The sequence below is a fragment of the Gouania willdenowi genome, chromosome 7 (genome assembly GCF_900634775.1).
Source record: "Gouania willdenowi chromosome 7, fGouWil2.1, whole genome shotgun sequence".
Taxonomy (NCBI): domain Eukaryota; kingdom Metazoa; phylum Chordata; class Actinopteri; order Blenniiformes; family Gobiesocidae; genus Gouania; species Gouania willdenowi.
Genome location: NC_041050.1, coordinates 17,309,087 through 17,597,444, shown reverse-complemented (window position 1 = coordinate 17,597,444; position 288,358 = coordinate 17,309,087). Strand labels below are relative to the sequence as shown.

Sequence of the window (288,358 nt, the reverse complement as noted above, 5' to 3'; positions counted from 1 at the left end):
AGAGTTGGACATGATGGTACCTTCATGCAGCAGCAGCATGGCAGCACAGCATTCCATCACCACCTCCTCACCACCCCCATTACACCACATCACCAGAACAGAAGGTACTCAAATAATAGCAAATCAAATAATATCAGATGATCCTGCGCTGTGGCCAAAAGCTATCGATGACAATGCTCGGTGTCAAATTGTGAGAAAAGAACCACTACAAATAACAGACATGGACTTCACCAAAGTTCAGAAAACCCACCTCGGGAGATTCACCAAAGAAAATTACAAAATGACAATGAGATGGTTAGAAAATCCAATGTTCATGGTTAGTGTACTCTTACATTCCACTTCATTTCCTTGTTTTTTTTGTTTTTTTGCTTGTAAGCATTTTTATCATACTTAAAATTTTGCACATTTCAGTTGGATTTGTTTTTCTGGCATCTACTGTATATATTGTGTGTAGTTTGCATTTAGTTCAGATAGCTATGTTATTTATTTTATATGTTCATTACTTAATAAAGTATTTATTTACTGATCCGTTGTCCTGGACTTCATTCATCATCATTCTGGGGCCGGGAGGCCCCATAGTCCTTCTTGCCTACGGCCCCCATGGGGTCTAGAAACACCCCTGAGTGAACTGATAGAGCGTGGCCGCTGCTACGTTCTCTAGCTAGTGGGCGGGACAACACTACAGTCAGGATGACAGCGCTAGAGACCATAAAGAAACTTTCTTTTGAGAAAAAAACAACAGCTTTTAAAAGATGGGAGACCAACACCTGAGTCACCAGACCTTCAGCAAAGGTAAGGTCAGAACATGTTTCATACTTTTCACAGTGAATGGAACAAAAGTAAGTAAGTAAGTTTATTTATAAAGCGCTTTTTGCAGATAAAATCACAAAGTGCTGTACAGGGTTGTGGTAAAAGTACAAGTGCAACACAATAGAATAATAAAACATGGGCGCATAAACATCATAAGAACAGCAACATTAAAGGATAAATAAAAATTAAAATCCAGTAACTAAAAGCTTTTCTGTAAAGTGTAGTCTTAAGCAGTTTTTTAAAAGTGTCCACACAGTTGAGCTCCCTGAGAGACTGGTGCAGGTTATTCCAGAGTCTGGGAGCTACAGCCTGGAACACCAGGTCTCCTCTGGTTTTCAATTTAGTTTTAGGGGTCTTTAGGAGACCCTGACCTGAAGACCGAAGGCATCTCCCTGATGAGTAGGGCACAATATTTAGGGGCCTGACCATGTAATCCTCGGAACGTGAGAACTAATATTTTATATTCTATTCGAAACTTAACTGGGAGCCAGTGCAGAGTAGAAAGAATGGGGGTGATGTGGGATGTTCTGGGAGCACCAGTTAAAAGTCTGGCAACAGCGTTCTGAACGATCTGGAGTCTATTTAGGGTCGACTTATTAAAACAAGTAAAAACAGAATTACAGTAGTCAATACGAGATGATATAAATGTGTGTATGACCAGTTCCATATCTGACTTTGATAACAGATGCCTCACTTTAGAGATATTTCTCAGGTGGTAAAAACAGTTTTTAGTCAATTGACGACAATGTCCCTCCAAAGACATGGACTGATCCAAAACAACCCCAAGGTTTCTGAGGCTGGTTTTAACAGATGAAAAGGAAGGCTTGGCTTTGTGGATGCTCCTCACTGAGGCTGTTCTGAGTTGCTGTTGTTGTCATTTTCTCCGTGTTTCTAACACAAACAACAGATGTGCTGCCGTGTCATGAGATACATCTTGTTGGGAGAGTATGGAGGCTATATAAAATAATTGTTTCTTTAATGGTGTTTTATGATTTTGATTTTGTTAGATGGCTAAATGCTTGTCAATATGGATCTTGTTGGGTTTTTTCTTTCTTATTATGAATTTTATATTTTGATTAGCAAATTGAGATGACTTTGTTGTAAATTGCGCTATACAATAAGTTGAATTAAATTGAATTGAATTAACACAAACATAAACATATGGAATTGTCATTGGTGTTGACATTGGTGGTCTCAATTTGCAACGCCCTGCCTACCCTACCTGAGTGCTCACGGCACGTCACTGGGTGAAAGTTTGGACAGGTATTTGAAAGAAACAAGTTTCTGCTAAAACATTTGTTTTGAATGTTTTCTTTATTATAACCTTCTTCTTTTTTTTCCAAACAGCAAGCTTCAACTCAACCCAAGTTTTTATTTTATTTTATTATATCCTATTAAAAAGTGGCCAACATGTTTTTTTTCTGATTTTGAGAGGAAGTCTTCAATGATTTCATCTTTTATGGTGTTTTGTTGTTAGGGCCGCATTTGATACGTGAGGGCAGTTACCGCAGGAACAACATAGACTACCTTGTGCTTTTTGACCAGCGTTTCGAGGCCGAGCGGTAATACAATGCAACAGCCTCAGGCCACTTATGTTGAGTCAATCAAGGCTGTGTAGTTCACAGAGGGCTGAGGTCAACATCATGTTGTTTTAGACTCCCACTGCAGCTTCTTTTATCCAATCTTCAGCTAAAATCAATGATTCTGAGAGGTTTAATTTATTCAAGCTTTTTTTTTTTAAATACAAAAACCTGCTAGTATCTTGCTGCCCTTTTTCAAACTGCCTTGAAAATAACCTCAAACTGAAATCTTTTGCCGTGTTTTGTGGTTTAAAATTGACTTGTTTTTTTTTTTTTTTTTCTGCTGAAATTGCATTTACAACAATCCAATCTGCAAAAGTACAACCTCTATTCAGGAAAGGCTTCAATTGTGCTCGGGAACCTCTGACACCTACACAAATTACTTTTGTTTGTTTTTATTTGAACATTTTCATCATTTTTCAGTGATGACGAACATCATATTCCTCTCTAGACGTTGGCAGAGGTTTACAAATCGAAAATTCAAACAACTGAAAATGTTCATATTTTAGCTTCAAAGCGTTTTCTGCATGGTTCTTATTTAGTTTTAACAAAATGATTGTTACAATCCATAGTTATGGAAGTGTTTAAGTTCACATTTCATGTTTTCAGTTGGCACATTTGAGTGTGGGGTCTGGAACTCCAGTTTTATTATGTGAGTCTTGATGTTTGAGTATTGTTTTGAGTGATTTGAGATCAGACGTTTAGCAATGTCCCGTTGAAGACATAAGTTAGAATCATATATGCTGGGGCAAAAATATTTGTCGAGTCTTCTGCCCTTCATGACAAGTTTGGATATGTTTATGGTCAAATTTTCTTTTTTTTAAAAAAGAACAAGAAATCGGCAAACTGTGAGCATTGTGGGATGAGAGGACACGACCTGTCCCAAAAAATTGAGCGGTTATCATTTGGTATATCCCTAGTTTCGTACCTTGATTTATTAAAATTCTGATCACAATGTAAGTTAATTAACAATTTGATATTGACATTATATTTCTTTTGCAGGCAATTTCGTGCATAGAAATATTGGTGGCCTGTGTTAAAGACTATTTACATATATCAATAGGCTGCTTTAGTCAATACATTACAATTATTTTTAATGATTTAGGATCAACAATGCAACAAAATTGTTGTTTTGTATGTCCAGGGTTATGGTTTCTGGTTGAACTCAATTCCTGATCAAAGGTGATTTTTTTTTTTTTTTCTTTCAGTTATTTAAAGTGTCATTACTTATTCTACAATACATATATGGTAAGGCAAAAAAAAAAACAGAATTAAGGGATAAAATGGTATATAAACCATGGTTCCTCCCAGTCACAACTAAGAGTGAGAAACTTTATGCACCTCACAATTCAATTATATTACCATTATAAGGACTGAGATTTGACTATGAATTGATGCATTTTGATGTACTTTTCTGCAGCAATTCTTAGTTTCTCACCATGACCACTGATGAATTGCTGTTTTAAAAACATAGTAATTTAGAATAGAGGTGTCCTGAGCCGATATTGATATCGAATATTGGTCCGATATCAGCCAGAAAACGAAAATCGGATTTTATCGGACTGCATCTAAAATCACCGATATAAACGCTCCGATAAAATTTTCTGCTCCAGCACTTCTATCCATAGGTGACTGTGGTTCACACTCCAACAAAGTAACCTACTGTTGTTGACTATTATTCTCTGTTTGAGAAACATCACTTGATCAAGCCTTTTCTAACATTCCACATAAGTAATAAAAGTATGTATGATTTGTGCTGATATCATATCGGATCAATATCGGTATTGGCCGATATGCAAGGTTGCAATATCGGTATATCAGAAGTGAAAAAGTTGTATCGGGACATCTCTAATTTAGACCGGAGATACATTTACCTTTTTATCTTTAATTAAACCAGCAGAAGACATCTGTAAACTGTTCAGTTATAACTTCATCTTAAAGTGCCAAAGTAGCAGCATATGTGCTCATAATATCTGCCATCCATCCATTTTCAGACCCGCTTGTTCCTGTTTTTCACAAACAAAAAGAGCTGTTCTAAATGATAGATTATATATAGTTAATTATATTTAAACTAAATAAGCAGCTCAAGAACTATAATGCTTTTAAAACATCAGGTACAGTAGTCCCTCGCTATAACACGGGTCACCTTTCGCGGCCTCGGTGTTTCGCAGATTTTTTTTGCAGTGCAATTTTGCATGCATTTTTTTACAGCGTATGAATGCGCATTGCGTTCTGCGTCCTGATTGGCGAAGGAGGAACCCGCTGATTGTGTTCTGCGTCCTGATTGGCTAAGGAAGAACCCGCTGATTGTGTTCTGCATCCTGATTGGCTGCTGCGTTCACACCGGATGTGTGACAAAATGTCCATACGTCCAGATTACATACAAAGTCAATGGATAGACGCGGCCCAGATGCAAAATCTTTCCTGTGCGGCGTTGCGGTCCGATCCGTGCGTCATTTGTTGACGATGACGTCAGGCGGTCAACACGGACACCGGCTGTGTGTGACCACCTGGAGCTGTATGACACGGCCTTTATAACCGGGACCAGACTAGGAAGGATTTGGTGTGGAGGAGAATCAGCGAGGAGGTGGTAGTAGCAGGTAAAAGTTCTCTCTCGAGCGCTGAGGATAGCATTAGCCGCTAATCACACCAGCTTTTTTCACAGGTGGTTTATGTTTATGAGAGGAGAAAAGAGGAGCGCAGCTTCTCACTTCAGCAGGCAGTGAAACTCACTGAGGTGGATGTGTCGCTGGTGGGCGGTGCTCCGCTTCAAAAGCGGATATGAAGCGAATGGGGACATTTTTTGATCCTGCGCACTCTGAAGTGCTGTATGTTTGCAAGTTTTCTCCCCGACAAAACCCACAAAGTCGACCTCTGTCTGAGAAAAGTGTATAAAGTGTGTGGGGAGGGGTTTTACAGCCTTAAAAGGGACATATCATGCTAAATCCACTTTTTTAGCCCTTAAATGCATTTTGTTGTATATTTAGAGTGTTTAGAAGTACAGAAAAGTTCAAATTAGTCTCTTCAGGTGCTCCGTTGATATCTTTATATTCTGTTTTGTTCATATATTTCAATCTGTTTCGATTTTTCTATTCTCTATTACGTTTTTTGAACTATTACATCACAGTATTTGCAGCGGAACTGCCAAATTAGTACATCAACTCCAGGTCCAACACTTCGAGCAATCCACCATTTTTATTTCTCGCTTTTATTTTGTAGTCCAAGCTCAAAGATGCCGAAGTTACGAGAGGATAAGTCAAAATGTTCGGTTGTTGGATGTAGTAACTCACACGCTTCATTACACCGTCTCCCAGCATCAGAATCTTTTCAAAGTGCCTGGTTGAGTTTTATTTTTCACGGAAATGTACCCACATCTGTGGGTAAGGTCATTTTTGTGTGCACGAAGCACTTCAAGGATGACTGCTTCAGCAACCTCTGTCAGTATAAAGAAGGATTTGCCGAAAGACTTTGTCTGATTGAGGGTTCAATTCCTTCTATCTTTGGAGATGACGAACAGAGCACTTCGGTAAGCTGTAAATAACGCTAAAAAGTGTGATAAGACGTCCCTGTCATTGTTTTGTTAGCATTAGCAGTTGCACCGTCTTCAGACTTCATATGTTAGCGCTGTGTGCTCGTTTTAGATCCTTGATGATATGGCCTACGTGATTTAATTTAAGTCTAAATTTTTCATTAGTCATTTCATTTTGCCGTTTTTATCTTTGAAAAGACTGTATTAAAATGCATTTCGTGACGTTAGCTTGGCGCTAGCGTTAGCTCGGTGGTTGTGTTAGCTCACTTGTTAGGGTTCTGCAGGTTCATCATCATCATTTTCATCTCGCGCCGCCGGGTCCGACTCTGGCTCGAACATGTAAGGCTGGATGGACAAGTCTTCCTTTGTTGACATTTTGTAAATAACCTCTGAATAAAAAGTTTATGCGCCGCTACATAGCCGTATCTCTTCTATCAAACTACAAAAATGGCCGAGCAGGGTGGAGTTGAACCGAGTGTCACCTGGAGAGGGGGCGGGGTATGGTAAGTAAGTAAAGTAAGTAAAGTTTATTTATATAGCGCTTTTTTCAGACCAGGGTCACAAAGTGCTTCACAATTTACAGTTTAAAAAGGGCACAATGCATATAAAAGTCCACTACAATGATGCTACAATGTATAAAAGAGTCCATTCACAAACAGGAGTGTGTCAAGAAAGCCTCCATAAAAAAGTGAGTCTTTGATGACTTTTAAAAACATCCAGCAGTCCAGCATCCGCAGAGTGTGTGGAAGAGCATTCCAGAGACGAGGAGCTACCGCCTTAAAAGAGTGATCACCTCGTGTTATAAAGCGGGTGCGGGGGACCATCAGCAGGTTTTGAGAAGAAGACCTCAAGCTCCTGTTTGAAACATAGGGCTGGATCAGACCCTCAATGTATTCAGGCGCCTGGCCATGAAGGGCCCTGAAAGTCAGCACAAAGATTTTAAAATTCATCCTGTAGATGACAGGGAGCCAATGTAGAGTTTTTAAAATAGGAGTGATATGGGCTCTCCTACAGGTACGGGTCAGGAGGCGTGCAGCAGAGTTCTGGACCACTTGAAGACGAGCCAGATCCTTTTTGCTAAGGCATGTAAACAGACTGTTACAATAGTCCAACCGTGAGGAAACAAACGCGTGGATGACCATCTCAAGCTCAGGACCAGAGACTATGTGTCTCAGCTTTGAGATGTTTCTCAGGTGGAAGAAACAGTTCCTGATGAGCTGCTTAGAGTGACGTTCTAGGGACATCCCTTCATCAAAAATTACTCCAAGGTTCCTTATAGAACTTTTAACAGTGCTACTTAGGGCGCCAAGGTGCTGTTTGATAAGAGGAGCAATAATGGTGTCTCATTTGCATTTAAAGAGACCGCACCAAAACAAGTTGCTCTCAGAAGCACATCAGAAAAGGGGTAGAAAAGGGGCCTGTGGAGCTATAATAATGAGGAATTCAGACCCAAGCATTGCAGTTCCGCTTTATATAGACCACAACTGTATGATTTATATGTAAAAAGGAAGGATTTAAAACCATGATATGTCCCCTTTAAAACATGTATAATAATTGTAAAAAATAAAGCTAACTACTTCACAGATTTCGTCTATTGCGGGTTATTTTTAGAATGTAACCCCCGCGATAAACGAGGGACTACTGTCATATCCTTTTTTGGTATTTCTTGTAAATGGTCATTAGCATTTAAATGTGCAGGCACAGAAACAGCCTGTTCTCAGCAGAACAACTTTTAGATGGCTGAACTTTGGGACCACGGATGGGTTTGGAGCAATGCATATCAACATTGCTGTTGGACCTTTGACAGCTGTGTGAAATTGATGAAAAACAGTATAATATGGGACCTTTAAATAAATAATTATTGTAAATGTATAAATCTATTATCGATTACAATGTCTGAATGACGATGGATCGATTTTTTCTCCCACCCCTCCTCACAACCTCATCCACCAATGCTTGGTGAAGACCGACCCAAACATCTACATCTTTTGATGCAAGTGAATTCATAATAATACACTAAATATTTTTTTCAATTTTCATCTTCTATCTTTAGTCACTTATATCTGACCATATCCTAGCTTACTTAGGGAACTCCTGCAGATGTGGTTTGTGTAATGGTCTGAATAACCATGTTAGCTGTAGATGGCATTGTCTGCAAGAAAGAAAAAAAATCTTGTTTGTCTCAAAGTGAATTACTTTTCAAGATATTGTTGTCCTGTCTGAACATGCCAGTGAGTTTAGAGAGTGTGTGTGCGTGTGTGTGTGTGTGTGTTTTGGTGCTGCACATTATTCACTCATTGTGTTAGGCAGCTGTGTGTGATTAGATGCATCAAGAACATTAAATGTGCTCAGCAATCAAAAGCAGGAGTGATGAGTGTGAAAGTGGAAGTTGGGAAGTTTTGAAAATAAAACACCCAGAAATGAAATATGATTTCTTAAACTTTTTTCTTTCTTTGCGGCCAGGTACCAATTGGCCCAAAGACCAGTAGTGGTCCATGGCCCGGGGATTGGAGACTTATCTAACAGATAGGCAGATGCATTCATCATCACTCAGTAAATTTGCAGACTAAACGTGCGTAACTTGCAAATTAGACTCAAACAGAAACACAAACCCACAAGCTTCTCATTCTGAAAAATGTGTTCTTTATTAAAAGGGGCAATAAACCAGTTCTAAGTTGTGTCTGAATGGTAAATCTTTAAAAAACATTATTAAAAAAAATAACATTTGGAATTCTCGAAGCACCATTTAAAATCATTTAAGTACTAAATCCATAGATGTGACTTCACCTAGTGTGTGCTTATAACACTATGCAGCATAGTGTTATATGGTAATCAGAGAGCTGCACAATAGTAGACACTTATTCACTTTAATGCATTGCAGGGAAGGAGAGAAGAAATAAATAATAGACTGAATCGTTTTGATTGACAAGACAAAGATCGCCTCCGGCTCGCCTCGAGAAGCAGCGGGCGCACAGCTGAGTTTAAGGAAGCAGGAATGTGGAGAGAAATGAGAAAAGCCCCGACCTATCTACTTTTGGCTGAGTGGTTCTGCTCCACCTGGTTCTGCTGGCTCTCCCTTCTTTATTTAAAAGAAACACATGTAGTGTCGGAGCACCCATGTATGAAATTCAATTCTCATCCCGCCAAACAAGGTTTATATTAAAGCCTTTACTATCACTGTGAGCAGGCGGGCCTCGCCAGCTCAGCCTGATTCAGCTCAGCTGTGCGAGCACATACTGTATGAGGAAGGAAACGAAGGAGGGAGGGGGTAGGAAAACACGAATGGGACAGACCGAATCTGGGAAAAATGAAGGATGTGACAGAGGCAACAAAGTATTGGTCGGTCAGTGGACAGAGGGGCTTCATTGCCCAAAGCTTAGCTCAGTCTCTTACACACTTTAACAAAGACGTGCTTGACTTGCACTTGGGTTCACGCCCCGGTGCACTGAGTCAATCGGTAGTTGGACAGAATTAAGCTGCAGCCACGTTTTTGTGCCACGTAAATCATTTGTCATTTCTACATTGTCGTCAGTAATGATACATCCAAGCAGGCATTGAAAGCTGTGTTGTAATTTCAAGCTGTCAGACAGTGAGTTGTTATTAATTTATGTAATAAATGTGCCTGTTCCATGTGTGACAAGGCAAAATAATAGGAGGACTATTTTGCAACGTCTCTGTCACAAATATAAATCTACATTCTATGAAGCAGCTCATTATATTTAAAGCAACTAAAGTTTAATTGTAAGGATGAACCCTTTTTGTTTAGATGCCAACAACACATGCTGTAGGCGAGAGTCTTTTAGTCAGACGGTCATCTGCACTTTTGTTCCACCGCTTTAGTTCACAATGAAATGTTGACAGCTATCGCATTAAATGCTGTCAAATTCTGCATTAGAATATTTCCAAAAAGATAAAACTGCTACAAGGTTGATTTACTTTTACACACCCGGAGGTCATGGTCTTTTTATGATAATTTACAAAACCAAAAAACAGACTGCCTTAGAAGAACTCAATATATTATGTAAATGTTTCGACAACAACCACGCAAAACCATCTCCAATTACAACAAACATAATTTAAATGTTCAACATTTTCCATCGTATTCAAAGCCAAGATTGGAACCAAGAGGTGAAGTAAAACCATGTCTTACTTTTACAAGCAGCCAATGTTAGTGCTGAACTTGCTCAGAACAACTCAATCGTACACTTTCTGGTTAAGTCTCTTTCGAATGCCAGCTAAACCAAACTAATGCTTTTTGTATTTCTATATGCTGGCAGGGTACTGCTGTACAACAGTTTGGTTGCACTGCTTGGTCCTGAGGTCATTCATGGGGCTAATTCTACAGATTGCATTTAGGCTGGCAAGTGCACTGACAAATGGTTGTTGCTCTTATAGGCAGCGGGGCCAGGGCCTGGTGAACTGGCTCCCTCTTCCGTAGCAACACCATGTAGCAACTTTTTTATTTCCATTTTTTCATTTGAGGTTTTATTTCAATCAGAAAATGAATCAAACCAGTAGCTCATAGGTCAGACACCCATCTGCATCATTTTTTTTTTTAAATTAAATTGGAGGGATGGCCGCGAATGTCCCTCGATAATGCCGACCCTGGTTCATGATCATTCTGACTTTTTGAGTTTCAAGCCAAATGTGTTAGAAATGTTAGCACGAGAATAAGTAGTTTGTGTTGGCCAAGCATTCATTGCAATGTCACTCCTGGATTGTGGAGCTAAATGCACCAATTACTATTGACAGTGTGTAATGAGACTTATTAGCAGGTTGGGTTACTGTCGACATAGACTCAAGTCCTATTGAAGCCTCTTTATTACTTGGACTTACGTTACCTAAAACTGCACAGGTGTACCATAAAGGTAAATAAACAAAAGTACAGAAAGTAGGCTCAACAGTCCGCCCTCTCCCTTAAAGTTTACCCTCGTTAGGTATGTGTGAGTGTCTCGGTTCAGTCAAAAACACCTTAAGCCTAAATCCTGCTACTGCATCAGGTCAAAACCATAGCTACATGTAGCTCTCTGCGTCACAGCAGACCCCATATGCCATAACCTTACATGCGCCTCCCAAAAATCCTGACAACGCATCAAGGCGGCATGGACCGCAAGGGCTGTGATTGGTCCGCTTCAAACCTAATTTCCGCTCATTGCCTTTTCCAGTCAATACCGCCAATACCGTTGTTTTCATGTTTGTGTCCAACAATACACACATTGTTAGGTAGGTAAATAATAATCCTGAAAGAAATTGCATTTGAAGATGCTTAAAAAACATGACCAGAAGATAAACAATACTTTTTAATGCTCCTCTGAAACCACACACACACAGCCACAACCATGTAGTGGCATGGTGGTAAAGTTGCAGAGTGACGCGTTTCCTCGATGCAGAACTCTTTTTGGTCAACCTCTGTGTCACATTGACGCCTTAACTAACACGTAGGTCCAGACGCGACCTAGCATTATTCAGGCTTTAGTCACTATAAGTTAAGGAGCACAAGGGTAAAAAGTGTGGTTGCTAGAGTTGCCACCAATAAACTCACATTGCAGCTGGCACCTAGATGCACCAGAGGTGAAGGTATTTTTTCCAACAATGACACATTGAACTAATAACGTGTATTTATTTATTTATAGCCTTTATCAATACAGGTGGTTCCATTGAAACAACAAGGTCTCATTTACAAGAGAGACTTGTTTTCTTATCTAGCTATTCTTAACTATGGCAAACTCTAGCTAAATGAAAAGCTAAATGCAAGAGCTAACTGTTAGCTACAAAAGTTTAACTTCAAACTTTCCCTAGCCACAATATTGTAGGTAAAAAGAATGACTATGCAGGTATTTTAGACAGTCTGGTGTGACCAATAGTGCGGAGCTGCATTTTAAAGCCCCTTTGAAGGCAGTGACATTTGTGTCTTTGAATTCAGTCGACCGATTCTACCTCAGTGCATTGTGAAAGACTGGAAATTTGTCTTGTGAAGACTTTGAGAAAATGTACCAGAAAAAAGCTCAATTTGAATAACAAACCCTGAGCCCAAAGTGGCGTACTTCATTGATAGAGAGGAGTGAAATACTCTTTTCATTCTTCTCACATCATCTTAAGTATCAAAGGCATAATTGTAGTATTTTGTATTGCCTAATCAGATTGTTTTGAAGTTCAACACTAAAGAATTAGAATGTCTTTCAGATATTTCTTTAAATCCCCCTCAAATACAAACATAGGGTCAGTTGACCCTGTTTTCGCTTAAGAGAAAACAAAGCATAATGGTTGAACTATTCTGACAGGCCTGCCCTTTTTACACATGAGGAAGATGAAGGCAAAGAATAGCAGCTCTGACTGGACAGGGGGCTTGGCTCTGGTGGCTGGGGAGGTAGTCATAGGTGAACAACGTCAAGAAAGTTAAGAGACAAAGGGAGACAAAAAAAGAAATAATAAAGATCATAGTTTGACTCTTAAGGCTTGACTGCAAGGCCTACGTGTGGCCAGTTGATGAGGTAGGATGGCACGTTATTGGTTGGCTGAATTCTAACCTTGCAGGGTGTATGGCTGACTGACTGCATCTCCAACCAATAGGCGTGCCTGTTGGTTCAGTAGCTAGATGCACGGAGGCCTGACTGGCTGACAGGGTTCTTAATGGGCAGAACAGGTTTGCTGGCTTTCTCTGTGGATGGTTGGTGGGCTGTCTGGGCATTCATTATTCATCTTCCACTTCTGATGATGTGGGTCAAGCTTAGTTCCTGCCAGCTGGGACTGAAGACAGACAGATAGACAGGCAGAGAGCTTTGCATGAGCCAAAGCCTTCAAGCTATTGCCTGGAGCAAAACAGCACCAGATTCTACATTGACCGAATCTTAATGCACTGGATTTCATGCACTGGAACTCTATGAGTTTGAACCAAAGAATTTTTTTTTTTTTTTTTTTTTAATGTACGCTATCAAACTGTTCAGCAATTTCAATTAAGTTGAGATACTCAGATTTAATCACAAGATCACAAGAAGAGTTTTCTACCAAACATATGCCAATCACTTTGGAATATGAAGGTACAAAATGGTTTTGATTTGTTTAGAATAGAATAAAAGCATTGAAATTGAATTGATCTAGCTAGGTCTGTCCAACATAAAGTTTAATGAAATACTCTGGAAAAAAAGTCAGCACAGCAGTGTAGTGGTTAGCACTTATCTCCCAGAGAGCGGCTAGGGGTTTGACTCACATCAATTATTGGAGCTTTCAGTGGTGAGCTTTCTGCTCGTTGAAACATTTCCTTCCATTCCTCACGGGCCACCATGCCCTGGAGAAGACGGACAATACAAACACGGTGGCATACATCAACCGTCAAGGTGGATTGCGCCCCCGTCGGTTGTACCTGCTAGCACGCAAGCTGATCCCGTGGAGTTGGGGTTGCCTCCTCTCGCTGAGAGCGACAGACAACCCAGGAGCCCTGAACGCAGGCGTAGACCTGCTGTCCAAGCGGTGGATCTGTTTGTCGTGAAAGAAAACGCACAGGGTGTGCTGTTTTACTCCCTTCACAGCTTGGGGGCTCCCCTTGGGGTAGACTTGTTAGCGCATGATTAGCCGCGCATGCTGCTCTATGCCTTACCCTGCTGGCTTTGATACCACCCACCCTTACCAGGGTGAGGTAGGATGGGCACACTCTGATCCTGGTGGCTTCGTATTGGCCTGGCATGCACTGGCAGGCGGATGTTTACTTGTGTGCTCCCCCCTGGCAACTCCCATTGCGAAGGGACTTACTGTCAGAGGTGGGGGGCTCAATCTTCCATCCTCTCCTAGAGCGCTTGGACCCTGAGTGGCACAATCGATCAGCCGTAGGACTTTGATTTCCACCATTCAGACCTCTCGGGTTTCCTCCACTAGGTCCTTGTACAACTGTAAGTGGAGGATGTTTGAGGACTGGTGTCACAGGACAGTACACACCTCCTTTCAGGGTTCTGTGGGAGTTATTTTGTCATTCCTGCAGGAGCTGATTGACAAACGGAGGGCTTTTTATCTGGCAGCTATTGCTGCCTGTCACGTGAGCTTTGGGGATAAAACTGCGAGTCAGCATTCGCTGATAGTTTTATGAAAGGAGCACGCAGACTCCTGCTGGTGCCGCCGTGGGATTTGGCTGTGGTTTTGGAAGGAATTAAAAGTCCCCCTTATGAACTTATGAACCGATGGGACGTACAAACTTGAAGTTTGTGTCCCTGAAGGCAGTGTTGCTACTGGCTTTAGCGTCAGCTAAGCGTGTCAGTGACATCCATGTCAGTGCATTCATCGTGCGCTCAGTTCTTCCCAGGCGATCTGAAGATGGTGCTGAAACCCAACCCGGTGTTTGTACCAAAGGTGTTGGGCTCAAGTTCTTCTTTTTACCTGTGAACAGCAACCTCATTTGTTGTGTCCGGTACACGCTGTGCGCGCTTACGTTGATATGACAGGGAGCTTCAGGAGGAGTGACGAGCTCTTCGTCTCCTGGGCTCTCACCCATAAAAGGGATGCCTGTTACTAAGCAATGTCTGTCACACTGGATGGTGGAGGCGATTGCTTTGGCTTATACGAGTCAGGGTCAGCAGCCGCCTGTTAGCTTGCATGCACATTCGACAATGTGTTTAGCCACATCCTGGGCCTTGTTCAGGGCAGTGTCCGTTCAGCATATTTGTGTGGCAGTGAATTGGTCCTGGCTCTTCACTTTTGTTCGGTTTTACCAGCTGGATGTTTCCACTTCGTGTGGCGGTTCTCCTGTCCTGATCGGAACAGTGCTTGCCCTGCGGGTTGGTGTAGCATGCAATAAGCTTGTCTGCAATACGGGAGCTTCCATATCCCATAGTGAAACATCAAAACAAATGTTATGAAAGAGAACTATAGGTTATTTACATAACGCCGTTTTTCTGAGTAACATGAGTGAGATGTCTCACCAGACAACCCTTCTTGCTGAATGAGTGAGAAGAGGTTTACTTGTTTGAATGGTACTGTATTCTCTGCCCTCTCTACTTATAGTAGGCAGGACTACCTACCTATGGCGGATGAATACATTTCACCAGCCAATCATGAGATAGGGCTTCTGAGATATAACGTGGAGGCATACATTCCATAGTGAGACATCTCACTCATATTACGCATAGAATCGGGGTTATGTAAATAACCTATAGTTTACTGAAGTCAGGAATGAACTACCCATCAGTACTGGGTGAGTGTTTGCCTTTTGATGAACTGGGGCAGCAGGGATTGGGACCAGCAGACTGTGTAACTGTGCACAATATAATAGTACAGCAAAAGAATGAAAATAAAATGACTCATTTAGGTTAAAATATAAAAGTGAGTTGGATTTAACAGCGTTGACTTCTTCTATTTCATGTTGCAATCTGAAAAAGCACATTTTCCAACTGTGTAAGCAAACAACAATGGCCGCCTGTCTGTTTGAATCAACTCTGAGGAAATATGTCATGGTTACATAAGACTTCTGACCCCAGCAAACAGAAGCCATTTGCACTCCTTGTTTTGTCTTCAATCTCTTTCTTTTTCATCATAGTTTTGGCTTGTCAAAATAAAAACATCCGTCAAATATAAGGACAAACAAGAGCTGCTTTTCCAAAAACAACATGATCACAGGCTGCCTTTAATTCCTTTGTAAAGGTACTTTTCTGCAGTCCTTTGGTGAAGATTCAAGGTAAGTTATTTAAGGATATGATAACAATGGAGAATGCTTTGTGAAAATAGTTGGATTACACATTTCTGTTTATTTAATTGGATGGTAAAAAAATAATCCCTAAACCAATGAGTTCCATACAAAATAGATCCCTGTATCAATAGGAAGTTTTGATAGCTCCCAGCCAACACTGAAACAGCTCAATATTTACTATCTTGAGGCTTGGTCCAGACTAACAACAAAATGCTTCATTTTCTCCCCTAATTTACCTTGACTGCTGGTTTTTATGACATTTATTTCTGTTTATTCTCACTTTTCCCTCACTTCACACTGAGTTACCAATTTTCACTGCTTCCATTTCTTTTTGCACCTGAAGCGTCTTTGTATAAAGCCTGTTCTCAAAGTAAAATACAGCAAAAGAAAATGGCTTAATGTACACGGGGTGCATCGTGAAAGAAAGTACTGCTGCTTTTCAAATTTCCATGGGTGTTTATAAAAAATTTTGCACAGGTGGTTGGACTTTGATGGAAAATACCTTGAAAGTCTTTGACCTTTTGTCCAGCAGGGACTCATTTTATCAGCTGACTGTAAGTCTTATAGTGTTTACCAAGTTCTATTGGTGAACTTAGTACCTAAAGTAGGAGTAGGTTCACTCAAAACAGAAATAAAATAAATATGAGAAGTCTTAGCTTAGAAGCACCGGGTCAATTCCAACCCCTCACTTGAATGTTAGTGATAAATTGAAGTCAATCCTGAAGCCACCCTCCCCTATCTCCATTTTCATCTGAGACAGACCACACCCTACACTATTGTGTACAACACTACAGTGTTGTCGTATCGTATTTTATTATATTGTGTGTGTTTAGCATTTTTATAATCAAACAAACAATAGTAAAAAGTCCCAAAATCTATTCAATACCAATGTTCTGCTGTCATGAGGAACACTAAAAAAAACCCATCACAGTCAACCTCCTTAGTTCAAACACATTGCACATCAAGTACCTGCAAGTTGTGACAGCCTCCCCAATGTGCTCCTGTTCGTTCCTCTCTGTTACTTGGCCGGGTAGTTTTTTTAACAGAGCATTGCACACCTTGCATACAAAATTTATTGAGAAAAATGTATTTACTCCCTCTCCTCTGCAGCTTCTTTGTGTGGCTTGACTATCCACTTTGGCAGAGAACCTCTCATCCTTCTCTGGTATCCTGCATTAATTCTAGATGAAGTGAAGAGTTGCAATGGAAATTTCCCCCGTGGCAAGCTGGAGATGGTGTGATTAATACCAGTGAGATGCTGTGCTGGAAAAAGGAGAACATGAGAGAGGAGGATGGGATTGAGGATAAGTGGGATATACAGATACCAATGGAGGGGAAGTCAGAATCTGGGTGGTATCAGATAAGGAGCTGCAAGGTGAGGTGAGGACAGAGCGCAACCTGTAGAAGGAAATTAGGATGGCATTAAGGTGAATTCAGATATTAGAAGAGGATGATAAAAAAAAATGCACTAAATGTCTGCAGAGGGTTAGATTCCTGTCACCTTCATATCTTCAATCTGAGAAGTCGATGCTGACATCCGACTGCAGGAGAACAACATGTCATAGTTGAACCTCAATCTTTTTCGCTAACTCACAGCTAACAAATTCACCTTCTCCTCACGGTTGTATTACCCATTATTAAACAGTGAGGGGGTGACAGTATTTATCGTGTGACAAATTATTGCAATATTAAAATTTCATTATATATATATATATTGGCAGTGGTAGACTGCTCGAGACTGCGACCAAATTGGTCGCATATGCGACTATTTTTTCAGTGTGTGCGAGTAAAAATTTCATCTGGTCGCATTTGTGCGAGTGCAAGTGAAAATCCAAAAGGAGGAAACTTCCTCATTCTGTTGAGTCTTCCTCCTGTGAATCAGGGTTCGACATGGACACTACACACGCTGCCATGTCCCCAAACACACAGCTGGGGAGAGACACGGTCCGTGCAGCGTTCACGGACACTGGGACAAACACACACTGGGGACAGGGGTCTGGGCACGCGCCGCAACAGAGCACATGGGGGTCGCGACGAGCGCACATGGGGAGGGCTGGCGGGCGATCAGGGAGTTGGTGGGGGGGAGAGCTCACCGGTCATAGTGACGGAGTGCATGTAAGGCACCGAGCGGAGAGCGCGTCGAGTACATGCGCAGCGCATACACGATTCTACACCAAAGAGGAGGACCTCATCAGAATCAGCATGGAGGGATCAGAGCTGATGGACTATGATGCCAGGCCAGACGTTCAGCTGGGGTTCTCCCAGGCAGAAGAGGGTTAGGAGACCCCACTGTAAGAGCTGGACCCTCTGAATTTAATTCCAGGGGTTGAAGCAATGCAGATGCTAAGTTGGTTATGCTACTGATAAGTAAATTCAAGTACAGCATTTCTGCAAACTAAAAAAACATGTAACCTGTTGTTGTGCTTTGCTGTTATTTAAAACATTTTTGTTACGTCTTTTAAAATTGTATAAAAGAAATTACCTGTTATTTCAGACACTGCTTGAAAACTTAATGTTGACACAAAAACATTAAAACATTTTGCAAATATCATATCTCGAGTCACTGTCAATCTACTGTATACTTCAACTACGGTACGCCAGTTAAGTCAACTATTCATCAGCATGCATGGCTTGAAAAAAAAAAGGGTGCGACCAAATTCTGTGCTGGTGCGACCAACTGAGAAAGTTAGTTGCACCAGTGCCATCACTCGAAAAGTTCGTGTAGAGCCCTGGGTGTTGGTTGTGGTTGTGTGTATGTTGAAGCCTACCTTTCCATCCCTGCGACATCTGTCCCAAGCGAGCGTGTCTTTTCAACTGCAGGAGACAAAGTCAATGTCCAAATATCTAAATTGCTGCCACAACACGTCGACCTGCTAATATTCTTTGAAAGGAACATGTCCATGTCTTGAATCTGGGCTCTGTAGACTGTTCTAGTTTGATGTTTTTAAAAACTTCTCATGCAAAGTTCATACACCGCCTCAGTTGTCCGTCTCTGTTTTTTGCATTGTACTGGCTATTTTGTATATTCCTATTGAGTTGAAAAGGTCATACCCTGAGTAAATATATCAGTATGTCCAGAGTTAGTCAAGTCAAATTGCATTCTTTTTGTATTTTGTCTTTTCCAAAAATATTGTGTCATTATTGTGAGCCCAGCATCAAATACTGTCTCGACCTGTAAACTTTCGGTAACACTTTGCTTGAAGTGTTATTCATAAAGGCTGACATTACGCTGTCACTATTATGACAAGACACCTATCATAAGCATGAAAAAGGTTGTCATTAGGTGTCGTTGTTGCCATGACCCTAACCCTTCGTTACCCTAACACATAACCCCTACCCCTAACCCTACTAGATCCCTCCACCTAACCAAAAATAGCAACATGACTCCAAAGGTGTCATAATAGGGCTACAATTTTGACAAAAAAAACTAATTGTGATTCTTCTGACAGATATTGCGATTGGATTTGATTTACAATTAAAAAAAAAAATAATTCATAAGCGTTTTATTTTTTTTTTTTTTTACCCCAAATTCTGTTTCATCCACATTAATTTTTTTTTAAATTCCGTTTTTAAAAAAAATAATAATAATTTTTTTCAGTTTTTAACTCCTGTGAGGAAACAAAATAAATACTAATAAATAAAAATCCTATAATTAAACAAAAATGTATGTAAAAAATAAAGTAAAAAGGTAGATATAGGTTGTACTGTAAGGAAACAAAAGAAATACTCATAAAAAGAAAATTATAAATAAACGAAAATGTTTGTCAAAAATAAAAAAAAGTAAGTACAATTAAAAGGTAGATATAAGTTATAGTGACATGAATTATTCTGACTGCTGAAAGATGTACGAGAGGAACATTGTCAGCCAATTCCCCCTGAGGGATCAATGGTTTACTGAATCTGAGCAGGTTTATTGATTAAATTTTGATCAACTTAATTTAAATTAACCTAATTTAAATTATCCTTATGACATAATTCCAGACCGTAATGATGAAACAAAAACAAATGGATGCAAGGAATGCATCAGTAATTTCACCACTAGGGGCCAGAATATTTTACAGTATCAGAAGTTATTATTAACCGACAATGTTTCAATCCCTAGCATCGATGGCCTCGTCCACAACAGCAGAACAACTTTATCCACATATCTTCTGTAGCTCTGATTAGATGTTGTTTAAACACTGAGCAGATGAAGCCGAATAAAGCTGATCGTGTTTTCACGGAGCGCTGCAGCGCTACATGAGATGGAGCTCCACAGACACATTACAGTTAAGCAGGCACTGGTCGGCTCTGATTTAGAAGTGTGATGATTTTTGCGTGGTTCTTTGGAAGTTTAGACGGTCTTTCGGGTGGTTTAGGCAGTGTTTAAAGCGGCCAGGAGGGGAGGGGGGCGGGCGGTGGAACTAATAAGCGGTCCTCAAAACATTTCCCTATTAAAAAAAGTCCTTTTCCTCACGGTGACAGCGTTTCAACCCAATTCTGTCCATTTCCGCGTTCAACAGTAGATTCTGTTTTCATTGGTCGATTCCGTGATTCCGTCCGCGATTTGGTCAATGTGGATTTTATAGGGCCCTAATGTAGTTGTTGTTAGCTCACTCAACTAAGGGGTTACAGAGGCTCGCTGCAGCGCATACAAGCTTGTGTCCTGTAACCATCTCTGATTGGCCAGCAGCCCAGGATAGCAGTTCTCAGTGATTCTGATTGGTTAACATATATATCACTGAAATGATGGAGAAGTAAGAAAAACCTCCGCATCTGAGGTTAGGTTATCGCAGTAGCAAAAACTTCAATATCGATGCGATGAAAGGTTAATCGTTCAGCATTATGTCATAATTTACCAAATAACACTTAATGGCAGCCTTCATGACACCTTATTCAAGCTAATGACCAGGGCCGGAGTGGGACTCATTTTCAGCCTTGGAGTTTCATGCCTCAGACTGGCCCACTTTAGATCATGACCTGTTGTTGTTATAATCATGTCATTATAACCTTACATGTTAAGTCTACAGTCGCGCACTGTTCTGTAAAGCCTTGTAATTCAGTGTATTTTTCTAAGATCTTTTTCCAATTCAGTGCAAGTAAGGGTTACGTCACAATGTAGATTGATTTCAACATGAGTGCACATCTCCAACACATCCTTTTCAACAATATCAGAAACTAAATTATTTTCAAATAACTGTTCACAGATATCCAAACCTTAAAAATGAAATAAAAGAATAAATAAAAACATGAATTATTAAATGAAAAAATTAAAAGTGTTGCATTTTCTAATAACACTATCATCTCTTTTTCTTCTGCAAGGAAACAGTTTCATCACAACTTAGATTTCACAAATATGAGAACATGAGTTAAAAGGTAAATCTCCAACACTATTCTTTACCACATCAGAATGTCCTTTTCTACAGATATTTAATCCTTATGAATAAAGAATAAAATAATGATTGCACAGTGCTCTGCAAGTTTGTTATTCACAGTATAACATAACTTTCTAATGACTCCATTATCTTTTTTCCTCTGCGACTTTGTTACATGATATTACAGTATCATTGTCCAAATATATGATCATTTCTGTGCACATGAGCATGAATGCCTCAAGTTTCTCCTAGGTCAAAGTGCTCCTGAGTCTGTTTTTTATGAATTTCATTGTTGAAAAACCTCTTTCACTGCCTACTTGTGTTAATAGCAACTTGTAGGCCAGTCCAATCACATGGTTGGCATCAGTTAGCAGATTGTACTGAGAGGATGAGATGAACACAAATGACACATTTTCCTCTCTATTTCAACATCCTGCTGTTCTATGGAAGGAGTCTGTGGGGCAAAGACAAAGTTTCCCAGTTAGGTGGCGTCGCATCATACTCGTATTTAAATTATATAATGTTTTATTATATGCCACAGCCACAATGCCACACAGTTCATTGACTTGATCATTAATGTACTTGAACGGTGGTCTGGAGGCAAAGTTCAACATCTTGCCTAACTCGTTTCATCGTCCTCATTTGTTGTTTCAAACCACAAACTCGTTTTAGTGAAAAAGTTGCCAATTTTAGCACATTTGGCCGCGTCTGTTTCCAGAGCTTTCCTCTTTTTAATTCTTGCCTTCTACGTGCCACTCTTGTTCCTGCTATTTTCCATCTTTCAAACACTGACCGAGTGCACGGACGTGTTACGTCAGGGTGCGTCTGCAAAACAACAACAAAAAAAAAAAAAAAGCAGCCAGTGGAGGCGGATCCAGGGAGGGACAGCAATAGCAGAATACATCATCAACCCAGTGCCATGACTCAGATGTTTTGTTTCCTCCCAAAGTTCAAGAAACCTCAAATCTCCAAAGATGTGAATGCATATGCCTGTTATTTTCAGTAAAGCCACCTTTTTTCACAAAATTTTCCTAGAATTTTTTGGTTCATCATCATTATTTGCCCAGTGGTCCATTAATGTCTGTGTGTGCATCGTGTTATGTGAGCAGTGGCATAAGCAACACCAAATGGAAAAAGACTGTGGCCTTTGTCAGTTGTGCCAGGAACTCGCCTGTTCACAAGTAGAAGCCCTTGTTCAGAGAAGTTATTTGCAAATTTATAAATTATATTTGCTTAAACTGAATCACCACCACATGGGAGATGAATGCTTCATTGAATCAGACATTGGCTCTGTAAATGTCTTTTCAAAATAAATACATCAGTGGTTGGGTTCTTGTTCTGATCAAGAGGTTGGGGGTTGGATTCCAGTGATACCTGTCTGAGTGTCAAAGTTTCCTTGAACAAGGCACTGAACACTAAGTATGACAGCTCTGCACCAATGGTGTGTGAGTGGTATTTCATAAAGCATTTAATGAATCAAGTCCATTTACCATTGAAACATCTATTCATCCATTCATTTTCAGTGTGTCACATATTCTACCTTTAAAGTCACAAACACCTGTTGAGTGGATTGAATTAAAGATAAAGACAACATCTGTTCCAATTGTTTCCATTTGAATTTCAGTGCCTGAGAGCCTTTGGGCTTGTGTTTCATGGGGCTTTGTGTTCCCGTCTTCCAACGCGCTGCAGGAGAATGCCAGGTTGAGTTTTCAGCCTGAGTGCATGGGATGAGCTGGATGAAACCATCAGTGTCAGCAAAGTAGAGTACCTTAAGCAGCCCCAGTCAAAATGCTGACAAGCTGAGGAAACAACCAGCAGCCCAGCTAGTCAGCCAGCGAACATTAGGATCCTATAAATAGCATGGAAGACTCTTGGTTTGACATGTTGTCAGTCCTGCTGATGTTTATGCCATCATTGGTGGCTGCCATAGGAGTCCTTACACCTAATTATATACAATTGTTTCATTTCTATGGGTTCATCTGCAGAGCAATAAGGTTAATGCTTCACATCTTAAAATAACATTTGACTCCAATTCTTTCTGTCAAAACTTTTACCAATAAGGGAACTGCTACACAAATGATGGCGGAGCGTATCCATTAACTCTGTTAACACTGTGCGCGCACATCCCTCTTCAAAGTATTAGTGTGTAATTGTGAGTAAATAAAGTGTAAAAAAAATGGAACTCTGTAATTCTCTCTACTCGATAGACCCATTCAACATCGCAGCCACACGCTGTATTGTGGGATCAAGTCAGTGGTCACAGTAACTAAAGTACGTGCATGGTAAATGATACAAATGAGAGAAATATTAACTATATGCTATTTTAAACATTGAAAAATGCAGTAATTTAAAACAATTCTGAATCAAGGGTTTACAGTTAACAGCTCCAGCTCCGCCTACCGTTTGACATCTATTTCTCGCTGCTCGTCTTCCAACATCATTGGGGCTTCTGGGAAATGCATTGTGTTGCCATATAGAGCATGAAAAAAACTAGATAATGTTGTGTAATCTATTAATTCCAACAATGTACCTGTAATCTGATTACCAACTATTAAAATTGTAACCGTAATGGATTACAGTTATGTCAATGTCAACTTTTTTTTCTGCAACATGTTTAAACAGCTAAATCTTACCAAAGTGCTTGACAATAAAAAAAAGGGCAAAACAATAAAACAGATAAAAACAGAAAGCAGGTGCAAACACACACGCAGAGATCCGCAGCAGTAAAAACACAAAACATCACAAATATGGAGAAAAAAAAGCTCCAGTTAACCTTTCTAGTATAACAAACTAATTGAAATAAAACAATAGTCAATATTAACAGTGACTGAATGAGAAAATAAAGCGTGTGAGAGTGTGTGTGATTGGGAGAAGTGTGTGTGTGTGTGTGTGTGTGTGTGTGTGTGTGTGTGTGTGTGTGTGTGTGTGTGTGTGTGTGTGTGTGTGTGTGTGTGTGTGTGTGTGTGTGAGGGGGAGAAAAAGTTTCACACCTGCGGCGATGCGTTTGGAGTCTAATGACGCTGCGGTGGGGAGAGGATGCTGCTGTGCGCGGAGCTCTGTCGCTATGAACGCACCACTCCAGTGATGTTTTGACCGTCAATGGAAATTGTCGCGTTGATGGAAAGAGCATCAGGCCAGAAACAGCTGATCAGATGCGTAATTTACACAGTGATGGCACAATATGAGCGTGTGGGGAGACAACGCTACTCAGGAGGTCAAACGTACTGGATGATGGTCAGTAGATCATCTTAAAAGGGTGCTGATCGACTGATTGACAGACTGTGTTGCTGTATTAACTCAGATCAATGGCGTCAATAGATCAATAGGACGGTTTCTGTCCAAATCTGCATGTTTTTCATGGACAGATCAGAGCAAAGTTCCAGGACCTGACGGAGCACTCACATTAAATTAGGGGGGGGGAAATATCACTAGGGTTTTAAGTAGTTGTTTTAAAAAAAAAAAGAAAAGCATTTGTATTTGTTTATTTAGTTTTCTACATTATTAAATGTTTGTGCAGCAAACAGAGAAGTCCATCTGCCTCCTATTTAACTTCCTCAAATGTCTCCACATTTAAACGAGCAAAACGCTCATTTAAATGGGGCGGTCTGCACCAGTTCTGCTCGTGCACCAATCATTGCTGCAGTCTTTGGTGACGCAGGAAACTGCGTCACCAAAGGATTTAGGGAAGCAACTGGTTTACCACCCTTTATTTCAGATCTTAGTGAATCCGCCCTTGACTGCATCTAAAGTAGTACCTGAGAATAAAGTAATGAAAATTCATGTAAAACTAACTTTTCGCGTCTGTGTGTTCCCGCAACATTCATATCTGCCTCTTTAAACCCAGGAAGGACAGCCGTACCAAATGTGTGAGAGATTTTACTTTTATTAAAGTTTTGTAATGTTGTGTTTGTATTTGTGTCTGTTGCCATATGCTGCTCAAGAGCAGATAACCGAGCTTTCTCCTCAGGTTTTTCATCCCAGGTTTGTTTGTAAAGATGTACAGCTCAGCATTTCCACTCCTACCCATCAGAACTCATCTATGGCAACATTTTCTGCCATTTCAGGTTTTCGTTTAATTATTTTTTTTTTTAATCTGGAGCTCCATTCCAGTTTTGACCATCTATGACAAATAAAGGGAATAGTGAAAAAATAATTGCCTGGACATTAGCGCCACACTCTCTTTACATCCTCCCTAATTTTGTTCTCATATCATTCCTCTGCTTCCTCCATCTGAAAAGTCTCTCTCCCAAAACAGTAAGAACATGCTTAGTGATGCAGCTCGCTGACCAACTCATACGCCAAAAGAAATTGAATCTCGCAGCCCAACACCAACAGATAATCCTCTCAACAAAGACAGCACTCCCACTCTGGAACAGTGCTTTCATTAACAGCAGAGTGACCCACACTGTAGTGCAGAAAGGTGCTGAAACAAGAAAACACTGGGCTAAATATGGAAAACAAGAACAATGTGGGGAAAAATGTACTCCAAATAACATCAAGGTTTTCATCTGAATGCCATGTAGCCTTTCATCCCATCACAAACGACGACACATAAAGAAGTCAAAGGTTTAACATTCAGCAGCACAGAAAGCAGGACTGACGCTGGAAACCTTGGGGCTGTGCTTTCGTCCCTAACCTCTGATGGCTGCCAAAACTAACAACAGCAGCTGTGAGGCCTGAACAAGAGCTTTCATTATTAGACTGCTCTTCAAAGACATCGCCGCGAGCTGGACACCTCTCCTACAGTCAGAGGACACCAGGGCATGGACGTCTCCGGTACCAAGTTTATCAAAAGGATTATGTCAAAGAGAATATATGGTTAGGAATGATTTCTTCATTTGTGATTTTATCATTTTGACAGTTGTCTTCAAACTTTTGAAAGTTAATGGTGTGATGTGTTCAGGGTCAATTCCGTTTGCAATACTTCCTGCAAAACAGGATTCATATCAGTAAAAACACGGGAAATGAATGATTCTTTATGCTAGCCACAAATGCTTGGCGTACATGCATAGTAGAACAATTGTCAATGTCCTGGTTTGACTGTTAGATATGGGAGAAGCCATGGTTTGATAGAAAAAAGACAAGCTCACAGAAGTCTTCTTCAGAAGCATCTTTTCTCTACTAGTTTTATTATCCTGAGGTAACCCACCTTTCTCTTTCCATTTTATGTTCAGTGGTTCTGCTCAGTCACTTTAAATTTTAGTATTTGCCTGAGGCTTTTACCTCAATCCTGAAGATATCTTTCCCTCTGTCAGGCAAGAGATCTTCTCTCTTCACTTCTGTCCAAACTTAACATTAAGATCTCTTTTTCTACTAAATAAAAGATGGCTTATATGCTTTCTTTGACTTTAACTTTAGACCCCCAAATTTCCTGTCTGTTCTCAGTAAGGCAAATATTCATATATATATATATATATATATATATATATATATATATATGTCTCTGTTTCATGTTGCTGTTTGGGAATCAGCAGACTCCTTACTTTCATGGCTGCACAGCTTCAGGAAAAGGGGAAACCTCTAACGGTGGTACAGTGAGTTCACGATACAATACTTTAGACGAGAATGGGTTTGCGACAAGGATAAGAAAAAAAACTGCAGTTGGATAAATAGTCATGCTTTTATTTGACTTTAACTCTGGACATACTGACATATTCTGGATGTGACCTTTTCAACTCTATAGAAATATTGAGAAACAAAAACAAACCATCTCACTCTGGTGGGTAGTAGGTTTTGTCCCCCCCCCCCCCCCCCCCCCCACCCCCTTCCTCCCTGCAATGCCACTCATACCATTGATACTCCATCTTGATCTTTTGAAATCAAAAATATCAAGGATGTCAAAAACACGCTAGTTCACTAGTAAGCTGCAAAAAATGCTGAAATGTTAACTAGCTCACTAGTGACCTCCGTCATTTAAGGACGCACCTGGTTTACTGCCCTTTATTTCAGATCTTAATGAATCCGCCCCCTAGTCTACTAATTAACTCATAATTCATACAATTGTCTCAATTACAGCTATAAATACACATTTTGGGATTTGGTTGCTGTTTGAGGCGTCGTAGATTGGATTGGCAGCAAGGCTAAAGATGTAGCTTAACTCTACCAATATAATGAGCCATTAGCATCTCAGAGCTGTAAGCATGGGGCAGCTTCACTTTCATGTGTCTCTACGGGAAGTCTGTAAAAACTGGAATGATTGTTTGCATGCATTCTTCTGTTTTGACAGACATTTACATTCATTCATTTTAATGTTGTTGTTTGATCCAACGCTCATCCTACGATGTACATGGGATGAGAACTTATTTCAAAAGGTTTGTTGCTAAATTTTGGCTTTTGCAGGATTTTGCCTGACATAATGGGAATAAAGGCAGAAAAGACCTCTTGAGAAATACTGTCTTACTTTCTGAATACAACCTAATTATCAAAATGTTTTTGATCTGTGGATCAAACAAATACGCTGTGCCAACTAGAGCACACCCAGGGCTGTATGTCTGCACATAGGCCTAATATTACAGCGAGGGATGGGTTTGCAACTGATCCATAAGCTTTGTGAAACAGCAAACATGTTTTAGTCATTATTGTTCATAGGTTTGTAGCTTCCATTGTCCATGACTATGACTAAACCTGATATTGATGCACAGAACTATGAGCCTAGCATCATAGTTACAGTATGTGCTGTGTAAATACGTCTCGAGCTCTGAAATATAAAAAGCCACGTTTCTCTTTTGCTGTCAGTTTGTTCCGTGTAGCTGTGAAAGAAATCACCCATCCATCTTCTTCACTAATTAACTGTGCATAGTTGCACGATGCTGGAGCCAATCCCAGTTTATAAAAGCTGGAATGCAGGCCCCTCACTAGACAGAGCTCCAGTCTATCACAGGACTAACACACACATTCTCACACACACACATTTGCTCTTTTATTCAGTTTAAACTCAAATAAACCTAACATTTCTATTTCTAAACCGAGGTAGGAAATCTGATTAAATGGAACTATGAATTATCAAACATAAGTCCATCTATTTTTGTTAAGTTCTCGTCCACACTGTTACCAAAATATGTTAAAAACTTCACTTTCTTGCCATTTTGATTTTTGGGTGGAACTGTGTTAAGTGTCTGTGTGTGTGTTTGTTTTTTAAGATAAATATAGTCATAATGTCAAAAATACTCTTTTACTGTGGACACATTTAAACAACACAAAGGAAAACTGAGAGGGAACTCATTAGAGGAGGATGACAACAACCATTGACGCCTTATTTTCAAACATACACACAATTAGTAATTGTTTTTTTTTTTTACTAACTTATCCTCACATAACATTGGTAGTCAACTAAAATAAAATAAGAAGTGTAATCTACTTAGTCTGAGAGACATGTTTGGGAGGTCTTTAGCCCATGTCTGTGAACAGTCAATGATAAAAGGCATCATACAGTTAATATTGACCTTTGACCCCCTCTAGTTGTCCCAGCATTGCATGGCAAAACACCAACTGCTTCTTAGGGATTGGGATTCATGTGTAAACCCTCTAATACTGCAGAACTACATCTACCATCTTTCTGTGATTTGACACAGAAAGAATACAGTTAAAGGAATAGATACAGTTGGCACATTTATTACAAAAGGTATTACAATATACAGTATTGTGCAACAATATTTATTGCAATATCACAAAGAGGGTGAGGAGCAAACCTTTCCATTCCTGCTATAGCTGTCTTTTCAATTGCAGAAGACAGTCAACATCCCAAGATGTCAATTGCTGCCAAAAAATGTAGACATGCTAACATAGTTGAAAAATCACGTCTACGTCTAAAATGTGGACTGTATAGATTGTGCGAGTTTGATGTTTTAAAAATATTGTTATGCATAGTTCCCGTACAGGTTTTTCAAAGAATGTTGTTGACATGATTTGGTTTTAACTTTATTGTCAGTCTATGTTTTTATGTTCTATTTGCAGAGTGGAACTTTTTGTTAATATTGTACTGTATCATTATCGTGAAGCCTTTATCGTTTATGGCATCATATTGTCAATTCTATCGTCCCATTTTTATTTATTACTGCAATATCAAACTCAAGCCAAGAAAACGTCAAATGTCGAAGAGAAAGTACAAAATATCAAAAATATGGGTTTTATTCATGTTTATTTCTAGTTAAATAACCTTATTCGTCCCACAAAGGGGAAATTTGCAGATGATAATCATAATAATGATGATGGAAATGATCTTGGTTAAAACATAAACTGAAAATACAAGGATCAGTCTCGGTCCCACACCAGGCATGAGATGACCAGAAATTATAAAAACTGTGCAAACAAATCTATTCAGAAGCCACTAAATACTGTTTCATTCCACTTTTTAACAAAGTTAGATTCTTTCAAATGTGTATCATCACTCATTGATTATATTATCATACTTTACAGTTGTTGTTGCTGTTATTTTAATAGAATTCTGAGCAAAATGTTCAGACAAAGGGGTACATGAATTCAGGAATAAGAGAAATTGGGTACCTCAGCCAAACAAGATTGAGAACCACTGCTTTAGTGGCTCAAAATGTGTCCCCAGACCCTGAGTTTGACACCTCTACCCTAGAATAAAGGAAGGAAAAAAAAGAACCAAAAGAGATCTGACAAGTGTACACAACCAAAACAACACTCATTTAAATCTGTGAACATTTCTGCCAGACAGCATGAGACTGCAGAGTAGATTCATACAACTGCACTTCTTCCCCCTCAGATGTTCTCAAGCGTTTCCCCTGCTCTACCTGCAGCCACTGACTCCATTAGACAGAGGGTCATACCCATACATGCACAAACGCACACGCACAAAGCTAGCAAAGTGAGGGAGTCGCAGAGACGGGTCTCTACCTGTCACTCAAGCTTCCATTAGTGGCTAGTTGGTGTGTGGACTAGGATGGAGACTGACATCCCCTGTGTTTCTCTATAATCCTTAACATTTCCAGTACATGAGTATGTGTGCGCGAGTGTGTGTGACTCTTTAAAACACCTGCATATACAAGACACAGATTCACATCCACACGTTGGCCACCATTGACCCTGTTCTCTTCCTGTGGATGACAACACAATGAAAGAATCGTGACACACATCGTCACCCCGAGAAACCTGAGATTCCTCCATGATTTCCATTCCGTGTTAAGGATTTCATCTCACAGCATTTTGAGGCGTTTGCCAGCGCATGAGCGTCCCTCATGAACGCGCCTATAGCCTGGAGGCAGGTCGGCATGACTCACGTCAAAGCAGATCGGCTGTTAAAAGGATGCGCGGAAAAGAAACACACACACACACACACACACACACACACACACACACACACTGATACACAATCTTTGTAAGCACTCGTGCATTATAGAAGTCATCACGTTGTGTTTCGTATGCAAAGAATGACAGATAAAGATCAGAGGAGAGCTGCTGTAGAACCTCACACCGTTCCAACACACTGTCACTCCTCCATACTTCTACAGTATCTGATCTTCATGGTCTGGTGACTGCCTGTTGTCGTCTCACATTCTAGTATTTCATTTTGTTATCCGTTCTCACTCATTTACCATCATTTCCATCCTGTGCAGTTCATTTTTAGGTTTTAATTATTCTGAATCCAAACTTTGTCCTTTTTTTGTTGCATGTGTTCCTCTATACCAGGGATCTGCAACCTTTACTCTCAAAGGAGCCATTTAACCTCATCTCACCTGGATTAAAGTCCTCCTGGAGCCGGAAAAAAACCATCTCAATGAAGACAATACAGTGAATGAAATTCTATGCAGTTAAAATGACATAGAATCACGTTTGATTTCATGATTTGATTTATATTGATTATGTAAATGGAAACTTAAAAACAGATTAAAATAAAATGAAATTAATTAACATCAAGAAATAACAACTAAACAGTATCTTGCATCTTCAAATTCTTACACATCTCAGTTTACATGAACACAATGTTATATAAAGATTATTTTTAGTGAATGTATTTAAAGGGCCACAAAAAGTAACTTGAAGTTTGATAACACATGATCATGTGATCAACACATGCTAATTGCTCATTTCTTGCCACACATAAAACATGCATATTTAACCTGCACATTGGTGGATAAATGAATCTGTTCCCACACAATTAAAATCTCTATTTTCTTCCAGAATAGTGTTTTTGTTGGTTTAGTTATATTACCAGGGATTTAAAGCTTAAGGTTAGTCACAGGTGCAGGAAAGGTGATGGTCTGTAGATGTTGCAGGATGTGAAGTAGGAAGGTGCTGAGTCATTACACAACGTGATTTATTTTTAGGTTAACAGATTGTTATATCTTGATTTTATTTGTCATTAATCATTAATAGCCTCTGTTGGAAAATATCAACTCTTTATTTCAATAGATTTTTTTTAAAGCTACAGGGAGCCATTGCAAAAGAGTCAAAGGGCCACATGAGGCTCCAGAGCCGCAGGTTGCAGACCCCTGCTCTACACATTCATTGAAACCTTTTTCATTATTTCTGTGGTCTTTAGTTTCACTGCAGTATCTTTAATTTTCATTAAGTGCTTCTTCTATCGCCTCTTGTTGAGAAACGTTTTTAGGTATACAAATAATATAAGTATAGATAAACAGCTTAGTGGGAATCCAACTGGTGGAATAGGTGTGTGTGTGTGCGTGTGTGTGTGCGTGTGCGTGCGTGTGTGTGCGTGTGCGTGCGTGTGCGTGTGTGTGTGTGTGTGTGTGTGTGTGTGTGTGTGTGTGTGTGTGTGTGTGTGTGTGCTTTAAATGGAATCCAAGGCTGCCATCTATTGTCGTCACATGTTCCTACGGTGTGCATGCATCAGGATGGCTTCCACACTGTCCTCTTACAGTATCTACACAGCATCATTCTGGGTTATCTGAAAAAAAAAAATTAAAAATCTGCAAGTATAAACAAGTGCAGGTTTTTAGCTGTGCATTCATAATGTTGCTCCTTGTGGTTGACTTACTAGTGGCAGAATAAACACTAAGGCAGAATAAATAAAGTTGTAACTAAAATGCATGACTTTTCAGTTTAAGAAATAAAGAATGGGAATTTATGAATAAAAGATAATTCTAAGTAATCTATAATTCATACATACATATGATAATTGAGAGGTTTTATCACACTAAATCCTTCCCTGATTCAATAAATTAAACTATAAAGAATTTTAATCACTAAATTAAGACAAAAAATAAGAAAATAAAAAAGTATCAAACAGACCTAGGACGACACTACCCTAATGGGTTTACTTTTCATTCTGTATTTTACTTTTTATTTTATCAATTATACAAGGTTTGTTTAAGCATATTAATAGGTCAAATATATTCAAAGATGAGATTTGTACATTAATTATTTCCGCTCACTATACAAATGTATACATTGAAACAACATGTAAGGCTTGGTGAAGAGTGAATAGTAATAGATCAGTTTAAATATAACTCAAAAACCCCAAACTCTTTCCAACCAAAGTAGAAAAAAACCCACACACTCAGAAAGTTTCAAAATAAGAATATAGAATAATTTAGACTAAAAGCTAAACATTAAAATGAATCAAAATCTAAGATGCAAAACCACCTGAGAGGGAGAGTGCACCCAAACACTCCTTTAAACAGTGAGGGAAGGCAATCAGGAGATGGGAAACACCCGAGTGGAAACAAGAGGTAAGATAGAGACTAATTAATGTGTAATTTCTGTAATGATACACTGACTAGATGGGGTGTTGAAAACAGAAGGAACTGGAACCCACACACAGACATTGAGAAAATCAGATTACCAAAACAAATCAGGAACTAGAATAAAAAAATATCAGGAAAAACTCCTTAATGAAAAATAGCTAGAATATGACCTAGAACAGTGGTTCTGTTTAGCTCAGGTACCCCCTTTCTCTGATTACTGACTACAACATTTTGTTCAGAATTCTATTAAAAAAAACAACTATACAGCATAATAATGGCATGAATAAGCGATAACACACATTTGAAAGAATCTGGCTTTGTAAACAGGTGGACTGAAACAGTATTTAGTGCCTCCTGAATAGATTTATTTCTATAATTTTTCTATAATTTCCAGTCATCTCTAGTAACCAAGATCATACCTGTCAAGTATCTGGTTTTGGCCGGGAAACTCCCGAATTTTACCCCTCTTTCCCGCCATCTTCCCGTATTAGCATTTTCCCGTAAAAATCCCTTATTTTAATGTAATAAATAAAAGATGCCTCACTAAACTGAACGCCGTCACTAGCCTCACGAGAACTGAAACCTGAAATGGCCTGGGTGGCAGTTCCCGCGATATTAGTGCCGACAGCGGCAACAAACCTGGAAACAACTCAGATCAGAGATGATGAATGAAGATGTTCCAGCGAAAAAAAACAAAGAACTGGTGTAAATACATTATAAAATGTGACAGAGAGTTTACCTTCATAAAGAACAGCAGGATGGGACACAGTTACACGTTTTGTTAGATTAATAACTGAGATTTTAACGTCTCCCACAGCAGAAGGAACGACGTAAGTCAGCATGAAAAATCAGCCGATCACATGCGCCACAAATATACACCGCTTTAAAAAAGTGTTAAAGAATGTAAAGTCTGTAATAAATGTGTCTAATAAGTCATTAGTGAATACAAGAGAACTACATGAGTGAGCATAAAAAATTAAAAGAAAATATCTAATGAAAATAAAAAGTTAATGTCTAAGTTAAAGACAAACAATATGAAATAAACATTAAATATTCAACGTGTTAACTTGTAAATAAACTGTAAGTATATTAAATAAACACATGTGCTTCATATACACATTTATGTTTTTATTTAGGCTGTTTTATAATTTAGGAATTAGAGCTGGGCGATACATTGAGATTCAAGATGTATCGAGTTTTCTATTTTGACAATATAGAAAACTATAATATTTCATATATCATATGAAACAAAATACTAGTTTTAGGAGTCACTGCTTTTACTTCTCAGAACAACATGTAAAGCTCAGTTAGATGAATTTCTGAGTGCACATATTGATCAGCTGTTAATAAATGTCTCTGTGTAGCATTTTGCATCAGCAAATTGAACCCAAAATTGTTTTTCTGGTCAGACTTTATTTGATAAAGTTATCTAGATTTATATTGTATATCACCATTTTGAGAAAATATATTGAGAAATGAGTTTTGGTCCATATTGCCCAGCCCTAGTAGGAATGGTCACAGTTTTTCAATGTTAATAAAGGTCGACCTACCAGACTCTAATCACATCATTGTATTTAGTAAGCGGTTGACAAGTGGCTATTTTAGATTTCTTGTACACGCTTGGTTGGGCGGGTGGGACGGCTCGTAGTGGGCGTAGTGGGTTATTTTCAAATCCAAAACTTGACAGGTATGCAAGAGTGACCCTCATATTTTCAGTTCATGCTCTAATTCAGATCATTTCTATCATCATTATTACGATGATCATTTTTAACTAATAATAAACATGATAAAAACCCATATTTTTAATGTTTTGGTTAATTTTCCACTTTTTCCATCTCAAGTACCCTCTGTCGTGCCCATCGTGTACCCCCATTTGAGAAACACTGACCCAGACGAAAAATGACTCAAAATGTAACAAACAAGATAATTGCTTAATACACAAATAAACTGAATGAGACGTATTTAGAAAGTGAGAGGGAACTGTACCACTTGGACTAATCTCAAACACACAGTGTGAGTGACCATGCTGAGACAGGTCTAAGTGTGAAACCAAACTCTCATTAATATAAGACAGTTTCACCAAATTGGAAAGTCTATGAACAAGGGTTTATTGCAGATCATCACTGTACTCCTGACTGCATGTGTTTGCGATGAATTGGTCATCAAATCATTTTTGTGTATCAAAAAAGGGCTTAAAAGTCACTCTTTAATCAACCAAAAGTCTAAATGTATAAGAAATATCCATCTTCAGTGTTGGACATTTGTGAATCAGTCAAAAATCATTGCCGTGCATTCAACATGTGTTTGTCCGTCCTACTGAGAGTCTCCACCAGCTGCTGTCTGTCAAGCATTTGGTCTTTGGTGCATTCAGGAGCTTTCTATGGTACCATAAAAGAGGATCCATAGAACCATATGTAACAACTGCTTTGACGTGTTTCAGGAACTAAATCACAGACGAGATCACATTCTTCATTACAAGGAGGCAATATACAGTAAGTACTTGACAGATTTTGTTTTAACCAAATACAGACCTTACTGTATGTCATGGAAATGTCCATTAAATTTTGGAGGGGATCTGGATCAATATACTGAGTCTAGATGAAATCCCTATCTCTCACCATGGGGCGAAATCTAGAAAATTCATATCTCAGATTTGACCAATCTTTATGACATTTTACTCAGTTACGTCGGGTTGGGTCCTCCATCATCCTGTCGAGTTTGATTTGGATTGGGAATTTTTTTGAGATTTTTTTTAAAAAAAAACGGGGGTATCGATACATTTGCTCGTACTGTACGGTTAATAATGGGGATTAACATTTCTTCCAAGACTTTAAAGTGTGAATGATCATGAGACCATGATCAGGATCACAGATCCAGATAACTGTCAATGTCTGGCAAAGAAAATATTTGGCTTTTGGTGGAGGTTTGCACTCTCTGAGAGCTTTTGTTGGTCCTGTAACCACTGGGTTTACATTGGATCAGTATGCCAGTCCACCATCTGGATCCTGGCAGTATTTTCTTGAAAGTTCAACTTTGCTAGGATTAGGGATCAACAGTAAAATGAAGAGGCAAAAACAAAAAAAATAAAAATAACAAGGCACTTATTTTGAGAAACTTTTTTTTAACACCATGTCTTCTGTCTGTTTCACACTTGTTGAATGAGGTTTCTACTCCCTGTGGGACTGTTTATAGAGGAAGTCTGTGAAAAAGACTTGATTTTTGATCTGGTAGCAACACTGTTTTGTCCAAACTTTTGCTGGGTCCACCAAATCTACACTTGATAGAAAAGTTACCAACCAAAGTTTGGAGATATCACTTAGATATACATTTCCATATAATTAGAATATCATGGAAAAATTGTTTGATTTCCATAATTCCATTCAAAAAGTTAAACTTTCATAGATTATAGATTCAGGGCCCACAATTTAAACCATTTCAAGTATTTATTTGTTTGATTTTACATAATTTGGGCTTCCAGCTCATAAAACCCATGAAAACAGGAATTAAAAAATATTAGAATACTGTGAAGAACTTTTCAGTTTTGGCACACTGAAAGGCACACTTTACGTTCATCAGAAAAGAGGACCTTGGACCACTGGCCAACAGTCCAGTCCTTATTCTCCTCTTTTTTTTTCTGCAAAAACTGAAAAGTAAATGGTGATTTCTTCACAGTATTCTCATTTTTTATGAGCTGGAAGCCCGAATTACGTAAAACTAAACAAATAAATACTTGAAATTGTTTAAATTGTGGGCCTTGAATCTGTAATCTATGATTCTTACTTTCAATTCCCCTTTCAATCTTGAAAGTTCCACCACCAACCATCATTGATTCTAGCTCCCCCTGCTGCAAAATCCTCCATCAAACACATTAACCTTCCCAACAACTTAGAAGGATCATCACTGCCAGGACATGAAAACATCTAAATCCGTGTTTCCACAAGTTCATTCTCTCACAAAAGTCTTTTCCAGCCCAGATGTGCTGGGCTGGAAAAGGGATCCGGTGGGCTCATACTACATACATCTTGGGATGGATTTATTGTGCTCGTAAATCTCTGGGGAGGGATTTATTGCGCTGTAACCAATCCTTCCTGGTCTGTGAGCGCAGCAATTTTCACACTTGAGTTTTCATCTGTTAGCTTGCCTAGTTTGCTAGCCAATGACTTTTCCACCAAATTAGAAGTACAATAATCCTTTTCAAAATCTAATGTGACCAACTGTTACGTTGGCTGTCTCAAAACATTCTGCACAAATGCTCAAACTGTTTGACCGTGAAGAGGGAAAGGTTTTGTTACACTTTGGCTCGTTTGTGGTTGCCAAGCTAACAGCTAGCTGCTAAACTGCAAAAATGTTGAGGTACCATTGTTCTTGTTTGGGGTTTTTTGTTATGTTTTACTGACCCCATCGCTGCAGAAATGTTACTTAGGTTGTTCACCTTGAACACAAACGTTGAAGAATGACTTAGGAGTCAGCCACCACCCAAAGTGGAAGATGCAAGAAATGCAAAGCTCCTCATAGATTGGACCAGCAACGTTCAGCTACTTTACACTGGAACTACCCCGGACTTTTTATTTTTTGGTAGATATTACCCAGACGCGGAGTTTGCGGGGCGTTACCCAGACGCGGAGGGGTGGCAAGAGGGGCATTGCCCCACCCTAGTGGTCAAAAGTTTTCCTTACAGCTTTCTATATTCTTAATATCATTTACCAAATATACAAATATTTTAAGTGCCAAAACACAGAGTGACTAGGAAATTAAAAAACAGCAATATAAAATAAAAAGGTTCATGAAATAAAATCAAGTAAAAAAGCTTTAAAGGACCACAGCTGATGACATTTGACCCTCCTGTTGATTTTACCCTGAATTTACAACATTAAACGATGCGTCAACGCAATTTTTTGTAGTCAACATTATCAATTATGTTACTAATTGTTATTGCATTTTTATATACGTTACACACTCTGTATTTGGCGCGAATCTCGAGACGTTCTTTATATTGATTTTTTTTTTTTTTGCCCCCCCGGAAAGAATCTCAAACTGATAAAACTGTATTACACCATGACTATAGTTATATATATATAGACAGTGGCCTCCATAGTCCAGCAACCACTGTCTCTGCTATGATTGTTATGTGTGAGTGCTGACCTTGAAGTTGACCCCAGGGTCAGTCATTGACCTCCACAGCCAACAAACTTTATTTACTCATGGAATCAAAGCTGTCATAACCTTATTTGTGGGAGTTGACCACAAAAGCCTGAACCAAAAATGACTCTCCTTCCTTCAGCATTTTTACAAAATCTTTCAACTTAACTATTCTACCAAAATTTGAACTTTGTCTATCTGGCATAACAACTGTATTTTAATAGGTTTTTTTTTAAGTATTTGGAAACATATTTTAATGATTACATTTCAGAAATGTGCATTAGTTTATTAGGTGAAAAGGAATGTACTTCTAGGCGCACGGTGGCTTAGTGGTTAGCACGTCCGCCTCACAGCAAGAAGGTCCTGGGTTCAATCCCTGGGGTGGACTTGGGTCCTTTCTGTGTGGAGTTTGCATGTTCTCCCCGTGCTGCGTGGGTTTCCTCCGGGTTCTCCGGCTTGCTCCCACAATCCAGTGAATGAGAGAGTGAATGGTTGTCTGTGTCTGTGTTGACCTGTGATGGACTGGCGCCCTGTCCAGGGTGTACCCCCGCCCAGCGCCCCATGAGAGCCAGAGATTGGCACCGGCAGACCCCCGCGACCCTGTTAAACGGGAATAAGCGGGTATGAAAATGGATGGATGGATGGAATGTACTTCTATCTTCAATTTGTTACCTACTGGCATGTTGCCATAGCAACTCCTAGTTAGCAAGGCTAGAAAAACTACAAGGTTTTGAAAAGATGTGTGTGTGTGTGCACATGTGGTCATAAAAGAAAAATACACACAACCTGCCCATATTCGAGCAATGGTTCCCATGTAATCTTAACTTTTTAATGAAAACACATTTTAAACAACACAAATAAAAACAAATTAAAAATACGATCCAACCCATCACATAGGTGAGGTTAGCGGGAGTGTTTTCCTACGCTGTGATGTGTCAGCTGCTTTGCGTTCCTTCAGGAATTGCAAAGCAGACACTGCTGTACATCATTAAATAGGCATAACTGACAGCAGTGGATAAGGCAATAAGGAAGTACAGTCTTGATGTAATTGGCTGAATAATGACATGTCCAGAGGGTAGCTGGAGTGAGCAGGATACTGCCCCGTAGCAAATAAATTGATGTTTTGGCTTGTGGCTGATCTATATATAAAGTATAGATTATTATTTTTTAGGTATAGGTAAGCAAAGGGTGGTTTTCTCCATTTTCCTAAATTTACCAGTTATGTACTGGAAACTAGCTGCTACTTTTGTCAGAATTCAGTGTGTTCAGCCCTGCAGGAGCTAGTTGCATTGACCAAGATGAAGATGAGTATGTTGTAGGCAGTAATTAAACTTGCAGGAATGTGAAATGTTTACGCTAGAAAACATTTGTTTGCTACCTAATGGACATTACGTTCTTTACATCAGTACAAACAGTTTATAATCCCGTGCTTGGGTCTCTTTGCATTTTCACAAATATGTCTTAAAGTTGTCCATCCCTGACAAGGATGCAATTCATACCATGTTGAAGAATGTTAAATGATTGTATCAAAACAGCTACAGTAGCAATTAGCAAACATCTGAGACAGAACTGCGTGTCGATCGGTCTACTCTGCTCGTCGTAGAAAGTAGCCAAATACAGCGCACGGAAAAACAGAAGTCAACAGCATCCGTGCATGTTGGGGTGACATACTGAAGGGGGAGTGTTCATGGGCATGTCAGACAGGCAAGGAGTTTCTTAAAGAGACAGAGGCGACCTAACCCTAACCCTGCATTTCCCAAACAACTGTGGGTAACATAGTTATTTGAGTATGCAATAGAATGGTACGATGCACTTTTAAAATGAACAATAACTATTATGCAGTTTTGAATTGTTTACTATAGAACCAGATTTTAAATTAATAGGCTTCTTCTTCATTTGTATTATTCCTTTATTTATTTCATTCAAGATTATTTTTTAGTTAAATTGCATTGTTTTGAATAGTTTATCAAGGAATTCTTTTGACAAAAATAAATAAAAGGAAAATAGGACAGTAAAATAAAGGAAAATTTTTCAGTCATTTGTCAACATTCCCATTTTGTAAAATAAATCGTGAGAAAATCGTATCGTGAACCCAGTATCGTGAATCGAATTGTATCGGGAGTTGAGTGAAGCGTTACATCCCTAATATATATATATATATATATATATACAACTTATAAGACTCTTAGTGAAATGAAGTTTTCTGATCTGCTGTACTAATAATTGTATAGCCTGCCACAGTCAGTCCCTTTAGCCTAACTAGCGTTACATACTGCCACCACCCCTATTTCTGGTCAAAGCAAAGAAGTTTAAAACACTGTTTCTGCAGGTGAAAGTTAACATTGTGTCTGATCTGACCATCATCCACACTGGAGCAAAGTCAGTTTTCTAATTCCTTAGATGATGGTAGCACAAGGTGCAGCATGCATCCTCCAACTATCACTGCACTGTGAAATCTTTACAACACTAGCCTAATTCTAAGGGACACATCTGCAATAGCACAGGGAGTGCAAACGCTAATTGAATGAGGGGTAAACATGGACATCCCAGACAGAACTCAATGCACAGACAAACACTGTGTTCAAGCACAACTTGTATAGTGCAGAGAAGGTAATCAGGAGTTGAGACACACCTGTGTGGAGACAAGAGGAAGGCGTATACACACACATATACCGTTGAGAGAGGATGTATTGAAGCAAAACAGGAATTCAAAATGTCCTTTTGGAACAATCACGACAAGGAATAAACACACCAAGCACCAGTTCATCCTTCTTCTTCTTGGAATGAAAATGAAGATATCAACCTTCAAAATAATAGCAGGATGTGTTTTTGTGACATTAAAGGCGTCCTTTATTAAAAGATAGTTTTAGTTCAGTAATGTGTTTTTAACTGCCAATTTGTATTTAGTTTTACTCATAGTTTTTGTCATGATGCACTCTTATTTTGAAGAGTCTCCCTGCCTCCTCTCAGCCTTCTCATCAGCTGGCATCAATCCTGCAATCAGCACCCTCTACTTAAGCTCACCTGTGTCTCTAGGACTCTGCCAGACTGTCTGTGTTCTCCTGTTTCCAGAAGGTCAGCGGTCCTTCCTGTGTTTTTGGGATTGATTCCTCGGCTCTGTACCCTGCTCGGCTTCTGTGACCTTCCTCTGGATTATCCCCTGGACACCTCTGCTCTCTCGGCTGGTCTCTCTGTTACAGAACTCTGCTCTGCCTTCTGGTCTTCCTGCTTCGTCTTCCCCTGGTGCCTCATGGCCTGGTTCCAAGCAATAAAGAATCTAATCTCTTCTCCTCATACAGCACGACAGTTTTAGTCATCGTCTTTTGAATGGAACTTAGTTCTATCAGAATGTAATCAATATTATTTCAGTTATAGTCCAGTTTTTGTAAACTAATTAAATTACATTAAGATTTTTGTTCAACCTGTTACAGATATAGTCGACTAAAATATACAAGATGAGAGTTTATGCGTATTTGAATATGTATGGATTCAATTACCACTTATCAAAGTAATCAAAGAATAACTGTGATATTTCAATCAAGAGAACATGGCAGTTTAACAAAAAAACATCAGACTTTTGCTTTCATCCACCCTCATTAAAAAAAAGTAAATTCAGTAAATGTATGAGTGAAATACAACTTCAACATTTATCTCCTGCAACCTTCTATTTCCTGTAAGATTTTTCATGCTTCTGGTCCACACTTCTTTGATATTGTGTGGTTGCTAGTAGCAACAGGCACGTTAACCTGCCTGTGTACATTAAGCTCTCTATAAAAAGATAGCATATTGTCTTTTACTCGTCTCTTAGAAGTTGCACTAATGAGTGGCAGGTTTAACAGTTACCTTTGAATGTGATACAAGAACCTCCTGCTTCAGTCCAGCTCAAACAACCACGGAAACGAAACCAAAGCTTAACATCTTTAGACACACGATGCTCACAAGGTACATCGGTCATTATTGTGACGTCGCTGCGGGGTCGTCGTCTGAGGAAAAACTATGCAAGTCAAGTTTATTCTGCACAACGATGGAAACTTCTTGACAATCAAAAATAACACCAAACTTATGCATGATGTTTGCTCTTCATGAAGTGAGCGTCATAAAGGATCAAAGCAAACAACAGGAGGATTCCTGAGGCATATCTGCAGGGCGAAAAGACAACGGCGATACATGGTTGATCCAGTCGGATGACGCCTCCGAGGAGAGAGCGGGAGTGCTTTAACTCTTTCATTTATGTAAGACCGTCTGCTATTGATCTGCTGACGATCTGCATGTCACAGTGCATCAGGAAATGTGTGCTAAACCTTTCAATTACTGTGTCAGTGTTTGAGTTCAAATCCCTGTTACCCAAACAGATCAGACTTCTGCTGTGTGTGTGTGTGTGTGTGTGTGTGTCACAGAATTATTGTGACCAACAACTGCAGAGGAAACTTTCATGAATACAAAATTCTAAATCATTATGTGTGTATTCCTGGGGTGGGCAAGTTGCACTATTCTGTGTGGAGTTTACATGATCTCTTTATGCTAGCCTGTTTTTTTTTTAGCATCATCCTAATGTTTAAATATATGTACATTAGACCTAAATGTGTCTCTAAATTGCCCATTAGAGTGAATACGAGTGTGAATGGGATGTTATTGTTTGTACCGACTAGTGTCCATGCCTTACACCATATACAGTATATTGATAAGTATCAGCTCCTTCCCCTGAGATCATTGACCCTGTCTATGAGCCTGTGTAGGGCCTCAGATTTTCTGTGATTGCAGAAAACTGAAATGATTTTTTTTTTTGCTCTGTTGCTCTGAAACATGTGCAATGACAAACAAATGTGATTCTGATTCAGAAAAAGCAATCTGACTCGTCTTTATCGGGACCAAACATGCCATGGAAATGCCTAGCACAATACTATATTGGAAAATGGATGAGTGAGTGCTATAAAGTTTGACAAAGGGACCATTACTTCCAATTCTGCCACACACAATTCGGTTCCATCTGTTCACAATGTGTAACTGTAAGACTAGTGATGGTGGGACTGGAAATGAATGCAAGCTTCATCTGAAGGGGTTTTTAATGTGTTGTGATGTACAAATGGTTTACGTTTTTATGACTGTATTCAAATGTGAAAAGTTTCTTTTACAAGGACAGGTTCAGATGGTGATGGTGATCATTTTATCTGGTCACACGTCACAGCACAAGTAGTGCATTTTGGGTTTAAGCCCTGGTGTGGACACTTGGGTCCTTTCTGTGTGGAGTTTGCATGTGCTCCCTGTGCTGTGTGGGGTTGTGGGTTTCCTCTGGGTACTACGGCTTCCTCCCACAATCCAAAAACATGAATTTTAGGTTGATTGGAGTATCTAAATAGGACAAAGCGGGTCTGCAGAGCCAGACTAAATACACTAGCTAGACTGTATTTTTTGGGGTCCTCTCCATCGATCCATCTTCGGGCCACGTCTCCAGGTCTTGCACGGCTTCTGCTATAGCAGGTTTACAACTGTTAGGTGTCAGAGAGAGAAACTTCTGTCTCTTCTATTGTTCCTCTTCTTTTTTTTTTTTTTTCCTTTTACGTTTTGCTGCACCTGAAAGCATTTTGAATGTCAGCCTACTCAAAAAACAAACTGGCTAACCTGCTAGGTTAATAATCCCGCTTAGTCCTGACCGCCTGACATCCGCACTAGACATAGTCAGTGTCCAATACTTTCACTGGCCGGATCCTTTCAGGTCCTTTAATTCAAGCACGTGGACTACGTCACTTCCTTTTTATTGCAATCCTTACGACAGAGCTGCTGGGACATGATATTTGAATGTAAACCGACCATTTAAAATGTGTTTAATATTTCAATAGTACACATTTAAATATGTGACAGTTTTGTGGTGTTTTTATTTGTTACTTTGAAGGAAAAAAATGGATGAAAACACGATACACAACATTGACAATCAAAAAACAAACAGAAAATAAGAAAAAAACCAAAATAAATCGAAATTCACTCAAAAAAAATAAATTTCTAATTATTTTTAAATAGCAGGGTTTCAACCTTTTGAATAGTACATGGACTGGCGTAAAATAGGCCGACCGGATGGAGAGACGTTCCGCGCATACGTTGAAAGGATCTGAAATATTAGGTAGTAACAGACTTAACTGACTGGTGTTAATGTGACGTAACGTTAAGATAAACTTCACTATTTTCAGTTCATTAATAAATATTGCTATAACACTGAAATAAATTGTAGATAGAATATTTATTTTTATGTAACACCTCTGTACTCAATCAGATAAAAAAGGGGTGAATTAATCTCTGGACCAGTATCTAGATTCGGTAAAGAGTGATTTTGCTATTATTTTAATAATTCAAACAGACACCACTAATGACTAGAGCAACACATTCTGTTTTAAAATAACTGATTATATTAACAAAATAAAAGTCATCCTTTTAAACACAAAATAAAATTCTGTTATTCACAACAACACATGACAATATGTACAGGGTAAATACCAATTCAACAATGCTAATCTATTTAAACTCAGTGGAACACCGGAATGTCCAACGTCCTCTTAGGTTTGGATGTTCTTTATTTTAAAGTGAAGTCAGTCGTTTTAAGTCAAAAAGTTAGAGAGCTTGTTTGTTCCAAGGTTCAGTAACTGGACACAGTGTGACTGTCCCCATCCTACAGCACAGATACCCTCTAGTGGTGGACTTATGGCAGCGATTGTTCTGTATCACAGACCCGGGGTCGGCTCTCCATCTCCTGCGTCCAGGAAAATCCAGTGTTTTTGCTACGCTCCCGCTGCCGACAACATTTTACAGGCAGGGGCGGGACTTTACCTAAGGCAACCAATCAGAACGCAGTAATCCTGCACTCAGCCAATAAGGGCAAAACAAATAAGGGCACAGACTTTACTGACAAGTCACACAGCATGTAAAATAAAGGATAATGCCAAACCGTATTTTATGAACTAAAAGCTACAGCCAGCATTTACTGTATTAAAATAAATAGTAATAGCAAAATAAAACCTAATGCCAGCGTTTCCTTCTGGGTTTTTTTTTTTGGTCCCTCTGTCTGGGCCCTTCCCTGCCAATCGGGCCCTTAACCCTTTGCATTAATCCTGCTCCGGATGGGTGTTTTAGAACATAATTATGCATTTCCATGGTATTTTTTTTGTATTAAACTTTGGCTGAGGGTCTAGCATTGTGGCTAACGTAGCTCTTGTGACGTAAACTAGTGTAATTTTAGCGTACCCATCCCGGTTTTGTAAATCATTTGAAGTTTAATAGCCAGTAACGTCATCTAAACAGGGCAAGGTGATGAAACGGAAACTGAAACAGAATTTGGGAAATTTAGAAAGGGAAAATCAGTGTACAGTGAGTATGTAATAATTAGGTAGTTGTTGAGTATGTAAAACCTTAATCACTTCATGGGTTTTGTGTTTGGTTCAGATACACGCATGCCTTCCTGAATGCTGATACCTGTGCACAGTTTGTGCTCCAAGCAGCCTTTTGTCCCTGAGAGAAAAATGACAATGGGCAGATAAAGGGAAGTCTCCACATTAAGCCACTCAGTGTTTGACGCCTTACAATGAAAGAAAATGGGGATGATGAAAGAAATGGGCCGGGAGAGAAAGTGACAGCAAAGCCTCAGAAAAGACAGTGAGGCAGTGATAAATCACAGGATTAATCCGTTCTACTACGGGCAAATTAAATCATTCTGTGGCTGAAGGCTGCTTTGCTCAGTCAGGAGGCAAAGGCTAAGCAGAGCATCACTCTTAACTGCTCCCCTCTCTTCTCCTCAGCCACTTTCTCTGTGTTTCTTTGGCTTTAATGGCATTAGAGGGGTGGAAGTCTTTAATCGAAGGCACGGTGTAACGGGGAAAGGCCTCGTCAGAGCACACACACACACACACACACACACACACACACACACACACACTAGCAGATGGAGTGTCGAGCTAATAGATTTCAGTGTTCCTAATAATCTGATGGCAAAAAGAGAAAACTGAAAGACTCCATGATTTCCCCTGTGGCAGATGAAGAGTGTGTGTGCGTGCGTGTGTGTGTGTGTGTGTCCTGCATTTAAATGCACAGAAAGACAATAGCCTTAGATACACAAATGCCAGGCGTGATCAATTGCATCAAAAACAAACAGTATGGCTTTTTTCCTTCCAGAAAAAAAAAAAACCTAAATGCACTAAGGTGTGTAAAGTTGTGTGGTTTTATCATCTGGTTTATCCTCCCTGGTATTGTCTAAATGCTGGCCAGTGTATTTGAATCAACGATTTGATAATGGTTTGTATTTTGTAATACTGCTAAATATTATGATTACATGTTAAAGGTGGGGCGATATATCGCTATTAAGGACATCAGTGTAAATAGTGTGAAGCAGTGTGAGCAGTATGATGGGTTAGACTAGTCATTATTGTGAGCTCTTGTTGTGCATTGGAGCAGCCACAGTCAACAGTCAGCTGGACTGTTTACATAAAGAAAGTTACCTGACTAAACTTTTACTATTATATGAGATCGTTTGATATGACTTGCAGTTAAAAGTCACAACAGGTACTATTAAACTATTATTTATTATTCCATAATAAAGAATTCTAAGGTAAAAATGCACACAATATGGATAAATAGGTATATATACCAATTTTCCTTGCTATAGCGCCACCCCCAACTCACAGCTTCCTTTATTCATTAATGCTGTGTATTTAGAATCTAAAAAATAAGTTGGTTTCATTAAAGAAGATGAAAAGTTACGTTACCTGTAATAACCTCTTTGCTCAGAGGAGGTTTTTAGTAAACATAGCACATTGGTGAAAAAATGGCGAGTTTAATTTCTGAAATATACACGGTATAAAATGCTTTTTATACGATAAACCAATACAGAAAAACCAGTTAAATCTTCAACCTCTTCTACTGTATATGTTGATTATTCAATAAAGCAAATAGTTTGTTGATTATGTTGTTGCTACATTGTGTGTAACTGACTTTACTTTTAGATTTGAATTCCAAAAAAAAAGTGCACAGCACACAAATGAAAAATGTTCTTTCATATAGTATATCTTAAATATCCACCTTGGAAGGAATTTGCACATGTTGCTTCCTGACCAGGAGTTACGTTACATGGTTCTTGTTGGACACTTTTTTAAAAAAAAAAAAAAAACAGACAGCACCTAAAGGCAATTTAAAATTTAACAGAACCAACACTTTTTGCTTACAAACGAAAACACCCTAAATACAACCCAGCAAAATGCAAAAGAAGTCAAGAAATAAATCAACTCAAAATTCCAACAAAGTGCACAAAAAAAACGTAATTTAACAGAGTAGGCTAGTCACGGACAACAAGGATAAAAGTACTAAAAAAATAAACATTTTAAAACAATACACTAGTAATCATTTCTTAAAGGCAAACAATAAAACCCAAAATAACTTTTTAACTTGTGGAAAAGAAAGCGAAAGCCACTGGTGATTGAAGTCATGGTCTGGTGCACACAAGACCAAAACCAGACCCAAATTAACTTACAACCCAATTAAAACTATTCATCCACCAGGAGAAAACAAAGGCCAGGGCAAAACTCTAGAGCAGAAGATTCCGCTGGTCTTAATGTGCCCTATGTTGGTGCTTTCATTGGCAGGTTAGGGTCAGCATGTGCTCTGAATGATCTGCGCAAATCAAGCTAACCTCATTAGCGTTTTGATCACATCAACGGCTGCTCTGTTGAATCAGAGCACAGAATCAGGCCTTTGTTTCTTACATGTAATATCCAGCATTACTTTTCTTTGCACCCATCTTTAAAGATATTGTATGTTGTGCACATAAAAAAAACTTCTCCACATCAAACTGTGCAAAGACAATTTGAGGTTGCATGTCTTTGGGTTCTGTTGATGTGAATTATTGTTATTGTTGTTCTTTTTTTAAATACTACAATTATTCATTCTTACACTAAATGTCCTTATTTTCAGTAAATACTTTGAATACAACATATCAGGCCTATTATCTGAAACAAACTGTTTCAAAACATCTGATTTTAACTTATTCTAAATCTAACAACACAAGCTGTTCGTAAGCGGAGAGACAAATCAGATAAACAACCTTAAGACAGGCATACACTGTGCGATTTTTGACTCGTGCGTCTATATTTGGGATCGTGCGAGTCTCTGCTAGATCGTGTGTCGTGCATCGTGTAGTATACATAGGGTCACGAGAAGCGATTAACACCTCACGACCAGCTCCCAATCAGCAATCGTATGGTCGTTCCAGTCGCTCCTCGTGAGGGTATCTCACAGTTGAAGCAGTGCCATAGACCGGCTTACCTTAAACTCTCGCACTGCACATGCGTGATACCGTAGGACTGCTGTAGAATTCACAGACTGTACTCCTGGTCCATCACATCCCAGTCTTTCCTTTTTAAAGCTCTTTTTGCTGAGATTTGGGTGTGTCTCTCCACTTCCGGGTTCTTCTTTTTCTTCTTCTTCTAATTTGTACGAAAACAAGACCCGTGAGAACATAAATCGTGAGCTGCGCACTTTGGGGCTCTGCATGATTCGCACAGTTTGTGCTGGAGCTGAGTATCACAGCCTTTAGGGATCGTCAGATTATCACTAAAACACAGTTTGACCAAAATAACCCCTAAATGATAAACAATAATAAATCAATCTTGTATCATAACCTGTATTGCTTTAAATCAGCAGTAAATGTCATCTTTAATTTGGTTCAAATCTCTGACTCCGTCTCTTTGAATGCAATCTCAGGTTTGAACACAAGAGCATCTTCCTCTACTCTATAACAGTTCTTTCACAATAAAACTTGCAGTTTTATTTCATGTATTCTCTTGAAGCTGCAGTTACAGACAGGTTTTGCCACAAGCTTCCCCTGGTGGACGTGTAATGACAGGCGTGGGTGTTTAACTCAGCACACGCAGGTGCAGCGTCTCTGAAAGGTTCACACAGGCACAGGAATACGCCTTTTCATCTGTGTCTTTCCTCTACTCTGGAGTCGTTGCATCCCCTTTCCACCTCCCCCCCTCCCTCGCTGTGGAGGTAATTGGATATGACATGGGATCAACAGGGTGAGCCACAATGCATTTGAATGCGAAGACCGTCGCCTTCCGTTTGTTGCCATTCTAACCTCACTCACTGCCGTTACCGTAGCAACATCTGCATGACCACATCTGCTAGTACCTGCACCCCCCCAGTGTCACTTCTTCTATTGAGATTGGAATAGTGTTTAAACATGTGCACACGTGTGTGTTCGTTGGAAACAGCTGAACATGGCAGCAGAAAGCTTCTCGCTGAGCCCAGCACTCCGAGCCAATTACCAAAGCCCGACTGCAGAATTTAAAGCCACAACTCGGGAAGAATTACCGCAAGCAGAAGAGACGTAGCCACTTGAGTCCAACATTTTACATTAAGTCAATCAAATAAGTTATTGCACACCAGAGTACACCTCAGTGTTGCTCAGAGGGGAAATATCTGCAGCTGTAGAGGCTTCACTTCCTCATTGTTCTTTTATTTACCTAACAGAAAATGTATTGCTGCACAAGAAAAAAAACACTTATTACTGTAACATGTCGGACAAGAAGACAGGATTTTCTCTGTGTAATTCTTATTTTAACTTAACATGTACAGTCTGTAAGTCTAAATTGTGTATTATTGTACCAGGTGATGCATTATGTACCTTTGTCAAATATTTAATTTCTTCTGCACAGCCTTGGGATGGAGCAAACAATATTCTTGTTCATGGCTCCTCATTCCTGGTCCTGGAGAGCCACTTTTGGTTTCAACACACCTGAATGTGACGAGTAGCCCTCGACCTGCTGATCACCCTTTAATTAGAACCAGGTGTGTCGGAGCAGGAGCTTGGATAGGGACATTACATCATCTTTAAACCTGACTGTATCCCATAGAAAACAATATAAATGCTCACACATTTTTAACATATAACCTTATTCTAACATTTAATGTAATATTTTTTCTGATAAAAAGGTATTTATGTTTTTGACATACCTTTAAATGACCCACTGTGAAATGTTTAATTGAGGGGATAATATTCTTTTCCCATCTTGCACCCATTCTAAAGCATTTCTATTTACACTTTTATTACAGTGTTGATTTTAAATGTACCTTCATGTTAGGGCGATGATAGATCAGGAAGGATTAGAATGTGACAACTATCTGCCAAAGCACAGAGATCAGAGAACCGTCTGAAGTGCACATTTAATCCCTCGCGGTGCTGTGTCTGTACCATACGTCTGCGTGCCCGCACACAGCCGCATCCATCCGAACCTTTTTTTTCCTGCCGAATTACACCTTTTTGGTTTGTTTTTTTATTCTTAAAGAGTAACTTTTTTTCTGCTAAATACATGTGTTTTTGTGTATTAAGTAGTGCTGTTGAATGATCCTAGTCCAACTTTTAACATTTTAGTAAAAGTAATAAGATTTTGCATATTTAGTTGTAAAATGTCAGAGATACTTGGGATGGCGTTCAGCACAATTGATATTTACTATTGGCTGAAGTGAAGAGTTGGTCCCCAAAAGAAACGTTATCTCGGTAATAAGGTAGAGGATGGATACCCGACGGGACCGGACAGATAATTAGAAATGATATTTGGGTCAAGCTTGGTCATCGCCTGTGTTAACGTACGCTTATGCGCGCTTCTGTTGGCATTTCCAAATTCCTTCCTAGTAGGAACAAGGAAGGATTTGAACTGTGTGGGGCCCATAAATAAAGTATATAAGTTTGGTTACTGCTCTGTCGGACGCAGGCTGCCTTGGTCAGAACAATGTGGCTTGATTCGCACTGTAAATATGTAACAGTTTTTTCCCAAAGCAACACAATGCAATCAGCTGTTATTTGCATCGAAACGATAAACTGTGCAGCTCGGATGGAAACAAAAAAACATTTTAACCACCTGAAGAGAAAACACATCAAAAAGAGACAGAAAGTATAAAGGGAGGAGAGCAGCATGCGCACAGGTAAAACAACAACTTTAACACAGTAATGACACTCCCTCTGTGTGATAAAACAAATAAGCACTGGAAAGATGTAACTAAAGCAGTAACGTTTTATCTTGCAAAGGATATGATTGAAATCCAGTTGTTGTGTTTAAGTTAAGCAAAAGAAAAGTTTTTCATGATAACATGTTTGTTTGATGTTATTTGTACTTGGAACAAGCTAAATTTCTTACCTACCTTCTCTGTCTTAAATTATCTTTTATATATATATATATATACATATATATAAAACAAAGAAGTGGCTTTGTAAGAAGCATTTCAAGGTCCTGGAGTGGTCTAGCCAGTCTCCAGATCTCAAGCCCATAGAAAATCTTTGGAGGGAGTTGAAAGTCCATGTTGCCCAGCAACAGCCCCAAACATCACTGCTCTAGAGGAGATCTGCATGGAGGAATGGGCCAAAATACCAGCAACAGTGTGTGAAGACTTACAGAAAATGTTTGACCTCTGTCATTGCCAACAAAGGGTACATTACAAAGTATTGAGATTAACTTTTGTAATTGACCAAATCCTTATTTTCCACCACAATTTGCAAATAAATTCATTAAAAAACCAAGAATGTGATTTTCTGGATTTTTTTTTTTCTCATAGTTGAGGTATACCCATGATGAAAATTACAGGCCTGTCTCATCTTTTTAAGTGGGACAATTGGTGGCTGACTAAATACTTTTTTGCCCCACTGTATTCCCAGTGCTAAAAAGAAGTGATAAAGGCTGATGAGGTATTTTCTGTGCCGATAAAGACACATTGCCTGATCAAAGAGAGCAATCACTTGCAAAATGTGCATGGACACACACTTCAAAAACAAACATGTGCTTAGTCAAATCTCTAAATTTGCAAAAGCAAACCAAGGCAGGACGTGACCCTCACTAAGATAAGTGGGTACAAAAATAAAATAAAAAACAGCTTGTTCTGCCTTAATCCATTTGATGCATTTAGGGGTCTATTCTCCCGTCTGGACTTAAGCGTTATTTTAATGCGCCTGCAGTTACGCGCTTCTCTCCAGTGCCTATTCTCTGGTCCATGTTCCTGACACGCCCACCGCGCGTAAGTAAACCAAAAGTGCGTAGTCTGTGAATGAAGGAGGTTTTAGCCAAGGAGGAGGACTGGGGCATGATGTTATTTTTTTGGGGGCTGTCTAGAGTTTTCCCAACGCTTGTAAATAACATTGAAATCCGAAATTTTACTTGAAACGCATTCGTTAATAAACAATGTAACAGGTTGATTTGCTGTGTGAGAGGATCTTCTGTCTGAGTCATAGTTAAAATCTCTCCTTTTTTCCTCTCATACTAACGACAGATTAACGTTTGTTTGTGTGGAAAGCCTGATTTAATCAACTTCTTCCATTTCTGCATTCAGAATTGATCAGTGCATCGGTCACCAATATGGTACCTGCTCTAGAGCCTGACCGAGTGTGATGCACTGCAGGTTTGAGGAAATAACTCCGCATAGCGTCCTGTTTTAATACAGAGGATTTTTATTTTATTTTTATTTATTTATTCAGTTTATTTCCGACATGGAATACAGGATACAGAGATGTTTGCAGTGAAACAGAACCATTGGCTTTCTACATAATACGCAGTTTAAAATATTGTTTAAAGCCTTATGGAGCTGATGTGAGCGAGTCCAAACTAAAGATGAGCCTCATTTAAATATACTTGGGAATAGTTTCTGGTATCTAGTATCGCATTTCATCAACCTCCGCATATGACAGCTTGTTTCACTTATTATTTACTCTGTAGTGGATCAAACTGTGGCTTTACATTGGAAATGAAAATAGTTGGACACCACTGTGACCAAAGTGAACAGAAGTCTGACGTCTGTTAATTAATCGAGCAGCAGCAGCTGAGGCACAACTCGGGTGCACACAGCTGATCAGCTCCACAACGCAGCACCTACCCCGGATGCCACGAATAAAATATAATGAAATGTAACACATTTTGTCCCGTCTAGAACTGGTAAATGTGAACATAAAAGAAAAGCTGATGGTCAATCCATTGGCGTGCTTGTGTGACTCCCACCACCCCTGTGACAGCGTGACAGTGTCACTTTGGATAGATTCTTTCCAGGAGTCTCTTCTGGAATAATATGAGTCCGTGTGGCCTAAATTGTAACTAACTTCAAACTTCTAGTGCAATAAAATGTTTCACCTCACGCTTATTCCAGGGTTAGAAGCGCGTAAGAGGAAAAAAACTTAAGCAGACGGGAGAATACGACCAAGGCCAGATTTGAACAGGAACGCTCACATTTCAGGACCGCTCCACCCAGATTGCGCAACTGGGTGAATCTGACTTAAGCGCACACAGCCTAAAACAGTGCTGCTGCGCGGCTTTTTGGAATTACGCGCATTGGAAGAGAATAAAGCCCTTAGTCATCAAATGTTGAATCATACTCTTTTTTTTTTGAGTGAAAAATACTAATGTTTCCTATTCCAAATAATTTTATCTTTGAGCGCTGCATAAGACTGATATCAACTGTAGGGAACAGAAGCTACACAAATACAGAGTGATAAAATGAACTGAAAGAACCCAGAGTCTGAAGGGAAAAGGTGTCTAACCTCAGTTGTACACAATCAGCCATCATCTGTCCTCCACAGGTTAACGCCTCCACATCGGCTTTATTATTACGTTTCATCTCTTTATCTTTCTGATTATGGTTTGGCAGCTGCTTCTTCATTCATCATCCTCTTGAAAGTTCCCTTTTATCCTGTAAATAGTAGCTCGGGTAGGGACGGTCACTTTTACTCCAAATGTCAATTCAATGAACGTGGTTTTGAATGTGAGACAAAAAAACAAAAAAAAAAAAGTGTAGTTGAAAGGAAGAACATGCAAACTCCACAAAGCCCAAAGATGTAACGCAGGAGTCGGGCCCAGGGCTGAAGTGCTAACCACTAGACTACTGTTGGCTTCTTGTTATCGTAATGGTTGGAATTTGACACCAGCATCCTCATAATGATAATGATTGCAGCTGTGAAAAGAATCAAATATTATTACAAAAAAACCCTGTGGCAAATGTGAGACAAAAACCAAATAAAAACAGAGCCGATGAAGACTGGCAGTTTTGTCAAAAGTTTGAATTGGAGAAATATCGAGACACAAAGAAGCCGTCAGAAGAAAAGAACAGTTTAATGAAATCACCCAATACACACTGATAAATAAAAAGCAAAGGCCCAAATTAAATGTACAAACTTGTCAAACTTAAAGTTATTCTACTTTGCTTTCAGTCAGAGATTAAAAAAAAAAAAAAAAAAAAAAAAAACAAGAACGATCCGCACACACTCGACGCAACTCGCTTTCTTTTCATACTTCTGAAAGCATCAAAAGATTTGAACAAAATCTGAGTTTCACATTCGGTGATAAAAGAGTGACCCTGGGTGTATCAGTGAAGTGATCATGAAATCATCTTTCATCCCAAATGTTAGACCTTGCAGCTAACTAAAGAGAACGTGTACTGTGACCAAATTGTACCCATTTCTTTTCTCTGATTTCCCTGTTGGGGTGCAGCAGTGTGAAAGAACTAGGAATGTCCTGATCACATCAGCTGGATTGGAAAATGTGTGTACACATGAGCTAGTAAAAGGATATTGTTTGCAATATGCTGTAAGGGAGCAAAAGCAGACCCATGGTGTAATGTATGTTAATTCCCACCTTGTAATGAACCCTGAACGCACCACGGCACAGCATGTCTAAGCTTAAAGTTTAACTAAAACCCAAAACCGCTTTTTTCTGCTGAAAACAAATGTATTTGGGTATGAAGTAGTGTTGTTAAATGATTCTCGTCTAACTCTTTAAACTTTAGTCCAAGTATTACAATTTTCTAAAGCTTTGTATTAGTATTCGTGACTCTCCTCTATGGGTTGAAGCCGGGCTATTACAATTTAATTTTCCTATTGGCTGAAATGAAGGCTTTTGAAGTTTTGGAAGCAGAGTTCTTCATGAACTACCCTGCCCCCAATAAAAGTTGGCATCTGTCGACTTACTGAAGCCTGTCTTAACTGCTCCAACAGCCCCGCCCATAATCCAGGCATTTTTTACATTTCCAGCCTAGACGTACGTCAGCTAAAACCTTGGGATTTAGTTCAACCTAATGTGTGTCTTGAGTTCTAGCCTTTACACATTCTATAGTATCATATAGTTTCTGTAAATTACATAAATCAGTTTGCATGTCTACACACTAACTCAAATTGAGGTTGGCAGATACTGACAACCTAGAAACTAGATAAGAATCAGGGACGTTTAATGGTTGTTGGGACATCCCAGGAAATAAAATATGTGGAATAAATAATACAGCCTGTTATTACAGAAAAGTATACAAAAGAAGGCATGCTAACAGCAAATCAAGTCTCTCGTAAAGCAATGCAGAAAAGTTACCACCGCTATTCCTCGTGGCACCCAAGACCACTCAGTCAAAGATCATGTTTTGCCCCTTTGGTGCAGTCTTCATCCGTGGTTGATCAGCAGGTTCTAAGAAAGAAAGGAAAACATACTTAGTTCATTCTGATATTGTAAGATGACCAAGGGTAAAAGGACAATCCCTTAGTGCACATTTAATCAAAAGGTTGGAGCTTGAAATGAAAGTTTGGCATTTGTTATCATTCTGTGGAATCAACACACAATCAGCCATTGAAACAACATTCTAGGTTTGAAGAGGATGAAGTCATTTTCACGTGGTGAAGTCATTTTGTTCGTTCAATCAGTTATGTGGTTTCTCACCCAATTTTCCATTCTCTGATTTGTCAGATATTACCAGTCTTTGACTTGGCATTTATGGAAACAAACACATCAAATGATTGTAAAGCTCTTCCCAATTTTATTAGTTAAACGTCGCAAAAATGAAAAATTAGCTCATTTCAGGACCTTTAACGGAGAAGGAAAAACCTCACCTATTACAGCGAAGATCAATCATCCACCAAATTCTACATCTGATGTACAAAGACTTCCATCTATTGTGTACAATGATTAGATCATTTGACCATTATGATCAATTGAATGCCTTAGCGGCCTGTAAAATACTAAAAGTGACAAAATGCATGACAAAGTATCTTTGTGTGAGAAAACAAACACATTTTAATGTGATGGATAGTTTCACAGTAAAGTGTAGACTAGGGATGTCCCAATACAACTTTTTCACTTCCAATACAATACCGATATTGCAGCGTCGAGTACTAGTCAATACCGATATTGATTCGATAAGATATCAGCACGAATCATACATACTTTTATTACCTATTTTGTAGTGAGGAATGTTAGAAAAGGCTTGATCAAGTGATAATACTCAAACAGAGAACAATAGTCAACAATTCAAGTTCACTGCAGTTATTTTTTACTGTCAGTATATGGTGGGAACAACGAGGGCGGGGACAAAAACAACTAAAACTTATCAGAGTGCTTATATCGAAGATTTTAGATGCAATCCGATAAAATATGATATTTGTTTTCTGGCTGATATCGAACCAATATCCGATATCAATATCGGATCGGGACAGCCGGAAAAAAAATGCCAAAGAAAACCATATATATAATATTTACTTGATATAGTTAAACTACATATAATTTAGTAATACTTAATGTTGGCCACAAAAAAATCTAAGGAGCCACTTCTAAGCTGAAATATGAAGTTGCTTTTTTAAAAAAAAGAGGAAGAGTGACGATAATGATGATAACATTCTGTAGAATAACCAAACATTCAGCGTTTTAAAGTAGTACCTGTTGTAAGTGCTTAAAATATGTCACTTTATTTGGTTTCCAGAACTATTTGATATTTAATCACAATTCTCTTTCAAACCACCATCCACCATAATGACCCTACAGTTGGTTCAAATGTATGAGCACCTCCAAATTCTACAAAGATTGGTCAATTATGAACCAAACATGATTTTTTTCTTCTTTTTTAAATTGAGCCGATGACAAGAGATTTGGATTTTTGAAACTAATCCAGAATCAGTATATCGATTCAGATCTCTTCCAAAATGTATTGGAATCATCCATAGTGTGAGGTCTATCTTTGGTTAAAGTTTTGTCAAAATCCATTGAGTACTTTTGACGTACCCCTGCAAACAGACAAATAAATAAACTCCAGTGAAATATGACCTCCTTGGTGACAATAATAACATGCATGACCTGGTCCTGGATGTCTGCATGTGCAAATGGATGTGACCTCGAAGACCTCAGAGATGCAGTGACTAAGCCCTATCAGCTCCAACAGTGATCCAAAGAGCACAACCCACTATCTGTTTAGGCAAATCAATCAGGCTCATCAATCAAACACAACAACATTGATACAATGATCCCAAACCCAGTCTAAAGAGTTCAATGACTGACTACAGTTCAATAACCAATACATTTACAATGTTAAATGTTAAGGAAGCCTGAAAACAAACCAATGTGACTAGAACATGTGATGAACATGTGAGTGGTATGAACAGCTAGGTACAGTAGTTATATGGAAAGGATTTCTGTAGCTCCTTTTATTCTGTAGTTCCTTTAATACAGAGCGAGACGGGAGCAGCGAGCTCAGACGGAGTCAATATGTGAGTTTTCTGTGCGCATGCAGCATACATGTTTCAGTTATGTCAAAACTAAAACTTCCCACGCGTGGGCCTTAGCTCCAGCGCCTCAAACTGACACACCCCCAGCGTTTCAGAGCAGAGAGAAGCACTGATGTTTCCATGATTTTGAGACTTAATTTTATATACTTGGCGATTTTTTTTTTATCTTTCAAATTTGGCTCAGTGGTCAATGACATGTTTCTGTGGTGTGAAACTCATGACACAAATTTATTTCTGCTTTACACAGACTTTAAAAAGTGCCTTAACCGTTTTTGCCCTTCTTTGATTTTGGCCCTCGTGGCTGAATGTGGCACTTAACACATTTTGTATGACATCACTTGTATGACATATGAGAATGAAAATTCTTATGGCATGACTCTCATCCAAATAGGTTTTGACCAAAATATCGCTGTGGCTGAAATTTGAAAGGATAAATGTATCAGGATAATTGTTATAAAAGATAAATGGACAGATGTTACTGCTGTTTTCACTCAATTGAGTAAAAGTTCTGAATAAAACGTAGATTTTTCTTCGATCTGACCTTTCTCCACTCAGGAACACGCTGTGACAAATTCAGTATTCGATATTCAAGTATGTTGTTGATTAACCTGCACATCACTGCTGTCAGAATCATATTTCAACAAATGTATAGTTGTCAGTGCTGGTAAATATTGCTGGCAATTATTTTGAATGTTTTCAGTTGACTGTAGACCAAAAGATCAGATCCCCAAAATTTAAGGGTCCTAACGCGAGAGGTAAAGTAAAAATCAAAAAGTCTCTGAAAGCAGAGAAGAAGCTTTTCTGCTCCTAATTCTGTAGAACACAGCCTGGCAGCCATGACTCTTTAGGTAATCTATTTAATCTGATGACTGGCAGGAAATTGGGGCTCCCAGGTGACGGCAGAGACTATACAGTTGGTGGAACAGACCATTCAATGTCTGAGAGTTGGAGAGGAGAACACCAGCTAGAAAGATTTGCTGTATTTCAGGCCACAGAGATTATCAGTTCTTTTCAACCCGAGCAAATTAAGAGAACCAATTAGATAACCCAGGGGTGCACAATACGTCAATCGCGGAGGCATTTTGAGTTGATCGCGCTCGTGGGCTGCAAGACCACATAAATGAATGAGAACGGCACAGTCAAGTATACTGAAAATGAAACCTTACAATTCAGCTTTTGACCTCAATTTGAGGGGGTGCAAGCGCACTAATCTGTTCATTTACAACCTCTAATAATCAGAAGAAGACCCTCCTCCAGGCCCAAACTCCTTCACAGTGGTCATCTTCAGACAACCTATGTGTGTGGAAGCTATTGAAGTTCTTCTAAAATAGGGGTTCCCAAACGTTTCAGCCCACAACCCCCAAAATAACAGTGATAGAGACTGGCGACCCCAGTAAAAAAAAAGTGAACACAGGACTCGTGCATTGACCGTCAGGGCGAGACCACCGCGCCTGCCGGCGCAGAGTGTGGTTTTGGTTACGAGCGAAGGACGGCAAACCGGGCCGGGGGCAGTGCCCGCGCACCCCCACGAGCACACCTGCGGCGAGCCCATTGCTTGATGGGGGAGGCTGAGTGCGTAAGGGGCACAGAGCAGCTTCACGGCGGGGGCCAAAGTAGTCTGAAGGGAGCAAGAGCGTGAGACCCGGACCCCCACGGAGGAAGCAGGACAGCCCTGAGTCCCCTCGATTGGGGGGGGGGGACCGCGGAGCCACGGGGTTGTGTGTGTTTGCAGCGGTATTTCTCCTCTCTCCTCTGTTGCCCTCTCCACTGGCCTTTCTGTTTTCAGTTTGGGCAGTGTTACTATTAACCAATGCTTCATTTTTAAATGGGGGTCGGGACCCCTGAATTGGGAACCAATGTTCTAAAGAACAAAGTAAGCTACAAATACTGAAACGCTCTGTGTGCTACTGACTGGCACCGCTAAAAGTGCTTTGTATTGTGGGTCTTTGATGAAGTGAACAGCTGTGTTTGGTGCTTTGCATTTTCAAAATATTTTTCTTCATTGTATTTAATTTTTTTTTTTTTATCAAACTCAGTTTTTAAGTGTTTCAATATTATTTTTCTATTTTTATACAAAGTAGTGGAACAAACTGCTGCAGCATACAGTGTATGACTGAGAGGGATATTTTTTTAATGTTTTTACTGCTGATTTAATGTTCTTGTTTATTTTCAAACTGTTATATTTTTTTTTCAGATGCATTATTTAATCATGTAAAGAACATTGAATTACCTTGTGTATGAAATATATACAAATACATTTGCCTTGCCTGTATTGCCTTAATATTACAAAATATTAAATAATTATTTATATATATATATATAATAACAATTGTAATAGCAATATTGTTACAATCTAATAATTTAAAATTAAAACAGTAGATCGTGAAGAGCTATCGGTGTTATCGGGTGGCTGGAAGCCAAAAGACATTCATTATATACTGATTTTAAAAATTCATATTAAAAGGCTGTGGGAATTTTTTGCATTATGTCACTCCTTTATTCTCTTCAATGTAAATTTGTTGTTAAGCTTACTGTTTATCATTTATTAACACTTGATGAATGATTAGCTGTATTTGATACATTTGAATTGACGCCTCAAGGAGACTGAATATTCAGTTTTGTAAAGTTGCAAACATATTTGGCCCTAATCAAATGTGTAAAGACCACTGGTTTTTGAGGGTGCTTTCATTTTTGTAATTCATAAATTGAAGGTTCAAGACCCTGTATTTAAGTTATGGTTAATTTTCACTCAGTCAGTCTTTTTGTGGGAACGCACTCTGTCTTGTCACTGTGTAAGTGCAGAGAGATTCAGTATTTCCTCTCTTTCCTTCTGTTTTAACTCAGGTTTTCTTTATCTCCTGATTACCTTCCCTCACTATTTAGAGGAGTGTTTACGATTGCTTTGTCTTGAATGTCTTTCCATCCCAGTTAGTCTGCATCTTGGACTTTGGTTGGTTTAGATTTCAAGTTTTCAGTTTTGTTTTATTCCTTGTTGGACATGTTGAGATTGAAACTTTCCAAGTGTCTTTTGTACTTTGTTTGGATTGAATTTTGGAATTTTAAGTTGTATGAAAATATTTTTTTTTTTGAATGGTAGTTTTTCTGCAATTGGGTCTTCCAACAGACCTCCTTCTTTACTAATCGCAACAAAATGTTGATATGTATGATGCCAATGCTGTTTTTTTAATTCATTGAAGAACTACAATAAGGCAGGAACAAGGACATGACAATCCTGTGCCAGGAGAAGAAAAAGAAAGTCTCAAAAGCATTTATTTTTCTTCTATACCCAATAATTCCGTTCCAATCCAATAGACTTTATACTTCATTCTGTGTGGTCCTTCAATGTAGGGAGAGGAGACTTGCAGAAAAATGAGTGAATTTATGTCAATGCAAGAAATAATGTATTTTATCATGATAAAAATAAATACAGTCCCACCCAGTTATCAAATTATATGTAAGAGATAACCTAAAACTCCCAGAGGGATGTCCCAACCAACATCTCACCTAACGCAATACACTAAATAAACCGAAAGGACGGATAACAAGACTTATTCTTGTGTTCCAACTATTTAAGTGAAATAACTACACTCTAACATTCACATCTAACTGAAAAACACCTCACACAGGAGTAGCAGAAAGCTCAGTCAGCAAGACAGCATAAAGCAAACTCCCACCTTTTAAATGTGTCGCTCTGTAGGTCGCAACTGAATTGGTGTATTCAATCTAGTTCAAATCAGATTCCGAGCACTTTAAAGAACAAAAACAATCCTAATGCATTATCTGAGAATCCCTTGGGAGAGGCTGATTTGCTGTTCTCTTTGGTCAGTCAGCTTTATAACAACTGGGGCAACTGTGAACAAATGAATGATTTTCTTCCACATTATACAAGCCTTTGAATGGCAGGGAGTTAAACATAAATACAAGGCAAAAAACTAACAAAATAACTTGCGGGATATAAGTTCAGCACATTCCAATATAGAAATGAAAACAATATCATTTGATTACCTGAATGTGTTGACTGTTTTCAAGCCAGCAAACAACACAAGCGACTACTGCTGGGGACAAAAACACATTTCATACAAGAAGTTTATCGACTGGTTGTAACAAAGCAAAGGTTTGCTTAATCTGGCACATATAATACACTTTCACTTCATCTTAGCTGATGAAGAGTGTGAGCCTTTGTTAAGCAATTCTGCAAATGCATAAAAGACAGACAAGTGTTAAAGTAACAAACAGCACTGAGATGAATCCATTCAATGCTTTGCGAGCAGCAGCACACTACTGAAAAAAACAACACGTGGTAGTAAATTAATCTTTTAGAGGGCTAAAAAACTAAACATTCCCAAACAAAATGAAATGTCTTGTTTGGGGTTAAGGGTGCTTTCACACGCACCTCTTTGATCCGCACCATGCTTTGCTTCCTCGGATAGTCCGGTCTTTTTGCGATATGTGAAAGTTCTCTCAAACTCTGGTGAGGAGCGAACAAGCAAACTCTGGTCCTCTGAAAAATGTGGGTCTCTGTTCGCCTCAAGCGAAGCATGGTGCGGACTTTAATCTGTCAGAAAGCAAACAGGACCAAATATAGGACGTCACGTTGAAGCACAATTGTGATGTAGCAACTCCATCAGTGACAGGGCAGCGGCGGCACACAGCAATCACACACACTGTCGTCGCGGCAACAGACACGTGCACACACCCACAACCCAGCACTCCAGCAAGCAGCACACACACAAATATCCACCCATCCATCTATCCATTCATCCATTTTCAGACATGCTTTGTCAGCACATAAACAAACAGGTCACAAACATTTCCTCACTCCCTTACACATTACTCCCACATCATTCATTTATTTCGTACTGTTCACATAGTCAGCGATGGCTGCGCACCAGACTGCTCTATGTTGTACCTGCTCATACATTCACATCTTCACACATTATACATCCTTACCGGCAAGTTACCAGTGACGTGACGCCTATGAGCGTGGCGTCAGCTGTGTTTATGTAGCGCAGGTTGTGGGATCATGTGATTATGGGTTATTTTGAATTATTATTAATGACGTTTCTGCGGGGTTTGTTTCAGGATTTCCTTTGGAAGGCATAGGAAGAGGGACCAAATATAGGCGCAACTGTCAGTGACAGGGCAGCGGAACAACGCAGTCACCTAAACTGTCGTCACGGCAACGAGCACACACCTCCGTTCTGCAGCAACACACAGACATACACATCACAAACATTTCCACAGTCACAGTGTTCATGAGTTATTTTGAATAATTATTGATTACGTTCCTGGGGGGTTTCCTTTGGAAAATGCATTTTTCTTACAGAAGTCTATGGAGGCTGAAACATTCTGTCCAATAGGTGACCAACCGTTTTGCATGTGTGACGTTGATCAGTTTAGTCCATCATGAGTCGGCGTCATGGGGGGGAATTTGTGGTGGGATTGGGTGCTACTTGGAACGGAATGTTTTTGTGCCCCCCACAGTTTTCTTAATTCCCCCATTTAATACTGCCTGGCGCCTACCTCTGTTGCAGATTCACCGCCTGAACCGCACCGAGTTCACCGAAGCATATGTGGTGAAAGCACCCTAAAAAAAAACAAAATTAAACAGCAGGTGTTGCACACCAGTGTGAGAACAACAAGTAACCTTTAAACATTTAGGTATAGATTAGGCAACAATTAGGACAAGCTGTAAATACAGATAATCCACAGCTTCTTCTTCCAACAAGGTGGAATCAAGCAAAATTATAATGAAAATATATAAAAATCTAGTGATGTTGATGGTGACTCAATGTCTTTGACTTTAATTATTCAAATACTTTTGATAACGAAAAGCATGGCATCCGTAAAAAGTGAACAGGTTCACATCTTCAGTTTTCCTGAATGACTCAGCATATTTTCTTGTGTATATTTCTTGCTTCCAAGCCTTGTGATAAAATAGAGCTTCTGATTATCTTGCATCCAGTGTTACTTTTTATACGAACCAAACCGAAAGATAATTGAATTATGCATTCCTCTACTTACATGTTTTAATGTGCAGTTGTTTTTTTTTTTTTTATTAAAATGGAAATGGTAAATGGACTAGATTTATATAGCGCCTTATAACCACACTGAAGCAGTCCTCAAAGCACTTTACATATCAGCTCATTCACCCAATCACTCTCACATTCACACACCAGTGGGACAGGGACTGCCATGCAAGGCGCTAGTCCGACCATTGGGAGCAACTTAGGATTCAGTGTCTTGCCCAAGGACACTTTGACACATACTCGTCACGTACTGGGATCGAACCCCCAACCTCTCAATCAGAAGACGACCCTCCACCACCCTGAGCCACAGGCGTGATTAATTTAATTCCCATTTATGGGAAGTATGTCCAAACTTTTGACAAGTTGTTGATCATTTCAAATGACTGACAGTATTTTCAGCAAACTCAATCCATAAATTCAACAGAATATTTTGTGGTTATTAAAAACTAAAAAAAATAAGTAATTTTGAATCACCCCTTTTGTAAGAAGGAGAAGTAATCAAAGGAGATCAAATCTTTTGCCCTGAATCATGGATTCAATGATGGCCGGAACTCCACCAACTTTCCTGCAGGTGCAACACTTATTGAAATAATCATAGTCTGATGTAGACCATAGGCTCCAAGTAGCTCACAGTTTTCAGCAGAAGGGTGAACTCTTGCTTTAACACCCCAGACTGCTCCTTGGTGACATCATTTGCTCCAAAATGGATCACATTCTTCACACTTGGGTGTTTATCCACAATGTGTAGACAGAGACTGGTACAGTGTCATTTGAGAAGCAGAGTACGTTCATGTTTCTGCTGAACATCACCCATGATCAGAGTGTGAGGCCTTCACGTTAGCTTACCATGTAGCTTTTGGTTTACTGATGCTCTCAGTCTTCAATGTGATAGAAGATTGTGTGTTTACCTCTCTAAAGCAGAAACCTTGGTCAATCACCAACGGAGGAGAAAATCAACTTTCATTTAACATGCAACTAAAAAAAAAAAAGAGTTCATCAGAGTGATATCTGATCAATGTTTTTTCTTTTGGAAAGCCTTTTTTTATTTTCTATCAATTTTCATTCTTGAAAGATAAATAAAAGATAAACTTCTCTTCATTAAGGGTGATTGCAAGTCAGTTATGAGCAAAGCTAAAAGATTTCCTGGCCATTGCTGAATGAAAGAAAAATAAGTTACTGGCTCATTGAAGGCATTTTAATATCCTGCACTACAACTATGAAGAAAAAGTTTCACATAAAATTTCATTCTTCAACATAGCTATACAAGCACACAATACACAATGGCATTCAATTATTTAACAAAAGGTTGAAGAACAAAATCGATCTCTTTGAGGCAAAGGCTGAAAATGGGAGTGAATAAAAAGAGAAGCAAAAGAAGAAGGAAGTGGAGAGAAAGACTGAATGGCATTGAGCGCACAAAAGACAGGCTAGTAGAAAGTGGACTGTTCTGATAATGTTGTGACTGTTTGGAAGCTGTATTCCTCAATTATCCCAGCCAGTGGTGTGACATCCACAAAAACGCTTCCTGAGCATGTGCAAGTGGGGTGTCGATAAAATAGTGACTACATACTTGTAGAGAGAAAACACTTGCTTTAGGAAGAGCTCCAAAAACAGTGGGGGATGGAGTGTAGAAACGAAGCAACAGGGGTTCCAGTGGCACAAGCCAACAGACATTGCAGGGCTTAGAAAGGCCAGAGTTCAAAAAAAAAATCAGTACAATAGGAGGTGAAAATATGTCTCTCATGAAACGGTTATTAAATATCCTGAACTTTACTTCCCTCCAAATCCATTGTAAAGCTTCACATGCACAAAAGCAGTTCCATTACACAAAAATCAGAGGAATAAACAGGGCTAAATTTACCTCAATTAATGAATGGCTTGTACTGGTACTCAGAAATGAACTTATGAATTCAATACCAAGTTTGATCAATACTCCAAACTTAGTAATTATTTATTTATTATTTTTAATATCTGATTAGCTTTGTGTGGTAAACATTTCTTGAGAGTTTAAAATGTGTCTTCCAAGGGCTTTAGATTCCTAGTTCGCACAAGGATCCAGTTGTGCATGTTATTATATATTTTCTGATTCACCAGTAGATACGTATCCATTAAAGCACAACTGGGATTAGAGGTCCTGATAATAGCACTCAAAATCATTCAAGATGAGACAATTCAGGTAAAATTAAGATGTGATGTTTTCTTCTCAATATGTACATTTTTAATTAAAGTGCAGTGTTTAACATTTCTGGCATGAACACTAATTTAGGCTGCGCATATATTTTTTAACCCATTTTCTGTATATGCCTGTCAAAAGTTAACGCTATACATAGTGCAATCTTTTTGCGACAGATGTGTGCATGTTGTGCTTATTTTACAACAATGATCAAACTGGGCATCACCATCTAACCAATGCAAAATAAATTTAAATGTGTACTGGGCCACAATCTGAGGGATGATGTGGTTTTGTGCGTGCAGGGGGTTTAATCGCACATGTGATAAAACTCAGTCTTGTAAAACCTAGGTAATAGCTACAAGGTTTGGTAAGGTCCTTATTCAGGTTGGTTTTAGATCTTGTTTAGTTTTAGGTGCAACTTTAGTTTATGAATAATTATTATCTGGTTTAAGTTCCCTGTTTATGTCTGTGGGTTTCTGTTCAAACAGTATGCCTGTGGTGAGCGAAGGGTTAGGCTGCTTCCTCGCTTCCACACAGATGTACCTCATCTCCTGATTGCCTTACTACACTTTTTAAGTAGTGTCTGAATACGAAGTGAGGGTTGGGGCTTTGTCTAAAATGTCGCCCCCTACTCTGTCATTCTGCAACTTCCTCATGCTTCTCAGTAAATTAGATATGTCAAGTACCTGAATCCCCTTCATTTCTGCCTCCTTCATCCCACTCAATATGACATTTCTAGATGATGTATCTACTGAAATTCTCAGTTATTGGCTGATTTGAGAACTCACTCACTCAGAAATAGTTTTTAGTTTGTTGTGTCCATATTGTGTGATGCTTTTAGTGCAGTGATTTACTTAGTCAGGTAACTTTGAACCTGCTCAAACCAGTCAGGCTAGTACTCTTATCCAAAAATAAAATCATTTCACAAAGAAAGGTGCCTACATGGTATGTTTTTGATAATTCACATAGTTTAGTGTAAATCTGTTGATGATATACTTAAGCCAGCTTGTTGAGTGCCTTCAGCAAAGAGCTGTTGAAAGTAACAACAATCTTTTCCCTTTTTCTATGTAAAAAAAAAACCTATATATATATATATGGAAAGTTTTTATATGTTCCTGTAATTTGCCAATGCCAACAGATAACAAACCCAACATGGCAGAAAATTGCTAAAAGATTGATATTCCTTTTTTTCGTCCCAATACAAACTTCCCCATCAGTACATCTGATCGTCAGTAGCTTTTGAATAAAATGTTTTAGTGTGTACCAGATGGCAACCACATTTATTTAGCCATCTGTTGACAGGTGGTTTCAAAGAAAAAGGGAAAAATAGTACAAGGTGAAAAAAAGAAGAGTGATAACTTTTTAAAAAGCCCTTGAATGAAAGTTGGTAGATGTAAGTTTCTTTAAATGCCTTCAGCTTTCTGACTGAGTAAAGTGTTTTTCACAACATGAAAATTTGAAAGAGAGGGGAAAATAACAAAGCGGCATCTTTCACCACCTAAATACCTAAATAGCAAGGCTGTTATTTTACCAGAGAACTGAAAAGCTAGGCTATAAAACACAGCCCATAGAGCACACAATGCAAGATGGACAAACAACAAAAGAGAAAGCACAAAAGCAGTTAATGATGCTCGTTGGAGATTGGTAGTGATTGGCCATGTAGTGATCAATGCTGGCTTGAAAGGAGGCATCACTGATGGTTTATGATGGCAGTAACAACTGCCAGAGTATGAAAATGAAATCAATAAGTCAACTGTGGAACAGAGAGAGATAAATGAAGCAAATGGGCGGGGTGGGGGTGGGGAGCAAAATCGGGCTTAGAAAAAGCACAACCGACAGAACACAAAGAGAAATGAAACATGAAGGGTAAAAAAAGTACTAGTTAAAAAGTGTGATTTAACATACAAATAAAGCAGATATAACTGGAAATAATAATAAAAAGCAAACATCCAAAACATATTGCAGAAATTTCCATATAGAAATACACAGTATGTTCTTTGCTTCTCTCTTGTACTAAACCTTCTTCAGCAACACTTCATTATGCTTTGAGTAAACGTGGCTTGTAAAAAATCAGCCATGCTTGAAATACAACAAGACGTCTCTGACTGGAGTGGAAAGCAAAATATTACTACTCTGATCGTCAGTCCACAGCTTCTACAGCCAACTGCCCTGAACAAGTCAGCATGCGTCCATGCTAAAAATCAGCCACTGGCTAGATTGCCATCCAATCAGCTATTTATAATTACTTGGTTCTGGATGGTGGATTGGCATGGAAATCCTTTTTTTTTTTAAATTCATGTATTTATAGCTATACTGGAAATATGGCAGGCAGCATGACGGTGTAGTGGTAAGCAAGGTCCTGAGTTTGATTCTCAGGAAGGACTGGACAACCTTCTGAGCGAGGTTACATGTGTTACTTCTGCTTGACAGGGTTTACTGTGAGGGTTCTGGTTAGACATAAAACATGCATGGTAGTGGTTTAGGTCAAACCAAACCACTACCAGTGATCCTGGTCCAAAAGTGGTTCTCAACTACTACTGATGCCATTGTGCCCCAAAACACACTGCCTAAGTGACAGTCCTAGAGTTTTCAAGGATTGAAAATTGTGGAAAAAACCATGATTATTTGGCTTTTCACAGAAACACCCAAAAAAGGCTGAAATGTAATGTCTCTCGGAGTGATGTCATATCATGGGAAACATTTACTATAAACAAACCACAAGAAAGAATGTGTAACGCATATCACTATATTTCTTGTCCAGCAAAAAAACACAAGATATCATGATAAGAATGAGGTCAAAACACTTCTTAAATATCAGAAATGTAACTCTATTCGGCGTTCCATATAAGAACAGGATAGATTCTACTTCCTCTGTCAGCACATACTGTATTTAGCTTATTCCTGCCAAATTTGTCATGAAACTTTCTTTGCATTCTTCCATAGAATTCCCAATCCTGAAATGCAATGCGCGAAACATCTCCGTAGTTCACGTCACACGACCATTTGTCAACAAACCAATGTTAGTGATGCAGTCAAAAACTTTTGAGCCGCAATTTCAATCTTTTAAATTCTCCAATTTTGCAAAAAAATGATTAAGTGACCTTTGCGTCCTTTATCAATGTTAAGAGGTAATAGGTTCAATGACAAAAAAGGCAATATTCACCTAAAGCAGTTTTCAATCAGTGAGTGAGTTAAAACTGTTTTTTTTTCATTCACTGAAACCTGCTGCTATCCAATGATGGATACATGCTAGAGCACAACAGAAAACTTCAAACAACTGAATACCTTTCTCATAACTCTTACCACCAAAGTACTGATACAATCAGACAAGAGGATTGACTCAAATTGGCTAGAAGATGATAATTTTCCAACCTGGAGAATATATAACTCAAGAACTGGGATTGTGGAGAAGCTTTTACTTCATTTTCAGAGCAGCCAACCCACATTGCCAGGCGTTTTAGATGATTTTCACTGATCTTTTAAGACCCACAGAATGTTGTGTGCTATAAATATGTAAACATAGAACCCACCAAAAGAAAGATTCGACTCTCTTCTTTCATCAAGAAAAAAATAAAACATTTCCACCTTTTTCCATTCTTTAGTTATCAGCAGTATAACATAAGCTAGTTTCACCAAAAACAGCTGTTTCTGACCAAAAAACAGAGAAAATTAGCTTTTTGTAAAAAGAAACATATCAAGCAGAACAGTGACTTTGACGCTAATATTTTTTGCTTCTGCTTCTATAAAACAGAAAAAACAACACTGAGAAAGGGCTTTTGATGGCAAAATAATATTTTTTACCTGCAACCAGCAGCTCTGTCGGGGGTTAGCATCCTTAGCATGCTTGTCGATGACTTTTTAAGGTGGAACACCTGTCTGCCTCCTTGATACTCACTCCACCATAATCATCATCATCTCCTCCAACACTCTTACTACGAGAACTATACCGCTTACCAAAACCTGTGCAAGTTTAAGTTGCCTGTATTTTTCCTTATCTGATTTTCTGCATTTCGCCATTTTCTCTCAATCTTATCCTGGAATATGGATAAGTAGGAAGTAGCCGCGGTTTCTACTTCTGCTACCTGAGATCGTGCATCCAAAGAGCACTGTTGCCACATGCTGGTTCAATAAAATATTGTCTACAAATAAAATCTTTACATGGAAGCTGCATAAGGCTTTACTGCACGCGTTCTCACTGAAAAACATAACTGACATTGGCAGTCAACTTTACTAAACCAAATGACATCTATAGACGTCAATGGCAGTCAATGAGTTAAAGGAATTTCAGTCCTTTGATAGCAACTAGAAAGCAATGATGTCTTTGCGTTACTACAAACAGTGAAGTATAAGATTCTCCATGAAAAGGTGTACTTTTTTTGAAAAGTTGGAAATACATAAAATAAACAGTGTTGAGACTTGAGGCCTAATTAAAGCAACCCACACACTTTTAAAAAACTTGCTGGGGAAACATTATTTCTAGGTTTTTAAAAGCTTTGGTTGCTAATTAGGGTTGGTTTGTTGAAATCTTCCAGACACTTTGTAATACTTATTCAGGCATAGCAGTGGGGTAGCTGGGGTTAGAGTGCTTGTACTTAAGGGGTCTGTGTTTCTGTGAGAGCGTAGTCAACGGCATGTTCGAGTGAGGCACAGAAGCTCCTTATTTATTTTGCTCTTTGGCTCTCTACAGTCTAAATCGCTAATCTGTTTTTTCAACAATATTTCACACAAGCAGCTTCTGTTTTCCCATATGCCTCTACATATGGTGATTAACCACCCTCCATTTGATATTTTCAAGATTATTCCCAATTCTAGAGCTAACTAGAGATGCACAATATTGGATTTTTGGTTCATATCTGATATGCCAATATTTTACAACTCATTAGCCGATAACAGATCCGATATATTCTCCCCCCCCCCATTTAATTGCAAAGATCATCTATTTTCTGTAATGAAATTAACATATGGAATTATTCTGCAAACTCTTTATGGTGTTGGCCCGCTGGCAAATGCAGACATAAGACAAAGCTGAAAATGATGTAACCATCGGTAATCATTTCTTGTGCAAAATAAGAAAAATACCTTAACTTGTGTTAATAAAACATGCCATATTTATTCATGATAATTGTTTTTAAACAAAACAATTCAGATACTTGCAGCCTACCATACCTAAAAAGTCACTATCTACTTGTATTTTGTATTCGAGTGGTAAAAAACAGAATTTTTACAAGCATTAGATAAAAATTGACACCATTTTGAAATCTGTAAATTCAGTGAATAATTCTTTGAGATTGTTGAGTGCCTCTTACTTTCGTTGATTTACAAGCCCGCCTGCTGACTGCTCTCCACACACAAGATGGCAACGCTTAGTCAAACCTCTCCACAGGCGATGAGGCATCTACGTATATGATGTTTATCGGCTGAACAAGAAAGCAAAGCCTGCTATTTTATTGGTTAATTATATCGGCGGAATGGCTGATGTCAATAATGAATTTTAAAGCCAATACCTTCCGATACCAATAACGTACCGATATTATTGTGTATCACTAAGATATCAATCAGTCCAGCTTAAAAGATGTTGCGGGGGAAACTGTCACAACAATGATGCATGGCAACACCATTTCACCGTTTTTTTTTTTTTTGCACTGTAGGAAACATTTTTTTTCCGTGCTGCTTGGCACATGATGTTTGCACGGTGCGTGTCACAACGTGTGTGAAGCTGCTAGGAAAGAATTGCAAACCAAGTATGTTAGTGGCATTCATCACCTACCCTCTGACCATAACATAACAAAAAGCCTGAAACAAGATAATATGTATATAATGTAATTGCACCAAATAACTTACAATCAAACACATGGGTTTAAAAATTGTGCACAGCAGAACGAAAATGATGCTTAAATCGTGTCGCAACAAGAAAATGGAAACGTTTCTTTTGTGATAAGTGTCACATTTCCTCATGAGATGGTGTTGTATCAACGCATAAAACTGGGAAATGTAGAATGCACAGAGGCAGAACTCCAAATATCCTCCCACTTACTCCTCTTTGCCAGAGGGGTATTCCATAAAGCGGGTTATTGTCAAACTCTGAGTATGTTTGGGATCAAATGAGGGAACTGAGTATCCCATTCCTAAATGCGAGGTATGTTCTTCTCTGAGTATGGTTACCATGGCAACATTGTCCGTGAACTAAACCTGCTCACTGGCAGATTTTTATCGAAGAGAAAACACTGGGTTTCTACCTGGCTTCGCCCACCTGAACACCGTTTCTGAACACTTTAATGAACCTTGACACTTTTCTCTGAAACACATTAGTAACATCATACACCTGCTCACATCATTACTAATGTTGTGTTGCTTTACTTTTTTTTTTTTTGTGCAAACAGTACTTTTCTTTATAACATTGTGGATGCAGGAGGCATTTAGGGAAAGACACTGAGAGGTTTATCTGCATTAAAACAACTACTGACGTCTGTAGTAAAGTTCCCCTGAATACAAACCTGTGGGATAATATAAAGGAGGAGATGACAATTTTAACGCTCAATTGTTTGTTTTATATTGTAATATAGTTTGATCTGTGAAATGTGAAGTTATGATGGCACAGTGAATTATGACCCGCTTTTCAAAGCGATGGGTCCCGGGTTCGCGTCCTGCTTCAGCTTTTTTTAATGACATTTTTTTGGACGTTGAGATGGACTCTGGCGACAATATTACATTAAAAATCAATATAAATGATTAGATATGAAGCAGCAGTCACTATCTTTATATCCAGTATAACAGGAGGGCTCTCTATACAGCCATCCTATGCTGCTGCCACGTCTCCTCAGACACATTTTATTCATATTATTCCTCGCTTGTTCATGTCACTGGAAAGTGATAAAGTGATGAAGGGACTAAAAAGTGCAACTAATCATGGGTGATTTAAGCCAGTATCGTCACTGAAGGTGCGTTCAGTGTGAACGTACCTTTAGAACAGGCTCATGTTCCTCAAACACCGGCGTGATTGACCCACTTCATACCAGCTGTAATGGAATCAGATACCCAGAGTTTCCCATCGCGGGGTATGTTAACCCAGAGTTTATGGATAGACTCAGAGTTTGTTAATGGAATGGAATGTTATGGAATACCCTCAGATCAGATGAAGCACAAGATAACAAAAACCTATTTGATAAACAGAATATGAGTTCTCATAATGTTCAAATGTGATAGTAAAGATGACTTTTTGATTTTTTTTTGTAGAAAAAGTCAAGGTGGGGAATTCCAACAATTCCAATTCAGTGTTGAATTCTTGACAAGGATTAAGATGTTTTGATACGTGAACCCAATACATTGGATTACAAACATAATTCTGATACATAAAATGAGCCTCATCTGAGCTTTGTTTTATCTTTTCTGTGAAATCCAGATCAACACTCCCAGTCAAATCTCTTGTCAGCTTCTTCTTACTGTCCGAAAACTGTAGAACTATTACATTAGCCTTATAACCAGATACAGTCAATGGGATTAAATTGTATTTCTTCAGCATTGATTTTAATTGTTTTTCATCCTTCATTGCTCTTAACCTTGACAGGTTGCCAGTCCTGACACTTTATGCACATGAACCTCTATTTGTGAGTACAAATTAGTTGAACCTTTTGTTATGAGACTTTAATAAGAATAACTATGACTCCACTCGCACAAAAATCTTACCTGTAATAAACTCCCTTGTAATGCATTTGTAAACATTCATTCTTACATCAATGCTGCAATGCTTTTAAAAGCATTGCATTGTTTGCACCACTTATCATTTGCCAGCCTTATCGAACAGCTTATAGATTTCCAAGGCTCCACAAAATATAATTTATTTGTGAATCAGTCCATTTCTTTTTGTCCACAGCGTCATCTTTGGAAATTTCTCTCACTTGTTTGACTATTTTGTTATCTAAGAGCAGAGTAGTAACAGAGCTGCTGTGATCTCTGCCAGCGTGACTTCAGTTCAATCAACAATAAAACTGAAGGGAAAAAGTAAGGAACAAAGAAATCAATATTATGTTTTGTATGGCTGTGACTCACTGGCTTTGCCAAAGCCAGCCGGCATTCAGAAACAACAACAGATACAGATTTATATCGGTATTGTCAACAGGCTCTTTCTTTGACAATGAACTTATCAAAGTTGATGAAACAATTTTATTTTTCCACCTTATCGTGTTCTACCTACAAGGAATTGCAAGCACACACGTTCCTGTGCAACAGGCTGAACCATTACGAACCACAACAGGGTTTGTAAAAATGCTACAATCACTGTCCATAGGAGGGGAGAGTCCCCATCACCGTGTGCAATACAGCCATGCTCCATGTTTCCCCCTGCTTCCATTATACGAGTACAACTCAGCTTGGGAAAAAAATCCTACTACTGCTGCTGCTTTGGCTTTTGATATGAAAGTTTTATATTGGTTGGTTTACTTTAGAGCAGAGATGGGCAACTTTGATAAAAGCAAAATGTGATTGTCTGATACCAGGGCCACACTTTGGGACTTTAGAAGCATTTAGAATCAAAGTCAAATCTAGAATCTAAAGTCTGCATTAGAACCAATATAAACATTATAATTGTGATGTTTGTAATTGTTTATGTTTTTTTTTGTGTGTTTTTGTTTAATTTTGTATGTTTTTACTGCATTTTGTTTTTTCTCTCATTTTGTGTGTTTTTGTTGTCATTTTGTGAGATTTTGGTGTCATTTTGCTTGTCTTAGTTATTGTTTGTGTGCTTTCACTATAATTTTTTTTTCTTCTATTATTTTTTGTGTTATTGTTAGCTTTTCTGTGTATTTTTTGCTATTTTTTGTGTCTTTTTGGTAGCATTTTGTATGTTTATTGTTGTCGTTTTGTATCTTCTCGTAGTCTTGTGTATTTTTCGGATATTTTGAGTGTATTTAAAGTCATGCTGCACATTTACTTTTGGGCCTGCACAAAATTAGACTGAGGGCTACATGAGGCTGTGGGCCGTCAGTTGCCCTCGTCTGCTTTAGAGGTTTCCAAACTGAGGGTCAAAAAATATTTGAAAAACCAATTTGCATAATTTTCTGAAGAGGGTTTGTGCTTTTTTGTTGATTCTAAAAGTGTAGATGCAAATGAAAACCAGCAGATGTTTAACAGAGACATTATCAATATCTGTTGCAATGAAGGAAATTGTGATCTGACTGCTCAGCTTGAAGGCTGACTTCCCCTTGACTTTCTGTTTGCAATGTCACATTTTTCAATGTTATGTTTTTGACGGTGTTATTATTCTTTTTTTGATCTGTTGCGCTTGGTGAAGGTTTAGCATTACAATGCATTTGTATAGAGCCTTGCTTCCCAAAGTGGGGTACGGGTACCTCCAAGGGTACGCAAATTGTCATAGGGGGTACGTGAATAAAAATGACAAAAACACTGACAACATTGAAAACTAGAATATAATAGAGCGGTTAATGCTAATGCTAGGTTAATGCTAATACTAAGTTAAAGCTAATGCTAGGTTAATGCTTATGCTAGGCTAAAACTTATGCTAGGCTAATGCTATTGCTAAGTTAATGTTTATGCTAGTTATTGCTATTGCTAGGCTAATGTCAATGGGTAAGCTAATGCAGTGCGACATGGGCCATCACCCTGCATCCTCACTTGCATTTTCTTCAGCAAATTATGAATATTATTATATATATTCCTCAACATGATCAGTAAAATTCATTGTAGGCCTACATTATATATAACCAAAACATTATTATGTATTTAGTGTGCATCAGTAGGGGGTACATGGCTTCAGGTTAAATGTCTGAAGGGGTACGGGACTGTGGAAAGTTTAGGAACCACTGGTATAGAGTACGCTCAAAACTCTAGTTCCATAGGAGGTGCTACTATCTTAGCATTATTAAGCTATAAATGCATTTACCATTTGGATTATTACATCCTGAAAACCATTAGTGATAAAATAAATGTGATCTTTAAGTAGCTTAGCTTGTAGCATGTTTTAAACATCAGAGAAGTTTTAAACAAAGAATAATTGAACAATTTGATCCAAATTCAGGGAATGAATCCGTTCCCAGTTGCTAGCCCATTACCAATTATGCTTTACATTCAATGTTAACATGTGTTATTGAAAATAATCAGGCAAAGTGAAGTCGTTTATATATATATTGGAGAGGTTTCTTTTTAAACATAAATTGTGAGGTTTTCCATTGCCAAGCACCAACACCTAATGCCACTAATGTAAAGACATTGCTGAAAAAGACAGAGAAAGAGTTAAAGGTCCATGTTCATGGAAGCAGAGCCAAATTTTCTCCTTACACTGTGCTCTGTAAGAGCTATTCCTTAGTGGCTAACAAGGATAGACCCAATACTTGTCCATGATTCTCCCCCTGCAGTTTACATGGTCTCACATTTTAGTAAATCTAGCGCCTCGCTATAAGACAATGTGAACAATGCAACACAGTTTATTAATTTCCTTTTTCAGTTCATATACTTTTGTAAACTAGTTGATTCAATTCCTCTAGGTACTTCTATATTTCTTTTTTTTTTTTTAACATCCTTTACAATGTGTTTTTTATCCATCATCTGACATTATCAGAACCCTGCTGCCATTAAGATTGGTGTTAAATTATTGAAAGCTCAACAGACAAAATGGGCATAGTGTGTGTCCATGTTATGCATCTATTCACATCTGGGAGTGGAGATAAATGATAGCAGAATCCCACCGAGCACCTGGACGTTGTTATGTAGCCGTGCATGCATCATGCTCAGTGTCTGTGAGGATAATGACTGCGGGTTTGTCCGCTCCGTCTCTGCGGGTGCTTTGGGATCATTCCTTCATTTGTCATCAAACGCACAACCACGTGAACACACACAACGGTGATGGTAACATAACCCAGCAGGTAGATGTCTGCGATGTGCGCTCCTCTCCACTGACCTGTGGCGAATCTGATCAAAACACAGCCCAGCTGTAGTAAACAGAATTTTAAAATGGAAAAAAGGAAATGATTTTTTATTCAATCTTTTGACCGTGAATCCTTATTTAGAAGAAGAAAACTCAACATTTGTTTGCCTTTCTGTATATAACTATTCGCCATAATGGGGCAAGAAAGCTCTTAACTGGTGCAAACATAAAAACCTGTACTGATCAACATAGACATCAATTTCGTAAAGTGAACTCGTGAAAGCATGAACAAATTCTCTTGGTGTCTGGAATCATTTAGATTAGGTGTCAAACCCAGTCCCCAGGGGCCACTAATCCTGCAGGATTTACATTTATCTCTGCTTCAATGATGTTAAGAGGAACATTAGCAGACCTTCTGCAGACACGCTTGATGACACTTCGTCAGATCAAAATATGTATGCAAAAAATGACGCAAGATGACCAAATTTTCTATGCTAGCCCTGTAAGTGCACTAGCAAAAATCTGAAGGGTTAAGAGTGGTGGTTCACGACTGGGTTGAAGATTAACAGGAATAGTCTCAGACTTGGCACAGTTGGGCAGAGACCAGCTAATGATTTAAATGCCTTAATGTGCTTGATTTTGTGTTAACAATGCACTTTAGGAATTATTTCACATCACAGTGTTGTTAAAAATTCAGGTATCCTTTAAAAGAGGATGTGAGTGTTTATTTTGTTTGTATTTGTTGATAATTGTTTTTCATTTAATTTTACCACATCTGGGAGGGGTTTACCTGTTAAAAGCAATGCTGGGAAAAAAAGCTGCATGTGTGTCATTCTCTGGAGTTAAATGTGGCGGCAACAGACCTGAGATTTTTTTACCTGCAGTTGAAAGCAGAACTGAGATCAGGTTTTGTTCTTCCTCTCTCGTTCTAAGTAGTATTTTTTTACACTTTCTTTGGAGAGTAAAGAAAAGTTGACTTGCCATCTTGATCAACCTGGTTGTTGTTTTTTAACTGAAAATGTATACCCATCACAGTTGTTTTTTTTTTTTAATTCTTTTTTTCTTTTTCTTAAAGTTGCCTTATGTAAGTTTTGGCATCATTTGATCAAAAATACATAATCATTTGAGCATATTGTAATCCAAAGTGTTCTGAGTGGACAGTGAATCTCTTCTCCTTCCCCTGACCCTATAAATAAGGTTTATAAATACAGGAATGTGACGCTAGGTTTCAGCCAATCAGAGATCTGGTGGTGTTGCGCGCGGACTGAAAGCGGATCGTGCGCAGTCTGCCCCACATACTGAGTCAAAAGAAGAGGGTGATAACAAACATGATAAATCACTTGTAAAACAAAGAAAAGCATATGCAAGGTGGAGAGAACATGCACAATTAATTTACACTGCATGCAAATGTAGCCCAAATCTGATTTTTTAAAAGTAGTGTGAACACTGAAATCCGACCCATATCTGATTTTTTTAAATCACATTGAGACCACTTTCATATGTGGTCTAAGGGTGCAACGATTAGTCGACATTGTCAACAAAAATCGATAACAGAATTAGTCACCGACAAATGTATTTGTCGACAATTGTCAGTTACGTCATCACCGTCTTCTTCAAGCTGCAAATGGAGCTGGACATTGTTTTTTCACGAGTGGCTACTCTCACCTTCTATATATCTGTGCTCAGAGCTGTATGCACGTTGCAGACGTGATTAGAGGGACATATATCATCAAAAACATTCCCACTGGTATAGAGCTCAGCGCTGTAGACGCCGCTCACACACGTAGCTCTGCTCGTCACAGTCTACCTGAAGCTGTGACGAGCAGCGATACATCACGCAGTGTGACAGAGATGAACCTGCAGCAACACTTATCACTGGAAAGAGGACTAAAGCTAACTAAGCTAAGCTAACATACCGACACATAGGACTGGGCTAAGAGCTAATGCTAACCACTTAATGAAAGGAAGAGACTAGTAAAAAGTCCACGTCATACAGTCATTAAACCACAAAGGGCCACATATGTATTAATGGTCAGATTTAAAAGATTTAATGGAAGGATAAAAGCTAACATGTCACACGTCGTGTGAAATAAATTTTGGCATAAAACTAGCATCACTATTCATCCGTCCCGACTTGTGAAATGCAATATTTTTAATTATATTTCACGTGATCACAGACAAAGCTGGCCCCATTAGACAGTAATGTAACTATTGTGATTATTACACCAGAATATCCCATTAGTACTGCTCTCAGTATATTAATGATTAAATCATCAAGTCTGATCTAGTTTAATTATAGGAAATCAGTAAGATATTTACCAACCATAACTTTATGTAACTCATTATCAGATATAAATCAAACTAGATTCAGCAGCAGTGGTTTATATTTAACACTAAAAACACTATTGTGGTTATTTTTGCTTTTCATGTGCTTTTTTATTTATTTTTTTAGAAAATAATTTCATTATAAATGAGTAAATAAATAAACGATAGACAATAAGACAAACATGTTCCATAAAATATCAGCCCATGAGCTCTTTGAGTCAGCAGCGATTATAGCTTTTTTTTAATGTGTAAATTGTGTTACTGAAGCACATTCCAGTGTTAATGTATTCATTTTAATTTGTGTTTGTAAGGAACCTGTTTACACTTTAAGTTTGGAATTGTTTTATTTATTGTTTTTATTTGACCCAAGCCATATTGAAAAGATTGTAGAACAAACAGTTGCACGATTTGTCATCCGATAAGTCTATTCATCGTTTCAATAATCGATGACTAGTCGACTATTAAAATAGTCGTTAGTTGCAGCCGTAATGTAATCCTGACTCAAATACAGATCGGATCTTTTTCAATGAGACCTCAGCGTGAACGACCAAGGCAAATTTAACGTGCATTTGATACGTTGACATCATTATTAACAGCTGGAGCTGTGAGCGCGTGCAGCAGAGCTGCAGGCTGTGCGCTGCTCTCTGCTCACTATGTGCGTTTGTTGTGCGCTTGTTTCCCCGTGCGCTGATCTGTTCTGTTGACATAACAGTTGTTTATTAATAAAAGCAGGCTTACCGCTAAAACAAACATAAATATGTAATTTGTATGAGGGAAAAGATGGGTTTTAATTGTCGGTCTCAGATATAAATACTTAAAGTCTGTCAGACCTGTCGGTTTTGGTTTTGCTCTGTTGGGTTTGGGTCAAAGCTTGAAGGTTCATATCATAAATGGTCTGTGTTCAAAAGCAAAATGGCACTGCAAAAAGCCAAAACAAAATATTTGGCTCTCTTTTTCTTTCTCCTCATCCTCCGCTGCACCTGCTTATTCATTCTGCGGCTCCACTGCACAAAAACTTGTAGACAAATGCGACAATGCGCATGCGGGTCAGATTGGAGCTGCAAACCGTTCACACTGGAGTCTGATACAGGTCACATTTTAAATGGTAATGTGAACAAACAAACAAAAAATCGTATCTGAGCTAAAAATCGGAAATTGAGTGCTTGCAGTGTGAACATAGCCTTATTGTCCTCACAGCAGCGAGTGATACGTGCATTCATGCGAGAGTCTCTAAAACATTAGAAAACTCTCCAATAACACAATATAAAGTCCCTACATTTGTCTCTCATCTCTAATAAGAAAAAAAGTTGCCAAGAGCTTCACATTTGGAACGTTCATGGGGATACCGGTACGTTTCGTACATGGAGCGATTCTAGATACAGCAGCTTTAATATGTTTCTGTGAACTATTCCCCTCAGAGTCCTGGCATTTCACTACATTAAACTAAAGGACTAGTATGGACTGAAATGGAATTTGATGTGAATTGTGAAGAAGAAGAAGAAGAAGAAGAAGAAGAAGAAGAAGAAGAAGAAGAAGAAGAAGAAGAAGAAGAAGAAGAAGAAGAAGAAGAAGAAGAAGAAGAAGAAGAAGAAGAAGAAGAAGAAGAAGAAGAAGAAGAAGAAGAAGAAGAATTTCTCAGAAAAAAAAAACATTGAAGAGCAAGTTTTTCCTCCTATAATTGAGTATATAGTTCCTCGGCGGGCCTGTTTTAGAAGAAACAATGATTTTAAAAAAACATCAAAAAAAAAAAACCTGATGTTCATTTTACCTACTCAAATCAAATGATCCTGATTACATTTGCAGATGATAAAACCAATTCCATCCTTTCTGGGAGGTTCCACCACTTGTTAAAGGCTTTATAAAACATAATATTATGTTATCGGTAGTTTTTGAAGTCATTTTGTTCTTCGGGGGTTCCATCTTCCGAAATAAGTCTAATACCTTTCAGAGACTTTCATTGATGACTTATGTTTTCTAATTCTTCAATAGGTACATTCAGGGAGAAAGTTGCCTTTTGCTATTTGTAAACTGTGACAGATTCTGTACACTGTGACTATAAAAGGGTTTGCAAGTGTAAAAAAAACTCCATAATATACATAAATAGGGGTTTGCTTTTACATTCATTAAACTGTTGTGAATTTCAGCACCATAGTAGGAAAACTATAAACTAATGTAAACTAAGTGTGACAGCTCCTAAAGATGTAAAATGTAGGAATAACTTTGTAAACTTTCATAATGACTGGGTGAAAATCAATGCGATGCCTCCAGGGCCAATTAAGCAAAAATACCTTGATGTGTACGTTAGCAAGCTGCAGTGTAGCAAGCTAGTCACGCACCGCACCCACATACACATGTAATTGTATATGATCTGTGGCTTTTTTTAAACAGCAACTTCAAAGAGGCTCCTTTTCACTCCTCGTTATCTCACCCCGACTAATATGAAGGAAGAACTTTCTTTACTGCTCTCTTCTATGTGCAAACTTTGCAAGCGCACACAGTCAACTCTTGGTATTTTGTAAATAAAGCACACCAAGTGTTACGGCACATTAGGTGTTCTTTGTTTAACTGTCTGATTTCACATAGTTAATGCAAATTATATATAAAAAAAACTACTGCAGTTCCTTTGTTATAAATAAGAGTCAGCTAGCATAATATAACCTGACATCCTTTTATTTTGACAGAAGCAGCTGCAAAAAGTTATATTTTTTGTTGTCATTCATTAGTGGACCAAGCTCACTGTCGCCCAGGAGGTGTTTTGAGCTATTTATAGATTGCAAAAGTGTGGTTTCTAAGCTTTGCAATGATGTCATACACATGGAAATCAAAGAATATTAGAATAAGTTATGTTTCATTTGAATGTTGGCAGTCTACAAAGTAGTTTTAGAGAGAAATTAGGCAGACCTGCTCCTACTTTTCTCGTGGTGTGACACATCTGTCAGACCACATGAAACAAAGAAAGATTGACACAGAATGTAGAGGAGGTAAAGCTGCATTCTCGTTTTGGTGAGAAGAAATAGATGTGATGCTTATTCGTATTTTCTGTAGTTACAATATTATATAATTTTCCCCCACTTTGAAGTCAAATAAAAAAAAAAAAAACTCATAGCCCCATCTCATTAGTCTACTACTTCTAGCACTACTACTACTGTCATTAATGGCACAGTATTAATACCTGATTGAGCCACATCAGCACTGCCACCTACAAGCAATTTAACCAATGACCTGATAAAGCAGAAGGGTGAACAGATTTCAGTTGAATTGACTTCTTTTAATGTTAAGATTTATTTTTAATCCAATCCCTTGAATGATCCCCAGAATATTTGTAACTCCAACACTCAAATAATCAACAGCACTAATACTGAGAAGAATTCAGTTCAGCATATAAATTAGCCGTGGCCACACAAAGTAAATTATTAACTAGCCGCAATGTAAACACTGTGTGAATCAATAATATGATTAGGCTGCAATGTAGTTGTATCTGAAACATGCTGCTTGCTTAACATCAACATCAAGTGTATTAGTAATCATCTTGCGCCAAGCATACAAATAATATGTAACAATTTAAAAACATTTTTTTTTTTTTTTTAACAAGACTTTCTATTACATTGACCTAAAATAACCTTATTCACAATCTGAAATCCTATTGAAAAACACTGAAGGTTTCTCCATATGAGTAAATGAGGATTTTTTTCCCCATTCCCTGAAGCTTACAAGCATATCTTATGTCAAACTTGCACCACACTACCACTTTCTTACTTAACAAATGTAGTGTCTGTATACAACCTCAAATCATACCTGCTGGGGAGAGAGTGCAAGAGCCGAGGTGAAGTTCAACCCCTAAAGACGCATTTCTCAGCAACTCGCATGCTTTTAAAAGGGTAGGCGTTGTTTTACCAATTGTTGGGAAAAGAATTTTGAAAGTACGGAAAAGTCTTGGCTGTTGCATTTTTCCATCAATAATTTACTCTTAAAACTGCTTTCAGTGTAATAAGTTTGCAGTTGCACTGAAATTGCAGTCAATAAAGGTAAAGTTTTTCCAACTCTGCCTGGTGTAGCTGAGATAAATCAAGGTGATCAGTCTATTTACAGAGGTATTAAACCCCAAGATTGTGGCTAATGTGCGTCTATGCTTGAAATTTAAAAAATGCAGTAAATGAAATCCATGCTATGCTATGCTATGCTATGCTATGCTATGCTATGTCTCACTATTCACAATTCCCTAAATCCCTAAATCTCACCGCGCCACAGATTGCAGAGTTCACAGGTGTCTCTATCTCAGCCAATAGCAACATTTCATTGTAATAGCTGGATTTCAACCCATACAGAGCAGTCACCCTTACATTTTTACAACAAAATAAACCAAATTAAATTACTTTGACGAAAATGTCAAGAACTTCACAAGAATGAATCAACAAAAACTACTTCATACCAAATACATTTCTTTTCAAAAGTGGTTTTGTGGTTTAGTTACCCTTTAAGTAGCAAACAATATACTAGTCAGTCAGTCCAAGTCCAGTCCAGTTTGTTGGTCAGTTAAAAGAACTTATTTGTCCTATTCCTCGCCAACTACCTCTTGTACTGTACATGCCTGTCATTCTTAATGAACACCATAAACTGTTACAGTGTCAGGCGAAGTACTTCATCTCACTCCTACTCTGTCTGGTCGTGAGTAGTATGACACCTAAGCCAATGAAATAATAGCAAAGACAAGTTGACTGGGAAGCTCATCTTAGGCAAGACAAGGCAAATTTATTTGTATAGCGCATTTCATACACAAGGCAACACAAGGCGCTTTACATGATCAAAAAGTGCAGCGAAAAACATCGCCATCTGCGTAGCTCTGATAACCAACCTTACTGTTCTGTAATTTGTCCTAAAGGAAGCACCAAGTCAAATTCCTTGTGTGTGTATAACATACATTACATGGCCAATAAAAGTTGATTCTGATTCTGATATAAAGGCTAAACAGAAGGGGTCCACGAACAGAGCCCTGAGGAACCCCACAGGACATTGGTAATCTGTCAGATTCAAAGTTTCCAATACTTACAAAACAACTTCGCTCCTTCAAGTAGGACTTAAACCATTGCATTACTTTTCCATTTAGTCCAACCCATGTTTGAAATCTGTGTAACAAAATTGTGTCAAATGCAGCACTTAGATCCAATAGATTGAGAACAGATACTTTTCCTGAATCAGTGTTCAACCTTATGTCATTGATCACTTTGATAAGAGCAGTTTCTGTGCTGTGATGAGAACGAAAGCCTGACTGAAATTTATCAAATATTTTGTTGAAGGTTAGGAATTTCCCAATGATACTGGCCATGAATGGAAGGTTGCTGATTGGTCTATAGTTAGCCAGTATAGAGGCAACCAGTGCTCTCTTTTTTAACAGAGGTTTCACAGCAGGTACGTTCAGGCATTTTGGTACTGTGCCTGATTGGAATGAGCAGTTAATTATCTGACACAAATCAGTGACAATTGACTTTACAACAACGGCGCACGGTGGCTTAGTGGTTAGCCTGTCCGCCCCACAGCAAGAAGGTCCTGGGTTCAAGCTGGGGTGGACTTGGGTCCTTTCTGTGTGGAGTTTGCATGTTCTCCCCATGCTGCGTGGGTTTCCTCCGGGTACTCCGGCTTCCTCCCACAATCCAAAAACATGACTGTAAGGTTGATTGGAGTCTCTAAATTGCCCATAGGAGTGAATGAGAGAGTGAATGGTTGTCTGTGTCTGTGTTGCCCTGTGATGGACTGGCCTGTCCAGTGTGTACCCCCGCCCAGCGCCCTATGAGAGCCGGAGATTGGCACCGGCAGACCCCCGCAACCCTGTTAAACGGGAATAAGCGGGTATGAAAATGGATCGATGGATGGACTTTACAACAGTTTTAAAGAAATTTGAGGGTATTGTGTCAAGGCAACACGTTTATGAATTCAGTTTTCCTGTTTTTGGATTCACTGTAATAAACAAACATTGTAGTTGACTTATCCCTCAGTGGTTGAAGCTGTTCAAGCTTTCTGTTATTTTGCGGGTTTGTTCTGATGTTTGACCTTATTGATTGTATTTTTTCATTGAAATAAACAGCAAATTCATTGCATTTTCCAGTTGACAGTAATTCAGGGGCTATGAGATCTGGCGGGGTTGTGAGCTTTTCAATTACAGAAAACAATGTGCGAGAGTTGTTGATGTTTTTAGCAATAATTTCATTTACGCTCAACTCTTCTCCAATCAGATTTCAAATTCTGCATTACCTCAGTCCTCCTTCATGGGGTTTTCTGTGTGTTTGGTTTTTTCTTAGCTTTGATTGGAGCAACCACATCTATGACATTACAGACTTTTGTATTAAACTCATCCAAGAAATTATCAACTGTCTCAGCACTCAAGGTTGATGTCATCGCTATGGCTTCCACGAACTGTGCATGTGTTGTCATTTATGTACACAGAAGTAGGCGGAACCGATGTCACTTCAAAAAAATTTAAAATAAGACAGAAATGATCAGATAGAGCGAAGTCTCTTACATCAACAGCAGAGATATCAACACCTTTAGAGATAATCAGATCCAAAGTGTGACCTTGAGTGTGTGTCGGACCAGTCACATGCTGTATAAAACCAAAAGTGTCAATTAAAGCATAGAGTTCTTTGGCAGCATTGTCCATGCTATTGTTTAAATGAATATTAAAGTCATCTGTTATTATTAAAAAGTTGTATTCAGTGCATACAACTGACAGCAGTTTAACAAACTCATCCATTAATTCAACAAAATATTTTGGGGGTTTATAAACGACTGAAAACAGAACTCTTGAATCACCCTTCGGTAAGAATGACATATTAAAAGAAGATAAAAATCACCAAATGTTATTTCTTTGCACTGAAATATTGACTTAAGAATGGCAGCAACTTCACCATCTTTCCTTGCCTTTCAAGTAAGATACATATTGAAATAAATAAAGTCTTGTGGTCCACTTTCATTGACAATATTATTACTGATACCATCATTTAACCACGTTTCATTAAGAAGTAAAAAGTTCAAGTGATGTGTCAAAATAAAATCATTAATTAACAATGATTTGAGAAGAGGGCTCCTGGACCTAGTATCGTCGAGGAGGGATGGGTGGTGCTGATTGGTTCATTAGGGGAGAGAAGATGGGACCATGGTGGGGTAAAGGGTGGGGTGTCAGAACACAGGGTGAAAAACTCACCCCGTCTACTTGTGAAACTCTGTATCAGAACGAGACAATGGACCAGTGAAAAATTGTGAGCCTGGTGGGTGTGTCATGTTTTCTTTCTGTATTCTAGTCGTCCCAGTGCATGTGTTGCTTACATGGCACCGGGAAGCAACATTATTGGAAAAAGGTGAAATGACTGAATAAGACCCAATTAACCCATTTTCAGTGGATCCCGTGCTGTTGGCTTAGCCAAGAAAAGAAAAAAATTAAATGCTTTGATTTTGGGGTATAGGTTAATATGTAGCAAGTATTTGTTAAATAAATGTATAAAAGTGCAATAATATAGTATTTACCTAATTAAATGGAAAATACTGCATAACTTCCTCATGTGTAGAATTCAGTTTTTTATTCAAATTCAGGTTATAAAGTGTGAAAGGAAAATACTCTCAGTGGAAGTAGTTGGTCTAAATTTTGGATTACAAAAAATGTCAAATATGTACCAATCAATCGTCTTCTGTACTCATGGTTTTGCACACAATGTACAGGTCACTAGTCTTTCACTGAGCTAACACACACAGAAACACATCCAAACACCCATTCACTCCTCAGGGCAAATTGGACACATACACTCAACACATGTTTTTTTAGACTATAGGAAAAAGCTAGAGTTCTCAGAGAAAACAAATGCATGTCATATAGACATGCAATTATTACAGGTACAACCACCACTTCATCTTTTAAACTCAAAGAAAAGGAGGAGTGATATTTATTCTGGACTAATGGTGGCTTCCAAAGCAAGAGCAGAAATCTACGTGAGGAAACATGCAAAGGCAGAGACCTCGTACAATCCTTTGAGGACATGCTGTATTCCCTGGTGGCTTGACTCTGCAGGATATTGTGCTTATGTTGCTCAAAGCAGAACATGACTTCATAAATTGTGGTATGTGTTGGTCACACAGCTCTTATCCAAGGAAGCCAAACCACACATAATGCAAAATTTAAATTATATTCTGCTTATATTTTCGTGTCAGAAAATGTAAGAAACATAATGACATGGAGGATCAGTGATTGACCTTAAAAAGACGCATTTTCTTCTTAGAAAAGAACTGACCTTTTTTGCCGCATTGATACATTGCATGTATTCCTTGGCCAGGCCTGAACACTTTAAGGTGTGGTCTTTGTTGTCACTGTAACAGGAGAAAATCTGAGCCTGCAGGCCAGGGCACGCTGGGTCTGTGTTCCGGGATCTGCAAAACATAAAATGCAAACAAACAGAAAGATGTATTAATGCCTTTTGCAGGTTTGTCTGTGAGTGGTTTAACTTGTTGCTGGGTCATGAGTGGTGGGGTGACATTGATAATAGCTCTACTTTATTGTCACATAGGCAAATTATTTACATATACCCGTACATATTTACATATAGCCATACTAAGGCTGCACAATTTCAGTTGATTTACTACTGCGAATTTGATTTTTTTTCTCCCCCCTTAAAAAAAGTTATTATTCTAAGTATTTTCTTTTAATTGAAAAAGTGAAAACAAATTTCCGTATTGGGAATAAAGCAGTGGCGGCTCTAAAATAGACATTAATCAAAAACAGGGTTTGTATAGCTTTGAACAAATAAGTAAGGAAAATTACAATCACAGACCTGCTTTAAAACTAACCAAATTTATTGCCAGAAACCCATAAACAATTCAGAACAAATGTAGTAATTGAATAAAAAAGGAGGTGAAAAAGGATGTGGTAAATGAACATACATAATTTAAGACCTGACAAAATATACAGTAATTTAAGACCTAGTTTACAAAATATGGACATATTCAAGATTCAAAATCCTTTGTTCATGATTCTTTGCCTTTTCTGAAAAGTGCTTTAATGGGTCCTGTCTTTATCCATGTTGGGTCTGATCCTGACTTTTGAAAAAAGAGACAGGGAAAGTAATTTCTCTTTCTCCATTTTGCTTCTCCTCCTCCCACGGCTTCACCTGTCAATCAGCCACTTTATGACGGACCACTGTGACGTCAGCCCCTCCCATGGCGGGAGGGTGGTGTTGTGTAACTGAGAGGCTGCATTCAACTCTGCGCAACCGCAGAGTGTCTCTGGGCACAGGTAAACTGTGCCCAGAGACAGTCCATTGACTTCTATCAAAGAGGAGTTACGGTGAATGTACAACTTTTAACAAGAGTGAATGGTAAAGATTAGTGCGCCCCAAAGCGCAAATATGTCACCAATCAGACACAGATTTATTCGTTTATTCGATTTATTATCTAAATACAGATATCCATTTGTTTTGTAGTATTTTCAATTCATTATTATTATTATTTTTTTTTTTTAAATGTCTTACTCAAACTAATGTGGTGAGTGGTGGGGCATGGTCCTAGTGCCCTCTGTTGGCTAGCTGCAACTGTAATAAAGTGCAACTGCAAAGCTTTAACAAAGAATGTTAAATCCACTGTAGGATTGATACAATAACAACTTGCCCATCAAAAATGAATCTCTTAGCATTTAAAAAAAGAATCTTCCATTAGAAAAAAAAACTCACACAAAATTCTCATTTAAAAAAGAAGAGGTTGTAACGGGGTCTATCACACTAAACATGTGTTTGAAAATTGTTTTTCAACAGTGAAGTAAAGGGACCATATCTGTAATCCTTTTCCACGTTGCTCTGGTCTTTCCATAAGCAACACCATGCAACCTTGCACAGCGCAGCCCAAAGACGGCCCGGGAAGAGAGACTCGTGACGTGATTACACGATCAAACAGGAAAATCGATTTTCCGATTTTGACTTACAGTAAATAATTAAATTTTGATTTTATACCAAATAATCGTGCTGCCTTAAGCCATAAATATTTACATATGTAGTAGTTACTTTCTTAACCATTAGATCACCACAGTTTTTGCTTTCTATGTATGAAAACAGTATATATATATATATATATATATATATATATATATATATATATAAATCTGATTGATTGATGTTGTATATAAAAAAAAAGAAAAGCTTCTTAGATTAGGGATTATTACACCTTTGTGGGTAGCGATCTACTTGTCGCCTGGGTCATTGAGATCTGTCCTTGCAGATGAGTATCAAAAAATATTAGTATTAATGAAGGCTTTATTTCAAACACGAGAATAGTACAAAACAACAAGAACAAAAAACTAAACAAAAGAGCAAACAATCGATTGAAACAATATCAACTTTACATGTTGGAAAAGGGAGTAGGAAGGATTAATTAAGCATATGTGCCTGTGCAAACAATAGAAAATCAAATTAAATAAATAAATAGACTAGTAGTAGTCGTGTTCGTCACTCCCTACTTCTTCCCTGTACCTTGTGAAAACCATATGTTTGTACCGCTGTTTGAACTTGTTTGTATGACATTGCTTTAGCTCCCCCATCAGTCCGTTCCACAGTTTCACACCACATACAGAAAAACAAAAAGTGTTAAAGTTGCGCAGCACAAAGTTGTTTCAAATTCATTTCCTCCCTTAAAAAAAAAAAAAAAAAAAAAAACAACAGTTTTTGAATATTTCCTGGGAGTAGATGGTTTGTTGCTCTGTACATGATTTTTGCTGATTTAAAATGGACCAGATCAGTGAATTTCAGAGGTTTTGATTTTAAGAATAAAGGATTTGTTTGTTCTCTGTAGCCAGTGTTACATAGCTAGTGGCTGTAATGTACCTTTATAATTATTGCCTCAAATCTCTGCACAGTAATTTACTGTAAATATGTTGTTGAACTGTAAAGAATGTGGAGTGATTTGGGGTCCAGAAGGTGATTTCCTAGTATCGAGATGCTCTGAGAATTTGTTTTGTACATGTTTTATGTGAATTTTTTTTCATTCACAATTACAACAATATCAACCCCATCTACCTGCATTACTACTTGAGTATACCTCTTACTGTTCCAAAATAACATGAGTTTAGTTTTGTTTAGACTCAATGATGGTTTTTTTTCTGTCAAACCATTCTTTAATTTACCAAGTTCTGCAGTAATCTATAGATCGTCTGCAAGTGAAACTAATTTTGATACCTTAGAGACTTTACAAATGTCATTTAGATAATTTTTGTCATCGTTTTTCAGCCCGTGACCCCCAAAATAAAGGTGCCAGAGCCCGGGGACCCCCACTGTACCTAAAGGTGATTGAACATAAACATGAACATTGAAGAACAGTCATGTAGAGACAGGGCCATCCATAAGAGGGAATAAAGGGGAGAGCTTTTTGGGGCCCATCCATAAAGTCAGCAATATGATGGTCTATGAATCTGTGATAACCACATTTATTTATTGATCTGACTAATATCCACTGTGATCCAGGAAGTTTAGTATTATTTGGGCCATAGTATATAATCATCTTAAAGATGTAAATCCTTGTAATCAGAAATAAAATGGGTTAAAAGTGACCAAAAATGATGGAAAAGGTGGTGAAATGGGATTTTAAAAACCACAGAAATTGTTTAAAAGTTGCAAATTAGAGTGGCCAAAAATGGACAGAAAAAGTGGTGAAAAGGGTTCAAAGTGTCAATATTGGAACATTTAGTTAAAACTGGCAAATAATGGGCATGACAAATCATGAATGTGGTTAAATTGTCCAAAAAAAAAAAATAAACATGAAATATGGTGAAAAGAGGTTAAAAGTGACAATGGGTCAACATATGCAACATCAGGTGGGAAAAGTGGTGGAAATGGTTTATAAGTGCTGTAAATGTCTTGAAAGTGGAAAAATGTGCAGAAAAGGAATTGACATTTGATGTCAGAAAACCAGTCAGTATCTGGTGTGATCACCATTTGCCTCACGCAGTGCAACACATCTCCTTCGCATAGAGTTGATCAGGTTGTTAATTGTGGCCTGTGGAATGTTGGTCCACTCCTCTTCAATGGCTGTGCAAAGGTTGCTGGATATTGGCAGGAACTGGAACACGCTGTCGTATACGCCGATCCAGAGCATCCCAAACATGCTCAATGAGTGACATGTCTGGTGAGTGTGCTGGCCATTCAAGAACTGGGACGTTTTCAGCTTCCAGGCATTGTGTGTAAATCCTTGCAACATGGGGCCGTGCATTATCATGCTGCAACATGATGGTCGAGTGAATGGAACGACAAAGGGCCTCAGGATCTTGTCACGCTATCTCTGTGCATTCAAAATGCCATCAATAAAATGCACCTGTGTTTGTTGTCCATAACGCCTGCCCATACCATAACCCCACCACCATGGGCCACAATCAAAGTGCAAAAAGTGCTAATTTCACGGAAAATGTGGCACTCGAGCCCCAATATGTGGTTTTTGGCTCGGGGCTGAATGTGCTTCAGCAGCAGGGTCGGGTTTATGTTAATGATGGCTTCGTTATGTAATGTAGCTATGATTTCTGACCCGCCCATTATATCCTGAACACAGAAATTTGAAACACAGTTTGTGAAGCCTAGCTCCACAATTGCATTCTAAATGGTTGAATGACCTTTTACATGTTTTAAGGAATACATGTGTGACCTATTTAATGTGTTGAGAAGAAAATGGCTGAATTTGCTTTACACGGTATTTGAAGATGCAATTTTTTACCCAACTCCATTTGTTCTAAGAACCCCAAAAATATAGTGTTTGAGGTTTATTTTCCCAAACTCGCCTGTTTTCCAGAGTTTTAGCCGCTGAAAAGTCACTTTCTGAGCAACTCTTCACAAACAGGCTGATTTGCGTCCTAGTTATGCATATTCATGAGTGGGCCTGTCTATAGACGGGAAACTGACTTCCTCCTCCCACCCACTCCTTAGCAGAGCTCATGCTGCTTTATAAACACAAGACAGAGCTTGGGGGCGGGGCGTTCACCGGTACATACATAAACTGTAGAAAATACATACATAGCACTGCGCGAAGAACGCTGAAATGCTCACCTTCGTGGGCATGTCTGTTTACATGTCAATCACAGCAGAGAGCTTCCTGGAGGCGCGGCTTTCCCAGCTCAGTGCCGCGTCAATTTTGTCATTAAAGTGGGAACGCGTCATCAAATTGGAGAGAGGTAATTTGGGCTTGCACTGCAGTAAGAAAGGAGCAAATCACCCTCTAACTAAAGATTGAGGAATCAATGAAAAAAAACACTATGGGTATGTGTATGAAGCCCAAATAGCATTTTTTATGATGTTTAAAGCACAGAAAAGTCGGTTAAGCTTAAAATGGGCTCTTTAAATATAACTGATAGCACAATAACGAAAAGGTGCAGCTCTCTGAACCCTTTTTTTAAGTGGACTACTAAATAATGTAGTTTATTTCAACACGGATCTTATGAAAACAGTTCAGTAAAATGTTAAATCAACCTCAATACAAAGAAGAGAAGGAAAAGATCTAATTAAAAGAGAGACGAGAGATGAAAAACTATTCTCATCTGGGTACCTGCCAACCTGAGAAATCACGGTGGAGGGCTGAGCCATGTGCCTTATAGCAAATCATACAATTACTACTAAATTACACTTAATTGAGTGGGAAGGATCAAACTGATCAAATTCAGCAGAAAAGTGCACTTTGAGTGATTCAATTAGCCAAGGTTTAATGTGATATGTGGGCTGTGTTACAAATTGTCTTTGCCTGTCTATCTGTGCGATTGTTAAGTATGACAGGCTCTCTGCTGAGATGCCTCGCAGTAATAAATCCTGACTGATAGGAGCAAAGACAAGAGGGATATGTTCACCCACGCAGGTGTAGACACATTCCACTCCACACGCAATTCAGAAAATCTTAAAGTGACATGTTATCTCGGCAAACGTTCATCTAAACTTTATTCCTTTGCACGTCTTTGATATAGCGTTTAACATCAGGTTTAATTGAAAGTCTAATGAACTCATTCACTGCCAGCCATTTTCAGAATGGCTACCTCCCCTCACTGCCAGCCATTTTAGAGCATTTTGACTGATTTTAAAAGACCCACAAACAATTTTGTGCTATGACGATCTAAAATCTGAAACCAGATTCTGAAAGATTAGTCTCTACTTTCATCAAAAAATATTTGTTTTTGTTTTTAGCTTGTTCTTGTTCTTCTGTAACCAACAGTTGAATAGAAGTGTTTCACAGAAATCGCCAGTTTCTGACAAAAAGCTGGAAAAAAAAGATTTTTCAGAAAAAACGTGTCAGTGACTTTGAAACAATTGTTTTTGCTTTAGGGACACCTCAACATTGGTTTCCTTCTATAAAACAGCAAAAACAACACTGAGACCGGGCTTTCGATGCTAACATTATTATTATTTTGCTATCTGGGTCAGATTTGTATGGTTTTCTTAATGTATTTTGGCCTTCTTCCAAGTCTCTCCCCCGTCAGTTCCCACACATGCAACTTCCTCCTCCTCCCGGACATGCCGTGGATGCCCGCTTTCCCTGGTTTGTTGATCGTTTTCTCTCACGATCGCAACATTCTCAAAAGTCCACTTAGTTCCACACATGCTCTGGTCGAGTGTGCGCTGCTTTGAGCTGCTGGTAGCTTCACAATCTTCCCTCATAGCGACATTTTCTGCCTCGTTCCTGGCTTCTCCCTCCCCAGCAATGGCGATAATCATGGCTAATCTCTCATCCAAAGGTGCACTGCTGCCACCTACATGGCACCAGTTGGTCACTACAACATAGTACAAGCCTGATATTCATGAGAACCTCAATTACAGCCTCCCCACATTCACACTGACACTTTATTATTATCTAAAGTATCATGGATGAAATTACAGGATTTATCTGAGGATATGGGTGATGAGGTTAAGGAGGGAAATAAATGGATAACAGAGGGGGAAAAATGAAGCAAAGAAGGGAAATAAAAACAACTTGAGGAGCATGTTGATCGATCCACCGATATTCCTGGCTAATAGATTTTTGATGGGTTTGTGTTTCCTAAAACACCATCTCCAAGATAAAGTCTCCCAATAGTTCATCTCTCATGTTTAATACATCTTCTCCAACTTTTCGTCATCTCTCTCATCTTTCTCACTTAATGATTTAAAGTCTCCTCCTCCCTTTCTTCACCATTTTTCCCCCCTCTGCACATTAGCAACAAAGAGACTGCAACACCAAAGCACGCTGCCTTTATCTCCCTCTCCGTTTGAGGCCACAGACGATAAGGAACTTTCCTTTAATTTGAAATAAATGGCCTTCATCAGGAAAGCCAAAGCCTCCTGATAGCGCTATGCGGTTTATTAAAGGCGCTTGAAGCAGAAAATTGGTTGAGCTGCAGCAAAAACGCAGTAACTCTGTCCAAACGCTCAAGTAAATTGAAGGTGAGGTCTTAAATCAACAATATTAACCGAGCTGCTTGGAAAAAGAAATTTGAAAAACTATCAGAGGATAGGAGGGGTGGGGAAAAGAGGAGAACGTGGTCGTCTAAGCTGAAATGAGGTGAAGCTGATTATGTGACAGCCTTTTACAAGGATGGGTGTTTTGTTGCGACGTAGGAGCAACAGAACTTGTTGAAGAAGCAGTGTGTCTGTGTGTGTGTGTGTGTGTGTGTGTGTGTGTGTGTACTCTGTGGATCTTTGAGCAGTAAATATAACAAAACTCAAACAGTAAGATTAGTTGCCTAATTAATGGTGCTGCCTATTATTTTTAATCTCCAGCAGCGAAGGCGTAGGCAGACTGAACGGTTCAGGCCTCAGACTTCTGGACCACGCAGCTTTACCAAAACAAAGAGAGGAAGGAAAATGAAAGGCAAGAAATTGGAAAACTGAAAGACACAAGACACAGCAGCAACTACAAAAGCTTCTGGCAGAGCTACAAGGCCGATAAGGAAGATGCATTTATCGCCTCTAAACCATGCTTCGTGATGTTTTTGTGTTTGCCTAATGGCTTTGCAGCTATAGATGTGAAGCATTGTTCGCGCTATACGCTACTTTATACCCATCCTGTCAGCTACAAAGCACTGGTATCTAGTCTGTTTTAAACAAGCAATTAGAAAATCTCCCCGACTTTATAAAAAATATATAACAACAATAATAAAGATGAAAAGAAACATTAGCACAGTTAGAAATACTGCACTTGTAAATAACATTAATAATTAAACTATCTTTTATTGTTAAATAATTTAATTAGATTGTTTTTCAAAAGCTTTCATAACACATTTTTTTCTACATGAAAACTTAATTACGCTGAGGTGAACTACTGCAGAAAAATTAGTGCTCACGTTTTATTTTTGTTTTTCTTTGTAAAGAAAGTATAGTCTTTAGTTTTCTGTTTTGAATGTTTTGCTTAATAAATTAGATAGGGAAGAAAATCAATGCAGGACTGTCGGACAAACTACTCGTGTACATTTTCATTAGTATCAAATCATATATAACATCTTTGCCAAATTGATGACTTTGTGTTGAAAAATAATGCTAAGGATTAAAATGCCTATTTACAAAAAAAAATTAAAAAAAAATCTAAAGGACATTTTTAAGAATAGAAGCAGGAAAAACAATCTGCATGCTGAATTCTAAATGTCAACCAAGGTTCCAACTACTTTAAGTTAGCTGTGGAATTTTATTGAGTGCAAATTAGCACCTTACTCTACCTATCAGCAGATTCTACTGATTTAATTTGAAACATTAGTTAATTGCTTTTTATAAAGAGCATATGAAACAACACGAACACCTTAAGAAAACATCCACATGATTTAGTGGATTTTACTGCTGAATAGTTGAGCATTTAACATTCAGAATGAGAAGAAATTGCAAGGTAAACAAGTCTGTCCTTATCTATTGACGCAGGGAATGGCATTTGATGTGTTAGGGGCCAAAACCCCTGAACAAGGTGCTTCACTATTACCAGCTTGATTAATCCTGGTGCCGCGTTGAAGAAGAGAGATGATAAAAAAAGAGAGGGAATGATAGAGAGAGAGGGCAGGAGAGGTAACAAGTAAAACCAGCAAGGGAAAAAAGGTTGCCTCTTATCTGTAGCTTGTAGCTTGTATGCAGCTGCACTCTGACAGCTTTTCAATTGACTGAGGGCACATATCCTCTTATGCCCTATCTTGTATCAGTACACTGCCTCGCTCTTACTCTCCCATCTCATCCCTTCCTATCACACCTGCGACCAGAGAGGCTCTTCCACAAAACAGTGCTTAGACAACACTGTCTCTCTCAGAAACAGTAAAGTGAAGAATGAGTACCCGACTCTCAGTTTTCCAAATCCACTGTCAAAGCTAATGTTTTCAACCAAATAAAGGTGTCAAGAAGACTTCACCAAACTGCAGCCAATGTACAAAAAAAAACCAATGGTTTACCTTTAGCCATGATAAAATGTATGAAGGTGTGTGACCAATCCACAGACACGCACATCTGAGAATCATTAAACATGGGACGTGATGTTAAATCGTCCTTTGTGTCAAAAGATAGTAGTCACATGAGGTTTAACATTTGAGAGTGGAATCTGTGTCTCAGATATGGGAAGGATGTAATTTGGGACGCATCATCAGTAGTGCTCCTTTGAATCAGGGGGTGTTTCGGCCTTTTTACCACCAGACATCCTCATCAAAAGTGGCCATCTACAGGCCAAGCCTGAGCTTGCGCCCCATACAGTAACTGCCTTCCACTCTCTCCTATGTTCAGCTTCGGGCCACTTCACTCTCTGTATGTGTTCTATGATCTTCTTTAGGAGTTCTGTTTAGCTCCTCTTTGCTTTCTTCCTTTGAAGTTCTCATTAGCTTGCTACATTTTAAGACAATTACTTTGTTGAGACCCTAACATATTTATTGCATTAAAGCTGCGAGAGACAATTATTATTATTATTATTATTATTATTATTATTTATTTATTTATTTATTTTTTATTAGATAAAGACCTCATAGACAAATAAATCAAAATCAATTGCTTGAAAAAAAAAAATGTAAATGGTTGAAATTGCCCCTCAAAAGTTTGTTTTGATCTCCAGACTCTTATTGACTTTTTCTCCGATGTCTTGCGCATTGCACTGTGGGACATCGAGTCTTGTAAACAGAAGTGTTCTTTTCTTCATTCTAACTCTGATTTCTTGTACTTCTTTGTCAGACAAGGAGGACAGTGATTTGCATGAGACAATTTTTTGTTTAAGTTTGTTCCCAGTATTCCTTGTGATATCATCTTTCCGTGTAAGCTCTGAAATAAACATCTGCCATTATTTTGCCACAACTTTCAATCCGTGAAAACACCACACATGTTTTGGGAAGTCACTTTGGCAGAGTTGTTAGAGAAAGACACAAAAAATCATGGAAAGAATGAAGAAAAACACTTCTATGCATACAGGACTCCACATCCCACAATACAATGTGTGAAACTTTACCAAAAAAGTCAATGAACACAGTGTTTACAGTGGAAATAAAATCAATTTCACCCTTTTACATCTTTTTCAAGCAAATTATCTTCGATTGATTGATCTTTAAGGCTTTATGGCCACAAAATGAGGTTTACATGGAAAACATGTTTATTCACCTATATTCAATTCCACTTTATGTCTGGGGAATGGGAAGGTTTCTGATTGGACAGGTGGTGAATGTGACGTATCACGTCTATCGGAGAAAAAACACACAACAAACCTTTTCTTTTTGGCTACAACATAGAAGACCACATAATAAGAATATTTTAACTTTTATTTTGATTGTAGTTTTGAAGCAGCAGCTCGACAAAATCATACGGTTTCACTTTCGTCAGACAACCATAATTTGGCCAATCAAAGTGCTCTACCTCCACTTTACAGGAGAACTTTTGGATGACCCGTCCGTCATTTGTGAAGCTATGTGGTTGGGTGCAGGGCTCCATGTCCCCCGATGAAGCCAGCCACCTAATTTGGTTTTCAGTTTAATTTGGAATGGCCATTTTCATTCAGAATTGGGTGTTTACAAGGTCAGTTTAAAGAGGATTTAATTTTTATTCTGAATTAAAGGGGAATTAAAGCTCTCATGTAAATGTGGCCACTATGTCTTTATCTGATGAAAAATGTGTCTCCAGCAGCTTTAAATTTGTCAGCATTCTGGGACAAAACTGGTTCACACCATGGATAAAATACCCTGACACAAACAGAAAAACCTATGCAGTCTAAAGCACGGTGCAGTATATTGAAGAAACCATGCAACTAGTACACCAACACATGGCCCAACACAGGGGAGCTTTGAGGACATTTATGTCCAGATTTAGAACACAGATGGTTTAAGAATAAGTGTGAAAGAAGAGAGGGCAATGCTTAAACAGAGAAGGCGATTGAGACGCAACCTTTTCCTAAACTTAAAGCCATAACATATAGATTTCTACAATAAACTCATGCTGTGAACCCTCTATTATTATTTTACTGCAGCCAACTAAAAAGCATTGCATGCACTACAATAGGAACATAATAAGAAGAAATAAGAAATGTAAGCAAGTTGTGTACAGCACAAGATTATTGATATTTCAGCTGTCAGTACTCAACGAGACATTAAATTCTGAAAAATACAAACAAATATGGTAAATCTCAGAATTAAGTATAAAATTATAATGTTAGAAAAAAGCTGACAGTTTGTAACTCAACTCTACATCTACATGACTTGGGTTTGGATATCCATGCACCAGGTCCTTTTGAGTGGAAGTGAATTAACCTGTGGTTGAAGACGTCCCCATCCCTGCCCCCAAGAGGTTTAGGAACATCCGGAAGTACTTTTCCAGAATTAGACAAATGTTTTTAGGCTGCTTCTCTTCCTCTGTGCCGGAGTAATTTCTTTGTATGTTCTATTCTATTCTATTATTTTCTATTCTATTTTAATTCCCCCTCCCGTACACTCAGGTCCTCCTCTGCCTCTCATCTCTCCATTCCTCTTGCTCTCCTATCCTATCCAACCTGGGACTACTGTAATCCCACACCCCAATGGACTTAATCACAGGCATTTCTTTGTTGGGTATCCCCTTTAAACTCTGTGTAGGCGTCTTTCAACTATCCAACACATGTTTGTCAAATTCCCTTTGTGTGCTTTAATGCCAAAAAAGAGGAACTGGATCTATCATTTATCCTGAACTCTTGACTTGGCTTGTCAATGGTTCCGGTCTCATTGGTAAGTGATTTCAATAGGACATAGAACTTATTGGATAGCTATTGGAGCTGGTTTCATCATTGCTGTTAAAGAGACCTCACCTTGTTAAAAAGCCTTGACTTGAGTGTCTTCTCTGACGCTCTTGAAAAAAGCCTTTACTCTCACTTTTACACAAAAAATGTAACTAAATGAAATATCGAATCGCTTTATTGCTCTCCCTTTCAATCTAAACTGAAATTTGATAGCAGAGGCAAGCGGGTCAACTTGGCTGCTGTATGCCAATACTGAGTCATCAGTTGAACTGAAACAGCAGTAGGTCTTAGTGGGTTGACTCCTTGAAAAGAAATCAACCTTTTTTAAGTTTGACTTAACTTGCAATATATGGTTTAACAAAAAACAAACATTTAATAAAACACATTTTATAGAGGGCGGTAGCATAGCAGTTAATGAAGCTGGCTTATAATCTGAGGGTCAAAGTTTTGAATCCAACCTGGTTCATCACTGTGGAATGTTGAGCAAGTCCCTTAACCTTAACGTAAGTCTGTCAATGAAGGCAGACTGGGCCATGATATTATGGGCTGTCTGGGAAAACAAGGAAAATGAAGTTTTCCTAATAAGATTATTGCACTGTGCAGATCAGCTGCATTTTTCTGTCCAAGCCACAGCTAAAATCTCTCTAAAATTTGTTTGTGTGGAAAGCCTGATTTTATTAACTACTTATATTTCTACATTCAGAAATGATCAGTGTGGGCACTAGTCAAGGTCATCTTCTGTCATCAATATGGTACCTGTGAGCTCTAATGCCTGCAGGAGTGTGTGTTGTGTTGGAGGTTTGAAAAAATTATGCGAGGTAGTTCCTACGATACTGCAGAGCGTTACAGAGGAGATGGAGATTTTTTACATCCAGTGAAACAGATCCATTGGCTTCCTACATAATGAGCAGTTTTAAAATGTTCAATGCTTTATGGTGCTGATGTGACCTGAAGCCGAGCATCATTTCTAAATAATGTGTTTGGATATCCATCCTCTAATGTGCATTTTACCAACCTCTGCATAGATGACCGCTAGATATTTACTCTTGTAGTATGATAAAACTTTCATACTATTTACACTGGAAATAGTATGAAAATAGTTGGACATCAGTGTGACCAGCGTGGACAGAAGTCTGAGATCTGTCAGAGTTTCACTTAACGAGCGGCAGCAGCTGACACACGAGAAGAGTGACATGCAACACATTTTGTTCCATCTAGAACTGGTAAATTTTAGAAATGCCAATGGATAATCCTTTGGCATGCTTGTGTTACAGCTTACCTCCCCCTTTCCTAGTGCAATATAATGTTTCACTTTCTCGAGGCGCTGCACTCATTCAAAGTTCAGAAGAGCATAGGAGGAAAATAACTTAAGCCTAAGGCCAGATTTGACTGGGAACACCCACATTTCAGGGTCACTCTAACAAGGGGGTGTAACTGAGATGAAGGCGCGCAGTGACTGATTAAAGTACAGGGGTAGAATAGCGCACAACCAGAAACAGCGCCGCTGCATGGCTTTTCAGACTTAAGCGCTTGGGAGAATAGAGCACATAAAGACAAGTAGAAAAAAATGTGTCACTGCTGCCTCTAGCGGTTTTCTGCAGGAAATATAATATGGGACTTGTAACCCTAAGATTCTGAGGGATAATTAATCCAACCACATTAAATAATAATAACTATGCATCATTAATTACATACAGAATCAGTACAGTGTTTGATGGTATAATTGGTTGAAAACCAAACTTAGATGCAGAAGAAGTAGATACCTCCATTTTATTGCATGGTTAACACTAAACAATCACATGTAAACCCTCAACAGAGACTGAACACAAATTTTTAGATTATTGGCAACCAGCGCACCAGAACAAAACCTGTACAAGCATTTGTAAAACCAGCAATGTTAGCCCTGGAATACTGCATGTCCATCAGAGTTCATAGGGTTAGGGTTAGGGTCTCAACATATGAAGTTAATATGTTGAGAAATATAACACTTTGCTATCCAAAAAGAGGTAAAAACATAATGCATATCCCATTACGGTTAATAAAATATGTGGTGAAAATAAAAAAAATGTTCTGCACAAAAAGTACTTCGATGTGAAATGTTAAGCGACAACATTGCATTTCACTTGTGTGCAGCAATACATTTTACTACAAAGTGTGCAATAAATTACAAGAGGTAGAAAATAACTTGGTTAAATTTAGTCAACTTTGCTAATTCTCTAGACACTAGTCTTAAAAATCTCTGCTGTAAGAGCATTGCAGAGACTCACTCTCTTTATTTGTGCAGCTGATGAATAGAGTGCATATGTGACGCACAAGACATATTGCTGAACTACCCTGAACTATTGCACAAATCTGCTTCAGTTCACTTCAGGGCCATTAACTGACTCCCTTTACAAAATCCTCTCAGACTTCCACTGGCTTCTGGTTTCAGTTGAATATAATAAATAATCATCTGCTGCCAAGGGAGCTGTTGTGTGTTATTATACAAAAAGAAATCAATAGGAGATTTATTGGTGTATACTTTAAAGGTACTGCAGGTGCTATGACAAAAATCATAGCCTAATACGTTGTAAAAGTAAAACAATTTAAAGCTGTGTCAAATTGATCAAAAATGCAGCCACGGCCGAATACTAACTTTTCTACTGAAGTTATGTACCTTTCACTTGTCAATCCATCTTATCATTTGTTTAGTTCAACATAAGGTTGCAATGACAAAATGACAAAGAAAGTAGGTGGCAGGTAATCTTGAAGTCTATTGCTGTCAGCACTCATTCCCTAGTATAGGATTCATTGACACATCCTCATGACTGCAGTGTAGTTTCCTCACCCGTCACTGAGCAGGTGGGATGGACTGGCTTTTGTTTAGCCATCCGAACACTCAATCACCGGCCTGCAAGGCTCTTAAGAATCTTGAGATCCTGGTGAGGGTTGAGCATGATTCCCAACGCCCCGTCAATACCAGTGTTGCCAACTTACTAGCTCATTTGTAATGCAGAGAAAACACTCTCACTTGGTACTATCCACAGCCCCAGGAGTCACATATGGTAGCTACGATCAAGCAACAGGTACGTGCAAATCTTGAGGTCTGCATCTTGTGGGCCAAACTTGTTGAGACCTCAATTCAACTGTACTAAAAGCATCTGTTTTTGGTACCTAATGAGTGATTCTCAATGTTCCCTCCTGTTGCAAGTGTCTTGACATTCTTTTCTTTTTAATTTTAAACTATCTGTGTGCATGGACTGACCTTGCTATGAAATAACAGTGGGCATATCATTAATTTTTAGATGAAATATAAATGAGCTGACTTTCATATCAATGTGCCAAAAGAATGACCTTATTTGAAAAAACGGACACGATGCCACCTTGCAGCTGGCTTGTTATTATACTTCATCAATAGACAGAAACTGGACCAACGGAGAGTACCAAGTATATCTGCTCAACTCCCACCATGAGCCTCAGAACACTGCGGCCTCACAAACACAAGACACAAGACACACACAGCAGCGAGAAGTACATGCATGTTCGCGGACACACAGAGACAGACGTGGATACACACACTATGTACATACACACATAGCTTAATGAACCCTCTGATTATACCACAATCTGCTCTTTATAGAAACACAGAGTCAAAAACATCACCGTTACAGTTTCACACAGAGCATTAGACTTCCTCATTGAGGCTGTCAATCAGTGCTCACTGAGGGCTGTGATTAGAGGAAACTCTCCTTGATCCTCTCAGCTTTAATAGGAAGGGCGGGGCCAACAGTGAAAGTCGGTAACCCCCAATAATCAAAATAATCCGTCTCAGCCAATAGCAAAATTCAATTGCAATACCCGGCGTTAAACCCCAGTAACATTTTACATCTAAATATGCAAAATTAAAATACTTTTAACAAAATGTTTAGTTACTCTTTAAATTGAGCTGTATTAGATGAACCTATAATAGACTAGTCATCTAGTCCACTTTCTCTTACTTTTGAGTACAAGTACTCCCTTTGTCCGACTACAATATATTGCTCAGAATACTATGAATGAACAACTATAGAACATAATGATGGAATGAATGAGTTATATCACACACTTAAAAAAATCTAACTTTGTAAATAGGTGCAATGAAACAGTATTTAGCGCCTCCTGAATATATTTATTTCTTCAGTTTTTATAATCTCCTGTCACTCCCACCTGGTGTGGGACCAAGACTGACCCTTGAATTTTCAGTTCATGTTCTAATCAAGATCATTTCTATCATTATGTGTCATTTTTTGTATTTTATTATTCAGTATATTTTTCTCTTATTGTGTCTGTTTTTGTTGTTGTTTTTGTGTGTTGTTGGTGTTTTTAAAATAATGATCTCTGTGTGTGCTTTTTTTTGGCATTTCTTATGTCAGTTTTTATATTTCTCTGTTATTTTTGTAAGTAATTTAATTATAAAGTGCTTTTTCCAGATAAAATTACAAAGTGCTGTACAGAGCTGTGGAGAAATTAATACAACAAGTGCAACACCATAATAGAATAATAAAACATGAGTGCATATACATCATAGGAGCAACATCATAAAAGGATAATACAAATGTAAAAAACAGTTAAATAAAAGCTTTTCTGAAAAGCAAAATCTTCAACAGTTTCATAAAAGTGTCCACACAGTTGAGCTCCCAGAGAGACTGGTGCAAGTTATTCCAGAGTCTTGGGGCCACAGCCTGGAGTGCCAGGTCTCCTCGGGTTTTAAATTTAGTTTTTGGGATCTTTAGGAGACCCTGACCTGAAGACCCCCAAGTGTAGGGGCACAACAAGTCCGAGATATATTGAGGGGCCTGACCATGTAACGCTCAGTAAGTAAGAACTGATATTTTTGTGTTTATTTTGTAGTAATCTTGTGTATTTTTCTCTCATTTATTGTGTCTGTTTTTAGTGTTGCTGGTAATAGTAGGTATTTTTATCTTTTAGTATGTGTGTCTTTGGTGTCATTTTGTGTGTTTTGTTGTTGTTTGTCTGTTCATTGGTTTATTCCCTATATTTTTTGTGTGTTTTTGTTGTGTTGAGAGTTGCTGGTAATTTTAAACTAAAAATAAACATTATAAAACCCAATATCTTTTATGCGTTCATTTGTTAATTTTCTACCCCCTATAGGCAAGGCAAGGCAAATTTATTTGTATAGCGCATTTCATACACAAGGCAGCTCAGTGTGCTTTACATTATCAAAAAGTGCAACAGAAAACATTCAACCTCTTAAAATCAATAAGAACATTTAAAATCATCAGTAAAATCATTTAAAATCATCAACTAACACATTACATCAACAACATGACCAAAAATCTCCCTCTCAGTCATACGCAATACAGAAAAAAAGTGCCTTTAACTTTGATTTAAAAATGTTCTCATTGGATGCTGACTTCAGCTCTGCCAAACCCATTCACAGATTTATACACCAGCAGCAGAACTTTAAAGTCTATTCTGAGGCTAACTGGGAGCCAGTGTAAATATTTTAAAACTGGAGTAATGTTCTGACCTCTTTGTTCTGGTTAAGACCCGAGCTGCCACGTTCTGAACCAGCTGTAGCTGTTTGATGCTCTTTTGGTGGATTTTTGTCAGAGGACCATTACAATAATCTAGTCTTCTGGAGATAAAAGCATGGACCAGTTTCTCCTGATCTTTCTGAGTCATCAAACCTTTCACTCTGGAAATGTTCTTGAGGTGGTAGAAGGCTGTTTTTGTAATAAATTTGATTTGCCTGCTGAATGTAAGATCTGAGTTAATCAGAACACCAAGGTTTTTGACTTGGTCTTTAGCTTTTAAAGATCAAGACTCAAGATACTTGAGTATAGTGCCATCACTTACCCCTAGGGGTAGGTGAACGATTGAGGGACCCATGCAGCATTCCCGAAAACGAGTATTTCAATCGCGTGCCGATGCTAGTACAATAAAGTTCTCCGGTTGTTTTGCACCAAGCCTGCGCGCTCATGCACCTAATTTAGTATGCATAAATCACATGAAATGGGTCTATTCGACAAGATGGGAGGGGCTGAAGACTCCACAGCGTCAGCAGGCAATGCAGCAACACTCACTCAGGGTTCAATCACACGTCAAATATACAGGGAAGCTAATTAGGAGATGAGAAACACCTGCTGCAGGCTTAACAATGACTGGATCTCGTTTTGGGAACAGGGTCTATTTTCAGAGCCAATACACTGTTGTTAGACCTTTTCTGCTGCTTTCCAAATGCTGCAAGTGCTGCAGCATTTGTTTATCTTGATTCACGCCTAAGACCTACAAGATTATTCACAAGAGTACAAATTCTTGGTAAAATAACAATAATTCTACCAGTGTTGAACTTAGTCCAAAACTATCATTTTTATGTACAGGCATAATACATTTCAAAAATGTTGTTTGCAAAAAACCTTTTTTCAGGTTTGAAAAATACATCAATTTGAAGGCGAAAAGTCTGAGGTATTTGACAAAAAAGGCTTTGCAAACAGGAACAGGCAGAACGAGTCCAAAAGAATGATAGGAAGCTGATGGAGGCTGTTCTATTACGCTTCACAGACTACGCCATTTTAGAGTGCTACAGGTTGGAGACCTTCGTGCTACGCTCTCCGTCCTCTTTAACACAAGGACGTGTACGCACAAGCGCACACACACATTCACTTTGCAAGAAGCTGAAAAGCAGAGGGCTAAAGTGCTGCCAACTAACGCCACATTTCTTTGCTTCAAGGATTAAAGTGGATTAACACATGCACACACATATACCAGCGTGCATATATGCACAAAGTTTAAAAAGTATCAAGTTTAAGTTTTATTTTCCAGTAGCTTTGTTCTACAGCTTTACATTTTGAAAAGTTTAGGCCAAAGTCTTACTAAACTTGCTCAGTAGTTTGTTCACTAAAAGTTTAAAGCCTAACATTGCGTGCTACAAAGCATGAATGTCTAAAAAAGTCAGTCAAATTATTCTAACTCATTGTGTCTGTTGTATAATAAAGGAATGCCCACAGTTTTTTTCTTTTTTTGACTCACAGTCTTCTTTTTAAACTGCCCATTGATCGGGGTCTACCATTAAGAATGTCATCAAATAATCATAAAAAATATTGTAATAATTATTGAGAACTCATTATCACCTATTGAATCCTCCCACCCCTAAAGTTTCTTTATTGTTGGAATATTATATTAAAGTTTAATATGCAGCTTAGCATTGTGGAAAACCTTTGCTTATTATATATATACATATATATATATATATATATATATTTTTTTTTTTTTTTTGTCTTTCTTTAAAAACATTTTTTCCTATCCCAGCTTTTGTGGACCTGTAAAAAGTGTGCATTGTCCTGTACTGGGCTGCAACCTGGTGGTTGATGACCAGCAGAGTTAGATCAGAGCTTAGCAGTTGTCTACTAAGGTTCTAACCTGTAAGTGCAGAATGAATCAGCATTGGGAACTCTCGCAGAACGAATCGACTCATCTCTTAAACGGTGTTGATACTGCGTTAAAGAGCTGTAACTACCAGTACACGGAGTACCACTGACATGCTGATCTACTACATGCACATGCGGGTAGTTTTCTCGTCATCGACAGCACATGATTGATTCTTAAAGTTGCCAACCATGTGTTGCTTTGGGGCAACGCTGTTTCCAAGTTGGTGGATAAAAAGTGTTGTGGTATAAAAGTATGTGGAGTAAAGAGAAACAAAAGTACGAATGACAACCAGTGGCTCTGTGAATTACTGGTTGATCACTATTGATCACCGTCTCGCATCCTTGGTATGAAGCAATGGCACTCAATGCACTATAAAGAACACCCACCGTCAGGTGGTAGAGGGTCATCTTCTTATCCCAAGATTGAAGTTTTGATCCCAGTGTATACCGGTCTATGTGTCGAAGTGTCCTTGGGCAAGACAATGAACCCTAAGTTGCTCCTAATGGTTGACTAGCACCTTGTATGGCAGCTCCGTCCCATTGGTGTGTGAATGTGAGGGTGAATGGGTGAATGAGCTTATGAAGCACTTTGGGACTACCTCGGTGGATAATGAAGCACTATATAAATCCATCATATACCATCATTCCCCTATAACCTTGGATACACACTGTATGTAGACCCCAAATGCTAGGTATACAGCAGGGGTGTCAAACTCATTTTAGTTCAGGGGTCAATTATGGACAAGTTTGATCTGCCAATCAGGACGCAGAACACAATGCGCATTCGTACGATGCAAAAAATACATTCAAAATTGGACCAGCTCTACACCCTCAGCAGGGTCCTTGAGGGGTCATGGGAATTTGCCCAACCAGTCCACATGTGTTTTGTGGACTTGGAAAAGGCATTTGACCGTGTCCCTCGGGGATTCCTGTGGGGGGTCCTCCGGGAGTATGGGGTATCGGACCTCCTGATAGGAGCTGTTCGTTCCCTGTATGACCGGAGTCAGAGTCTGGTCCGCATTGCCGGCAGTAAGTCGAAATCGTTTCCGGTGAGGGTTGGACTCCGTCAGGGCTGCCCTTTGTCACCGATTCTGTTCATAACTTTTATGGACAGAATTTCTAGGCGCAGTCAGGGCGTTGAGGGGGTCCGGTACGGGGGCCTCAGTATTGCATCACTGCTTTTCGCAGATGATGTGGTCCTGTTGGCTCCAACATACCGTGACCTTCAACTCTCACTGGATCGGTTCGCAGCCGAGTGTGAAGCGGCCGGAATGAGAATCAGCACCTCCAAATCCGAGTCCATGGTTCTCGACCGGAAAAAGGTGGAGTGCCTTCTCCGGGTTGGAGATGAGGTTCTGCCCCAGGTGGAGGAGTTCAAGTACCTCGGGGTCTTGTTCACGAGTGAGGGAAGGATGGAGCGAGAGATCGACAGGCGGATTGGTGCGGCGTCTGCAGTGATGCAGAGTCTGCACCAGTCCGTCATTGTGAAAAGGGAGCTGAGCCGAAAAGCAAAGCTCTCGATTTACAGGTCGGTCTACGTTCCAACCCTCACCTATGGTCATGAACTTTGGGTCATGACCGAAAGAACAAGATCACGGGTACAAGCGGCCGAAATGAGTTCCCTCCGTAGGGTGGCTGGGCTCTCCCTTAGAGATAGGGTGAGAAGCTCAGTCATTCGGGAGGGGCTCAAAGTAGAGTCGCTGCTCCTCCGCATCGAGAAGAGCCAGATGAGGTGGCTCGGGCACCTAATTAGGATGCCCCCTGAACGCCTCCCTAGTGCGGCGTTCAGGGCACGTCCCTCCGGAAGGAGGCCCCGGGGAAGACCCAGGACACGCTGGAGAGACTATGTCTCTCGGCTGGCCTGGGAACGTCTCGGAGTCCCCCCGGACGAGCTGGAGGAAGTGGCCGGGGAGAGGGAAGTCTGGGCCTCCCTACTGAGGATGCTGCCCCCGCGACCCGGAAACGGCTAAGCGGGAGAAGATGGATGGATGGATTGCACTGTAAAAAAAATCAATGAAACACTGAGGCCGCGAAAGGCGGACCGCGATATAGCAAGGGACTACTGTATTGTCAAAATTCCCGAGTTGAAGTTCCCGAGGAAATTTTCCAGATATTTTACACCCCTTGGCAACCCTACTGAGATATCCACAACTAAATGACTTAGTAATTTCACAATAATTCATGTTTACACAGTCATTTTTACTTTACCCTGCGGGCCGGATTAGATGTTTAAAATGGCCAGATTTGGCCCCCGGGCCTTGAGTTTGACACGTGATATAAAGTATAGGATTTTACATCGCAATGCAGTCTTTGTCTTCAACATATTTTATAAAACTCCAACCTGCCTCACTTCTGCAGATGTATGACCAGCCTAAAGTTGATCGTGGTGACGGGAGGTTCAAGGGAAGTCCAGTATTTAGTACGATCACATATTTAACCATTACGCAATTATAACCACCTTGTTAAAAAGTTGGAGAGTTAGCAAGATTTAAAAATAGCACGTCCCCTAAGCTCCACCCCATCCTCACCCTTAGGTCAGTGCCTTGTCTAACAAGAGCAGAATGCGTCTGATTGGTTCTTTCCACTCAGATACAATGGGAGGGATTGGACAGAGAAGGCCTGCAGCTGCTACAGAGATGTGATTCTTTTCATTTCTTTTTCTGAATACATGAGGTAATGAAAAAAGACCATTCCACCCAGTATAACAAAAAAGTGTATCTGAACAGCATTACAGAATTTAGCTTTAACAGCATTTGTTCCACTTATACCCAAAGTTTTTTTTTTTCCAATGCACAGCTTTATCGTATCATTGATAAAAGAGCAGTCATTTCTTAGATATCAGGTTTAGAATACAGTAAAAAAAAATTATGTATTATACACCTACAAATAAGCACACCATTGTAAATCATTGGTATTAATTCATATATAAAATACACAATTCTGTAAGATCACATGGTCTCCATCACAGTGAATAAGAAAAAAACAAGTTTAGTTGAGAAACAGAAAAACCTAATGTGTCAAAAATGATCTTCAATAAAATGAAATAATTCGCCTCCAGTTTTTAGACACAAACCAATCCAAATGCTAAATCCTGGCCACAAGCATATAAACATCATGAAGGCCAAACAGCACATAAAGAGGATTTTAGAATCTAGTCCATGCTCACTTCTGGCTGTGTTTTGGGATTAGCTGTCAGTTGAGGTTTGTTCTTTAATGTGAATCAAACTTGTGTTCTTTACAAACTCCAGTAGCAATAATTAGTTACCTCCTTAAAGCAGTGGCTCATTACACATTCACAGAGAAAGACATGACGGTGGGAAGATAGGGCTTTGTTAAGCTTCGTTTAATTAAAGCAACCAATTAAAAAAGTATATCACATAATTCAGTTTTCTGAGTGATTGAATTAAACGCGTTAAGATTAAGAAAAGGGTAGATTTAGGTGCACACAGATCGAATTATCTTTTGAACTATAGTTCACTTTTTAATTCTGTAAATACACGTTCCAGTGCAGGTGTGTATTTTTAGAGTGGTGATGAAATAAGAAATGCTATTATTAGAAGATAGATGCAGATAACTGGCAATAGCTCCAATGTTACCTTCAGGCAAACGACATAACGCGGTATTCCAATGGCAAATATATTATAATCACCTTAAAAAACTACCGGGTTTCTAACAGATACACATCAAACTTCAAAATTCAAATTTTTGCTATAACATTATTCCAAACAAACTATTGCAAAATTCTCCTGTAGGAGCAGAATAAACTACATAGCCTGATGATCGGAAATTGCTCAAGAAAACCATCTGCGAGTAAATAAAGATAAAGCACTAAAAACAGAAATGAAAATATGCGAATCAATAAATACGTAGCTGTGAGCAAATACCCCATATGACGTTAAACCTGCTGGAAAACCACAGTGTTGGAATTTAAAAGGACGACTAATAAATAAATAATTTTTGATGTATTGTTTGTTATTCTCTATATTTCACTAAATAAATGAATTATAGTTTGGAGGTTTGAAACAACTTCAGTGTTAAGATGGACACACACAATGTGGCCACAGACTGCCATTAGGGGGCACCACTCCTACACCTTTTTGGAGAAATCACAGCACCCCTCTGACTTCTCTAAAGGTCAACATAGAGAACCCTTTCGTTTGGAAGCCAATAAAAAGAAGGTTTGCTATGGTACTTTGTTTTGTGTGTGTTTTGACTTTAACAGATTGTGACAGGTTCAGTTTGGGAAAAAATGTTTACTTTTTCGAACATCTTAAAATGATCTCCTTTAATAGGAATGGAATACCTTACTCCATAAAATAGTCTGAAATAAAAAAAAAGAAAACGAAAATGCACTTACTATATATTTACAGAATGTAATGATGATGTAATAAACAATATTAAGGCTGTTTATGATAATTCCTCAGCAAGAATTAAAATTAACAGCCAACTATCAGAGCCACTTATTCTAGAAAGATGAGTGAAACAAGGCTGTCCCTGGTCCCCTTAATGTTTGCTTTATAATATATTAGTATATTAGTATTAGTATAATATATTAGAAAAAATAAAATGTATACTGTACATTACATGTGCATCGCAATTTTCCAGTTTCCATTTCATGAATTCAAAAGGGTCGTTAGAGCAGTCTTTAATGGCACAACGTGGGCGGAGCATATTAACTTTAAGGTGCTTTAAATACTAATAATAGCTTCACAGTTCATTAATAGCAATATATGTAAATATGGGGCAAAAGAGGAGTTTATTACCATAACCGTTGACTGTAAATGATTGCACATGCGCAGTTACAATTAAAATTAATGGTGGACCTCAATTATATCCAGGTAGAGAACAGGTCAGTGAATGCAGCATATATCAAAACAGGAAGGACAGCCATGAAGTCTTTAACACGTGTCTGCGTGCGTGTGCTGTGCATGTGTGCGTGTGTGATCCTTACCTGACGTTCTCCTCTGTTTTGGAGGCCGCTTGGTGGAATTGCTCTTTCCCCTGTTGGTACTTTTCCCAATTCTGATCAAAAGAGAGAACAGCACAAATTAGTTGGTGTGTACAGTTGGTTATATGTGATCATGATTTTAATGTTGACACTAGTGGGTGTAAAAGGCTAAATGGCATTGCCCCTTTATAGTGCCAAAATCTTGGAAACACAAATTAGTGTGACTCACATCTATAAAACAAAAATGTTTATGTTCCAATGGGAAATGGACTTTCCAGTTCATTGTAAACTGGCAACCCAGGCAGGGTTTCCAATGCAACACTGCTGGTATGATATTGCACGTAAATGTTCCCATCATCAAGTTGGTATTTAGAAACTGGGACATTTTGTGCAGCATAGCCATAAGGGGCAGGACAAGTACATATTGGGAACATCTAAAGCACCTGTGTCAAACTCAAGGCTAGGGGGCCAAACCTGGCCCTTTACAGCATCTAATCTGGCCCACAGGATAAAGTGAAAATGAAAGTAAAAACATGAATCAAATATGAAATTCAAATACACAAATTAAATTAAATTCCACAAAATTTGCACATTTTTCCTATGCTTATATCACATAATGGTAGTCATTTTTATTCTAATATTGTTCAAATTGATCACAAAATCCAGGAAATTTAAAGTGAAGAATCCAGTAGGAACTGATATCCGTCACTTATTGCTTGATTAGATAATGTGCCATACATTATATACTGTCTTTTGAGTCGTATAGGATGCTATTTTTTTCCTTGAAAGTTGAGGGTGCGGCCAATGTAACGGTGCGCTCTGTGTGTGGATCTTTTCGTCAGTCACAGACGTGTCCAGTGACAGCGGGTGTCGGGAGGCAGAATATTCCGACTATTTCTATTTCACCCCTACAGCGGAATGAATTAACTGTAACAGCTACTAAACATCACGAAGAACTGAACGTTCAGAAACAAGCTTTGGATAATGTGGGAAAAGTGGTCTCACTGCTTTAATAAAAGGACGCAGGCGTCATGGTCCGTATATGGGACGGTGTCGGGTCGTGGAGGGAAATTGTGTGGGAGCGAGTGACAGCAGAAGTCATACATCTGTTGAATATTTGTTTGTTTGTATATAAATTTATTTATTTATTTATAAAATATGATTGCTGATTGTTTAAATAAAATAAAATCCCATAAAAAAATGGAAATTTGTGGAGTGGTGTTGACTCGTATGCATTCACAGTGGGAAGAACAAATATACAGTACAATAAGGTTTAAAATGTAAGATATCTCAGCCAGTTTTTAATAGTAGTTAATCATAAACTGCATAAAGTTTTCAAATCACTGCGTTAGGTTTGTTCAGGATCGATCACACACAGGACTCTGAGCCTGACAGCTGACGTGACACACACACACACAGAGAGAGAGAGTGAGAGTGCTGAAACACTCCGGATAAAGTAACAAAACATCCGGTTTATGACAGAAAGAAACAATAAACAGCATAAAGTTGCCAAATAACCAGGTTTCGTTTGTTCAGAAGCGATTGTGTACCATCGACGTGATCAATGCTGAGGTGCTACCGCACAGAGTGCGGTAGCAGTCTGCTTCCAGTAAAAAAATACCATAAAAAAATGTAAATGGACGTTCGTTGAAACTGATCACAATACACAGAAACCTCCGTTAAGGGTATAGCAGCCTGCCTACCTGCCTGTTCTGATTGGCCGAGTCGTTTGAAGGGCACCCTCATCAGCCAAAAGGGTGTGGCATATGCGACAGTGCGGCCTTTGCGACAACTTCCGGCAGCTGAGCTGACAGCAGCAAAAGAGCAGAGCGGAGCTCACAGAGGAATTTATTTACTAAACATGAACTTTTTCTTCTGAGAAATGATACGATACCTCAACATCAAACTCTATCATTTACCATCTGACTCTGGCTCTGAGGTAATCATCTACTGCTTTTTTATTTGCTGGCTCAACTGGAAAGCTAAGTAGCAAGCTAGCTAGCTACAAGTAGCAAGCTAACTAGCAGAAGAATGGCTCTTTCCACAACAGAATACAGCAGTCTTCTCCAAAAGATTACTGAACTGGAGACTACAGTGCGAGGAATACAAGTAAACATTGAGGTTAATGGACACTGTGGATATGATAATGATACGACTGTGCCGCTGTTTCAAAACAGCGGAGTGGATAAAGCTAACTCGCTACCAGCCCGTGCTAACAAAGCTATCAGGCCTAGGGAGGATCCTGTTCCCGTTGATAAGCCAACAGGTGCGAGTCCTCCCTGGAATACTCTGGGAGCTAAGCCTAAGAAAAAGTCATATCCACTTCAAAGGCTAACGGGCCGAGCAAAGCGCCCTGATATCAATAATGAGACGGACTGGCCTGCACTGGCTTCGCAGACTGCAGCCTCAACATCAACTCCCTTGTCTGCCCAGGCACAAAAGTGGACATCTGCTAAAGGCAGGAGTATCACCAAGTCACAAACCCAGTTTCATGTAGAACTGGGTAATCGATTCGCCCCACTGCTGAATGACCTAGGATCTGGCTCTAATGAGGTCAACACACAACCTTCTGGAACTGCGAAGACTGAAAGTGCTTCAGGAAAACAAAAGCGACATGGTAGGCCAAAGCAACAACCTCACACACTGATAGTGGGAGACGTTTCTGTTAAAGATGCTCAGAAGATGTTTAGCAGCAACGTGAAAGTGATCTGCTTACCTAATGACACAGTATCAGACCTGGCTGACAAAATCTTGCATATCGTTGCAGATTACCCACATTTGAAAAATGTTGTGATTCATTTTGGGTTAAATGATTTAGCCAAGGAGGAGTCTGAGGTGTTAAAGCTGGATTTCACCCATCTGCTAAAAACTGTGAGCTGTATACAGCCTAAAGTGTTCATCAGTGGCCCGATACCTCCAGTCCGCAAAGGAGATCTGAAATTCTCAAGGATTTACTCTTTGAATAAATTTCTGTCTTCGGCTTGTGCTGCCCTTTCACTAAATTTTATAGAAAATTTTCCTATTTTTTGGGAACGTCGTCATCTTTTTAGAGCAGATGGACTGTGTCTAAACAAGGCTGGAGTAAAACTCTTCACATCCAACTTGTTTTACTTCACCAGTCACACTGCTATCAGTTCTGATAAAGACAGAGGACAACATGTACCATCGGAGAACAAAACAACAAGGAAAGAACATGGAGTCAATGAGCTTCCAGCAAGAAATAAAAATCGCCAAAATGAAGAGGTCAACCCAACCCCCGCATCTCAGGACCCACCTGCTTCACCCCAAAATTCACCTACTTCCACCTCATCCAGCTTCTCTCCTACCCCTGCCTTCTTGGATTTAACTGCCCAGATGAACGAGCTGGTTCTGGCTGGCACAAGACTAACACCCCACCCTTTACCCCACCATGGTCAATCTGCACCACCCATCCCTCCTCGAAGATACCAGGCTCAGGATCACTCTTCTCCTCAGGCCAGCTGTGTTCAACTTAGAGCGACACAGGCCTGATGTGTGCTGGGTCCAGACTGCAATAGCTCTATTTTTAGGAACAACCAGAAAAAGTCAGGGCCCTATGGAGTTAATGCAGCTTCTTTAATTCCTGTGGTGACAGGTAACACAGGTAAAATTGTGAAATTAAAGAAAAGCAAAAAGCTTTATAGAGATAAAAATTTGACTCCTATAACATGTCATCCAAAAAGTCCACCAGTGTCTCCAGTAAAGTTTTTAAAATTAGCTCTTCTTAATGTTAGATCTCTTGTTAACAAGTCACTAATAATTAATGATTTTATTTTGACACATCACTTGGACTTTTTATTTCTTAATGAAACATGGCTGAATGATGGTATCAGTAATACTATTCTCAATGAAAGTGCGCCACAAGACTTTATTTATTTAAATAAGTGTCGTACTTGCAGGAAAGGTGGTGGAGTTGCTGCCATTTTTAAATCAATATTTCAGTGCAAAGAAATAACATTTGGTGATTTTATCTCCTTTGAATATATGTCATTCTTACTGAAGGGTGATTCAAGAGTTCTGTTTTTAGTCATTTATAGACCCCCAAAATATTCTGGAGAATTCATGGATGAGTTCGCTGAACTGCTGTCAGTTGTATGCACTGAATACAACTTTTTAATAATAACAGGTGACTTAAATATTCATGTAGACAATAACATGGACAATACTTCCAAAGAACTGTATGCTTTAATGGATACTTTTGGTCTTACACAACATGTGACTGGTCCGACACACACTCAAGGTCACACTTTGGATCTGGTTATCTCTAAAGGTGTTGATATCTCTGCTGTTGATGTAAGAGACTTAGCTCTATCTGATCATTTCTGTGTCTTTTTTGACCTAGAGACTGTAACATCTGTTCCCCCTAGTTATGTGTGTTTAAAGAAAAGGTACATAAATGAGAACACAAGTGCACAGTTTATGGAAGCCATAGCAATGACACCAACATTGAGTGCTGAGACAGTTGATGATCTTCTGGATGAGTATAATAGAAACGTCTGTAATGTCATAGATGTGGTGGCTCCAATCAAAACTAAGAGAAAACCAAACACACAGAAAACACCTTGGAGGAGGACTGAGATAATGCAGAATTTGAAATCTGACTGTAGAAGAGCTGAGCGTAAATGGAGATCAACAAAACTCCAAATTCATCTAGAACTATACAAAATAAGTCTGCGAAAATTCAATGATGGCTTGTTCAAAGCAAGGCAGCAATACTTTTCTGAAATTATTGCCAAAAATGTCAACAACTCTCGCACGTTGTTTTCTGTAATTGAAAAGCTCACAACCCCCCCAGATCAGATAGCCCCTGAATTACTGTCAGCTGGAAAATGCAATGAATTTGCTGTATATTTCAATGAAAAAATACAATCAATAAGGTCAAACATCAGAACAAACCAGCAAAATCACAAAAAGCTTGAACAGCTTCAACCACTGAGGGATGAGTCAATTACAATGTTAGAGTTTATTACAGTGAACCCAAAAACAATAGAGGAAACTGTTCAGCAGCTGAATCCATCAACGTGTTGCCTTGACACAATACCCTCAAACTTCTTTAAAACTGTTGTAAAGTCAATTGTCACTGATCTGTGTCAGATAATTAACTGCTCATTCCAATCAGGCACCGTACCAAAATCCCTGAAAGTAGCTGCTGTGAAACCGCTGTTAAAAAAGAGAACACTGGATGCCTCTATACTGGCTAACTATAGACCAATCAGCAACCTTCCATTCATGGCCAAGATCATTGAGAAGGTGGTCTTCAACCAACTGAGTCAATTCTTAACATTCAACAAAATATTTGATAAATTTCAGTCAGGTTTTCGTTCTCATCACAGCACTGAAACTGCTCTTATCAAAGTGATCAATGACATAAGGTTGAACACTGATTCAGGAAAAGTATCTGTTCTCATTCTGTTGGATCTAAGTGCTGCATTTGACACTGTAGATCATACAATTTTGTTGCACAGATTGCAAACATGGGTCGGACTAAATGGAAAAGTAATGCAATGGTTTAAGTCATACTTGGAGGAGCGAAGCTATTTTGTAAGCATTGGAAACTTTGAATCTGACAGATTACCAATGTCCTGTGGGGTTCCTCAGGGATCTGTTCTTGGACCCCTTCTGTTTAACCTTTACATGCTTCCTTTAGGACAAATTTTACAGAACTGTAAGGTTGATTATCAGAGCTATGCAGATGACACACAACTATATCTATCACTGAACCCAGATGACCATGGTCCCATTGAGGTGTTGTGTGACTGTTTAGAAAAAGTAAACTGCTGGATGAGTGAAAACTTCCTTCAACTAAACCATGACAAGACGGAGGTGATTGTCTTTGGTAACAAGGAAAAGAGGACTGCTGTCAGCAATTATCTTGAGTCTCGATCTTTAAAAGCTAAAGACCAAGTCAAAAACCTTGGTGTTCTGATTGACTCAGATCTTACATTCAGCAGTCAGATCAAATCTATCACAAAAACAGCCTTCTACCACCTAAAGAACATCTCCAGAGTGAAAGGTTTAATGGCTCAGAAAGATCAGGAGAAACTGGTCCATGCTTTTATCTCCAGCAGACTGGACTATTGTAATGGTCTTCTGACAGGAATCCCCCAAAAGAGCATCAAACAGCTACAGCTGGTTCAGAACGCTGCAGCTCGGGTCTTAACCAGAACAAAGAGGTCAGAGCACATTACTCCAGTTTTAAAGTCTTTACACTGGCTCCCAGTCAGCCTCAGAATAGACTTTAAAGTTCTGCTGCTGGTGTATAAATCTGTGAATGGGTTTGGTCCAGAATACATCAGTGACATGTTGGTCAGGTATGAACCCAGCAGGTCTCTCAGATCTATGGACACAGGTCAGATAGTGGAGCCCAGAGCTCACAGTAAACATGGTGATGCTGCTTTTAGTTGTTATGCTGCAAAGAAGTGGAACAAACTGCCAGCAGAGCTGAAGTCAGCATCCAATGTGAACATTTTTAAATCAAAGTTAAAGGCACTTTTTTTCTCTACTGCATATGATTGAGAGAGAGATTTTTTTGTCATGTTGTTGATGTAATGATGATTTTACTGATGATTTTAATTGATTTTACTGATGATTTTAATTGTTCTTATTGATTTAAATGTTCTTATTGATTTTAAACAATTGAATGTTTTATCATGTAAAGCACATTGAGTTGCCTTGAGTATGAAATGCGCTGTATAAATAAATTTGCCTTGCCTTGCCTTGCCTTACGTGGATTTTTCTTGGAAAATTACTCAATTATTGGAATGCAGTCAATACAGCGGTGCCTTCAACAGCCCGGAAAATACGCTACGTCATTCATATGTTTCACACATACGTGTTCCACATTAATGTTAACTTTGCACATTTTGTCACCTGTAATCTGCACTTCACTTAAAATCAAACTGCTCTGAATTAAAACGAGTTGAACAGCAGTGATCTAAAGTTTTCACCTCTAGCAGCTGGCGTGGTAAGCAGTAAAACCTGAGCAAGTAGGCATGAGTTCCACAGTAAAACAAGCAGCTAATCCACAGGTCTCTAAAGCTCATCATCCAGAGCCTTAGAACACAGTAGACCATGATCAAATATTTATCAGCAAACTTGACCAACATGGTCAGGAGAATAGAATAGCGAAATAGAGGAAAGGGAAAAGAACAAGAAAGGATTCATGTGCAGTTATGTTTATTAGGATATTATAGTCTATTGAAATTATAAAGTCCATCCCTGTGTTATTTTCCAAAAACTGTAAAACTTATTAAACATATTTCCTCCCACAAGTTTTGCTCAATTGACGCCAAACATGCCACAGCACATCTTCAGACTTTCCTACACAAACGATCCACACAAATTTAGCTCCATCCAAAAAGGAGCGTACAGTGCATCAAAATGTTTGACTGTAAATGGTATAGTAAACACATGGTTGAAAATTCTTGCCAAATACACAAACAATGTTTGTAAAAAATTACCACATTTTGGATGTTTGGAAAGTATCAGAATTCTATCTCAAAAACAGAATTTTTTTACAGCATTTTGAATTTTACTCTCATGCGAACAATTGGAGTTTATGCAAAAACTGCATTTATTTTTTTCACTTAGGAGCCAATAAATCATTGGGAAAGTTTTTTTTTTACCAACATCTCCATGCTGTTTAGATGCAATATGTGTATTTTGGCCTTAATTAAACGCTAACAGCTGCTCTGTTGTTTTGTTGCTTGGCCCCGACCATTGCTGCACAGCAGCTACAATTACTACTATTATATTATGCATTGCCATTTTCAAGATGTTGTCCATGCTGTTAAAACGACATTAAAGCACACACTAACATGAAGCTCGTCTTTGTTTTAAAATATCTACAGAGCACGTCTCATATCCAGAGGAATACTGTTCTGTAGATCAGGTTCCCACTAAGAAAAAAAATTTGCTCACCAACAGTCTTTTCCAGAACCTAGGAATACTTTAAAGGTCAATGAAAAGGCACATACATGTTCATAAGGTCATTTGACTAAGAAGCTGCAATGCCATTTACAATATCATAAGTTAACAACAGCACGTTGAAGTCAGGAAGAAAGCCCCACACCAGGTTAACGGCTCAAATTTCCCTTCTCTAGTCAGAACTCAAGCAGCAAAATTTCACCATCTGCATAACTTAAACATTTTTTTTTTTAGGCAATTCTGACAGAAGAATATTAAAATAGTCCAAGCGAGAAGTTACAAAGGCAAAAGTACTTCAGGACTGGCAAAAGACAAGATTGATCTAATTTTAGCAATATTTCTGAGATGTAAAAAAGAAAAGTCTTGTCACCTCCTTAATGTGCTTGTCAGACACAAGGGTCTAGTCAAATATAACACCAAGGTTTTTTAATGTTTTTATCATAACAATGCAATATACAACACAGTCATCCAAAGGCAAAGAAACATTGTCAAATATATTATACAACTCCTCTGAGAACCAATGACCATCATCTCCATCTTTTCAATGTTAATGAACAGGGACTTATTTAAATTCCAGCTCCTAACAGTTAAGTTTGAACATATTTTTAACATGGTATGAAAATTACATCCATTCACGTTAACGTTGTTACATCAAACCATGTTTCCATCTGTACCTTTGTAATCCTTTAAGATTTTTGATTGGCTGTAGGGTCTTGTCACTCACTACATAGATCCCTTATCTGATGCAGATTGTAAACCAAATGCTACACATTTAATGAGATTTGAGTAAATTTTTAAACAATTATGTACTACTGATGCTTTAAATTCAGTCCAAATGAAAGGCACAACTAGTTCTTGTATTGGTTTAGATTAACGTATTGGCCCCGTGCAGTGTTGAATGTTCCAATCACCATTTTCCTGCATAAATGTCAGTAACGATGTCCCTGCTCTAAATACTCATTTATTTAATGGCAGCCACACTATATTAACAAGGGTATTTGTAACAATATTCAACTGTTTCAAATACATAATGCTTTCATGTGGAGTCGGTTTTCTGTTTGCAGCTTTAACTCATTTTGGAAAAAATTCTATAAAATGTTAAAGTGTTTCTGTGCAGGATTTATACGGTCAGGCACTGATGCTGGACGAGAATGCCTCTCCATTCTTGCACATCCTAAAGGTGCTGGATGACTTTAGATCAGGGCTCTGTGTAGATCAGGGCTCTGTGTGGGCAACTCAAACCATGTTCCAAGTCATGTCGGAATAACAACGGACTTTCCCCAAAATATTCCCAGAAAGTTGGAGGCATAACATTGTCTAACATGTTTTTTGTATGCTGAAGTATTTACTAGTTGAAGCCTCATATCTACTAAAAACAACTTTAAACACACACATGTGGAGGTTGATATGTTTGACAAACTGTAACTTTTTATTGTTATCTTTTGTTGTTTTTATAGTTTAGTAAGGGTGTGTGATCTGACGATACTAGATCGTTAAGGATTAAAACATGACGACGATCTGCCAATTCACGGAAATCGTAGAACTGTCTGTAGCGTACATTTTATCCCTCGTGGTACCTTGTCTCTGTCATTCCTATGTCTGTGGCCCATAGATACATAGCACATTTTAAGTTTTCTTTCTCTGCCAATTCACACTTGCTAGTCAGGCTCATGATAGCAGTACAGACACCGAAAAATTAATCAGAGCTAAATAGGCGTAGAAGTACGCTTCACTAATACTCCCTCTCTCCCCCTCCCTCCCAGTGCACGTACAGACAGAGTTTGTTCTGCTTCCTCCATTAGCGGCTCCCTGTCGGATTCTCAATGCAGATGTCCGTCTGTTAGTGTTGGAAGCACTAAGAGACGTTTGAGCAAATAGCGCATGTATTTCTCTTTTGTAACAATTCTAACTCACTGCGTCTTAAAGGGACCATGTCCTCACTGTGGTTAAAAAATACTTTCAGCAAATCAGAGCTGCCCTGAAAGAAGCAACATGCATTTCAGCAAATTTGAAAAAGTCAAAAGTGGTACAAAATGTTGATACTGTGCTGCTTGTGATTAATAAAAAGGTCTTTGTGGCATTTTTATCCGCTGACTTTAACCAATTATTGTTTTTTCTTGTTAAACTATGTTGGATAAAAATACAGTTTAAATCGTCATTTTGAGGAGAACTATTGAGATATGAACATTGGTCCATATCACACAGGCCTAATGTAACCAAAGCAGTATCATGTTATCTTGTAAAGGATATGATTGTCCAAACTGTGTGAAAAGAAGGGTTCAAAACACTGCTTAAAGTAGGATTTTATTAGCATGAGTGTGTTACCTCAAAAACAAATGGAAATCACGAGACTGATATGGTGCCTTGTTATGTAGCAAGTGTTGCTAATGCTACACCACAATGTTAATTGCACTTGGAACCAGTTTGATAGATTTCTTACATACATTTTTTTAAATGTTTGAAAAGTACCCTGACTTAAATGATCTTTTATCCTTTTTTTTCCATTTAGCGCAATGATTTTAAGTAGATAAATTGGTTTGTTAACTGGTAAATAACTTGAAAATAGTCTAAATCATCTGAATGAAAAAAAAATCGTGATAAAATCGAGATCGTGATTTTACAAAGAAAAATTTGTGATTTGTGTTTCCATATCGCCCACCCCTAACATACAGTAACTCCAACTAGTTTGATAAGGTTAAAGCCATCCGATGGTTCCCATGGTCACGTACAGTAGACTTCCCTGTCAGAAGGCGTCTTCCTTGTTCAGCCTTGTCTTCTTAGGAATAACGTCAAAACATTGTAACTGGATGACACGTAACTATACACTAAAACTTTAGATTGAAAGTATTTTTTTTTTTTTTTCACAATAGACAGAGCACAACTACAAAGACTTAACCTGACTGACGCTGATTGGCTGAAATCTCCAAAATAACGTCGCCCAAATATAAAGGGGTAATGCTTATATTTAAAGGCTAAAAGTTGATAAATGACTCCAAATATGTATTATTCACCTTTAACGTTTTCTTTTCTAAAGTACATTCACATGATGGGATGTGTGTCACTTTAAGATTGACCTTTACTGGAGACAAGGTGCAAAAACCCTGAAAAACAGGTAATCTAAATACTTCTGTCATATTGAATAACCACTGACAGGTGAGGTAAATATCTTTAAATCAAGACACCTCTTTGTAGGTGAGTAAATAAAGAGTTTGTACCCCAAGTTAGAATCAAGGAAAATAAATAGTTTTGCACGAGACTCTCATTCTGGTTTTAAAGCAACTCCATAAAAGCAGCTTATATGGAATATATCTAGTCTGCAGTTGTCATTCTCAAAAATAGTCCTAGAAAAAAATGCTTTTGGATGACACTAGGTTCATGGTGTCCATTCCATCAGATCTATTACTCCTCAATGTGGTGGAATAGATCTATTTCACATATATTGACTGATATAGCTAATATTGAGGTTGAAGAGAGAAGTTGCATTTTATATTTTACTTTCAATTGAATTTAAATTGATATGATTAAATGTTATTTTGATACTTGGGGTGATAACTTGTACAGAACTAATTCCTCCACTTTATTTTTACCTTGACCGCTAAAATCAAGTTATTCATCTTGTAAAGCAAAAATAAAACATTAGTAAAAAAAATATATATATATATATAAAAAATGTGAATCTATTACTGCAAAAGAAAACATAATTTATTAGAAGGATCATAATTATGCAGAGAAAAAAAAGGTACACACACTTCATGAGAAATGTCAACTTGTTTATTTCATATGGTCCCGATCTGCAAAACAGCAGCATTTTTGCATGTGTAAGAGAAAATGAACCACCAACAAACGTGGAGTGATTCAGGAAGCTTTGAAAAGGTGGCAACAGGTGCACTTTACAGTCATCAACTATCAATAGCCAAACAAATCACTGCTTCCTCTGCTGATGATAATTGCAGCTATTTTCCCCAGCTGTCCACATTATTTTACTGTTGACACTGCTGGTGCCTATTTGGAATAGACTGAGGCTTTGTATATGTGGTGCTGAAAGGAGAACCAGCGTTTTCTCTCAAAGCCTCTGACATCTACTAACATAAATGATCAGTGAGTTGGTCATTTTACCATCCATTTGTTTATCTAAAAGCACCCACACTGATGTGGGGTACACACACAAAGATAATCTGACAGTTTTTGTCACAATTTTTTCCTCTTCCTGAGCAAGGACTGCACATGTTAGATTATATTATGTATTATACATTTACATTATACATAAGATTATCCTGTGGTCTGAGGCGTGGTAAGTAGAGGTCGATCGATATGGAATTTTCCAAGACCAATGCAGACACTGATTTAAAAAAAAAAAAACTCAGCCGATGGCCGATATAGGACGATATACTTTTTTTTTTTTTAAAGCACATTGATTATGAAAGGCAATTGAAAAACTCATATGTTATCACTGTATATATTAGAAATTAAAAAAATACACCAACTTTAAATATACCCGTACACAACCAAGTAAAACAAAAATCCTTATCCTATTAAGGATATAATAGGATAAGGATATTTGAACAGGCACTATTATATTATATCCTTATCCTATTATTTCAGCTTTTTATTTGTGAGCCTATTGGATTCTACCTCTCTCATGCACATTCTATTATTTATTTTATTTTTTTTTTGTATATTCATACATCCAAATGGATGTTTCTGTTCTTTCTTTTTTCCTTTAATGGCTACTCTAAACTGCTAAATTAAAAAAAAATAAAAAAGAATTGGCCGAAACTCCATATACTGATATATCGGTCGACCTCTCGTGTTAAGAAAATATTTGGCCCAATAATCGGCTCTGAAAAGGGTTAGGGTTGAATATTAAACTTGTTCAATATTCACAACTTAAAACCTTCATGTTTGTGGGGAAATTCCACGCCTCCTGAGTTCTAACTCCACCTCTGAGAATTGTGATGTGGAGTGGAATGTAGCCAATCAAGAAGCGAGCTTACTGGAGAACAAGGAAGCAGGCAAAATTAAAAACAAGCATGGACGACATGAAACATAAAGTCCGCCGGACCTTTTTTTAGTTTGGGATTTTTCCACCAGCGCTTTGAGATGTCGATTGTTGTAATTTGCACTATATAAATATAGTTCAATTAAATTGAACTGAATTGAATCAAAAATAGCCTAAAGGCTACCATTATTCCCTCCTCTTGAATGTTCACTTGTCGTTTTTGTTAGATCATGTGAGATTTCTGCCTTAGAGGAACAGATTCCAGATCAGTGGTGGGACAGAGTCGTTATGTGTGCTGTGTTAAGATTTAGATAAATCCTCACATATTTACCCCGCTTTACTTTTCTGAATGAATATGGAAACGGTTGCACTGACCATCACAAAAGACTGCTGTTACAGAATAGTTCCCTTGTGTCGTGTCCTGCGTGTACAGTACATGCTTGACTGGTGCAGTAATGTGTAAAATCAGGGGTGCTAAACTCAAAGCTCAAGGGCAAAATGTGACACCAGAGTATCCAATTCAGCAAATAGGACTATTTTGCTTAAAGTAAATATCACATCAAAGATCAGTTCAGAAGTGTCAAATCCATTTTGTTCAGGGGCCAGACTGAAAATAGTTTGCTATAAAGTTGGCCAAACTAGAATAATACAAGTATTTTCCCTAAAGGAAAAAACACTTTTATTACTACTGTGAACAACTTTATCAATAATAAATGTGAATAAGCACCTACAGATCAATGTGAATATACTTAAAAGCAAGGAACTAGGTCTCACACAGAAAAAACTAAACTCTAGTTTAGGGCTTTTCTTAAAGCTGATATCCGGAGTTTCTGAGAAATCTATGTTTATGTATGATTCTTTTGAAATGCGAAAAAATACTTAACTAGTCTTTTACTATGGTCTACTGCCGGTGGTCATTCATATACATTTATGTATATAAGTCCCACCTTCTTCCATAGACCCCTATACAAATGCAAGAAAACGCCGACTTCGCCCAGCCAATAGGCTTTGACTTCCTGGAGCGGGCCACTGTCAATCAAAGTGAATGCACGTGCACCGTCACAACAGCAAAGAGGTATCACTGAGCAGCATAGCGTCATGGAGGAGCGCTCCGAAACTCCAGTTACTCATTCCACAATTGCCAACGTATAAATCTTCTACAAAAAACAAAAGAAAAGTCCGGTTACAAAGGTTGTGGACAAACGTCTACGTGACCGCAAGAGAATTTATCTTGGAGATTCTTGGAATCTTGGAACTTGCTGCTTTTAAAAGGATTCCGAATGGACTAGGATTTGGCAAAATTTCTCATGGACAGGTAATAAACACATGGACAGGTAATACACATGTTTTAATCAAAAGGTATGGCACTCTAACAATAAATGTGTAGTATTTGTAGTTATGCGCGTGCACAAACGTAGAGGCGTAGCTTCTGGTAGATTGGGGGAGGCAGGGGAGGAAGAAGAGTTGATGAGAGCAGCTTTAACAAATGATGTTTTATAAGTAATAATCAATATCCTGCTAGAGGCCAGATGTGATACTATGGGCCAAATCTGGACTACGTGCCTCGAGTTTGTGCAGAGAGACACGTGTGCAATAATCACTGTGTAAATGACCAAATACTGTAGCTCCGTGACAGATATTTCTAACTATAATCATTACACCTTACGATATTCATCAACAGTCATTTACATGTGGAAGTGTGAGCAAATATGTTAAAACTGCACTGCAAATAAGATGCCAGTAATTTTCTGGTCCATTCCTCAGTTCAAACTGAACTAAAACGGCTTTGACAACACTGTAGCAAATGAAGCTGCCTTTTACATCTTTAAACAGTTTAATGTTTTCAAGGCATTGTTTGTTCAAGACATTTTTCACTAAAGCCAAAATGATTTGCATAGTTAGGCATGAGTATTATTCAATTCAGACAAAAGATAGATGCTAACAGCATGTCTGTCTGTATCCCATCCTGCTTCTTTTGCCAGGAATAAAGATATTGTCATTGGCATCATTTGGACTAGTGTGTGTGTGTGTTTGTGTGTGCGTGTGTGCATGCGTGCGTGCGTGTGCACACCACACGAAGGCCTCTGCTGACAACCTGTCAAGCAACCTGTCAGACTTGGAGGAGGATTATTATCTCCTTCTGTACGCTCTATTTCCACCAGCTTCAAACTATGGTCTACTACGACAGAAATGAGTATGTGTGTGTGTGCGTGTGTGTCCATGTGTGTGTGTGTGTGACTACAAAGCCACCATTGAGACAAAAAAAACAAGGAGGAAATGTGGAAGTTACTAAAAGTTGCTTATGGAATGAACCACCAACAGGTTAAAGCCTTTTGGGAGTGATTGGTTATTCATGGTCAGATAGTGTGTTAATATAATTGCACAGTTAAAAACACACTTTTTATAAATGTAAAATATACACACACTTTACTGCCAACGCCTTAAAGGAGATACAGTCAAAACATAGTGTTAACTGCTGTGGCTTGTCTTAAACTTGTAACATAGTTACAAACTAAATGAGCCGTACAGCCATCTATTGAGCGCTGCTCCTTTTTTGTCACATTAATCTTTATCAGTTGAAAAATGGTAAAAGTACCAACAGAGCCATTTTCTGCATGTGTATACATTACAAGTACATGCTAATCAATAAACTAACATGTTATCTCACTAAAAACAATCTTAAAGCTGATGATGCAGTGACTCAGCGCTGCACATATATAGGCATTTTTTTTTGTTCCATTAGTCTACTGTACTTTGTCAAGTGTTAGGGCAAGATGATCCTGATAGACATGTTCAGACAAGTGAACACTAAAAATAACCATAGCTGTATAGAACCAGGGGATCATTTTGAGGTTGGTCTAGAGCAGTGGTGTTCAAACTTTTCAGCCCGCGACCCACAAAATAAAGGTTCCAGAGACCGGGGACCCCCACTGTACCTGAAGGTGGTTAAATGTACAGACATGAACATTGAAAAACAGTCCTGTGGAGACAGGGCCATCTACGGTATAAGGGGGAATAAAGGGGAGAGCTTTTGGGGCCCATCCATAAAGTCAGCAATATGATGGTCCATTGTTCTATGAATCTGTGATAACCACATTTATTTATTTATCTGACTAATATCCACTGTTATCCAGAAAGTTAATTACTAATTGTGCAATGGTATATAGTCATCTTAAAGATGTAAATCATTGTTTTAAACATAAATAAAATGGGTTAAAAGGTGGTGAAATGGGATTTTAAAAACCACAGAAGTTAGGTTAAAAGTTGCAAATTAGAGTGGCCAAAAACAGACGGAAAGAGTGGTTAAAAAAGTGTTTAAAGTGTCGATATTGGCTTAAAAGTGGCAGAAATGGGGAGAGGAGGTTGGGGTAATGTCATTTTAATAGTAACAAATGGCAAAATAATGGCATGACAAATCACGAATGAGGTTTAATTGGTGAAAATAAGCATGAAATATGGTGAAAAGATGTTAAAAGTGACAATAATGGGTCAACATATGCAACATTAGGTGGGAAAAGGGGTGGAAAGGGTTAATAGGTGCTGAAAATGTCTTGAAAGTGAAAGAAATGTGCAGAAAAGGTATTGAAATTAGCAGAAATGAAAGTAATGTAGCAAAAATGCATTAAAAGGAGCAAAAATATGGAAAGAGAAAATGATGAAAATAAGTTATAACATGGCAAGTTTGGTGTAGTTTCAGAAAAAGGGTAAAAATAAACAAAAATGGTCTTAAATTAATGAAAAAATATTCTTAGTTTCTTGAAGGCATCTGGCAACCCCCTCCCAGTGTCTCGTGACCCGAAATTAACTCTACAATTAACATTGCTCTTAATCTTAGCATAAAAAGAATGTGGCTCTTATATATGAGCAACAGTTATCACAGCGGGGCCACAAAAATGGGACGGTAATCGTTTGATCCGAGGACCACATTATCAAGATTCATATCAACATTGAAAATGATGACATTGTTGTCATTGAGTGTATTTTCCTGTCAATGTCTTTGTATATTTTTGTCAATGCCCTGTGTGTTTTTGTCGTTGTTTTACATTTATTTTGAGCATTTCTGTGTATAATTCTTGTCATTTGTAAAAAAAAAAAACAATTTTTTTTTAAATTGTGTTTTGTTGTCATGTGTTCTATTTTTGTTGTTATTTTGTGTATTTTTTTGTAATATTTTTGGTAATACTGTCATTTACCGGTAGTGTGTTGGTATTTTTTCTGTTATTTTTGGGTTTTTGTAAACATCTTGTGTGGTTTTATTGTAATTTCATCTATCGTTGTTGTTATTTATAGTATTTTTGTGGTTGTTTTGTATAACTTATTTTATTTTTGTGTTTTTGTTGCCAATTTATGTATATTTGTTGTCAATTTATGTACTTTTGTTGTAATTTTTGTTGTCATTTAGAGTATTTTTGTTGTTATTTACTGTATTTTTGTGGTCATTTTGTGTACCAGTATATTTCTGTAATAATTTCATAATTATTTAGTTTTACATGTTCATTTTGGGGACTGCACAACATTAGACTAAGGGCCGCATGTGGGCCCAGGGCCGCCAGTTGCCCATGTCTGCTTTCCTGCCTTCAACTGGCACAATGACTTTCAAGTCATTGTTTGACTGGCATAACTACTAAATGTAGCTCTCAGGTGTTATTGTGCATATGTGAATAAAAAGGAAATTAAGCACATTAGGATTGTAAACTCTCAGTGGTTTGTTTATCTTTAAGATAATGTTTTACATTTATATAGAGGATGAATTTTACTGTAAGAATGGGAAGAGTGGTAGCATAAGCACTTACTGTAGATTATAATGGTTACATTTAAAAATAAAAGAACTCCATCACTGAGGACATTTTCAGCACCTAAACACATGCGGGTATTATATGGCTTCTGGTGCAGAATGCAGACAGATGCACACATTTACAAACTCTTCACACATGCATTTGAATATACAGTAAATACATGAAGCAATGCTTTTCCTCACTGTCTATTGCACAGGCACACATTTGCACATACCCACACAAGGACGTCTGTCTGCAAACATCCTGAGCTCAAGAGCAAACACAACTGGTGCCACCCGTATGCCAGCCTGCCAGTCTTCTTCTCCCTGTACAAACCCAACCTGTTACTAATGAGCCGAACGCAAACATTCAGGCCTGTGACACAGAGACCTGTGTGTGTGTGAGTGTCTTTTAAATATGTGTGGAGACCGTTCGTTGAGGTAATCTGTGTTTATTTAGGTTGACTGTGCTGCAATTACATTACAGATTTTGTGTGACGGCTGCAAGCCATCTTGTGTTTGTCCATCTGTTGTTTAAACTAGGCAGTCGGGAAACTTTGAAATGTAAGGACGACAAATGAAAAGACAGACAGAAAACTTGTCTTTTCACTCAGCCTCAGGAGTGAAGCTGGACAAATATCAAACATATCTACATGAGACAGTGGTCTCCCAGCAGTGGGCTGCTCAATTCATTGAAATTTGATTACAATTTGGATTATTACACCCAACGATAACAAAAACAACAAAATCAAGAAAAAACTATTCTTTAAAAAAAAAAATAATAATAACATATGTTTTATTCGCTAAATAAATCAAACCCACTATTTCGGACATCTACAAATAATAAAGCTTGGAACACACGTTATCAATACTAACTTTGAGGTGTTTAATCAGTGCACATGCAAGCTCCTCCCCTCTGCCATGCCCCTCTCAAAGCCAAAGCTAGCCTGCAGGCTAACACAAGGAAAGCTGTTGCTTGTGGTCTTGAAACATGGCAGGAGAAACGCAGCAAAAACACTTGGTAAACAAGTGGCAAGTCAAATTCTCTTCTATGGGAACATTTTGGGTTTGATGATGAAGACCTAGAGCAAAGACACATCACGTGCAACACGTGTTTTGTTTTGTGAATAATCGTGATTTCAGTTATGAATAAAATAATCGTGATTATTATTTTTTCTATAATCGAGCAGGCCAAGTCCCCCGTATTACAACAGACCAGGAATCCTTTGTTTCTTCACACTTTTCAACACTAATTAATTTGCAATATTTTCGCACAAAAGTGCATTTTGATTATAATTATAATATCCAAAATGAAACAAATGAAAACTCCTGATGTTGGCGTGTTTACACATCGACAGCATTCTAGTCGACTGCCCAAAAACTAGTTAATAATGTATCTGCAGCATGCTTCTTTATATAAATGCAAGTGTGATAAATATAAAGCAAGCTATGAGAAACACACCCACAACAGGAACGTTTTCAAATGATCGATGTTCAGGTGAGAAAAGCACAAACTGCGGCGCAGTTGAACCTGCCGTACAGGTGCACGCTCACATGCACGTAACTGCATAGAGCTGCTGCAGTGCAGTGAAACAATGAAGGCTCAGAACATTTTTCGCTAAAAAGTGACAAAGTTTAATGCAAACTGCTAGGAACAAAACTTTCAGTATCAGAATTGTTTTTCATTGCCAAGCACATTTACATATACGAGGGATTCGTCTTGATGTATTGGTGCGAAAGAAAAAACAAGGCTAAAATAACAAGTACTTAAATAAAATAAAATATAAGAAGCAACTACCAAAATATAAAGTAGAATTAAAACACAAAATGTACAAATGTACAAAGGGAGCATGAAAGAACACTTCTTTCAGGCTATAATCTCATTAAACAGCAGCTGGACACCAGCAGCAGGCTAATCCCTGCTAGCAAAAACATATCAGCTCATCAAGCTAACGTTAGCTTCTTGCTAATGATTGCACGGCTGCTCCGTTTGTATCATGAAGCAGTCAAAGCTTTACTTTTTATTCAGTAACAGGAGGATACCCCCACACGTCTCTCATTCTAAATTTCACTGTTGAATGTGTTAAAATGTGATGCCTGAACATGTTGTTATTGAGAGCTGAACTGTAATTTTGATGATTTATTGTTTATTTTGTTGCCTTTTGTATATAGTAGTTGCGACTATTGATTACATTGATTATTGATCAATAATATTGCGTCTGAAAAAAAAAAAATAATAATAATATTGCTTCTGCCTGTTGGACTGTTTATACATAATGTTTAAGCTTTAAACTAAATAAATGCTTGGAACGTCACACATTGACTCCAGAGCTCAGTTGTGCGGAGCATGTTTTCAGAAAAATATTAAATGCAAACAATATTTTAAAGACAATATTTTGTCCTTGTAGATTATTTTTGTGTTTATTTTGAGCTGTTAGAAATATATTGTGTAATAAACTAGTCGATAAGGAAACATCAGTGTTGTCGGTAAGGAAAAGAGTTACCAACGTCTCTAGTTAAGATTTCAAAAGTTGTAATGTCGACGTAGAAGTGGTATCGCGAGCTCAGGGAGGAGTCAGATAAAAAATGAAAAATCCAGTATCTACTACTACTACTATTGTTTGTTTTTATTGTGTATATTCCTATTCTATTCTTATACTTCATTTTCCCCCTAGCACATGCTAACCAAAACCCCTGTCATACTGAGATTTTCACACATAACATCCTCTAAAGGTCTTCTCCATCTGAAAAATATAGAAGCACTTAACTTCCTGGCTGTCACCTCGTGCAAATGTCAGGCACAAAGATGAGAGGGAATGAGGGAGCCTGTGAGTCCAAAGATGCTTAGTCTCTGTGTGCTGCTCCATGTGAGTACAGGTGAGTTTAAATATGCTGCAGAACACGTTCACAACTAGACATCTAGAACCAGTAACTGAAAGATAGGATCAGCATTCATGGAAATATGGATTATTATTATTCAAATATTGTTTTCTTCAGCATAAATTAATGCCAATTAAATACACTAGCTCACTTTATCCTTTACATCAGAACTTTTAGACACCAGATACTGAAACATTAACACAAAGTAATTTAAAAAGTGAGGCAATGAGTAAAACCATTGCATTAAAAAAAAAAATCAAGTGAATGAGGGACCACAAAAAATGTGAAAAACTCATCCTTTACTTTTTTTTATCACTATACAACAAAAGTAAATAATGAAAATGTAGATCAGAGTGTTGGTTTGACTGAAGATGAACCCATATTTGGACAACCATAACCAAAAGGCAAAGTAAACCTAACTGCAAAATGCCTGATAATGCATATCCACATAAAAAAGGAACCTATTTTTCTTCAAATCAACTGTAAAACCACACAGAGTAATATTACTAATGAGGTTTTCTCAACTTTAATTTCTGTTTGATATTACAAGATTATACATTTTCACAATCAGATTTTTTTCAAAATGATCTTAGAGAGGATTGAGTGTTGTTATTGATAAGCAGCACCCTAAGAGTTGTGCCCTGACTACAGCTGCACCCCCATGAATGAGGTGAAAATCATCAAAACAACTGATCCTGTGTCTGTAGCAGTGGTTCTCAAATGTAGGTCATCAACTCACAGTCCTAAAACAAGTGTGTTGGTTAAACTTGTCTCCAATTAAAAATTAAAAATCAGGAAAATTTCAAAGTTGGAAACTTTGCATCGGAATGAACTGCATGAAATTAACAGGAATACATAGGGACTATATTAAAGGCTGGCCTTAAAAGTGAAGTTAAATATAACTGGGAAATTTATTTTGACATTATCTTAACTTAAACAACTAGATTACATTCAAGTATAGTCGAGAATATCTTTGCTATTCATCAAACACATGCACATGGAACACTGCTTACTATAGCTGTGATGAGGCCACGCCCCCTGACTGCACAATGCATAGCCATCCTCAACAACCCTGAACAACAGTGACAGTGAAGAAGATGGAGGATCTTGCCATTAGTTTTTTTTTGTTGGTTTTTAGAGGCAGGTTGTCATTTTATTACATTTTTAAATAAGGAGTCAGGCAGAGGAGTTCTATTTCATCCCTGCTGACCGCCAGAGGCGGTGCTTTAAGCACTGAATATTCCCCTTCGCGCATGCGCAGTGCGAGTATGTATACCAACAATGTCACCCGTGACCCCTGGATGACCCAGAGGAAGTTTATATCTTCCGGTATCACTCCAGGGTACTTTCCTTTTTTTCTTCTCGCGCGCAGTTACTGGAATACTTTGCATACAGCTGCCGTCGCTAGTAGCTCCGTGACCGTGGTAGGTCGGAGCAGTGTGCATTGGCCCTCCAGGGGCTGCGACGGTGAGCGTTTGGGTAGCGGTAGCTTCACCCATTCGCAACCTCTGTTGGCACAGGCCGCGTTAGCGCCGCCTCCCCCCAGCATATGGTTTGTGTTTGGTCCCGACGACACACGCTGACAAGGTAAGTAGCCGCTTAATCGGCAGATCAACGGTTGTCTTTATAAAAAGGAAAGAGATGGTCGGTGATTCTGCATTTGAGCAGCTTACTCCCGAAATTTAAGTTAGCCGACTTTATTTGTTTGCTGGTGGGTTGTGTGCGCACGCCCGGAGCCCAGTGTGGATTTGTTTACATTAGCATCACCGGCTAAGCTAGTGTCATCTTCTGTTAAAGAGCCCAGTCTGGGTGAGGACCACAGTACAGTGGTTGTTTTTTTGTTTAATATATTGGGCCTCTACTGTGCAGGCAGCGTGCGCGCTCCCTTCCCCAGTATACAGTCCCTATACTCGCCCAACCTACGGCGTCCGCGCTCAGGCTAAGCCGAGGAGTGCAGGGTGATACCAGACAGGAGGGATCTCCTGTCCCAACTGGCCGGGCGGATTTGGCACCCCAATCCGCAACTCCTTCAACTGTGCGTTTGGCCACTGGGGGGCCCGACCCAGTTAGATATACTATAATTAATGCAAGAGCGCCGTCTACTCGCCTCCAGTATGAGAACAGATGGAAACTGTTTTCCGACTGGTGTACAAGGCGGGAGGTGGACCCTGTGCACTGCCCTGTGCCAGCTATTCTGAACTTTCTCGAGTCCCTTCTGGACAAAGGGCTTTCTCATTCAACGCTGAGAGTCTATGTCGCAGCAATATCTTGCAGACATGTAATGGTCGACAATGGCATGATTGGTAGCCACAAGCTGGTGTCCCTTTTTTTGAGAGGAGCTTGGAGGTTGCATCCTCCGAGAGCCACAAGGACTCCAGCATGGGATCTTCCCCTGGTGCTGGAGGCATTGCGCCTTCCACCGTTTGAGCCCTTGGCACGAGCAGCGCTGAAGTGGGTTACCCTTAAGACTGCGTTCCTTCTGGCCATTTCCTCCGCAAAGCGTGTCGGTGAGCTGCACGCCCTGTCAATCAGCGACACATGTCTGAGGTGGAATTCGGACGGCTCGGGAGTCACTCTGTGGCCCAACACAGCTTTTCTCCCTAAAGTGCTGTCCCGCGCTCACCTCAACCAGCCCATTCGGCTGGCACGGTTCAACCCTTCTTCCGTGGAGCCAGAGGTTCAGTCTGACCTGTTGTGCCCAGTGCGCGCCCTGGAAGCCTACATTGCAGCTACTGTAGGTTTTCGGGGGTCTGATCAGCTCTTTCTTTGTTATGGTGGCCCTAGCAGGGGTGGTGCTGTCTCCAAGCAGCACACTGAAGGGTGGTAAGCAGGATTCTTCGTGACTTTTCTGGTATAAGTCATTCAGTGCTTAAAGCACCGCCTCTGGCGGTCAGCAGGGATGAAATAGAACGAAGAGTTACGAATATAACTATGGTTCTATGAATCCCGAATGACCGCCAGAGCTCTTTGTCACTCAGAACCCTCGTGTGCTCGTGAGAAGATTCTGTAGGAAAGTACCCTGGAGTGATACCGGAAGATAGGAAGATATAAACTTCCTCTGGGTCATCCAGGGGTCACGGGTGACATTGTTGGTATACATACTCGCACTGCGCATGCGCGAAGGGGAATATTCAGTGCTTAAAGCACCGCCTCTGGCGGTCATTCGGGATTCATAGAACCATAGTTACATTCGTAACTCTTCGTTTTAATTTACTCAATGTGGATGTATTTGTAGTGAAAGAAATGATTGTTGTTTGGTAAAACAAACACTGCACTGTTATTGGTTTCAGTGCTGCTGGTTTTTGCCACTACATTTTCAGTTATAAAGGTATCATTGAGTTGAAATCACATTTTTGATGGTTAAGATCGTATTACTTCCAGCAATTTCTAAAAAACAAGAGGGTTACAAAACTTAAATAATAAGTTTGTAATTGTTTTATTTTGTATGAATCCAAATTTTAACGTTTAGACTATACAATTTTAAATTACTACTAATTTCCTGTTCAGTCCAAAAATATTAAAAATTCACATGAAAAGTTTCTATTATTTAGTATTCCAAAATTTCCCAATCTTAAATTCCTGGGAAATTTTGCACCCTGTTTCAACCCTAAATTTAAATAGGCTAAAGTGGTAGCTTACATGTATGTCTGTAAGGAACATTTTAAATATAAATGAACAAACTGGTTAAACTAAATAGAATAATAGATGGACTCACTTCAATCATCACTTTTTCCTTGACAAGCATTTTCTTGTTAGTCGGTCAGGCCAACAATAAATATAGATGATGCTTGATCCTAAACCATGTGGTAACAAGAAGACAGTCGTCAACATCCCCCGCCAATATAACTCACAACCTTTTCCTAAATGTCCTAAATGTAACTTAGATGCATACATAAGAAAATATTATCACATCAGAATATAAAATTACTAACTATCTTATACCCTGAAGCCACACACCAAATCTGGTTATCCTATTTTAAACGATTTCTAGGAAAAGCTGTCCCCTTTGAAGATACCTCGAACAGAGTAAAGAAAAAGGGAACAAGGGCAACAACTCCGGAAAAAAATAATCACGCGCTTCTCATTTTCGAACTCCATCAAGGTATTGATACCCTGAAGCCACACACCAAATTTGGTTATCCTATCTTAAACGATTTCTAAGAAAAGCTGTCCCCTTTGAAGATACCTCGAACAGAGTAAAGAAAAACGGAAAAAGGGCAATCACTCCGGAAAAAAATAATTGCACACTTCTCATTTTCGAACTCTATCAAGGTATTGATACCCTGAAACCACACACCAAAATTGGTTATCCCATCTTAATGACTTCTAAGAAAAGCTGTCCTATTTGAAGATACCGCGAACAAAGTAACAAAAAACGGCACAAAGGCAATAACTCCAGAAAAAATAATTGCACACTTCTCATTTTCTAACTCTATCAAAGTATTGATACCCTGAAGCCACAAACCACATTTGGTTATCCTATCTTAAACATTTTCTGAGAAAAGCTGTCCCATTTAACTCGAACGGACGGACGGTTGGACGGAGCTCAACTCTATATCCCCCTTTCACTTTTGTGGTGGGGGATAAAAATCGAGGCAACCATTGAGCTTTTCTGGACAGTCAACTCTACATCCAAATTATTGTTTTTTTCTTTAACTCAACTTAGCGATATCTTGGAGACATATAGGGGTCCAAAAAATATTGTTTGACAATATTTGACAAGCTGGACAAATCGGTCTAAACAGTTCACACACCAGACATGCAAGCCACTACTGTATTTAAGATATGTCATTTGTTAGTATGCTTGTAACTCTGCTCATGTTGCTTCATCCTCATAATGAAAGTTAGCGTCAAATCAAGTCAGATGTTGGGTTCTAGGTGAGCAAGTATGCACCACATAATGCCAACTCTGTGTGTGTGTGTGTGTGTGTGTGTGTGTGTGTGTGTGTGTGTGTGTGTGTGTGTGTGTGTGTGTGTGTGTGTGTGTGTGTGTGTGTGTGTGTATGTGTGTGTGTGTTTTGTACCCTCTTTTCCATTTGTGCCAGCTGCTCCTTGTAGAAGGCATCCAGTGCTTTCAGCTGAGAGTCTTTTTTCTGTAACTGCTGAGCCTGCAAAAACACACACACGCACACGGAAACATTACAAACATGTTTTACTATGAAGAAGGAGAATATTGAATAGCTACACTGGGAATTTGTATACCGAATATTGAATAGCTACATTGGGAATTTGAATACCTCCAATCAACTAAATTGTTTAATAAAATGTGTTTGTAATTATGTTCTGTGAAAGTGCATTAGAATCTGCTTAAAAGTAAAGCCTAGGGACAAGTGTGACACATGGATTTCCTACAGGCCTGACAAAAATCCATGAAAATCACACTTAAATTATACATAACATTTTATCCTCTTCTCAACTAGACATTTATATTCAAGGAGTTCTTGTTTAGTCAAAAAAAAACAAAAAACAATCACAGCACATAACTATCTTCCCCAACATCATGTGTCTTTGAGCAGTTACAACACAGCTTTAAAAGACAGGTGAAGGTGAAAGACATTTTCAAATAAACACACAAAATACAAAACTTCGTGCAAACAAAGATGAAAGAGGTGAAAAATGAATATCACAAACAGAAGGCATTTTGTCTTTGTGCAAATCTTTAAAAACTTCACTTCAAATAACAAATCAAAATATCTAATTATCTCATTTATTAGGGAATCCGTTTTGTCTCTAAATAGCACATTTAAGGTTAAACAGCTGAAGAACTGCAGACTTAACTTTCCCCTCGACTGTAAACATGTGCTGATAACAATGATTTTAAATAAAATTTGTAAATACATCATCAATTACATCTATTATTAGACATCAGCAACCCAGATTTATTTAAATGTCTAAGTCCAGCTGAACAAAATATCGCCTTAAAAATAAATGCACATGACAACCACTCACAGCCAGCAGATCACAAATGAAAAGAGCAAAGGTTTGTGTGTGAGATAGGGAAATGCATAACAATATCATTCCTAGCGGAAGCAGCATTTTTTTAAATACCAAGTACTAAGTGGTAAAGTTTGTTGTTTTTCTATAAACAAGATCAAGTATAAAAGTAGAGTAAACCCCCACCAGATCACGGCTCTTCTTTTGCTTTATTTAAGCAGAAGTTTCTTCTTTTTTGTTTTAAGATGCACTCTATTGGTTTAAGAAGGTGCCAATCTGATTATACAAGTGATGGGCTCTGATAAGCTTATTAATAAACAGGGGATCACTGCATACAGCCTGTGTCTGGGGCTCCCTTTTTTCAAGGACAATTAGTGTTCCCTTTGAGGCACTTGGTGGAACAATGACAAATTGGGAGAGTGGTTTAGCCTAACTAAATCTATTTCTTTGCAGTAGCAACCTTGGAAATATGGTGGGTAAAATCAGCGGGCAAGGGACAAAAGCTGTGAAATGGATGGAAAGAACAGAAGTACTGTGGTACTGCTTACCATTACTTCTATCTCATCAGCAGACTAGATGTAAGGGAGCAAGCACCGCGAGGATCAGAGGAGGACATAGAAAGAAAGACAGGGAGCAAGTAGAAGATATACTTTTAGAAAACTACCATTCAACCACAGCACACAGCCTAGCATTGGATTAGCAATTCAAACACTTCAAAGGGGAACCCGGCTACCAAGACGTTCTTGTCCTATATGATCAATGTTTGTAACATATCAAATCTCTCAACATTTCTTAGTTTGTATAAAACTGAAAAAAAATATTTATGTTGCAATGCTGCCTGGATAGTGATGCCAAGAGGTCACACTGGGCTCAGTCCCATTCATATTACTCTACAATGCGAAGAAAGAGGCTAACAGTGAAGACATAAATCAAAATGAGCTCCAAAATGAAGGCTAAAAAATATGTGAAGAGGAAAGAGCCAGAAACGTTCCTGGTATTCGTGCGGCAACTGCCTCACTATGCTAACAGAAAGAGTGTTTGTTGTAAGGTGCTCTACTTTCTGTCACCAGCTGTTCATGGTAAGCATATATAAATGTACTTTGATTAAGCGCACCAGATCTTTGATGCAGTTTGCTGAAGTCGGGAGCAAACTGCATCAAAGTTGCCCTGTGCTGGATGCAAACAACCTCAGTTAAACAAGCTTACCTTGAACAGCTGCTGGCAGAATGTGAAGTTCCTTACAACAAACACTCTCCCTTTCTGTTGGCATAGCGACACAGTTGTTAAGTGTTATTCTACTTGCTTACGTCTCTCTCAGGTTCACATTGGAAAGGTTGCACAGATGGTTCAGCATCATAGGCTAAATGAATAGGGCCGATCCCTGTGTAACCGTATGACGTCAGTACCTAGTCAGTATTGTGACAGAAACAACAATGGCAGCTTAAGAGAAAATATTTTTTTTTTTCAATTTTATACAAACTAAGACATGTTGAAAGATTTGACTATGGTTTTTATATCGCCGGTACAAACATTGATCACATTGGTTTCCGGGGTTCAAGTGCAGATCAAATTCAAGCAACACTGAAGAAATAAACGATCTTCAACCTGAAACAAGTTCATATGGATACCAGTGGAACTACAGTATCAGTTAGATTATCTGTATAGTCATGCCACGTATGCTGGGATAACTGGAGGATAAAATGATAGTTTTGTAGAGGGGATTGCATTTGTCTTTCCCTGCAAGTTCGTGTCTTGGATTAGCATTGGTCTTCAGTTTAACATTGTCTCACTCTGGTCCACTCTTCCTTTCTCCCTCAATAGAATCTCAGCTTCTTAAGAAAAGTGGGTAAATTGATGGATGGATGACAAGTTGCATATATAATGATTGTTGTTGAGGAGGCAGCACTAGCACTTTTGAATTACAGCAACATTACTCTTGGTTTCACCCCTGGTGGGGAAACCTTGCACCTTTATGTGTGAAGATTGCATGTTCTCCCGGTGCTTGCATGGGGTTATTTCTTAAGGGAGTCTAAATTCAGGCTCGGGGATGGCCGTGGCTCAGGTAGTAGAGGGGTCGTCTTCTGATTGAAAGGTTTGGGGTTCAATCCCAGTGTTATATCTGCCGAAGAGTCTTTGGGCAAGACACTAAACTAGTGTTGTGTTCGAGACCAAGACTTGCCTGAGACCAGAATGCACCGAGACCAAGACTTCTGGGAGCCGAGACCGAGTCAAGACCAAGACAGAGACAAGCCGAGACCAAAATCAAGACCATAAACATTTTTTTTTTTAACTTAAAAAAATATATAAATAAATAAAATTATGACAAGGTTCGAAATTAACTAAAATAATAAAACTACTACTGCTACTGATAAATCCACAATTATTCTATACATTTGAAAACAAGATTTTTATGTCAGATGAATGTACAGCAAGTGCTTAAAAGTATTTCTGCCAAGAAATAACATGGCTTGTCACCTACACACCACAGAGTGTTTCCTCTTTGCTAGGGTTGGGCATTGTTTGAATTTTAACAATTCTGATTCCGATTCTCAATTTCGATTCCTGTTCTAAACAATTCTCGATTCCGATTCTTTGAGTTGTGCAGGTCAACAGGTCACAGATTTCACAAGTTTTTTAGTTTGAAAAAGCCTTTACACAGGCAATTTTTGTTAATTCACTTAGTTGATACAGTTTAATTTGGTTGTTGTAATGTAACTAGGATATTCAATTACAAAGGTCCCCAACTGTAACTGTAAAACTGAAACTTGCTGAAATAAAACTATAAACAAGTTGTCATCAGTCTAAAAAACAAAGAGCTACAGGTAGATGTGAAACTAAATAAAACAAACTCAAACCCTGGAACAGTCATGTGACAAATCAATCAGCAGTTCTTGTTGAGAAAGATTATTATTATTCTGGATACAATGGAAACAGAAACTATAAAAATAGTTGTATTGTGATCCTGTTTATATAGTGCGGAACATATTATATACATAAATGTAATTGGAGTCTAAAGCCACAAAAAAACACCACTTTGAAAAGAAAATAGACTAATATAAGACCTCTTTACAGTTATTTGAGTCATTCTGCACTTGTGCGACTTGCAGCGATGACGCAGTGGTAACGACATAATCCAAGATGGCGGCGGCCCGGACTACAGCCGACACTATGTAATAAAAGCCTTAAAAGACATGGATAAAATGTAAAGAGTGGATGGACGGAGGCATAAACATGCAGACTTTCACACAGACACACTCGGACTTATTGAACACATACGGACCTCGATAAACGGAACAGGCTTCACTGGACGGCTGGAACTTGGACCCGGAGGCAGAGTAAATGCGTCCCCGTACTGCATGTACAGGCTGTAATATCACCAGTTTATCAATTTACCAGTTGTTAGAGCAACTATCTTTACCAGGGAACAACTATTTATTCCTGGTGATTGTTCTCCGGAGTTTTACTGGGCTTTTTACCGATGATTAGTTTCTATCTCCCTTCCGTTCCGCGGTCCAAACTGAAACCGTAGCCACACACACATATACACACATACACACATACACACGTCACTCAGTCACATTAAGGAAGGTTGCGGTCATTATATGGGGTGGATTAAAGAATGAATAAAGGATTGTTTTATCCCGTTCTTCTCCTTGTTATCACATTATAAAAAAATCCCGAGTCCAGGCAGCCCGAGTCCAAGACAAGACCAAGTCAAAATGCTTCAGAGTCCGAGACCTTTAAAATTTGGTCTCAAGACCAAGACCGGTCGACTACTACAACACTACACTGAACCATAAGTTGTTCCCAATGGTTGAATAGTGCCTTGCATGGTAGCTCTGTCCCATTGGTGAGTAAATGTGAGTGTGAATGGGTGAATGAACTGATATTGTGAAGCGCTTAAGGACTACTTCGGTGGAGATAAAGTGCTATATCAGGGGTCACCAACACGGTGCTCCCGGGCACCAGGAAGCCCGCACGGACCATGTGTCAGGAGCTCAAGTCACCAATGACCTCCATTTATTTTCCAGGATTCAAACTCACAAAGATAAATACATACAAGAGATGTAGCAGGTGGATTTTCAATAAAATGCAATCAAAATGAAACATATGCATAAATTAGGAGAAATAGTGTTTCATGGTGAAACCTCAACATTTCCTATCTTTTTAAGTTACTGTTTGCCTTCCTTATTATCTTAGCCTCTAAATAAAATTAAACTGTGTTAATGTAGTATTGAAGAAGTGCTTCTCTAACTGGTAGCCCTTCGGACTATACAGTACCTATGAAGCAACTCAGTTTCAGAAAGGTTGGTGACCCCTAATCTATATAAATCAAGTCAATTTACCTTTTAAATTCAATAATTAATTGATAAGGAATCCTGCTAATTATGCATTGGAAAAACCTGTGCTACAAAAAGACAGAAAAAACACTTCTGATATCAAAAATAATTTAAAGGAATAATTATTATCTCATCACCCTACCATGCAATGTTTCCTCCATACTGAACAGTAAAGTATGCTGACCTGAAGTGAGTTATTTGGGCACATTGAGTACACAAAGCGGCAGATGTGTTTATTTGTCACAGAGTAAAAACCAACATGTACGTATCATGACTAAAGTATCTCTTAGACTGACAGGCTTTCACTTTGTGAAAAACCTTAATGTACTAAACCTTTCACGTCTGCAGCTCCAAGCAAATTAATGCCAATCAATATTTTTAGATTTAGCATTACGCATTTGACTGAGAGCGCAGTGGTACTGAAAAGCAGCAACAGTGCCGGATAGCTGAAGTGAAGAAAGCCTGCATGCACACGTGCACGCACATGCAGAGAGAAGATTCATCATCATTATCAGGGCCGCTGAACGCCAAATCAAAGAACAGCCAATCGCCGGTGTTTCATAAACGGACCTAAACTGAGCGGAGACAAAGAGCGAAGGGTGGTGATGTGGGAGATACTTTCACTGACGGCTGAAAAGCTGCAGCTGCTGCGTGTAAATGCAGGTGAACAGAGAGAAAGGGAGAGACAGGATCTACTTATGTGGTAATTTTATTGGTTCCACACATCTCTGTTTTGTAAGGATCACGGAAAAATCACATTGAACGTAATTAAAAATACAACGCGGCTCCTCTTCCTATCAGCATCTCTCTATGAAAGTCCTATTTTAATTTGCAGTCGGAGAAGGAACTGTGAGTGAATCAGATGACTCCTCCGGGGCCCCTCCAGGGACCTGGGAGTCTATAGTAGATAACAGCAAGCCAAGCGTGGCTTTCCACACACCACACAGAGATACACAGACACACACTGAAGATGGTGGGAGCTCCATGCTAGTGTTGTCTCATCCGTCTTCCCACTGGGTTACCTGACAACCTTCATTCATGTACGTTACTTTTATTTTGTCTATAGGAATTAGCGTAGCAGTTTGCTTTCCTTACATATGTTGATTTCAGAGCTGATTTGCAGTTGTTTAAGGGGTAAAAATGGAAAAAAAAAACATTAATTTACAGTGTAATAACCACATACTGGTTGAGGTAGGCTAAAACTACTGGTGTAGTTGACATGGACAGGACAGGACAATCTGCTCTTACCATCGAGGACCAGCAGCCAACAGTGCTATGACAAATAGGTAAGGTCTTGTTCTAAGTCAAGAATTAAGTAACTTCAGAACAAGATGAATAATTCCAGATCAAATACTGTAAATCACACAAAAAATGTCACTACCAACCTGTGAAGGAGGCAACATGCTGCTGATCATTCCTTCCTAAGGAGCAGTTACTTAGTACCTGCTTGACATGGGCTCATGAGAAACATTACCTTACTGAACCTTGAGTTTTAAACACCATCTTTTGATAGAGCTTGCAAATAAAGTTCACTCCTGGTACTACATTATACTATTATATATGTATGTGTGCGTGTGTGTGTGTGTGTGTGTGTGTGTGTGTGTGTGTGTGTGTGTGTGTGTGTGTGTGTGTGTGTGTGTGTGTGTGTGTGTGTGTGTGTGTGTGTGTGTGTGTGTGTGCGTGCCTGAGAAGGAGTGAAAGCGACTAACAATATGAAGCACTTTAAACTACTCAGGTGGTGAGTGCTAGATAAGAAGTCCATTTACCACCAACCCTTTGGTCCAAATTGCTTGCTCTTTTCTGTCCTGGTGATGTGAACAGCAGCAAAATTCAACAATAAGTTTCCCAACAGAGGATCAATAAAATTTATCTTGCAGTCTTACCTGAAAATAACTTTACTTTTGAGTACACATCTTATAAAAGCTAGAAAAGGCCACACTTATCTCTGAGGTAAATGTTTAAAAGATCAGATGTCACAGTAAAATGTGTTAGTTGTAGCAAGAGCAGATGTGATTTTTCCTCATTCAATAACGCAGACTTTACTTAATCAAACACCGACATCAGTTGGAGATGGACAACTCTCGTCCCTTCTCCCCATTCTTTGTAACCTTGCAGGCCTTATCAAATAACATTTTCTTCCCAGGACTGCAACAACAATCCCCACAGCTCACCTCCGAGACAAAAGGCATATCCTCAAACTGCACTGCACACTCCCTTTATTACCTACATATCAAAGGCCAGGATGTCCTCTGACCAACACCCATACATCAAAAACTACTCCAGAGACTTTCTGGGTCATTTGCACCACTGCTGAGTAGAACTTCCAGAGCCTGCCTCTGACTTGATGACTTGACCAAAAAGGAACTAATGAAAGATGCTTAGGGTGACTGACACTGGTTTAGTCCCAGACTCTGTCAGAATGGGCGGGGGACAGGTGACCATTTTATCACATTTGTTTTGGCTTGGTTTGCATTCAGAGCACAACTTCTGATACGCTCCAAATGGCCTCTGGTGCAGTTGCATGAGCTAACCGCTTGAGGGCGCCGTTACTGGGGTAGGGACTTCTCTCGGTAGAAAAGCAGAAACCCAAAGAAGAGGCTCTTAACAATGGGTCAAAGTGAGCACTTAAGAGAGCACAGAAACTTCTGCCTTCTTCGTTTGTTCTCTCATAAGCAACAGCTGTGCTTTTGGTAGTTTTAAAGCTCTATTTTGTGACGTTGCTGGCTCTACTGAACACCCACAATGCCCTACGTCATCCCCAATACCTCTTGTGTTTGATTCGCTCTGAGAGCGGTTGTGTTCACGGCGCTCCCAGTCACTCTAGGCTTTGATTGAAAACACTCCGAGACTGACAGAATGCGCTCTCGACTTTGTTTGTGTTTAAACCACCCAAACGAGGCACACTATCAAAGCCAGGGTTTTTGCCAGCGCTGTTGAGCGTAAGAGCCCCCGACGTTGTAATTTTTATCCCCTACGGAGCAATAACGCCCCCTACATTCAGTTTTCAGCAATATAGGGCGGATTTTCTCTTGGTTTTTTTTTTCCTTTCTAATCGACACCGTCATAATAATTGTTGCACACTTGAACACAAAAGCGACTTCCAGATGTGCACAGGTGGTTTTAACCTTCTTTTTAATCTGAATAACCCAGAAGCACATACATCAGCCGCACTGTCTATTTAATACAGGCCATCTGCTCGGATGCTGCTGTCTTTACCCGAGGACCCCTGCAGCCACTTACCTGCCCCTGTGTGCACCGTCCAATATAAACAGTGTAGCTTCAACCAGAAGTAGCGCACACGAAGCTGCTCCTCATGTTTATAACTCGCAGTTATACATTTTAAAATGATCCGCGCCAGTGTGCTCGCTCGTGCCCCACGCAATCCCCCATGCTGTGAAAAATTGCCAGTGAGAAAAAATCTAAGAACGTTTTAACCACTCTAGGATTCGTCGGTGTGTGAATGCACCCTTAAACTGGATTACGAGTTTTAATGAAAATTTCATACATTTGTCATGCAATGTGTTACTTCCCTGTTTAATTGGAGGATTCCACGCATCAATCAAAATGCCCGTAGTGGAAAGGTTGCATTAAAATGTTAATCTATTTGTTGATCTCTAATAATGGATGTAATGGATTAAAATAACTCTGGTATTCACTTGCTATAAAATATAATTAGTCAAAGTTTATCCGTCAAGAATGTGCGTGAAAGCACCATGTCATATTTGATATCAAAACAATCAGAAAATTGTGATCCCTGTACTTATCTTAATTTGACTTTTATAATCTGTTTCCATTCTGAGTTATATTAATTTCTTTTTGCTGCTGTTCCAAAGAAGACTTTACAAAACACTCCTCTACTCAACACCTTATCAGTCACAAATCACGTCATCGACACCTACAAATTTACAAAATTGGCCTGTGAACTTTGGAACCAATCCCAGCTATTGATTTTGAATAGTTTAGTACATTGGGCTGGGTTCATAATTACATCACATTTTGAATTTTAGTTAGTTTAGGGAGCATATGGTGCCACGGTATTTGTTGATGTGGTTGTGCATGATTTAACTCTTTGATAGTAAATGGCACCCATAACATCATAATGTATTTAATCCAACAATAAATAAACTTCCTTGACAAATAAGATCCTAATATACACATTTGTTTAAAGCTGCTTAACCTTGGGTGGGGTTTAGTTGGTCTCACGATGTTGAAGGTTTGGCCTCTACATTCTCAGCATCTAAATCCAGTTCAGTATATGTGGTATGTGGTTGTTGTTATTGGTTACTTTTGGCATAAAAAGTCCTCATGCCTCAAAGAATTGACATCATCCTTTTTTAAAAATTGAGTGATGTCATTGTGTTCGTGTAGAAACTCCTTCTCATTAAGTAAGTATGGAGGGACAAGACTCAAGACAAATGAAAACTGACATCAAAGATGAAAATAGCATTTTCTCAACAACAAAAAAAGTTTAAATCCTGACAGCTGAGCTTATTTGCAGATGAACTGGCAGACTAAGCCTGAAGTGAAGCTTAACTGCCTTCAATTAGTAGGAGGCTGTCTTGGGGAAGCCTCAGAGCACTAGCAGTCACTAGCTGGACAAGTCCAAGAACAGCTTAGGAAATGCACACCCGTTCAGGGCTGTTTTTTAATGGAAAAATATATTTTTAAAAAAGTGGTATGTTGACAGATGTGTTGTCATAGTTGTCATATGTGTCAACATATGTGTCAACATATGACAACTAGCCTTCAATGTTGATTAAGTGGAAAGAAGACCTCCTATTCTCCATATCAAAACACATGAAAAATTGCTCAAAAGTATGAAAAAACTCACGTGTTGACAAAAAACCAACCTTTTGATAATCAAGTGGTTGAAATCTGTCCATCACTGTGGAAAATTAGTACCAAAAACTGCAGGAAACTGAAAAAAAGAGCATCTCAACACTGTGACTGTTACACAGCATTTCCACAAGCAGAGAAAAATAACTTTGATTATTAACAAGCTGTATAATTAAATACGGCAGCTGCTAGCCACAAGCCAAATGGAAGATTAGCTTACAAATGTATTATTGTATATTCTTCCCTCTCCAGGCACAGTTTGCATATGAATCAATTCAGTACACAGCTAGAGGTGTGATGTATCTTCTAAGAAGCTGGAAACAGAAAGGTGGGGATGGGAGCGGAGGGGGGTGGTGTAAATGTGCGAGATGGAAAACTCAAGCAAAGAAAAGTTGAGCTGAAACTCAACCAGGGGGAAACAGCCGACAGGTCTAAGAGATAACAAATAGGAAACACAAGAAAACAGACAAAGGAAGACGAAACAAAATCACAGTGAGAGTGAGTGAGCACGGAGGAACAAGGGATATGCTGGAAACATCTGACAGCAGACAAAAGCAAATCCCACTGTTGCAGAGTTTGGCTTGTTAACTGGAGTTCCTTTTTTATTTTAGCAGTTTTTGAAGCAAGTGACAAGATGGCTTAACGTGAAAGAGCTAAAGGATGAAATTTCATCAACACTATACACTAAAGCTTCTCAATTATTTTCTGTTACGCCCCCCCCCCCTAGGAAGAAGAAAATATACCAGCTACCCAGCAGGGAGGTGGGTTCAATGTCTCTGGAGCACACACATGTTAACCTTCTCTCCAGGGCAAAGAGAATATATATTGAGTGTCGTGGGCTGAAAAGTTTGAGAACCCCTGCTCTATAGTCTCTAACAGAGCACACTCACACACATCAGAACGCCACTGCTCCCTACAGTAGTGGATGTCTAATTACACTTTAATCTAGTACAGCAAAAAAAAGCATGTTGCCCGGTCATTGTGTTGCAAGTCTCTATAATGTCCTTCAGCTGAGCACCTCTGCACTCCCTCTTCCAGCATGTGACTCTGTCAATAATGAGTCGTCAGCTGATTTTGACAAAAACAAATGTATCAATCTGGACTGTAAAGACACTGAACTTTGTTTAAATGTTTAAAATGTTAGACTTATTTGTAAAGATAAGAAGTCAAATAGATTGTCTTTATTTAGGTCAAGGCAGTCACAGATTAATGTGGTTATGTCCTGTTTCCTCTAATTTGCATTTCATCTGCGATGTAAGTGTTAGGACTGCATTTTAGCAGCTGCTGAACAAGTGCTTAAAGCAGTTCACTCCAGTAGTATAATAGGTTTATCTTCTAGCAACACTTCCAGTAGTCTGTCGCCAGTTAAAATAGTCACCACCTAAGCCATAACACCTAAATCTGAGCAGTATGGTACCATGTGGGAGAGGAGAAGAAAAATCAGGCTAAAACACAAGCAGCTAACACCAGAATCTTCATTCTCATGTGGTCTGCTCAACAACAAGACAGGAGCTCAGTGGAAAAGGATTACAGATGAGATGACATTCTACATTGCAAAAAAAAAAAAATGGTCCTTACATTTAAAGCAAATAAAACAATTATACTTTACACAGCTTTCTTTTTATTTTCATAAAAGGTAAAAACCAAAATCCAAAATCAAGTTTTCAGTGAACCTTTTTTTTCAATTATTCTTTTTTTGGTGTGTTTTTTTTTCTATTTAGATATATTATTTTAATATGAAATCTTGCAGCCCTACTCTGTGCTCTCTCTCTATACATATATATATATTTATAATAATATATAAGACCAAAGGACTACATTCTTTATTGCTGGCTTGTATCGCAACACATTTACTAAAACCACTGTGTGTCTACTACCAAATTTTCTGAAATTGCGAGCAACTTCAAAGGTACAGAATAGTCTGAAGGGCTATCAGTTTGAAAAGCACTTCTTAAATAGAAAATGTTCACAGTTTAATTAGAGGGTAAGATAATAATTAAGGAAGACTACCAGTAACTTAAAAAAGGAATAAATAATGTTTAAGTCTGAACCCGTGACAACTTTTAAACTAATCATAAAACCTGTAAAACCCTGTAATACTTAAGGAAATTCACTTTTTTATTTCTTTTTTTTTTTTAAACATATACCTTATCACACCAAATCTGCGATGCTTAAACACATTTGTCACAATGTTTCAGTGAAAGTAAACATTTAAAAATTATTTTGATACAAAAGTGCTCCCTTTAGCACAGACCTGAGGGCACCTCACATGGTTCATAAGGTCTATCGGTGCCTGAAGGCATCATGTGGGTGACCCGTGGTTGACTGCTTACTGCCATGCAGAATAGTTTGGCATTAGATACATAAAAGCAAACATTGCCACCTGTTAACAGAATAAACCACTCAAAAGATACCAAAAACATGTTAATGGACGAGATTCAGATATTCTACATTAGACTAATCTAATAGATCGAAGAAAAAAAAAGGCATGAAGAAAAATGGACTTCAGTTTGGACTGCGGAGAGGAAGGGAGATAGGAGCTAATCACCAGTAAAAAGCCCAGTAAAACTCCAGAAAACAATCATCAGGACTAAATAGCTGCTCCCTGGTAAAGTCAGTTGCTCTAACAACAGGTAAAATGATAAACTTGGTGATATTGCAGCCTGTACATGCAGTACGGGAGCGCATTTACTCTGCCTCCGGGTCCTAGTGGCAGTCGTCCAGTGAAGCCTGTTCCGTTTACTGCGTTTACCCAGGTTCGTGTGTTTAATAAATCCGTGTGTGTCCGTGTGAAAGTCTGCATGTTTATGCTTCCGTCCATCCACTCTTTTCATTATATCCATGTCTTTGGCTCTTATTAAATAGTCTCGGCTGAAGTCCGGGCCGCCGCCATCTTGGATTATGTCGTCACCAACGTGTCATCGCCAACTTGTTTGTAGTGTTATTTCAGCAAAGTTCAGTTTTACAGTTGGGGACCTCTGTAATTGAATACCCTAGTTGCAGTTGGGCAACCAAATTAAACTGTTTCAACTAAGTGAATTAATAAAAATGGCCTGTGTAAAGGTTTTTTCAAATGAAAAAATTGTCCTGTGAAATCTGACCTGTTTACCTATACAACTCAAAGAATCGAAATCAAGATCCTTTAGAACAGGAATTGAAATTGAGACTCGGAAATAGGCCGGGTTTTGTTTCCTGGCAGTAAGAGAGAGAAAAATGTCACGGAATAAATTTTTTTTAAAGCACCTTTTGCTAACTAAATGGGCCAATAATATCACGTGAACACAAACAACCAATTAAACTAATTGTTTAAAAAAGAATAATGAATCAGCCTTAAAGAAGCACAGACAATCGCCCATTAAGGAGCACATCGGTCTCTTACACTGAGTGACATCTGTCAAAAGCTGCCATGTTTCAGCACCAAGGACAGCGCAAAACCACCGCTAATTTAGCTATTCTCATCACAAAGGCCACTAAACTTTCAGAACACAAAAACCCACAAATACAAAACATTTAGAAACCTTTCCACCCATAGGACCATAACTCCTCTAATGAATCAGCCGCACAGCACAAAATGCAAATAAAATAAAGGTATTCGTCAAAAAGGCCAAATAAACAGCCTTGGAAAACTTTATTTCCTCACATTTCATTTTTTTGCATATTTCACAGCTGAGGCCTGCCTTCTCTTTCATGAGCCAAGAGTAGCAGCTCATCTTGGCTTTGAACTGAGCCTCTGCCCAAACTTACCCAGTCCATGTACATAATAGAACTTTCACTGTTGTCTCCTTCTCTTCTCTTCTCTCTGTCCCTGAGTCCTCCTCATGTCCCCTGGATAGTTCTCCTCTCGTGTCCTGTCTGTTGGAGGCTCCTGCATTAGCATCTTGGCTACAGGTGCTGCCACTCGCTACGCTAACTGCTGCTCTCTTCCACAATTTCCACAGAAACAACCTTGGACTTCTTTACCGCAGGCTTAGCTTCACTTAAAAAAGCTTTTTAAATCCAACTGCCTTTTTTTTTTTTTTTTTCCAATTTCTACCGTCTTCCATGCTGATGCAGAAACACTATTTTTGCACAAAATCACACTTTAGACCTAGCGTGGGCTGACTTTCTTCTCTCTTCCTCACTCAATTTTTTCATTCAATCTTGTGTTTACAATGAATTTTTTAGGGATTCCCACTCAATAAAAGCTTGCATTATACATCAGTGTTCAACCATTAAACTTAATTTTGGACTGAATACCTGCACCTCTTAAGCAATGAGTTACCTGCTTTGAGTCTCACTGGGTTAGACAGAGACAGCAAGGGATCATCGTGATAGTCAATGCTTAAAAACAGGACTGAATCATAACAACCTGATCGCTAGAGCAAACATGGGCTCCTCCGTAAACGGTCGCATTTTCTGGTTCAATAAAGAGGAAGAGATTCAAATTCTGATGTAGCTGGTTATGATTTACAGTACGCATAAACAGGACTGAATCATAACATAACCTAACCACGAGAGCGGATATGGGCTCCTCTGTGAATGGTCGCATTTACACACCTTGGAGTCACTGTTAGCTTACCAATAAACAGGAAGAGATTTGTCACCTTTATGATAAGTGTTGACTAGGCCACTGGGAGTGAGGCCCAAGGCCAAGGCAGACTGACTTGATAATAGAGTATCATGTTTTTCTGCAGTCAGTGCCTTCTCCTCACCCTTCTCTCTCTGCTCTGTTTCAGGTGTCATGAAGCTGATGATGGAAGTTCCTGATCTGTGGTTCACGGCTCAACTAGTCTGGAACACTCTGATGTTCTATCTCTCTATCCTGTTCTGTTGGTCCTTCTGTCCACTAACCCCAACCAGTCGAGGCAGATGGCTGCCACCTCTGAACCTGGTTCTGCTGGAGATTTCTTCTTGTTAAATGGGAGTCGTTTCTTCACACTGTCGCAAAATGCTTGTTCATGTGGATCTTGTTGGATTTTCTCTTTCTTATTATGAATAAACTGAATAAATAAATTAAAAAAATATATATATTTTGATAAGCACATTGAGATGACTTTGTTGTAAATTGCACTATACAATCAAAGTTGAATTGAATTATAAGGATAAGAGGCAAAAGTAAAATACTCAGTGCAACACTGTAACACAATCTTCAGTGTCTACGCACATATCCCCGTAGACCTTTTGTGTGCTGTGTTGCCATCTGATAGCAGAAGTGGGTCGTTCTCCCATTCTAGCTTCCTGCATCTCTCTTCATTTTCTCTAAGGAGATTATTTAACACATAGCTCCAAGTGAGGCAACACATTAGCACTCAATAATAAATATTAACTACACAAAGAGAAGCAAAATGGACCTTCACGTCATTAAATCCACCAAGTCACTTTCACAGAGTGTTGCTTTTGTGTTCTTTGAATGAAGAAAAAAAAAGGCAGCGATGATCAACTATAAATGGAGTTATAAAAGAAAAAACACATCTCATTAATTTGTTTTTACCAGATAACTATTGCACCCACGCTAACTGTGATGTAGCCATGGAAAATAAATACCACCAATGCTATGAATGAAAAAAGAAAAGACGTGTCATCTTTGTTAACAATCAACATTTTGTCTACTTGTCATGTTAAAATGTTTTTACAATTACATATATTTCACGGTACTTTTTTTTCACCCAATTATTTCTTCAAGTAATGGGCTGCTGAAAACCTATTTGAACCATTTGTGGCAAATATGCATTCCTGCAGGCATGGAAGTGTAAGGCTAAATTCTGACACATTGGTAAAATACCATTCCCAACATTTTAGTTATTTTCAATGTTTTGATATCAGAAACAAAAATGACACGTTTCCACTTATACCTACTCAGCCTGCTGGTTGGGGACATTTTTTTTTTGCCAGAGCGTGATGCCACTTCATGCCTCCCCAAGTGTTCCAGATATTTTTCATAGTGTGTTGTCCTGCTGCCTAATCTAGCTCCCATTAATGCACTTGACAATTTTAAAGCCTATAGATCAATAGATAAAATCATCTGAGAAAACCTTTTAACATGGGAAACAAATGCATCCATCTTTACTACTACCAGGCTGTCAGAAAGCTGAACAATCTCCCCATTCTCTTTTTTTTTTTGTTTTTGTTTTTTTTTTTTTAACACAAGCTGGACCGCTCCTTGGTTTAAAGTTGGCCAAGAGTTGGCTTTCCCTACTCTACGTTAACAGAGTGTGGTGCAAACTCACAGCTATCCATGAGGCAGTGTTGCTAACTAAAGCAAACACCAAATCTTAGCACTAATTGTAGGAGTGTTACCACCATTTTTAGTCACACCTTTTAAAATTCAAATTTAATTCAAGCACGATGGTTTCTTTAACCATATTGTGATAATGTAGTAAAATGTAATGGAAAATATACACTAAGTTACTCTTGTACTTTGATTGCTTTAAATGTCATAACAGCAATGTGGAGTTTATTGATGTTTGTCTAAACAAGCAGTTAGAGTAGAATATGATAAAACATCTAGCAAAACACCATCTCATACGTAGAGTTAGGATGAGGTGTGTGTGTGTGTGTGTGTGTGAACACAGCTGTTTCTCTCTCACCCATAAACAGAGACTCAATGAGTTTCCTAATAGAGGAGAGACCGTACAGTTGTTCCATCACGACTGAATCGCCAACTGATTAAATGTTTTAGCTCTGAACAAGTGAGGCAGGTTGAGCCAATCATAGCCAACATCTGGCCAGATGCACTGAGAGATAAAACAGAGAACATTACTGTGTGTGCCTGTGTTCATGTTCCTACATATAAAAAAAAAGATAAAAAGTTTTTAAAAATTCAAATGACTTTACTGTAAGAAACTATGGAGTTGAAAATGTAGGCCTAATATTGGGAACAACACGATAACCAGTTGCTTGATATTGTTCTTCTTTTGTTGCCCTTGCACTACGTCCATCTATAGGCATGCATTTTAAACACCTAGACGTCATAGAACCTGCATTGATGGGACCTGCAAATCCAACAGATTTTAGGTGTAGCGAAATTAGCCAATCATTTTTAATCCCTATTTCGGGGCAGACAAATGTGCTGATAGAGATCACTAAATATCCCATATAGCAGTGGTTCCCAAACGGTGTGCTGTGAGACAAGTCAAAGTGTGCCGTGGGATTTTGTGACAACCATACTGTTGCGGCGATCTGCCTGAGTGCTCCGAGCTCGTAATGCTGAATGCATGTGCGCTCCAAGCACATGCTGGCCCGCGCTCATTCTACTCTGTGTGCAAGCATGATTCAACCTCAACAGGTGAGCGCAATTGCACTGATGAGAAAGTCACCCTGTAAACGGAGGGGAAAAGCAGCGTGCCAGCCTTTGGCTGTGCGCAACAGAGCTGAGAACACCAGAAACATGCACTGCACAATACTCATAGGAAAAGGACTGAAAGCAAAAGGGCTGCCATTGAGGTCATAATGACAGGACTGTTCAAATGTGAACTCATGATTGTATAATTAATTTGCTGTGTTAATTAAGTTGTTTATATGAGAAGAGGAAAACAGTTTAAAATTTGCTTAAAACCTTTTTAAGGGCTAAAAAAAAAAAGGTAATATTGCAAATTTCCCTTGAATACAATTCAGAAAGAAAATATTTAATTTATGTATGAAAATAGTATAAAATAAAAGTATTTCTGTTGAGAAATTGTTAAATTAAAATTGAAACTGTAATATCTATAATTGATATAAACATAAGGAAAAAGGTTTCAGGTTATAAAAGTAGACCTAGTTTTTTGTTTGGTTAAAAAAGTTTAAAATATACTTTTATCAAAATAAATGTACTGACCTAAAATTGTGTTTATTTGTACTTACCATGTTTGATGAAAATTATGAACTTATTTACATCATGTTTTGTGTTCAAAGGTGTTTTACCTTTCTTGTCACTGGAAAGAATAAAAGTAGGAACAAGTGAAATCCTGAGTCTGGTCGAGTCCTTCCTTTTTCAAGTGTGGGAAGCCATGACGTTATAAAGACACTTGACATACATTATTATTGCAAAATACAACTACACAAAAATAATTTTATTTTAATTAAATACTTTGTAAGCACTCATTTTATAATACAGTGACAAACTCTATACGTAAAAACAATTCTTAAAAAACAATTCTTTAAAAAAAATGGAGCGCTTTCTTGTACGGTCACCCGTGGCTCAGGTGATATTGTACATGATATGAGTGATAACACGTGTTTTGCACAATAAGTGTGCCTTCAGATTTTTTCTTGTCCTTTGGAATTACTGCCATATAGAACTGTCCAACTTTAATCAGGTAAATATCAAAATATGGAAAGGAAAATGTCAGGTTCTGTTTGGTCTTAGTTGTATTTAGCCCTAGTGGTCCTATTTTAGTTTTTCTGAGTCTGTTTTATTCTGTTTTCAATTCTAGTTTCATGTTTTAACTCTTGTCTTTGTGTTCTTAGGTATTCTTGCTCATGTCTCCACCCCCCAGTGATGTCGGTGTGTTTGGGTTGAGTGATTAGCTGCCTGTTTTTGCACCCAGGTGAGGTCGTTTCCCAATAAAGCCTCCTTCACTACTTAGCTGAGGGTGCGTCTGAATACTCCCCCCTATCTCCTTTCCTATCCACTTTTCCTTAACCCTCGGAAGTGTTTGAGTGGCAGCCATGATAAGGAGCATTCAAATTGTCTAAAAGCTAAGGAAAGTAGGCTTAATGCTTCCTTTATAACCTCCTTTAGCTTAGGAAACATTGATGCATCATTTACCAAAGGAGACGAGATAATACTGCCCCACAATTCCTTGCGGCGACAACATCCGAGCCTTCACAGAAACTCACAATGACTGAAAACAGAGCACTCTGTCGTTCAAGATAAAAGGATCATAGACATTTTTAGCCACAGTATGTTTTATTCAACATATTTAATTCACCTAGGAATGTTTTGTGCGGTTGTACATTTGGGTTTTTGATCATTAAACATGAACAACTGTTATGAATGCTACGTCTGCCTGCTGCCTCAATCTCTTGCTGGACTTGATCCTCCATCACATCTCCGTATCGTGACAGAAAAGATTGGACTTTAACTCTGGACATGCTTAGAGTAAAAAACAAAAACAAACTTGGTATATATGTGTGGTACAATCTGGTATGTAGTAAACCGTGTGAACTCCTCGCATTACGCCTCGTAACCCTGACGATACAGCTTGTGACGTTTTAATATCGTGATATCTTGTTGCACGATTATCGGCCCACCTTTACACATTTATTCTCAGGGAACAAAGTTAACCTCAACAGTGTGCAGCAGGTATGCAGTGCATTAAAAAAAAAAAAAAAAAAAACATCCACCTGCAAGGCAAGGTTTACTACGTGAACATTTGAACACTATCTCCAATCTGTATCCTTGGTCTGTGCAATTTCAAAATAAATCAACGTAAAGGCAGCCAGTCAGAAAATAGGAGTCACCTTTCCAGGCTCGTTCCTCCATCACTCCATCATGGACAGGAGCTTGATGGACGCTGCATTGCACTGTATTCCGACAGATTTCTATCAGAACCAGGCTTTTATTTGATACTGTAAGACCATGTGGACCACCATCATCGAAAATGTGTCCTCTTTTATTTTTTTTGTACTTCAAACACAGTAAGCAAATGATCTTATTTTTCTGCTACTACCATACAATCCATTTTAGACACAGTTATATAAATCACAAAAAAGTAAAAAAAAAAAATTAAAAAAAAAGAAGCTCAACTGGGAATCAAATATTCATCATGTATTTATCAAAGTTCTTTATTAATTGGACAGTGGTAGTCTTTTTAGTAGTCCAATAGAACGCTCAACATTTGGAATAATTCTACCTGCAACATGAACTCTCACTGAGCAGTTTTTGCAGAGTTGCATTAATAAAAAGCTACTGGTTGAGGAGATATTAGGCAGAACGGATCAATACTGGCAGGACAAAGGTTTGTGACAAGCTTTGTGCTGAGAAAATTTTACAGCCGATGTAACCAGGCAGAAATAAAGAAAGAGAGTTTGGTCCTGTGTGTGAAATCAATGAAGGCTGAGATTAGGTTTGGATGCCATCTAGCGTGAACTCGAGGAAGTGTTGAACATAGAACAAACTTCCGTTCATCAAAATGAGTCAGTTCATTATTTGAGATTTTCAATTGACTGATTTAAACACCAAATTTAGTTGCTTCACTTTTGTCTTTCACCTCTGTTAATGAGCCGTGTGCACTTTTTGATGTGATGTTTACTGTGTGCAAAACATGGAGCTACAGACTTTAGAAAAAACTAAACAAAAAAGCAACCTTTTACCCCATAAAATTACTGATATCTTAAATTCAGCACCACTGTTGACCCCGCTCCTCCAACAAAAACTAGCACCTGCAATCTAAGGTTGTATTAAGAGACTGCAAATAAAGAGGTATAGTGAATATTGAGTAGCTAGTTAGCATAGCATAAGGGCTGCTGTTGGACAGTATCTTAACTGCTCAAGGAGCCCCGCCCATAATCATGGCATTTTTTTCCAGTCTAGATAAACGCACGTCAGCCAAAACCTCAGGGTTTCATTACACTTTAAATAAATTGACCGTAACCAAGTTTGAAAGACTCGAAAAGTTTCTTTGCAACACTTTTATTCTCTATGAAATTTCCCTCTCCAACAATGACACAACAACAAAAGGACACGGTTATGTGTGCTATAGAAAATGACTTCTGGTTTAATCAGCCAGTATATGGAAAATCAAATGAAGTTATTTTCAAACTTCCAGCAAGGCTGTGTAAATGAAGCTTGTAGTTGTTTCTGTTAAGTAACTTAAAATAAATAAATGTATAAATAAGTTAATTTACAAAAGATAAAAGGTATTTGAAGATTTATGGACCAAAGGCTGTGGAAAGGCAGACAAATCAGATATGGATTAGGTAAAAATTCTAATAGTTCAAACATTACGATTCCCCACATTAGAGCCATCAGCTGTAAAAGCAAAACAAACTAGTGCTGTTTTAAAGCTGCAATATGTAATTTTTTTTTACATAATTTCGTCAAAAATCCATAATCATCTTTGAGCATATTGTAAACCAAAATGTTCTGAGTGGACAGTGAATCTATTCTCCTTCTCCTGGCCCTGTAAAATTACGTTGATAAATCCAGGAGCATCAATCTGGATGTCAGCCAATCAGAGATCTTTCTACAAACACTGTCTTTGGCATTACTATTGGCTGCTTGACTGAAGCCAGGCACCTCCCCGTACCCTTGGTAGTAAAAGTTTAATGACAGACGACCCAGCAAAAGTCTCCACCGTTGGACACAACAGTTACACGGCAAATCAAGAGGCAGACCAAGGTGGAGAAGCAGCAGTTTAAAGGCACAAACAAACTGAGGAGGAACAGACGCTTTGTGTCATCATAGATCCCTGTGACTGTGAAGGGTCTGCCCCACACACACACTGGTGTCAGAGGGAGAGTGATAACAGACGGGACAAATCGCCTATAAACCAAGAAAAGCTTATTCAAGGTGAATACATTTTATAGTCTGGATGCGGAATGATGGTTATCAGTCTGCTCAGAGCAGCAGGCAGCCTAGATCACAACCGCATCTGTGTGTGATCTCTGGTGGGGACGAGCCGATGGCAGCAAGCCGCTGCTTAGGACAATAAGTACAGTGATACGTGTATTCGTGTTAGAGTCTCTAAAACACCAGAAAAAATCTCCAATCAGATAAGTTAAAGTTCATACACTATGTCTCTATTAGGGGTGTCCCGATCCGATATTGATATCGGATATCGGTCCGATATCAACCAGAAAATCGGACTGCATCTAAAATCTCCAATATAAGCGCTTCGATAAGTTTTGTTGTTTTTGTCCTCGCCCTCAGTTGTTCCAACCATATACTGAACTTGAATTGTTGATAATTGTTCTCTGTTAGAGTAACATCACTTGATCAAGCCTTTTCTAACATTCCACACTACAAAATAAGTAATTAAATTATGTATGATTCGTGCCGATATCGTATCGGCTCAATATTGTTATCGGCCAATACCCAAGGCTGCAATATCGGCAACGTATCAGAAGTGAAAAAGTTGTTCCTATTGAGGAAAAAGTTGCTAAGAGCGTTCACAAAAACACTGGTAAGAGAGGTTGAGTTTCGGCTTCAAAACTGAGCAGAGAGTGGATTCTACAAATTGCAGCTTTAATTGACCTGTAATAACACATAACTAAATAAGTGATGTCACACACAATTCAAGCCTTTTTGACTCATTAGTTTTAGGCGGCGCTGCTTTCTTAGCCTAACTTTATTAGCAAACAAGTTATTAAAGTGAACAGGAAAACACAAATGTAGTCTAAATATCCAAATACGTAAACTTAGATCAAAACTTTGTCCTTTATTTGAAATTTAACATTTTCTTTCTACTATCTCACGCACTGCTTTCATACTGAAGTTAAGCAAAAGCAGAAAATTTGCTGGTGACAAAGAAGATTCATTTAGTGCGGCGCAGTGGGTTTTGGCCTTGAGTTAAAAGGCCAGAGGAGTTGAGGATAATACAGTTCACAGGGAAAAAGGCAAAAAAGGAGTGAAAAGTATTGTGGAGAAATTGAATAGCAGATGTCATTTGTGAGTCATTCCTGCGCCCACTTGCACAAAAAATGAACTCAGTCACACCGTAGCATCTTTACTTCACTTCACCAAACGTGTGTCAGAAGACTGAGCTTCTAAAACCTTGGAGTATTGAAGTCATTTTCAAAGTTGCATCACCGGTCACATACTTCAGATTTTTAGGCAAGGCAAATGTCTTTGTACAGTGCTATTCATACACAAGGCTTTTCAGACAACCATCTTAGAACACATCTTGCTGCCATGGTAACTGTCAAGGACGATATGCTTTAGTGACAAACTTAAAAAAAAAAATTAAAAAAAAAGATATGGAAATGTTATCTATGAACCTCAATGGGTGAAACATTATAATTGATTGAGCAGTTAATCATTGTATGTAAAAAAGCAGCTGCCTTAATGACGCTGCCTTCAACTTTTAAGTGGTTTGAAACTCATTTTCAAATACAGTTCGTCTGAGGCATGTAAACAGATGTTACATCTATCTATAAAAGCAAGGAATCTCTGTCTGTCTGTCTGTGCCTCAAATATCTTTGGTGTTCAGGGACAGACAGAGCTCATACTTGCTACATAGCTGCAGCTTGGTTCAAAGCTGTGCAACGTCGCATTTGTTTGTACTGTAACGCTACAGTTAATGGATAATTTCATAAAATTGTCTACGGGGCGCACAGCAACTACAGTCACGTATGCGCCCAGAGCCAATCACTGCACAGTTCTATTCCGGTGCGTGCCAGAGCCAATCACAGTGGCAAGCTAGAGTCACGTGTGCGGCCAGAGCCAATCGCTGAAGACCTTGAGTAGCTACGTGAGCGCGCAGCCAAGCAGACACACAAGTGAGAGTGATGAAGATAGTTTAAGGCTCTTTCACAAGTTTTGAGCTCCTGTGGACTTGAGAAAACATGCTTTTTAACAGCTCCTTATTTGGTGATTATGTTTCAAAACGTTTATTTTTATTTTATTTTGAAATCACTGCAGAATCAACACGGGTTAAACCGGAGAGGGGGGAGGGCCGTCTGAGCAGCCACGCTCACACTGATATACTAGCAAAGCTCTCAAGTCTCACGCATTGGGCGTGAGAGACACACATTTCAACCTGAGTCACTGAGTGCGTGCATGTGTGTGGCTGAAGCACGTGCATGTGTGTGAGCCTACGGAGGAGTAGCGAGTCACACGCACACAATGTTTCCTCTGGAAGTGTGAGCCACACACATGATTTATAGATGAAGTTATTCTCAGTCTGCTCGCTAAGTTAATCTGTTTGTATATTAATTACTAACCTTGGATGATAAGCACCCCTGCACTAAAAAATATTAAATGCTAAATAAATAGTTTTATTTGCATGAATGTATGTCTTATCAGATTCTACCTAAACCGCAGCATTGGTGCAAACCTTATTTTTCAATTTATCACATGTCCCATAGAATTAAACCAGTGAAATCGCACACACCATTTTACTTTGCACCCGTACATATACCAGTTTACAACATTACAGAATACAGAGTATGTACACCTTTTTGTAAATCCAACTTTCAAACACATACTCATTTGGCCATAATTTTACAACTCTACTTAAGCCCCATATGAATACATATTGGCATTGTACTAGTTTAGAAAATGATAACAATACCTATCCACAATTTAGCACCAACTGTCTCATCCCACCCTCAGGAGTTAGGCATTGACAACATTCCCATCTGTGTTCTGCCACCATCAACAACAGCAGCATACTGTACAATATGAAACGAGTGTTAAACTGCGTACTGCAACCTAGACCTTGAAATTCGTCCAGGCTCCTGCCCTGAAACAAGTCATGCTACAGAACTCACTCACACGTGCTGTGAAAGTAACAGTGTGTCAGAAAAACTTTCACAGTGAATGCTTAGGATTATAAAAACCATGTTTGCCAAATTTGTGGGCAATGACAAATCTTTAGTAATTAGATGGCACAACTTAATTTTTCAAACATGCGGATTAAACAGGGATGAGTCTTTTTAGCAGTCATAGGCCAACCAACTATTTACATTCATAAACTGACGCTGTGAAAAAAGCAGGTCTTTATCAACTCTTATTTTCACAGGTGTATGAAAGGAATCATCAGCTTCAGCTTGTATGCTGTTCTCCTATTGGCATGGCAACAAAGTTTGTTCCTGAGCAGCACAGGAAAGGCCACGTACTCAAACATGTTAAGAAATTAATAAATGAAAATATGTCGACGTGACTGAAGTAGATACTGCCAACCAGCAGGCTGGGCCGTGCTTGGACATGAGCGTTAAGTGTTTAGTGCGACAAAGATGCAGAAAATGGATAGTATAGTATGAGGAGGTGAAACACTGCTTTTTTCGGTGAGATTGGGTCCACCAGAAATCATCAATTAGTCTGATAAGCTGTGTCCCTACAGCCAAATTGACTATTCCAAGCAAAATAGCTGCAAACGTGTCTCACAAATGAAGTGTTAACTTATCTCCTGCTGCTGTAGAAGGACTTTTACAGAAAACAAAACCTCTACAATCATGTATGATCTCCAAGGGAGCAATTCACTACAGTTTAAAACGTTAGCAGTGGCCATAATTGTTGACCCCCTGATGGCATTTCCACATACAAATTTACAAATCAGAACACGCGTATACATAGTATATGTAGCAAAAGTCATGAAAATTCCTTCATTGGGGAAGATTCTTAAAGGAGAAGTACCATTTATTTTGGGATATATATATTTTTTTATTATTATTTATTTTTTTGTTTATTTTTATATATAATAAAATACATAGGGCTCTATTCTCCCATGCGCGTAAGTAAAAAAACAAATGGCGCTGTTTCCGGCTGCTCGCTATTCCCCCCCTGCACTCAAGTCAGTTACTGCGCACCTTTATCCCAGTTACGCACTCTGGGTGGAGCGGCACTGAAATGTGGGCGTTCCCATTTAACTCTGGCCTTCAGTGTATTCTCCCAGTGACTTAAGTCGTTTTTCTCTTACACAGATACACAGTGTACGACTAACCAATTTTAATGCCATTAATATCGGGTGGAATGTTGGTTTAAAGCAGTTGTTTTCCTTGTTAATTTAAGGTTGTAGAGCGTGAAAATGACACGTTTTTAATAGCTTTATTAATGTGATTCAGTCTGGTGGCTATACGGAGACCCAACATGCTGCGATATCATCTTTACTCTCCATGCTCTTCATTCTCTCGTCCATTTCGTCCAGATTCTCCAGGAAACCTTCAATCCTTTGGGAACAGATTGTGTTTTCCTCTGTTCCATTCAACAGGAAATGTAAGTCATCTTCTCCTTCTGTCTTATTCTTCCTCAGCTCTTCATTCTTCATCGTCACCCTTCACAAAATATTCACCAGCATCTTTTTCATCTACACGTCCTTCTTACTCGCAATTACTGTGTGAATGTCTAATCAGCTGCCGACTCCTATTTCTCATCTTCATATAAGGTTAGTGCTCTCAAACCTTTACAAAGTTATTTTGCATCACAGTAATTTCTTCCAACTTCCCCCAGTGAAATTACAGTGGGCTACCTGCCAAATGGAAACCCACTACGAGCATGGCAGCTGGCCAACACTTGTTTCCATACCACACGCTCTGCTACACGTTTTCTAATTTATGAGCTGCACTAAGGGACTACATCCTAATTCTTAGGTTCAATTCCATAACTCACAAATTCATGACTAGATAGGCTTTAGAAAAGGTGATTTATGGTGTGTTGGTAACAAGTCGCTAAGATGATCATTTGCTTGTGTGATATTCGGTCTTCTTTGAAGGTGGAAGTTGTTGTTATAAACGAAAGCGAATGCATCAAATAAAAATCCCACGACTGTTATAGAACTAATGTTATTCTGATAAGAGGCAGATAAGCACATTTGAAAAACCTTGGTGCATTTCAACCTTCACTCTAAAAAACTTTCTCTGCAGAAACGACCTTGTAAGTAGTTTTGACTTGACATTCTTCATAGTGCGCCTGAGTGCTGAAGAGCGAACGCTGTGGCTGCAGGATTCTGCACCTCAGTTCACCGTGTCAAAAATACAGGTAAGCAAGAGTGTTGAAATTCAAACACTGAGGGATTACGCCAGGAGAGCAAGTGGAAGTAGCCTCTTTTGTGATAAATATTCCTTGTATTTTATATTTTAGGGCATTGTGCAATTCATGAATTAGACACACTATATTTGAAGTTGTTAGTTTAACTGTGACAACTTTTTATTACAAGATATATTTTTGTATGTGAATGAATGCATTAACGTTTTGAATATTTGTACATCCTTACAGTTCTACGTCAACCTGCCAAGGGACTGGAGAAAAAAACTAGCCATAGACCACCATCTGACATATTTACCTAAATGTTCAAAATATGTAACCTCGCAAGAGTCAGATTGATGTGTAGCCCTCCCTCTATTTGGAGTTCTCCACATCGATCTGGGTCTGTGTCTGGCGAATCCTTTCGGAACCAGGGAGAGACATGAACAGAATGCTTGAAGTTGATTGGGCAAAGCGCCTGTCCACCATGATTTGTTTTAGCCAATCACATGGTAACAAATGATGATGTAGTCATCAGCATGCACCACAGAGACGCTGCTACAACAACAACAAGACTGCTGGTGAAAACTTTCTTTTGGGATAGTAATGCTACGGTCATTATGTCATTGGGTGACTTTTACCATTTTTGCAACACGAGTATGCGAGTTAAGGGCATGTTAACCATCCTCCTGCGTCAAATTCTTTCTATTTTGATTTGGAGCTATGCTAATAGCGGTAGCCCAGTTAGTTCCTCTCCCCGCAACTGAACATGCACCAGTTTTGCTTCAGCGCTTCTGCCTTCATCACACCCAGATATCCCATATATATATTTATATATATATATATAAAAAAAATATAATTCCATGTGTTTGGGTGTTGAACTGTCTGTGCTATTGTTGATTATTAACATTCGTTGAATTTGGGTTTCATTTCTACATGTTTTCATTGTTGATAAGAGTTTGATAAAGCTGAATGTGAAAATGTATTTTTTTCACATAGTCAGAGTCAGACTTTAAAGAGTTTGTACAGTCTGAGAATGATTACAACCAACTGTGATAAAGCACAAGTTTGGTTTTGACACACCGTGAGGAAAGTTTGTCCCCAAATTCTGAATACAAGCAATTCTGCAACCAATTACACTCTGAACTGCAAGTATCAATATTTTTAAACTGCATAAAATACTAAATACAATCAATTTGTTAAATCAAAACGTACGAAATTTAAAGATATTGTTTATTATAAAATAACAAAAATAACATTCAAAGCAAAAATAAATACTTCTCATTACAGACCAGCAAATACAGCCTAAAAGATTTTACCAAAAGTAAGATTAGTAGTTAAACGAAGATGTCTGTCCGTTCTAGGGGCTAATTTGTGGAATACTGTTGATAAAGAAATAAAAACAAGTGACACAGTATTTGAAAAAGAAAATGTCACAATATATTTTAGAGAATTATGTGAAGCAGTAGAAATATGTTTGTGTTTTTTGTTAAATGTTGTATATAAAAGAAAGTACATATATACAGTATATATATATACAGTATATATATTATATATATTTAAATTGTGATTTACGTTTGAATATTTTTTTTTTTGTTAGAATGAAACAAACAAATAAACTGAAACTAAAATTCCAAGATGACAAATAGAAAACTATTATGCTCTAATAAGCCCCAGAATTACTAAACATTTATTATGTTATTGTGAATGGCACACAGTCCCTGTATAACTAGAAGTGTGAGTAACCCTGAAACATACAGATCGACAGTAAAGTGCTCCCTAAGAAAAAAAAATAATCAGCATGTGTAATTGTCTTAGCCTGGCCATCCTCATTTAACTGTTATCTGACACCAGCAATGGTTATCGCACGTGTACCTACAAAGAGCCCTTAGCATTAATAAACCCAATCCTCCTCAACCTGTCAGTCTCACAATGTCCCTCTAGCAGCTTTCTATTAGTAGTGCATGATTGCTGCAGTGGAGATAAGGTATTTGAACATGGGTTAGTGGAGATGGAGTCAGGTGGAGCGGGCGGTGTGTGCAGCAACCCCACACCGCTCCTATCTCCAGCCCCAGGACGCACTCACAGTGCAATTTAAGCACATGCACCATGCTGATAAAAATGAGGATGACCATGTGAGATAGAAAGCAAGTACTGAGGAGTAGAACAAAAACCCAACGAAATGAAGCAAAGAAAAACGGTGTGGAAAAGGAGAGATACAGAAAGAAGAGGGGGTACATGAAATGTATGAAAAGAGGAGAATAGAATGGGAATGACTGAGGCAGATTTCAAACACAAACCAAAATGCTCAGACATGGCAAATGCTCAACACAGCACAACTACACATTGAATGTCCTGACAGGAGTTCTAATCGAGCTGCAGCCAAAAAAAGGCCACAATCTCCTCAGTTTAAGGGGCTTTTTCACCACATTAACCCGGCATGCTGAATGAGGGGCCAGGGTTGCTAATTGCGAAGTCTATCTGAGGTCAGAGGTGAAGCACAGCCTCCCCGAGGTTATCAGGGTTCTCGCCAGCGCTGTTGAGCATAGGGGCCACTGTAGTTGTAATTTTGATCCCCTACAGAGTGATATTGCCCCCTACGATGCATTTTCAGCAGCGTTGGGGGGATTTTTTGTTGTTTTTTTCCTTTTTTAATTGGTATCATCGTAATAGTTGTTGCACAAACAAAAGGGACTTCCAGGCGTGGACGGGTTGTTTTAATTCTCTTTTTAATCTGCATAACCGAGAAACATACATCAGCCGCACCGTCTATTTATTACAGGCGATTTGATCGGATGCCCTCATCTTGAACAATCAACTAAATAAAACAATAGAGAAATATAAACATAACTTTGAGGATTGAGCAGGATTTTGAAAAAACAAGGTTTGTTCCAACAATTCAATAGCAAAAATGACTTCTATCGTGTTATACAGGCATGGGAAAACTGCCAACCCCTGCAAACATTGCTGAGTTTCATCTAATTTGTGACAAATTCAATGAAACTCCACTTCCACATAAATCGGTTTAAATGTTGTGTTGTTTAGCGTACTAGTACAGTACCCGTCTGAAGTATGTATCCATGTGGGAGCTTAAGTAGAGTTGTCAATTATGTGTTTGAGTATGTGTTTGAAGGTTAGATGTACAAACTCTGTAGTGGTATAAAGGGGTATACGTGCAAGTGCAAAGTAAAAATGCATGTGAGATTTCCCTGCTTTAAATCTATGGGACATGGGCATGATAAATTGATAAATAAAGTTTGTACCAATGAGGCGGTTTAGGTAGGATCTGATAAAAGACGTACAAATAAAAAAAATTATTTATAGGGTGATTATTGTGTGTGTGTGTGTCAATAGTAGTATTACTGTGGGTCTCGTATAATACCCAATTTAAATTTGAAAATCATTCTTTTGAATAAAATGTTATTTCTTGTCTCTACAGTGTCTGTGAGTATTTTTTAGTGTAGGACCTATACCAAGCATGAGTAACTCTATACATTCATCATGACCCTACACCAGTTCAACAAATAACATTTGGCTTTAAAGTAATGTAGTAACAAAAATGACATTTGTCCAGAACGAGCGCGACTTTTCAACTGCAAGAGACATAGTCGATGCCTAAACTGTCTCAATTGCTGCCACAAAATGTAGACCTGTAATACAATACAATATTGTTGAAAAAGAACATGTCTGCAAATGTCTTCATGTTGATATTGTGCATTGGCATCAAGCGAATCACTCTCTATACCTTTTATTTTCTTAAGTATAGCTGCCTTTGGAAAGCACTTTGTAACGTGTGTTTTGAAAAGTGCCATATAAATAAAATTTATTATTAGGGGTATCAAACAATGAATTTTTTAATCGCGATTAATCGCACGACTTCCATAATTAACGCATGATTAATCGCTAATTAATCGCATATTTTGTATCCGTCTAACACGTCCTGTGTGAGCGACACCTTTTTTAAATGGTGCACAATTTGCTGCTGTTCGAGCTCTGCTGCATTTGTTGGGGTACGCTTGAAATGTCACACAACATTTCTGCATTTAGCTAATGCACTGGTAAATGGACTGCTCTGAAGTGAAACTGTGATGGCTCGATGAAGGCGAAGCAAGGCATGCTGACTTTACCTTCAATGTCCCACTCTCTGGCTACTTTCATAAAGTGCTCTGCACACACATCGGCAAAGTACTTCTCCTCAATCTTCATAACAGTCAAAGCATGGGATTGAAGACCCCATTGTGTGTCAAAATAATACGCGGTAACTCCGAGGTAACTGTGATTACGAAGAGACGTCCAATAATCTCCAGTTAGGGCAACCGTGCTTGTCAGTCCCAATGCATCCTCCACTTTAGCTTTCTCCTCTTTATACATGTCGTGTATATTGGTTGCAGTGGTGGTTCTCGAGGGTTACTCGTACGTGTAGTCATTTGATGCGATGCAAATTATTTCAAACAGACCTTCGTCCTCCACAATGCTAATCGGCCTGCAGGATGTAGCCCCCCATTTAGCGATTGCTGTTGAAATTTTGTCGCTTGTTGACATCTCCAGCCTCCTCTGTAAACAATCCAACGTGGTCTGCCTTTGGCGTGGAGGAGGTGGGGCCATAGCATTGGCTGTATGCTTAGCAAGCAGGTGATATTTTAGATTTGACATACTTCTATGATATGCCAACTCACACCGACAATACACGCATGACTTTTGTTTTGTCGCGTGAACCATCTGGCAGGACTTTGAAGCTAAACTTTCCATCCAAAAGCCCTTTTTCCGTGTCCATAGCTCCGCGCTGCTCTACCTCTATCCACAAACACGTTGATACCTGAATTGCCAACCACGCATGGGGCCGCCCGGATGTTCTTCTTCTTTGTGGTCTTTATCGGTGGTCGGCTTCCGGGGGAATTACCGCCTTCTACTGACACGAAGTGTGAGGAACAGCTCCAAGCTCAATCAATCTCCTTGGTTGATTGGTTAATCGCGCATTAAAAAAAATACTGGCGTTAAAGGGAATTTGTGTTAACGTGTTAATAATGCATCGATTTTGACAGCCTTATTTATTATTATATATTGTTTATTACTACCTTGACTGGCGATTTGTTTGTGAGTTCTCCGATTTTTTGGAAGAAATACTTTAGATTTATTGATCTGAGGCCATCATTATGTCTTTATCTCTGTTAAGAGAGGTGATGGGAATCATCACCTGCAGCTTTAAAGTACTATATTAACTCCTACAAATAACTAGTTTTGTCTTATATGAGTGTAAACTTTCACAAAATATGCATCTTTCTTTTTCTGTTGTCGGCATTAGCTTTGCTTTAGTTACATTTTTCATCTTTCTTCAATGCTATTGTAATCATGTGTCAAAAAAAAACTAGTCTTAAAAGCTAGAGGACGTACCAGTCGTTGGGCCTTTTTTGCCTCTTCTCTTATGAGTTGCCGTTCCCGGCTCATTCCTTTGGTCATCTCCTCGCTGGCAGCCGCCTTCTCTTTTTGTGCCACCTGAGCCAGGTCGCCCTCTGATGTCGTCTGCTGACGCTCAGGCCTTCCACACAAAGAGCACATGTGCAAATAAAAGGGAAGGCCAACATGATGCATGGAGGAGAACAATGCTTGTCAGAGCTTCTCCACAAGGTGGCAGTGTGACACAAACATTGGACATTGAGAATGAAGGGGATCACACGAAAAGGAACACAAAGTGGGAAAAAAATTATTCCTTCTCTTTAAATGACTGTAAGGAACTCCCGCATGTTTTTATTAATGAGGATGCAGGAGGCTTACTCACTGTTGTTATCCATTTTTTCCTCCATCAGCGTTAACGCCGCCTACACCGTTTGTCCGATTTTGACAATTAAGCTATCAAAAAATTCAGAAAGTTCCCCAAATTTTTGCTTGTACTTTTATAATTTGTAACTTTTAACCATTCATATCTATTGGAAATTTCAGCTTTTTCAACTTTTAAGCTCTTCATTTCCAGCCATTCTTCAACCAATTCTGACCATTCAACCTTTAACATACTACTACCTTTAACACATTTAAACCCATTTCAACCTTTTTAAATTTTTTCACCCACTATTGCTAATGTTCAGCTATTGCTAGGTTAATGCTTAGGTCATGCCAGGTTAGTGCTAATGTTAGGCTGATGCTAATGCTTGGTTAGTGCTAAGCTAATACAGTGCAACGCCAGCCAGCACCTGCATTTTCTTCAGAAAATGCAAATACTCTTGTTCACCTTGTTTTTTTAGTGTGTGCTTTATGTTTGATTGTACATCACTTTGTCTAATTTCTGTTGTTTCTACACTAAGCAACTACAGCAAGTCACAAGCCAACATTACTAAGGCAACAGATCCTTTAATCATCCAAAACTTGACTTAAAGTAAAAGAGAAAGTGGTATCAGGTTCTCTAAAAAAGAATGAAGTGTTTTGGCTGATAGCCCACCTCCTCTGCTCCTTCTTGGTGTCTGTGGTTGGTTTGCCAAAGTTGCAGCTCTGCTGAGGTGGAGATCCACAGCTGGCGTGGCTGGAGGTACCTGAGGAAAGACGGAATGATCCGGAACAATCAATGAACATGGGTTTCAATGAAAAAAAAAAGTTTTATTTGGCTTTCTAGTGAGACATATCATCCTCAGCTGTCAAGGGTCCAAACCACAAAGTCTTAAGTTCTTGTGTTTTTATTTCAAATTTGGAATTGGTTAAAGCTGCACTACCTGATTCTTGAACCATGACAGAGGGGCATGGCTGAATTCAAACCGTAAATAAATGGTTGATTATCTGATAATCCCTCCCAGTCTCCTCCTCTCACGGAAGTGCACAAAATCGCGCATGAGAGCTGAACGTGCACTACCGGTAAAACACGTCACCACGCAAAAGGATGCACACAAAATGTAGGAAAATGGAACATTAGATTACCCGTCTGGAAGGAAAACAGCCACTTGCGCATCCAAAGTTAGTCCAAGACTAAGAATAAGTTAGCACCGTGCATGCGCTTCACTATATATTGCAGCAGCCAATGAGGAGACTCCTTCATGGGCTCTGCTCAACCCAACTTTCTCTAAATCCTGTGATTGGAGCTGGAGGAGGTGACCGCATTTATCTTCCGGGGTTTTATTAACTAAAATACTTAATTATTAGTAAAGGAAATCAATCACAATAAGCACAATATGCACACAACTATAACATCACATTTCACCCTAACCTTAAAACAGTCGACTCTTTCCCACCCCTTCCATTTTCCTACCCTGACTTCCTCTTTCCTGTTCCCTTCCCCCTCATCTAGGTGTAACACTGCCCTCTCTTTTTATATATTCCCTTTAATAAAGTGTTTCTTACCCTTCCTTAGAGAGGGCTGGTGATGGTCACAATTATGCAATAAAATAAATTCATTTCTTTAAGTGCAATAACAAAACATGCATTGCTGTCTTAAAAGATTGCACTTCATGTAGTGTTGACCTTTGACAGCTTGTGCAGAGTGGAAAAAATTTATACATTTTTGTGTTAAAAAGCAGTACATTTGTAATGAAAATTATATTTTCCTCCCTGACATCACCACTACATTAGCTTTTTGTTTATCATTAAATTGGACAGTGCTGTGTTACTCGAAGGCAGACTGATTGAGACGATCACAGTCCGTAGATGTAAATAACACTCTCAGAGATTTGGTTATGCCATGCTGAAATTTTTTTTAATTTTTTTTTTTTTTTTTAATACTTTTTAAAAATATATAAACTCTTCTCTCAATCCAACTCAGTTTTAATGAATAAATAATTGAAATAGTGTAAATATTGATTTCAAATATTTCCATGAAATCATTACTAAACGATGAAAACAATTCCACCAAAAAGAAATGGATGGGAACCATGAGGATGAGTAATACCTGTGTCTTTTTGTGAGCTTGATGATGATGATCCAGGGGCGATGTTGGCCACTCCTCTCATTCTCTGCAGAACATCTTCTGACAGCTGGACACAAGGATAGAGAACATATGAGAGGAAATCACAAAAAAAAGGCTGCAGTCAGCAAAGACGTACAAAGGAACCTCTTTTAAAATAAGATTCCCTTTTAAAAAAAACAGGAACTGACTGACCTCTGCACAACACAAACAACACAAAAGCAGCATTTTAGCTTTGATTCAGTGGTGAAGATCTGATATTGATACTGGATATGAACAAAACAAAAATAGTGTTGGTTATAAATGTCTGCATCTAATATATATTGTTTTTTATTGGATTTATTGAGGTTATTTTTCAGGGTCTTCTAATAAATTGTATTAATTCTATTCAATTGTCTAATAGGAGTGTGACAATACCTCGATACGGCCATATATTGCGATCGATTATCGATATGCTCGCGCTAAGTATTGATTTTAAAAATTATATATGTATTTTTTTTTTTAAGATGTATTTTATTATTTTGAAAACCTTTTCTGCTTTTTCACTAAAATGTGCAGCTAGGTCTTCACAGGAATTTTGTCACTGTTTGTTGAAGGAACCAATATATTGTTTACTGGAACATTGCACTATAATGGTGTCACTAGTAAGAAAGACCCTCTTTTTTGTTTACAGAAAGCACTATTGGAGATACTTATTCGTTTACATTGGTATGTTGAGACTTATTTGCAGAAATGTTGCACTAAAATAGTGTCACTGTTCATAGGACACTTTTTCAATTTATTTAATCATTTTTTTCTTGTTATGTCATAGATTATTGCAGATTGATTTCTGACCAATATATCGATAATCGCGGTATCGTCATATCATGAGATAATCGTTATCATGAGCTTTGTATCGCGTATCGTATCGTGAGGAACCCAGAGGTTCCCACCCCTATTGTCTAATATTCTCATGTTTATGCAAGGCAAATTTATGTGTATAGCGCAATTCATACACAAAGCAATTCAATGTGCTTTACATGTTTAAAAAGTGCAACAGAAAGCATTTAACAGTTGAAAATTATATAAGAACATGTTGTACATTAGTGTCTGTGTTCATGTGTAAAGTCAAGCATTCATCCATCTCCACTACACGCACGTCCTTGTCAAGGTCGTGGAGTGCTGGTCACTAGCTTCAAGGTGAAAGGCTGGAAACAGCCCAAAACCAGTTCCCAGTGCATCACCAGGCTAACACACAAATACCCAGTTTTCACAACATAGCAACATTAAAAAAAAAAAAAACACAGAACATCCCATGTTCCACTGACTCATAGTTACTGAGTCACAACATTGGAATGCAACTTTAAAAATAGCAAAATGAGCAGCATTTAGTATTCTTTAATCGTTAAAAACATTACTAAAATGCTGCAAAGTGGTGTGAGAGCTACTCAAGATTACATTTCTTAGCTCTTCCGTATTTCAAGTTTACTTTAAAACGACCTTAGATGCCTTTACTTTCTGTTGGAAACTTGACAGTGGTGAGCAATAGGTTTCACTAAGCATGTGAATGACTATTAATTCTACTGTGTATATACTGTAAAACAATCCCTTCATTGAATTTAGAAAAACAATCATATATCTGCATCACTAATGTAAAGTTGCTGGAGGGCAAACCCCCTCACAGACACACAACTGTTAAACAAAGTGAAATAAAAATCCAGAATAAAGCTTACATGGTTAAAACTATTTTTTTTAAAAATGTAAAAAAAACAAAAAAACAAACAAACAATTGCCATACATGTAATGAAGAATAACTTTAACTCAGGCACATTATTTCCATTTCATACTCTCTTAAAAATAGTTCTAGTTTAAAATCATTTATGCTTAATAATGGATTCGAAACGCTTAATAGCAATGTCATTTGATATTAGACTTACATCTAATGTGTAAAATAGATACTTTTGTAATGTTTGTATGGAACGTATTTTGTAATTTCGTGGAGGAAAACATTAGATTACGACTTTTACAACTGGTCGTGAAGGCACCACTGTCAGTGAAACGACAACACAGCAGAACCTCGTTTAAAACTTTATGTATTTATAGCGAACTGTCTTAAGAGAAACATTATCAGGTTTAAATACAAAATAGAACATTAGTTATATTGTTCATTTAGGCAAACACGGTGCAGCTGCATTAATATATCTAATGGGTTGTAGTAAACTCAAAATATTGAATTTTCCATCATTCTGTGAACGGGACCAATGGACGCTATTGCTGCTAGCTCGTCTCAAATTGTGACAGTATATTGTGGATATATGGACGAATTTTGAATGCTGTGTAAATAATATGTAAGCCGTTCTTTACTACATACTCTTCATATCACTATATTCCGCAAATGTGTACCACAAACATTGTCTTGCGTGTTAAGGAATAGACACGCTCATAAATTCACCATATTGTGGTCGAAGCTCGGCGCCAGGAAACTGGCTGCACTGTAGTTTATCCTTCAACCTGTTCCCGAAGCTCTGCATCCCCCTGCGGTGTTCCTCTCATCAGCAGCCGCATCACTAACATACTATCATTAACATTTTTACTGCTATATCTGTCTACAGTAGCAACAGGCCAGCATACAGTCAGTTTTATCACATTTTAGTAATGTTAGTGTGTCTTATAAAACGCTAGCTTAATTAGCATACCTTTATTCCACGTAGGATTCTGACTCTGTCCTCGTCGTCCACGCCAAAGGATACCTTTCTTGTAGTACTCTCTCCTGAGCCCATGTCTCCGGATGTACAAAGTCTGTGTTATCGATGACCGGTCCGTATGTGCAGTGAGTGACAAAGCTAATAACAAGAAACTGTCAATGTCCTGGCCATGGACAGAATGAGAGAGATTAAGTGTAGGTTGCCATATCTCGAAAATATCCCCGTTTCAAGAGGAGCTCAGAAGAATATATAATGCAATATAATAATTGATAATCATCTAATTCACTTAAACTATGGCTGTTCTAATTGAGTATTTTATTAATTAAAATTCAGCAATGTAAGTTCCTAATATTACCGTTTTTATACAAACATGGCAACCCAAGAAAGATACTCGAGCCCTTTAATGAATGAAAAGCAAAGAGCCAATCACATTCTGGGCTCACAACGCCACAATGACGTCATATATTCACATCATCATCGTCGTCATAATTGTCCTGCCAAAATAAAAGCACAGCTCATGCACATGCTTTAATTCAGACGCCTCCAAGTCAGGCTGTGGACCAAATTTAACAAAATAGAATAGGTCAGGGTCACCAACCTTTCTGAAACTGTAAGCTACTCCATAAGTACTGAATACTCCGAAGGGCTACCGCTTTGAAATGCACTTTATAAATACAACATGTTCACGGTTTCACTTTATTTAGAGGCTAAGATAATGAAAGAAGACAAGCAGTAATTTACAAAGGTAGGAAATGTGTCAGTTTCAACATGAAACACTTTATTTCTCCTAATGAATGCAATTGTTTCATTTTCAATGCATTCAATGGAAAATTATCATATCTATTTTACTAGCTACTAACAAACAACTTTTAACGTTTCATAAAACATGTGAATTGTTTGCACAATTTACGAATTGTGTAATATTTCACAAAAAATCAACTTTGAAGTTATTGTATTTTATTATTATTGTTATTATATTTTTTTTGAACAACATATTCGATCACAATTCAAACACTAAATATGCAGCATCTTTAAAATTCTCTCAGCAATCGTTGAACACATTTGACAAAATTTTGCATTGACTAACCAAACTTTTTTGACAAGACAGCAGTATTTAACTCTACTAAGGCTCTGACTCCATCTGTCATCAGTATTTCTCTTTGTGAGTTGGAATCCAAGAAAGTAAATCAGATTTCAGATGTAGCTCATTGGTGACTAGTAGGGATGTAACGATTAATCGTAAGGCAGTTAAAAATCGATTCATAGGTATCACGGTTGACATCGATTTTCTGAAAATTGAATCGCAGTACTTTTTTTAACCAGCAGAGAGCGTTATCCACAAGTGTAGGTGGCGGGCGGAGTCTGCTAATACTTTCTTTCTGGCCGCCTTCTACTCTTAAATATGTTAATAAATGATTCATTACCCATTTAGCACCGAAAGAATATCTGTAATATTACTTGAATATCTGTAAAAGTCACGCTTTTCTATTAGCTCTGTCTGCTAGAATAGCTTCTCTTCTTCACTGCAAGATATCTGCATGCCAACCGACCACTGTGTTACCAGCGCCCTCTGCTGGTCCAAACAAATATGATGTAAATCAGTGTAATCACGGTTTTTTTTTTTTTTTTTTTAAGTCCAATTGTTAAGGCACACAATACATTTTCAGTTGCACTTTTAAAAGAAAAATAACTATTATACAGTTTTGCATTGTTTATTATAGAACCAGAATTTAAATTAATAGGCTTCATTTTCATTTGTATTATTCCTTTATTTCATTCAAGATTTCTTTTTAGTTAAATTGCATTGTTTTGAATAGTTTATCAAGGAATTCTTTTGACAATGAAAAATAAAAGGTAAATAGTACAGCATTTTCTAGTTTTTTTCCCAAAAAAAAAAATTTGTCTACAGTCCCATTTTGTAAAATAAATCGTGAGAGAATCGTATCGTGAACCCAGTATCGTGAATCGAATCGTATCGGGAGTTGAGTGAATCGTTACATCCCTAGTGACTAGAGCTCTTGAGGGCAGCTTACATGGTCCAAGCGGGCTACCTGGTTGGTGACCCCCGGAATAGATTATTTAATTCAAAGTAGAAAAGCAAAAACATGTTTCACTGAATAAAACCCCATATAACTCAGTTCTAGATATTTCATTCCCTCCAAATTCCCAGATTCAATGAAATACACATCACAAGCATAATACTACAATATATGCAGTATGAAAGTATTAGAAGTTTATACGTACATCACCATTCAATGTTATTTTGTAAAGCATTATTCTCACAACCCTACATAATTCCTAGGCACAAAATACCAGAGATTAAACGTAATCAACTTTATACTAATCTGTTCTCGACTGTACAAAATCAAATAAACACAATACAATAGAAATGTCAAAGTTTTTTCCCCACAGATTTTCAAAGAAACCAATAACCAAACTTGAATGAAAAACATTTTGTTGAGATTTTTTTTTTGTCTTTTATGAAGAGTTGACAGGAAAAAAAAGTGACGGAGGACCACTTTTCTGTTTACCTCAATGCATCCTCGATGTAACACACCTGACTAGGTTGACCTACAGGTTATCAGATGATTTGCACACATGTGGTAGAAAGCAAATCTAACAGTTTGCTTGGTTATTATTTTAAATATTGTAACAAACACCTCACAACAATCTGACATCATTACATATTCTTGATATACTAAAATTTGGCTCAAATCAATTTTGTTTTTCACTAATATTTATCTCTACATTTGACATATTACAGCCGTGTTTACATCCCACTTTGAAAAGTGATCCACGACTCAGAATTGTTGGAAAGGATGCTGAATGCTGGGTAAACTCGCTCTTTAAAAACAGTCTTGAATGTGTGCAAGTGCTCTCTGTGGCCTTTAATACTGTGGAACATCAGCGTACCTCCCTCATAGTCCAAAGCAATCTCAATCCTGATTGGCTGGACTGTTACCTTCCCTATAGCGATGTTGCTCGAGGACTGACACACTGTCAGCTTGTGGTTTTTCCACTGTAGCCTCCAAGACACAGAGTTGTGTCCCAAACGACTGTGGTCACCACGGCGAGGGATGCTCTTATAGCACAACCCGAGTGACCACATGGTGGTTGGTCCGACTTCTACCACCCAAATATGCTCCCCACTGGTGAAACTCTGGTGGCACAGAATCTGTGGTGCACTTGTAAAGCGTTCTGAATGTTCTATATAAAGCTGCTTGACGGGGTTGTACTTGACTGTGCGCCAGTCGTTGGACACGACCAAGGAAGGGTGTGCAGTGCAGACATTAAAGGTAAGCTCCAGAGGGTTGAGGAGAACATGGAGAGACTCCATAAGGCGGGTCATTTCTGAGCGGAAATCCTGAGTCTTCAGTCCTGCTTGGAGAGTCTTGGTGTTTAGTGGAGCATTTGCGGGGACTTGAGGGGCAATGTTTCCAGTGACGTTGTCCCTCAGCTTTTTTTCAATCATCATGAACCTGGAGAGGGGAGAATGGTTACTTAATGATAATTTATTGATATACAGTATTGATTCATCTTTGTTTAAGTTGAAGAGAAACTAAATCCTAAAACAACTTTTTTCGGGGGAGTCATAGGTCAAGAGGGATATAGACATCAACAAGCTCGTGTACTTTATTGATATTTCCAACCAAACAGCGTTTATTTTGTATTCCAGAGATCTTTAGTGTTTTATAAGTGTTTATATTATTAATATTACACATATCCAAACTCGAGGAGGGACCAGGGCTTCCGCTTATGCCACTTTCGGCCAATCCGAGCACTTTTAAAAGCTGATGGGAGCAGCTCAGCAGCAGTATGGAAGTAAGGGCAGTCCCCTCGCTCAGAATGATGCACATATCCGAGCACTTTTGTAAAACCGATGGGAGAAGCACGACTAAAGTGAGCATTGAGCCCCCGACTTCCAGTGTCTCCAGCGGGCGCAATTCGGACTCTACCCCGGAACGACGCACATATTCGGACTCGAGGGGACAATGGCTTTCAGCTGATCTGGGCACTTTTTTAAACCAATGGGAGAAACAATATCAAAGTGACAGACCTCCCTTGCTTTCACACTCCTCTCCCAAGCTTTTAACTTATGATTGTTATGTATTTTCTGTATTTACTTTTATTGTTCTTAGTTTCTTTTTTGACTTCTGTAGTTGTTTTAACAACTGTAAACAGTATGAGTTCTCACTTTGAAGAGGTAAATTTACAAGGTACAACATTCACCAGGTCTATGATTATTTTTTATTAAGCTATTTATCTAATTCAATTTACAAATTTGAAGGAAGTGCACAAGATGGACAGATCAAAAAGTGAAACAGTTTGAAAAGTCAGGAAAAACCTGAATGTTCAGCTTGTGTGAAGCATTAGCTTTAGCCGCTAACTCGGTCTTTCTGCCTCGGAGACCGATACCACGTTTCCGCAAAAACCTTTCAAGGAATCAATGCGTGTCAAGGCATTTTTTTTTTTTTTTTTTTTCAAAATTCCAGCCTAGATGCAGCCAAATTTTTGGGGTTTAGTTACTCTTTAAAAACTAAACAGTATCAACTTCACAATGTTTTATGATGTGATTAAACCAGCAATTATGTAGGTTTAAAAAAAAAAAAATGAAATTGTGAGTTATTCAATCATGTCACCATAGTAAACAGCATGTGAAGTCTTCTGTCAACAAGAGCACTTAGATCGCGCAAACTTCCCTTAAGTACCTCTTTGCCAGATATTGGCAGTTATCTGGATAAGTGATCTTGGTCGTGGTAGCATGATAATTCCCCATTAATAACGATACAGTAGGTGCAATTGTATGGGCACCCACATTTTTATTTCAAAAAATCACGATGAAATGTGCATTCTGGATCCAATCCAGAAGAAACTTGGTGTTGTTTTTGAGGAACCAACCAGACATAACTAACAACATAACACATTTCATGCAGATGGGTCAACTACAAACTGAGATATGTATTTTTGAAATTTCTCCAATTATGAGAGGAGGGAGTTTTCTATTTTTTTACACTGATCCAGAATGAGAATATTGATCTCAATCCCCTTTCCAAGGCATAAAGTCTATACCCTGGAAACTGTTTACTAAAAATCCAAAGTTTTTTTGGGGGGGATTTTTAACCAATATTTGATTTTAACCATGACTAGTTTCTTAGTTCTGTACCCTTGTATAAAAGCCTTGGAGTCTTTCTCAGCCAAAGCCTCTGTAGCACCTTTCTGGACCTCCAGTAACTGCTGTTGCTGTTGTTCCAGTGCAGTCACTCTGCACTGCTGGCTTTGCCTGTGCTGCAATCTCTCCTGTTCCTGCAGCTGCTCAAGACGTTCTTTGTACCTAAACACAACACAACACAACACAACACAACACAACAAAGCCATTTTGATTTCCCTTTAAAATTATGAAAGCTGTTTGCATGAATCTGTATCAAAACAATAAATCAGCTTTTTGGAAGAAAATGAATGAAGAAATGAAGCACATTGAGTTATGCTATATAGTGCACTTGACAATTAAATGAAAAAAGTCTCTCCAACTTGTAATTGCATTTTTTTTTAATTTACTGCACATAATGGCAGGGTGTAAGATGCAGGCAGGATGTGCTTACATTGATGAGGCACAACTGTATCAGTATGGACTGGAAAATCCCAAATTTGGATTAGACAGTACCAAAGGCGGTTGAGAACAACAGGGCTAAGACCCTTGAAGATCCAGCTTTTAGATTGAAAAACAGCTGCTGGCTAACTACCTGGACATAGTTGTAGCTGAAAAATACCAGCAGAGGGCAGTATTTGCTGGTGAGGGTTGTGTCTTTTTTAATAAAGGTGGCAAAAATTGTCTTGAGGTCAAAATGGGCTCTGTGTGGCCCTAAAAATGTTTTGAGGTCTCAGCTTTACATTTTAATACTTTCAGAAATTATTTTAGGAAGAAACATTGTGAGAAATTAGATCTGCTGCTGAATAAAAACAAAAAAATTGCATTATGTAGTGGCCTCGCATAGAAAAGCGCATAAGCATAAAGCGCTTACAGTGTCTCTTTGTCTCATTAAAGTATACCTGCTCCCATCTTACACCCATCAAAAAAGTAGGAATTGATCATATTTGCCAAAGATTATTTATGCAAAATCTAAACTAGTAAAACTATTTCAAAGGTCAGTGTATAATCTATTATTTTTCTTGATATTGAGCACTGGCTTTGCTTCACCCTTTATTCTTTATTCATAATTTTGAGCTGCTCAATACTGAAAACAAAAAGCAGCAATAAAGCATGTGACAGTATGAGCCGCCTTTTCTTCCTTCTAATCTATGGAATTCCCAATACCACAATGCAATGGGCGAAACTTCAGAAAAGCTTTGTCCATGACCAAGCCACATGACCTTTTGTCAATCTCTTCACAGAATGTTACCTTTCCACTAGTGCAGCCATACTGTCCATTACAGTAACCGCCTTTTTGTACACTTTATCAGCGACAGCTTCAGAACCTCCCTGGTGCTCCAAGGTCTTCTGCAGGAGTTGCTCAGTCATCTGCAGCCTTCCTGTAACCACCTGAAAGCATCCGTTGAAGCAGACAAGAATTTTTGTTGTTTCACACACAATGGGAGTATAGTGTGGACAAACTGGACTGACACGTTATTAAAGAGCAATGCCAGTGACTCACTGGGCTATAACTTCATTAAATGAAATCATGTTTTATAAGTTTGTATTTTTGATTCCCAGAAGAAATGGATTCAGTATTAACTTGAGAACAATCTCTTTCAAGGTTGTTAAGGGTTTTGTTTGTCATTTTTAAATGAACTTGGTACACAGTTGGATGCTTGGCTAGCATTTACCAGCAAGTTTACTGGGTCACGGGAGTTTGCTGGAGCGTATCCTAGCAGAAATGAGATAATCTCGGCACTGTGAGGCAGTAACATTAACAAATAACGAAATAACATTGCAGATATTTTGGTGCGATGAAGCATATATTAACAACATTACATATTACAATTAGAATTGTATAGCTAACTTTGCGAGTTCCATAACAAAAGACTATGTTGTGGGAGTTTTGAATGAAATGAGACTGAGTCAACTTTTAGGGTTGCTGGTCAGATGTGGACACGGTTTATTTGGTCAAAGGGTTTTGAAAGTAGACCGGTTTGGGATTCAAAGGTTTCCATGTGTGTACAGTGTTTGGAATAACGGCGTTCAAAATAACGGCGTTAGGTAACGGCGTTTGTTTTTCAGTAACGGGGTAATCTAACTAATTACTTTTTACGCCGTTACAACGGCGTTATCGTTACTGAACGATAAATGCGGCGACGTGCCAGTACACGCGACACACACACTGCAGATTGGATGAATCAGCAGAGATGGCGAGCGTGTAGCAGTCTGATGAAAAGTTGTCATTTTTAAGGTGACGACACAAACACTACTTTAAAATAATTGTGGTCAAAGGCAAGAACGTGTATGTGAAGTGTTCATTATATCCAGGAGTGAAGACTTTGTCCACATCAGTTGTAAGCAACTCAAATTTAATGAAGCACCTCACAACGACACACGCATCTACAAAATCTGAATTCTTTGACATATTTTTAACAGTAACGCAAATAGTTACTTTCCTTAGTAATGAGTTACTTTTATTATAGAGTAATTGAGTTACTAATGCAGTTACTTTTTGGAACAAGTAGCGAGTAACTATAACTAATTACTTTTTTAAAGTAACGTTCCCAACACTGTGTGTGTGTCCCAATGAATCTGTCTGTTGTTCTGTTCTATCAGGGTTTTGTATGTTGCTGATAGTGCTAGTCATAACAATGACGGAGCCTTTGAGAAGAGATCTTGGTAAATTCTATCAGTATGATGGTATCTTCTCTGTTTAGGGCAGTTTGACCAGAACTGACCAGGAGAGATTTTGTAATCACATGTCAGACTACATATGACTGGATGGTAGTTGTAGTCATCTGGTATTACCATTGAATGCACTTGAACAGTTGTTATTTTCAAATGCTTAAAGTCATTTTATTGACTGTACAAAACCTAAATGAATCCATCCATTTTCAGACCCACTTTGGCCTATTTCAGGGTGGTGGGAGTCTGCCGGTGCCTGGCTCCTGGACAGGGCGCCAGTCTATCACATGACAACACACAGACAGACAAACAACCACTCACACTCACATTCACTCCTATGGGCAATTTAGAGACTCCAATCACCTAACAATCATGTTTTTGGATTATGAGAGGAAGCCAGAGTACTTTGAGGAAACTCACACAGCAGGGAAAAAACATGCAAACTCCACACAGAAAGGATCCAAATGTCCACACCAGGGCTTGAACCCAGGACCTTTATGCTGTGAGGCGGACATGCTAACCACCAACCACATAAACTCAATGATGGCATATTATCATAATGAACTGTCAGTGACACCAACAATTGTACCTTAACGTTGCTCTCCAGAGCTCGTCTCATCTCCACCTCTGCAATGCCCAAGGTGAGCACGTCATGGTTCTCGTGATGGCCCTCTAAGATACACGTGGTACACAGACAGGCCATGTCGTTGGAGCAGAAATACTCCAGTAGCTGCCCGTGGATCGAACAGCCCTTTCCCCCGAGCACATCCACTGGCTCCACCACACTGTGTGAACTGAAGCCCTTCTTCTCTTGGTGCCTCTGTAGATGTCTGGAGCACAGCGACATATCACAGGTCAGGCAGGTCTTCACTGCCAGTGCCGGCTCATCCACGCAATAATCACATGAGACCTTGACTATATTGTGCTCAGCCTTCTCCTGCTTGAGGTCCAGCGGTGTTGAGATGGCTTTGTAACTCTGAATGATGCCACACAGTTTGAAGTTTTTCTGAAGGCATTCCACACCCTGGAACTCTGAGCGACACTCTGGGCAGGTTGAAGCTCCTTTTCTGTTCGCTTGCATAGCCTTGTGGATGCAATCCCGGCAGTAGTTGTGCCCACAGGGAAGAGCCACTGGATCAGAGTAGAGCTGAAAGCAGATGGGGCAGCTCAACTCATGGGCAAGCAAGTCCTCTGGTTTTGGTGAAAGCATGATTTCAGGATTGTAGAAATCCTAGCTGTGGTTTGTTGCTGTTGCTTATTCTGCTTCTCTTGACAGTTTCCAAGGATGGCACTGCATCTATTCTTCCCAACTCATCAAGTATACAAGTGAGATTCCCAAAGTTGGCATCAGGTATATCTAGACACAAGCTCACAGGTGAGCTAGCAGTATTACAATTGCAGGAGCTGTAGGACAGCATTCTTTCAGACAAAGCCTGCAGTCACCTGTACTGACAATAAGTCACACCCACATGATGGTTAATGTTGATGGGAAAAACATGCAAGTGCAAACGCAGTGTATTCTGGTTTGAAGGTTCGAGTAAGTGTTATTAAAAGGTTTCTGTGTAACATGATATTAAGCAAGCAGAAGAGCCGGCACCTTATTCCGAAGACTTCTTCATAGTACTGATTTTAATCCTTGGTGATTTTCGGCTTTGTTGTGTTGTTTGGTTGGGCTATTTGTGTGGAAATGGGCTATTGTTTTGTTGTCATCTCATTAAACACCTTACTATAGCACTGCTGTGACACCTGAATTTCACCTTTTAAATCAATCAAGTATCTCCATCATTGATCTCTTGTCTGTGTCTCTTTGCTTCATTGTCCCAACTTTTTATCCAGAGGTTTCTTTTGCTAATTTGACCTTAAGTCTTTTTCCATTGGCCTTGATTTTATATATAGCTGTCTGCATTTGTAGTCTTTATGTCTGGGTTTTTGTCGTTGTTTTTGTTTCTAATAAAAATAATGATAATAATTTATGTATTGATGGATAACCTAATGTCCTCTTTTACTTTGACCCTGTGCTCTAGAGAGTCTGTTAGTGTAGTAGGCATGTAGCAACTAAATCAAAATAATAATCTTATTGGCTGTGAAGAGGAGACCCTTATTATTGATTCTTCTATCAAATAATTTAAAATGAAAGGGTGGATTTTGATAGATTGCCCTCTTCAGATTTAAAGGTCATCTGTATACTTTTTGAATCCATGACAAAATCCCGCTCCACAAGACCCTAACCCAAATATCCAGTGTTTGTTGTGAAATATTTCCTTTTATTTTTTATACATATACATTTATACAGACTGGGATATAGTCAATTTATCTAATAAGGTGTTAGGATTTATTGTACTTTTAATGAGGTGAAGCCCAACTGTTGCCAAAATTACATGAATCTGAGTGTCCAGAATTCTGAGTCCATGTTAAAGAAAAACACAAGCAGAATGAAGTAAAATAGTGGTACATCTATAAATCACTCTCGTTTTCACATTTCAAACAATTGCATTTAGTTTTATGGGACCACATTAATTTAAGAATACAGGGCTTCCAATACTGAGATAAACAAAACATCAACCCGCATGGAATCACTGACCTCCTTTCATTCGATCAACATGTTTGTCAGTGTCTGTGTGAGGATTGTTTTGGGTAGAAACAGTGTGAACATTGACAAATGAAATAAAGCAGGGGAAAAGTAGGTCAATATATTGATACGAAAATAGAAGCATACTAAAGATCTGCCATCTTGCAAATTTGACGAGTCCGGGTAAAAGCTGTTGTGGTGCCAAAAAGTGATCGGCTGCCAGAAAGTGAATGCAGTCCGCGGGAGCGCGCACAACCAGTTAAGGCTGTTATCGCCCAATTGTGGCCGAAAGGAGGTTTCTTCCTCAAGATGGTTTCATTCATGAGAGCTATATTTGATAGTTTATAGACCAACAAGCCCTTTTATCTTTAATTAACCCATCTATTACAATATCATTAATGGATCAATACAATCAATCAAAGGCTGTTTTCCACTTTCCACTGCTGGCCAGGCTGCATCAGGCAACGCTTGGGTTTACAGTAGCGGTTTTTGTACATACATTGGTCTACGATGCACTGGCACGCCTTGGGCTGTGGGATAAAACTCGTACTGGGCTAAACCTTAGACACGTTGATCCCAAATATCTTTCTAGGTATTACCACTCACTCCTTCCGTCTGTCCACAGCCACCACCATTACACCTAAGCTTCACGCTTGTCACCAGACTGGCTTGATTATATGCACAACTACAACTTCACATCTCACTCTCACTTTAAAACAATGAACTCTTCCCCACCCTTTCTATTTCCTACCTTGAGTCCCTCCTTCCTAATGCTTTTTATATGAGTTTCACCTATTGCAGGGAGTGGCAACAATCCCCAAAGATATCAATGGGCACTTATCGTAGCCTATTGCTAATTCAAGGACTATAATAAATATAGAATAAATGTCTTTTCATAATCTGGTCTCGACCAGGTTAGGCGTTCAGCCTAAGTTACCACTGTGATTTAGCCCGGTAAGCAGTTATCCAGCGTCGTAGTATAGCACACAGCAAATAAATCCCGGAAGTTAGCGTGATAAGAGGAAATCCAGCTTCGTAGTACAGGCCCAAAATGATTCATGACAGAAAAAACAACACCAAAATACACAAATGAGTCCAAAAAGACAAAAAAAAGAGAGAGAGAGAGAGAGAGAGAGAGAAAGAATGCCAACAAGAATACACAAAAAGACAACATAGACACACAAAACAAGTTGACAGAAAAAATAAAAATAAAACCTTTCTTCTTTCCTGTGTCAATGCTCAGATTGATCTTTGTTCTAAACACTCACATAAATGTTGATAATGGGGTCCTTGGACCAGATAATTATATTTTAGTCACTCCGCTGTGATAAAAGTTAGCTAGTCTAAAGAAACAAACATATGTCTATGTGTGCACTTCTTCCACCGGCAGGGCCTATGGATATTCTTGCCATCTTCTGCTTCGGGCTGGGCTTGGTGGTTCCAGGCGGTTTGCTGCTGGGAGGAACTAAAGTCCTCCTGCTTCAGGCGTTGGAGCAGACAGCAGGACACAAATCATTACTGGACCAGCTCAACAACTACAATGTGGACATTGATGTGTCTTTGGGGACTGCAAAAATTAGAAGTGGGGAGGAAAAATAACATTTTTATTTTGTTCTTGGTTGAACAGTTCAGTGTCATATCATCAGCTATTTCATTAGATGGAGTTGTTCTTGGTGTATCAATGTATCGGATAGTCATTAGAAGGAGTGGTGAAGCAGCGAAAGGGAAGGCGTTGGCTGCGGCTGCACTGGTGTGTGTGGTAGGTGTCACTGGTATTGGTTGTTTTTTGGGTTGGGGTTTGGAATGGTTTCTGTCTGTTATCTCAAGTGTTAACATTTTAACACATTTGTGTTTACAGTGAGCCAAATGTTCAGAACAAACTTGATTATTTTGTTTGCTTTACCTCCAGTTCTTTTTGCTTTTCATAAGTGTGTATTTCTTCTTGATGGCTTAAATAACGCTCAACTAACTCTCACACCCCTTCCCCTAATGCTGCTTCTATCCGATGGGATTGCCATAGCGAATGAGCCCATTGTTACCTTACCGCTGACCAACACAAGCAGGAATGTAGTCGAAGGATGTTTTTTTTGGCATTTTAGCCTCCCACATGTTAATCATCTGTGCAGCATCAACTTTCTTTGATTATTAGCAGAGGAATGGTGCAGGTAAAATCAGTGCAGGTGCAATACCACCTACTTTTACTAAAGGTGCGTTCACACCGAACGCGGCCGCAGCGCTGCAGTAGTTTCCATCGCCCCTGATGTGTCGCTTGCACATAGCGGTGCTTTTTGGTCACTCCATCTCTTCATCGCTCCAGTGACGTGATCACCAGGGAACTCTGTGTGTGTGTGTGTGTGTGTGTGTGTGTGTGTGTGTGTGTGTGTGTGTGTGTGACTTCTTTTCCTTCTTGCTTCGCTTCTACGGTTTAAATGATCACCTTACGAAGATATTAAAGGATGAGTTCACTCAGAATGTGTTATGATCAGTAGTTACTGTGGTTTTCCGATAAATTGAGGAACCTGTACAGCCTCCACTGCAGTCGTCTGCGCTGAAGTGGGAGGGGCTGCAGCCTCCGCTCTAGAGACAGTGAATGACGAGGGATTTGTCGCTTTAAGTCGCTTAAAAAGTTCCGATTTTTCAACTCAAATTACACACATCACATCGCTTTAGGGGAAATAACTTGGGATTGCGTCATTTACATTGATTTTGATGTAATCGCGTTGCTTCAATCACTTCAGTCGCGTTCGGTGTGAACGCACCTTAAGACAGTCTCTGAGCTGTGATGGGTGCTAAAGCCAGACTGACAGCTCTTGTATAAATTGTTCCTATGTAGGTGATCACATAGTTGACCTGCGAGGACTTTTTCAAGAATTTTGGAAACAAAAGGGAGATTGGATATTGGCCTATAACTGGACAAGTCACTTGGATCGAGGGTAGGTTTTTTAAGGCGAGGTATAGCAAAAATGCTAATTTGCTTCCGCAGTCCCTAGACAGGTATAAAACAAATTTAGCAGTAAGAAAAAGAAAGGACAATTAATCATAATGAAAGCGCGTCACAAATAAATTAAAAGTCAGTAGATCAATAGCTCACACCAGTTAAATGTCATTGCCAAGAAGTCAAATTAATCATTGCAAATTATCTACAACCTCCAGTCTTTAATGAAGCACAAATAATGTATTACAATGTTTGTCAATGTCTGTTTTGACATCCTTAAAAAAAATCTTACCCACTGAAGTTGTCATCCGTGTGTGTGTGTGTGTGTGTGTGTGTGTGTGTGCCATGTGCGTGTGTATATTTACAGAAGTGTACGTAGAAGTGCATGTGATCACGTTCTCCATTTTCTTCTGGAGGAAATATTTATGCTCAGTCCTCATTTGAGCGTGAAGCTCAGTCAGGCTCTCAGACATATTACGCCTCCAGGGGGCCTCACTGTTCAACATCTAGCATTGGTAACATAACCCAAGCACTAAACCCACCCACATCTGTGTATATCAAGTCACTTTAGAAATTTCTTCTCATTCATTTCTCCAGCCTATAGGTGTTTGTTTTCAGCTGTTGTGTGGAAGCTGGGACGTGTAAATAGTGATGTTACAGCAGGTGTGTCTTTGCTTTGAGCATGCAGAGATTAAAGACCATTAGAGTTAGTTTGTGCTGTAAGGTTGATGGGAATCTCGTCCACTACACAAGTGGAAGTATTATACAAGAGCTGGACTCTTCTGTTAATTCTGGCTGTCTCGTGTAAATATTTCCAGTTATTCGACACTGGAACGATTGTGTTAGTACAGACCTGATCATTGTGTTACTGGATGCCTGTGTAAACTCTGAAGAACGTTGGTTATTGTATTTCCAGGTTGTATAATAATAAGTCACTCAATTTGGTCAAATCGAGATCCATTGTGTGTTTATCCGGTTTGGTACAAACATTCAGATACTAACAAAGAAAAACCATGGGTTGTGTGCATCATACCAGTGGTTACCAATCTTTTTTGTCCCGAGTACCCCCGTTGCATTTTCATATCATAAGTACCACCTCCATAATTTCCAATGATTTTTCATTACTTCAATAGTAAGTGCGTCCTCCTGTGTAAAATGTAGCTAATTCTTGTCTCCTAATGTCAAAAGTGTGATAAAATGGCCTCGACAGCATAAAATAATCCTGTTTTAAAAAATTACAAGAAAATGCAGTATTTTATTGAGCAATAGTACTGTTAGTTTGTGGGGAATTTGTCCAAAATAAATAAATAAAAATAAATAAAATAGCCTAAAAAGGAACTAGGATCATTTCCAGATAATTTTTAAATTAACGGTTAAATCTTATTGCAGTATGTCCAGCAATGTGCTCCTGTACCACTAGGGGGACGCATACCCCTGTTTGGGAACCACTGCACTATACTGTGATTATTAGGGGTGCGACGATACACTGAGTTCATGATACAATAGACGATAATGGGTGATAGTGACATTTTTGTAAAGGAAAAAATACATATGAAGTTGGAAAACTAACCGTGCTTTTATTGGACTTGAAATCTGGACACTTTTACTCTTTTCAACTCAATAGGAATATATATTAAAAAAAACCAAAACAAACCCAGCCCCAGAACAATGACCAACAATCGTATGAAAAAAAGGGAAGACAAATTTAAAGAGGCTTTGCAAACCATATAATTAAATTGAATAAACAAAAGCCACTGTCCAGAAGGACTCACTTTTAAAAACTATTAGTCCAGAAGAAGCTACCATAGATCCTTCAAGGAACAAGATATGTTGAATTTTCAATGGAACCAGTTCAAATAGTGAGGAACAAGAGGAGAAGATATAGTGCTGAGGATTGGGAATAACATTTCTGCTACTGTGTTTGTCCCTGTCCACAATATACTGTATGGGTTTATTGTATTACAGTAATATATTCCTTTTTGAAGTAACTCAGTAGTGTAACACTCATTCCAAAAGTCAAAAGTGGTAATAAATTACTAGTTACAATTAAAGTAACTCAAGTTACATGCACATTTAATTTAAGTGCATATTTGCTTTGTTTTCTCACTGTTTGCAATTATTTGAGGAAAAAAAGACGAAAATTATATTTATTTATAACTTATGGGGAACAAAAAAGAGCTTTCTGCTCCTGAAACAGCAGTATTTGAAAAAAAAAAAAACTTAGACCAATGTTATTTGAACACTATCAGTGTGATATAATTAGTGATCTGGACCAAAGTAGTGTAACTCAGTTACATTTTAAAAAAACAGTAATATTGTAATACAAATATATTACATTTTTATCCCAGTACTTAGTAATATACACATATTACAAGTTTAAAGTAATTAACCCAACACTGGCCACAACCTATTTACCTGCAGAACTTGCCAAAAGCCATATTCAACCTTAAAGGTGCAGTCAGCAACTTTCTGATCTCTCGCTCCCCCTCCCTCCCTGCTGCTCTCTTGCCCTGCCTCCAAATCTCCCAAAGTCCCTCACTCAGAGGAGCTAACAAGCTAACGTTAGTCCGACAGCAACATCACAGTAATGTAACATGCTCTGTTAAAAGCATATTACTGCAGCGCTTCTCTCTCTCAATGTGCACACACCTCAGCAGCAGCAACACAGTGTCACTTACAGCAAATCAAACATAATGTAAATTAAGCAGCAGTAATTACCTTTCAAGCTGAAAAGTCGCTAATTCCATCTTCTACTCCTCCAGACCATACACTGTCAAAAAGACGGCGCTCCAGATCCGGGAAGGGGGCGGGGACTGTGAGCAACAGCTGTCAGACAGTCCATCAAACACAATCCTGGCTCTGATTGGTTCTTTTTGCTCGGTCGCGGTGCATTCTGGCAATCTGCCAAAGGCTGCAGGAGCAGCAGGAGGGACTCAATGAGCCTGGTTTTTTCACACAAACTACTAGTTTCATGTAATGCTGTCCTTACATAGTGACATCTTTAGCAAATATGACAAAAAGTCACTTTTATAAGAGTTGCAGACTGCACCGTTAATGAGCCTCATAATCAAATGATAGCTTAGAGGAGGAAAAAAAGTGTTTTCTTCCTTAGAATTCATTACTCAATACAGATCAAATGAGAATAAAATGCTCTTGATATTTATATGGAAAAAATAATCTACCCAACTTTGTGGCGGATGGCCTGGGATAGCCACAAGCAGACCCAAAGGGACAGGGAACAGCTGGTCAGTTGAAATACTTGGTGAGTTCGGTAGAGTGCGGGGGCAGTCAAGCATGATGCAATCAGCCAGTCATATCAGGTGTGCTAATGGAATCAAGATCTCAGTGCACCCTGTTCCTCAAACGTCCTCGATATTATTTGGTGATACCATCAGTTATTGTACATCATTGCTGCAACAAAAACCTGCTCTGTTAACAATGATAAAAAACAATGTTTTAGCACCAAGTAGCCCACCAAACCTGAGACCAGACATGGGCAACTGGCGGCCCTGGGGGCCACGTGTGGCCCTCGCTCTAATTTTTAGTGGCCTTTGAAGCTAATGCACAAATGAGTTAAAAACACATAACAGCAAAAAAAAAAAAAAGACAAAATAAGAGAAAAATTATAAAATTACAAACATGCATTGTGGGAAGTGGAGCCCTGTAGGAAGATGCATTGTATTTTTGTCATGCCTGGTGGATGTGATGGTGGAGGACTAAATTGCAGAAAGATATGGAGGCAGCAGGCAGGCGTAGCATTCATAATAGTGATGTTATGAGATGTGCCGAGGCTCCGAAGCTTGTAATGAGTGAAATCTGATATGCTGTGTTTGTGCGTCAGGTTGACGCCGTAGCCACAAGTAGCTTTCTACATCGACATAGACCCCCACGCCATAACCTGACCTGCGCTTCCCAAAAATCCTGAGTACACGGAATGTAAGGGCTGTGATTGGTTTGCTCCAAAGCTCAAGTTTCAAGTTTCCAGTGTATTTCGAACATGTGTAAGCAGTACAATAAAGTAAACTGAAAAACAAGCAAACAATAAAGTAAACTGAAAAACAAGCAAACAACAAATCAACAAGAATAGTCAAATCAACAATATTAATAAAAACTAACATGTCCGAAAAGGAATAAGATGATAGGGATAAGCTTATTTAAACCTATCCCTTCTCCACTACTTAAATAAAAACTCACATATACATATTTACATATACACAAAAATGAATAAATACATAAATAAGTAGAGTAAATAAACAAATATGAATCATTTATGAAAACACCCTATTGTTAAAGCCCCTCTTCCTCCCTGTACCCTGTGAAAACCATGTGTTTGTACCACTTTTTAAAACTGGGTCATGTTTGGACATTGCTTGAGCTCCACACCCAAACTGTTCCACAACCTCACTTCACAAACACAAAAACTTTTTAACAACCTATAACCCCCATCTCTGTTTAAAAAAATATTTTTGAATATTTCCAGGTAGTAGATTGTTTATTGCTTTGTACATAATTTTTGCTGTTTGAAAATGAACCAGGTGAATTTAAATGTTTTTGATTTTAAGAATTGTGAACTTGTGTGATCTCTATAACCGCTATTATGAATTATTCATATGGCTCTTTTCTGCAGTATTAATAGTGATTGTATTGTACATTTCTAAGTATTGCCCCAAACCTCTGCACAGTAGTGTAAATATGGTGAAATGTAGAGAATGTGGAGTGATTTATGGTCCAGAATATGTTTTGCTTTGTTCAGAACTGAAATGCTTCTTGACAGTTTGCTTTGTACATGTTTTACATCAGACTTCCAGTTCATTTTAATCCCCGGTCACTGCCTTTACCAGTCAACACCGCCGTGTTTTCAACTTCAACTTCAAGTTTCATGAACTAAGTCGAAGAGAACCAAGATGGACAGAAAGTGCCAGAGTGTTTTTATTTCCCTTCATGGCTGCACCACTTGTGAAGCACCTCCTAACGGAGTCCGATCACGGACATAAGGTGTGTGTTTTTTTAAACCAAATCCAAATAGGCATAAGAAAACAGTGAGCAGGGGACAAAAAGAACAGGGTAACATCCACAATGAATCAGCAATTATTCAGTATCCACGCTCAGCTAAATAGTGAGGGAGGGTAGAGTGGGAACGGGCCACACGTGAGTGCAAAACACTAATCACCCACAATCCAAACACACTGGCTGTATCCGAATAGTCCCTCCTATGTCCTTTCCTATCCACTTTTCCTTAACCCCCGGAAGTGTTTAAGTAGCGACCATGATAAGGAGCGTTACAATTCTCTAAAAACTAAGGAAAGGAGGTTCAATGCTTCCTTCATAACCTCCTTTATCCTAGGAAATCCAGATGCATCCTTTATCAAAAGAGACGAGATAATGCTGCCCCACAATTCCTTGCGGCGACAACATTTAAAGGGACCCGCTCATCCGTGCTTTCACGGAAACTCACAAAGACTGAAAAGGGACGTAAATTATGTAAATGACCAAATTTATGATATGTAAGCCATATTATGAGATTATAACTGACATAAAACAGAACACTATCATTCAAGAAAAAAGGACTCAGAGACATGTTTAGCCACATTATGTGTTATTCAACACATTTCATTCACCTAGCAATGCTTTGTGCAATTGTACATGTGTATGCATACAATGTTACGTAGGCCTATATTTTGCATTAATGTCGCAATTTCATAAAATCCTACTTATTTTGGATTCATGTTGATTTCTGAGTGGAAGGTGAGTGTGAGCAACCATTCTCAATGTGACATTCTTTTAAGTTTCTCTTTTGTTCCTCGTAGCCTGGTAACCTATTTTCCTTTGATTTACATTCCTACCTTGTGATATTTGAGATTATCAGAGGTTAGAGGCACAGTGGAAAGTGTTATAAATTCACTTTTAGTTGTCCATTTTCGGAAATGTGTAGTTTTTTCACCATGGCAGACGTCACTAACTTTCACCACAGTCGGATTATTACGTCACCTAGTGAAAGTGCGTCTGATTGTCAAAAACAACGCGATGGCCTTCCCTAACTCCTTTAGGAAGTCTTCTAACACCTTTCCTTAACCCTGTGATGTCATAAATGAAGTTAAGGAAAAGTGGATAGGAAAGTAGATAGGAGGGACCAGAGCCATTTAGAGAGAGAGTTGCAACATTTCCTTTCACGCCAGTGAAACTTTTTTTTTTTTTACAGCAATGGTGGTTTATGGAGCCTCACTATAGTTCCCAGAAATGAGCAGTTGACCATTGCAGCGCAATGTAGCTAGAGCGGAGTAGACAGTTTGTGAGGCACTTTTGAACGGTAAGACGTTTAAATAATCATATTAGATATTACTATTATTATTATTATTATTATTATTATTATTATTAGCAGCATATCTAAAGCCATTAATGTGTGCATTAAAGCATGTTGGTGGATTATTATTATTATTATTATTATTATTAATAATAATAATAATAATAATAATATATTTGTATATACACATACATATCACAGTCTACTGTATAAATATTGTAAATCAATGGAGTTATTGACAACAAATTACCAAAAATCTCAGTGATGTCTTTCGGATTCAGTGGATTCCAATTGTCCTTCAATAACTTCTGGGAACTATTTGAGTCTACATGAACCACGTGAAAGTCAAGCATTTTGAACTTCAGTTGTCGCTACTCTCTCTCTAAAAGGCTCTGGGAGGGACTATTCGGACGCAGCCAATGACATCACTGATGGAGACACAAGCAGGAATACCTTGGAAGCACAAAACGAAACTACAGGAAACAAAGACTAACAGAACTAAAAGCAGACCGAAAGGGCTAAACACAAACAAAACTAAACAGACCCTGACAATTTTTACTTCCTTTTTTTTGTGTTTGCTCCACAAAATGTTGCCAAAGTCATTTTCCAACACGTTTCTGGTGTTTTCAAAACGAGCCGCAGCAAAACAATGGCAGATGCTTATTTGGGTTTTACTTGGAAAGATCTGAATCTGGTTGAAATTGAATGTCTCATGGGGTGAGTTAATATCACAGCGAACAAACTGGAACAAAAATGATGTCAAGTTCTGTCCTCCTTTTGTCTGGCGAAGAAATAAGAAATCATGAGAATGAAGCAAAATACAAGTCAGTGTTATTTAAGAGTGGTTCAATAACTTACAGTGAGCCTTGGCATTCAGAAGCTAAACGCTGACATTCAGTTAACAGCATCCAAAGCTCATAGAGTAATAGAGATCAATTCATATAATGTTAAACAAAGAAATCCTGAGTGCTACGTGTTAGAGCTGCTGGAGACATTCTATTTATTAGATAAAGACAGTGTAGGCCTCATAGATCAATAATAACGTTGTTTGTACGCGGAAGAAAAAGTTGTTCAATGTTGAAATGTCAAGTACTTAGAATTTTTTCAAGACCTGTTTACTGACATGTTCCGTTTCATATTTAATCTTGGAGCTTAGTTAAGGCCACTGGAGATGAAGTTCTGCTTGAAACTATTTTGATGATTGAAATATTTTGAAAACAAATAATTGTTTCTTCATGTCTAACAGTGAGAGGGAGACACAGGGGAGGGCGGCGCAGACAGTGAGGCGGTGCAAGGTGTGGGGTAGGGGTTGGGGCTGGGGGAGGAGGGGGGGGAGGGGGGGACTTCAGGCCTTGGATCAGAGGAAATCTGGAACCAATAAACTTGCCCAACTACTAAGACAAGAGGTGAACGTCACCGCAGTTTGGTCTGGTTGGAAGGACACGCCTTTGTCTCTGCCTCGTCGCTTGAATTTCACCAATCACTTTAGATTTGTTCTTCCTGTTGTTATAGACTCAGCTGTCCAAAAAAATAAAAAAAAATCAGGCCAATAGGATTGTTGGGTGGGTGGGCAGCTGGAAGCTTTACGCCCCCTTTTCTTTTAAAAAGTCACTTTCAGGTTGCTGTTGTCTCACATGCTGCTGTGGCAGCGGGATGGAAGGAGTGCGGAAGAAAACTCCCTGAAGGCTTTGAAGAGATGCAGATGGTGGATAGAAACACGTTAAACAGCACTGTTTTCTCATCTAAAGACTAGATAATCACAGCGGCAAGAGAGGACAAGGAAAACTAAGAGGAGCAGGGCATACCTGGAGACACTGGAAGGATTCAAGTCTTCTGCTGTGCAAAGAAAAGAGAAGAAAGAGAAAAAACGTGACCAAGCATGAGAAAGGAGGAGCCGTCCCACGGTGACCACTCTGAAGGAGGAGTGATATCCAGCAAGGAAAACACACTGAAGCTGCTTTCTAACGCCTGCCCGGTCGTCGTGGCGACACCAGGGGTCACCAGACGTAAACGTCAGATGGCGTCACACATGGAGGATCACATCACATCTGCCTCTCCAACAACAGGAGCCACGGAGGTTAACTGTGAAAGCAAGTTCAAACCCGAGGACGAAACCCACATCCAGGCGCTGATGGGGCCAAAAATACTAAAGTCGAGTCCCCAGCATCGGTCGCCCGCCTCAGGTTCATCGCTTTCACCCATCACTGGTCCCAGCCCTGGAGCTCTTTCATCTCCTGAAGACACCCACGCCCAGAGAGTCGTCGCCAATATTAGGGAACGCCAGCGTACGCAATCTTTGAATGAAGCTTTTGCCTCTTTGCGTAAGATCATCCCAACGCTCCCCTCGGACAAACTGAGCAAAATCCAGACTCTTAAATTGGCATCACGTTACATTGACTTCCTGTACCAGGTTCTACAAAGTGACGAGATGGACTCAAAGGTTGCTGGATGTAACTATCTGGCCCATGAGAGACTGAGCTACGCGTTCTCTGTGTGGAGGATGGAGGGGGCTTGGTCCACAATGTCTGCCGGTACCTAGATTTGACAGAAAGATGCAAAAATAAGGAAAATGTTCATTCCACAAAATATTCTTTGACTCTGGGTAGGGCTATTAATAGGTTTCCCAGAATGGAATGATTGATGACTATTTGGGTAAAGGGCGTAAGAGGTGTCTTAACAAATCACATGGTACAAGACAAGTTTTTGTCACTTTTCAGCTAAAAGCTGTCATTTCTGAAAATAAATACCAAAAGTATTATTTAAAAAAAGATGCGGTGCTCAAAGCTGTGTTTGTGTAGGTGGTGTGTGAGGTGAGGTGACACTAACAGCTGTTCTTCATTTACTTCCTGAGTTCGAGGGTTCAGCTCAGGACTTCCTGTCCGACAACCTTAGCCTCAATTTGACACCACGTCTCATTTGCCTGGAAACCTTTAACCCTCACTTTCTTCTATTCTGAATCTTTGATTGCTGGTTTAACGAACAACAGCAATACCATCGCTAGCTCGCATAGCTACCACTATAAATGAAAACTTTGTGAAATGTTGTTGTTTTTCGTTTTTAAACAATAATTGCCCATGATCATTCTGTTGCAGCTGCAGAGAGATTTTATAGACTTGGAAAGATAAATGAGTTTTTTTAAAGTCATCTTGGACTTCAGATTTTCTATGTGGTTTCAACTAATGCTTTTCCCAAAGCTCTTGACATTATAAATCCCTGACCACCTCTGAACCCAAATGGTGGTGGAAAAAGTAGCTATGGTCAGCTGTCATCCTGCATCGAGTTCCTTCTTTTTATTCTCCAAACCGAGCCCCTTTGTTTCTTCTGTTGCCAAAAAAACCTCTCCTCTCAAAATTCTTTCCTCGACTTCTGGCCCAAATTTGCTTGCCTTTGCACGAAACAGAGATATAACAGCAGCGTGCTGATGATGAGGAGGCGTAATGAAAACAAACGGCCTCTAAAAAGCAATGAATCATAGGCACAGCCATCAAAGGGAGAGGCTGATGTGGCTCCCTGCTGGGGTTCCCATAAACCACTGGGAATGATGGACGAGGTGAGAGCCGAGTTATACACGCCAACGTGCACATAGGTGTAGCTCACACACCCGCAGTTTAAAGACTGTATTGACATTTTTTTTTTGTAATGGCAGCAAATGATTAAGTGGTTGTACATCTGACTTCAAACTGTGGAAGTGAAGCTTTCAGTTCACATCCATCACCTGCAGAAGGAGTGAGGCTGACACACTGTTTGCTTTCACTTCACACCCGTCATAGATTGTTCTCTATTTTTAATCGCCAAAATGCATGACAACTAGTAACATGTTATCAGCATCCAGCCATCCATCCATTCATCCATCCATCCATCCATCCATTTTCAGACCCACTTATTCCTGTTTGTCAGGGTCACGGGGGTCTGCCGGTGCCAATCCCCGGCTCTCATTGGGCGCTGGGCGGGGGTACACCCTGGACAGGGCCCCAGTCCTACATATAGACATCTGAAGATAAAGTTAAAATAAAAGTTTCCAACTGTAGCTTCGAAAAGCTGTCGCTGCTTTGAAGTGGTTGTTTTTTCCAGCAATTGTTTTAAAAGGCCTTTTTTTTTCTTTTCAATACAGACAAAAGACTTCATACTTTCACTTTACTGCTTAAATTTTATAATATTATTTTTTTTTTTTAAATTTTAAGGGTGCTTTTTTTTAACTTTAATGAAGAGGTCAGGGCAAAATGTTAAGCACAATCCACTTTTACACTGTTCAAAATCCTGTTGGAAGTTTTACAAGAATTCAGTCCCAACCAAAGTGTCGGTGTGGTTGTTGCATGTGCAGTTTATGATGTCAGCATTTCATTTAAAATCCAATGTGATGCTTTGCTAAGCGAAATCCCCAAAATGAATGATACACCATGAACACGTGAGATTTTGTCTGATTATTAATAAAAGTTTGTGACTTTTCCCAAAGTTGTGGTTGTTTTGAAGGGAGCAAAGACTCTGTGTCTCTCTTGTTAAACTGTCTGTCTTTTACCCTCCCCCTTGTTTTAATGAGGTCTGTGTGCCTTTTCCTGGTCAGCCAGGAACAGTTAATTCTTTCAAAAAAGAACATGGTAATGCACAATTAAGAGCTATGGGAGAATTTATAGACTGTTTGGACTAAAATGATGTCTTTGCTTTGTTTTTGTTTTTCTGTCTTGCAGCAGCAAACCTTAAAGTTTACACTTGTGTATCCTGAACCCTATCAAGCAGTAACTCCTAATGTACTCCTGCATTGGGAAATCAATGCACGTAAATATTTATAAACCATGTATATATAATATATGCATTCAAAAGAACAAAAATGAACATTTTACCATATGGCCAAGATAGAACCAGAGAGCAGTGTTGCCTTTCCAGTGGGACTAGTTTGAATCCAGATTATATAAAACCCAGTGTTTTAGATTATTTACACAAAAGACTGGAACAAAGTTGAAAGTTTTTGCAATGATACTAATTTCTTAAGTATTTTGAGCAAAATATAATTGAATTGAATTCTGGAGAGCTGTCTTAAGACTTTAAACATTTAGTATCTACTTTACTTCTGGGACCGCTGCTTCGTAAACATGGATACAACTTATTAATTTACTAATAAATCACTATTAAAGAAATGTTTAGGAGGTCAACCCGATAGTTCTACTCCCTTTTCAGCATACAGTTAAAGGAGCCTAGGGCAGGGTCAAGAAATAAGACACGGAGCATCACGTTTGAAATTTGGACAATGAATTGCAGTACATAATGCAGCACACGACCTGTTTAAAATAGAGCTTGAATTCTTTGACCTACTTGGCCTGGCCAGGTTCGAGCTTAAATTCGATCGTTATACCACAGGCTCGTGACCATGGTCAGGTGACGTGTTTCGATTAGTTTGAGAAAGACGCAGGTAGCTTGGGTCGTGTTCTGTTGGGCTTGGGTCGTGTTCTGTTGGGCTTGGGTCGTGTTCTGTTGGGCTTGGGTCGTGTTCTGTTGGGCTTGGGACGTGTTCTGTTGGGCTTGGGTCGTGTTCTGTTGGTTTTGGGTCGTGTTCTGTTGGGCTTGGGTCGTGTTCTGTTGGGCTTGGGTCGTGTTCTGTTGGTTTTGGGTCGTGTTCTGTTGGGCTTGGGTCGTGTTCTGTTGGTTTTGGGTCGTGTTCTGTTGGGCTTGGGTCGTGTTCTGTTGGTTTTGGGTCGTGTTCTGGTGGGCTTGGGTTGTGTTCTGTTGGTTTTGGGTTGTGTTCTGTTGGGCTTGGGTCGTGTTCTGTTGGTTTTGGGTCGTGTTCTGTTGGGCTTGGGTCGTGTTCTGTTGGTTTTGGGTCGTGTTCTGTTGGGCTTGGGTCGTGTTCTGTTGGGTTTGGGTCGTGTTCTGTTGGTTTTGGGTCGTGTTCTGTTGGGCTTGGGTCGGGTCGGATCTTTTTTTTTTTCGGCCCGATTAAAGCTCTAGTTCAAGGCAAGAGGGAGATATGTTTGTGGGCTCATTATTTTAGTTTTTGAATGCTTCATCACCCATTAGCCTTAAAAGACTTAAAATAAATGTTTACAAATCCTACGTATGCCAAGAGGCCTATGCTCCTTTAAGTGCTGCACATAGCACACAAACAAACAACTTTCATTTCTCGTCTGCAAATCACTAATTTAAAGCTGCTCGTACTTGTATTTCTTCTGAAACGTCTTATTATCCACTACTGATGCCAAGGTGACCCCAAAAACTCTGCCAAAGTGACATTTGTGGTGTTTTCACAAAAACAATTGTCTAATTGTGTTGTCTGGAACAATGGCGGTCATTTGATCATTTGATATTGTGGCTTTCCATGGAAAGACAAGAAATCACAGTAGGAATGAAGTAAAAACACTTTGCGCCATCTTTGTATTCTACGGAACTCCAAATCCCACAATGCAATGAGTCAGTGACAAACTTTTGAGCGGCAGTTTTTACTTTTGACATTTGTTTGCAAGTAAATCCCTATCTAAGGTTTTCTGAGAACAACTTCAGGATGACGTACACAGGTACATTTTTAAAAATGTGACTTTTGTGGTTAAGCAGCTTTAAATATTTCAGAAATAAATCATTAATAATTCTCATTAACAAATAAAAGTCGTAACAATATTCATATCTATCTGCACCTCCATGAAACACACTGACACCTGCTGGCATACGTAACACTCAATACAAGTTATTGTATTGTCGTTATTGTGACTTTATTTAGGGAGAAATGGTTAAATGTTTAACTACTCCTCACTCATTTTTAAAGCTTTTTGAATCCAGTTTTGAGGTAAATGTGTAATAAAAAGGAAGAAAACCAACAGTGTAAATGTCCAACTGCAGTTTTAAATATTCTATTGGATCATCATAAACACATAGAGCCAGGGACTGTAGATGGAAAGCAGCTTTTGGCCATTTCTCACATATTTATATTTACATGTTCATTAATGGGCAGACCTTTTTAAATAAATAAATTAAAAAAATGAATGAAATTTTAGGGTCACCAATTTACCAAATATACTCAACTGCAATTGTATGTTTTTGGTTATTATTTTCCTATTGATTTGAAAAAGTCGGACAAAGGGCATGTATAAGATTGTCCATAGTTAAGCTCAAACAAAAATATGGTTATGTTTCCAAATGTAATTTGTCCAAAAATGTCATATTGTATCGTGTGCTGTCCCACCTCTAGTATGAATGCAACCTTTTAAGCAGGAGACCATCTGCATTAAAAAAAACAGCATAACTGTTAATAACCTCAGCTGGAGATAGGCACACACAGACCCACGCCACCCTGAAAAAAGGAGCAAGCGGCTCATATAATGGATGTTATTGAACTCGTAAAAATTTGCACAATTTAGTATACACAAAATTATTTTTTAATCAAGAGGAAAAGATAAAAAGTACAAAATAGACAATCTATCTATACATACACATGGTAGGAAATGTGATAGAAAAATAGCATACCATAATAAAGAAAAAGAATGAAAGAGAGTTTCAATGTCAAGGTTTAGAAACACAGTTATTTAAAGTCCAGTTAGTTAAAAGTTACCAATACACAGACAACTAAACGCTTCAAGGCACACGTGTGTGTGTGTGTTGTGTGTATTTTGGTCTTGGGAGTTTCTATTTACAGTGTCATTTGTTAAGCGCACGGTAAATAATACATCAGAAATAGTGACGATTAAGAACTGAGGCGGTACTGACCTCGACATAAGACAGGGAACGAACCAGAGAGTATAATACAAAAGAGGTTCATATACACTATCTGACAGACATGGACTGGAACACTTTGCGAGTGCATGACACTGCACAGAAGTGTACGTACAGTGTGTACGAGCGTTCATTCACAGACACATGGGACAACGTGCACTTCCTATAGGCGCCACGTGCACCTGCAGGACAGGTCGGATAAGACGATTGATGCATAATGCTTGACTGCTGCCAGATTCTGCTGAGAATACAATACACAAGAATACATCACATCGAAACAAAATTATGACGGAACCTTTGCGACGGGTATGTCCAAACTGTTGCTTTCTTCTGTCGTCATGTCTTTCTGCTGGGCTGATTACACCCATGGTCTGATTTAACGAAAGAAAGAAACCCTCAAACGTTTTGCTACAGGAATGATGAACCTTTAAGATGACAAATATCATTACTGCTCGTGAAACTATCCTTCATCTCTGAGTCCCCTCGAGCAGATTGAATGTATCCATTCACAGAACAATAGAAGAAAATGAACCCCTCAACATATCATTGAGTTAAAAAGTAGAGGCTTGATGCAAGTTAAAATATTTAGAGGTACAATATGTAAAAAGGTGTAGTTTGAGCAGCTCGCCAGATTGCCAACGGGTCTTGCAATTCTATTTTGAACCACAAGATATGAGTCGCTGAAGCACGTTGCAAAAGAAAGAGCAAAAATGACCCTCGAGCTTTAATTTCATTTAAATTGATATTGCTGTTAATATATTTAGGTAAGTTTTACTTACCGGAAATACTATTGTTGGATTTGTTCAATCATCTCTGTAGTTACACTGGCAGTCAAATATGCTGTATGGTCAGAATAACAATAATCAGATCTACTGTGATTAATAAAGTAATATTATACACCGAACTTGTAAAAATGTACAGAAACTTTAAGCGAACTATTAACTATTAATGTTAGCATTGCTGAAAATTGCAGTGTGGCAGACGGTTCTACGTTGGTTAAGGTTAAAATCATGTGAATGCAGGCGGGTGTGCAAAAGAACAGGAAAAAAAGACGATTTTTGGCAAAATTAGAAACAGGTTTGCATGGAGTGCAGCATGGGTGTGAGGAGTTGCCCCGGTGCTTTTGGAGATCCAAGTATACCTAATTCCAATAAATTTAGTTAGTATTAGGGACGTCCCGATACAACATTTTCACTTCCGATATGATACCGATATTGCAGTCTTGCGTATCGGCCGATACAAATATAATATATCAGCACGAATCATACATACTTTTATTACTTATTTTGTAGTGTGGAATGTTAGAAAAGGTCTGATCAAGTGATGTCACTCAAACAGAGAACAATAGTCAGCCACAGTAAATGACTTTGTTGGCGTGTGAACCACAGTCACCTATGGATAGAAGTGCTCGCGCGCTAAATTTTATCGGAAAGCGGGGATATATCGGGGATTTTGGATGCAGTCCGATAAAATATGATCGTCGTTTTCTGGCTGATATCGGACCGATATCAATATCGGATCGGGACACCTACAGTATATTTTTCTTATTGTGACATGTACTTGTGTATAAAAAAAAGTGTTACTTTTGGGTTTTTTTGTCACTTGTGTTGTTTGTCTGTTTCTCTGAAATTGTTCATTCTAAGTGACATTTTTGATCACATGACTTTCTGATTCATTAAAGGCTGCAGCTCTGAAGACACAGTGTACCTGCCCTGATGAAGGCCATGTTGACTGAACCGCGTAGGTCAAGTTTTTAATGTTTCTATAGCTCACACCTTAATAAAAGCTTTTTAAGAATCTTTTGGAATTGAAGATTTGTGACTGTCTGAAACAGTTCGTTGACACAATAACTCGACAAAATCCAACAGCACCGAGCTTGAAGGGTTATTAAGCAATTATCCCCAAAGCATTACCTACAGTCCTTACATATTGTACCTTTAAACAAAGTTTCCTAACAGAGGTCAGCAATCGTGTTTAGCGCCAAACAATAATAGAATCTAGAAAGCACTTCTACACACTTATCAGATAAACTATCAGTGTGGGGACCCTTTGAAAGTACACAGTCTTGTCTTTTGGAATGCTAAGCTGTCGTTTGTCCTGAAGCTCAACACCTCGACCCCGTCGTTACAGACGTGCAGCTTTGGTGAGATCTAATCAATGCTCTGTGGTTAGAGAGAAAACTGTTACCTACATTGATACACACAAGAAAGGCCTTTTGTATAAGCTGCACAAGTGATGTTGACCTAAACCCACAGGTTCAAACATTGTCTTAGAAAAGAGGAATCGTTGGAAGAGCAGACATTGGTTCTCTAAAGCCCTGTTACCGAGTGCAGGAGGATTTAAGGCAGTTTTTGGGCAAATTCCAAAAAAAGTACATTGAAAGTGTTCAGCTCTTACTGATTAAACACAAATAAACAGTTCACAATGCTACTACTGCTACTACTAGTCCAAGTGTGTCTTTGTTGAAAACATAAGCCTACAATATTGTAAACCTAATGAATATTTTGGCAGGCATGTGTCACTTAGAGGTCTCAGAGGAACAACAGCATGAAGCAAACATTGTATGTTTTGTATTTCTAGAGATTTGAAATTCTGTATGGTTCACATTGTGGAATAAGCAGTGCAATAAAACAACAATGGACTCACGTCCCGTCTTTGTTTCAACAACAAACAAACAAAAAAAACAAAAACAGTTATTCATCTAATATCTTCATTTTTGAGTTCTTGGTCTCTGTGTTTAGTGGTTAAACTGCATATGATGACATCAGACAATCCTTGAGTTCACTGTCAAATGTATTCCTTCATGATGTGACTGTGTCATCATGTTGATATTGATATAAAAAAAAGGCAACACTAAGGCAAGAGGAAGGCTGTATGTAAGATCTTACATTTTGTTTGGTCAGTTTTTGACTTAAAAAGCTGTGATATATGAGAAAAGGAAGGAGAGGTCGTCACTCGGCTGCTATGCATTTGTAACCTGACATCACGTTAAGGCTGCTACAGACGCTTGGAGACAGTTCGGTGGTCATTGTGCAGTGGCTTTGGACCTCAGACCACGCATGAACTCACACAGTCCAAAGGCATCAGGAGTGAGGAGAAGTCAACTTGTATTGCTCTTTGGTGAGGTTTCAGAAGGTTTCTCAGCTGCTAGTAGTGCTGCTGGCCCCATCCTGGGAGGTGTCCAGCTTTGAGGTGCTCACAGAGCAGATCTGTAGAGGTTCAGCATCGTCTCTAGGTTATTGTGATAAAGGCAAGTGTGACTATGAATTAGCCCTCTTAATGTTCACATGACAATGCAGGAGATCCAGCTCAGTTCCTGAAAGGTCATTGGTTGGAATCTCCTACATGGAGTCGCTCTCGTGCTCCATCGGCTCATCTGGGAGGCTGAAGGAAAGAGGAAGAAGAAAAGCCAGGAGACGTTTACTGCAGTGCATGAGGAAGTGTGTCTTATGGGAAATGTAGCTGTACGGATTCCCCTTTAATGTTATCCAGAGGAACCTTTAATTCATGCCCTCATTTATGGGTTTAGCTTTATGTTGGAATTATAAAGAGTAACTAAAACAAATGCATCTAGTTTAAAGTAGTGTTGTTGATTGACTGTTGTCCAATGTTTTAGTCAGAGTGACTGCCTTCTATGCGTTGAAACCCAACTATTAAAATTACATTTTGCTATTGGCTGAAAATGGGGGTTTGGGATGTTTTGTGGATTCTTGGGTGGGTTTATCTCATTTGTAAATTTTTCAACCACAAGAGGTATAGTGAGTATTAAGTAGGGAATAGTACAGACTGAGCATTTCTTAACTGTTCCAGAAGCCCCTCCCATATTCATTTTTTTCATTTCCAGCCTAGACGCACGTCAGCTAAAATCTCAGGGTTTACTTAAACTAACTATCCCTGAACATCATCAATAAATCTAAAAGATTTTCTTTCAAACGATTTAATAACGCAGACTTTATAGCAATAAGTAGAATCCTAAGTGTCCACATGAACGTGTGCTTTACCTTTTGCTGGAAAGAACTCCAACAGAAAGTGAGGCCAACGCATTTACAGCATCTGCTTCCTCACAGTCTCTGCTCTGAGCAGCCAGGTACGAGAGAGACACAGAGCCACTGTGAGCTTTCTCACACTGCCAGTACTGACCTGTAGCGCACACACACACACACACATAGAAGCCCACAATGCTAATCAAAATACAGCCAATTCTGCTGTAGCTAACATAACAAAACAAAGAAGCTATAGTTGAAAAACAAAGAGCATCCACCCGTCTTACTTTGTATTTGTATGACAGTCTGCAGACAGTGGACTGCATTAGCGTTTGGCTCCTGTAGAAGAACTTCCTCTGGCAGTGGTTCCTACAGGAAGAGCATCATGGCCATTTATCAAAGCTTCAAGAAGCTACAGGTTCATGTGTGCTCTACAGAGATACGCCTACTACTGTACTGGTCATTGCTTCATATTCGTAGTCTACTCTTTATTAGTAATCCATATAAATATATATATACACATATCAACACTACATTACATGCACATATATTCCATAAATGTCAACTCAGGCTGTTTTTCCGTAATCATGGAACAGACAGAAAATAAGTATTTCACCTCCTGAAACAGAAGTGGCATTATTATTATTTAAAAAATATTTCTAGAAGGTTTTATTTTCAAACAAAATCAAGTAGATTGCAATATAACACTGAATATTCCATCTCGTGCGCATGTTTGGGGAAATATCACACATTTACATGCAATTTGTCTTTGTAAACCGGTGGGCAGAGAGACGGAAATCTCGTTTATTGCGCAAAATCTGACATAATATGACAATATGATGAAGTTCACCTCCTAAAATGGAGAGAAAATATCACATTACCATTATATTTTGCACCATTAAACGTGTGCTCTAATCTCTAGCTTTAGAAAGTGTAGCATACGGATGAACGTCAAATCTCACACAAAATCTTGCATGATGTTGTGAATAAATATAAAATTAATGACAACAGTGAACTCCATTAACCATATTAGTCATGTTTAGCACAATTTTGGGGAGTTTGAGGGCCTGTCATGACATCTGGTAAAACGGAAACAAAACAGGTGTGTAAAGTGAGGTGGAAATGGACAGGGTTCCTGTGTAGTATGCGGTGATATCATGAGAGATGGTTGTACCTGTATACCCAGGAGAGCACCAACACAAGCTTCAGAAGCATCGCAGATAGCTGTGAGATCGTGGCCTCCCTCCAGAGCCAAAACAAGACGACCACCGGCCAGAGACATCAGCTGACAGGTCAGAAAGCCAAAACCTGTGGCAAAAAACACATCAACACATGGAGTCAGGACGAATCCCTGTCATAACAACTGAAAAACTGTTGTTTATTGGTGTACTTTATTTAAAACCAAACTAGGATTACGCATTAAATGGCTACTGGATAGAAAACTTCGTACATTTAGCGGAGACCTTGTAGCCTCCCAGAGGATCAGGGTTTCCCTCAGCAGCATCGAACCCAGCTGAAACCAGAACCACATCTGGGGAGAACTCCTGGGCGATGGGCATTACCACAGACCTGTACAGACACACAGACAGAGACTACAGTCACTGCAGGATTCCCTTCAACTAGTTTGCTTTCAATAAAATACACCTATTGTGATTGGAACACTTCCCAGAGTATTCACTACATCACAGTTTGTCAAACAATGCTTTTTATTACACATGCAGCTTCCAAATCATTCCTTATTCCTCCTAAAGGTTACATATTATAGTCTTTCAGTTGAGCTGTCTTCGTAATATAGGTTGAGGACTCTTTTTAAAAAGTAACACAATCCCACAACAAAATATATTTGGGTATGAAGTAGTGCAGTTGATTGATTCTGGTCCAACACTCAACATTTTAGTCATTTTAGTATTTCAATTGCTGTATTTTGTTGTAAAATGTAAGAGTAATTTCCCTCTATGGGTTGAAACAAGGCTATTACAATTACATTTTTCTACTGGCTGAGAAGGAGACTCTGTGACGTCATCATCGAACCATAGTGCATCACTGTTGGCCCCGCCCCTCCTATAAAAACTGTCACCTGTGGATTCTGTAATCTGTGGGAGTAGGTTGGATTGGAAGAATTGTGAATAAAGAGCTACAGGGAGTATGAATTAGCTAGCTAGCATAGCATACATTTTTCTTTGGAGATTTTATAGTATAGACTGGGCTCCAGGAGCCCCGCCCATAATCAAGGCATTTTTTGAATTTCCCTCCTTGTGGCAGCTCAGCAAAAACCTGTGGGTTTAGTTACTCTTTAAGGATTGTGCAACACAACACTGTACTTACACATAACCAACCCGAAAACCAATTCATAGACTCAAATCAATCTAACAATGGGATGAAAGTAAAGTATTTGGTGCTAACCACGCTAACCACTGATAGGAGCACAAAAACTTTTATTGAGTCTTTTGCAGACATTAAAGTGGCTTCACATTTGAAGCTATAACCAAGCTAACTCCACCACAGTGTTCCTGCTGGGTTTTATTCCATAGTCTAGGCAAAGCTGAGGGCTGCAGGCTATGATGGATCCCAGGGGTTTGAAAACAGCCTATAGGAGAGGTGATGAAGGAGAGAGGCTCAACTCAGCGGCCGTCGGACGAGTTCAAAGCTGCATCGTGCAAATCTGGTTCCTATTAGAGGCTTGTCACTCTCCTCACGTCATTGACAACATGAAGAAAAGAGGAAAAGCAGCCCATCTGGGATCCATTTACCTTCATTATTCTGCCAGGGGACTTTGGAGAGCTCCCTCCCCTTTGTGTGTACACGTACACACACACATACACACACACACACACACACACACACACACACACACACACACACACACACACACACACACACACACACACACACACACACACACACACACACACACACACACACAGACACACACAGACACACACAGACACACACACACGACATGATCTCATTGACAAAAACAGAATAAGATGGGCAGTGACAATGCACGCAAATTCCAAAGTGAGCATGTACACGCAACATAGTGCAGCAACACATCTACACACATACAGTACACAACATTATTTTTAAACCACATACGCACACACTCAAGTATTGAGTCTGCCGTGTGAACATTTGAAGGAAAAGAGCCCGAGAGCTATCATAAACATGTATTATACACTGCACATTTTTCAGTCATCCTACTTACACACACCCAACCACAAGAACCCAACCCCAGCTCCCACTGTAGGCCCATCAAACCTGGCCCGGGTCCCCCTAGAGACGGGAAGTACACACAAACCACGGAAAGATGGAGGAGGAGGAGGGTGCAGAGGAGAGGTGGGGACGCTTATTAAAGATCAATGGAGGGAAGACAGGAAAAGGGTGAAAACGAGTGTGCGTTAGTGTGTGTGTGTGTGTGTGTTGGGTGGGTGGTAAGGGTTGGGAGCGGGGTGATGGAAAATATGGAGTGGGTTGGGGTGCATGAAGGATAAGGTGAAAAGGCAGCAGAGCTCGCAAAAGTTTAACCCATAAAATGCCTTTTATCAAACAGTCTCTACGACGTCTTGCTTTTCTCCCCACACACCTTTCAACATTAAAAGCTCTAAAGAATCAGAAAGCAGGGGGCAGCACGACACTCAAAGGGTAGATGTTTGGGTTGCCTTGTTGGAGAGAGAAAAAAAAAAATGTTTTTTTACGGCGGTTAAAACAAAGTGGGCCTCAATTAGTACTTGGACAGAGATTATGGGGAGCTGCCGCGAAATCTAAACAAGAATTAGAAACTCACACGAGTAATTTGCTTTCAAAACAGCTCAAAATATTACCGGCTAATACTTGAGCGTAAAAGCAGCAACAGCTACTCATTTATTCTTTCTGCTCTCAATAAATCTAAAGGCGAGCTCTTTGACAGGATCGTCAGTCTCTGTCTGTCAGCCCTGTGATAAATGTGCTCAGAATGTAACCTACGTTACACCCCTAGTCACACGGGAAAGGCTTCAGCACCCAATAACCATAAATGGGATGAGCAGGTATAGATGGAGAACAGGTGGTAAATGTTTCCTTTTCCTTACTTAAAAACAAATGTATTTGGGTACAAAGTAGTGTTGTTCTTTGATCCTTGTCCAACTCTACACATTTTAGCTAAAGTACTTAATTTTGGCACATTTTGTGGTAAAAATGTAAGCGTGACTGCCCTCTATGGGTTGAAACATGGCTATTACAATCAAATTTTGCTATGGTTGAGAACGGTGGTTTGTGACGTTTTGTTGGCTTCTTTTTACGTCACTGTTAGCTCCACCCCTCCTATGAAAACTAACACCTGTGGACTCTGCAATCTTTGGCGAGTAGGTTGGAAATAAAGAATTGTGAATAGAGCGGTATAGTGAGAATTGAGTAGCTAGTTAGCATAGCATTGATTGTTCTTTGTAGATTTTATAGCATAGACTGAGCGTGTCTTAACTATTTGAATTCCCCCCTCCCCTAGTGGCAGGTCAGCCAAAAAACAGGGGTTTAGTTACTCTTTAAAATTTGCCAATGTTTTTCCCATAATGATATAACATTTTCTTTAGGTTTGCTGTTAAAATCATTATTTTTCAGATTCAATTTTGAAGTCAAGTGTTTTACCATACATTTCAGACGAGGTTTCTGCTGAATCGATCAATATATCTGGTTTGTCCAATGTTATTGTGACATCCACAATAAATAAACAATAAATAAAAGATAGTCTGCATGATATTTTTTTAATAGGGCCATTAGAAAGTGCTAAAAACACTAAATCCAGTTACTATGAATTACAGTGGATTTTTTCCCTTAGCAGGAAAACCTTAAACTAAGTGTGTTTTCCCATAATACCCTCTGATCCATCCTCCCTTCACGTGTCAGGATTACGTTTGCAAACAACTACACATCTTTAGCACATGCTCTACACATAAACAAACAGGCTTTTTAGATCCCTTGACCTGCTTTAATGTTTCTGAACACCTGATGAAAATTTGGTTTTGGAGAAAACTCAATCACTCAGGACATTTAGGACATTTTTTACTTTTTCTAACAGGCAGTGTTGGTAAACTTAGTACCACCATAGTCATATTCTCTGTAGTTAAACATGTTAACTGGACTTCAGTGGTTATTCTAATGAAAGGTTTAATATGAATCCATGATGTATTGCATGGTCCGAATTTACTGATGCCAGTGTGACCCCAAAAAACTCTGTCAACGTGACATTTCTGGTGATTTCACTGATTGAAAGTCGTGCCAAAATAATGACCGATGTTGATATTGTGGCTTTCCACAGAAATGCCCAAATATGGCCAAAAATGATTATAAAAGAAATCCAATCCCACAATGCTGTGCAAAACTTTTCCAAAGATTCAATGGTCACATGACCATTTGTCAACAAACCTATTGTTTGTGATGGAGTCAAAAACAAACTTGCGAGCGCCGATTTCAATGTTTGACGTTTGACTGTGAGTAAATTCTTCCATTTTTTGAAAGAAATACCTTGGATTTATTGACATAAGTGCCCTACACTATGTCTTTCTCTGTGTTATAAAAAATGTTAGGGATCATTTGACCCCAACAGCTTTAACCTGCAGTATTTAGAATTATAGAAGTAGATAAAACTGCAGATGTGAAAAGGCCATCGCTACATTGTTTCATTGCAAAACCTGTCTTATGAATACAAAAGGAATACAACCTAAATCAGCTACCACATGTTGTCAAAGGTACAGTATCGCTGTGCACAATCTCAGAATGGATTTTAATTTAAGAATGTTTAACACTTAAGCATCCGTTAGATTCAATATTGTCTTGTCTACCACAAAACTCTGCACAAAAAATTAACACAAAAACTAACATTAAATTATCCTTCAAAATGAATGCTTTGCCCTCACTTTCTGTCAGAATTCTTTCCAGCAAAAGGTAAAGCACATGGCTCCTGTGGCCACTCAGAATTCTGCTTATTTCAATTAAGTCTGCAGCACTGAAATGTCTGAAAGTGTATTGTTTAAAATAAAATATTTTAGATTTATCAAATTGATTGTGTTTGAACATTAGATGCATTGAAACTTTGTTCAAAGATCATTAACGCGTAACTAAACACTGAGGTTTTGACGTCTATACTATAAAATCTATATATAAAGAACAATCTATGCTATGCTAACTACTTACTCAATACTCACCATACCTCTCTATTCACAATTCTCTCAACCCAACCTACTCACCACAGATTGCAAAGTCGACAGGTGCTAGTTTTTAAAGGAGGGGCGGAGCTAACAGTGGTGGTTCGTAACATGAGGATGCACAAAAACATGATAAATCAACATTCGCAGCCAATAGCAAAATTCGATTAATAGCTGGGTTTCAACCCATAGAGAGCAGTCACTCTAATGGCACGTTCACACCAAACGCGTCAAAAGCGTCAGGTTTACAAACACAATTAATAGTGGACGTGCTTCTAGGAATGTCGAGGGATCCCGACGCTTTTTGCAGTGACAGAAATGAGAGTAGGGATTGGAATCGCGGCGCATCGACCAACCAGGAGCTTTGTCCAACAGTGGCGTAGTGGTGTAGTGACACAGTGACGCATTTTGTGACAGAACTGTAGGACATGGATGACAACAGGAAGCGAACACAACTATGCTATGCTCACTCCGATTTGTATAACCCGTCAGACTATTACTATCATGACAGGAACAGAAAGGACCTTGCTTGGAGGAGGATTAGTGAGGAGGTCGGTGTCGCGAGTAAGATATTTAAACTTTTCACAGGCAACGGAGAAGCCCCTCCCCAAAACGCGCTCAACCTGCTCTCTTCCCAGCTTGTCATCGAACATCTTCGACCCTCGGTGACAAGCGTCTGATGCAATGAGCACAAGCTCCAACTATGGGCGTTAGGCGTGATTTCGATGCCCGAAAAGCATCTAGTGTGAACGCATTGGATTTTTACGACAAAATTCCCTAAATTGAAATCCTTTAACTAAAATGTCAAGACTTGGACTAGAATCAATCAATGACCTAATTACATTTATTTCAACATAAAAAAGTGGTTTAAAAAACTACACTGACAATTGATGGCAAAAATGGCAGCAAATATATAAAAGTATTATCATTTGTAAAGGTTTTTTCTGAGCTTTTGATTACTCAAGCCGGCGGTAGTTTTGCATTTTTGATGATGAAATGTCCATTGTGATGCGTGCATGATACAGTTTGTTTGGACTTTAGGTAAACACGTCTGTGAGAAATTGCCAGTTCCCACTCTACTAAACATCTGCGAACACCAGTATACCTTTTTCCAGTCACCGTGCAGTCGCCACAGTTTCCTTCAGATTGGATATGCCAGACAACCAAAAAGCCCACAAAACTGAAATTTATTAGTGCTAAACACCCACCGATGACAATTATCCAGCCCACCAGCAGGATATAACCATCCGTAACCTGCACCACACGAGACATGCAGAGCAGTTACTGTAAAATGTCTGTAGTTATTGAAAACTGGGAGCGCCAGACACATGCTCTGCAAATGACAAGGATTAATGGTTACACAGGATGTACGTCAGAGACGCGGCTGGGCCGAGACTGAGCAATTTACATCTGTTTGTTGTGGCTCATTAAGAAAGTCTGAGAAAAAAAGCATTTTAAACATGTTTCCCTAATCATGAATAAAAACCAGGAATGAAGTAAATTAAACAAAAAATAAATCATCAATGGCAATAGTACCCAAAAAACGCAAAGTTTAAGGATAATAAAACGAAGGAAGAAGTGATTTCATACATTTGCCTGATTTGATCTAAAATGACAGAAACGAGAGCACTCAGAAAGTATAAATATCCACTAAGCTCCAAATCTCCTGTTTGCCTGATATTGGCAATTATCTGGATCAGTGATCCTCATACCGATGTTTCGACATAACAGAGTCAAAATTCATAAAGATCGGTCAGTTTCAAACCGACATATTAGTTCTAGAAAATCCACCAATAATGAGAGACTTTTCAAACGGATCCAGAATCTGTATATTGATCGAAATCCCCTCCAAAACTGAATGGAATCTTCCATGGTGTGAGATCTGCCTTTGGTTAAAATTTGTACTTTTGACGTAATCCTGCTAACAGATGCTGGTGAAATCATGACCTCCTTGGTGGAGGTAAATATCTGCCAAAACAAGTAAAAAGATGTTGAAGTAAGTAAAATACTAACCGGTAATAAAAAATATCTGGTAAGGCAAAAAATAAATAATAATAATGATAACTATATGTACTTAATAACAATAAATATATTTACTGTCTTCATTTAAGATATTTTATCTGCTTAAGTTTGTTTTATTTTTTGCAGTGATTGGGTTTATCTAGATACCTAGTAGTTAAGCCACTGTAAAGTCGTAGCTCACGTCTGTTTTATTCCTGTATTAACCCTCTCCTTCACTCCCACACCACCTGCCATTAACACTGCCAAAATAAAGCCAGCTGAAGTGGAATCTGCTTCTGACTCGGTCTGCTCCCTGGGAGTTTTTACAAGAAGAAGTCCTAGAAATGTTGGGATGATCCCACAGAGTCCCACTGTCAACAGCATGGATTTCATAAGGAGACTCAGAAGACTTTTTTCTACAGATGATCCGTATTTTCACCCCTAACCTCTGTTTCTTGCACCACATCTTTATTTTAGTTACTTTACTGCAATTAGTTAAATAATTAATATAATTTAACTGTTTTAAAATATTCTTATTTTCCTTTACCATTGCACAGAACTGTGCTTTTTATTAAATCCTGCTTTTCCCAAGCCTTCAAGGCAGCGTTACATTTCTTTTTCTCCAGCTCCAGGTCATTCACTAGAATCCTGGAAGCTTTCATACAGCTGTGATTTCACAGTGACGTGAGCTCTGGTTCAAGTGAAAGAACAGGGATTCATTGGGAATTATTTCATTTCACATCCTATACCTGTGGCATTCCCACATTAGATACAGAACTAATGGAATTATCACACCAGGCTCTGTTTTCCAGTCCAGTTTTGATGCTAATTTTTTCTGTTGGCAGGAATTCTTTTAGCATTATGAAATAGGCAAGAGTGACCACGTATATATACCCACTAATCATGTTACAGAGGCTGCAGCACAGTGTGAACCTTTGCACATTGAAGTGTGTTGTAGTACCTAAATGCAGCGAGGTACTCGGCATCTCCCATGGGTGGCTCCAGTCCTCCTGTCCACGCCACGTTAACGTTGAAGCCTTCACCGGCTCCAGAACCAACCTGACCACAAATGTATAACATTTAAAAGAAATCAATACCATCATTGCTCAGAATATGAGGAATCAGTGAATACTGCTACAAACCTCCGCTGCTGATCCGCTGCCCGGGAAGAAGTTCCCGTCATCATAGCGATGCAATGAAATGTAGAGAACACTGGGGTCGCTGTAGAACACTTCCTGGGTGCCATTCCCATGATGGACATCCTGGAAGAAACACAAGTATACACAAAGGAGGAGGAGGAGGATTAGAAGAAGGTGAGAGCATCTTAACACCTGTGGAAACATGAAATCAGAATAAAGAGGACGTTCTACCCAATCAACGATGAGGATCTTGCTGACACTCAGCTTGTGCTGGAGCTGTTTGGCAGCAATGGCCACGGAATTGAAATAACAGAATCCCCTGTTAGAAACAGAGAGACAGATTCACAGGATATCAAATAATGATGACGTCATTTACTGCAGGACAAGGAATACAGTAATGATTCAATGTCTGACTGCTTAGAAACTATTTTATAGGAGATTAGAGACACAAACATTGAATAAACATCTGAGTTTGATTCAACACGCAGCTAAACACCCTTTTTGTCTGCACACATTGATGCACCACTTCAACATTGCCTTTCATTTTTGATGTCCCTTTATGTATTTTTACATCATTTTATGTGTTTTTAGAGTCATTTGTGTGATCATTTTTGTTTTTCTTTTTGTGTGCTTTTGGAGTCATCTTGTGCATTTACTGTAATAAAGGGGCCACCAGTTGCCCATGTCTTGGCTAGACAAACCTACAGACAACCTCAAATTGTATTTACTATTACCTAAATTCTATATTACAGCTTAAATACTGCCTCAGTACCTGACAATATATAAGTATATATGCATAACTATAGCTGTAAGAAGAACTGGGCTTTAGTTTGCAGTTTTTGTGACAAAATTCTCTACAATCACACAGAAAGTTATGATGCTTACAGTTGCTCCTCAAGGAATAAATCACAATATTTCCTAGACGCATGCATGCACACACTTACATGGGATTGGACGGGTCAGCATGATGCCCTGGCGGTCGAACCACAGCAAAGCCATTCTGTGCAGATAAGTAAGAACATTGTTAATCAGTGTTTTATTTTGTTCCTTGGATTCATCTTTCACAGATATTGAAGGTTCTTGGCCCTCACTTTGAGTTCTCTTTTAGCCACTCTGAACGCTAGCTCAACAACACTTCCCGCCGCCATCCGTGAAGCCGTCGACGTGTGCGACTCGTTCCAGATGGTGTCGTTATCAACCTGTAAAACACAAGCCGGTCATCACAGATTGACGAAACACCTCAGCAGCATTCATACAGTTTCTATGGATGAACTCATTCAAAAACAATTATCTTTCGGGGGAAAAATGCTCCTTTAAATCCAGTTAACGCCTACTTTTTCTTCAAAGTCACTTTTGAAACTGTGTGTCTGGCTCAGACAGTGAAATCTAAGGCATTTCTTTCATCAATGGTCACGGCCATGCTGTACCCATTAGTCTGACTTGTCATTGTTTGAGTCAGTTTGCTCTTTTTTCTTTGGTTATGTCATCCTTTCTTCTCATACTACATCATCCTCAGTTATCAGTTGTTCAGTGAGTGGCCTTTGGTTCAGATAAAAAGTAGACACTAACCCCCACACCTCCACACGGTAACATCACAAACATCCTTTGGGAGAGGATTCCTAAAAGCAAAACATAAAACATACATGAGTAAATCATTTAGTCAACTTACAGATATTTACAATATGTTCTTCTGGACTAAAAAACAAATAGAGATTTACACGATGAAGCAAATTGGATGACTTTGACTGTACAAAAGTAAAATTCTAAAATAGTTTTATGCAAAATAATCATTATACGTTTTAAGAGACCTTAAAGCTGCAGTTTGTAGAATCGTGAGACGCTCCCCCTCCCCTCCTGAACGTACCTCACCAGTCTTTATGAGCACGTGCACACTGTGGAACTCTTTGCGACTATTTTCTCCATATAGACTAGAAACAAATGCAGGGACTTTATCTTGTGCTCGTGAAGCATGTATCACTCACTGCTGTGAGGACAGTAAGAGGCTCACAGTCAGAGCTGCTCCTCAAACACAAGCAGCTGCTCCTCTGCCTCCTGATCCCAGCTGATCAGAGCAGACACAATGCAGATGAATTGGGTCTGTGCTTTCCACCTTAGATCATTTTTAATAAGCTATTTATTCCGTCTCTTCTCACTCTCTCTCTCTCTGACTCGGGGCGGACACGTCATCTTGCTTTGCCGTGTAACCGCAGTGCCAAAAGCCGTGTTAGAGACTCCTGCTGGAATATATACCATGGGACTCCCTACTCTCAGATCCAGAACGCTCATAGAATTTTGACGAGCAGCCAATAGTAAAGCTAAAAACAGCTCATGGGATCGCCCTGTTGGTAGAAAGGTCTCTGATTGGCTGAAGTCCAGCATCACGCTCCTGTATTTCTAAAGCTCATTTATAGAGCCAGGAGAAGGAGCAGAGATTCACTGTCCACTCAGAAGACTTTGGGTTACAATATGCAATACAATATAATGAGATGATTATGGATTTTTGACCAAAAAGAAGAAAAAAAAAACTTACAAACTGCAGCTTTAAAGCGACAAGGGCAAATAGCGGCCCAGGGGCCACATACAAAACAACAATATGCTAATATCAAAACCAAAAACTGAAGATTATACAAAGCAGAATAATTTTTTTTAATTGGCTAATACAAATAAAAAGTTTAAAAAAAATGAATATGATTTAAAGTCCACAAAAAAATGTATATTGAATCTGTTGGATGCAGTTGAATGAGTTGACAGGTTTAAATACCAGCAAGTTTACAGTTGTCCAGTTTGAGTCTGTTGAGTGGGTTGGTGCCGTATAGCAACACGTGGCGCTCTGTGTGGACGGACTGCAGCTCCTCCAGCGTAGCTTTACGACCACGAATACTCTGGATGGACAAAGTAATGAGTTACATTGGATTCTCTGATATACAATACAGACTGCAGAAGGAATGCATTACGTGTGTGTGCGTGTGTGTGTGTTGTACCTCACACTGTCCTCTCAGGCCTCTCTCTTGTAGTCGGGACCAGATACTTTGTATCCTCCCAGCATGCTCTGGGTGATTGCTGTTATCACCACATGTACACTGATGCTTAAGCATTTGAGAGTCATACACCAGACCTACACACACACACACACACACACACACACACACACACACACACACACACACACACACACACACACACACACACACACACACACACACACACACACACACACACACACACACACACACACACACACACACACACACACACACACACACACACACGAACATAAACAAAGATCAACAGTAGGTTAACAAGATGCTGCATGGGATAAGAATCAAAGTCCATTATTTTTAGGAAGACTGAATGCAAAGTTACATAGAAAAAAAAATCATGTTTTACCGTCATAACCAATTGAACATACAACAATTACTGATTGATATGCTTGTGTTGAAGATGTTTGACCCACCGGTGGTGAAGCGTGGTTGGCTGCATGTGTCCTGTGCAGCCAGGCTCAGGGACTTGTCGGGCAGCGTGTGAGAGGTGGAGGCTGGGGACGACTGGGTACGAGACAGGGGGCTATGGACGCCCAGGCTTCCACCAACCCCACCACCTCCACGCATCATGGGCACTGCCAGGGTCTCCATCTGTCGGTGCAGCTGCTGAAGCTGCTTCTGCTTCTCCCATAACAATGACTATGGAGACAGACAGGATAGGATGAAGCTTTCTGCATCACTAACAAACAGTGTGGTTTGTTTAATCACTGAATGAGTGCACGTCAAACCATGAGACAACAGCACTGTAAGAGTTACGCTGCCCCCTACTGGGATGCTTGGTTCAACCCTAACCTCTGTGCCTGCTGTCAGTACCTGGTTAAGTATGAGTGCATGTTGCAGGTTCATGTGCTCATCCTGGGTCTTGGAAGCAGCAGAGTCTGTCTCTCTCAGTGACTCCACCCTCAACCTGCTGTTATAGGTCAGCTCTGAGGGCGACGTCCCACCACCATCTTCTGAGTCTTCAGATGGTATCTGATGCAGTCTGGGTTTCTCGCTGGACTTTAACATAAACTACACAAACAAAGAGAATTTTACAGAATGTACATATAATCTACTGCTGCGCATCTACTTGAGGCCTTTTGTTTTGCTAAAAAACAGTTTTTGAGCTTTCTAGTTCTCGTAGAATGAGGTTTTCTTTGTTCACCCAAAATACTGGATGCTATCAAACAATTTTTTATTTTTTTTTTTAAACAAAAAAAAAAATCCTATATTGTTGCAAATTTAGTTAACAATTGTAATATGCCGACCTAGGAATGTGTAAAAAAAAACTAATCAACATGAACTTAAATATACTTTATAATGCAGTGAAACTTATATAATGCTAAATTAAAAGATGTCATATAAAGCTATGACAAAAAAAATGAAAGAAAAAGTGCAGTTTAAAAAAAAAAATTCATTAAAGAAACAATAAAAGTAGTATATGAAATCTAACTTTTAATACTAGTTTGTGATACTGAACTTCTGCTTTCAAAAGTCACTCAATGTAAAAGGTTATGTCGCTATTTGTGTGGGACCCAATTTTGGGTCTCAGTTTATTTTTGATTTATATACCTTATAAGGTGCATCCTATATAAGTACAATAAGGATACCTAGCTACCTACCTCAAATATAGGACGATTCTGAATTTTAAAATACGTTGACAACCTTAAGCTACACCACTTTTTGTCAGCAGAGGTCTTAAATGTCAGTGACCCTGTGCTGTGTATGTCTGATGCCTGTTTGTGACACAGCACACAGTAAACAGACACAGCACACTCATGTCCTGTCTGTTTTTCTCTGTTTGTGGAGTATCAAGACACTAAAAAAAAGAGTTCCTTACCTTTTTAAAACATTTAACACTGGCACAGGCTTGCTAAGAAGCAGAAAAGGTTTTGAAATAGTTCCAAAAAAACAATCACTGAAGCTGGTATTTTCCATGTTCACAGAAAATGAACAAAAAACTGAAACGGCAAAGCTTTCTAAACCATGTTTATTTCCCCACTCTCTATTTATTTAAAATCTGGCCCAAATATGACAAGAAAATACCACAATTGCATGTTTTGGGATAATATCACACATTTACACTGATTTTTGTCCCAGAAAACCAGGGGCTAAGGGTTGAAGGTAGCATTTGAAATGTAAAACTAATACCAATAGTTGACTATTAACTCTATTTTGGGAAGTTTAATAACCAGAAAAGTCATTTATAGAGGGAAAGACAATAAAAAAAAAACAAAATGGAAAAGTGTAAACTGCGTAACCAAGCATGAATGTCACCTCCTTTAAAATAAAAGCAGTTGTGTTGTACATATTTACTTAAACACAATGTACCTGGTGTGTGTTACTATGTGTATTCTTACCTTGCTCCGGACTGTGTGCTGTTTGAGACTCTCCAGTAGTTGTGTGTTGTGCTGTTGTTGGAGGAGATGTGCGTGTAGGGTTCGTGGGCTTTGGGGGAGAGGTTCAGAGCGGGTTCTGCTCACAGGCTTGTGTGCCTGAGCACCTCCAGGAGAGAGATGCTCTAACTGAGGCGTAAACTGCAGCGGAACTGTGAACACAGACAAACATTATTTCACCTGACCAACAGAAATATTCAGAAATTTGTGAAAAAAAATGAAATACAAACCTGGTTGGGATCTTCAAATCTTTATCCGAAACTTGACCAACACTATATTTAATTTTGTGCTACTTTTTTTCCTGTTTGTATTTGCTTTCTTGTGTTATTTTATTGTGTCTTCAATCACTCCGTAACGATTCAAAAAAGCGTATATCGTATAAAAGCGTAAACCTTTATCCGGTTAGGTTTTATATTAGTGGTTAGGTTTAGAATTTTATATTTTGATAAGCACTATGATATGACTACTGTTGTAATTGGTGCTATACAAATAAAGTTTCAATGAATTGAATTGAAATATTATTATTTTTGTTATTATTATTATAAATGGCCGAAAAAGACAGAGCACATAGGCTACTCCTTTCACAGAGGGGCACACAAAAATGTGATTGTCTGATCTGAGAGCCACTTTATTAACATTCATGTTATTATTTAAAATAATGTACAGGAAAGAACAAAGGGCTTTGACTGTTTTAGTTGTTGTTTTGAGTGGTTTTTTTTTTTGTTTTTGTTTTTTTTTGTGGTTTTGCCTTTTTTTAGAGTAATTTTGTGTTCCGTTAGGTATGTGTTTGAAGTCATTTTGTGTATTGTCGTTGTTGTTCTGTACATTTTTGTGTATATCAGTAGTTTTCCTGTGTGTTTTCACCGCAATTGAGTCTATTATTCTTTAATTTTGGGAATCCTATAGTGTGCTTACTTTTGGGGCTGCAGAAATTTAGACCGGCACAGTCTTTATGTTTGAGTTTAAATATATTAGTTGTGTGAGTGATGTTGAAGTTGTTGTGCGTCTCTTGATGAACCCTAATACCCTGGAAAAAACCTCTGCTAATCCTGTATGGATAGTTGGATACATTTTGTCACCACTAGGAGGCGATCACACCTTTTACGCAACAAAAACGGGGACTTTAAAAAGGGACCTCTGTGTGCGTGTGTCTCACCGGTGAGCAGTGGAGTGTGGACGACACCTGAGGGCTCCAGGATGATAAGAGGCATGTGAGGATTCATCCGCCCGGTTGGATCATCTCTGCTGACAGGGAGGAAAACGGGCGACCCCCCTGCAGTCAGCACAGGCAAGCGACCGACCTTCAGAGCTGACAGCTCTCCCTCAACCTACATGCACAACACAGCAGCTGACTCACACCAGATATCACATAAAAATGAATACAAATGATATTATGAAAACGATACCCTGGTGTTGGCTGGTAGTCCCAGTGTGATAGTGGGCAGAGTGGAAGGGCTTTGGATGGTGAAGTTAGCTAGAGTGCCATCTCTGAGCAGCAGCTTCTGGGCCTGAAAAAGAAAACATTGCATTAAAATGCAAAAATCAATGTTTCATCAAATAATATTTAATCAATCAGCAAAGTATTCTCCTCTATTCACCTCTGGTGCTACAGATGGAATGTCTTCATATCAAAAGGTAAAACAGCAATAATAGTCGGTTCCATCACAGTTAAATGTACCTCAGCATGTATTAGTTGATGAACATGTGCTTGAGTTACTTGCCATCAAAGACCTACCCCTGTTCAAAGCAAAACTAAAGACTCACCTGTTTAGAAGGGCGTTTGATACATAGTTTTGTGGCACTTATTCTAAATGTGATAATGGTCTGTTTTTAATTATATATTATGCCGTTTTTAAATTGTATTTTTTATTGTGTACAGCGCTTTGGTCAACTTTGGTTGTTGTAACGCGCTTTAGAATAAAACTGGACTTGATTTGATTGAAGACCTGTATTGACCTGAAGAATCACAGGTTTATCACCTACAGCAGATGTGATGGAGGTGCTATGCTGTTTGGACTGTGTGTGATTAAATGAATTATGTAGAAAAGACAGACTAACAGTGTCATTACTAAAAACATGTCATTATTGTGCAAAGCAACTACACCTGCAGTGAGAATTTCATTAAGTGCCTGTGGTTAAAATGCATTTTTTGTTTTCATTCAAGTCCAAAGAAGTTGATTTCCCTCAAAGAAACATGTTTGAGCACACACGCACACAGTATGTTTCTATATGTCAGCCTCTTACCTCGTGTGAGAGGCCGCCTGCAGGTGGCAGTAGTCCATTCTCATTGGGCAGACTGTCATTGGGAGAACTACAGCCGGACACTGGAGTGCTGCTGCTGCTCGGGGAGGAGTCTGATGACACATTTACATTGAAAGTTTGTTATATCTTTTTCCGATCCCTTACTTCCTTATCCAAAAACAAAAGTTTAATCACACACTTTGAGCATCAACATATGAGTCACAGTTCCAATAAACAAAGGCACATCATAAGTCAGTGAGTCGCTCTGACATTAACACTTGCACATAAAAGTGCACTATACTACATGTAGTTTTAACCGATGACCACATATGCAGACATGGTTAGATAAATAAATATGAAAACATTTCTCAAAAAGAATCAATAATGGGGTAAAATCGTCACTGAAAAATAGCAATATATTGTGAATCCATATTTTTTCCTATCTTTATTAAGTCTGTAATCATCTGATAATCAGTCCAGACAGAAATCATAGTAAATCAAACCTTTGATTTGAACTTTATATAATTTTTTAAATTCGGCAGGACAGTTTTAGAGGTGGGTAAATTGGCTGTTATATTTAAATCATACAATCCCCAATAGGGAGCTTTTGATTCTGTGAGTCCTTCACTATTTTAAGGCAGGAAATCATCCTCTGGATCTGGCAACAATGGTGCCTATTGAAATCTGTTCAGTTTAATGTAACAGCTGACCTAAAAACATTGTTTAAGAATGATAAAGGCAATCATTTAACCCCAACACATCATGCTGACCTGACATATCTACATGGAGTTCACTCTGCATAATTACTGCTGTTCAATCAATGCATTTGCTTTAGATGGAAACGCTTTCCACAATTTTATACTGATCAGCCAACAAGTCTTTTTTTTCAGTGTACAGAAACAATCACAATCTGACCCAGAACTGGCTGCTTTAGTTGTTGGGCAACTTGGTTGACAACTTTATCCATAGCCAAATATTAAACGTACAGTAAGTAAGTCGTAAATAACCTTCATGAATGTGGCTCTTAGAGGCTTTTCAAATAGGTAACAATGATGCATTTGTGTGTGTGTGTGTGTGTGTGTGTGTTTACCCAGTGTATCAGGCCCTCTGTGTTTTACAGCGGGCGGGGCACTCTCCTTTCTGGTAAGCGGGCTCTTGCGGGTGTTCAGGTGTTTCTTCAGCTTGTGTTTCACCTTCAGGTTGGGCTCAGATGCTGACAAAATGAACACAGCAGGAGAACAATACTTAATGGCGATACGAACATGCTTCCAGACCAATGAATGCTCTTTTTGACTTTGGTTTTACCTGCTCTGCGCAGTGGCGTCCCCTCTGATCCCTCTGAAGGAGGCTGTGATGGAGATGAAACCAAAGGTTGGACTGAGACGTTTGGGTCTGGGCCCAGCTTTCTAAGGATACACAGTAACACAAACATGACAGTTAAGATAGACATTGTGCTTTACACTTTTTATGCAGTCAAAGTCTATATTTCTGTCACGTAAAGATCAGCTTTGCGCTGCATTTTGCTTACATGGCCTGATTTTTCAGAGTAGCATTTTGCTCCCTGCACTATTGTAGGTGTGTTACTAAAAACCAGACGTGGTAAAGACATTTTGAAGCTCAGTCCAGACAGTCCAGTAAAGGGAGTAGAAAACAGACTAAAAAACAAAATAAAATAAAAAACTTTTCCTATTTAAAGAGCAAAAACTTAAAGTGCCACTGCCACGCTGACAATTCATGCCAGCCTAAAACTAGAACCACACACCTAATATACAGTCATCATCATTACACATCACTACACAGTCTACACACCATAGACCGTTTACGGTCCACACACACTACCTTTGCAGACCTGTGGGGGCAGCAACATGCCCGTAATTCATCACTGCACAATGTGATGAATGAACTTTGCTTCTTTCTTTCAATTCGCCTGGTTTCTCCATCTAATTGTCTCACTCACCTGTAAGCCACAGGTGGTGTCGTCAGGGTGTTGGAGTTTGTTCTTTCCAGTGCCTGTTTCTGCTTCTTGAGAATTACTTCCTGGAGTTTCTGCTTGACAAGCGAACTGGCCACTGCGCCTGTCAATCAAAGCACAAACCAATCAATGAAGAATGAGGAGTTACTGCTGGTACGGCGTAACCAAAATGCACAAATGATGTCAGATCAACGAGCTCCACATGGTTGGGATTCAGAAATTAGATATTTTTATCCTCAAAATGTCCCTGTGTCCGTATTAGGACAGTAAAAACTACTGAATGGCTGCAACAAATATGATATGCCTTTATAACAGGGGTTCTTAACTGATCTCACACTGGGACCCACATTTTGCCACGGTCATTAAGTCGTGACTCACTTTTTTTTCTTTTTTTTTTAATGAAAATTCAACCAATTATATTATTTTTTCAAAAATAGTTGTTGAAAACACACACATATATATAATCTATGTATTTTCCCGTGATTCAATCATTTCACAGCATGCCTGTCAAAAAAAGTTTCTTTCAAAATAAAAGACATGTCCATTAAGCAGGCTATTTATTTATTTTTGACCAGCTGTCCGTGACCCACCTAGTACAGGTCCGTGACCCACTTTTGGGTCCCGACCTACCAGTTGAGAATCGCTGCTTTAAATGATACATAGTGTTGATCAAGCCCGTAAACAATGGAGATTGTGCCACTAGAAAACAAAGATCAGATCTTTGTGTGGACTGATGAGGAGAAAGTGTTCCATGAATTGTTATTTGGTTAGGTCCAAGTCAGGAAGCCTCCCATACTGGGTCAGAGTCTCTGTAGACACAGTGACGTCCACATTCTCCAGCCTTGTTCCAACACAGGTGTCGGGCTGGAAGTTGCTGTGCTAACAGCTAGCTCTAAGCAAACAAAGCAATAGTTGCATCCAAAGGAGTTTGGGATCATGTGTGCCTTAGTAATGTTTCACTAAATAAAATTCCCATTTATTAAATCATTTTAGGCATGAGCACAGCTGCTGTAGAGGACAGCCAAATACCAAGCCTGCTGGCCTGGAGCAACTCACATCTGTCCACCATTATTGCCAAGTTAGCAACTGCAAAGAGGACATAACATAATAGTTAATTCCAGACAACGCACCCACCCCGAGTGATTATGTGTAACATTTTCACATCTTTTAGTTCAGTTCGGCAGCCTGTAGAAAAGTACTTCAGGAGAAATAAAAGCTGACTAATAATAATAGCATCCTAAAGCTCAAACAGCAAACGCTGCAGTGCAGCCCTGTCCACCATTGTCTTTTAAATTTATTTATTTATTTATTCAGTTTATTTCCGACATGGTTGCATTCACAGAAGTTTTGTTATTCTTTTCTTTTTCTTTTTTTTTTTATTCATGCCGAAAAAGGAGACGAGAGATGCAGTTTGCTTATCCAAAACCCGTCCCCTGTATATGAACAACTGCCCTCTACGTTGCATGTCCCAGGGCTGAAGGAAATGAAGACAGAAGCTGTTTCTTACAGTTTTCCTTTTCAATTTTCCTTTTCAGGGGTGGAAAACATGTAAAGCTGCCACTAATGGAGCGTTATGTTCAATGACTATTGAATTTTTTTGTTACGGTCATAAAAAAGTGGTTTTCTTGGTTATCTTGACGGATTGCTTGCCAGATACTGGGTTGTATGTGGCCCGCTGACCACCAAAAGAATAGCTGATGTAGATGCATTGAAGCAAAGTTAGTTCTAATTGAGACAGTTGGTCAAAATGCTATAAACAGAAGAAGTAGATTTGGGTTGGTTTTTAAGGTTTTTAGAGTTTAGATACCACATTTTAAACTAAGGACATGGTCGTGTGTGTGTGTTTGTGTGTACGTGCTTGTGTGTCACTCGATGGTAACAGCAGGTGGAGTGATAAAGTCAATATTGGCTCAGGGGCTTTGCATGCCGAGACCTTTGTGTATATTTAAACTCCACTGTTGAAGTTTTGCTTGTCAAGTTTTTTTTTAGCTCCTTTTTCAAGGTAAAACCTCTCTGAAGTTGCTCCGGTAATGTTGCTCAGTGAAGACGGAAAACATCAGCCACAGGGACTTTCCTCTATTATCAGTGCTGCATTATTAAACTTTGAACATTTTAAAGGCATTCAATTGTTTCCTGCAAGGCTCGGTGGAAATACGATTACGTGTGTGCATGTGATGTGTTTGCACTTACTTTGCTGACTCTTGTCTTTGTGTTTTAGCTGCTGCAGCTCCTGTTGTTTCTCATGGTGCTCCTGCTCCCGCCTTCTCTGCTCCATATTAAACTGGCCCACCCACAGCGACACACACACACATATGTTAAAAAACACATACAAATGATCTAATAAATGCATTAAATGAGATACAAAGAGTCAAACAATTTAGGGGGTGAGTTTCTTCTTTCTCTGTAGGTCTTTACCCGGATTTGCTGCTGCAGCTGCTGTTGGGTAAAGGAGGTTCGGGGCTGTGGAGAGAATGGAGTGATGAGTAAAGGTTGGTGCAGCGGTGTGAGGAGCGCCGTATCTGAACAGGGGCGCATCCCCCGCTCTCCCACCCTCAGGTCCATGGGAGAGGAGGTCGGGCACGACTCCGGCACCACCACGGAACAATCTGAGAGAAGACAGAGAGCAGAAAAGTCTACTTAAAAAAGTTTCAGGCGTCACAAAAAGTAAAAACAACAAGCTATCTAACTGCTAGTTAGGGGCCAGGCAGCGTAAAGTGCCAGGGGCCTATTGTTACCCTGCAGGACATAGCACCACGTCTGCAAATAACATGATAATCACTTGCACTTTACGCTAACACTATTTTTCATTTACGCAGTGCACTAATTTTTTTTTTTTTTATCTCAATTTTATTACTGTACATCTTGTTTCTTTCCTGTACCGCTGCTGTGACACACACATTTCAATAAATTTTTATCTTATCTTATGGCATGTTCCTCTTCTTCAGAGGAAATCATAATTTCCATGTGTAAAAAAATCACCCAATTTTGCACAAAGGTCCCATGCAGATTACCTCATCTGATAAAAAAAGGCAAATAGTTCTAAAGGTGGCGCTACAGCAAGCCTCTAAATTTGGAAAATTCACAACAAATCAACCACATGTGCTACAGATTTGCAACTTACACCAAAATGTAGCCCCTATACTGGAGAAAACGTTATATATTTAAACCTATTGCAAATTGTGAAGTCCATCACTCTGTTTTTTTTTTAACAAACTGTAAAACCTTTAACCGAGAGCCGCTCGATGATAGAAAAAACAATAATCACGATTATTTTAGTCATAACTGAAATCACGATTATTCCAGCAATTATTTGTCAACCAAAATGTGATTTATTTTTTGTACAAAAAAAAAACATAAAATATATTCTTTAAACATAAATAAAATCCTTTAAACACTAAAATCAAGTATCTTCACTTTTGCACAAAACAAAACACTTGTTGTACGTGATGTGTCTTTGCTCTAGGTCTTCATCATCAAACCCAAAGTGTTCCCATAGAAGAGAATTTGACTTGCCACTTGTTTACCAAGTGTTTTTGCTGCATTTCTCCTGCCATGTTTCAAGACCACTAGCAACAACTTTCATTGTGTTAGCCTGCAGGCTAGCTTTGGCTTTGAGAGGGGCGGGGCGGAGGGGAGGAGCTTGCATGTGCGTGGACTAACAACTCAAAGTTAGTATTAATAACATGTGTGTGTCAAGCTTTATTATTTGTAGATGTACGAAATAGTGGGTTTGTTTTATTTATTTTATGTATTTATTTATTTTTATTAATCGTTTTTAATCGATTGTTATTTTTGTAATCGTTGGGTGTAATAATCAAAATCGTAATCCAATTATGATGAATTTTCGCTCAATTGACATCAAACTTGCAACTGCACATCTTCAGACAGTCCAACACAAACCATCCACACAGAGTTTTGGGTTAATCAAAAATTGAGCGTACAGTGTATCAAAATGTTTGACCATAAATGGCGAAGTAAGCATACTTGAAAATTCTTGCTTAATACATGTTCAGTGTTCATCATTGTAAATGATGTATGCAAAGTATCAGAATTGTACTTTTATTTAATTTAATTTTTTTTTTTTATTTGCTCTCATGCAAATAATTGGAGTTGATGCAAAAATATTATTTCAAAAATCAGTTTTTCACTTATGGAACCAATAAATCATTGTTAAAAAATATCAACATCTCCATGCTGTCTAAGTGCTTAGTGCAATATGTGTTTTTTTTGTATTTTTTTTTGTCTTAATAACTACATTTTTGACTTCTTTTGCCTGAATTTGCCTGGCCCTGCCCAGTGCTCTTTTAATTCATTTACAGCTTTAATTATGCTTACAGCCTGCAACACATACCAGTTCAACAAGCTATAGATTATCCAATGGATAGAATCTGAATGTCTAAAGACTGTTGCTACAAAAGCATCAAATTATTGATGATTTTAAATTAGGTTTGTCACACAGGTCATAAAAAAGGTACTTTTTTTTATTTTATTTCGAAGAAAAACATGAAAACATCATTGCTTTGGTATGAGTAATCTGACAACCTCCCCAGGGCTCGTTCTTGTTTTCATTTACACTTTCAGTAGTTGACCTTATTCTTTAAACTAAACTATAAAAAGCAGGGGGCGGAGCCTCTGTGTCCTGGTAGAAGGGGCTATAGTTCTTTAGAAATGATACTTATCAAAAACCAACACTCATAACAATCGGTTTTATTTGCATGCAGCACACGCCACCACTCGCTTCCTCTATCGCTCTGTACAAACACATACATATTGTATCAATACACACTCGCACACATTTCCATGGCCTTTGAATGCTGTTGGGGTTATTTGCATTGCGCGGCTGAGTCAATGGGAAAGATTGCCTCATCTGGGCTAAAAACAGGTTTCAGGAAGGGAAAAGCTTGGGAAACACACACGCACACACACACACACACACATGCACACACACGCACACACACACTCATTCACAAGTTCTGTATCCAGCCTTACAGTTGTGAAGGTAAATGTTGCTCGCAGATTAATTGTGATCAGCCATAACATTATGAAAAAGAACAAGCAATGAATGGAACTAAACTTTGTGAAATATTTTAATATATTTTGTTACAAGTTTTGACTTTTGAAAAGTGAAAATGAACCAATCTTTTTAGTCTCGTCGAGACTTTGCATCATACAATAATGCAATAGTCAGCAGCAAACACAAATAGCATGTATAATAACATGTATGTCTACCACCGCTCTCTATGCATATACATAAAGAAGGAAGTCAGTTTGTACTCGGAGGGTCACCGGTTCTAATCTCACCTGGGCCATCACTGTGGAATGTTGAGCGTCTCTTAACCCTAACTGCTCCCTGGGCAGTTAGGGTTATATACTAGATATACTAGCTGCCACTAAATTGTAGCAAAAGTATGTCCAATATAGTATAGTAAAATATAGTAGAACAGATTTATAAAATACAAGCATTGAATATGAAGTCATTAGGTTATTATGACAAAAAACGAAGGCTTATATAATAATGCAAGAATATTAGTATAGTTATATAATAATGTATAGTTATATAGTAATGCAAAAATATTAGTATAGTTTCCGAGTGAAACAAAAAGTGTACATAACTTACAGTAGGGCCCCAGCAAGATATGGTTTGTACCCAGGCCCCAAAATATGGTGGTAGACCCCTGGTTCTAGAGTTTTCCAATCATGGGTCCTGACCCAAACTAGACAGTAAACCTCACATTAATTCAATGAGTTTATTTTACTAAATAAAATGCAATAAAATGTGTTTTTTTCTTTTAATATTAATCAATACAGGTATTTGAGCATTTTTAGGCCGGGCTACCGGACTCACGCCACTCACTTTGTTGTTGTTGCTGTTCTTCTTCTTCTTCTTCTTGTGTACACGAGTTAAAATCGCTACTCCTCTGTTATTCGTGAACGGATGGATGTGTACGCATCGATGCTCGGGGCCCGATTTTCGAGTTGGAAAAAAAAAAAAGAAAGTCGATTTCTCATTTATTTGCGAGTAAAATATTATGACGGTTAGTGGTACCGAATCATCGGCACATACCAATGTAGAAATGGTATAAATGAGGCCCATTACCCCGTACATGTCAAGGGGCACCGGGGGGCCCCATTTTTCAAAGGACTACTCCTCCGTTAGTTCTCGTTAGATCGGAGACGCTCTGAGCCCTTTTTATGTGGCCCGGGGGCCCACCCCCCATTTCCGGTAATTTCCAAATTTATGGGACCATAGTCGTGTGGTATAACATTTCAAAGGTAATTTAACGTAGATTATGATTATGTCTCTCACAATTTGATTAGGGGCCCACCTCCCTTTTTTTTCATTAAAGTAATTTTCTCATTTATTTGTTAGTCAAATATTGCGACAGAATCACTGACACATACCAATATATGAATGAGGCCCATTACTTCGTATGTGCAACGGGGGCGCCAGGGGACCCCTGGGGGCCCCATTTTTTTTAACTTGGTGGAACCGAGTCATTTGACTGAATTCCCGGGACATGAAAACACCCCTGGTCATTGGCTAGCATTAAAAAGCACAGCTCTTGAGCAAGGCATTCCTCGACCACAGAGGGCTTTATCGATCAGAAGTGATCGAATGGAGGTGGCAGCAATAAAGCAATGATGGCATCATGGATGACAAAGGTTCATAAAAGTGAAAAAGTAACTTGGATCAAAGGACAGACCATAATATTCCATAATAAAACCATTGTCACTCTGACCACATGTACACACAACGTGACCTGATGCTCAAATCAAAACGTTACAAACACACAAAGCCAGCCTTGAAACAACTCCACGTCACATCATCTGTACCCTGCAGTGCCCTGCACTCACATGTAGTGAGAAGTGTGAGAAGTGAATGTCACTGACAGAGAGAACTGGCCCAAAGCCAGCAGCTGCACTGGAAATAGGTGAAAGGCCAAAAGCGAGCAACAGCTTTACAGATGGTGGATGTCTAGACCCTGCTTGGTACCTAGCTCACTTACCCCTGGCCCTTTAGTCCTGTGTGTTAGTGTGACGCTGCTGTGAGTGGGTATGTCAGTGGCTGCTTCCTATACTAATAGAAAAAAGGTGCACGGAAACAGGCCAACAATAGTAGTGTGCACACAATTTCTCTGTGCTGGGTATTTCTCAGAAGGAGCTAAGAGCGTCCCTTACAAGGAAACCAATAATACAATCGTACACACATGCACGCACACACGCGCAAATAAATGCACAAACACACACACTGTGAAGAGGATTTGTTGCAATAATACACAGGATGTGATTTATACTAAAACTAAGAAGGTTCACAGACTTCTTTACAATCTCATTCTCAAATACATCAGATATTGAGTTAAAATATATAGACAATAAATAGAAACCTTTTGGTCTTCAGCACAAACTTTTATATTCTCCTGCTCTCGTGCTGCAGACGGGTATCGCTGCTTTACATTAGATGATCATGGGTTTCCAAAATAAACTCTCTCTCTCTCTCTTTCTCTAAGATGTTTAACTTCAAAGTGTTTCTAAGCGTAAGGCTTAAAGTGTACATGTTGCGGCTCACGCACTAAGCATATAAACCACAATGAGAAAAAGACATTAGTTGGAAGTCTTAGGCGGAGTTTTACAAGCCTAGTCCAAAGCAAGAGAGCAGTAAAGCTAAAACAGTGAAAAAGGTGAACAAGACACTATTCCCATGCAGCCAACTGAACTTTATGCACAGAAAACCATGTAGTATTTAAATCACATTTAATCCATCTACGCTCTCTCCTCAGCTCATGTCCTCAGTTCAGTTAAAGGGACTCGCCATTGTTTTTACAAGCTTGACCCAAAATGCTCCAATTGTTCTTATTAAAAGATCTGTTCTGAAAAAAAGTCATACATGGACCCGTACATATATATACATTATTGTTGTCTTTTTAAAGAAGATACTTATTTACAGTTCAAGAGCCAGGGGGTGCCATCATGAATGATGATGATGTCATCCGGGTGAACTACGTCAATACGTATGTTTTTGTCAAGAATACAGCGCCACCTGTCATCCAACAGTTAATTTTTCAGTGGGGGCCACACAAATATGACTGGATCAATGTGATACGTTCTATTATTATTTTGTATAGTTTTATGTCATTTTTGTACATATTTGTTGTGTTTTTGGAGTAATTTTTGTGCATTTTTTGTTGACTTTTTTTGTTATTCTGTGTACATTTCTTGACATTCTGTGTATTTTCATTAGTGGCTTATGCATTTTTCTTGCTGTGTTGTACACTTGTCAGATATGTTTGTGTGTGTATTTCTGTTGTCATTTTTACATTTTGTGTACTTCTGTTGTAGTTTTGTGTATTTATTTTGTAGATTTGTATGTTTTTTTGTAGCCATTTTGTGTTTCTTTCTGTCATTTTGTGTGTTTTTGGGATAATTTACGTTTACTCTGGGGCCCAAACAAAATTGTACAGAGGGCCGCATGTGGTCTTGTAAAAGCCAATTTAAGTTTAGTTTTGTTTTGGTGTGTGTGTGTTTTTTTTCTTAACAATTTGAGATGACTACAGTAATTAGGGCTATATAAATAAAGTTGAATTGTGTGTGTGTGTGTGTGTGTGTGTGTGTGTGTGTGCGTGCGTGCGTGCGTGCGTGCGTGCGTGCGTGCGTGCCTTTCTGGGAAAAATGAGGGTAGGGCAAGGCACTGGCCGTATGAATGAAGAAGCCAGCGGATGAAGTATGAGAAAAGTTTGGTCCATCAAACGGTTGTTGTCTTTTCAGGCAAGATTTACCGTAATCCTCTCCTTCACAACTGATTTCTCTCACAGTCTATTTATACACTTTGGAGTTGTGTACAGCTTGGCAGAACTGGTTGGACTGGTTGGACTAGGATGCACATAAATCACTCTACCCTTTGAATCGAGATGATGTTGACTGTTGAGACGAATCAAATGAAGTCAAAACATTGGAAAGAAACGTGAGAATCGTTAACGCTGAGAAGAAGAAGAAGAAGAAGAAAAAAAAAAAAGAGAAACACAGAAATATGCAGAAGCACAAGACGGTCGAGTCTGTCTGCAATCCTGCACGACCTGCAGACCGGTGGAGTTTTTCTCTGCTCGCTGACAGAGAGCTGAAAGCTGCCACTCTAACAGGCTCTAAGGACAAAGCCAACAATTAGCACCAGCACTTAGGGTCCCGTCACACCTCCAACGGTCCTTACGACACCACTGTCCTCTCTACACACATGCTGGAGTCTCACTTTACCCTTTAGATACAGCGAGCACTAGATGTCATTACCTAAGTTAGAACGATGGGAAATCACTAACATGTGCCAAAATGGAAATGTGAAAAATAGTGGCACTAAATTTCAATCAGTCTGATGTGATATAATGTAATCTTTAAAAACACACAACGAAACCCACATTTTATGTTGTCAAAGTTGGCCCCTCATATTTAAACTTTACTTCACGTTGAATGAAAATGAAAGCATTCGAAATTGTAATAAAACTTTGAAATGCCTACGAGGAATGCATTATATAATTATTATTCCGATAACAAAATGATTATGTTGTTCTTTTTTACCATGATAAATTGACCCGATAGCATAGCCCCACCCCTTTACACTTTGACCCTGCTCAGCCATCACTGCTGTGTGCTAATCTAACCAAATCATATATATGTATAGTGTTCCTTCACAGTCTCAATGAACACAGCACAGTTCTCATCTGCAATGCAGATAAACAGCTCTGTGTTAAATGTACTTTATTAGTTTTTTTGCTTTTTATGAACTTAATTTTAACAGGAACACATCTGTCCTCGTATTCATGAAGCTTCTCACAGTTCCCTCAGTAAGTTCCCAACTTAGCCTAAAAATTCCTAGCAAGGAATCTTGGCTTATAAGTTATTCAGGAAGTTTCTGAGAACAACTCTGGGCAAGGAGTTGACAGAAATGTTAATCTTAGTGAGCAGGTGAAATTAATTTAATTCAGCAAAATTAAATTAATTTGTACACAGCTTAGAATGTTTGAAACTCATTCACATGCCGATTATTATACTGATTTACTTATTGTTGTTAAATGTCCACGTTGGTAATTTCGCCGCGTCATGTATTTGATACTAATGGTGGAGCAGACACAGCTGTCAGTGATTACTGTGATTGCTGGCCCTGCTAATCAATGCATCGTTCCCTCTCCTGTGTGGCACAAGATACGAGTGTGAAGTTACCTGCTGCCATCAAAGCGAGGGCGGCGATTACAGCACACAAGTAAGGGAACGAACAAATCATGCAGCAATACAAGGCTGCTCGTATGTTACGCTGTGTAAGAAAAGTTAGAATCAGAATAGTTTTATTACCTGTCAGAGTTTAAAACAATACAACTTGGTGGATGGTGTGAAAAACTTAAACCGTAATAACAACATAATAATAAATATAAGCCGTAGCGTCTTATTAAATCAATACCGTTAAACATACAGAGAATATGTTGCCGTTTCTGTCTAAGACACTTTTAGGCTTCTTAAAATTCCTCCTCACTACAGTTTTTCACCTCAGAGCTTAAATTCGAGGAATTTAAGAAGATTTTACTAAGAGTCACATCACTAAGAGCTACTTTTAGCCTTAGGATGCTTTGAGAATACAGGCAAATTTCTGTATCTTGTCAATGACTAAAGATAAACTAAATAAAGATTTGTTTTATTTGTTATATTAAAAAGTTTTGTCAAATATTTATTGGTCTCGCCCTGAAAACAACAACAAATAAAAATTCTGCGTTTTTGGTTCGATTGGAGAAAATAAAATCATACCGATGCTTCATTACCTAATACACAATCTCACAGGGAGCTGCTGATCAGTTGTCATACTTGATCAATGAAGGCATTAGGTTTCACCTTATATTTTGTGTTCTGTAACTCATTAACTAAAGAAGGTTGACAGGCAACATCACACATTGTAAGGCATGCATTTGTAAATGTGAAGGAGAGGAAAGTTGATGTTAAACGCAGTATGGTTCTCGCTTCATAAATCTACTTTGAGTTTCCATAAACATCCAGTACTGCAGTACGCGCACATACACGCACGCACCACTCCAATTGCAATAGTACAATAGAAAATCAGTTTTGCACATAATTTAGGCAAATGTGCAGAAACATAATGTACATGTAATATTTGCACATGTAAACAACAAAGTTGACAACACATAGCGGTGTTTGTCTTTTAATATCCGGCTAAGTGAGAACCTCGGTGGCAGCTCACAGCAGGATCTATAATTAGACAGAGAGCTCCACTCCCCTCCAGTCATCTTTTACAGCCTGCCACATCCTCTTTTTTTCTTAACTCCTTCTCTTTCTTCTCGTCCTTCCCACACACTCCCAGTCTGTGTTTGTTGATTTTGTCCGGGCGGTTAGGGAACAGTGGATTTTATCATTTTGACAGTGGCTGGATGATCTTTGGAGACTATATACAGAAACGTCCTCTATCTAGCGTGTTCTTTGCACTGTAGAAAGTAAGCTGCTAAATATGTGCTGACTGGGAAAGCGGTTAGCAATAAATGAAGTGATGAATCATCAAACCTCAAATAACTGGAGAAGAAGCACTTAAAGTCTTGACAAACCTCATCTGTTTCACAAACACAACTTTCCTCCTCTTCTTATACGGAACCATTCTCTAGTTGCCACTCATTGGACTGCAAAGACAAATTTTGCTGCTGTGGTGTCTTCACAAATCATCCCATAAACAACAGGGGACGTTTCCATGGCAACAGGGGGTGGCCAGGGCCTAGCAGGAAGTTGAGTCTATAAAAACACAACAATGAGAGAACTAGAGTGGCTTCCTGTTTAAAAGCATCGTTTGGAGTCCCTTTTTCCTTCCTCCAGAGCTGGTGTTGTGACACTGTTGCCACAGTGTTCCTAAAACCTGCATCAGCATGGGGTGAAAAACAACGCAACAAGCATGCCTGCTGTGACACTAACACTCTGACATCCATTAACAACTCTGATTAATGACTAACACTGGCCCTAAAGGCAGCAGACTGATGTGACCAATACATTCTTACTTACAAAAACAGTCATTTTAGAAAGTGAAACATGGAAAACTACAACGTCAACAATGTGCAACCTCACCCTTTTCAAAGTGCAGGTATTCAAAACTCTTAGCATAGTATCCAGGGTGTATCGAGGAAGCTTAGTTTTCTTTCACTTTTTGCAACAAAATAACAAGATCTTGACACTTGGGGTCATTTCTTACTTTAAGAGTCATTTCCATGATAGTAGGTTCCTCACTGGTAATAAAATAGGAAGAACACATTTCTACGAAACATAACTTCCCTAAAAAATGTACCTGACCTGTAGCGTTAATGTATATGACATAAAATGTGTATACTGTATTATCAATAAACAAATTAGGTGCACATTTCTTTAAAAAAAAAAAAAAAAAAAAAAAAATATTTTAAGGTTTTTGAATGATTTTATACCTTAAAATACAATCCATGGGGAGCTGCCATGTTTGGACTGATAACGTCAAGTATTTGATCCGGTGCAGTGTTTACATGATGTCCTGTATGATTTCTTTTATTTTCATCTTTATTGTTTTTGCACTGCTTTTCACCACACATTTTTTTATTTCCTTTCATTAATCACTATGGACAACAAAAAAATTTATGTTGGCTCTACTTGGCGACCGTGGCTCAGGTGGTAGTGGGTCGTCTTCTGATCGGGAGGTTGGGGGTTCGATCCCAGTACCTGACTATGTGTCGAAGTGTCCTTGGGCAAGACACTGAACCCTAAGTTGCTCCCAGTGGTCGACTAGCACCTTGCATGGCAGTCCTGTCCCACTGGTGTGTGAATGTGAGAGTGATTGGGTGAATGAGCTGATATGTAAAGCGCTTTGAGACTGCTTCAGTGTGGGGATAAAGCGCTATATAAAATCAAGTCCATTTACCATTTTACCATTTACCATCAGAGCAGCCACAGCAGGTAGTCGGCTGCAGCAGACGAATCTGGCAGAACATTAATTAAAATCCACTAGAGAATAACCCGTAGGCAGTGCAAAATGCAATGACCTGACGTCCCTTCTCGCGCTTAAGGTGAGCAAAATGGTGGCAACCATGTTTTTTCTATACTCCTACCTGCTCTAAAGGAGGTTTAAAAAAAATCACCCGACTAAACCTCTATGATCTTTTATTCAAAATGCACTACAGAAACCCTTTAAGACAAGAATGCACATTAATAAAATAAGATTATTATCTCTCAGATAATTGCTTGTTTATTAAGATCATGATAAAAATGGTACATCTAGAAAGGGATTATTTATATTAAATATATCAGAAAAATTCATCTTAAAGGCCATCAACTGGTTCATTGGGGTTTGGGGGTCCTGTGTTTTTTCTGTTTGGGTTTAAGTTTAATTGTCAGGTCATGACTTAAGTTCGTAGTTTTTGTCCTTATCTGTTGGTAATGGATTCTGTCTGTGTATACACACCCGTCTTGCATGTATGTGTGTGAGAGTGTGTAGACCCATCCATTTTGTCTCCAATTAGGTGTTCCTCATCTCATGATTACCTTCCCTGCACTACTAAAGGTGTGCTTTAACTTATCGTCTTCTGTCTGTCTGATGCCTTTCCCTACAGGTTAGACTGTTTAGTTTTTATTTGCACATCGTAGATGTTTATACAAAGATGGATTTGTTATTAAATCACTTTTGTGATTGCTGACAACCTCTCTGGCTATTTTGTAAATACATATTTATACATCTAGCTTTTAACAAATGCACATAACTACATTAGAAAATTAGGCTGTAACCAAAACCACTGCAGAGGCTTTACACATAAGAAAAGTGTTGTAATATACAATGGTTTACACTAGGGCTGGGAGATATATCGAGTTTTTAATAAATATCGATATATTTATTTAAGAGATTTGCCATAGGACTATATCGTAATATCGATATAATTCACATAACATTAAAAGTTTCTTCCGTAGAGCTGCCAGTACGCCTTTTTTCTCCTTTCACTGTGTATCTTAACCCAGCCCCGCCTCTATCCCGCTCTGTCCCTCTGAGTGAAACTCAACATACACATGCGCTAACGAAACAACTCCCTCCTGGAGTGTGTGCGCGCGCTGTAGAGATCCGAAGGTGTCCGCGTGTTGATAACGTTATAAACAGGACTTAAAACAACTCGTTACTGTCACACTGCGTGTTTATTGTATGCAGGGGAAGATCAAACACTGCTTCTATGTCGTTTCAGACGGGACAGTAACAGTACCATTAAATTCCGTCCATGCGCTCAGTACAAATTAGGAAGAAGGCAGTCCTCAGTAGTCGACCATTACAGCACGCGTGTGTGTGCGAGTGCGTGCGCATGTTAATAGTGGCAACTGTTTATATACTGTATTCTGTATCTGGTAAATTCACAATTGTGACTGTACAACACTGTGGTCAGCTGAAGTTGTTTTTTTATTTATTTATTTATTTATTTATTCAGTTTATTTCCGACATGGTTACATTCATTTTTTTTTCTTTGTACATGCCGAAAAAGGAGCAGAGAGAAGCAGTTTGCTTATCTAAGTCCCGTCCCCTGTTTTGAACACAGAAAATTTACATCAAAGCTTGTCTCTCTGGTCAAACATTCTTAGGTTGTTCTGAACACAAATTTTTTTTTTTTTTTTTTTTTTTGTCCTTTTTGGTGTAGGTTTTTAAAATGTGCACAAATGCACATAATTTGTTTTTATAAAGAAACTAACAGGTACGCTATGCTAGAATAGGGGAAACCTTAATATATATTGAGTAATGGCATTCTGGTTCGATTGTATCCATCAAAACATCATCTCAAGGCAAGGACAGAATATTGAGATATATATCGTATATCATGATATAGCTATAATAAATCAATATCAAGGTGTTAAAAAAAGGCCATATCGCCCAGCCCTATTTAACACTTAATACTTCAGTTAATTCACTACTTCCACTTACTCTAGTGTGGGAATAGATTTTGTGTCTGCATAGATTTGTCACTTAAACCACTCGACAACTTTCTCAGAATCTCCTCTAGCCTTCGTGACAACAAGGTTATTGTGACACCTCCTCATTAAAATCAGCTGTACTTTTTTAAGGACTTGAAACAAAGATCACTCTGTTTGGATTTGTACAACTAATTAATGGGAGGGTATTGATTTTCAAAAAAAGTAATTTGGACAAATTGCTGTTTTTAAGCGGGGTTAAAGAAAGACACGCAAATTATCACTTAAAAGGTTCCTCTTTGATAAAAAAAAGGGAAAAAAAATGCAAGTTGTTGCTAAATGAGCCTTGTGCAACAGGATCTCTATGAATAGTCTGGATCACGTGTGCTCGGTGCCGTGTCGCTCTCTCTGTACTCTGCAGAGCCAGCTTACCTCTGTGTAACCCTCAATGAAAAAAAAAAAAAAAAAAAAAACTACCTTCATGAAATGTTAAACTTCCTGATTCAATAACACTAGCGCCCGTCTGAAGCCACATTACTTTACAGTAAAGGATTCACATTCAATAATCCCACTCCTTAATGTCATTGTTGTATATTCTATCTGCTCTGTAAAAGCTAAGAACAATTGCATCAAGTGTTATAAACTAAGACCTCAGTAACTGTCTACTGTTGGTCTACTTTTGTGTGTCCCCAAAATTAAACAAACAAAGTAACTCCAAGAGCACACAAAATGACAAAAAAAAAAAAAAATACACAAAATGATTCCACAAAATGATTCCACAAAACATTCAAAAATTTCAAAAAATACACAAAAGGACAACAAAAATACACAAAATGACTACATATGTACACGCAAATAACTTAAAATGGTTAATACCACATAAAACTTAAGGAGAAATACACAACATGATTCCAAAAACACACAAAGCAACAAAAAAACAAACAATAAAAAACTACAAGATAAGCAGACTTTTTGTTGTCTTGTATTATTGCTTAGTTTGGGCATTATTTTAAATGCTGATGTAAATGGTTATAATGTGGCCCTCAAATTACATACAATCACATGTTTATGGCCCCCGCTGCAAACCTGAGTGTTCTGAGATCCAACCAACAATGAGACAACACTGCTCACTATCCATTAAGTTTTTCTTGGACATACATTTTATTTGCCTTTATCTATTTATAGATTAAACAAAATCAGCGTCACAGTTTTACATTCTTTTTTTTTCAGGCTTCCACCCTACTACTACTCAATCAATTCTTTTTTCTTTCCTTAAAGGCTGCCACCTTTCTGCAACCAGCCTGGTGTGTATGTGAATGCTGGTGTGCATGTGAATGCTGGTGTGCATGTGAATGCTGGTATGTATGTGAAAGCTGGTGTGCATGTGAATGCTGGTGTGTATGTGAATGCTGGTGTGCATGTGAATGCTGGTGTGCATGTGAATGCTGGTATGTATGTGAAAGCTGGTGTGCATGTGAATGCTGGTGTGCATGTGAATGCTGGTGTGCATGTGAATGCTGGTGTGTATGTGAATGCTGGTGTGCATGTGAATGCTGGTACGCATGTGAATGCTGGTATGTATGTGAAAGCTGGTGTGCATGTGAAAGCTGGTGTGCATGTGAAAGCTGGTGTGCATGTGAATGCTGGTACGTATGTGAATGCTGGTATGTATGTGAATGCTGGTGTGCATGTGAATGCTGGTGTGCATGTGAATGCTGGTATGTATGTGAATGCTGGTGTGCATGTGAATGCTGGTATGTATGTGAATGCTGGTGTGCATGTGAATGCTGGTACGTATGTGAATGCTGGTACGTATGTGAATGCTGGTACGTATGTGAATGCTGGTACGTATGTGAATGCTGGTACGTATGTGAATGCTGGTGTGCATGTGAATGCTGGTACGTATGTGAATGCTGGTGTGCATGTGAATGCTGGTATGTATGTGAATGCTGGTGTGCATGTGAATGCTGGTGTGCATGTGAATGCCAAACTATTTCTTTGTTTTGCAAATGCACGCACTATAACTCTATTGTTAGAATGTGAATAGTGGCTGTCAACAACTTCATAAAGTTATGTACAGTATGTGAGTGTCTGTGTGCTACCAGAGAAGAATGAGGATGCCTCTTTATGAAGTGTAAACATGGCGGTGTTACGTGAGGACAGCACACACACCTCAATGATACATACACGCAGTGGGAGTGAGCTTCGTTAACTCGGGACTTTTTCAATTGACTTTATCTTATCATAAGTTGTGGGAAGAAGCCCATTCTTTACAGCCCTGTGAGTCATCCAACATGTTTGACTTACAACTACCTCATTACCTCACACTGGACAGCACAACTACTCTGAAAGCACTGATAGCGTTCTAAAGTCAAACAACATGGCAGCTATTATCATTGTAGTAACACTTGGACAATTGCAATTTCACAATGTAAACATGATCTATCAATCCAGGGCTTCCAATTTTCTGCCATTGCAAAATTCACTGAACCAGAAATAGCTACTATTTTCGACCCATTTGGGAGACTATCACCCATTTTCACAGTATTTCCCCCCCCAAAAAAAGTAAAACAGGTGATTGAAAGTGTAGCAAGAGTAAGAGTTTAGATGAGATAAACAAAGATGTCAAACCTTGCACAAAATCTTTCAAGTAGGAAAGTTGTGTGATTTTGTCATTCAAGGTTTTTCGTAAGATTAAACTGAATTGGAGAACATTTGAAACCCATAATCAGAGGCCCTTTCAATCTTTCTATTCCATTTTAAAAGGAATCATTGAATATCTATTATAATATTAATCAAATCAATCTATTACTCAGCATTTGATCGGTTTTTGGTGTGAAATACTGGTAACTAATTGTGATTGAATTAGTGTTAATTTTGATTATCATTACTATACTATTACTGTACTATAATACCCCCCTCCCCCCGACTCTCACTAACCTACGATTAAATACAAATATCACATGTTAATAATAAAATAAAACATTAAAAAGCTCTTTGAGGCATAAATTAGAAGTCATGTCATCTAATTGGTTGCTAACATTCAGGGAGGGGTGTGTTAATGTGAAAGGGCTAGGAAATTAGTTTAAATGAGCCATTCACAAGCAATAGCAACATCTGGTACATATCGTAAAATCTAGTTCAATTAATTGGATTTAAATCAATTACATTTAGACTAGACTATATCTAAAACACATTTTCATCTGAAATCTAAAACCAATTCTAAATGAACATCTCCGCACCGAATAGCACGTAACACGTTTGGTTCTACCGAGTAAAAACATGAGGCCCCCGGGGGCCCCCTAGCGCCTCCGTGGTAAATAAGGAGTAATGGGCCCCATTCACATATTGGTGTGTGTCAATGATTCGGGGACGGATTTAGATATGCAAACTGCTTTCTTCCGTCGCCCTTTCCGGCATGCAAAAAGACAAAAAAAAAAATAAATAAATAAATAAAGTGAATTTCTGTGATTGCAACCATGTCGGAAATGAACTGAATAAATAAAAAATGAAAAAAAAAACCACCAACTGTTGTAATATTTGACTCACAAATAAATGAGAAAATGGCTTTATGAAAATTGCCAAAAAAAGGGCAGTGGGCCCCTAATCGAATTGTGCGAGGCATAATCATAATCTACGTTGAATTACCTTTGAAACAATACAGTATATCACACGACTATGTTCCCATAAATGTGGAAATTACCAAAAATGGGGGATAGGCCCCCGGGCCCAAAAAAAAAAAAAAGGATTCCGAGCATCTCATCATATTCATTCATAAGAGTATTCATACCAAACTGTATCACAATCAAACAAGAACTAATGGAGGAGTGGTTATTAGAAAAATGGGGGCCCCGGGTGCCCCCTGGCGCCCCTGTGACACGTTGGGGTAATAGGCCCCATTTATATATTGGTATGTGCCAAAGATTCGGAACCACCAACCGTTGTAATATTTGACACGCAAATAAATGAGACATCGACTAATAAAAAATTAGGCTGCGAGTGTCTATGCGTACACATCCATAGATTATAGCTATCAAATTTCAGCCCGATCCGTTCACGAATAACAAAGGAGTATCAATTTTAACTAGTGTACACGAGAAGAAGAAGAAGAATTAGAAGAATCTTTTTTTTAAATGAAAATAAATCAAACAAAGCAAGGAGAAAACAAAAGGTATAAAATCCTGCCCGTTAAGCCTTTGCACGTACACTCTTATTGTTAAATATGAAATGTCTTAACTTAAAGGTAGAATGGTTTAATACACATTTCTGGTAAAATAAATGTGTTCCTTTTTACAGCTTAGGTGACAAAGTTATGAGTAACAAATTCCCAGACTGCTTCAGTCAGGTAATAAACAACACCCAAATGATACCTTAGGAGTGACACACAAAAAAACATTGCTATCAAAATATGAATTTGCATATTTAAAATCTATATTTAGAGGGAGTTATTGTCTTCGAGTTTGAAGATTTATGGGTGTTGTCTTATCTAAACACGTGCTGTAGGTCAACATGCCAATAACACGCCCATTTACATAACGCCACACAAGCCCAACATAAACCTGCGTATGCTGCGCTATGTAAACATTCAGCCCGTCTCTGTCATCTTTCCTTTGACTCAGTGTTGCAACTCGCCTCGAGCTGGAAACTTCAGAACAACTCATTCATTATGTGGATGCCACAGTCTGTCAGGGATCAGACACCAGGTGTGCTGTCCTAGATGACAAATGACGGACAATCTTTGCTCTGCTGCACAGACTACACAGACACACTCAAGACACGGCTAAAGTTCTCCTCTCAAGTGGAGTTTGTAGTCTTTGCTCTTGCATAGTTTGACGACATCGTCAACAGCTATTCATCTGATGCATGGAGCCATTTCGCTGTGGTATTAGCAAATATTTCAGCTTTGTTTTGCTGTCTTTAAGGTTAGGAAGGCCTGAGTTGTTACAAAGAAACACACATTATGTATTTCCATAAGACACTCTTGGATTTTGGTCTACAGGCAACATCAATCCATGACACAAGTGCCAGAAGTGTGATGATGTCAAATTAAAGCGACTAATGTTAAAGGCAAACAAGCTAAAAACTTATCTCGTCTAATCCCAATGTTGATGGTTCCACTCTGAAGTTTCTCTTTTTGTGTTGGAGTGCCTTCAACAAGGCAATAAAGTTACTCCACATGTTGAAAGAACATCACTTTAATCCAATCCGTTCTGACACAGCAGCGTTTAGACCTGCTCAAACCACACACGCAGCAGCTCTTAGAAGGATCCTCCTCAGAACAACTTTTTTTGGCGTGTTTTACATTGGTTCCTGACTATTTTGGAACTTGTAGAGGAAACACCTGGTAAACTGGTGACAGAATATGACTAAACCGACAGGAAAATTACTTACATGTGTAATTATGAATCCTAAACTAGCTTTAAATCAAACTGATGTCAGTTCATTATAAATCTAATAACAGTGTTTTGGTTTAGACGCTGCTACTGTGGTACAGAAATGGAAATACGAAACTCGTGTCGAATACAACAATATTAATGGCTTGGATTTATACATCTCTTTACTTCTGAGCTGAAACTCAAAGCATGAACAGATACAATTACGGGTGGAGATAAGCTACGTCTAATGCCGCAACTCCAAATTGATTTGGCTTGGCTGCCATTATGCATCGATGGCCCCTTTAACCACGATGAAATGCATTAATACTTCTACATTTATGAATAACCCACTGTTACCTACAACAACATATTGGGCTCACATTAAAATAAAATAAAAACTCTGGGCACTACAAGATTAAAGTTGTAATATTTTGAGAATTAAGTTGTAATTTCATGAGAATAAAGTTGTATCTTACTAAAATTGTAATTTTATGAGATTAAAATTTTAAATACAAACAGGATCTTGTCTGTGTTGCGGTCACTCGTGCGTTATGGTGCATTCTTTAGGTTTCACACATGGTGAAACTCTGAGCCTCTTGGCCCATCATCTCCACGCTCTTATCAGTTTAAGGACTTTAAAGCCACTTTGCAGACATTTGAGTTTGTTCCGATGAAAGAACCAGACTGATTGGGAGTAAACAGCCTCTTTTGTGGAGGAGGAACTGGCTGGAAGTGGTCGATTTAAGGGCTATCGCTGTTAGTTGTGTTCACTTCAAAAGGAATTCTAAGCGCTATACCATTACAAGTTTTTTAAGATATGGCTTTATTCTCATAAAACTGAGACACAACTTTGATGTTGAAATACTACAACTTTAATCTAATAAAATTCGGACTTCATTCTTGAAATATTGCGACTTTAATCCCGTAGTATTTTTTATCCCCTGCCACAAAGAGTAGAAAGGGGATATAGGTTTCAGCTCCGTCCATCCGTCCAAGTGGGACAGCTTTTCACAGAAACTGTTTAAGATAGGATAACCAAATTCAGAGTGTGGCTTAAGAATATCAATACCTTGATGGAGTTCGAAAATGAGAAACGCGCAGTTGTTGATTCTGAAGTTATTGCCCTTGTACCGTTTATTTGACCGGGGAATGTTGATGACTATGTTTTCTTGTTTTTATATTATTGTGGCCCTAATACGCCGTCATAGTTACCACCCATTATGTAGCATATAGCATCTTTATAATTACATTACATTGCTGCTCTTATCCTAGTAATAATAAGTAGCTAAATGTGGTTATCATGAAGTGTTTCACAGATAAATGGTCTTGATTCAGTTGGTGCTTTTTAAACTATTGATACTATTGACTGCACTTTATAATCATATTATTAGTCAGTTTCCACCGACTGATAAAAAGTGTTTAGTGCTAACATTCATCATTCATTTCTTTATGAAAAGGTAGATTGAAAAGGTACAAACTGAATAGAAGGCAGTTTCAAAAGAATATTTGTTCAAAACAAGCCAAGTGACCGTTATAGAAATAATTTAAAAGGATAGAAAAGTCAAAATTTTGACACCAGCAGTCTTAACAGTGTTTCAGATATTTCCAAAACTAATAAAACCGTTTCACTGTAGTTGTTGTTTCTCAATGGCTTTTTAAACTATTGATACTATTGACTACACTTTATAATCATATTTTTAGCCAGTTTCCACCGACTGATAAGAAGTGTTTAGTGTTAACATTCATCATTCATTTCTTTATGAAAAGGTAGATTATTAATACAGCTTCTTAAATGAGGAAACTGGACTTGAGGTTTCACTTCACCTTTCAGCCAAGATGCTTCTTCATTACTCAGACTGACTCGTGTGTAGTATGGGAATTGTTATGTTGGGTTTATTATGGGCTTTCACTTCCGATACTGTGCCGATATTGCCACCTTGAATATTGGCCGATACAAATCCAAAATCAGCATGAGTCCTCCATACTTTAATTGCTTATTTTGTAGTGTGGAACGTTGAAAAGGTTTGATCAAGTGAAACAGAGAACTATAGGCAGCAACAAGTAGATATTACAAAAAACTAGTCTATTTACTGTATATCAATTAATGGGTTACAGAATTTGTTTTTACCTTAAACAGAAGCATATTCTACAATAAATAAATACATAAATAAATAAACTTAAAACCAATGAAAATAAATTATACTTTTAAAATGCAAAATAACAACTGAAGTGAAAAATATATTTTCAGCTGTTGAATACAAGTGCCAGAGCGGAGTCTGGAATGGGCTGCTTCTATCAGAGCACTTATATTGGAGATTTTCGATGCAGGCCGATATAATTTCTTCTTTTCTGATGGGGGGGGATTGTTCAGGGAGGAACTTTGTGTAGTCCATTGTGATTAATCACTTGTCTCATATGTTCGAGGAGGGGCTGGAACAGGAGAGCTACAGCCAGGAAAGCTAACTGCTAATACAGAGCTAACAGAGCTAAAGAGTATTTATATTGAACTGTGATTATCGCGCAAAAAAAAACATTTGCGTTAATGTCACGCTAGAAATTAGCGAATTTCATTTTATCAGCATTAGTTTTTCATTGTCTTAAATTTGACTCCTCAGCATGTAGTGCAACACCTTTGTGTATTTATATTGAACTTGCCCTGAGTGTTACTCTGTGTACTTTTGTCAGATGAACCCAGTTTATGCAGTCACTAATTCCAGTGGGCCAGCGCTGACAAAAACCTCAAAGAAAGCTGGTATCAGATTACAGCAACCTGATGCTGCATAGCAGTTGTAAAATGTGAAAGACATTTTCCTGGAAGCCTAACAGCTAAAAAAAAAACTGCCTTGGATTTTGTTGACTGAGGAAGAATCTGTTTGTCCGTGAAGCTGCTTGGTTGTTGCAAACAAGGTGGTGTCGTGTTTTCTTTCAGTATACATAAAAAAAAAAACATAGAATTGTGCAATATCAGAGACATTGTATCAAAAGCCTGGATAGAAATCAATTCATGACAGACTTTCAGATCACACGTTTTCCCACAGCAACTTGTCTTCCATGATGTTTTTCTGTTATTCCTCATTATAGGAGGTCAGGAGTCCTGATTGGTAACAGACATCCTCAGGCTGTCAGCCATTAACTGGTATGCCACAGGAAGAGTCCTTTAGTCTCCCAGTTTCCAGTCGTTTGGCTGAATGTTTCACACATCAGGAATGTGGCAACTCAAACAACTGATGGCAACAACTGCTGTGGCAATGCCTTATAGCAAGGCACTGCTTCTTCCAGCTGTTACAACACAGCTGTGCAAGAGTAAACAGCAGCGAAGCAGCAATGCAGCATTCATACAAGACTTTGGCTCGATTGAGTATTCAGGCACTCATCACTGACGGATCAATGCGGAAACGAAGAACTTTCCTGCATTCTCTCAGATGCTTCTTCAATCAAACACATTCTCCACATTTCCCAGTACAGATAAAGCCACTCATCAGCAGCTCATCCTAAAGGATCTTCTTCTTTATCTACTTAAACACAAGCAAGCGCACACATATAGATCCCAGGCCACCACAAAAAACAAACACTTTCTTCCAAAAAAGCCAGAATCACGAGTAAGGTCAAACATTGTGGAAAGCAAATAAACTGGTCTTCCTTTCAGCAAATATCTGGGAGGGAACCTATTGATCTGCCTGGTACATAAAATTGTGAAAACAATGGTGGGAGAAGAGAATGGCAGATCCAAAGGTTTTTCTTTGGATAAGAGCTTGGACCAATGACAATGTATGGATTCACTCATCAAAATAAGCTGGAAACAAATATTTACTAGGTTTACTCTGTCTGTTGTTATATTGATTTTTAGATTTTGAGTTTTCATTAAATTGTCTCTATTTTTAAAATGACTGCTGCTCGCTGCCTTGTTTTTTCATCTTTGTATATAACATTTAAAAAAACAAAAAAACAATTGCATTAAAATGTATTTAGTGGAGTCTGTTTAAAAATAAGTAAAAAAAAAAAATTCTAAAATTAAAAGGAAACTAACAGAGAAAAATCCAGACTAAAAAGATTTGGATTTTCCTACTGGTACGAGTTACATATTTGCTACAGCATTTAGTACAAACTGAATAGAAGGCAGTTTCAAGAGAATATTTGTTCAAAACAAGCCAAGCGACCATTATAGAAATAATTTAAAAGGATAGAAAAGTTAACATTTTGTCACCAGCAGTCTTAAAAGTGTTTCAGATATTTCCAAAACTAATAAAACCGTTTCACTGTAGTTGTTGTTCCTCAATGGACTTTACCTGTAAATAAACACAACTTACAATAACCTGTTGGCTTTTCATCAAAATACCCTGTAATCGTTATCAAAATAAGAGACAGAACTAATGAGAACTAATTTTTTTTTTGTTTAACGTAGTCTTCCTGCTGTTCTGTCACTGAGCTAAACACAAGCTAAGCTAAAGGGACTTTTGTAGCATTCATTTTTGCAGGGTTAAAAAACAAAAAAACCTCCGTTCACAGTTTGTCTTTGACACCAGTTTAATTGCAAAAGTGCAACAACATCTGTAGAGGTGCTTTACCTGCAGGAGTTTTTCACCCGCCCACACAAAGCAGACAATCAAGTCAGACAAACTCTGATCCCTTTAAATACCAATAGTTTAATCGTGTCTGAGAATGAGCTACAATCTTTCAAAACACACGCACACACAACCAGATGGACAGGCCTGGTACAGTCAGGCAATAAATAAACATGCATTGTGACATTCTCCTTCAAGTCTCTGTTTAGGCTTTTTAAAAGAGCCTAAAGTTGCTAATAGGGGTGGGAATTTTTCGACACCTCCCGATTTGATTCAGTAAGATTATAGGGACTGTGATTCAATTATAAATTGAAGCATCTCGATGCACTTTTTTGCAGCATGTCTCAATTTCTCATCGTGACCTCTGATAAATGATTGTTTTTAAAAAGATAGCAATTGCATTTAGACAGGGGATACATTTATCTTTTTTACCTTTTATTAAACCAGCAGAAGATACTGTTCTGCATGGTAAAATGCCAAAGTAGCAGCATTCTTGCTTTTAACATATATAGAATAAACAAAACGGGCTTTTCTAAATGATAGATTTATATAGTGTATTTTATCTAAATAAGCAGCTCAAGAACTATATAGTGCTTTTAAAACATCAGTTAACCCTTAAAATATCCTTATACAGTATTTATTTTATTATGATTATTGGAAACATATGAATAGATAATATATGAAATAATTGCAATAATAAAATGCTGCGTATATTTCTCCCACCCCTAGCTGCTAATGGGACTGGATTCTGTCCAAACAACACACACACACGCACACACACACAGAGTCAGTGTGTCAAATGTAAAGCCAGGAGGGCATCCAGATGCACGGAGATCTTGTTACATTAGTACCCACAGCAAGTCATCTGATCCGAGGTCAGCCTCAGAAACCTCAGTGATGTGCAGTGAATGTGAAACCAATCATTGCTTCTTATTGTGCTTTCGATCAGGCCATGTTAAAACACCTATATATAGAATATAATTTGTTTAAACACGATTGTTCAGAAAGTTTAAGTGTTGAATATTTGGGTCTCTGGTGTTACTTCAGTCAAATTCTATCATCACATGAATTTGATTGATACCATACAAAAAATGCCCAAACAAACTAATATGAATCAAAAGTCGAATAATTTTCAAGTTCTGAAAAGAAAAAAGCAAGCTGATCCTGATCTATTTAGCACATAAATCTTGTTGGTGTATAAGATGAACATTTTACCATGGGAACACATCACGGCGGAACCATTACCGCTCCAATCACCAGACTGGGTGGGATCTTGTGCAGAGGGTGATTCGCTGAGTGGTGGTAATTAATGGTTTTTAATGATTATGAATCATGGCATGCATTACCGTGGTATTTTCCCTGTTAAACGGATGGCTGAAAAAGCAATATAATCACACATGATTTTCAGGGTAACCCCCCCGATTCTGTAAGTCGTCTAAAGCGTGGAAATGTAAAATTATTAACAGTATTTGACTTTAATAACCCTATTTAGCAGCATGTTTGCATTGGTTTTAGAAAGTTTAACCAGTAAAGTCATCTAAACAGGGAAAGATTATGGAACAGAAACAAGGCGGAATCTTTTTAAACAAACCACCTTCTAGTGATGATAAGACTTTTCTTAATGAAGCAACATTGGTTTATATCAATGAACCATGTTTAGTTAAGTTACTTGAGGTAAACCCAAACAATTAAAAAAAATAATCCTGAGTTTGAGTTCACACAGGCCTTTTAACAGAGACCAGAGAGTGCTTTTACAGATCTGAGGCTTCTGGAGTGGAGCTGTGGGAGGGAATGATGTGAAAATTGAAGTACTTCTCCTCCTAGATGCCACAGAAGTAAATCCTCTGAAACATAATTCCATCGACTTCATAAATCATTAGCCAGATTAAACATTTGTGTGTGTGTGTCTGTGTGTGTGATGGTAACCCCCCCGAAGGACACGGACTGCGGCTGAGGACCAAAAATACACTAGTTACCCAGCTGACCACAGCATGAGGCCTTTAGCTCAAAGGTTAAAACATACATGAATCGATTTGACGTGCAAAAGAAACCTTAAGGACGGTGTTACCTCAGGACACGCCACAAACACTGGCACACCAGATCACAGGACGTGAGCACCGAGGTCCCGAAATACACACTTACAATTAACAAGACACCCATGCAGACAGACACACTGAGACCTGTGGGGCCCCCTCGGAGGGTATTATATAACATTACTCCAACATATCAAGTGATTTCACGCACCTAGAGGCAGGACAATTCAGCCGTTTGTTGAGTGGGACAAAAATAGCCGCCTCCTTCTGAGAAGCTTGTTTGGTTCTAAAGGGATCACATGCTTCAAAGTCACTGGAGAGCAGAGGTGGGCAACTTTTACCACACACAGGGCCACAAAAATGGGATTTCGTGAACTGAGGGCCACATTACCAGAATCATGTCAGCGTTTAGAATAATTACCTATATAAGCATTAACACAGCAAAGAACAAAGGATTTTTTGTGTGTTTTTGTTATCATTATGTATGTTTCTCTGGTACTTATTTTGTATATTTTACTGTTATTATTGTGTAGTTTGTAGTTATTTTGTGTGTATTCTAATTGTTATCTTGTGTGTTTTTCTATAGTTTTGTATGTTTTTTGAAGAAATTTGCGTTAACTTTGGGGGCTGCCCAACAATAGTCCTAGAGCAACATGTGGACAGCGACAAAATAACAGAAAAAATACACAAAAAAAGACAACAATAATACACAAAATAACAATTACTTTGTCCTGTATTAATGCTCAGATTGGTCAGTATTCTAAAGGCTGATGTGAATGGTAATAATGTGGCCCTCAGATCAGATACAATAACACCTTTGTGGCTCCCGCAGTGATCAAAGTTGCCCATCGCTGATCTATACGTTCATTCAAACATTACCTCTAATGTAACATCAGGATGAAAATGTCTTCATCAGCAGGAAACAGGGACAGAAAAAGCAAAGCACCAACATCCGCTGAGCCAAGTGTTTGGGAAACCACAATCAGGAAGAGAGTGTGTGATCTAGTCTGCTGTTGTTGCAGTGCTCGTGCTGTTATCGGTTCAGAAGCCTCACTCTACTCTCTTTCATGCTCCACTGAAAACAAGAGACCAGACACATAAATGCACAGGATAAGTGCATTCAGATTCTTATATTTAAAGGGTTTCTGTTTTTTTTTTTTGTTTTTTTTTTAGAAAAGGCTGTGTTATCAAAGACATGAGACAATTAAAATCTCCAAAAGTTCAAACAATTATTAAATAGACTTTTAGTTCAATGAGTTTGAATGTCGTCTATGGGTGCGGATCATTTTATGAGATCATAATGGAGCTCAGAATGAAATAATGTGCAAGTTCTGTTAGGTGATGCAGTGCTAACTGGCACATGAGGTAAAATCTGGCAAACAATATAACAGTACAGAGTGGGAAACATATAGGACAGGCAAAGACATTAATCATAATGTGTGCTGGGAGGCAATTAGGAAATGATTTTTTTTATTTTTTTATTTTACTACTTAGGTGAGTGCTCGGACATGCTAGGTTGACCGTGCTCTGGGTGTTGTTGTTATCCTGTGTAGCATCTCTATGCCATGTTTAAGTATGACTGAATGAGGCTGGTTTGTCTTGTGTAACAAGAACACATAGCAAAAAGAAATTAAAGCTTTCTCTTTTTAAATTACAAACTACATGACTAAATACATAAATTATTTTGTATTAAGTTGTAAAAATGTTGAGAAATACTGAAGTCCAGTGTGACAAAGTGACATTTCCAGTGTTTGCACATACTGTAAATAACAGCGGTTGCAGATTCTTTAGCTTACGCGGAAAAACCCAAAAATACTACAACCAACTAAGTAAATGAATGGCGTTAAAACAAATCGTTGTCTACTAGAGCTTTAATTCTTGGTTTAATATCGATCGTTATATCACAGACTCGGCCCGGGTTCGGACACTGCGCTGTAAATGAAAGGTCAGGTGACAAGGTTCAATTAGTGTGAGAAAGACGCACAAATAGATGCTGACTCATTCTGGAACTGTGTGCTGTCAAATAGAGAGCAGGTTGCTGAGTGTTACAGTGTGTTACAGTGTTACCACATTGACGTAAACCGGTACGTGCAGTCTGTGTAGCTGCTTGTCACGCGTGACAAGCTTCTAGTTTTATGCAGAACAAGTGACCAGTTAATAAAGCTGAGTTAGAGAAGAAACTCTCCTCAGATCATTCTACAGGCGTGCGCACGGATGTGAATAGTGTTGGGTTGAAAAAACCCAAGAGACATTGGCTTCTTTCGGGTCGGACAAGCTCAAGCTGTATTCTGTGGGGTTCGGGCCAGGTCGAGTCTCCTTTTTTTGGCCTGATTAAAGCTCTACTGTCTACCATGCCGGGCAAAAAAAACACATGAAATTGCAATAAGAGTGAGGTAAAAACACTTCTTTATATTTGTCTAGTCTATGTGACTCCGCAGTCCACCATGCAATGTGCGAAACTTTTGCCAAAGTTCAAGTCACATGACCATTTGTCAACAAACGCAATGTTTTTTGATGGAGGCAAAATTTTCGAGTGTCAATTTTAACTTTTAACATTTGTTAGTATGCGTGCACCGATTTTCTGGCAGATCGTGGCTCAGGTGGTAGTGGGTCGTCTTCTGATCGAGAGGTTGGGGGTTCGATCCCAGTACCTGACTATGTGTCGAAGTGTCCTTGGGCAAGACACTGAACCCTAAGTTGCTCCCAGTGGTCGACTAGCGCCTTGCATGGCAGTCCTGTCCCACTGGTGTGTGAATGTGAGAGTGAATGGGTGAATGAGCTGATATGTAAAGCGCTTTGAGACTGCTTCAGTGAGGTGATAAAGCGCTATATAAAATCAAGTCCATTTACCATTTTACCATCACAGATTTTTTAAAAACCTGACCTGCCGATTTCGATTTTGGCCAATCCCGATTTCATAACGGAGCATACACTTTTAATGTTTCAATCTTATTTTACTGTAAAACATTGAACAATATCTATGAAACAATACAAACCTGTTGTTTAACTGTACAGATCTCAAATATAAATCAAAAGTTTAGAACACTGCTAAACACTAAATCATATCAGTTCCATTAGTCTTCCATTTTCCACATTTTAAAAACAAACTAAACTGGTACAACAGGTTACACTGCAGACCTGCTCTTTGCCAAAAATAAAGTGCACAACAGTATTTTGGTTAAACAAATAAAGAAAATCACAGGGTTTGGCTTAGATGATAAAATAATAAATTATAGGACAAAGTAAAAAAAAACATCTTCAACCACCAATAAAGTGTCCTGAGTTTTAGGTTTAAATAAAATAAAAAATGGCCAAATGCAGCAGCTTTGTAGATGCTTAAAAGTAAAAATATTAAGATATAATTAACTTCCAACAGCTTATAGGATAAAAGCTCCTGAAAGTCAAACATTCTACAAAAAATAAATAAAGAGCAGCATGTGTAATATTTTCAAAAGTCAAAGGAAAATGACAGAATGAACATGGCACAGGTTAGTTGTTCTCACACTTTTTCTTCATATCCAAAGCCATGAACTACATCATTTCCTCGTAGTAGCTTTGCTCTTTACACTGCATCTAAACGCGCACAGCGGACATGTATGCTTGACGGTGCTCCAGGTATTGTTGTTATCCTATGTAGCAGGCACGTGCACACATGCACACATGACCTGGTGGGCGGGGCCTGTCAGTCATCTCACTGCAGAAGGGGACAGTGGCTAACTTTATGACTGTCTTTAAGACCTTTACGGAGGTAAAAAAAAATGATCTGTTTCATATGCAAAGATCGGCCTCAAAATAAGGGAAATCGGCCGGCCGATCAATCTGTGGTGCATCCTTATTTGTTAGCAAATTATCTTCATTTTTTCTTTATCTGTGAGGCTTACACTGTGTCTTTATATGTTGAGAAAATTATTGTCACCATTACTGTTTTTTTAAAAGCGTATTTTAATGGTAAAGTCTACTTTTGTAGAAATAGGAAACTGCAGTGTTAATGGGAGATAATCCCTTTAGTCTGTGGGTCTTTTATAGCAGACTGTGGAGTTTAAAGGGCTGTTTGAGCTGTAAAGGCTTTGAAAATGGTGGTTTCAAGTGTGAGACACATCTGGCACACACCCCTGCCGTCCAATCAACAAGGAAACAAAAATTAAGAAGTGAGCGTTCACCTGGGTGTTTGAACAAAAGTAGTGTTGTCGGGGCGTGCGTGCATGTGTGTGAGTGAGTTTGTGTTTGGCATTGTTGTAAGGCTTACAGATTAGAGACGAGGAAAAAAGAACAAGGACCAGTGTCAGTTGTCCTGCCTGGACAACACGTATGTAACTGGACCCTGCTGTCGCGGCTGTGACCTCACTGGGTTTTTCCACCCACATACACACACACACGCGCGCACGTACAAACACGCACACACAACCAGGGTACAGAGCGCTGCATTGGTTAGCATACAGTCAGCAGAGCCTGGCACAGCATGAGCCAGTTTTTCACTCAGGGGGTCATGCATTGTAATCCTACACAGTGTGATCACACAGGCGTGTTACACAATGGAGACGCTTTCTTAAACATGTTGAACAAGTAAATGCTTGCAACTCAATAGAAGTGCATTTTCCTGCGCTGAAGTAAAAGAGGAGAAAACAACAAAAAAAAAGTGCCTATAAGTCAGAAATATACAATTATGATGAGATCATGAATAATAAGTCAGCAAAACACTTTTCCATTACCCTTGGAAATGTGCAAAATCGAAATAGCGCAATAAAATCTGGTCATGGAAACACCTGAATTTTGAAAAAAACACTCAAATAACGCAAAAAAGTTTTTACGCTATTACGAAGCGGAATTTCCGATGTTTTGATATTGAAATGTGTCGCAAAAGTGCTATGGAAACACTTTTACACGTCATAGAACGTGACGTACATTGTCACATGACCACTTCTCTCTGAGAAAACATGACGCAGTACGTGTAAACAGAAGAGGAGACCAAGGCATTTCTTATCATTAATCCCACATTAGACGTGAAACAACAAAAAAATACGGAGTGTTATGAGGAGGTTCTGAGCGTCCGTCTTCCTGCAGCGAATTCTCGCAGGATGAGATTCCAAGAGAGTTACGAGGCTCCAGCCCAAAACAATGTTCAATGTAAACACATTCAAAGCGCAATTATACTTTGTCAACATTTAGAAATATCGCTTTTATTTTTCCAAAATCTGTAATGAAACCCAGCGAATGTCTTTCCTTCAAGTGATGTGTGTCTAGTTCTTGGATCTGTCACCGCTCTTTAGTAAATCTCTGGTGGACCATCATTCTTCTTCACTGACGTTTTTTTTTTTTTTTTTTTTGAGTCTTCTGCTTCAGATGGTCTATATATATTCATATATATTAAGAGGTTTTAGTCCAATCAGGAAGTTTTTCCTAAAATCTCCAACAATGAGTCTGTCTGTGTAGCGATGTTACAATAATGCCATTTGTACCGGACCTCCAAACACAATAGATTGTAAGAAGTTGTGTGTGTTCTAACCAACACCATTCCCTGCCTTGGGTTACCTAAAAACACTGACAGCAATGAGGACTATATCGCTGCAGTTTCTCTGTCTCACTGTTACAACCCAGAGCTCCAGAGGCATTAATTCATCCTCTTGCTTATTTCAGGTGCTTCTAATTCCTTAAATTCCAAAAGCAAGCAATGTATGATAAAACATGTCTTTCCCACCTGTGTAAAGTCAAATAAATCCAAATCTAAATGAAAACAAATGTTTTACATTGTGTCAGAGAGGAAAAACCTTACTTCTTTCAAGGCGTTACTCTGACAGCTACCTCTACTCTACGCCATAACTGACGCCCGATCTGTTTTTAAAAATGTATTTTATTCCATTTTTAGTTTGTCTTATGGACATTAAATATGACTCAGTGAGGGTCTGTTTTCCAGCACCTGTGACTGTTAAAGGATAGTTTTTATCTTTCTTTGCAAGACCTAATTGTTATTATTTTAAATGTCAATTTCTTTCTGTATTAGCCTAATACCTACTGAAGAGTTCGTATTAATATCTGTGGCACAGGCAGACAGGAATATGGACGCTGGACTATTGAAAGTGTCACCTTAAGTCACCTTTTGAGAGTGACGCTGTCTCACTGTTTACTGTTTAAGTTGTGACAGTGTGATAAACATGTTCCAAATGTGAGAAAACCCATTCCTGTTCTTTATATTTTTTTTATATTTTTATTTATATTAAAGCTGGTTCTAAAGCCCAACGCTACTGGTGAAGAGGACTATTGTTTTGTTGTGTTTTTTAAGAGGCCACAAAGAAGTTGCATAATGTGATGCATAGTACTAGTAGAGCAAAATGTGCACTTTTTCTTGTTAAATTTGCTGCTTATAAGGAAATCAGTAAATCCTCTGCCTCTAGTTCTATACTGAATTGCAGCTTCTTGTTTTCTATTTACATTTTTGTTATAATTTATTTGCATCATGTTGACTTGCATCGTATCACACAAAATCACATTGTATCGCATTGTGTAGTATTGAATCGCCATCAAATTAATATCGAATCGTATCGAATCGGGAACAGGGTGAATCGTATCGCATCTTATCACCATGGGATTCAATGTATCGCTAACACCCATCTTACCACCATGGGATTCAATGTATCGCTAACACCCATCTTACCACCATGGGATTCAATGTATCGCTAACACCCATCTTACCACCATGGGATTCAATGTATCGCTAATGTATCGTATCGCCGGTAGTGTATCAAGATGCTTAGCATGAACCTGTTTTTCACATTTGTGATGACGAGAATAATCTGATACCCGTGCAGTCTCACACAAACATCTCCATGCGTTGACACTTTTTTGTAGTTCTGCTTGACACGTCTTAAAACTACATCTCTGCGTGACCCGGGGGCCACATCACATTTCTATAACCAACACATGAAAAACACAGCAGGCTGTTTGACGCCTTTCCCTCTGAGCCGACACCTGTTCTGTACTTTAGTGCAGAGAATCAAACAGATTAGATCATTCTGGAAAAACTGCAGTCACCCCCAAAATGTGTCATGCGTCTCCTTGCTGTTGAAAACAGAAGAGGAGATGCAGTCCTGAGGGTCTGACTGCACTAGCAGCATTTTTCCACTTAAATGTTTCAGCGATGACGGCTGCGGCCTCACTTGCGGTTTAGGTAAAATATTACGAAACTAAAAAAACAACTACTTATTAAGTAAAGTTTGTACTCAGTGCTCTTTTAAGAGGTTAAAAGTCCAACCTGCCACTTTGTGAAGAAATACGTCTTCCTCCTTGTCTTTCTTTATGAAGTTCCTGGGTGTGCCGATTCCATCTAGAGACAAACAGAAACAGAAAAAGTTTATTTAAACAATGTGGGACAACTTTACGTGCATATTTTGGGAGCAAGACGCTGTGATTTCCACACAACATCAATTATCTTGTGCATTACGTATCCTGTTTGGCCTATTCCAGCGTTAGCCTCATTTCTTCTCCATTTTACACACATTGTGTTTTCATTTTAAACACTAACCTTTTCTGACACAGATTACAGCATTCAGAACAATGACAGATGTGAGCATACATTTAGGAAAGAACAAATGGTTTGCGTATTAGCGGAGTCATTTTGTGCATTTTTGTTGTTGTTTTGCGTATTTTCTTCCCAAAGTGTCTATAGTTCCGGACCCGGAACTCAGACAAACCTGACTATACTTCCTGTGCACATGCACAGTTCCGTCACTGCTGGACCTTTTCTACATAAGCGTAATGTGCCTGTATTTCCACCGTGTCAGGATGGTCAAGTGGTCTACGGCGCTATACTCCAGGATTTTTCCTTCCGCTGGTGTGGGTTCGAATTCGGTGTGGGTTCGAATCCCACTTTTTTCACTTCAACATATTTAACACGTCAAACTCCACCTTTAAAAATACATACAAGAAAAAAAGAAACATTTTAGGGTATTTCCTGGGTTAAGGATAGGGATAGGGCTAAAAGAAAACTGACGGAACTATAGCTAGAAGGACACGGGTTCGGCAGTGACGGAACTACCGGCGTTTGGCTTACTGCGCAGGCAGACGCATGCGCATAGGAAGTGCCGAAACTATAGTCAGGTTTGTCCAAAGTCTGGGTCCGGACCATTAACAATAGCCTTTTTTTTTTTAAATTTATTTACATTTTGTGTATTTGTTTGTCATTTTTTTGTGTTTTAATGTCATTGCCGTGTGTGTTCTTTTTTTTTTTTTTTTTTTGTCATTTTCTATATTTGTGTTGTCGATTTTTGTGTATTTGTCACTTTGTGTGTTTTTAGTGTCATTATTGTGTATTATTATTGCCATATGGGTTCATTTCCTGTCATTTTGTGTGTTTTTGGAGTGCATTCACTTTGAGGGGCCGTGCAAATTTACACTGAAGGCCACATGTGGCCCCCTGACCACCAGTTGCCAATGCCTGCTTTACACTTGAGACAATATACCGAATTGTGAACTTAATGAGTGCATCTATCTAATGTTGAAGTGAACACACCAGTCCATTGCCAGGGCAACATACAGAGTAGAGACGAGCAAACCAAAGTAACCTAAGCTTTGGGTCCTCTGGGAGAACATGCAAACTCCACCCAGAAGAACTGTGACGCTATGTAGTACTGCTTAGTCCGGCCAGTACACAACTGCACAAATGAATCACATGACATGCAGCCCTACAAAATACAGTTTGCACACAATTCAGACACATTTGTAATAGAGCTCATAGGGATAATCAAATGTTTGTGTTAGCAGATGAGTAACTAACAATGTTGGAGCAGTTGTTGTCTATAAATGAACACATGAATCATAAAAATTAGGAAAAACATAATATTCTGCTTTTAATATCAATCAATAATATCACCAGGCCAGTGTTTTCATTTAATACGTCCAAATAAATTCAAGTCTTGAGTATTCCATTTAGGTATAGCAACACAATAACAAAAGTTCTGTAATGTTATATTAAACTAAACTAAAATTTAACTAAAAGTTTTGTAAACGTGTGTTAGAAAATGTGAGCAGGAGTAATTTACTTAAAACAGCACAAATAGTGTTGAAGGTACCGGTGTGTAGAGCTGGTTTAACGCCTCTCCGCCACTTTGCATTAAAATGTTTCTAATCAGCAAACACCTGCGCAGGTAACCAGAGCTCCGCCACAAAAACACGTAGAAACTTGTCTGAACGCCCAGCTGTTCCCACGTCACAGCACCAGCACGGTTGGTTTCCTACCTTGTGAAACAGCACCACTTGTACACCCCTGGAGTCACTCCACACAGTTCAATCTCTTGGAAGTGTAAAAATCCAGATTAAAGTCGACCCTGGTGAAACTGGTCCGTGCGCATCCGCGAGCACATTGAGCGCCGGTGGCCGCGGGGTGATGGAGAGAGAACCCGCTGGGGTTGTCAGAGGAGTCGGTAGCAAGAGGAAGAACACAGAGAGAGAATTGGAGGCAAGTTTCAGAGAAGAATGTCCCTCCCCTTCACCTCAGCCCTGCTACAGAAATAGCAGCCGAGGCGGGTCCCACCAAAAATAGTCCAGACTTCTTCTCAGAGACCCCGGAACTATTGTTTACCCTGCATCGACCTGCTGCAGTCTACGGGTGCCCCAACACTTCTACGGTCACAGGGAACATTCATGTTTTCACAAAGAAGGAACTATCTCTAAAATGATTAACGTCAGCATCAACACTGTGGCTCCATCTACTGTCAGAAACCTCGTCATCCCTGGGGCCCTCACAGTGCTCAGAGTCATATTTGCTGTGTAAGCCAGTCAGGGCTTCTCAACTGGTTTTGCCCTGGTACCCACATTTTGCCACGGTCAATAAAATGCAGCCATTTTTTTTTTTTTTTTAGGAGGTGGCTATTGATACGGAGCGCCCCTCATTGGCCAGTTTAGGTGACGTGATGGACGCACCACGTGACTTGAAGTTCCGTCAGTTTTATTTTAGCTCATATCTATTTGTAGCTACCCCGCTAACCCTTTTTTATTTTAGCCCAAACCCAGGAGATACCCTAATTTTTTTTTTTTTTTTTTTTTTCATGTATGTATTTTTAAAGGTGAAATATTGAAGGTGACACTTTGTAAATAAAAATCAAAGTGTCAATTGGTACGGAAACGTATCAATAGGCTCAAGGACTATGGGTACGTTTTTCACGTTTTCTGGACTTTTTCTACGTAATGTGCCTGTGTTGTTTCACCGTGCTAGGATGGCCGAGTGGTCTAAAGTTTTTCGTACGCTAACTTGGGTTCGAAATCCACTTTTGTCCTATATATTTTTTCATTTTAACACATTTGACACGACAACTTCCACCTTTAAAAATATATATACAAAAAAATAAACATTTTAGGGTATTTCGTAGGTTAGGGTTAGGGTTAAAATAAAAGCGTTAGCGGGGTAGCTAAAAAAAAAACATGAGCTAAAATAAAACTGACGGAACTTTAGGTCATGTGGTGCACCTATCACGTCACCTAAATTGGCCAATGAGAGGCGCTCCATATGAATAGACTGGCAATCTAGTCATACGTTTCCGTATGAATAGCCACAACCTTTTTTTTTTTAGAATTCAACCAACCAATGTTAGTTTTTCAAAAATAGATGTTGAAAATTATTTTTTTTTTTAATTGTAAATCTATATATTTCCATGTGCAACATACATTTCACAGCATGCCTGTAAAAAAAATATGTCTTTCAAAATAAAGGACAAGTCCAACATTAGAGACATTAAGTGTTTATTTTATTTTTGACCAGCTGTCTGCGACTCAACCAGTACAGGTCCGCGACCCACTTTTGGGTCCCGACCCACCAGTTGAGAATTGCTGCTCTAAATTTTAGTGCATTTCTGGTGGACAGAATTTGACAGCGGTATAAAGAGTATTGATATGTATTCAATTAGAAGTACGGTTACATGATTGAAATTGTACTCAAGTACAAGTACAAGTAAGTCATACATAAAATATTCAAGTAAAAAGTAGCTCCATTAAATAATACTCAAAGTAAAAGTTACTAGTTACTTTCACCCCCCACATTTATTTTTTGGTAATACATTTTGCCACGGTTCCCTTGCATAGAGTAAACGTGTAGAGAGCAAATGATGCACAAATGGAACTTAATTCATTTTACACAAATACATCTGTATGAAATAAAAGGTTTGTCATAAAATTTGCAATTCTTTTTTAAATAGAATAACACCAATGAATTAAATTAAAAATATATAAAAAAAAACATTCTCAGGCTTTAAGTATAGCTAAATTTATAAACTCTTAAACTGAGAAAATATAACCGTTATTCAATGCTGTTTTGGCGCCGTGCATTACGTTTAATCTGGTTGGTCAGTTTTGATGTGATGCATTTGATTGTTTTGTCTGGTCATTTCAATTTTTTGTAGTTTCATAATGTCCGTTGATCATTTTAAAACAAAAAAATATTATCTTACTCAGTATGGTTGTGTGTAGAAATCTAATGAATTACTTTAGTTCTTTTAAAACCTATTTAAGTACAAGTAAAATGACTGATTTAAGTACCCATAAAAGCAACTCAATTACAATAACGTGAGTACTTGTAATCTGGAATTTAAAATATATGATCCCTGGTGCTAACAGTATCATTTCCATCATATCTAACAACTTTCAACATAAAAGTACAAAACAACTTTTTAGTTAAACATTTATAACAAACAGTGGGACTAACTATGACCCTCATTTGTTCCTATACCAGTGTTTCCTATGTCAGCAGACTGCACGAGGATATGGAAACATATATTTCTGATTATTACAATAACTTTCCAAGTCATTTTGTAATCATTTTTAAAAGGACTATATTATAAGTGTTTCACCCACTTAACAACTGTTGCAATTTTAATAGGATGACAACTCTCTGTACACACAACTAAGCCAAAAATGCTAAAATACACAGGAAGGCTTTGTGTTCAAGTTCAAAGATGAGAAACTTTTATAAGGGTGGTCGCCACAAAAATATGATTGTCTGATCTGAGGTCAGCATGTAGAATCTAATCTAAATCTAACAAATCAGAATATTATCATTGTCATTTTGCTATATTTTTGTGGCTGTTTTGTGTGTTTCTGTTGTTGTTAGTGTGTTTTTGTTATCATGTGTCTTTTCACATTTCTTTATTACCTCCACCAAGGAGGTTATGTTTTTTGCCGTAGTTATTTTATTTATTTTTTCATTCGTTTAATTATTGGTTTCTTTGTCTGTGAAGTTTAACCCAAAAAACTAATGGACAGATTTTGATGAAATTGTCAATAAATAGTTGATCGGCAGTGGCTATCCGTACGGTTTCCGTATCAATATACCGACATTCAATCCGTTCGCAGCGCCCCTCATTGGCCAGTTTTGATCATGACTATAACTAAACCTAACTGTAAACCTAACGCGAACCCTAAAAATGAACCCTAATCCTAAGGCGCTACGTTTATGTTCTTTGGTAAAAGTACCAATAGCACCGGAGGTTGTCCGTACAGCAACGGTACGAATAGACACTTTCTATTTGATATGGGATAAGATTTTGGGAATATTAATTCTGGATCATTTTGATAAATCGATTAATTCCTATGTTCAGCTCTTTGAGCTGGTTTGACAACAACCTCCCGCTAGTGACTGTGTGCATTACTTGCTTTAGTGATAAGTTCCGTTTTACTTTCTGTTTTGCACATACAACAGCACAATCACATGCAAGAAATTACTCTCAAGCCTTAAAAGTGTGAATGATCAGTTTTGTTGTCATTTTGTGTATTTTTATTGTTGTTTGTTCTTTGTGTGGTTTTGTTGTTTTTTTGTTGTGGTTCTCTAAAATTGTCTGTTATTCTTGTGTATTTTTGTAGTCATCTTGTGTATTTTTCTGTCATTTTAAGTATTTTTGGAGTCATTTTGTGCATATTTTTGGGGCCCATGTCTGTTCTGGTTACAGTTTCTCTAATTAGAAGTCTAATGGTTAAACAAATAAACATGGTCGTATAACTTCAGTTATTTTATTTTTTCAGATTGGAGGCTACCAAGTAAAAACCCTTTACATGCTCATGGAATAACACACAAACATGGCTCAGACCTGAGTGAAGTCTAACCCACAACACTAGCTTAAATGACTAGCCATGAAGTTCAAACCTTTAAGCTAATATGGCTAAGGTTGGCAGTTCAACTACCGTGTTTGAAAATGACAAATGGCAGCTTTTTAACAAAAACAGGCCTTCATCAAAACAATTAAAGTAAATAAGGGAATATAATGAGAACCTAAATATGTTTTCACAAAATGGGAATTGTATGGAAATTTTTTTTTTTCTTCATTAAACCAATTCAAGAAATATCTTCAAAATGTGTTTTAAATCAGAGAGACTCTTTTAGATTATAATTAGAAACATGCAGCCTTTATTTGCATAGTTTCACTCCAATCGGTCTCTCTGACCTGACCTCAATAGTTAATGCTTCTAAACCAACAACCTGTCTTTTAGACCCAATCCCAACTCCACTATTTATAGATGTTTTTCCACTAATTAGCACTGATATGGTGAACTGGATTAACACATCTCTAGTAAGAGGTTATGTACCACAGGCCTTTAAACCACTGTAATCAAACCTCTTCTTAAAAAACCTACCCTTGAACCAAGTGACTTGTCCAATTATAGACCAATATCCAATCTCCCTTTTGTTTCCAAAATTCTTGAATAAGTCATTGCAGGTTAACTATGTGATCACCTACATAGGAACAATTTATATGAGAGCTTTCAGTCTGGCTTTAGAGCCCATCACAGCATAGAGACTGTCTTAGTAAAAGTAACCAATGATCTCCTCTTAGCCTCAGACAGAGGGTTGGTCTCAGTTCTGGTGCTCTTAGATCTCAATGCAGCCTTCAATACAGTGGATCATCATCTACTGCTGCCGAGACTGGAAAGCGTTTCTGTAATTAAAGAAACAGCACTGGGTTGGTTTAAATCCTACTTATCAGACAGAACCCACTTTGTTCATGTTAGTAATCTCTCCCCTATGCTCACGCCAGAGTTAATTATGGAGTTCCACAAGGTTCAGTTTTAGGACCAATACTCTTTACATTATACATGCTTCCACTAGGTAACATTGTCAGAGGGCATAATATGAATTTCCATTCCTATGCCAATGATACACAGCTGCTCTATTTGTCAATGAAATCAGATGAAACTCATCTGTTATTTAAACTCCAGGCTTGTCTTAAAGACATCACATCCTGGATGAGCTGTAACTTTCTCCTTCTTAACCAGGATAAAACCACAGTGATTTTATTTGGTCCAAAACACCTTACACCTTATCAGAGCAAATAGTGTCTCTGGATGGCATTACTCTGTCACCCAGAACCACAGTAAAAAACTTGTGTTATCTTTGATACTGACTTATATTTTAACTCTCATATTAAACAAATCACAAGGAGAGCTTTCTTCCACCTGCATAATATCTGTAAAATCAGGAATATCTTGGCCAGAGTGATGCTGAAAAAGTAATCCATGCATTTGTTACATCTAGACTAGATTATTGTAACTCTACTCTCAGGATGTCTCAATAACTCATTAAAAAGTCCCCAGTTAATTCAGAATGCTGCAGCCAGAATACTAACAGGTAAGTGGAGAGAGCATATTTCTCAAGTATTGGTTTCCCTTCATTGGCTTCCTATAAAATTTAGAATAGAGTTTAAAATCCTCCTGTCAGCCTACAAAGCTCTACGTGATCAAGCTCCTGTGTATCTTAGAGACCTGTTAGTGCCCTATCGTCCGGGCAGAACACTCCGCTCTCAGTTTGCTGGTCTTCTGGAAATTCCTAAAGTGTCAAGAAGTAGAACAGGAGGCTCCTCTCCTTTGGAACCAGTTCCCAGTCTTAGACGGGAGGCTGCTACTCTCTCCACTTTTAAAACTAAACTCAAAACCTACTTATTTGCTAAAGCGTATACTGTATAATAGCCTTAATCTAAAACGGACTGTAATGGTTACAATCACAGACCATTACGTGCACCCAGTACAAGACAGTCAAGTCTGTAGTAGTAGCATTTCAGACCATGGCAGATGACGCAATATGTTAACCTAACCACTAGGAACGAAGCCCAAAACCATGCAGGCAGACCTGCTAATAGTGTATGATGTTTTTCTGCAGTCTGTGCCCTCTCCCCGCCCTTTTCTCTCTTCTCTGTTTCAGGTGTCTTGATGCTGGAACTCGCTGTTCCTGATCAATGTTCTATCTCTCTATCCTGTTCTGTTCGTCCTCCTGTTCACTAACCCCAACCAGTCGAGGCAGATGGCTGCCACCTCTGAACCTGTTTCCGCTGGAGATTTCTTCCTGTTAAAAGGGAGTTGTTTCTTCCCACTGTCGCTTAATGCTTGTTCATGTGGATTTGTTGGGTTCTTTTTTTTTTTACTATTAACTGTATAATTTGTCTTTAATTATTTATGTGCATCAAAGTTATGTTAAATATTGCAATGATAGGGACAATCAGGGACACAAGATTGTAGCCAAAACCCAAATTGGTGGTTTTTGGTTAAATGTGAGCCAGTTTTGATTGGCATTTGGTTTGTTTTAAACCAGCAGGGTTTAAATTGCACCAAATAAGGTTTATGTTTTAAAGAGGAAAATCATTCATCAGAGAAGCAGGACACTTAATGCTCTAAAGTTACCACTAAATTTGTCTTTCCATGATATTACATAATACAGTATATGTCTAGTATGTTGTTCTTTGATGAGGCATCAATTGTATTATCTTTCCATATATCATTTTTGTTCTGCTTTGAAGGGTTTTCCCTGACTCCCACCCACAGTCCAAAAAATCCACATAAGGTTCATAGAGTGTGTGTGTGATGATTATCTGTCTCAGACTGTTTTCCTAATCAGCTGTGACCTTGTACATAATAAAGTGAGCAAGCTGAGCACATTTATGAATGACTTTTTTTTTTTTTTAAAAGACTACTTTTCTAAATTACATTTACTCTGTTATTACTAATAAAATCAAGCGATGGCTCTCAGATATCTCTAAACTTGGCTTCCTGTCTCTAGGAACAGTAGAAAAAGGGCCCGCATAAGCAAATGTTTGGAATAGTTTCTGTAGGCTTAATAACACAGTCAGATATTGTTGAGCAGGTTATATAAACAGCTTTACTTAGTGCTTTTCTTGTATTCACCGAGTAGACTAAAGTAGATCCGTGAGATTGAATAGACATATTTTCCAATGCGACAAAAGATTATAGTTTAAATCAAAGACCTGCAATCAAACAGACAATTGACCAGTGATGTATTCCCAATAGTGGCAGATAGAATACAGCACATCGACCATTTATATGCAGAGTAAACTAGCCTGACAGAATAAAGCAAACCTAGCTAAAGAGCTTTTTCAAATCCTAATAAAATGAAAACCTTCGATTTTTAACAATGCATATATTAAAATATAATTAAAATATACTATTTGTTTTGTCTAAAAGAAATAATGGAAGCAACATATTATATTAGCCTTATATACCATTAGGGATGGTAGAAATTTTGATTTATTATTGATGATTATGAATCGATTCTTAGTTTCAAAAGTTTCAGAAATCGATTATTACATTTTTCAAAATGTAAAAACAAAACAAACAAACAAAAAAAAAAAACCAGGATGATTCATGCTAATTTGTATGGAAGTATGGAAGGCCGTTTCAATGGAAGCCCGTTTCTATGGAAGCCCGTTTCTGCCACTAAAAAAAAAAAAAATCTCCAAGGAAAGTCATAATTATGAGATAGAAAGTCATAATTATGAGATAGAAAGTCATAATTATGAGAAAAAAGGTCATAATTATGAGATAGAAAGTCATAATTGTGAGAAAGAAATTCATAATTATGAGATAGAAAGTCATAATTATGAGATAGAAAGTCATAATTATGAGACTGAAAGTCATAATTATGAGAAAGAAAGTCATAATTATGAGATAGAAAGTCGTAATTATTAGATAGAAAGTCATAATTATGAGAAAGAAAGTCATAATTATGAGAAAGAAAGTCATAATTATGAGATAGAAAGTCATAATTATGAGAAAGAAAGTCATAATTATGAGATAGAAAGTCATAATTATGAGTTAGTAAAGTCATAATTATGAGTTAGTAAAGTCATAATTATGAGATACTTAAACACATTTACAGCAGCTTGTTCATGTGGTGAGCTGACACTGAGAGATGGCTGATAAGACTATCGAAGACTACTTTAGACGGGGCTTTACAAATGATGAAATACTTTGTTTACTTGCAAATTCCCATAGAAATATGCTGAGTAAATGCACCCTTGAAAAGATACTAAGCAAAAAGAGGCTCTGGCGTCAAAACGATAAAACAGATGTGGCTGAAGTAGCACGGTTTATTGAACAACAAATGGAGATTTCTGGTCAGTGCCATGGGTACAGATGGATGTACCAAAATATTTCTATCTCATAATTATGACTTTGTTTCTCATAATTATGACTTTCTATCTCATAATTATGACTTTACTAAATCATAATCATGACTTTCCTTGGTGATTTTTTTTTTTTTTTTTTTTTTTGTGGCGGAAAATTTGGATATTCACTTACATTACAAAATATTGTATCAGGGAGGTTCTGTTTGGCTTGGTTTGTGTTTCGCCCTTATGGTCCTCCTTTAGTTGTTTAAATAAGTCTTAGTTTAATTCTAATATTACATATATACAGTATAGTTAGTTAATTCTCCCATATGTCAGCTACTGTATTGAGGTTTGGGGCAACACTTGTAAAACTATTTTAGATTCACTCTACAAACTTCAGAAAAAAAGCCTTAAGAATTGGGATGTTTTTAACATCTCACATAATAAAAATTGATGACTTACATGAATTTAAAAATCTTGTGATGTATAAAGCAAGTCGTAATCTTCTCCCTGTAAACATTCAAAAATTGTTTAAAAGTAGAGAAGAAAATTATAATTTAAGAGGAGAAAATATGACGTTCACACCACCCTTAAAAGTATGTGTATCTCCCAAGTAGGAATAACTCTGTGGAATGAGTTGGATAAAGAGACTAAAAGAAGCCAAACACTAGGACACTTTAAAAGAGTGTATAAAGACATTATCTTTAGGAAATATGCTGGAGAATAATCATAATTTTTCATTATTGTACTGTGTATTTATTTTTGTATAATTATAAACGATGAATCCTTATTTGAACACTTTGTACGACCATAAACGGAAAGTATGATATGTGCTTTGTTATTTGTATGACTTTAAATTCTGCTTTTCTTTTTCCTTTGGTTGTACGACCATAAAAGATTGTTAATAATGGACAAGTATAGACTCATGCATGAGTATACGCCTAAAGTTTGTGTAGTGATGATTTAGATGCACCAGAGATGAGGGGTAGGTTTTTATTAGTTCTTGCTCCTTTTGAGCACAATTGTTTTAGTTTTGTTATTATGTAAAAATAATAATGTAAATAATAATAATGTAATATGCTGCTCAAATGAATAAATAAATGACCAAGTAATTTGATTGGACGACAGACATTCCAAGAGTGCTGATATTGAGCAACAACAGCACCGGGACTTCTTACGGATCATATCACTCCGCTGTGCAGCTGATCTAAATATCGCTAATTACCATTACATCTTTGGCAACACACCGCAGTACACTGTACTCTCCACTTGTGGAACTATTGTTTTTGGTGGAGCCAAATGATTAAATAAACAACTTAATCATAATCTCTTGTTACTTATAACTGTTAACTGATAAAATGAGCTCGTGTAAGGGTTGTATAAAAGCAATATCACGCTTGAGGTTGTGCTGTTGTGTGAAATATCAGCACTGGTGTGATTATCTATATGTCTGCAACCAGGTGTGGCCCATTCCCAATCCAGCCTCTCTCACTATATAGCAGAGTGTTTGGACACAGAATGATTCATTGTCTAGGTTTCCCACTTGATGTGTTGCGGCATTTGTCCACTGCTCCCAGTCCTCCCCATGCCTGTCAACTTTTGTATTTTTTATTAGAATACATTATTGGCAATAATGTCTTGTACAAGTGTTGCTCAGCACTCCTTCTGCCTCTTTTACATTTGGGTAAATGTAGATAAAAACCTCCACTAGAGGTTAGATTGGACCCAAAAAGTCCAGCCCGACCCAGGCCCACAGGCATAAAGCCCCATCCAAACGGAGCTCGACCCATTAACTTACATTGTAGGCACGAGCCCAAAGCAAACCCGACGGGGGGGGGGGGGCGCAGCTCTACCCAAAAGGTATTGTAATGACGTGACTCGAGCCATTATCACAGTTTTACAGGCTTTAATGGAGGTCATAGTAACATGTAAAAAAATAAACAATCAAACACACAAAGAATCATCATACACTCACACTACCAAGGGGAACAGAATTGTTCCCTCTTTTCCCCGCTTACGCCCGCCCATTCCCCAGCCTCCCACTCAGAACACATGTAAGCAAAGACACACATTGGCAGAGAAAGCAGCGCGTAACCATGATGCCTTCTCGGTCATGGGAAATCTCAACACTAGTTAACCACTGAATACACACAAGCGGAACCAGAATATAGAACCCAGTCCGTTACAGTATGCAGACCAGACGTAATCATAGTTGTTCCCTGCGCTCCAGCAGCAAGTGAGGAATGACCAAAATCAGCAAATAATATTCAGTGAATGTGAACGCAACAATATAGAAGTTTTTTTGTGTTTATTAAAAAAATAATTTTAATGTAATACAGATAAAAAAAAATTTAAAAAAAATCTTTAAGTCCCACCCGACCCTAACCCGCCTCAAATGCGTGACATCTCGGCCTGAAATCTAACCTCTATCTTTAGGTTTAAAGTCCCATTTGAGAAAAAATATGTGCTCACTACTGCCTTTATACAGCCACGTAACTTAAAGGATTAGTCATTTGAAATTAGAAATGTCCAAATAAAAGCTTTTGGGTAATACTTTTGTTTGTCATTGTAATTGGTTAAATAAGAATATTTCCTTTTTGTTTCAACACCGTACTAGAATAGAATAACAACTGGGATGTTATTTTTGGCGGGAATAAATTAGACAAGTGAGCTGCATGCTAGTGTAGTTGGAGAAAACGAATGTAATCATGACAAAAACATGCAAACTCCAACAGAAAAGTCCCCAGATTTGGAAAATCAAACCTACGCCATAATGAAAGCAACCACTGCACTGCTGTGCTGCTTCATTATTTCTCTGAATGAGATTCGTGTGTGTCAGAAACTCTCATTCTCATCACACTTTCTTAACATTGTGCATGAGTTTAATCCTTTTTTCCGATTTCAATAGGTCAACAACCCGTGTTTCATACGAGTACTGAAACCAAGAAGCGTGTCGCTCTCTGCTGTCATCAGCGCTCCATCATCCACTCATCACCCTCGGGTGCCTCTTTGTGCAAGAGGGAACCCAACGCCGTTCCCAGAACCTCAGAGTGTGTGCGGACCACACCACCCGGGTGTTTGAAAAAAACATGTCAGTGTAGTGAGTGTGTGTGTAAGCCTATGTGCGTCTATGTGAATTGTCTATTTAATTACACAATCCGTCATGCAGTCTGAATCACATCCGGTTTCAAGCTCAAAATAACACAACCACAGGGTGACAGAAAAGCAGCACAGCAGGGAACCGCCTACAGACACACACACACACACACACACACACACACACACACACACACACACACACACACACACACACACACACACACACACACACACACACACACACACACACACACACACACACACACACACATACACATTCAGAAGGTAATTTAGAATCTCATCAATGTATTCTTGAATTATGCAGTTTCAAAGTGTTAATTGATCGAATTCAAACACATTTAAAAGTCATTTGCTCATCAAACAATAGGTTTTTAGAAATACAACAATTGAGGATGCAGATAATAGACCTGCTATAGTTATTGGACACATTGTGAACATAAAGTTGTCTTGTAACAATCAGATTTTGTTGATTTTCTTTTTGTATGTGCGTGTGTTTGTTGATCTGTGACGGGATGTGGCAAAGATGAGATCTAAATGTTGTCTAAAAACAGCAGAGATGGTTTGCAACACAATCATTTGTTCCCTACAGTAAAGCAAAATGCACAATTTTATTACATTTTTTTTCTTTTTTCCCAGCCAAGAGATTCCATCTGCTTAGTAAAAAGGTGAAAAAAAATATTTACATGAACTTTTTTTCATGTTTCATGACCTTGCATACGAAAAAAAAACCATGGAAATTGTAAAACATTTTTTTTTTTTTTTTTTTATCAGATTATGACTTTTTAATTGTATTTTTCAACATCTAATATATAACATCTGTAGGACTTTTTACGTGCCTCCATTTTAGAAACACACAAACAAAAAAATATGTGACTGTGGTTAATATCCACGCTGCGTGCTAGTGACGCATTTGGTTTTATTGGTTCTTACACGTAATACTTCCACATAAAACAACGATCAAAGTCAAACAAAAAGTGCTTTCGTTAATGATAAGTGACTCAGTTTTTCAGGGTTTTTTTTTCTCTGACTATCTGTGCAGCGGACATACCTGTAGATAAGGAAACTTCTCTCCTCTGGGAATCTTTGTGTTCCATGTATTGCACACGCTAACGGTTCTGTTTTCCAGAGATCGGTCCCACATGTTTTAATTAGCTTTGTTCTGTTAATGGTCAGAGTTTGGGGATAACATTTGCTAACTTATAGCATCCCATTCAAAAAGCCAGAACACATGATTGCAGCCTCCATAATCCGTGTACCGTTTGTTCTTTGGTTGTTTTGTTTCAAAACCAATTGAAAAATTTTAAAAACGGGTTGGTTTTTTGGTTTTATTAATTTAAAACCAGAAACAGAAAAACCAAAAAAGCAGCATTTTTCTGTTTTAAACTTAAATCTTGTGATATTTAGGTTAACGCTATGTGGAGATGAGGACGAGAGCTGACAGCTGATGCAGTGGCCAAGCGTTTAACGTATTTTACAAAATCTTCATTTTTATGAGACAGTTCACATACGTGTTCATTGTTTTATTGCTTCGTCACATTGTACAGATTGTAGATAACCTAAATATGAACAAGGAGAATCACTCTCATTTTTGTTCATAAATGACTCTAACATGATTCTAACAATCTGTGGAGGCACATTTCAGCATCCTGCCTTTAAAGGGAAGAAAAATGACTTTGTTTCGGTCATATCACCGGCTGCTGCTCTAAAAAGACACAGCCCTCTGTCTCCAAATCCTCACTTCTGATTGGTCAATCCCACACATGGGGGAGCGGGGAGGGGAGGGGCCATTTCTACGAGCATGAATCAGTTTTGCTACAAACGTCTCGCAAAATGTGTTGCAAAACTCAATCAGCGCAGATTCACATGAGAAAAGTGGTTTGTGCATCTGTAGCAGCAGATTCAAGAAGTTGTAACCAGAGAGTTGTAGTTGTAAACGATCATATAGCCAAGTAATTAAAAAACATGTGAATAAATGTTGGATTACAAGTTTGCAGCGGTAATTTTATGTGTAAATATCAGTCTGACATTTTGACATTTGACATTTGACATTTGACATTAAATTTATTTCACGTGTGTGGATTTTTTATACACAAGATCACATCACATTTTACAAGCTCTCACATTTTGCAACATATCTACCTTCATACAATTCTTTTGCCCATATGTGACCCGTATCTGATCTGTTAAAGGTCGTTTGAACTGCACAAATTGATTTTTTTCAGAAAGTGTCTATAGATACTGTAAATGTACAGTAGCTATAGCCCCTGGGACTAAGAGGACAACCAATGACGTTGACGGACCTTTTCCGGACCTTTTCTACATAAGCGTAATGTAGAAAGTGGTCTAAGGTGAATGACTCAAAGATTAAATTCAATTGATACGAAAAAAAATAAACATTTAGAATATTTCCTGGGTTAGGGCTAAAATAAAAGGGTTAGTGGGGTAGTTAAAAATAAATATGAGCTAAAATAAAACTGACAGAACTTACAGTCACGTGGTGCACCCCTCACGTGACCTAAACTGGCCAATAAGGGGCGCTGCGTATTCATAAAGTGGCAGTCTAAGGATACATTTAACGTATCCATAGCCACAGCCTTTTTTTAAATCCGACTCACGCCACTTTCATGTGTGCATACTTTACAACGTGACTGCTGTCTGAACAGCCTGTTTGCATTTATCCAACCTTTACATTATTGAAATACGATAAAGTCACAAACGGTGGGGGGGAAAAATGATTTAAATTAGTTGACTGTTATGGTGTTGACTTTGATTGTACTTTACCAGTGCCACACACGCTGAGACGAAAAGCCTCAATACTTACATCCGTAAACATAGTGCATGCCTGGTGTGGTCCTGTATTTCCTCAGGACCTCTTTTGTGCATACAGGTCACTTCAGTGTCACATTTAATGTGTAATATGAGCGAGCACACACACAAAAAGAAATCAAATTCCTCTAAAAAAATCTAAATTTTGCAAGAAGACCTGCTGTTGGAACGTAAGCCAATAAAAATGTATTTATTGATTCATCTATTGCTGCGATTTTTTCTGCTCAGGCGCGCAGGTGTCTGCTAGGCGAGGGTACACCCTGCACAGGGCACCAGTTCATTACAGAAAGTACACAATGGTTCACCCCAGCCCTTGTGTTTACGTCTGGATGGTAACTCTTGGCAAACCAATATTCACTCCATGTCTTTTCAATTCTGTTTACAAGCATTTATCCGACAAAGTCTAAAAGTGCAACCATGTGGAAAACCAAATGTTGTCCTGAGTTACCATAAAACCTGATTTAGTGCTTGGAATAACATTTCCATGAACTAGATCTTAAAGTTACAAGAAATGATGTTCCTATTCATGATTGCAGTCCCAATTACCTCAAAGTGAAACAACCAGTTTACCAGCAAACATCCTTTTTAATTAGCGAAAGCTGTTCCTACACCTTCCAATAGTCATTGGATAGTTAAATATCTATGACAGAGAAGATCCTGAGCTTTATGCAGTTATTGGATTCACACTGAGCAGTGAGATTAAAACACAATGCTGCCAGTCATCTCCCTGTGGACTGTGAATAATACCGTAGTCCATGGGTTTTGACTCAGGGAAGGCACAGGGACTAATATGAGTTTTAATAACAAACCCTTCAGCATTCAAACACATACACAAACACACACTGTGCATCCCTTCCTTAATTAATCATGTGCAGAGCAAACATTGATAGGTTATCTGCTGTGTGTGCACAGTGAGGAGAAACACAGCACACACACTTATATAAACAAAGCCTGTTTTATGTAACAAGAAGGCTATGACCCTTATTCCACTAGTAATGAGACAGAGGTCTCAGTGTCTTAAACACAGCTAAAGCAGCTCATGTATCAAACTAAACATCCAATACAGCCCACAGGAGGATTTTTCAACATAAAATATAGAAAGTGTCTATTTGTACGGTTGCCGTAAGTACGGACAACCACCGGTGCTGTTGGTATGGTTACCGAAGTACAAGTACGTATCGTCTTAAAGTTAGGATTAGGTTATGACACAATTTTTATGGTTAGGGTTAGTGTCAGGTTTAGGTTTAGGGTAAGGTTTAGTCTTAGTCACGCGACCTAAACTGGCCAATGACTGACCTATCACGTGACCTAAACTGGCCAAATAGGGGTGCTGCGTACGGATAGAATGTCGGTATATTGATACGGCAACCGTACGGATAGCCACTGACTAAAATATATCACAAACCCCAAACTATGTGACTAAATAGTTTGCACACATCTGTGATTTGTAAGAAGTTATGTACTCCTAACTTTGTTGAAGTTTAACTTAATTCTTTTGGAAAAACAGTGGTAGGATTTTTCCTGTCTGTGATTTATTTATATATCAAACCTGGCCTTGTTTGGCTTCATATTGAGTTTGACACTCCTGTTCTATGCATATAAAAGAAAAGTACATGAGTACTCATATTAAGGAGTTTAAAGAGAAGGACAGAGAGAAAGAAAGGGAGAGGGAGGGAGGGAGGGCGAGGTTGAGAGCTCTGTAATAATGTTTTGCCTTGGTCTGCCAGCGGGGTCCTTCCCCTAAAGAGGCTGAGAGGAATGCAAGGAATGCTACATGAGAGGAGAAAGGAAGACGGGAAGAAGAGGGGGAGAAACGAAGGAGGAGAAGGAGGATGGGAAAGAGTGGGGGAAGGCGGGAGGAGAAGAGAGAATCCAGTTGAAGACAGAAACAGAGAAATGGGATGATTTAGGCGGAGGGGAGACACCGAGGAAAAGACTTATTATCTTTAGCAGGCTGAATAAACTTAAGAACAAAAGCAGAGAAAATAATCAGGCTGGGAAATATTTTTAAGGGGGGAAAAAAAAAAAAAAAGCTTGAACGGTCTGTTTTTATTTTTGTACATGAGGGTATTCAACCATGTGTTTGTGTTTGTGAGAGTGTGTTTCAGGGAGTGGTTCTCAGAGGACTGAGCTGAACTCCAAACAGGGCTCTGGACTCTCACAGCGTTTCGCTTCAGTCGCTGACGACTATCCTGAAATACAAACCTTTGGCCGCAGGGATATTTAAAGCAACAAACAAGCAGGACAATTACACATTCAGTCTGTGTGAGAATAAACTGAAGTAATAAGTTCCAGCGGTGCCACACTCACGAAACTTTCATCCGACATTTTCCCATCAGTCTAACTGGAAAAAACAGCTTGTATTATTCCTGTTAAGCATTAACTAGTGAGACCTGAAAAAAGGACTAACATGATAATTTAGTGGTTAACAGTGTGGTCTCACAGCTGGAAGAAGAATAAACTTAACTGTTACACATACAGAGGTACATATGCCAAATTGGTTCTCTGCATTTAACCCGGTGGCAGTGTCACGCCCGTGGAGCTTCTTAGGGTTAAGGAGCTTGTTTAGGGACCAACAGTGATGGAGGTCAGGGTGGGATTTGAACCTGCTTCGTTAACCCCCAAGGCCATCAGTGCCCCATAGGGTCAAGCCCTCAGAAGGTCCAGGGTTCAATTCCTGGATCACTTTTATGTGTGGAGGTTGCATGATCTCCACAAACCTGTGATTAAGTTAGGGTAAGATAAGACAACAATATTGGGTTTTAACTGGTGTCTTTATGACCCTATAAATCCAGTTATAATATAGTTAATTTTCTCTGGTCTGTCTACAAACCTTAGTCAAACCATGTCAAATGTGAAAGATAAATCATTTTAAATTATTAATTATAATCAATAGTAATTATCTTAAAGATGTATTTTCCAAAATAGCATGTCAACTACTTAGTTTACTATGTCATAATATCATTTGGTTACTCTTTTTGGCATGATAAGGTTTTTTTTAGGTCAGAATTTAGAGGCGTTGGTCTGTCACAAACAGTTTTTTTTTTTTCTGGATTTGTTTCTACAATTCTACATTTTCATTTAGCAGACGCTTTTGTCCAAAGTGACGTACAACACAAGCAAGCATTTAGACTGGAGGAAAAACCCTTAGTGAGTGCAACAAAGTGCTTCAAGTTTGATTGGTCGCAGGTGCTACCATCTAGTGCTGGAAGAAATGCCTTATTATTAGTATTTTTAATAAAGTAATGTAACCACAAGTAACAATTTAACATTAATATCAACAATGTTATTACAACATTCAACATTGTTGTGATTGTTGTTTCCATGTCACAGGACAGTTGATAAAAACTGACTAAAACGCTCACTAACAAATGCTACGTAAAACAGATACTGTTAAAACAGTTATCATGGAAGTGTTGACTCCATCATAAACATTCGGTTTGTAGAGAAATGTTCAATTCGGGCATGGCATTGTGGGATTTGGAGTGCTGTAGAAGAATGCAAAGATGGTGCTGAAGCAGAAAAGTTTCTTTGCGAATAGTTTTTATGTCATTCTTACTGTGATTCCTTGTGTTTATGTGATTGATCTTTATCACATTCCCTGTGATATGACATCACTTCGATTTCAGCCCTATTCGAGTGTTTCCGTGGAAAGCCAGAATACCAAACATCATCATCGTCATTATTTCGGCACAACTTCCATTCCAGGAAAACACCAAAATGATCACTTTTGAAGTGTTTTTGGGGGCACGCTAGCACCGGTAGCAGATGAGAACAACTTTTGGATTAATTACAGTACTGTTTAAAAAATGTTAATTGTTTTTTATTAAGAAATATGTGTATTTTTTTTAAAAAAATGAAGTGTTTCTGAAAGTTGAGGAAATACATGTGGAAATATGTCAGAAAGGCTCATCTGTTGTGTTTCAGACAGCTCTGACAAAAACTTTTTACTGTTGCGTTAAGAGGCAGACAAAATACACCAAAAGTGTGGTACGTGTGCAGTAAATGCTCAGTATGATTTAGTAATTTTGATGTAAATACATTTTTACAGAGAATACTTCTATTAGCTGCAAAAATAATGTGTATTAATAGGAACACAATGCAGATCTCTTCCAATGTCCGCTGTCTAATTGGCTCATGTAAAACTGCGTAAATGTAGATGATCTATGGTTTATTTCCATCCTGAGAATGTTTGAAATGATAAGAGTAACCACACACGGCAGCTTCTCACACAAAGTGAGCACGAGAGTCTCTAAATATAAAGTCAAATCCAATCAAAACCCACGCGTTCACCACCTACCAGTTTGAACAACAAGTCTGAGAAGCGCGTGTGTGCGTGAAGGAAACACCCAGACACACCAAAAATAGCTGCACACTCGTTTCTGGCTTTCAGTGCCACGCTCTGTCATTTTCTATTTTGGCTTACTGTGTTTGTTGTCACGATAGGCCATTGGAACGAAAACATCCAAACAGCTACCTGGCCTATGTCGCGAGGTGGAAAAGATCTCCCACTCGAGTCGAGATGCAAACACATCTGAGAAGAAAAGTGTGCATTTTGAAGCTGTAAATTTGATTATAGGTGGAAAATTTAACAAGCGCGAATGGATTTTTGTTTGTCTGACAAAGACACACATCTAGTAATGAATATATAGTGTGTGCGCGTGTGTGTGTGTGTGATCCAGTCTAAACAATGGTGGCAGTTTGCTCAGACCTGGTCTGCCTTGTGAACATTTTTCACATGTTGTCAAAAGTATGTCTTATTAGAGGATTTTGAACCTGTCGTCCAAGTTTAAAACAGAAAGATTGCGCTCAACCTGTACAGGCCAACTGTGCATGTAATGGAGGAAAAAAAAGATAAGTTGTCTTGTTAAAATATGGGCAACATCTCCTGGTTTATATGGTCAGATAGAGGAATATACCACAACATTTACAGCAACCATTTTTGATGATTTAATACCCCGTTACCCTAAATGCTAACAGGTTGTTCTGTCAGCTTGTTTGTCATGCTAATATGTGTATGTTATTGTCAGACAAACAACAATATTTTCCTCAATATCAATATTGTCGACCTGTAAGAAACTTCACTCCTATACCTCCATAAAAGCTACACACCTTTCTCTCCGCTCCTGATCAATGTATTTTCATCTGCTAACATGCTAGCAAGGCTATATACATATATAAAATGTAGGCCTACAACTAAATTTGGTGAAACAGATGCCTCGATTTGTTGTTTTTTGTTTCAATCAATGATAATAAATGTTCTTTATGAGGTAAATTGGTTATTAAAGGACCCCAACAAGAGAAAGAAAAGTTGCAGTTTAACCATAAACATTACAATGACAACCCATTTTAACCTTTAATAGCTATCTTGGATATTTTGCTTGAGATGTGTTGCTTCCATTCCACCTAGTCAAAATGGACTAAATATTTACACCGTCATTCTGCTGATAGTAAATATCTGTCACAATTTGCATTCATGTCTATTTGGTACAATATTAGAAAAATCTCAAATGTAATTTTGGCTAGACAGAAGGAAAGTCAAAGATATCTAAAATGTTGCAAATGAGTCAAAACTCCACTTCTAGGAATCTTCAAACACCCTGAAAGAATGTTGTTTGTTTGAAATATGAGAAATTCCATTTAGCCACATGTAGTGATGTATTCCATAGAAATTAATAGTAACACCATTTTAGCCTCTAGGCATTTGAGGCGCTTTTTTCGAAGAGACTCAAAGCGAGTTACAGAAACCATCATTCATTCACACCAGTCACTCACATCAGTTATACCGGTGGTGGTAAGCTATAATGTAGCCACAGCTGCCCTGGGGCATACTGCCAGAAGCGTGGCTGCCATTTCACGCCTACGGCCCCTTCTGACCACCTCCAACATTCATGCAGAATTCACACCCATTCATACAAGGCAATGTGGGTAAAGTGCCTTGCCCAAGGACAACGACAATGAATTGGATAGAGCAGGATTCGAACTCTCAACCCTTCGGTTACTGGATGCCCCACTCTAACACTGATCCACAGTTGCCCAGTCAACTTACATTAGGTTAGGCAATAAATTATAAAACAAATTGCCACACGTACACAATAATAACCAAACAGTGCACTTTATTTTTAGGGGTGCCTTTAGGAGGTGGTGGAATGTTTAATTCTTCATATTCCTTCGAAATGGTTGGTGCTATTATTTGTTTCCCCACATTGAACAACTACAACAATAACTTTATGTTAACAATTCATTTCTTAGTACTGGCTTGAACATATCCTTGTGATTAAGTCCTCATGTTCCGTTTTTGGCTTTATCAGGACCAGATCAGGACGACTATCAAGCCACATTTCTAAATATGTTTTATATCTACTGTTTTCCAGTCATATATTGGCAAGCACTTTGTGCTCATGTACTTTCACAGGCAAATGTTTTCCATCTGAACACAAATTTTGATTTGTAGTAACGTCATATGGTCAAGGAAAGAAATCAATCTGGAGAAATTGATGGGAAAGTGATAAATAGAAGAAATGAGGTGATCAAGCTTGGAGAAAATGACTTTAGTGTGAAAGTGTGAAACACTAAAAGCCTGATAACTGTTACAGTCTGTTGTACTTTTTTTTGAAGTGAATGGAAATGTGAAGTTTTGGTTGAAGTAGTTGACGATGTTACTTGGTCTGTCTCTTTTTAATAATAATAATAATAATAATAATAATAATAATAATAATACATCAATTTTATATAGCGTGTTTTTAGGGACTCAAAGCCGCTTCCATGACACTGGCATGATGATTGGTTGGTTGGAATAATCCTGACATATCTGAAATGTGTCAGCAATGACTAATGAACTTGTGTTTTCTCTCGGGCATTGGGGGAATGGTCACACCTCCCTTCTCCGCTGTGCCCTCTGTGGGAATCTGGGAGATGGAATGAGAGAGGCAAAGAGAGACAGATGGCTTTTCCTTGCAGGATATCCTGTTCTAAGTAGAGCTGCTGGGCCCATTCTGACCTCATCACCCCTCTTGACCCCTGACCCGATCACAGGTTTGGCTCACATCTCCAATGTTTCCTAATCGTGCAAATCTCTTGTATCCTCTCGAGCGCTTAGCTTTCCCTTCTTCTCAACTCCTTCATCAAACAGGTGTCACATTTTTATGCTTTCTTTTGTGTCTGTCTCTGCTTTTACTTAAATACTTCCAACTAAAACTAGAAGAACATCATTCATTTTTAATGGAAAGCCTGAGGACATAATGTAAAGTACGGGCTTTTTTCTTTTGTTTTTACTGTAGTTTTCTTTAAGGGGCCTTTAATTAAGTGTTAATAGTTTTGTTTTGAACACATTCTCTTTTACATCAATTATAATTGTAGTTACGTAATTGGTAATTAATTACGCATGACGTAACTGTAATTGTAATTGAAGAAATCTGTTCCTGTTGTAATCCGAAATGAATTGTAACTGAGTTCAGATAATTGACTTTGTAATTGTAATTGTCATGAACATACATTCATAAAAACTGTCAATTACAATCTAATTAAATGCAAAACTGTGAAACCATGTTACAGTTCTGTGGCTTACACATACGTAGTTAATAATTATTAAAATATTAATTATTTATCAAAATGTGTCTGTCACTTCTCTTCAGGATCATTTTACCATTTAAAAAAAAGTTGAAATCTAGGGTTATACTGACGGCAAAAAGGCTCAGATGCCCACACCAAAAATATTAATAGCAGTATTTTCATTGATTAGGAAGCAAAACAAGGTAACAAGAGACAAAAAAACTAATTAGATGATAGATAATATTGTTTAGTGTATTTTACAGCTGATTTAAAACATGGGTCAAACTGACCCATTATCATAACAGATGCTAACAGAAGGCTAAGGAGTTATTTATTAAAGTATCAGTAATTGTCATTCATTGTATTTGAACTTTAGTAACTGAGAACATAATTGTAATGGATTTAAGGGGGGGAAATAATAATTGTAATTTAAATTGTAATTAGGAAAAAGGCTGGTCAACATAATCGTAATTGACCCTGCATGTAAGTGCTGAAATGTAAAATTAAATTTTTCACTCTCATTTACCTGCATAACATTTTGTTGATAACTGTTTTCCATTTAGATCTCGTAAGCTTTTTTCTTAACATTCTTTGATTATCTTTCATATCTCAAGTTCAGATAAAAAACATTTTCAAAATTGTCCCTAAAAGGAAATGCATGATTTGACAAGCAAACAGAACATGCAGTGTGATTAGAGAAATAATTAGCCAATCGTCCACTGACCGAAGAAACAACCTCTAAAGGTCAAAGGGGCACAAAGTGAGCTGCCTCCCAGGTGCTTTCCCATTAAAACCAGTCAGTGGGTACAGCTGCAGAACCAACCGCATACTGGTCTCATTGTTAGATTGCAGGTTACATACTATACACGCCGTATGCTTTCCAATGCATGACTTCTTTAGATGTATGAGCTTATTTTTGTGTGAATCTAAAGGTGTGGGCACTGCACTGGTTGAGGCTCCCATTGGACTGGGTACAGAGTGTGCCCTGGGACCCTGTGTTGGAAATTCTGTGGGGAGAGGAAGTGCTACTGTCGTCGTCCCTCTTATCGCTGGGTACACAGGCAGCACAGAGGGAGGAAGAGAAGCGGAAGAAGAGGAGGAAAAGGAGCAGGGGGAAGGTCAAGCAGCTCGGGACAGGAGAGATGGAGGCAAGCAATGTGGAAGGCAGATTTCCTTTTTAATACCGGGCAGCACAATACAAACAAAACAGATGAGTAAAAAGTTCCATAAAGTGATTATGAAAGGATTATGTAACAAAAATAACCCATAAAGTACTATGAAGAGCCCTTTCTTTGCATTATAAACAATTTAATATGAACATTTCAATCACTGGAAAAGACACGTAGTAGTTCCGAGATAAATCGAGTGACCCAAAGAGCTGTTCTAGCACTTTAAATCAGCCGCTTTATTGTAACAAGTTCTGCTGAACTACGGCTGGGCCCGCACCGATTAGCACGTACCACGTTCCCGATAATTCAGTGAAATGACTAAGTTCATTGTCACCGAGTAAAACAAATGAAATTGCGTAACGTAAAATCGTAATATATACGTTGAATTGCCTTTGTAGCAATATATCACACGACTATGTTTTGATAAATTTAGAAATTACCGAAAAAGGGGGTGGGTCCCCCAAAAGGGTCTCCTAGAAGCTGTTGACATCCGTCATAGAATATCCACGTGAAATTACAGCCGGAACATTAATGGAGGAGTAGTCATTTGAAAAATGGGGCCCCTGGCATCCCTGTGGCACATACGGAGTAATATTCATATATTGGTGTATGTCAATGATTCGGTACCACCAACTGTCACAATATTTGACTCACAAATAAATGAGAAAACGACTTTAATAGAAATTACCAAAAAATAGGAGCGGGCCCCCAGGCCCCTAATTGAATTTTGTGAGGCATAATCGTAATCTACATTGAATTACCTTTGAAATGATATATCACACGACTATGGTCCCGTAAATTTGGAACATACCGGAAATTGGGGGTGAGCCCCATTTCAAAAAAGGGCTCCGATCATCTCATCACATTTATTCATGCCAAAATGCATTACGATCTAAGGAGAACTCACGGAGGAGTAGTGACTTATGGGGTAATGGGCCCCATTTATATATTGGTATGTGCCAATGATTTGGTACCACCAACCGTCATGATATTTGAGTTACAAATAAATGAGAAATCAACTTTTGTTCTTCTTTTAGGGGCACCCCTGGGCCCTAAATTGAAAATTGGGCTCTGAGCATCGATGCGTACACATCCTTAGATTATAGCTACCAGAAGAAGAAGAAGAAGAAGAAGAAGAAGAAGAAGAAGAAGAAGAAGAAGAAAGTGAGTGGCGTTATGAGTCTGGTAGCCCGGCCTAACAAACCTGATTCAGCAGTAAATTGTAGAAAATTGCCAACTTAACGTTATAATTCATTGTGTCACACAATCTTCTATATAAAGCTCCATGTTTTGTGATTAAACATTATAAGAGTGTAATTGATGCTATTATTGAACTATTCAGTAATGACGTGTCTAAGCTGTAAGATAAGGAAAGATTATAAGACAGAAAATCTGTGAATATTTGCCTTTTTAGATTTGCTCTGAAAATTGAGCGTGAAATACTCAAACGAGGTTTCTATTGTAATCATTAAAGACAACAGTGAGTGGAGGAAACATCAAACTGTGAGTGAAACTATTGAGCAACTGTTTGAAATACATAGAGAGAGAGAGAGAGAGAGATATTTTAGGAATCAGCCAATGCTCAATACTATTGATTAATTTTAAGGGATATTGTTTCATCTTGTGTTGGGCTGAAAAAATACTATACTGACCAAAATAATCTAGTCTCTCTGAATGTGTGACTTAATGCAGAAAAGATCTTGGAATTCTTTTTATTTGGTTAAGCAAAATGTCAAAAAAAGCTACTTCATACCGTTAAATGGTCTGTAATACAAGGTACAGTTTCTTATCTCGTTCTCGCCTCTTCTTACCGTCCCCTTCGTGGTACAAACCTTACGACAATTTACCTTCACATGCCTCAAAGCTGCTGGGGATGATATCAAACATGATTTTAGCTGTACCTGTATTTCATCCAAAAGTTGTTCTCATTCAATACAAAAACACTGCTAAAGTGACATTTTTCAGGGTTTTCATGGATTTAAAGTTGTTGACAATTGTAATGTTGATATTGGGGCTTTCCATGGAAACATCTGAATACAGTTGAAATTGGAGTGATGTCAAGTCATATCACGGGAAACGACGAAACAAATGGGAAATAAATCAGAACAAAGATGACGTCAGGTGAATCACTGTCTTCCTCGTCTGGCGAAGAAACACAAGAAATCACGACTGAATGAAGTAAATACACTTCCTAAAGAAACTTTTCTGCTTCAAAGCTCTCTGTGCATTCTTCTACAGGACTCCAAATCCCACAATGCGTTTTTCTTTTCTTTTCTGACATTCAAGCTACATGACCATTTGTCAACAACATACAGTATATGCTAATGGGGAAGTCAAAAACAAACTTTTAAGTGGCTATTTTTTGTACCTTTTGTTTGTAAGTAAATTCAAATAAGAGGATTTATGAGAACAACATTTGGAATAAATACAGGTAGATTTTTGTGGTTAATGCGGCTTTAAGGGGAAATATATTAGTGTCGGACAGGTAATATATTTTCACATATTTGAAAGAGGTTTTGATGTTTGTTATTTACTCTAAAAGGTCTGTGTGGTGAAGCCATAGATGTTTTTTTTCCTGTCACCTCAAGTCTTCCATCAAACAGAGAACTTGGGACAAAATACTTCCACAAACATACAATACCACACATGTATTAGTGTGATGCTGTGCACATACAGTATACCTCTCAAACAAATATTCCCCCCCAAATGCTCTTATACAGTAAAGTTTGGAAAACTAGGCGAGCGGCTGCAGCCAATGGCGGGAGACAGTGGGGAATGAAAAGGTGAGCGACAAAGTACTGCCCAAAGAATTGGTGGATGGATTGCACTACTGATAATACAATAATTAGGGCTGGCTCTTTAATGCGTTAAGTGAGGTTAATTAATTACAGAAAAAAAAAAACCGCAGTAAAAACATTTTTTTTTTGTAATCAGAGGGTCACCAGTTCAAATCCCACCTGGGCCATCACTGTTGAGAATGTCCCTTAACCCCAATCCAACTGCTCCCCTGGGGCGCCTGCAATTGGCAGCCCACTGCTAGCCCTTGGGAAAAATGGGTAAAATCCAGAGGACAATTTCACTACGGTGATTAATAAACAGTACAATACTGATGCACAGACTACTATACAAGACAGGAGACTGTGGTGCTTTGCTTGGAGTTTACAATCGCTCAATTTTTTTTAATCTCCTGACAGCATTAATAATAATACAGTGTAATTTGGACTAATACATGAAATAATCAGTCCATGTTCCAACGCGTGTGTTTGGTTGCAGGTAGGAGACAGCGGACAGTAAAGGAAAGGGTTTCAATTTTGCACAAATACACACACAATCCTGGCATTATCCTATTAAAGATATATAAGTATTTAAAACAGACAATCAAACTGTATTCTGTGCAAGCAGGAGCTATGTTGGATAGTATACAGATTTACTTGAGCTGCAGGATATCTGCAGTAAATGTTCTAGAAAAACAAACTACACACTGCTAAAAAGCAGACCACCATCTTTGTTTAACAAAATGAACATCGCCAAAGAGTGGATTGCATAAAAAAATACAACAATAAAGATGTGGAGAAAGGGGGGCATACATGTTTGGGATGAGGGTGGGGAAGCTTTCAGCACTGGGAACAGTCCCAGATGGATCCAGAGCGCTCCCTCCCTTTATAAACAGCTTCTTTTCTCTGCATCAGTGCCATCTCTCTCCTCTCCTGTGGTCCAGCACCCACTTCACTACATTTAAAGCATTCTGATGAAGAAAAGCCAATCAATTGTATCTTTTCAGGTAGTTTGTGTAGTTTTTCTTCTATTTACAGTTTCCTCTGTTCCCCACAAAACACAAGTCCTGATTTCTCTCTCCGACTCTTGCCATGACCAAAGTCAGCAGCAGTAAATGGCGAGCTGATTCACTTCCACTGTGGGTGGCTCTGAGTCTAATTTTCTCACCACCTCATTCACAATACCACCTTAAGAAAAAAAAAAGAAAACCTTTGCCATCCTGACATGCACAGCAGAGGGAACCCTGTTCACCAAGATGATCATTGGTAAAGAGACTTTGGTGCGGATGCATGTGTCTAAGTCTTATTTGGCTGTGAAATGCTGAGGGCTGCTTTCCTTCCTTTCTTTCTCTTTGGGAGAGCGTGGGAGCGCCCTCACAGTGCTGCAGACAAACCACGGGGCTTCATAACAACAGAAGGAAGCCGGTAACTTGAGTAAGTTTGGACTGAAGGTAAGGTGGAACGGAGAGCAAAGGAAAAAGACAAGGCAGAGAAACCCATTATCTTCAACTTAATGACTCACACGAGTCTCCCTTAACCTGTTGCATTAAACCACACATTTATTGCATGCACACAAACAACGCAGAAGGAGGACACACATTTAAACCCAATCAGAAGAATTCCTTACCAGTCTGTGCTGTGACAATTCAAGCAAAAAGAGTTTGCTACAAAGTCCCATCAGGCAAGCTTGTGTACGCTTCAGTCCAATGAGATCAAGAGTTGAAGGGACGATCCAACAACACACACACACACACAAACACACGCACACACAGACTCAGTATCAATTTCCTCTGTCCAAGTGTTGGGAAAGTGAGGGGCTGCAACAAAAGAAGGGAGAGAGGGAGATTAACCCCTCTGACGGGTGGACTCTCCCACCCGAACACAGTTGGTTTGTCGTATCACTGACTTTGTCTTTTTTTTTTTTTTTTTTTTTTTTTTTCTGGTGCCAAGAAAGGGGGGCGTGCGCAAACTAATGTGTGTGTATGTCCATGGTCATACATGAGTGTGTGCGTCTGTGGTTGTGGGTTTTAAGGTAGGAGGGACAGACTGGCTCTAGTCCAGAGGCAGGCAGCATGGTTGGTAGGGAAAGACAATAGAAGGAAACTCTATATCAGGGAACACTAAACACCAGCACAAAAATAATCAACTGACAGCGATAAAACAATGACAGCCAGAGTTGAATAACACAGCCTGCAGCAAACAAATGCAAGAGAAATAACAAACACGAAAAAAAAAAAAAAAAAAATTCCATTCACTCCTTTAACTTCAAAAGCAGTAGACACACATTGACTGTGCAATCAGTTAGCCATGACTCCCACACAAAATCAGC

At 38.6% G+C, this 288,358-nt stretch overlaps 4 protein-coding genes across 8 annotated transcripts; 1 reads left to right on the top strand and 3 right to left on the bottom strand.

The window, feature by feature from the left end:
• Positions 1-54,003: 54,003 nt before the first annotated feature.
• chchd6a (coiled-coil-helix-coiled-coil-helix domain containing 6a) lies at positions 54,004-174,436 on the bottom strand. 2 transcript variants are annotated; one of them, XM_028453268.1, is made up of 9 exons: positions 174,067-174,436; positions 171,377-171,461; positions 169,943-170,033; positions 168,904-169,048; positions 138,300-138,323; positions 136,842-136,925; positions 111,224-111,294; positions 86,968-87,103; positions 54,004-55,207 (listed from the first exon to the last, which is right to left on the bottom strand). In XM_028453268.1, exons 1-9 carry the CDS (start codon positions 174,148-174,150, stop codon positions 55,184-55,186), a joined length of 744 nt encoding a protein of 247 aa, XP_028309069.1. In that variant the 5' UTR covers positions 174,151-174,436; the 3' UTR covers positions 54,004-55,183. The 2 variants fall into 2 exon arrangements, with proteins under 2 accessions (XP_028309069.1, XP_028309070.1); XM_028453269.1 differs by lacking the exon at positions 138,300-138,323 and having other exon boundaries at positions 174,067-174,435.
• A 1,876-nt stretch (positions 174,437-176,312) lies between these two features.
• LOC114467110 (E3 ubiquitin/ISG15 ligase TRIM25) lies at positions 176,313-183,283 on the bottom strand. Its single transcript, XM_028453165.1, has 4 exons — positions 182,484-183,283; positions 180,474-180,613; positions 179,240-179,407; positions 176,313-177,554 (listed from the first exon to the last, which is right to left on the bottom strand). The coding sequence occupies exons 1-4, from the start codon at positions 183,102-183,104 to the stop codon at positions 176,846-176,848; spliced, it is 1,638 nt and encodes a 545-aa protein (XP_028308966.1). The 5' UTR covers positions 183,105-183,283; the 3' UTR covers positions 176,313-176,845.
• A 12,064-nt stretch (positions 183,284-195,347) lies between these two features.
• LOC114467118 (twist-related protein 2-like) lies at positions 195,348-198,145 on the top strand. Its single transcript, XM_028453180.1, has one exon. It carries the CDS (start codon positions 195,579-195,581, stop codon positions 196,236-196,238), a length of 660 nt encoding a protein of 219 aa, XP_028308981.1. The 5' UTR covers positions 195,348-195,578; the 3' UTR covers positions 196,239-198,145.
• A 4,815-nt stretch (positions 198,146-202,960) lies between these two features.
• Positions 202,961-287,890, bottom strand: hdac7a (histone deacetylase 7a). Of its 4 annotated transcripts, none has more exons than XM_028452925.1 (26): positions 287,657-287,890; positions 258,467-258,538; positions 226,735-226,925; positions 226,510-226,600; positions 224,305-224,422; positions 223,653-223,753; positions 223,438-223,560; positions 222,351-222,460; positions 221,513-221,614; positions 221,263-221,434; positions 220,071-220,258; positions 218,545-218,742; positions 218,145-218,370; positions 217,672-217,805; positions 217,452-217,572; positions 216,260-216,309; positions 215,782-215,889; positions 215,635-215,690; positions 214,922-215,009; positions 214,694-214,813; positions 214,513-214,610; positions 206,825-206,943; positions 206,549-206,682; positions 205,662-205,743; positions 205,393-205,531; positions 202,961-204,775 (listed from the first exon to the last, which is right to left on the bottom strand). In XM_028452925.1, exons 3-26 carry the CDS (start codon positions 226,879-226,881, stop codon positions 204,733-204,735), a joined length of 2,868 nt encoding a protein of 955 aa, XP_028308726.1. In that variant the 5' UTR covers positions 226,882-226,925; positions 258,467-258,538; positions 287,657-287,890; the 3' UTR covers positions 202,961-204,732. The 4 variants fall into 4 exon arrangements, with proteins under 4 accessions (XP_028308726.1, XP_028308725.1, XP_028308727.1 ...); XM_028452924.1 differs by lacking the exon at positions 287,657-287,890 and adding an exon at positions 260,449-260,850; XM_028452926.1 differs by lacking the exon at positions 287,657-287,890 and adding an exon at positions 260,449-260,850 and having other exon boundaries at positions 258,471-258,538.
• Between the last annotated feature and the right edge of the window lie 468 nt (positions 287,891-288,358).

Excerpts from the sequence above, each read along its gene's own strand:
- chchd6a (XM_028453268.1), bottom strand. The coding sequence starts at position 174,150 with ATGGGCTCAGGAGAGAGTACTACAAGAAAGGTATCCTTTGGCGTGGAC. Across the intron at positions 87,104-111,223 it reads AAAACAGAGGAGAACGTCAG|ATCCCGGAACACAGACCCAG; the intron begins GTAAGGATCACA and ends TATGTTTTGCAG. Across the intron at positions 55,208-86,967 it reads GTATCAATGCGGCAAAAAAG|AACCTGCTGATCAACCACGG; the intron begins GTCAGTTCTTTT and ends TTTCTTTCTTAG.
- LOC114467110 (XM_028453165.1), bottom strand. The coding sequence starts at position 183,104 with ATGCTTTCACCAAAACCAGAGGACTTGCTTGCCCATGAGTTGAGCTGC. Across the intron at positions 180,614-182,483 it reads CTCTGGAGAGCAACGTTAAG|GTGGTTACAGGAAGGCTGCA; the intron begins GTACAATTGTTG and ends GGATGCTTTCAG. Across the intron at positions 177,555-179,239 it reads TCCAAGGCTTTTATACAAGG|GTTCATGATGATTGAAAAAA; the intron begins GTACAGAACTAA and ends TCCCCTCTCCAG.
- LOC114467118 (XM_028453180.1), top strand. The coding sequence starts at position 195,579 with ATGAGAAAGGAGGAGCCGTCCCACGGTGACCACTCTGAAGGAGGAGTG.
- hdac7a (XM_028452925.1), bottom strand. The coding sequence starts at position 226,881 with ATGGACCTGAGGGTGGGAGAGCGGGGGATGCGCCCCTGTTCAGATACG. Across the intron at positions 224,423-226,509 it reads CAAAGACAAGAGTCAGCAAA|GCGCAGTGGCCAGTTCGCTT; the intron begins GTAAGTGCAAAC and ends TTTGATTGACAG. Across the intron at positions 214,611-214,693 it reads GCAGCGGATCAGCAGCGGAG|GTTGGTTCTGGAGCCGGTGA; the intron begins GTTTGTAGCAGT and ends ATTTGTGGTCAG.